This window comes from Dunckerocampus dactyliophorus, chromosome 2 (genome assembly GCF_027744805.1).
Source record: "Dunckerocampus dactyliophorus isolate RoL2022-P2 chromosome 2, RoL_Ddac_1.1, whole genome shotgun sequence".
NCBI lineage: Eukaryota > Metazoa > Chordata > Actinopteri > Syngnathiformes > Syngnathidae > Dunckerocampus > Dunckerocampus dactyliophorus.
In genome coordinates, this window is record NC_072820.1 from 7,227,421 (window position 1) to 7,512,671 (window position 285,251).

The following is a 285,251-nucleotide window of genomic DNA, read 5'->3' on the forward strand; positions in this document are numbered from 1 at the left end:
TTTGTAATTTAATGAGAATAATACTGTATTATTATGAGGAAAAATAACGTAATTTGAACTAATTTTTTTAAAATATTTTGTTTTAAGTCGTAATAAACATAACTACACATAATTTATGGAGAATTAGGTTGCAGAAAAAGTTGCAATGTTATGAGAATAAAGTCAAAATAGTATGAGAAAAAAATGAACAAGAAGAATGTTGAAATAGTTGAAAATTAAATGAAAACAACAGCTGTTATTTTACAAAAAGAAAAATCAAAATATTTCAATGTTATGAAAAGTATGCAATAGAGTGACTGGTGAAAGTTTTAATATACGTACTAAACTGGCGCCCGTGCAACCTTTGTCATACCTGTGCTTGTTTAAGGAGGATCACCACTCATCACTCATGTTCTCTCAATGTGTGACTTCCCGCAGAAGGAACATATTGTTCCTCAAGACTTCAGACAGACTATTATCAGTTCTGGGACGGCATATCTTAAGCGTGAGACATACGGTATATGATCGACTGGCCTTACTGTATGGATGTGATGGCTGTGCCTTGGTTCACGTTTCTTCCACTTGCCTCACGCCTGCCTTCAAAGCGTGAGTGAACGAGTGATACATCTTGTCGGCATGTGACAGACCACACAACTGTAAAGCAGGTGTTTACGACTATCTAGCAATATTTCGGGTTCGGTTGTTGAGCTCAGAAAGCTGGTTGGCAAAAGAATAACAAATTCAGGTTACTTTTGACTTCGGTTTGACGTCATTACACAGCCATTTCCTCCACTTTTGGTTGGCTAAAGAATTGGATTTTGTAGGCATTTGCTCCCACTTTGTGTGCGTTGGAATTCAAAGCACGGTCTGCTATCAACACGCTCTTTGACGAAGAATGTGTCAGCATGTATTTTTGCCTTGTCCTTCCAGTGATTATTGCTTCACTGTCAGGTGTTCTTGTGTTTGATGACTTTAAATAGCCACAAACTCAACTGCACAACACCGACTTGGAAGGTGACAAACACTTACCTGGGGTACATAAACTCTGCTGTGCCCTATAAAATGCGGGATACATGATATCATCAATTTATCATCATTCATAATTGATGCAATTGGTAAAAACATGAGTAAAACAACATTTTATTGCCAGTGGAAAAAAATAATGTGACAAATTTTGTAGAACCGGCGGTGTCCCAAGTGCGGCCCCGGGGGCATTTTTTATTGGCCCGTGGCACATTCTTAAAATATAATTTCACAAGAAAACTAAAAAAAACCCAGCAAAAATGGAAAAATCTGCAATAATTTTACAAGTATAAAGTCAAAATATCAAGACAAAAAAGTTGTAATCTAAACGAAAAACATAATATTCTGACCAAAAATACAAAAATTGTAGAACTGTTTATATCATTTTAGTAGCATAAAGTTGAAATATTAAGGAAAGATGTTATTTAAGTTGTTATATTAAGTTATATTATGAAAACAAACAAAACAACAAATAATGTTGTAACTTTTGGAATATTAGTTTGTGGAAAAAGCCGTGATAACCGTGATAAATGAGGGACTACATCAGGGGTCACCAACGTTTTTTCCTTGTGAGAGCTACTTTTACAAAATGAAAATGGCCAAGAGCTACTCATTTTTGTAACATTTATTTTCAGAGCTTATTTTAAACCCAAACAAAGCGAATATGCTTGTTTTACCAGAACATTAACAAAATGCTGGTGTCCACAACTCACATTTTGTATTTCAGAATGCATTTCTTTCTACTGTTCTTTCATTATTAACTGAAAACCTGAATGAAAAGCAGGCTGGCACCACGTTGGTGGGCTACAGCATACCATACAGCATACCCCAGCGACCCTAATGACGATAAGCGGCATAGAAAATCAATGGATATTATAATGTTACCAGAATAAAGCCAAAATATTATGGGAATAAAGTTATAATTATGAGAAGAAAATGTATAACAAGTTGAAATAGTTTAACGAGAATAAAGTCAAAATATTACAAGAAAAAAGTCACAATTTTAGGAAAAATAATGTCACTTTAGTAGCACAGAGTTGAAATATTAAAAGAAGTCGTACCATTATGAGACAAATAAAACAAAATAAAGTTTGTTAAATTAGTTTGTGTAAAAAGTTGTAATGTTAAGAGACTAAACTTAAAATCTTATGGGAATGAAGGCCTAATTACGAGAAGAAAATGTACAAGGAGAAAGCTGAAATAGTTGGGGGGGGAAATGCAGAAAAAAACAGCTGTAATTTTACAAGAATAAAGACAAAATATCAAGAGGAAAAAGTCATATTATAATGAGAAAAAAAATCAATTTTACGAGAATAAACTCGTAATGTTATATGGAAAAATCATTTTAGTAGCACAGAGTTGAAATATTAAAGAAAAAATGTTATTTTTTAAAGAGGTTATAATATGAGATACAAAAGAAACAAAATAAAATTGGAATTTCTGGGAAATTAGGTTAGGGAAAAAGTTTGAATATTATGGAATAAAGTCATAATACAATGGGAAGAAAATGTATGAAGATTATCTAAGAAGAAAAAAGAAACAACAGCAAAAATGGGGGGAAAAAGAGCAAAGACGGTAGTCCATACAGTACTAATAATAGGCCTTTTCACCAATATCACAAAGCTGAGATGCATTTGTTTTCTTGACATATAGATAATTCCTTAGCATATCTACATGTGTTGGTTTACAATATATCAAAATGGCCCTTGCATCCTTTCATTTTTCACTATGTGGCCCTCGGTGGAAAAGTTTTGGACACCCTTGATGCAGATAAATAATACTGCAGCATGCATGATGCAATCCTTTGTATTGGAAGTCACGTGTTGTTTGTTGTCCTTCAACTGCCTTTTATTGGCCACACGGTCTGTGGTCGTCTGCTCGCCTAGTTTAGTTTCACAGTCAAATCCAAGGCGTTTGTGGAGTTTAAGATATGCTATAGCGACTTTAATAAGTGTTATGATAATCCGGACTTTTGTCTACAACTGTCAGCGGTGGCTCTGCGGGATGTTGTGGGCTCCCAGGGCCGGCAGCTGGCCACCTCTTTTTTAAACTCGTACCCCGAGTGAACAGAATGCCTGCCATACCCGTGTAAGTAACATGAGTTCCCTGTACAGTGTTGTCACGCTTCAAATGAATTGCTCCCAGCAGAATGAATGAATGAATGGCTGGTTGTGGCTGTCACCGGTCTGGCCCTGTTGCTATGTTTGTTTCAGGCACTCCTGCGCCTCCAAGGAGGAATCCAGGACCAGTCATTTCAAACATCTATGCCCCTTGACAAAACAATGCCTTCAAGATTTTACTGCATTGTGCCACAAGGTGTCTCTACAACCCCAGAAACAGGACTAGGATCAGCGAATGGGGGTTTCCTCATTGTGAATTGAAAGGTTGAGGAACATGCCACACATAAATGGCAGCATGAGGTCAGCTGGTCATGTGTTTTGTCGTATCCCTGTGTTGCTCTAGTCTACGTACTTTGCTTTTACTTTTCCAATACCTCCTTATGTCCTAAACATGCATGCAATTTGCAGTCATCTTTTGAAACCCATTATAAACTAATTAATTACCAGTGTTGGGCAAATTACTTTAAAAAAGTAATTAGTTATAGTTATGAGTTACTTTCACCCGAAAAGTAATTGATCTAGTCAGAGAATTGCTTTTCCGTAAATGTAATTAGTTCACAGGTTAGCTTTGTTGTGTGCTGTTGGGAGACGCTTCATGAGATTAAGGCTGAGGGCTGAGCTCGTGACTTGCATGAGTAGGCCACCACAACTCTCGCTGACCAGCTATGTAGCTTTCTGTGTAGTAGCAGTGAACAATGGCGACAGAAGCGACATCCAGGTTGATGACATCCAGTCAAACTTTGGTTTTTGTACGCCCCGGTTTTTGTAGGTTTTGTTGTTTTTGTCTAAAATCTTGCTTTTCGTACAATATTGCGCATTACAAAGTAGTCCTTTTGCCCTGGACTGTATTGTTCAGCGAAACTGAGTGACCAGACGAAGCACCCTACGCGTTGCTGAATCACTATATGTGCATTTTTTATCGAGTGAAATTAACCCACCACAGGGCCAGAGAAAGCTGCACATGCCAGAACTTTGATAAAGAAGGTGCGAAACACTTATTTTCTCTTATTATGTCTACTATATTGGTTAATACAAATGTAAAGGTGACTATAGAAGTGTTATTTCATGTATCGAGGGCTCTAATAATGTTATAAACTGTATTTAGAAGGTCTTAAACGGGTTTTAATGCTATAACTACAAAAGTATTCCATTTATGAAAAAAGAATCCTACTTCGCGTAAATTCACTCATCACAGTTGGGTCTGGAACCAGTTACCCGCAATAAAGGAGGGATTGCTGTATTGACTTTGCATTTGAATTTCTGCATGTGAGACTATGGTTATTCTTAATAAAATGTATATTTTATTCATATTTTTGGGTGTCTGGGACGGATGAATTAGATTTACATTATTTGCTCTGGCAAAAATTGCCTCAGTTTCCTTACGTGTCGGTTTTCGACGGCCATTTCAGTGCATAATAGCACCACATATCACTGTCGGTAACGGTGTTGTAACATTTGAAATAGTAATTAATTAGTTTATCTGTTACTGGAAAACAATTATGACATTACTCCCAACACTGCAGATGACCGTATTCTAAGATGGTCATAAGTATGTGTGCATAATCTAATCAAAATCATTATGGCAATTTATTTGGAAACATACAGTATGTAACAGTGACGTGTGGTCAGCTGAGGCTGATGAAAAATACAGAAACCAATGATAACATATTGGTCCTACTGTATTAGAAATATATTTTTGGATGGTTCCAAACGTTTTGAAACATTTTCTAACGTAAAAATGACTGATTTGCAGATTTCCTGCTCAAATGCAGTGAAGAAACCTAAGGTGAGGCCACCGTGAGCGTGGCTTCTCGTCTTAGTGCGCAGGCCCACCTACCGTCTGAGTGCACACTGAGCGGGCGCACGGCCCCTGCCACTTTCTGTTTGTCAGCATGTCGCCGATAATATAATGTTGCGGAAACATTTATTATACGCCATGACTTTCTACAGCCCGTGTAATGTCTTTAATGCAAATGTGACGTAACAAATGCGATACAGGAGGCACTTGCGGTACCGCTGCATCCTGCAGGGGTCATGCGTGTGTGAGCTGGAAGGTGCTTGTTTGTCACTGACGTCCTTCCAGCGAAACGCCACCTGGGTTTTTTTTTTCTAGCTAAAAAAAAAAATGTATTCCGTATATTTTTATGCTCTTCTGACTGAATAAATAACTTTGACTGCCAAGATGGAGGTTGATATACCCAAACTCACCAGGAGGTGATCAGACTTTTACAACAAAGCATCAGACTTTTTCCAGGAGAAGGAAAGGCTGCATGTACTTCACAAATAAAAGGTAAGACGTTTATAAATAAATAAATGGGTCTAAGAAGTATCTGAAAATCGTTTTAACCAAAGTGAATTATTCTCCTCTTTTTGGTTATTTTCTTAAAACTCCAAAGGAGTCAATGCCTCACCAGCCATAAACCTAACCGCACATCACTGGTATAACATTTCCAAGAGCACGCTGCAAGCGTCAATAAACATGTTTCTTGGTGCTAGTATTTTGGCATTTGGGGCATTTTCCCTCACAGCTACCATCTTGGCTTCAATCATTCCAAATCCCCTCTTTGTATTTATGAAAGTGTGTCCTGTAGCAGCTATACAGGTACAGTCAATATGATTCTGCAAGGAGTGTTACTGTTCATTGCTCTGCTTGCACTGCCTGCTGTGAGCCCCATCCAGCAGATGAGCCAAGAAGACTATTACAAGAAAATCTCCCCAAAGAGATGCACAGCTCCCCGACTGTCTTTTAGCCTGACTAGTTCCCCTTTAATTATACCCTGGCCTGCAAATAAATATAACAGCAAAAAAGACATCCGTCGAACACGAACAAAATAAGCTCAATGAGGGGAAAAAATGAAACGGCAGATAAAACGTTCATTTGTATGTCATGGTTCAACCTAAATATAGCAGCAAAGATTACACGCTACCCTTGAATGCTACATTTGGAGGTGAAATTGGATTAAAGAGGAGAAGAAAGGCAATTCTTCCTCTTTGTTTCTCCAGATCTAAAAATAGTTCTTGCTGAGCAGGCACTAAACCAAGATGCACTTCCTTCTCTTGCTCCATTTTCCTGTCGGTGTATAGTTCACGAGCTCGATGCATCATGGTTGCGCAGAAGATGAGCGACACGTCAAAACGGAGACCAAATCTTCCCTGAACGTAGTGTTATTAATATTTATAAGTAATTGGGTGCACTGTCACCACATTGTTGTTTATCAAGCCCTCGGAGGATTTAATAGGGGAGAATTGGGACCCCTGGTATCCATATTCATCTCTCATTTGATACATTTTCCTCACCTTGACAAACAATCATTTACACCCTCAATTTGTATTCTGTGCATGCTCCCTTGCAACACTGGCAACGACGGCAAATTGTGCAGGGTTTAGGTCAAATATGAATAGCTGCTTCCTAACCAGCTGTCCTACCCTGTTGTTTTCCTTCTTTACAGGCAAAAAAAATGTAATCAAGGCCGAGCTGCTGTTTGTAAGATGCTCGATAAAGCGCACTGCTGCTGCTGTTGCTTGTATCCAAGCAGCACAATGTCAACAGGTTCACCTCATATTTATCAGCGGTGATGCTTTGCTTACATGCCTAGCAACCTCATGTTATTCTCCTACAGATTTGTTCCCCACCCCCACACAGATACAGCTGTACAGTACTCCTGCTAGTCACATTTAGGAATGGAACGAGCGCTCACATATAATTTTAAGGTCATTTGTGTAGATTCTAGAATACTAGAGCAATGCCAGCACAAACCATAACCCATGAAAGCTTCATTTTTTTCCTGCGCATTTACGGTATGTGGACGTAAGAATGGATGAAGATTATTTACAATCACACAGAAGATGTGAGAGAGTTCACAGCATTTGCACATAAAGTGAATCCTAAATCGCGGAAAGCCTGATTCGAAAGGATTTTGCCTCACATTATCGGTGGGAAACACCCTCACACAGTGCAGCGCATGTATTTTCATTCCTCCTGGCTCAATGAGAGGGAAGCAAAGAGGCTCCATATGGGAAACCACCCATACTTGAACTAGAGTAGAGGAAAGCAGCAATAAAACTGGATTGCGGCATTTGGGCATTCTGCATTGAAATCCATCCTTGCCAAAAAAAAAGGTGCCATAAGGAGCATTCGTTTTTTTTTTCCCTTCTATAAATGATTATGCACGGCCATGGCCATATTTATTTCTGTGGATGTGACACTAGATGTGGGTGACTGGGAGTTGCAGATAAAAAAACAGATGAGCACTGCAATAATTGAGTGGGAGGAAGGATCAAACGACTCAGAGGCTGGGACTGCAGTATTCCTGCCTCAGCCAAATCCATCACTTGATAACATGGTGGGGGACTACTGTATCTATCACACAGTGTATACAAACACATGCTAATTGTTTTCCATTTTCACTATATCATTGGACTAGCCTATTGTTAGTATAGGCCAGGGGTGGCCAAAGTGCGGCCTGGGGGCCATTTGTGCCCGGTGGTTCGTTATTCTATTGGCCTACATTGTAGAAATAAAATCAAACCCAAGAAAAAGAAAAAATGATGGGGTTTTTTTTAGCCTTTTGACAGAATACATATATCAGCGTGGCCCCCCACATTCTTTGATTTTTCAGTATGTGGCCCTCAGTGGAAAAAGTATGGACACCCCTTTTTAAAAACAAATAAAATTAATAAAACAAACAAAAGAATACCTTGAAATACATATTGATTATTGATCATTAATTCACACCATATCTACTATGTTGACACTTTTAATATTTCCCTATGAATTATAAGTAAAAAGGTATGGGAAAAGGGTGGGAGATAACATCTGCTTCTTCCTACTCTATTCCGGACATGTTGAATTGTGCAAATGGTGGATTTTCCTCTGTTGTGATGTAACTTGTTAAGCATGAAACAAATAAACCATGCTATACCAAAAGAATAGAGAGTGTGCAGCAACAGATGCATAGCTTATGCAGTGATGTAGGAAAGAAAAGAAGAAGGAAAGGTAGTTCAAAAAATAAAATACTAATAAGCGGGGCGGTGACAGCATATATTTTGTGCAAGGCTCAGGGAAAATGAAGAAATAACACATAAAATAAATACTTGGAGTAAACTATATGAAATAAAATAAATAAAAATAAATGTCAATTAAAATACAGTATTACATAAAATATTAAAAATAATAATTATAAAATCCTGGAGTATTTTTGACAGAAAAGCACAATTAATAAATGGTGAAAAAAGGAAATGTGTTAAAAATAATAAAATACCAAGATCATCGTTTGAGACAATGGATAAATGAACGTGATTATGGATGATGTATTAGTGAAAAATCAGTGTAGAACAGAGATTGCAATGATGATGTAAGCTTGTTGTTGACTTTCCCAGTGTGAATGGCTGAGCAAAGGATAGGGGGTGGGGTGTCATTAATCCTGGCTAGTAGTGACCACACAGGCGAAAATGAGGTGTAGTGGGGGATGGGCGCGGACTCTGTTGTTATGACTGGTACTTGGCTGCGGGACAAACTTCCAGAGGCCTTGCTATTTTTCATTTTCGTCTCATCGGTCGGCTCGGCGGGGATATGTGACTTCGTTTCATCGTGAAGCTGTCAAAAGAAACCGGAGCTCATCCTCAAAGCTGCACGGGGACTTAACGACGTTGGCAAACAACGGGGTGTGCTTTTCGAAAATAGGTTAGTCGTCGATGGAGCGATTTACGCTTTCCGTCTTCTCGTCTCCATTGCCAATATGTACGTGTGTGATTATTAATGCTCGTTTGTGTAGCGGTGTGGAACGCGTATTAAATAAGGTGTAATGTAAATCGACCATGTACGAAAATGAAATGAGCGACGCTGCGAAAATAACAGTAGTTACAGGCAGCTCATTTTTGCCTGTCTGGTCGGCCTACAATGTCGAACGTCTGAAACCGTTGCAGGCTTCTTACCGCCTGGCTTTAGCTTTAATATTTTAACCTAACGATTGATATTATATTAGCCAAAACAATATGTTTTGCAATCGATAACACACATGACATGGTCTGATTTGTACACGAGAACTGTCGAAGATACCGTCTATTTTTGAAAGGTTTACCCCAAGTAGGTACCAGATTATAGCAACACGCTTAGTTTAGCGCGCTAGCGTTAGCAGAGCTAGTTAGCAGCTTTAGCGCTAGGCTAGGTTAGCTTGGAACGATAGCGAGCTGCCTGTGTCACGGTACTTATTCTAATCCCATTGCAAAGAAGCTAATTGTAGCGTATTCGGTGGGAAATGTAAACAATTGTGACGCATCAGTAACACTTCCAATTGTGTCAGAATAAGCTTAGTTGCTAACCGTTGACGACCCCACGCTCGTTTAACCAAAATTGCAACCGCATTGAGCGGCGAATGCCACGGCCACCACAAAAACACCATAACCCGTGTTGTTCGTAAATAAATAACATGCCCCCTTTTTATTTGTATTTAAATTTACGGAGTAGATGGCAAAATAATAATTCATATTGTTTATAACATTAAAATGAGTGAGGTACTGTTCCGTTTTTGTCATGCATCCGCTGTTAGCAAGACTGTATGGATGCAACACTATGGCTGACAAACGGGACACTCTAAATGTTTTGTTTCCTTAGAATACATTATGAACCATTCGTTTGTACAAATCGAGGCAGGCTAAGTGCACCAAACAGCGTGCCGGTCAACACTGTATAATGTGTTCTTCTCATTCACCGCCACTGTACTGTGGGGGGATGGGCGACGTATTTCCGTAAATGGCTAGCACGCCATGCTATCTTGTTAATCTAGCAGCGATAATTAGCATGCTGACATGCTTTGCACGCATGTGACTTGTGCGAAAACTTTTAACACTCAGCGAGGGAGAGTGCCAACGAGCGTATAGGTACAACGTGAGTTTTACTCAAGGAAAGCGGAACAGAAAACAAAATCCCGAGTGACGCAGTTGACTCGTTAAATTGTGAATCTGGGAGTAAAAGGCCAGAATGGTGCATGGCACCGGTTGAGGATATTTCCCCACAGGCCAACAGTTAGCTAATGTAGTTGTTAATGATACCAGCTGTAGGTGTCAAGTCCCGTCTGTTTTTATCTTTTTACAGTCCACATACCACACTGTGTATATCCTAATTGTTGGTTGGTATTATATACTCCCTAATTGACTGTACTTTGTTGACCCATTTTGTTATTGTTTGGTGTTCCGCCTCCCTGTTTACGTCTTCTCGGCCACTCTGACACATCCCTGCTACAGTGTCCATTTGAGGGGAAGTCATTGTCATAGTGCTGTCAGAAGTACTCCGTGTTCTGTTAACACTTGACTGTGCATGCACATTTCTCACTTGAACTAGATTTTAAACATATTAACACGTGCTTTAGATGGCAGCAGGTCATCTGATAGCTGACTAAGTAGCGCACTCCACCATGAAGTGTAATATTTTTCATTAATGTGAATGCTACATCCGTAAGTGTTGACTGACCGCTATTTTCTTTTTGTTTCAGGGGGTTGAGCATTCTTGAGGGCAACAGAGCGATGATGCGCGCCTAAAGATATCTTGATCACATGGGTAAGATCTTTTTACGTTTAATGAGCCCTTATCTGCTGTTTTATCTGCCAGACGAGAGACTTGGATGTGCGTAGTGCAGAGCGTTCGTTTGTATGATTCAACACATACGATCATAGGCCGTACATAACATGAGCGGACGCACCGGCTGGATATTCATTGACATGCAATCTGCCGCCATCGCCATTGTTTCCAGTGGAAACATGACAACAGTTGCATCGAGCGAGGTTGGCTGCAGCTGCCGTGTGTGCACAGTTGTTTGTTGCTGCTACGGGGGTTGATGATGGTTGCAGTTGTGGTCAGATCATAGTAACCACACAAATGGCTGTGACGGAAACAATCAAGTTCATAGTTATATTGGCACCTAAATTCCCACATCTGTTGTTCCTGGATATGTTGGTCTTTTTCAGTCAAGATTTTACCGTTTATAAAATGTTTGCTTTTAACTAGTTTTATCACGGCATTAATGCATCAGCCGTTCATATCAATGATGGATGCAAACAGAAAATGCTTGCTGTTTCCAAGCAACATAATCCAGAATTTTATGTAACTCATTTACTGATCACACAGTAATATGGAGAGAATATACAGTAGGCTCGTTTTGTGATGCGCCCCAGTGCAAAACAATATTTTCTTATTTTACTTGGGTAGATATTGTATCAGACATTGATTCCCTTGCTGCCAATTTGCTTTGATCAACAGCACTTGTGGTGGTGCTAAATCTGGAAGTAATTTGCACTCCTGATTAAAACTGACAGTTTTCTTCAGAGGCTTCATCCTCTGAAGTCAATATCCGAACATGTCATAGATTTTCACTTGTCCTTAACTTGTACTATAAAATTATGCGTACAGATGTGCTGCGGATAGCTAAATATTTTTTCTCTGAAGGGTGAGAATTTTCATTCCCGTTTGCTTCCTGCATACTTATTTGTAAATTCATAGAAGTAGCTGTAGGTCTGATACAGTTTGCTCTCCAGGGTTTCCCCTAGAGTTTTTTTGAAGCTGTGGTGGTGGGCTGCATTGGAGGGCGGACTGCCGCCGCTGTGTCGTGCCGCTGCTGCGTCTTCATGCATGTGTTCATAGCGCGTCCACAGATGACGTTGTTATGTCAGGGTCTACATTCAATGATGGCTAATGTTAGTAGTAGCTCACCTTAGCCGAATAGCTATCATGGGCTAACAACAAACACAGCTAATCAGCGTACGGCTGTTATGTAGGGCGTAGCTTGCGTACTCAGAGCGGGAAGAGGGCTGCTGCAGTACCTGTATGTTTGACACGTGCCCTCTATGCAACTGCTCTCTGTGACATACAGCAGCTTTAAGACTATTTTATTTTTCATGTTCTTCTAGCAAAAGTAATACTGCCTCGCTGCCTTGTTCAGAGTTTACTCGATGGTTGTGTGTAATCTTTATTTGTAGTCATACTTTGACACTTAATGAGTGGCACTGACAAGTTGCTTGCTGAGAGTTGATGATTTTAGTGTAGAAAGATGAGTGGCAGAGATATGAGGCCGGTACTATGAAGCAGGATTTCTCCTTATCCCTTATATGTTTGAGGATTAAGTCGGGATATGCCACACCACGGTGCTGGTTCGCTTCTTTAGCACGTCGCTATAGTAGATAATACGCCGGAAAGGTTTCAGAGATACACGATCAGAGTCGGTAACAGTAGTACTCACTGACCAATATGAGATCACAGCCTGTAAAAGCCCCGCCTATTGAACAGTCAGTTGTCTCTGAAAAATGACATCATCGTTCATCGACAAGCCTGTGGACATCAGCGACGCCGATTTGGCACAGATAGTATTAGTATAGCAAGGATGTGCAGAGATTGGGCAATTTTCTCCATGTTTTCATGAGGAAGCTGGTTTATCTCTGCCAGCTTGTGGGCTTGTATGTTTACAGTGACACACCGTGAAACAATGCGCTTAAACTGCCCATAAAAAGGGCAGAGAATAGTTTGTATGTTCAACTATTTTATTTCACATGTCCGTTATCCACTATCCATTGTCCATTATTCCTGTAAATAAGGTGAAATTAATCTTAGACCCCTTCCATTTATCGCCCCTCATTATTGCGGCCATGTCAGCTCCTTAGCCACAGTGAAATTCTGTGCCTCGTTTCTTCATTTTATTTTTATTTATCTTAGCTACCGTAAATTCCGGTTTATAAGCCCCTACTTTTTTCTTAAACTTTGAACCTTGCGGCTTATTCAGCGGTGCAGTTAAATTCTAATCTCGCGACATCTCCTTTACTTCAGAACTACTTCTAATCATTTAAATATTGCGCCGCTCGCGAGAAACGATGGCTCTTTCTTTGGCAGGAGCGAATCGCGAGCTATCAGTGCACTCACAATGAGCTTATCAACCCATTGGACGTCAGTGGAGGTCAGTGTCTCTAGACCAGTATAACAACGTAACAGTCTGACTCACGGTGTCATCTTTCAAAGAACACTTTACTGACACAGGGTTTCCCCTTCATGTAATTGATCGTGGCGGCCCGCCACTACACAATAAAAGCCACCACACCTTAAATATGAGGGTGTTATTTTTTTTTTACTTGAAAACAAATTTACGTAATATATTGTAAAAAGGGGTGTGTGTGTATATATGTATGTATGTGTGTGTATGTATGTATATATATATAGCTTATTATTTGCGCACATGTTGACCACAATTAGCTTAAACAATTCAAAATATCATAAAAATGTTTCACTGTGCTTTACTTTGATAAGCATGCACTGGAATCGCCTGTCTGTCTTGCTGGCACTTGCGTATGTCTGGCCACATACGCGACGCATCTTGTGTTGACTTTCACTTTGTTTCTTATTATCAGGAGAATTAAATGTGTAGTCAATTGACGACAGCTTGTCACATGCTTAAGCCTATCTATGCCACCGTGTGTGACCGTTAACATTTCAATATCATTTGACTTTCTGGCATTTTTGTTTACATGCCTGGCTGGTGGCATCTAGCTAGCTCGTTTTTTTAGCTACAAGTGGCTATTAGGTTCATGGGGTACATCAATCATCAACAAAGTGTCACTTAACGATCTTGCTCTCTTGTTATCATTGTAATACTTATGGCTTGTCTTCAAAACACTAGTGGGGTGTCGAAGTTGTGCACCCGAAACACGTAATGTGTGCAGCTTTAGACAGCGACGCTATCACAGGGGTTCCCAACAGGTATCCCGTAAGCTAGCAGTAGTTTACCAAAGAATAATTGCTTCGCCTCTTAGTATTTTATAAGTGTTCTATTCAAACATGACTCCTGTATTTAATGACAAAGGACAAAGCACACTGAGTGGAAATGTGCTTTGTAAATAAAGTGCCATTTTTAAATGTTGGCAGTCACAAAAAGCACAGATAGCTCATCTTTACTTTCTTTTAGTGAAAGTACTTTTAATAGTGCTGCAAGTTGGATACACCTGTGTTATCATAACCCTGGACCCTGAATTTATACTGTTCATACAGGACAGATTTCTATAACAAAAATATTGAAATTGTTTTGTTATTTTGGACTGAATTAATTTCCCTTGTATTTGTATTTGTATTCTAAAACAAACACACAAATTTAGGTTTGTGTCAAATAGTACAAAATGTACTTTTGTACAAGTCACATAATACTATTGGACTAAATAGGTCAGGTAACAAAAGGAAGCTCTACATTTTAGACTTTCACTTTAAGGGCTCTCAGCAATTTAGCCATTAAATCAACAGTTTTGCAATGTTCTCGGTTCATGTACTGCTGGTTGTTGAAAAACGTTAAATAAGTTGGTAAGTAAGTAATAAAAAAATTGCTATTTGTCATAAAAATGCAGATGCAATGGCGGCAAGACACGGCGGCGGCAGTCCGCTCTCCCATACAGCCCACCACCACAGCTTACAGAAATTCTAGGGGAAGCCCTGCTAACAGCACAAAATTCATCACACAGCAACTTAATACTTAAAAGGTGTATATTCAAAAAAACATGTCCCAATGGGACTTTCTCTGCTCTCTTCCAGTGAATGCGTTGCTCAGACGCAATGCCTTATGGGAACACTTTATAAAGTTTTTTTCATATAAAACTGGTATTGATGCATGTTTTTATATTTCTGAGGTATTGCGTTTGAGTGTTAGTTGCTGTGTGGTGAGTTTAATGTTGTTTGTAAGATGAAACTGTGAGACACACTGTTATATTCAGTAATTGGCTCCTGCAATTTCCAATGGGTTGACAAGCTTGTCGTGAGTTTTTTTTCATAGCTCATGATTGGCTCTTGTCAAATAAAGAGCTGATCTGTTTTTCCTCTAAATTTAGAGAAAGAGAAGGCTGAGACAAAGGTATTTAAAGTTAATTAATTGTTGTTGTTCAAGCCAGTGAAAACGACCTTAATGTTGACATTATTACGGACAGTAAATTTAAATACAGTATTTAAAAAAAAGTTTCCTGGCACAGCAGTAACACAACACAGCGGCGGCAGTCGGCCTCCCATGCAGACCACCACCACAGCTTCAAAACATCCTTGGGCAAACGCTGAGGTTTTATATGCTTATATTCTTGTTAATAACATAGATTGTTCTTCCTGAGTGAAGTAAGCTTCTTTGCTGCCAGTACATTGTTTGTGATTAGTCATCTGCTGCTAAACCCGCCCAGGATAAGTAAAGGTTTCTTCTTGGTACAGGCTCCTGGTGTTCAGTGCAGTTTATTCTACTTGTTTGGAGAATTTGCAGAAGAGCTCAAAACTCTTAATTGGCTAGCCAGACATATCTCTTCCTCACAATTTTAACTCGTGGGTGAGTAAGAAAAGAATAAAGTGCATCTTTTGTAACCATTTCTTAAACCACATAGACTTCTTTGGCTACATTCACACTGCAGGGTGTGATGCACAATTCAGATTTTTTTGTTTTTAAATCCAATTTTTTAATGTGGTAATTCACGTTACCAAACAAATGTGACGTGTTAATGTGAACGCAAAGCATCTGGAAAGTGACTGGCATGCGCAAAAACACAACATCACTCGCATTTCCATGTGTTTAAGGAAGTAAAGATTGCTGCAGTGTGTGCTAGTGATGTGCGATACCGTTGATTTCATTTCCGATCTGATACCGGGTAAAAATTTAGGCTGGTGTCGGCGAGACCGATGCGACACTGTGCAAATTCACCTAATGTGTCTGGTAAATTAAAAAAGTACTGTACAGTATTTCAAATCATAGCATAAAGAATATAAGACGTCATGGTAATTTTATTGATTTATTTTAAACCCTTAAGTATATTGAGGTAGATGATTTGTGGTAAATTCAAGGATTTTGTGCAGCGGGAGTCAATATTTTCTCAACCAAATGATTCCGTGTAGGAGATTAAGAAGAAGAGGGCAAAAATTTTAGCTATGGCAATTCTAAACAACTTGCTGCCGCGTCTGTTTCAAGGTGTGTGTGTGTGTGTGTGTGTGGGGGGGGGGGGGGGGGGGGGGGGGGGGGGGGGGCAGGAGAGGTGAGACATTGACGAGAACTGCTTCGCTAACACCTTTTTAGAAAAAAAAAATTTCGGATCAGAAGAAAAACTTTTGCCAATATCGGTGAGTATCTTTTTATCCAAGTTTTGCAAAATAAACCAAGCCTTTCGATGACTGCCTACATCCGTGAGTACCTTTTTAAAGTCTCGGTAAGCACGGCATTACACGTCTTCCGATGATGTAAAGGCCAAACATATGTGACCTCACCGTTGATATCGGATTTATGTCCGCATACAAATGAGGCCTGCGTTGCATAAAAAAAAAATCAGAATTGTGCTGTTCACACTGACATGAAAAAATCAGATACATTTCACATATGAGCAAAAAAATCGGAATTGACCTGCAGTGTGATCATAGACTAAATATACAGCTCAGAAACTGTAACAATAAGCATAAATGCGCCTACCAAACCAATAAATGTATTTCCAGTAACCAATTCCACCACTTCCTAAATGTGTGCTCTACTTGATTGAGATGTGGTGACAGTGGAAACCATTCGAGTACAGTGAAGTCATTTTCCTATTCAAGAAACAAGTTCAAGAGGATCTGAGTTGCTTGACATGGTGCATTATCCTGCTGGAAGTAGTGTGAGAAGATGGTATACTGTGGTCACGTAGGTGCAGACATTGTCTGCATTCATGTTTGCTGAAGCGTTAAATGAAGAGCTGAACAATTAGGGCAAATAATTAAATAGCGAGTTTTATTTTTTTCCAAACCGATACAATAACTTTTTATTTTCGTTGATGAAAATTTTGATTTTGTGCACACCTGAAGGTTAGAACAACTCAAACAAAGTTGGATTTGACAAATTGTACGCGTAGATTTGCCCTTACCAAATGTCATGACATAACTACTCTTAACAAAACATGGCTTCAACGGCAGACAAAAGCCGGTATGTTCAACGATGGTAGAGGGCTAGGGCGTCCAGTCGTCTGTCCACATCACAGGTCGCTTTAACCCGAGGTCGTCTTTGGCAAACTGTTTGCACCTTTCAAACGCAGCGGCGATAGGAACAAGCTACGTGACCCAGGCGCCATAGCGATGCTGGCGTTTCAGGTGGCTAATAAAAGTTTGATGTGTTGAATCTCAATGTTTTTTCCCCCCCCCTCATCGTGTAATAATAAGATTCAAGATTCAAGAGTTTTATTGTCATATGCACAGTAAAACAGGTAGTTCTGCTATGCAATGAAATTCTTGTCCTATTCATTCTCCCAAAAGAAAGAAAGAAAGAAAAGCGGAGCATTTGGCGAAATGTCTTCCTAATCACATAATCAATGCCGTGTTTGTTTACAAGTCAGCTCAAGGGAAGTTAGGACGCTGTTTGCAGCACGTCGCAGAAAAGGAACGCTTGATTTGCTCTTTCCTACCCACCTATATAGCTCAGTATCGGTAAGCTCACCTCATCAGCCCGATAATTATCATACCTTTAAGTCATTTAAGTAATCTCAAAAAGGTGCTGTACTGTAACAGACTGGGTTGGGCCGCACAGTGACTAAGTGGTGAGCATGTTGGCCACAGTTTGAATCGCCGTTGGGCATTTCTGTGTGGAGTTTTCATGTTCTCCTCGTGTGTGCGTTAATTTTCTCCGGTACTCCAGCTTCCTCCCACATGTCCAAAAACATGCATGTTAGGTTAATTGGTGACTCTAAATTGTCCATAGGTATGAATGTGAGTGTGAGTGGTTGTTTATTTGTGGCCTGCGATTAACTGGCGACCAGTCCAGGGTGTACCCCGCCTGTTGCCCAGGGTAGGCTGGGCTCCAGCATCCCCCTGGTGAGGATTAAGCAGCATAGAAAATCAATGAATTTGTTGTTAGCAGTTACAGTTAATGGTCAATATTCAGGTTGGTGTTGCGAAGTCACCTTAGGCATGACTGGGTGTGACTGACTTGCGATTGGTGGGAACAAGGAAGTGCGCTGCTGTGTTTTGTGGACATGGACAGGACAGTGAACGCATCTCTTAATCAGTCTGAGTTCTGTGCTGTTTAGGTGAAGGTTTACAGTTTGTCAACAAACCTTCTAAAACAAACATTTCTATTTCTGTCAGGGCACTACAGTATGTGCACACGCTACACTTTTTTCAGCTCTGTTGCGAGCAATCTTTACACTTTTTGCGCAGCTCTGCTATGGCATTCTGAGCACAATATGTCCGGGAGGGCATACTGTACTGTTTGTAACGCATATTTATCGATGCTGTGAACCCAGGCTTGGTCATTTTGATAAAAGGCACCGTATATTAAGTTGGCAATGAAACCCGCGATTGGCCAAGAGAAGCTAATGCTGCAGGATGATCTACTACGCTGCATGTGCATCATCTGAACACACATTTACAACATCTTGTTTTATTAATTGAGATATTATCACAAATGCAATTTATAAGGAAGGAACACAGTCTGACTAGAAAATATGCATCACCTGATTATACAACTACCAGCCTGAATTATTGATACATTACTGGATGGATCTATGCTTTCAGGTTGTTTATTCCAAAATCTCACAATACTATCTAAGCCAATGGCCTCAAAAAGAAGATGGGCCTTTGACAAAATTTCCGTACGTGAGATATCAGATTGCATAAGTCATTAAAGTTTAAGCATGCATGGATTGAGCAGGCGAGACCTTCTCAACGCACACAACACACTTCAGGCCTTCAAAATAAGAGTGCTGTGCATCACACCCGTTTACAAAATAAAAAATAGCTTACACTACTATGAGGAAAATGGAATTCATGGCATTGAATGATCAGCCATTTTCGGCCGCTATGCACTTTTATTTTTGGTAAGAGGCTCAACTCAGGTCTGCAATGTAACCTATTTAAGCGTGTTTTTTAAAATGTAAAACAATTGCTTGCTGTGATATGGGAAGGGGGTAAGATTAAACAGGCTCTGCTTCTTTCTACTCCTTTTCAGGCATGTTCAATTACAGAACTGTAAATATAAGATGTACTCCAGTGTAACCTTGTATGCGTGTTTGAAATAAACTTTAAACTAAACTACAACTGATATAATTTAGTATTTTGGACAGCGATTTTCAAAACCTTTCATTTATGTTTGAGAGAACTACCTCGTATGTAGTTAAAACAACAAGTTTGTATTGTTTCACAGGTATTGTTCACAGTTTTTTAACAAAATAAAATTGGAATTTTAAAGGTGTATGCTGCCAGTTATTTAAAAAAAATTAATAAAAATCGTTAGCAGCCAAAATCGGAATCAGCAGGTCAGACTTTTTGAAGAACATTGTAATTTATCTGAAATTATACATCTGAAATGTATTGTATAATTTAGAATATCTTTGATGTTTATCATTCAGAATGACTTTGCCCAATATCAAAGGTTTGCATTTACAGTATATTGTGTAACTTCCATTTGCTCATGGCTTTTTGTTGTTCTTTAGGCCAGTAGTTGAGACTAAGTCAACAGAGTCTCTGTTGGTTGCAGCCAAGTAGTGCACTCCATTCAGTCGATTATTACAGTAGTCCCTCACAATATCGCAGTTTATTTCTCCCTCGCTATAACATATTGATACATGTGATGTGTAGTATTCTGGTCACTAGGCGGCAGTAATGACACAAACATTGCGACATTATCTTACATTACATTACCTTAACACTGCGTGAAGTCAGCCATGGCATGTCTGACATAATAGTGTGAAAAAGTTCTCCTCCTGTTCCATGTGGAAATGGTAAATTTTTGCTTAAGTTTAGAAGAAATTTGAGGCTAACTGGTTAGCTTGCTGGCTAGCGGGTGTCTCGAGTCCCTGCAGCATAAAAGTTGCACCATGTGTTGTAATCAATGAATAAGGGGAGTGTAAAGGTGACTATAGGCATGTTATTTCATGTCTACAGGGCTATAATCTAAAAACTGTGTTTACATAAACATGCTTTCTATGCTCTAACAACAAAAATAATCCATTAACATTGACTCCTACATCAGGGAAATTCATTTATTGCGGTCGGGTCTGAAACCAATTAACCACTATAAATGAGGGACATCCATATGCCCATCCGTACTCTGAACTCAACAGAAAAGTGCCATTCAATATTTTTTCCACATTAAATGACCTTTCTTATACCACATGCCATGTTTTGAAAGCTTAAGCTTGAATTAATCTTCTTTGTAGTCACTGCATCCTCCACTGTGGGGCGTCTTCATCCTTTTTTTGTTTTTTGTTGGTTAGCATGTTGGCCGCACAGTCAGGAGATTGAGTTCGAATTGCCGTTGGGCATCTCTGTGTGGCGTTTTCATGTTCTCCTCGTGTGTGTGTGGATTTTCTCCAGGTACTCCAGCTTCCTCCCACATGTCCAAAAACATACAGTACTTGTTAGGTCACTTTTATGATGAATTAGACTTTATTAACACAAATTATTTGTACTCTCCTGCTCGTCCTGTTAAAGGTATGTACCCAAGGCGCTAATAACACCGCTACTGCAAGAACTAGCTTTCAACATGCTGACCTCGGCTTTAGACCAATCACACCCTCACCTTGTGTTTTGTGGAGACAACCGACGACGCGCAACGATATCCAATTGAATAATTAACATTACGCCTGCATGATTATTCGATATGTAATCGTAACTGGATTTTTATGTAGATTTTTAAAAAGAAAGAAAATCGTCAAATCGAAGAATTTCCTTGCTCAAAAGGGCAAGAGTCGTGTGTAATTGGTACAGCTTCGTATTTCGGACGAACAGCAAAACACTCCCGCAGTGTCTATTATCAGCACAACAAACTTACACCAACACCTGGAGACGAACCACACGCCAGCGTGAGACCAGTGTGTTGGCTTGTGGGATGCACACGAAAACGAAAGACCGGGGAAACACAACCACCACCCCAAAGCAGGTAACGTTAGCGACTTCATTTTCACGTGGTGTCACATGTGGCACGACAGAGGCCAAGTGGAAAAGACCTCGCATGACGTCACATCCGGTTGTTGTAGTCACCGGCTCAAAGAGGTGACGGGGCAAATAGGCGCATTCGTAACTAGAAGTCATGTAAAATCACATCTAAATGTTCCAACTGTATAAGTGCCCAATTATTCAATAATTATACCACCATAAATATACCACCAAAGTTACAAAGCCTACAGTGTTGCATGAAAACAAACTTGAAAAGTAACATATACAAGGGGATAAAAGTCTGCAGTACATAATAGAACTTGTGACAAGATTGTGTTGTTGCTCGTTGCACCTCAGCCAACCCCACTGTACTGCCACCACATGTTGGCTCAGAGGTGGACAGCGAGGTGTCCCTGGCCCCTCTCCGCCCTGGTTCTTCTGAGCGGACACCATCACCATTGTAGCCCGGCAACTTGGCTATGGAGCTCAGACTTTGCCAAATAGTGCAAAGAAAGGATGAAAGACACATACAAGCATGTATTCATGCAGACTGATTTGGCGTAAGAACTAACCAAGCTAGCCAAAAATGACTACTTAATCCCTGCAACGAGCGCCCCATCACAGAGGCAGCGTAGTGTTGGAGGATATGTTGTGACGTGGCACGGGGCATCCCTCAAGCCACATGTTGTAGACAGGCTTGTGTTCTTTGCGAAAAACTTAATGTTACTTCAGCAAATATAATGCGTGACTCAAACTGACTGCAACAGTGTAACTTACTGAAACAACTTAAGATGACATTACCTCACCCTCTCATTATTGCTGTTTAGTTATGTTAATAACATTTCATTTTCTTTGTACAAGTGTTTTTTCAAGAGACATAGCATGCAAATAACAATTATTAGAGCTTGTGTTTTTGCCTCATGGGTACATTTTTTTTCCCAAGCTTTATTTTACAAAATGTGAAAGTTATGCACTTTATTATTTCATCTTTGTTCAAAATGATAGAAAAAGCTCTTATTTTTAAAGTGAATTTTGGTGAAGTTGTCACTTTATTCCCAAAAATGGGAACTTTGTCTTTGTTTACAAAGAACCTGTTAATTTTCAAATGAAGTTTGCAGTTGAGGTTCTCAATTTTAAGGGATTCATCTTCATGTGGTTAAAGAGACTGTAAAGACTAACTTTACTAATAAACCGTAGGGCAGGGGCATCAAAGTTGTTTTCGCCGTTGGCCACATTGCTGTCATGGTTGCCCTCAGAGGGATGCTTGCAACTATGAAACCATATAAATGTGTAATTACCATGATATTATTACATATTTGATTATTTACTTAATTACATTGAAATCCGAAGTCAAGGTGCTGAGCAGAAATTCATTTTCAATGGGGTTTGGCAACAAAAAATTAGGTAACTTCAACTGCACGCACTTCAAACAAACTTCAGACAGAATAATCACATTTAGAAAGAAAAATAAGTGTCTTTTGGATTTCTTTAAATGTCCATCCTTTCATTTTCTATGCCACTTATCCTCATTAGGGTCACAGGTGTATGCTGGAGCCTATCCCAGCTGACTTTGGGCGAGAGGCGGGGTACACCCTGGGCTGGTCGCCAGGCAATCACAGGGCACATATTAGACAAACAACCATTCACACTCACATTCATACCTATGGACAATTTAGAGCATCCAATTAACCTTGGCATGTGGGAGGAAACCGGAGTACCCGGAGAAAACCCATGCACGCACGGAGAGATGCCCAAGCGGAGATCCGAACCCCTGTTCCCGATCTCCTGTCTGTGTGGCCAACATGCTCGTCAAGTAAAGACATATTTCTGATTTCATGTATGAAGGTGTGTAGCTAAATTAAGATAGCTATGAAATTATGACGCATACTCTGTGTTTCCCACAGACTTGTAATCTATTTGTGGCGGTGGGTTGCCTGGGAGGTTCTAGATGATGTACACCTAATTTGCATAATTGTCTATGACTCATGCGCATGTAATTTTAAAAGGCTAAAAGTTATACATATATTTAAAGACAAGGCTTTGTGTTATTAAGTATCAACATTTCAGCCTTTTCTCATTACATTGTGCCTGTTTTGCTCCACTTTTCAAATTTTTTGGTATTTATTTTATTTCTACACTGTGCCACGGGCCCATAGTAAAACAAACAATTCTGTAAATGGCCCCCGGGCCACACTTTGGACAACCCTGATTGATGTATGTACCATAGCACTATAACGTTGCTTTTCACGAGGTCCGCTCCCACACCATGTACTTACGGTAGCCTTTCGGGACACTTGTATTTGATTACCGAGGAAATGCGTGACACAAGACATACTTCCTGTCTTCACTTTTAATGCTGACAATTTGGAGCGGAGTTACAATCCATACACAGTGCCAAACCCATTTGTGTTGACTCAAATTAATTAGTTGAGGGCCTCCACACATAAATTAATGTATGGGAAACATTGATTGATCTTGACGAGGAAGTAATAAGTGTCTGCTTCAAAAATGAATATCAGGTGGACTTCAACAACATATGATGGCTGTAAAAGCATGAACCTGTCTGATAAGTCGTTTGTGGTGTGTGTGTGTGTGTGTGTGTGTGTGTGTATGACATACTTAGCTTTAAAAGAGTTTGGGGGGGTAAACTAAATGTGACATACACTGTTTTCATTGTACAGCGATGATCCCAGACCCAATCTCCTCTTCATAGAAGAAGTACAAAGGTGGCCACACAAAGGTAGCCTGTGATGCAAGCACAGCACCTTTTTTGAGGGGTAGGAGATCAATATCCAATTACTAAAAACAAGACCGTTACAACCAGCTAGAACTTGGAAAGCTAGGCAAACTGACAGTATGCAGTCAATGTGAATTGTGAATTCCACAGAGATTTAATGTATTTACATATGAGTATTTATGTATGTTGTACATGTATATCAGGTTTTGCATAGTAGGGCTGGGCGATATGACCTCAAATCAATAATATCATGTTAAATTGGGCAGTTTTACCTCGATGACGATAAATGCACAATAAATCCCCGACCACTATATATCTTTGCCATCTGAAAATGATTGCAGGCAATGCAAATGAACTGCTTTTCGTTGATTTATTGACCAACTGGCACACATTACTTTCAATGAAATATAATGCACGTAATGGGACGCACCTATTCCGCCTATAAAGCCTTCTGAAAAAATAACAAAAAGCGCCAACAACGCTCCATTTACATAATGTGCTTTGGGTGGTTATCAACAGCAAACTAATCATGGTTTCCTATACGTCTTTTTATAATGTTATTTTCTTGTTCTTTATTTGTGAATTGTCAATTTTGCATAATAGGCCATGATGTACATGGTTTTTGTTTTTTTTAAGGGCTTTAAGAATCCGTATATTTAAATTCAAGAAATTGTGTTATTAGTTTTTTGTATAATTCGGAGCCGAAATCAAAGTATTTTTAGCGCACGAGTGGGAAAGCAGTATAGTACATCACAGAGAGCAGTCATCTTTCCCGCAGCACTCCAGTATCCAACTGATAACATAGCAAGCTAGCTACGTCAGCTTGTACGACTGAGATGCCAACGCAAGTTGCGGATGTGAACCGAAAAAAGGTTGTAGGAGATTAGTAGATTTATATACAGATGCACCAAAATGTTGTTCTAGTTTGATTCACTTTGTATGGATTATTTCAGGAGCAAAATGCGAATGAAAGGGTTGAAAAATGTGGTCGCACGTGTGCTCACTTTTGTATTTTTCTACTTGCCAGTCTATTTCTAGGTGCATATGCTAGTGAAATGCTGGCACGGTACACCCGCTTCTTCATTTGAACCATCAACCGTTCCCTCATTGTCTGTTTCCCTTCTTGTTCATGCTGGATGGGTGGAGTCACATGACTACACACGCTGTACCTTGTCTTAAAGGGGAATGAACATAGCATACTAGTGCACACGGTCAAAACAGACAAAAAATACTTTCATTTTCTTTTTTATTAAAAGACCCAATTTACCGACATGAGCAAAATCTCGTTGGTTATCGTGGTAAATTTCTATAATGGTAAATTTTCGGTTTATCGCCCAGGCCTAAGGCCTTAATGTGTAGGGGTGTAACGCTGTTACGATACGGCATAATCACGATTTGGTACGAACTTTGGTTTTAAGGTCACGATTTGGTTCATTTTTGTTACAGTAAGTAGGGCCCTATGATTTCTGTGTTAACGGAATCATGAAATTGGCCAATAAAAACGGAACTAAAAGACTACTACTGTTAAACGCGGAAATTAACAATGTGTAATGTGAATGAAATGCTGTCATTGTAGAACAGGAACATCTGTGTGAGCAAGTATTTCCCCGACAGACCGCTCAATTGTGGCGGAATCTCATCACAAACACTAGTTCACCCCCTCCCAAAATAAACATGTCAAAATGGCGACCTGAAACACCGGCAAAAGTTAGCGAAAAAACTTTTAAACCCCTCTCTTATGGAGCGTGAATGGAAGCTAGCTGGGTTAGCTTAGTTTAGTAAAGCATGCTCGTGCGGCTGCGTTTGTGTGACTCAGGCTGTATGAGTGTGTTTACACCGTGTTGGTTTACTGCTTGTTAACGCGATGAGCGTTTTATGATGCCCACTGACGTCGTGCGAATTCTGAGTAAAATAAGTACGAGGGGTACATGTATTCTTGCTCCCAGCTCGTCTTAACCGTCAACAGACATTCTCAACACACACAACACACTTCTGGACTTCACAATAACAGCACTATTTGCCACATACTGTCGAATTGTGTAAAAAAACAAAACAAAAAAAACAAATCTGTTTCTGAAATACTGGGCAAAATTGTCCAATGATGTATTGCATCAATAAATGGAAGGATTTTTGCAATTAATTAACTGACATTCTCTGTACTGTCAGAAGTACCCACTTTGTTAGTAAAATAAGTGTAAAAAGTACACAAAAAAAGTAGAATTTAAAAGGTTTGCAAATTTGGAAAGAAAAAAAATGATTTTGTCGGGCCCTACATTTTAATATTGTGTCCTCATCAAGGCGTTAATAACACAAAGGTTTGTTACAGCACACACATTTTGAAGTTCCTTACCCCTGGTTTACACCCTCTAATACTAGTCCATTCCTCCCAGCTTTCCAGTAGGCTACCATGATGTAACCTAGAATGTTCTGGCCCAAGTCCGGACCCCATGTTTATTTTCACATTTAAACGTTCTACATTTAAGCAATGAGGAGTATGGAGCTCCGAATGTTAAGCACCGAGATCTGTTATTACTGTGCTTCAAAGCCCATCTATTCCAGCCTTGTTTCAAAATGCTTCATGAAGATGACTACTAATTATTTCCGGTTACAGATTAATGAGTGGAAACTGGTTCCCTGCCTCCAGCCAGGAGGCTTTTCCCTCCACCACAAGTGAACAAAAATAAATGTAGTCCTCACATGGAGGCGTGTTTATGTTCTTCTGTTACGTTTTGAAAGTGCAAGGTACTGGGGTCAAGGAGGGTGGTTTTTTTGGTTGTTGTTGTTTTTTTTTTTTTTGGTTGTTTTTTTAAACACCCCCCTAAGTATTTGTTCTGTGTAATGTCATCCTGAGTGTATTTTTACAGTGTGTGGAAAATTTAAAGCAAAAAAAAAAAAAAAAAAAACACCAACTAATACTTTGATTTTCTTTTCCCAGGCTCCTCTAGTGTGCTGACCAAATGGTTTAATGACCGGGACTAAAAATGAGCATAAGCAGTGATGAGGTTAATTTCCTGGTTTACAGATACCTGCAAGAGTCTGGTAGGTCTCCTAAAATATGCTTTAAGTTTAATTTACTAATACAGTCACCCCTTGTTTGTCGCGGTTAATTGGTTCCAAACGCGACCTCGAGAAGTGAATTTCCACAAAGTGGATTCAATATTTTTCTAGTTAGAGCATAGAAAACCTGTTTGACCTATTACCTACCTATTAGGCTACCTTATTACAGCCATGTAAACATAAAATAAAACCCCTGTAGTCACCTTTATACTGGTATTGCCTAATATAGTAGACATTATAAGCAAAAATAAGGCATAATAACTCACCGTTAGCATTCTGAAAGTTCCTTGTTGTATTATCTCAAACGTAATGTGGCACGATGGTGCATGGCATTAAAACAAAAAAAAAAAAACATCCATCCCGACTTTTGCCACTTGATTGACATATTCATGCCAGTCTGACATGCATCTGCCATACATTGTGCTAACTGCTAACTTTGTTTACATCACATTGCAGACCGCATGTGCGCAGGCTATGGCTTCTCTGAAGTGACAAGTGACGGCCCCCAGTTTAAACCTAGCAATACTGCATACCGAGCTAACTGGTTAGCCTCCAATTTATTTATCCTAAATGTAAGAATGGGTTTTGAAACTGGGTGAGGAAGAAGGACAAAATAAGCAGGCAAAACATACCACTTCCACACGCAATAATAGGACGTAGTCACCCATGAAACGGCGGTCATTTATTAATACATTTTTGAAAATCTGTGAGAGTGATAGAGCACCGCAATCTAGCGAGGGACGACTGTACCTTGTCCACCTGAACTTCAAATGTTTTTTTATGCCTTTGGTCCACATGCAAACTGCGAACAGAAAATGGACTTTCTAGAAAATTGCAATCTTGGAAGACTTTATCATGCTCTGGCATGCTCTTCAGTCTGAATGTGCTTATTTTCAAATCCTTGAGTAGGAAAAAACTAAAAGCATGCACATGTGGGCATAGTGTAATTAGAAATGTGGTTATTTTATTCATCATTTTCATCTGAAGAAATATGACATTTTGCTGTTGTGCTTCTTCATTTACAACATTCAACATGTTCACTTTCCAGGCTTCTCACACTCAGCATTCACCTTTGGCATAGAGAGCCACATCAGCCAATCCAACATCAATGGAGCCCTGGTGCCCCCTGCTGCCCTCATCTCCATCATACAGAAGGGCCTGCAGTACGTGGAGGCTGAAGTTAGCATCAACGAAGTCAGTCACCACCTTAAATCAAATCAAATAATAATTTGCTTATTTTTATACTTCTGTTGTTACGCTATAGCAATTATTAGCACATTTCTCTATTTATTTTCCTTTTTGTTTTTAGGATGGAACCTTATTTGATGGCCGTCCCATTGAGTCGCTGTCGCTGATTGATGCAGTGATGCCAGATGTTGTGCAAACCAGGCAGCAGGCCTACAGAGACAAGTTGGCCCAGCAGCAACAGCAGGCGGCAGCAGGCAGTGGCAGTAGCACTGGCCCCCAGGGAGGCACTAAGAACGGGGAAGGTGCAGCCAATGGGGAGGAAAATGGATCCCATGCCTTAGCCAGTAAGCATCTTTACTGTTATAAACAAGCTGTCTTTTGAAGACACAGCAATGTTTGTTTTGTTTTGTTTTGTTTTGTTTGATGAGGTGAAGCTGAATTTACAAGAGATGTATTTTTTAAAATTATCTTTCACGAGGCTATTAATTTATTTGGTGAGTGCAGTTAATTATTTATAAATCATTGTTTTAATCAGACATGTTTATGGTTGCTTTGCTATCTTTAATTGGAATGTTTTTCAACTTTCCACATATTTTAGCATTTATTGGCAGTCTAACGTTAGAATGGATTACAATAAGGTTCATTTTGAACAGACAAAAATGTGCATTTGGTGCATAATTTTGTCATCTGATTCATTAGACTTCTACTACTCATTTTACAACTCTAGAATTGTTTTCTCTTTGTACTGGGGTGTAATGATGCATGTATACTGTATGTGTGCATGGTTTTATGAATGCCTGTGTGGGCCACACTGAAACTGAGGAACTGTTTCTTGCGTCATGCGTTTACTTGATAATTAAATACAAGCGCCTGCGAAAGGTGACGCATTTGCAGCGGCGGTGGAGATACAGGCATGCGTGGCATCTCCACATGCCCAGGGAGTGTGCATTAGCACCACCGTGAGAGGCGAGGTGTGGAAATGTGCAGCCCAGCCTTTGACGAGAATTACCTGCCAACAGTTTGCAAATTTTTTAAAATTCATTTTATTTATGCATTTTTCAAAGGGGACCTATTATACAAATTTTCAGGCGTTTGTAATGAGTTCCGTACTCCTGTAGAGCAGCTACACATGATAACCCGCAAAGAAAGCTTTCTAGATCTTCCAGACTCTGCACCTCTTTCTGCAGTGTTTCCTGCCTCTCGCCCAAACGGTCTGTGTAATTTACCCCACCCCCGGCCCTCATCCAGGTACACCTCCTGCCGAGCCCACTCCACTGTGATTGATCACACTCCCAAGCGCACCCGAGGACTTCCGGACAGCTGCTGAACCCCTTTTGTCCGATTACTTACACAAAACAAACACAGTTAGGACACTTGATAAATTGTTACGTAAAGCTTTCTCTTCTGACTCTTCAACACAACCAAGTAATGTTGAAAAGGTGTCAGACTTCAGCAACAGTTGGGCAGATAGTCCAGCTTTGTATTGGCCCATGTTCACAAAACAGTCCCGTGTGAAGTGCCGGGGACAGATGAGCATGTTATTCTCTTGCTGGCCAGGAATCAGCAACTCCAACCACTTCTGCCAGATGCTTGCCTCTTTAGGCACACCCCAACAAACATTTCCTCGGAGCCACTGATCGACGTGCTAACACCGTTGAACAGAGCAAAGCAGAGCGGGGGTGCCGGGCATGCCCATATAAGGAAGTCTGGGTTGCATTGACGTCAGTGGAACTCTGTGTTTAAAAAAAACCTGTGAAACACAGTGTGCAGAGACATCCAAAGCCGTTTTCAGGGCTCACTTGCAAATGCGCAAACATTGGCCTCGTTTAACAGAAGAATAGAACATTGTAACATTTGTAGGTCAGAAAAGAGGAAAAGTGTAATACGTCCCCTTTAAAATGATTAAACTGTACAAAAGCTGAGCAGTTTTATGTTGTATTTTATGCGCTTTCTGTACCGAAAATGAACTGAACAGAGTATAGCATCCCTTTCTTTTGGTTTGAACTGGATTAAGCCCGCATTTGCTTTCAAAATTAGTGTAGTTTACTTTCAACAAATTGATTCAATATTAGATTTGGAGCTTGTTTTGAAACTAATCCATGGCAGGTTACTTAAAAGTCCTGTTTTATGCGCTGGTGTCCAAGATTGTTAGTATTCAGTTGTGCTGGAAAAAGAAGCAAAAGCTGCATTCATTGCAAAATGGCTTTAAGCAAGACAAGACAATATTTCCTTCAGACAAGACTCTCTAGACCAGGAATGCTGCAAAAATATTTTTAAGAAAAAATATATTGTAGTTTTTAAGAAACAGCCCAGTCAATATGCAAATAAATATCATAATAATTACAAATTACATAAAAAATAATTATATTTATATATTAATTATTTTTGTCAATAAATAAAAACCAAAAATAATGTCTTAAAATACAAATATGTAAAACATAATAGTAATATATGTAGGTGTGTCACAAGATCTCGTGTCACAATCATGCAAGATTAAAATGTGACAAGATTTCTCGATCAGAAAAAAAATTCTCTTGGGCACTAGGCTTGGGGCAATAATAATTGAATTAATGATACAATAAATGATAATGAAGTTGATAATTTTGTCAGCCTCAATATATTGCCATGTACACGAGTGTCTGTTCTCCTCGCCTCGTGTCTCCAAACAGGCCGGAAGAGGGTGCCTGGCGTAAAAACATGAAGTCTGCCCTTAACAGTGCCTGCACTAAATATAAACGTATAATAATGGACAACTGAGATTGATGTGAAAAGTCCCAAAGATTGACTGGTAGATTGTGATCAACGGGGGGTCGACCCTTGCTCTAGAGAGTACAACAGTGTTTTGTTTTTTGTTTTTTTTTAAATAAACTGTTTTAATATCTCTTCCTCTTGTAGATCACCATTCCGAGATGATGGAGGTGGATCGGGATGTAGAAATACCCCAGAGTAAAGCCATGGTCCTCAGAGGTCATGAATCTGAAGTTTTTATCTGTGCCTGGAATCCAGTCAACGACCTGCTGGCATCTGGGTCAGTAACGAACACAGACACAAACACACGCGCACATCCATGTTGCATGCTGTCATATCAATTAGATAAGGCCATGTAGTTTGATTAGTAAAAGAACAGGGGTATGCATCTGTTCTGTATGGAAGGTTTCCTTAAATTACTTCTGCTGTGATCTGGCGACATATAAAACATACCATTGTAATTAACATGGCCTCCTTGGTGGGCTGGTGGTGCATTAGAAGTGGCGCCCTCCTTATATAATGGTAGGGGAAGCACTCCATAGGGTCAGAGTTCAAATACTCTTTTTAAAGACTCATGAACAATTTGTCAACTCATGCTGTACAATGTGTGTGCCGGTGCTTTTTGAATAATTGCGTTTTCATCAAAATATGGCATTCTTCTACAAAGGACATCTTCCATCCATCCAATTGAACTAACCACCATTCACACTCACATTCACACCTATGGGGAACTGACTCCAATTAGCCCAGTTTTGGGGCTGTGGGAGGAAACCAGAGTACTTGGAGTAAACCAGCACAAACAGGGAGATCATGCAAACACCAGAGATTCGAACTCAAATCCTCCTCATTGTGAGGCAAACATGTTAACCACTAGGTCAGCGCGCGTCCAAAGGGCATCTTCTGAATAAAATTTTATAATATAACAATAATATATATTTTTTTCCGCTGATAGGTCTGGAGACTCGACCGCTCGAATCTGGAACCTGAGTGAGAACAGCTCGAGTGGGTCCACGCAGCTGGTTCTGAGGCACTGCATACGGGAAGGTGGCCAGGACGTACCCAGCAACAAAGACGTCACCTCACTAGACTGGAATGTGAGTGTGTGTTAAATGCAACAGTATGATCCTAAGCGTTGGTTTGACTGAACACACATGCCTGTGATGGCTGTTTCTGCCAAACGCATTCCTTCCGTGCAGAGAAATGTCGGTGTAGTCTCTCCCATTTCAACGATGAAAAATATGTTGTCTTTCAGAGTGAGGGCACGCTCCTAGCAACAGGCTCATATGATGGCTTTGCGAGAATATGGACAAAAGACGGTAAACCTCTCAGCTTCAATGTTGTACCTGTATTGAATTTAGCCCTTCATCTTGCCTTGTTTACAGGTAACCTGGCCAGTACTTTGGGTCAGCACAAAGGCCCCATATTTGCACTCAAGTGGAATAAGAAAGGAAATTTCATCCTTAGCGCTGGGGTAGACAAGGTAAGTGTAGAAGGTGTAGGGTTTAACGGCCTTAACGATGCCATCGTGGTGACATGCAAGTGCACGTAGGTGAAGGACAAGCATTTTCTGTTGGCTGTTATCTGTATTTAGTACAGGGTGTTCACATAGTGGCAAGCATTCACATAACAGACTGCTGAGGGTCTGAGTGACCAAAAATCTAATTGACACACATCCTGGTGTGAACCTTAATGAACACTGCCATCTAGTGTTTGTCAGTGTAACGTTTTGTTGACCATTTTGTTTGAATTCACAATTCAGTATTGCAGCCTGATGGTAAAATCATTGCAAGTGTACATTTACTATAATAATAATTCATTATTGTTCTTATTATTTTTGGAAATACTGCTGGGACAGTCTTTGGTGGTCCAGATATTCTTGGTTTTTGCTAGCAGACTCCCAGGAATGACTTGACATTTCCACAGTGTAATTACATTTCTAAATAAAATTATGTACAGTCGTCCCTTGTTTGTAGCGGTTAACTATAATGCGCACTGTTTTATAACGCATCTGTTTTTAAATACACTGATATTAAAAGTATAACAACATATTCATCGTCTTTTAAAATTAACTCGCTTGCACGGAGCCAAGGAACATCATGAATGTTTTCTTTAATCTGGCGCATGTTATAAAGCAGACGCACACCAGTTTACCGCTACACAAAACGAAACACCCGTAAGTCAATAACTTCATGTTCTGTTGTTAAATAAGTTACAAAAACATGAGGTATAAACCAAAAAGCTCAGTTTTACCCATCCACACACAAACAACAAAGAAAATCTCCACTCTGAAGCTCAGTTTTAAGGACAAAAACCTACGTTTGCCAACAACAGGCGCTTTTAAAATATCTGTATTGGTGTGGACATGGCATGACATAAGTCACCAGGTCTGTAAAACCTCAGTAAGAGATTACCAAGTGGTGGGATGGTCAATCCAGCAAAGCTCCAGGTATCTCCTCACTTTTGATATCTTGAATATACCTGAAATATTTACCCAATAAGGCTAAAAACCCATCCTTGCCTTATCCTTTGGGGTAGTTGAATTTAAAGGATTTTAGCATTAGCTTGCAGCGTAACCCGCGTATGGTCCAGCAGTGTTGTTAAAGTGTTTTCCTGAGAGGGAAGCATGGTTAGCATTGACAATACAAATTGTCTCTTTCACGCAGACCACAATTATTTGGGACGCCCACACAGGAGAAGCAAAGCAGCAGTTTCCTTTCCACTCAGGTGAGTGAGTGACAAGAATTTGGGCATCTCATACATCAATCATAACGAGAGTTACCCTTTCCCTGTCATAAACTCATTTTGCACATTTTTCTGTGCCTCCCTACAGCGCCTGCTTTGGACGTAGACTGGCAGAGTAACAACACGTTTGCCTCCTGCAGCACAGACATGTGCATCCATGTCTGCAAACTGGGTCAGGACCGACCTGTCAAGACGTTCCAGGGGCACACGGTAAGTGAAGGCAGTGTTCCCACTGGAGGAAAGGAAAGCACACACACGCGCTACATACATTAGCCTCACACTAATATGAGCAACCTCTGTTTTTGATGTGTATGTTTAGAATGTAACCGTGATAAGCAGCACACAGGCCATTTCCTAGATTACCACCTTTATTGTGTTCGGTACGTTACATTTCACCTCCTATGTTTTGTTTATTTCCCCCTGCTTTAGAATGAGGTCAACGCTATCAAGTGGGACCCCACTGGCAGCTTGCTGGCCTCCTGTTCCGACGACATGACCCTAAAGGTCAGTCCTTTTTGACAAATAAGACATGCAGAGGTGTGTGCTTGGCATTAACCGACTAGTCTTATCATGCGACCCCCTTTGTAGATATGGAGCATGAAACAGGACATGTGCGTCCACGACCTTCAGGCGCACAGTAAAGAAATCTACACCATCAAATGGAGCCCTACGGGACCTGGGACCAACAACCCCAATGCCAACCTCATGCTGGCCAGGTGAGACCTGGACCTGTTTGCGAGCATCACTCACTCAGGGCCTGTTAATACAAGAACACGACCAGATCACGTTTCTATGTCATGTCAATATGGAGCACACAAGTTTTGAAGTGATTTTATTTCCAGCTTCAGTCTTTGCTTTCTTTTTTTCCTCACGTTTGCTGCTTTTTTTTATATTTACATTTCTTCTTATATGTCCTTTGTAAATTTTATTTTTGTAATATTCTGACTTTATTCCTATAATAGTTTGACTTTATTACCATATTATAACTTTTAGGATGCAACTTTTGTCTCTTGATTTTGATTTTGATTCTCATAACATTACAGCAGTTTTCTCCATTTGTGCTGTTTTTGTCAACTTTATTCTTGTAAACTGTCTTGTAATTATGACGTATTACCATAATTAAAAATATATGTTATATTATAAATCGGATGATTTTAAATATTTAACTTTTCCTATAATATTTCAACTTCATGCTATTAAAATGACCATTTTTCATCATAATATTGCATTCTCGTAAGATTACAATTTTCTAGTTGGATTACAACTTTTTATTAATATTTTGACTTTATTTTTGGAAAATTATTGCTGATGTTTCTATTTTATATTTGATTCTTTTAATTGTCTAGTTAGATTGTGCTGCAGACCGCAAATGGCCCCCGATCCGCACTTTGCACACCCCCATTGTAGTTGCTGTATATACATTTAAAACTTTAAATGGGTTTAGTAAGTGTGTGAAGCATATTTCGGGCTTAAACCCGGGTTGTGCATTTAGCTGGTTGGCTTCCATCACTAGTGAACAATGACAATTGAACAGAGAAGGTTGTGGAGTTTAATGTAAATCTAATAATTACAACAGGCTTTTTATTGCAAATGTTAATCCAAAATAATTGGAGGAGAATGTCAAACCAGTAGGACGGTTTGGATGGGGGTGGGTGAGACTGGACTGGTCGCCAGCCAATCACGACGCATACAGTTGTCCCTCGCAATATCGCGGTTCGGTCATTGCTCCTTTGCCATCTGCAGTGTTTCATAATTTTACATTTTAATGATCGCTGTTTCATGCTAGACTATGGTCTATCATTAGTCAAAACTTATTGAAATCAAGTGGTTTGTAGTATTGTGGTTACTAGACGTGAGTACAGCTGCAAAGATGAGACATGATGTAATATTACACTACCTTAACACTGCATAAAGTCAGCCATCTTTGAGGAAAAAGAAAAGTTGTCCCATTCCACAGTGGCAAGTTTGAAAATTTAGTTTTGAATGAAGTTTTGAAGTTTAGAATAAATTATTGGAGGCTAATGACTTAGCTCGCTAGCATGCTGTTTAAAGAGGCGGCCGTCTCGTATGTCCCTGCAGTGATCCCGTAGCCTGCGCAATGTGGTGTAAACAAAGAATAATATGAGCGTACAGGTGATTATGGGGTGTTATTTCATGTCTACACGGCTCTAATAATGTTAAAAATCCTATTTATAAAGTCCTAAACAGGTTCTCTATGGTCTAAGAAAGTATTCCAACATCGAATCCTGCTTAGCGAAAATTCACGTATCGTGGTCTGATCCTTGATGCTGAGAGAAACGAGGGCAGATTGTACTGTACACTTATTGTAATGCCTACTGGTTCATTTAAATGCATCTCCTACTCTCTCCTGTACGTCCCCTTCCTCCCAGTGCGTCATTTGACTCAACAGTGCGTCTGTGGGACGTGGAGCGTGGGGTGTGCATCCACACACTGACCCGCCACCAGGAGCCTGTGTACAGCGTGGCCTTCAGCCCTGATGGCAGACACCTAGCCAGCGGCTCCTTTGACAAGTGTGTCCACATCTGGAACACTCAGGTCTGTGCCGACAACGGCCGCCCACGCTCTCGCTCTCTTGTCTCACATCCACAAGGCAGGCGGCGGTCATGACTAACACGGGTTGTTGTGTGTCGTCAGACTGGTGCTTTAGTCCACAGTTACCGAGGGACAGGAGGGATCTTCGAGGTGTGCTGGAACGCCACCGGGGATAAAGTAGGAGCAAGCGCATCCGACGGATCCGTAAGTAACCCCGCCTAACTTCTGCCACTCACGTCAACACCTCTGCAGAGAATAGTAGGCACACATGTTCACTTAAGCTAATTGTCCACTACACGGTAGCTACTCGCCTCACCACGGTTGAACTCGCTACTGATGTGTATCCATTGCAAAAGCAGGAACTGCAATGCACGGGATGCAATGTGCCGTGCCTGTAACGATTAAAAAAACCAAAGCAATGGTTTCTGAGGCGAATGCCACAGCCGACAGCCCGAATGAACACGGTGAGCGCATGAACACCGACAACCGACAGGGACCGTTTTCTCAACTGGGGGGAAAAAAACTTCAGATGGAGGTGCCTCGGGCAGCAGAGCCTTCGTCCCGACAGTCAGTGCGTACTGAGACGTTTGGTCGACAAATGTAAACAAAACGGTGCAAAATGCTGTGCGCTCACAAACAGTGTGGTTGGCTACATTGCAAAATCACACACACGCAACTTCTGTGTCAAGCTAATGTCTCAAACAGGTACAGCGTACACCGGGGCGGCCATTTCGTCGATGGCGAGCTAGCGGTAGATCGCCAAGGTAGTTTGGGTCGATCGCGTAAACGTCACTTTGTAGTTGTCATGTGACATCAGTCAGCTGACATTAAGCTCCCCTCCTGATTTGCGCTTGCTCCCCCGCAGCGTTTCAAGCTACACACGAAGATGCAACTTTCATCTTTATTATTGTGATTATGGATGAACTAACTCAGCGGTAAGATGTCTATATCTATAACAAAAGTTATCTGTTCACTTGTAGCGGCCAGCTACGTAGAAAACAAAAAAAGTGTATTGTTTACTGGCTTTGCTTGGCATCATGAACTCCACTACAGAAATCAGTGTTTTCTACACGTTTGCTTCTTAAACTATTATTCATGATGAAATAAAAAATGTGCCCATTGGGGAAACCTTTTCAATATGTTGCCTTGACTTCGGCCGCATTGTCTTTTGCATCATCATTTTAAATTCTTGTATATGGCTAATGTTTGATAGCAAATGCTAACTGGATGTAATACATGAACTGTGTGCCCTAATGAACGTTACGTAGCTAATTTGACTGACATATTAGCAGTACTCAGGTTATGTACACAACTATTGAGGAGTTATGTGGAATTATCTTTACTTCCATATTGAAGTGAATTATGATAGCAACTACTTTGATTACCTGTAAACTTTGAAAATGTGAAATACTAATCATGAATATTTACAATAGAATTTCAGAGTTTACTGGTTACATTTTGTATCTTTAATATGTTTTATAGAAAGAAGTAGATCATTTGGACTTGTACTTGCATGCTGAGAGAGTGCGTGCACTCCTGATATGCACGTATAACATACATAAATACCTAGTCATATTTTATTTTAAATAAATATAGTAAATGTATATACTTTCTCTATTTATAGTAGTAGGTAGATCTTTGGGTCATTTTAAAAGTAGCTCGTAGGCTAAAAAAGTGTGAGCACCCCTGATATACACGTACATATACTTGAGTACCATCTAGTGATTCAAATGTGAATTATGACAATTCATGAAAAAATGATCTCAAAAAGTGTTGTCGATTTAAAATCAATTATCAAGGACAGTTTGTAGCACAATTATCGACCAGCACCATTTGTTATCGTGACGTGTCAAAGCAGTACTGCTGGTTGGTTGTTGCATATTCACAAGTATAGCATTAAAATCTTATGATACATAGCTGAAAATAACAACGTAAACACGCGTGATAATGCTAGCTCAACCTCAACTGTAGTCCACTTTGCTGCCACACACCAGGCTTGGTTTGGTTTAAAGTAATAGTTGGGTGCTCAGTACAGGGTTGCTGCTTAGGGCTGAGGCCACGAAGCATTTCGTTTGTGTGTTGGAGCTTTTCTTCCGTCTCTCTCTCTCACACACGCGCACACACACAGCAGCGATCGTTTGAAGAAAGCGTCTCAAAGGTTGGACAAGTTAGCAAACAGACAAATCAGTTACAATTCTAATTTTAAGATAACGGTGAAGCAGCTAAGAAATGTCCCCCCCCACTTCGTGCTTCAAATTTCACAACTAAAATCACAGTTTCTCCAAATTACACAAGTAAATCATTGCTGTTTCTTGGGTGCATACGGCCTATTATTAGTCCAAAAATGTGTACATTTTATTTATTTTTTTTGCCTAATTTAAGCATTTCCCAGCGCAAAAATGGCAAAACTAAAAATACCAATATAAGGCATTTAGAAGACTCATTGAAAGACACTGTGATGATATGTAGTATTCTACACTGGTCACTAGGTGTCAGTAATGTTACTGTAGTGTTTGGTGAGAGACACAATCGCCGGAACAACAGGCTTTTATTGCAGGTTTGAATGATCTCACAGAAGGCACAATAATCCCCAACACGAGCAAATGTTGCGGCTGTAACCCACGGCAACCTAAAACTCAACTCTGAACCCCCGACAGTGATTCTCAAGAGGGTTACATTTACGTGCATAAAACAAAGCGAAATGCATGTAAATGTCAAAAGAAAGGGATAGAAGAACATTTAAGGTTACGTTTACCTTCATTGAAAACGTGACTGTTGCCAAAGACGTAATGTAACAACGAGATCAACCACCACCACCTTTCTGTCTTCCCATTTCTTGTATTTAAGTGTTTCTCACCTTCTTTATCAACTTTCTTTGGCTCCATTTGGGGTTACTGAAGTGAGAAACACTACTGAATTTAAGAAATATACCTCCTGGCAAAACAGGAAGGTGGTGGTTGATCTCACTGCCACATCGTGTCTTTGGGAACAGTCACGTCTTCAACGAAGGTAAAAGTAACCTTAAATGTTCATTGATCATTGATATGCATTTCGAATTGTTTTATGCTTGTAAAACTGTAAAAACGTGTTTTGTGTTGCCATGTTTGGCTTTCTGGGACGCCCTAATGGGATTTACATTATTTCTTATGGAGAAAAATGGATTTGGTTAAAGTCCGTTTTGGTTAGAGTCGGAACAAATTAATGATGCTAACCAAGGTTCTACTGTAATTAAGAAATTGGTGCAATTTCGCTGCTTGTCATTGATGGGTGATGGTGGGTCCTGCAGCCAAACCAGGTGAGAACCACTAGTCTGGACAAGAGCTAGCTAGCTAGCTAGCTACAAGTCTACCATGTTGGCTGGTTTTGTAACGAGACACTACCTGCAACTCTTGTGGCTTGCTCGCTGTAATCTGTCCTCCTCCTCCTCCTCCTCACTCTCCAGGTTTGCGTATTAGACCTGAGGAAATGACACTCGTACGGGGGAGCCATGGACCGACTACGAATGTGTACATAGCCAAAATGACTGACTGTCCCTGCCTGTCCACCACACTGCTGTAGTCCCACCTGACGCCATGGCCTGCCATTACAGCCAAACAGAGCGCTGCCCCGCCCACACCTTCAAACACCCATTCAAGGACCACATTCTTGCCACCTCCGCTCGTTTGGCACATGTGTGAGACTTTCAAGAGAAAAGGGGGCGGGGGGGTCACTTTCTGTTCCAACCAGTCAGACCCGTCACATGCAAAACCAAAACAGCGGAATTCCTCTCGTTTCCTCTTTTTATCCTTTGTACCAGAATTCTAAAGATTTTTGTTCTCTGTTGGTGTGTGCATATTGCATATGTCAGCATTTGGTGTCCTGTGGACATTGTTTTGAAATTGGATTTTACTGTAAGTTTTATATTGTGTGCTGGGGAGAGAATGGAGCAAGAGGATGTTTGTTTTTACAACGTGGCACTCTTCAAAGTTCAAACATGCAGATGTACAGCTGACACGGTACAACGGTTTATCATTTTTCTATTTTTATCCAATAGACTTGTTGCATTTTTTGCCATTGTAAACTAAATATAAACCAATTAATCAAAAGATGAAATGTGTTGCTTGCATCTTTTGCCCTGAAAAAGCATTTTCGGGGGTCTTCACCATCCATCCAGTTTAAAAAAAGACGACAACACACACAAAAAAAAAGGCTGAGAGAGATTCTACAGTATGTGTTGCAGCATCACGTCGGTCTGTGTGTGCGTCATTGTGAAGGACTGTGGCACAACAACGGCTTGCTTTCTGGTGGAGGCGGCTAAACGGGCCCTTTTACCGCTTGCATCCTTTTTTTTGTGGGTGTGTGCGCGCTTTGCTTCCTCAGTTCATGGCTCGCAGCAAAGTAATGCTGAATGATAATCAGACTAAAGCCCTCGAAAGTGTGTCTCGCTCGCCCGCTCGCTTAAGAGACATCACCTTGTGGGGGCGCTTGGTCTTTGAACACACCTGTCCGCTACTTCATATCACATTTTGTCCTGTCTGGGTCACATCTGACTGCACTTCTCTGAACCAGAGTGGGCTTTTTGTATTCCACCTTGGTTTGAGCAGCTGCCAACACACACACACACACACACACACACACACACACACACACACACACACACTCTGCAGACGGGCTATGCTCAAGCCTATGCACGGATAGACGGCGCTTTTCCTTTTCGTTGTTGTTCAATGCAAGTGAATTCAGTACATTTTCGTCTGAAACACGACGGTGTGATGATCTCGTGCGTGACCAGGGGCCGTGACCATGAAGAATGTTTTTTGTTTTGTTTTTTTTGCTTTTTGAAAAATAAAATAAAATAAAAATACCATTAAACAGTCATTGAAAAATTGAACTAGCTGCCCTTCAAAAGGGTTTTCCTTTCCTGCACTTTAGAGTAAAATGGCGAAACAGGGGAGGTGTGTTTACTCGAGTGAGCACATCTGATGTTCATCTGTGGTTCCAGTGAGATTCGAGGGTTTTTCAAATCGCATTTCGTTCGACTCCTGGGAAATGTTGACGCTGACATCTGCATTCCAGGTTCTCACCTCACAGCCATAAACATCAGCTCGATACACAGACGTGGAGGTTTGGGGAGAATGTTACTCGTTTTCAAAGTTTTCTACTATTTTGAAGTTTGCTTTAATGGTGTTGATGTTGACTGAACTGTACTACAAAATACACAATTTCAAATGAGGTCCATGACAGTGGAATGGTATTTTTTAATGTTTGTTTTAGATGAGCTTTATACACTGCATTCAAGTGTTAGCTTTGTCTTTTTTTTTCCTCCCCCTACCTCCCCCTTTTCGTTTGTTTTTTTTTTTCCTTTCCATTCTTTTTTTTTTTTTTGTTCCTACCGAAAATACTAACGTCGATTCTTCTATCTTGGCTATGTTTGAGAGCCCGTGAAGGTTTTGTACTCCTCCACAACTTTTGTAATTCAGATTGATTTGTAGCTACGTACTCAAAATGAACACACCCAAAAAAAAAGACAAAACGATCAAATCTGGATAATTATTGATGTATCACAGAAAATGTAAATACAAGTTTGAAAATCTTTTTTTCTTTTTCTTGTGATGTCTTTGCCCTCACTTGCGTTTTACTCACTCACATGGTTGCAGTCTGACTGTTGGAATATCAGTCAGATCTCAAGGTCTAGAATAAAATCTATTTTGATAATATCACGCTGTGATTGTGTATTTTTTTTTGTTTTGCACAAGCAAATTTACTATTTCATGATAAAGGTCATTTACAATTTGATATAATGAATAATTCAGTAATTTACTATTTAATTAGGAATAAAAACATACCATTTAAGTTTTATGACGTAAATGAAGACATCTTACGTTTTAATAACAGTGAAGTACAGCAGTTACAAAGTTAGCTGCATTCTATGCAATAGCCAGCAGGGGGCGACGTTCATTAGATGAAAAACGCGTTTACAGGCCTTATTTGTAAGATAACATGTCATCCAATTGATATGGTTAACTAAAGTCTGAAATCTAATATAAATACCCTATAAATAAGAAAATAAATAATACTAGTTAAATAACTACACAGTTTGTACCCAGTAACTCTACATAAGCTACATTTACACTCTGCAATAACTGCAAAAGCTATATAAAATACGACTATATGCAAACCTATGTACAAAAGTTATAACTTGTTATTTGTAGTAGTAATAATTGGGCATTGATGTACATTGGAATCCATATTCAATCTTTTCCATTTTAGGAGTTCATAGTAATTAGTACTTTTCCTGTACTTATATTGAAGATAACCTTTTCCCCCATTTGTTTGGCCACAGTGCCCCGAGCATCTGCCTGTATTGCCTAATGGAGATGTGGAACAGTGTTTGCCCCCTTCCTGATTAACCTTTTTGCATGTTTGTCACACTGAAATGTTTCAGATCATCAAACAAATTTAAATATTAGTCAATGACAACACGACTGAGCACAAAATGCAGTTTTTAAATGAAACTTTTTATTATCAAGGGAGGAAAAAGTGCAAACCTACATGGCCCTGTGTGAAAAAGTGGTTGCCCCCTAAAGCTAATAAGTGGTTGGGCCATACTTAGCAGCAACAACTGCAATCAAGCGTTTGTGATAACTTGCAATGAGTTTCTTACAGCGCTGTGGAGGAATTTTGGCCCACTCAACTTTGCAGAATTGTTGTCATTCAGCCACATTGGAGGGTTTTCCAGCAATTCAAGCTTTTTTAAGGTCATGCCACAGCATCTCAATAGTGGGGCACCCACCCCCCCTGTGGGCTTTAGGCCCCACCACAGCACTAAGATGATCTCTGGTACTGCTCTACAGTGGTTGAAGTACTTTGTGGGAATTGGTAACTGTGCCTCAGAGCAAATGGCTATGACTTGTGGGGTTCCGCAGGGGTCAATCCTAGGACTCCTATTGTTCTATCTGTACATGCTTCCTTTAGGCCAACTAATACGCAGCTGCAATGTGTCCTACCACAATTTTGTAGACGACACTCAGGCACTTTAACTAAAATGTTAACAGGTTCTATCCTATTTTGAAAAGCAATGATGGTGCAACATTTCTGCCCGCCTTGCACTTGCTACATCAAGGGTGTTCAAAATGTGGCCCTGGGGGCTATTTTCAGCCCGCAGCAGATTAGATATTACAATTTGCTTTGTTTTTTAACACAAAGCTAAGACGTGGTAGTTTTTGACCAACATTGGATTGTTTCTGGCATCTTTATGGCACAAAATGGATCCAAGTGGCCCCCGCCCGCATCCTTTCATGTTTCTGCATGCGACCCTCGCTGGAGAAAGTTTGATGTTGTCCATTAAGAAGTGAACGGCGGCTCCACCCTGTCTCCTCCTCCTGCTGTCGCGCCCACAGTGACAGACAGACGCAGCAGGGCAGGGTTTCTCTGACAGCTCAGTCCCTCAACGCGCCAGCGAGACAGCAAGGCCCAAAAAAGCAAAGACGAACAAACGTGCAAACTTTGAAAAAGAAGACCGAGTTCGTAGTGGAGGTGAGTCTCCTGTTATCTCTATTTACACAAACTGTGCGAGCGGTGCTGCCCGCATTCCCGGTGCTTGTTTTTAGATGCAGGTAACATTAACCCCCCGCAGTAGGGATGGGTCATTCGCGAACGAGCTGGCTAAAGCCGCACGAGGTCGGTCAAAATGTGTGGTGGCGTATGTGTCGACACTGAGCAGAAAGAGGAACACGGCACGGCTGTGAGTACACGAACAGGAGGGGGCACGATGAGAGGTAATGAGAACGTTGCAACATCGTTTGAGACTACACGCTGGAAAGGTGAGGAACGTGAGCAGCGGGAAACGTTTCTGACGCCAATCTTCACTCGAGACTGGCAAAAAGGGTCACCTGGGTGCTGCTTGTTGACGTGTGGCTTCACTGCTCTTTGTTGTAAATTTGCAAACAATATACCTTTTTGTCCAACTGAGGTGGGCTTTTATGTTGCAATCTGTTCCATGTCCAGCACATAATAGTAATATGTGTGTATTTCAGCTAATGTTACAGTCTTTTTGGGCCAAAACTACGCATTTCCAAGCATAAAAATGGCTAAAATACACACAGTAGATAAGGCATTCAAAAACATTGACGTAGTATTCTACATTGGTCACTAGGTGTCAGTAATGTAACTGTAATGTTTGGTGACACACAAACGTCTCCGCTAGGGAACATATTTAAAGCAACACACACGAGCACGAGTCTTATTTTGGTCTTAAGTGCCTTATTTACTGTTATTATGTCTACTATGTTGGGTAATAGGAGTATAAAGGTGACTATAGGGGTGTTATAAAATGCCTAGAGGGCTCTAATGTTAAAAATCGTATTTAGAAGGTCGCAAAGAGGTTTTCTAAGCTCTAACAATGAAAATATTCCATTTATAAAGAAGGAATCCTACTTTGCGAAAATTCACTTATCATTGTCGGGTCTGGAGCCAATTAAATATCCATGTGGGAGCTGAAAGTTTTTTTTTTTTTTTGGTCTTAAATGCCTTATTTACTGTTATTATGTCTACTATATAGGGTAATAGGAGTATAAAGGTGACTATAGGGGTGTTATATAATGTCTAGAGGGCTCTAATGTTAAAAATCATATTTAGAAGGTCGCAAAGACCTTTTCTATGCTGTAACAATGAACATGTTCCATTTATGAATAAGGAATCCTACTTTGCGAAAATTCACTTATCACCGTCGGGTCTGGAGCCAATTAACCGCGATAAATGAGGGATTACTGTATTTTGAAAAAAATATCCATTTGGGAGCCCAAAGGTTTTTTTTTTAATTTTGGTCTTAAATGCTTTATTTACTGTTATTATGTCTACTATGTTGGGTAAAAGGAGTATAAAGGTGACTATAGGGGTGTTATATAATGTCTAGAGGGCTCTACTGTAATGTTAAAAAATCATATTTAGAAGGTTGCAAAGATCTTTTCTATGCTCTAACAATGAAAATATTCCATTTAAACAGAAGGAATCCCACTTTGGGGAAATTCATTTATCACGGTCAGGTCTGGAACCAATTTCGGACAATATTTCACAGTTGTTTTTTAATTAGCTATAAGATATATCACCAAAAATATTTTTTTTAAATGTAAAATTAGAGCTGCAACAATGAATCGATGATTAATTGATTATCCAATTAATCGGCAACTATTTTGGAATTCTATTCATCCTTCATTCATTCATGTAAATATCCTCTGATTTCAGCCTCTCAGACGTTTCGGATCATCAAACGAATTTAATTGTTAGTCAAAGACAACACAACTGAACACAAAATGAAGTTTTTTAATTAAACCTTTTATTATTAAGGGAGAAAAAAAGTCCAAAATCTACATGTCCCTGTGTGAATAAGTGATTGTCCCGCCTGTTAACTGAGATTAATTGAGATCTGGCCGTCTGGAAAAGGTGATAACGCCATTTCTTTGCTTTGGGACTCCAGCAAACCACAGTGAGAGCCATTATCCACAAATGGCCAAAACATGGAACAGTGGTGAACCTTCCCAGGAGTGGCCGGCCAAACAAAATTATTCCCAAAAGCACAGTGATGACTCATCCAAGAGGTCACGAAAGACCCCACAACAACATCCAAAGAACTGCAGGCCTCACTTGCCTCAGTTAAGGTCAGTGTTCATGACTCCACCATAAGAAAGACACAAAAACGGCCTGCAGGGCAGAGTTTCAAGACCAAAACCACTGCTGAACAAAAAGAACATTAAGGCTCGTTTCAATTTTGCCAGAAAACATGTTGATGATCCCCAAGACATTTGGGAAAATACTCTGATGAGACAAAAGTTGAACTTTTTGGAATGTGTGTGTCCTGTTACATCTAGCGTAAAAGTAACGCCACCATCATGCCAACAGTAAAATATGGTGGTGGTAGTGTGATGGTCTGGGGCTGTTTTGCTGGAAGACTTCCTGATAAATGGAACCATGAATTCTGCTGTCGACCAAAAAATCCTGAAGGAGAATGTCCTGCCATCTGTTTGTGGCCTCAAGCTGAAACCAACTTGGGTTCTGCAGCAGGACAATGATCCAAAACACACCAGCAAGTCCACCTCTGAATGGCTGAAGAAAAACAAAATGAAGATTTTGTAGTGGCCTAGTCACAGTCCTGACCTGAATCCTATTGAGATGCTGTGGCATGACCTTAAAAAGGCTCTTCATGCTGGAAAACCCTCCAATGTGGCTGAATGACAACAATTCTGCAAAGATGAGTGAGCCAAAATTCCTCCCCAGCGCTGTAAGAGACTCGTTGCAACGCTAAGGGTCGCCCAACCAATTATTAGGTTTAGGGGGGCAATCACTTTTTCACACACAGGTTTGGATTTTTTTTCTCCCTTAATACTAAAAAGCTTCATTTAAAAACTGAATTGTGTGTTCAGTTGTGTTGTCATTGACTAATATTTAAATTTGTTTGATGATCTGAAACATTTAAGTGCGACAAACATGCAAACAAAAGAAGAAATCGGGAAGGGGGCAAACACTTTTTCACACCGCTGTACTTCTCCACAAAAACATTCCTTCTCCTCCCGATGACAGCATTCACATTATGTCAATTTCCGTGTTATTCCAGGTTTATAGTAGATTCCATTTTTAATGGCCAATCCCGCGATGCCGTCCGCAAGGGCCTCTACCAAGTACTTTTTTTTTTTTTTTTTTTACATTTTTGGTTCAAACCACAGTATCGAAACACGAGCCTTAGACTTGAACGGTTTTGCTGAGTGCTCCCAATTGAGGTTTCTCCACTTTTAGACGAACGTGTGTCCTCACAGTTGCCTGACTTGGCTAAGCTAACACACACAAAAAACGTTGCAGAGGTTACGCTAGTTTGAAAGGTGATCGGTCCACCGCAAGTATGAGGTAAGACCAGTTGCGTGTTCACAGACAAGTGTCTGAGCACCATGCATCCAGTGATGATGATGAAAAAGCTCTTACGGTGCGGTGGGAGTAACCACTCACCCCCCGACTCCCACTCCTATTCTCATCCTGCATTGTGCAGCCCAGCTATTCCGACGCCGGCCATTGTGCAGCCACGCTTTCCGCGGCTCTCAGCACTTTCACATGATAAACCCACCTTGCATTGTGACATTTGCTGCGTTTGCGTTTGCATTCAGACACCAACCAGGCCTCAACCCCCACCAGCCGCCCTGACCCTGACCACTTCCTGCCACACACTAGATGTACTTGGCCTGTTGCGTGCGAGTGGGTGCCAAAAATGCAGTTTCATATCTCAATCAAAAATATATTTCCTGAATCGGGACCCAAGCAAGGTGCAGCCCTCATAACCTTTAAATCATCAAATTTGGACTTTTAAGGTCAAGATAGATGCTTTATCGATCTCCAAGAGAAATTCATGCAGGCAATCGGGGTGGCTCCTAAAAGAGGGTGGTATAATGGCCAAGCAGTTATTGTGAAATTGTTGTTACTTCCCATTTTTGCCCGCCAAAGAAATGTCAAATAGAAGTTACGCGTGTGTCTGTCACCGCAGTAAATGCTCTTTCATTCCCCAGACGAAGATGAACGACTCTCTGCGAAGTAACTTGGAGGGCGCGCGAGTGATTCTGCTGTGATGGAGCAGATCCTGTGACTCCCATCACCGTCGAGGAAGGAAGACCCGCTCGGCTGCACCGAGGTGCCACAGCAACGCTCCAAACCTTCGCTCTTTCTCCGGCTGCTTCGCAACCCGCCAACAGGTTTCCAGTATGTTTTGGAAATTACGCCGGATATACCGGTGCCAGTGCGTTCGTCTGGTAAGCGCCTGCCTGGTGCTGTCGGTGGTCATGGTTTGCTGGGAGAACAGCGCCGTGAACCACCTTAAGTCCTACTCGTTCCGCTTCCTGGCCGACCGCTTCAGCCACATCAACAAGAGCCTCACCATCACACGTGAGCAGGCCCAGAGCTTCAGCAACTTCCGCAACCTGCTGGACCACCCGGACAAATGCGCCGGTGAGGACGTTCTCCTCCTGGTCTTTGTCAAAACATCTCCTACGAACATTGCCAGGCGTGAGGCCATCAGATCTACGTGGGGCAATGAGACCTACATCCAGCGCGTGCTGGGAGTGAGAGTGAAGGTGGTGTTCGCCTTAGGAGTACCTGCAATGGACACGGACGCTGTTCAAGAGCGGCTCGCCCAAGAGGACCGTCGTCACGCCGATTTGATCCAGCAGGACTTCTTGGACTCCTTCTACAATCTGACCCTGAAGCTGATCATGCAATTCCACTGGATGCACCGCCGCTGCGCTCACGCTCGCTTCCTCATGACCACCGACGACGACGTCTTCATCCACATGCCCAACCTGGTGGAGTACCTGCAGGACATGAGCCGCCAGGGCGTCACCGACTTTTGGGTGGGCCGGGTGTACTGGGGGTCCCCGCCCAACCGCAGTAAGGACAGTAAGTACTATGTTCCTTTTGAGATGTACCAGTGGTGGTCTTACCCTGACTACACAGCCGGGGGGGGCTATGTGGTGTCCAGCGACGTGGCCAGCAAGATCTACCAGGCCACGCTGACACTGAACGCCTCGCTTTACATAGACGACGTGTTCATGGGCATCTGCGCCAAGGCTGTCGGCGTGTCACCACAAGACCACATGTACTTCTCAGGGGAGGGCAAGGCACCCCAGCACATGTGCATCTACAACCGGATGATGACCTCCCACGGCCACGTGGAGGACCTCCACGACCTCTGGAAGGCAGCCACGCACCCTCAGGTGAAAGAGAGGATGTCTGGAATCCTAGGCAGGCTGTACTGCACGGCCATCAAGATCTTTCTGCTTTGTCAGCCCCACCATCTTAACACCTACCCCTGCACGGCCGCGTTTTACTGACTTTACCTCCAACATGACCAAATTCTCGTGCCCGCGTGTTCCTCTTAATGTGACCTCGTCAACACGGGACTGACGTGAGGCTTCTTGTTTTGAAGTCACGACAAAATGCGTGAGAAAATTAGGCAATCGACCCCATTCTTACGTCGTTTGACTTTGTTTGAGGGTTTTAAACTGAAGCTGTAACTCACAAGTACCTGGTTAAATGCCATTCTTGGATGTGGACGCTGGTCAAATCAAATCAAATGATGTTCTGAGGGAACAAAGCAAAGCAGAAGTGACACGCTTTCTCTTCCTCTGACAGAGATTGCCAAGGCCAACGATCTTGATGTGTAAAGTCCGAAATGAACAATGAACAAAACAGCTGTGGGATCAACATTGTTTTTTAAACGATTCAGTTTCCTCCCCGCTTACATCGCGTGTGTTCATTAAACACAATCTCATGTGTGAACGGTGTTGTTCTGCATCACCGCAAGCTTCAGCCACAGTAATAATGTCAAATGCGCAACGGTTTCATTCAAAAGGGCCGTCTCGTACAGGAAGTGTATTTATACTACTGAAAACCTGTACCGCGTTACTGATGCAAGAGTCCATTTCTGCCAATAAAGTCCCCACAGGTTCAGCAATGCTGTGTATTTGCTTGATTCCAGGGTTGTATTTGCTCAATCATTCTTCAATAGCAGCTGAGCAGCAGAGCAAACACCTTGCAAAAAAGAATGTTACACTCTACTGATCAAATACAAACTAAGGAGGAAGGAACAACCTGTGTGTTCCCGACAATACGTCACTGATTCGGATACTGTGTGTGTGTTAGTGATGGGCATACACTCACATGAGCAGAGGCGATTCAGGAGTCTGTTGGGCCTGCTGCTCAAAGTTTGTCAGCTCTGAGGGGCCGCCAAGAGGGCTGGGGGTCCAAGTAGCACCCCTGCACATGACTATTACACTCATAAAGCGTCAATACTAATGAATACATTAAATAAAGAGTATGAGTCACTTGCGCTTCTTTGAGGGTAACTTACCATAGACATTGACAGCTTTACCCGTTGACGCGGCACGTCAGCGTGTCGGCCATATTGAATGTGGCAGCATGGCCTAATGCAATGAACAATATTTTTCAAACTTACACGTGAAAACTATGAGATCTGGTTTGGATTGTAAAACCAAAGCACATGACTAAGGCATCTTCTCCGTTCTCTGTCGCCACATCAAATATGGGGGCGACGTCGCGACGCATGACTTGGCGCTCAAAGCGGCGTTTACCTAATCGTCTATGGAATCACTCTGTTTCTAAAATGATGTTAAAATGGCCAAATGCAATGAAAAACATTTTTCAATCTTTCCTGTGACCGTGAATCCAATGAGGTCTGGTTTGGACTGTAAACCGGTTGGTAAAACTCCACGCAGCACATGAATGAGTCTCCGTTCGCTATTGCTACATGCAATATGGCGGCGACGTCCAAGTACGATTTAGTGTTTAGACAAACTAGTTTTAAACTACTTTTTGTTACTCTTATTCTTACATAAATATTTAAATATAATAAAGAGGACGTCCCTGTCTCGGAGTGGTTGCAATTAAACTATTTAGGTTACACTGCGTAAAAAATAAATGTTTGAAATAGTACACCTCAGCTCCAAAATAGTGAACTTATGAAATTAAATGTCAAAGTAATCAGTAAGTTGTATAATATAAAAAAAAAATCTAACATTTTGAAAGCTGAAGTGCGCATCCATTTCGGCCAAATTGTCCATACACAAAATGTGCCAAGTAAAATACTTTCCTCAAACAGCCACAATCCTACGTAGCGTACGGCTGCCAGGAGGTGGCACCAGTCAAGTTATTTTATTCAGTGGTTCAGGTTTACATATTGGGCAAAGGCTCAAGTTATTCAGGGATTTTCAGGACAAACCCAATAGCTACTAACGTTTGGTGAAATGAAAGCCAACCCAATGTTGAAAGACTGACTAGCGTGCATGGTTGGAAATTACATAGCATCGTAGTACTACTACAAAGTTTAGTATGCGTTGACGTGCATGAAGTTAAAGCAGTAACTTTTACAGCAATTTCTGTTTATTAAGACATTCATACAATTTTGGAGGAGCTCTGAAAAGTAGTACATAGTGGGTTGTAACTGGCAATATACTATAGTACGAGTAAAAAAACCCAAACATCAGCAAACTATGGCCAAACAGTGATAAATTTTGATTGAGCAAGTTGGATAAAAACATAGTACATTTAAATAAAACATTCACAAAAGTTAACAAAAAGCAAATCTATATACACCATGACAAGTGCCTTTACTAAAGCAGACCCACAACACATCGCACATGTTAGCATAACAGAATTTGCTGACTTTATACAGCACTTATACCTTTTAGTCCACAAGTAGGTTACTAAATGGTGGAGAACATCGAATATATGCATTATAATATAACATGGAAAGAAATACCTGAAAAGGACCATGTTTACAGACCCCATGGCTTTGTAGCCCCCAACCAGCCAGCTGTGGAGGTTAGAAGTCTACAACTGTCCAAGAGGGACCGCCACAGAAGTCACCTCGCTTTTAACACATTGCAAAATATTCTCATCCAAGGTTTAGCATCAATTTGTGTTTTTTTTTCCTCCTCTCGAATAATAAGCACAATGCAAGTGTACAGTCGCTATCACTGCGTTTTAAAAGGAAAACAAATCTCAGGGCTCAAATGAGGTCAGCCACATTCATGGGCATCTCCTCCACTGTAGTATTGTAAAACGTCTCAATGTCGCGCAGGATCCTCTTGTCCTCTTCAGTGACAAAGTTAATAGCAACTCCTTTTCTGCCAAAGCGGCCGCCACGGCCGATTCTGGAGAGAGAAAATAGTTGGGTTAGGAGTCACGAGGGCCACTGGATGAGGTCGAACACCATCAGTAGATCAACCAACCTGTGAATGTAGTTCTCACGGTTTGTAGGAAGATCATAGTTTATGACCAGGGACACTTGCTGCACATCGATGCCACGAGCCTAGAAGGATAAAAAAAAAGAAGAAAGTTTTACATTCAAGTCTTAAGATGCTTGATGGTAATGTTGCTCGCATTTAAGAGTAACAGAATCCTACAGGAGGAAACCATTGTGGAGCACGAGCCCTAATCTCCCAAAAGGATAACATTACCAAGTCATTGCAGGACCTGATCAAGATTTGTCAACCTTTGGGCTTTTGACTATTAATACACTGTAGTGCCATGACTGGATACTAACCAGCAGATCAGTAGTGATCAAGACTCTGCTTGAGCCAGACCTAAACTCCCTCATAATGACATCACGCTCCTTCTGGTCCATGTCACCGTGCTGTGGAGGGACAAGGAGTTCACATTCAGTGTGCAGGAAAAAGACTGAGGTACACAGATGCAACGGCAAGCAGACGGCGTGGCGAACCTACCAGAGCAGAGACGGTAAAGTCTCTTGCGTGCATCTTCTCCGTCAGCCAGTCCACTTTTCTCCTGGTGTTGAGAAAGATCACAGCCTGGGTAATGGTCAGAGTCTCGTAAAGGTCACACAGGGTGTCCAGCTTCCACTCCTGAGAAATGAAAAGCAGTATTTTCCCCATCTATAGTCATTATGGTGACACGGCGCAAATTTGGCACCACATGTTCGCCTCTTGCTGATAAACATCACGCACCAGAAGAGGACTGGGCAGGAGGGATCGGTGTTGCCAACTTAGCAACTTTGTCCCCCTATATTTAGCGAGTAATCAGACCCCTCTAGATATAAAAAAAAAAAAAAAAAAAAAAAAAAAAAATACCTTGCGATTAATCTAGTGAAGAGACTTAAGACTTTGCTGTCCTCAATGAGCAGAGTGCTTCTGTGGGCCATTACCCCATCTAGAAGCACTCACAGGCGGCTCAGTCTTGTGACAAAAACAAGGGACAGAAGTTTATTTAATTTTAAACCAGGTGTACTGCAAAGTCTACAAAACCAAAAGGATGGGGCCCACTTTTTTTTTTTTTTTTTTAAACCAACCGTAAGGATATGCAGACTTAAAGAAAAATCTGCATCTCAGCTTGTATTGGAGACTAAGCGTATTAGAAACCCTTTCCTTACAACACACTTCTTTGCAGTGTTTAATTTTACAAATACTTCAACTCCTTTTATATTTTTCCTCATTTCATTCATATTTTGAATTTATCCAAGGGCCATAAATTGCTCCTGGAGCTGCACTTTGTACGCCCCCATTCTAAACATTTGTTTTGCTTTTCACGTTATCAGTCAAGGCCAACTATGCAAACTCCACAATTACTGCATGTGATACATCAATCCTGCCCAACAAGTGACATGGGTCACTTTGAAGAATATTAAAACCTCCTTGAAAAGTCATGTAACGCAGTCTCTTGAGACAAAGGACATTGGACATTAAGAAAGAGGTCCCTCCAATCCTCATTTCAGACACTGTGCCTTTAGTCTCCTTCCCTGGTGTACCCATACTTACTCACCCACATAAGCTAAGCCTGGCAGGCTGTTTGCTTCTGCAGTTTGAGCAGGGTGCTTAGAAGGGAAGGGACGTTTTGCCATAAAAAAAAAAAAATTAAAGATTCTAACAAACCCACCTCCCGCTCCACATTAATGTAGAACTGCTTAATACCCTCGAGGGTAAGCTCTTCCTTCTTCACCAGAATGCGAATGGGGTCTCGCATGAACTTCTTTGTCACCTCCAGCACATCTGTGGGCATGGTGGCCGAGAGCAGAACAACCTGGGGAAATTATTCATGTTAGCACGTACGCATGGGCCGATGTGATGTGATGAGCAAAAATAGCTTCACTGTTGTAATTAGTTCTAAAATGTGTTATTTTGAAATATCTTTATTGAAAAGAAAAAAAAAGTTGAGTCAAAGCAGTTCTATTTAAACCATACAACATGAAAGTGGAACATAAAAAAAGCAATTCTTTCCAAATACAAAGCAGCTCTCAGTGCAGTCTCCCGTGGCTAATCCTGCAACCCAAGTGACAAATTTTTTTTTTTTTTTTTAACTAAAACTTGTAATGTTACGTTATTTCATTGTGGCAGATCGTACTTGTCCACAACCAAGACATTAAGTGGTTGACTCCTGTCTCGTTCTGAATCACATCTCCACATTTGGTGACCTCTACGAACAGTGCGGCTGTATTGGCGCCGCTCAATACCAACACGCCAAAGCCCAGTTCGGACTGCGAGGAATAAAAGCATTTCCACATAGTGGCCGCACTGGACCTCCACTTTCTCTCATATCTTAGAAAATGCATGACGCGCGATTGTATTTGTTTGGGAGCCGTGGCTTTTTCATACCGTGAAACCGGCACATGTCTATTAGCACGGGCCAAAAAAAAAAAAAAAAAAAGAAGTTTGGGACACTTTCCAATAATAAAAAGCTTAAATATTAGTGATAAGTGTAACACTGGGCCTTGAGACAGCGGCCACTGAACATTAAGAAAGAGGTTCGACCGCATCTCATTTCCAGCACAGTGAGCAATCATCTTCTTCCACGTTGATACCCTGCTAGCATTATCGCATAAAACAGAACTCCGGATCATGCGATTATAGCAGGGTTCTTTTAATGTGGAAGGGGAGAAGTAATGCAGGTAGTCAAAATGCAATATTCTTACCTGAATGTTTGTGCTCAGCTTCTGGAAGATCTCATAAATCTGATCTTTGAAACCTCTGCTCAACATCTCATCAGCTTCATCCAGAACAAACATCTTGATCCACTTTGGGGCTGTAGGGAATTATTCATTATGTTGATTTGAATCCCCGCAGCCTTGATTCATGTCATGAGAAAAGGTTGGGCACTCACACAGATGTCGCCTGTTGAGCATGTCGTACACCCGACCAGGTGTGCCCACAACTATGTGCGGCGCTTCCGCTTGAAGCTTCTGTATTTCACTACGAAGATTGGTCCCTCCAATACAGGCATGACAGGTTGCCCCCATATAGTCACCCAGAGCCAGAATGACCTTCTGAATCTAAAGAGTGCAACACAGGAGAGGACAAAAACATAGTGTATCACTGACGAATAAACCAAGTATGTAGATGTCAAACTGCAGAGTGATCAGTGTTAAAGAGCTCTCAACACCAAGAGTCAGTCCCGAAAGATGGTATGCCATCATATCACCCAGTTATTCACAGTAAAAAAAAAAAAAAAAATTCAACGAGTCAATTAAACCAGATCACCTTCTAGACCAATGCAGCCATGGATGGGGACTACACCAATCTTTGGGGGGATAAATTTCACATTTGCAAAAATTTAGGAGGTCTTTTAAAGAACGGTACCTTTGGAATCTGAATAGTGTCCTCAATGTGCTGCTTAGGTCTGAGACACTTGCTGAGGTATTCATGACCTCAGGAACAGCATACCTGCTGAGCCAGCTCTCTGGTGGGAGCCAACACCAGAGCCTGAGTCTCCTTCTGCTTTATGTCCAGCTGCTGCAAGATAGAGATGGCAAATGTGGCCGTCTTGCCAGTGCCTGACTGGGCTTGGGCAATGACATCATAGCCTGAGGGACAACAAAAGGACAACAATCCTTTACAAACACAGGTAGTACACTTTAAATGCAAATACATCAACCGCATATTCAGTGATCAGTGAGAAACAAGTTATCCCCATTAATGAGTAAGTCCCGAAAGATGGTTGAGCATCATTTCACTCAAATATACCAAAGGGTTTATCGTTTCCACTGTACCTTTAATGCAAGGGATTATAGCCCTCTGTTGAATAGCCGACGGCTTCTCAAAACCATATGCATAAATTCCCCTGAGAAGAGTCTCCTTCAGGTTCATATCATCAAAGTTGTCTGTAATTTCATTCCAGTTGCTCTGAAAATACAAAAATGTATGATTTAGCACATGTTGGCTCCTTCCAGTGGTTTTAGTTGTGTAGTGTAAAAGTACCTCAATGACACCATCTGGCTCCATTCCATCTGGCCCCACATGGTCGCTGTTAAGACAGGTTGACATTAACCCCTTTCCCAGAACATTTATCAAGAGCTTTTTTTACCCATGTTTAAGAATTCCATAATCCGTGTTTGCCTTGCACCAAAGTTCAGTATAAGTTTTTGTCTGCAACTACACTCATGAGTGTCATACATCCACTTCTTGTAGCTTCTATGCTTTTGCTCCATTTTTTAATGATCAAAACTCACTAGGCTCACGTACCCTGCTGGACTTGGGCACGATTCCCCCTTCTCCCAAACCCCACACAGTGCGCACAAGTGCTACGGCCCAGTAGTGTGTCCCATCACTTCTGCTTGGCTGCAATATTGCTGACTTTGAACTATTAGGCTATGTACCTGTCACCAATTGCATTTGAAAATGGCCAAATATCTTCCTTCGTACTTGCCAACACATGGAGGATTTTTTTGGTCACTTCATCTGGCAAATACACAAGAAACTGCTTAAACAGGAGAGCGACCGAAAAGGGCAAAATACCAGAGTTTTCTGGGGAAAACGGGAGGATATGAAAACATGACTTGGCCATGGAGCACAAAATTGTGCTGTGCCGTGTCCCGCCTCGCCTATTCCAACCGTGCCAGAGGGGACGTGTATCGTGTTTGAGCACTAACCGAACACGTGAAGTAGGCCCAATACAATTTGCGAAGTGTGAGAATTTTTTGTCCCCAGTTAACTGGTGAAAAGAGACGTTTTCCAAAATCCTAAATAAAGTGAGAAAAGTTCCTGCGTGCAAAAGGGCAAAATGTATGCAGATAAGCGCCAATCTAACAACGTGGTTTACGAATCTTGCTGCAATATGGCGCACTTTCATAGCGTTTCAGTTCAAAGTAAAACCCGTGTCATTTGTGCAGAGCTCGGGTGGCCCGAAAGACATCCGGGATCTCTCGTTGCAAGTCGGGGTGCACGTGTCAAATTCCACAAGCAAGGCTCGGTTCACTACTTTCCCAAAATTGCGCTTATGTAACCACGCAGGTTCCAGGCCTTCCTCTTGCTCCCTCACACACACCCTTTTTCGTGACAAACTAAGCAATGAACGACGCAGACACAGCAGTCCTCGTTAGCAGTATCTCGACATGGTGCCCGGGCTGGCTCACCGACAGCCAATATGTCGGCCCGTGCAGTCAACCAAGAATTCTACTACCGAATTAGGTCGAGATGCTGCTCAACCAGACATCATTTATAATTCAGGCACACATGTTTGACGATTAAGTCATTTATCATTACTAACGGCCGAGCTAGATGAAGCGAAAATTAAGAACACGTCGAGTCAAATTGAACGTGTGACCGTATATGAGCTAACAGTTAGCCACCCCATCACGATAGCAGCCTCCGGGGCCTAAAATGTTGTGTAGTCATTTGACAAATAATACAGTTCATACGGAAATAACAGTCTCAAAATACGCTTTCACCACACGTCGTTAAAAGGCTGTCCCAAGGAGTTTACCTGTTGTAATCAGCAGAATCGTTAGACATGATCTGTATCCAACTTCGGCATGCGACTGGAAAAGATCGTAATGGCGACGTCAAGTGCCTTTATGCGGCGGAACTACTTTCGCCGTTGAACTCTACTCACTTTCGTCGGCACTGTTGCATCTAGCACATGTTTTAACTTTTATATTGCATTATGAAACAATCCACGTCCATTAAGTGCAGTACCATCTCCAGATAACCACGCAACAATAAGAAGAAATCGTCTCTTACTACATTTATCAGCGGAAGGATTTTGCAGTAATAAAATAGCACTCCGGCAACTACAGTGCCCGCGATAGGTCAAAAGTATGCCCCAAGACGTTGCGCAACAAGGTTGGCGAATAGCCAAGGAAGTGGTTGTAGTGAACTTAGTGCGTTGTAGCATGGAAAAAATAAACAGAATAAAGGAAGGAGAAGATTCTGTATTGTATTATTATTTTTATTATTATTCAATATTAAAAAGGAGAAAGTATGTAATTGTCACTTCTAACTTTGTGAATGTAATTTGGCTGCAGTGTGTTTATTTTCCGAGGCAGTTTCTTAGCAGAATCGCACCGTCCAAAACATTAGGTACACCCAAAAGATGTAATGAGCTCCAATGCAAGAGCTGACTATTGGCTCCACTGAACTCTATACGTGGAATGGCCCCGATCGATTGCTGCGCGTTGGACGCCTGACGCCACCGGAAGTATAGAAGTTGCCATGTTGTTTCACGCAAAACAAGAAAGCCTAAGAACTAAGAGCCGATGGGAGATGATACCTCAAGGAGTGTATTGACACACTACATAAACTGTGTCGGCACTGTATTGATACTGTGTTGGTCACCTAATAGTGACCCCTGCAGTAGTTATAAAATCATTACAGGTAAAGAAATTCCTTGTTTGTGTAAATGCTAAACTGGGTTGGTATGTAAAATATAGCAAATTTGAGTTACAATTCAGAGTTACAATCTTTAACTTATGTACACATTTTTGTCAACTGAACTGTTAAATCATATGAAATAAAAGACAAAAAAGTGATTAGTTTATGAATTTTTATTGAGGAACAAAAGTTTTTGGAGTTTTTGGAGGCGATTTCTCCTCTTAGACCACCACATATCAGCTGTTAAAGTAACAGCAACGGCGCTCTGGAGGTCCTTTTTTGTTTTCTCCTCTTCCTCATATCTCTGGCTCACCAAGTCCTGAAAATAACCATACAAATACTGTTACACCAAAAAATATATAGTTATATAGTTAGTACAAAAATATCATAACATTTCTTAAACATACCTTCCTGCTTGGTAGAGCATACGAGGGTATAATAAGCTTCAGGAGCTGCCTGAATCCCTCATTTTCAACAAAGCTGAGTGGCTGACAGTCTTTGATGATCATATTGACCACTGCGTCATCCACTGCTTGCTTGTTAGGAACTGCAAGCCAAAAGGAAATATTTTGTCAAAAGCTTGAAAAACGGACTGCAATTTTTACAAACAATATCAAATAGACATAAGACGACACGGTGATGCGGTGGTTAGCACTGTCGCCTCACAGCAAGAGTGCTGGAGGTTCGAAGCACAATTTTTACAGAGAATTTCAACATACCTGGGGTACTCACACGAGTATCTGCCAATTCTTCATTGCCATGCCGAGCTCTATAATGCCTCAGCATTGATGGAGTGCTCTTATTGATGTAAGATAGCTCCGTGGAGCAGAGCCGACACTTCACCTACAAGAACACAAAAACTTAATTTATCTGAAAACAATTCAAACCTCTTACCAGAACAGAGTAAAAACTAAGGTGGAACATTGCATTCACTTGTTAAAAAAACAGACACCCTATCTCATGATTTCGAGATCAGGATCTCGTGATTACGAGATAAAATGAATAAAGCAACTGTAAGGCTCTTTAACTGACTATTATATGTATCACAGGTCATTACTTGATAAACTGATAAAGTGAGTGCAATGCGCCACGGTAAAAAAATAGTATATCACAGTAAACAATGCTCAAAGGAGAAAAATATTTACCTCGTTTGGCGTCACAAGATCAAAATTATTCCACACTTGGGAAAACTTCTTAGAACGATCCATAATTACGCAAAACTCCATCCAAGAAACCCACGACATGTTGATCCAGTTTGTTTCCTTATAAACACACTTTGGCGCGGCACATTCAAACGATACAGTTCCTGTATCGGTCACGTGATACTTTCTTAAAGCAATACACGCACCCATACGGGCTTTGACTCTTGAGCTCTCGGCACAGTGCTGACGCACCAGTGTCGCTCGTCCAATCACTACGTAAGAGGAGTTGGCGATGCCGTCTTGTGCTGCGATTAATTGCACAAATCGTGATACTCGTGAAAATCGCGAGAAGGGACTTACATTTCACAGGTAGGTAAATGCTTATAAATAATAAAAGTTAAAAAAATAGATACTTTAAATCTGTGAGCATCTTTTTATCTAAGTAGTTGTAAATTACCCCTTATTGTCCTTTAGAATTCCACGCTACAATGCTCAACTTCTAAAGCAATGGGTAGCAAATATGCGGAGAGACAGGTGGAATCCTGCAGCCAGATCGCAACTCTGTTCAAGTCATTTCACCGAGGAGAACTTCGACAGGACCGGCCTGACTGTTAGATTACGCCAAAATGCAGTTCCAACAATATTTTACTTTCCTGATCATCTTCTAAAGGTATGCGTTGCATTTAACTTTGAGACTACGCAGATCCTTATCATAACAAATACCTTGTGAACACTGAAATTGAGTTGTTTTGCATTGTAATTTCACACCATAGAGGTAGGAAAAACCTTAAACTGGAGGGAAATTTTGACATTTGGGTCTAGTAGATTTACTCTGTTTCAATGGAATTGAAGTTGTTAATTCTTGTTAATTTTTATACCGAACCATAATAAATGTATGTCTTGAATGAAGATACATGCATGTGTATGCGTGTGTGCTTTTTTTGGGGGAAGCAAGATGGCCGACAATGCCTTCATGCGGTCAGCCGCGACGCCCATTCCACATAGTTTAGAGTTCAGTGATTGGCTCAGGTAGAGTGGCGGTCTACAGGAGAAATTGTCATCCTATTATTATGAAACTTACCTGAGTTTTGAATCAGAACAGCTGGACTCGCTTGATACTGTTACTTTGCACCGCCTTAAATTCAAAGTGTACTTTAATGTCTTTTTATTAAATGGACTGGATCAAAATGGCACAGCTAGTGCTGAACAATGTGTGTGTTACTCGGGGTGTGGCTTATATCGGGGCAGGAAGAGTGAAGTTAAATCACGTCAAACTTTATTTATGTAGCACATTTTAAAACAACCAGGGTTGACCTAATGGCTGCACAGGCAATGACAAAATTAAATCAAGCAATAAAAGACGACGGGATATAATGCTTGCGACATCTTCAAAAGTTAGTGCCCTCTAGGCAGCCACATAACCGTTGGAAACACTTAAAATTTCAATGAATAAATGTTAAATATTTTTTTAAATAAGTTTACGTTAAAAAAATTCCACAATTTGGGTCACCGCTTGTCATTAAAGGGTGATGATGGGTCTCGCAGCCTAACCAGTTGAAAATAAACCAAACATTTTTATATTCAAAGAAAAAACATCACAGATGTGTTTTATCGGTGACCGGCATGTTATTAGTATGAATGAAGTTGTCCCCCGTATGTTACACTTTTGCTCGTTTTTCCATTTTTGCTGTTTTTTTTTTTTGTATTTCACCATTCTTCTTGTGCAGTTTTTCTCCTAATATTTATATTTATTCATCTTTATGCTCATAATATTTTGTACTTTATTGTAATATTATAACTTTTCCCCAACCTAAATTGTATTCTGTTTTGTTTTGGTGTCATTAAATTATAACTGTAAAAAGTACATTTTTAGTCTTTAATATTTCTTGATGCTACTTTTTCCTCTTAATATTATAACTTTAGCCTGGAAATAGTTTGTATTTATTTTCGTAAAATTACTGCTCTTTTACACATTTTTGCTGTTTTTTTTAAGTTTTCTTGTTCAATTGTACGTTTAGAATGTGCCAAAGGCCAATAAAATCAGCTGCCAGCCGTAAATAGCTCCCGGGCCGCACTTTGGACACCACTGCTGTAGTTCCATTAAATTAATGTTTAGCTAGATTTATAAAGGAAAGTCTTTACTATTTGTTTTATATAGTAAAGAATCCAAACACATGGATAGCAACACCAATTTTGATACTTGATAAAGTGCAATTTAGGTGTACGGTATCAACTCAAGAACTACAATACTTCCTCTACTATTGTTTTCTATCTTTGCACACACAATTGTGCCTTTAACATTAATTTTATTTTCAAGAGTGGTCATTTCTGTTTCTACTCCAGCAATATTCATCATACAAGGAACTGAAGAGATGTGTTTTTGGCAAATAAAGCCATTTTTTTTATTTAAAGTTGAACTTCCCCTGCATCCAATGGTGACTCTAGTGTACAATAGTGTAATAGTTGGAAAATAGCTCCTCTCCCGCTGTAAGGTCTCTGAGTGAAACGAGCACCACGCAGCGAAGAGGTCTCTGTGAGTGTGGGCTGTAGTTGACATTGGGAAGATACTGGCGAAGCTCTATGGGAAAAGTGTCCGGAACATCATACTCCTGGTAATACACATTGGCAGGCCACTCGTTGGAGCAGTTGTTTACATACTGGCCCACTGCAAGTGGGTTCTGTGGATTGACTGTCAGCCAGCTCGTGTCGCTCATCACAAAAGGGCCCATCCGGTCTCTGCCACTGCATGACTTGTACACCATTTTGGAGATACCTTTGTCATTCCCATCAACTAAGACACCATCTAGGCAACGAAATACAAATGGGTTTTTGATGGACTGTAGGAGTATAGGCTCATAAGCTTGGTAGATGGTGCCAGGATACATGGCAACAGTAGCTCCTTTGGGTACCACCCCCCTGGTCACAAACACTCCAGTTCCCGCAAAGGGCAGTGTGCTCGGCTTCCGGTCAATACAGAAACCAAATGACTGGAACATGGCATCGTGCGCACAGGGTTCGTTGTCACTTGTTACCTGTCCGTGAAAATGACCTTTAACAGCCTGCTGATCCACACGACAATGAATCCCATGACTGGAGAGGACTTCGAAGAGCTGCCGTAGGCTCCGCGATACTTCTTCATCTGGGACCAACTTGTCCTCAGAGCGCTCTTTCACTTGTCGAAGGGTTTTCTCATTTTTAGAAATGTTTAGTGCAATCCAAGGCACAAATCGGTGTCGGTAGGATTTCCATTTGACCTGTAACCTCTCCAGTACATTTCTAAACATTCAGAGGGAAGTGCGAACACTCGTACTTGGAGAAATTGATTCTTTCCTGCAATTATTTAGTCACTTCCGACCAACTGTTTCATAATAAAAACACCATTGCACCTTATTATTGGTAACTTGACTTTTTAATGAGAAAAAAATCGGAATGCACATGTACTATGAATAACTAGTTTCTGTAGTAAATAATAAACCTGTATTTGAGGCACTGTTTATGATTTACAAACGTTTCAAACACGTCTATGTGTTTTATTTTGAAAAGCATAGTTGAAACAGGAACCCTTTTGTTGCTGTAACAACTTTACACGCGTTAGCCAGCTTGATGGGAGGAAAAGGAGTCGGGCAAAGACAAACATGGTAAGAAATGTTACTTTCTGTTCAAGTGCGGTGCTGTAAACATAACAAATTATGGCAGTATGACCGGTACCGTCAACAAAGCGCCTTAATTACCTTAAGCTGCCCTGATGAGTCACAAGTAATCGTAGCATGCACGTTAGCATGAGCTAACTAGCGCAAGGTAATGAGGCCAACTCGTCCATTTAGCTAGCAAAGCTGCAAAGGTTTGATGCCAAGCGGTCATCATTATTACACACCCACAGCAATGACAACAGTGCCAACCTGGTAAGGTGTATCCTTCTCAGGCGAATGATCATCTCCGTGTAATCAGTTGGTCACAGCTGTCAACAGTGTTCTGGTGCCTGATTAGTCTTCCTGCTGTAGTGATGTTGATGCTAGCTTACGTTCTATGTTATTAAGTTCTGATAGTGTGCTTTATACTTGTGGCCACTGGGCTTTGTTTTTGGATACAGAGCATCATTAGGTTGGACTGGCACAGCTGTTTCTCATATAGAGTTGTTTTGTCTTTTTGCAGAACAAGCTGAAGTCCTCACAGAAGGATAAAATTCGTAAGTTCATGATTTTCACTCAATCCAACGAGAAGACTGCACTGGCCTGTCTGTCACAACATGACTGGAAGCTAGATGTTGCTACTGACAAGTATTTCCAAAATCCAACTTTAGACAAGAAGAAGCTCGAACATCTATACAGCAGATATAGAGGTATGGAAGGGATACAGTGCCAGGGGTGTCACAAGATCTCACGAGATCAAAACGTGATGCGATTTCCAGTTCAGAAAAAAATGTCTTGTGATAATAATTAATCACCCACAAAAATGAACTGCATCATTTTGCCGTCCTCCATATGCCATGCGCATGGCAATATATTGCCATACAATCTATATAGCGCATGGAAAAAAATAAATATAATGCTATAATATAGAGATATAAACAAAAAAGCAGTGGCAAGGGAACTTGTTGGCTCCAGAGTAAGCATATCAGGTAAGTTTACATTAGTTTACAGACATTTATGTAAGTTTATCTCCTATACTAGTGATATCCGGTATTAGCAAGCGTACTCGATAAACACCGGCTGCTTTTTCTCCTCTGAACTACTTTGATACCCCAAAAGTCAGCCAATCAAAACCGTGGGGGGCTCGTAATTCACTCTGGATGTGAGTGCATCGCTCACTGGTGTCGCTCGCTTGTCGCCTCCCGTTTGCGGGGGTTGTATGCGTTGGCGATGAGTTTCGCCAATGGCGGTCGTTTGTTGTCTCCCATGTGTGGAGCACATTAGCTTCAGCCATACGCCGCTGATTAATAAATGAGCTCAATCATGAGAATACGCTAACTTTGGATCGCTCTGTTGTTTCATAGTCATTCTTATTGGCGACACAGTGCTCCCTAGCTGGGGGTGTGAATCTCTGTCCACCTCACAATTTGAAGCGATTACGAATCAGAGGCCTGCGATGCGATGATAAAATGATTATCGATGCATCTCGATGCATCTTTTTTTGTGATCAATAGTTTGTCAGTTTTTTCATGCATAATTTTTTTCTACATATAATTTCTTTTTGCTCACTGTGTACTACTAAAGCAAAGCATACTTGTAATGATCCACGATTAAAATAAACATGAAACACATTAATTTACTTCCATTAGTTTATTTAGGTTATACATATTTCCCATTGCAGAGAACCAGCAGGAAAAGTAAAGTGCACCAGTATCAGCAAGTATAAAGTTAACAAACTTCAGCATATTTTGAGGAACCAACATTAAAAAAAATATATTCACAAATAAATAATATACTTCTGAATTCAAACTAAAATCCTAATCATAGAATCTCTGACAAAATAATATTTTAGCTGTATCGCAAATTCAAAAACAGCTTTCATACAAAATATAGATTTCTGTACCAGCAGCTCTCATACAAGATTAATGCTTGCAGACGTCAGTCTATTATGAATAACCAAAAAAACTAGGCTGCCCTTATTCATATTTTTTTATTCAGTGTCAGTGAAATAAAGTTGCAATGTGACATTGTATCTGGGTTCCAAAGTGCGCAACAAAGCACAAAAGACCTGCTTCTCAACAATCCAATACAGCCACAAATCCTTCGCAATAAAAGTTGCGATTGACTTCGTGATTTGCTTCGCCTTTTTCCAACTTGGGTGGAAAATTAGTTATCACCTGCTCGATGGTTCTTTGGTTGACAGCAACTTCAGCTGACTGTTTTTCCTCCCGGTTCAGGTGGAAACGTGCTACGTAGTTTCCCATACTGTATTTGTCCAGCTCATTTTTATCTTCAACTACGTGCAAGCCGAAGTGCTTCCAGACGCTCGGTTTAAATCAGCGGGTGCGAGTCAGAGTTTACGCTCAGTCATTCTGGTAGCGTCTTACACTTAGGTGCACCACCAACTGTTCGGGCGGCACTTTCGCGTTTCGTCTTTTTTTCCGTCAGCATTGATTGACATTTATGAATCGCTTAATAATCGTCAATGTCCGCATCGCAATGCATCTAAGAATTGATTATTTCCCCCCCACCCCTATCCCTAGCCTGTGTAAGCTTTGTTCCTTTTGGTCTGGTGATGTTAACACATGAATGTCTGTTTTCTTCCTCCAAACAGGCATGAAGAGAGTTCACTCTGCGCATCCGTTTCAGCACTTACACAAAAATGGTGTGCGTTCACAGGGAGTGTAGTTTTAATACATCACAAAAGAAATGCTGCTTTTTGATAGTTGAAAAATCAGCAATATCAAGAAATGCTGCAAACGTTTTACAGACAGTAGGAATTGCCTGTGAGAAAATACATGTCATCAATGACAATTCCACTACTTGAGACACAATAAAGCAAGAAGATTAAAAAGATTACATATCAAAGGAAATCTTTCCTTCTTGTATATTATCAGTTGCATGGTGGCCAAGTGGTTAGCATGTTGGCCACACAGTCAGGAGATCTGGAAGATCGGGGTTCGACTCTCCGCTTTGGCATCGTTTGTGTGTAGTTTGCGTGTGTGCGTGGGGTTTCTCCGGGTACTCCAGTTTCCTTCCACATTCCAAAAATATGCATGTTTAGTTAACTCTAAATTATGTGAGTGTGAATGGTTGTCTATGGTGACGAGTCTAGGGTGTACCTCTCGCACGAAGTCGGCCGGGATAGGCTCCAGCATACCCTAATAGGATAAGCAGCATGATGGATGGATGGATATACGTTTCTTATAACATTAGTGGTTTATTTGGTCTTAAAAAATGCTGACAATATCCGTTTAGCGTCAGTTTGTGGCACAATAAACATTTCAAAACACATTTGCATTGTTTTGTGACTCAGTTTAATGAAAAAGTTGGTTTGTCCTGTCATACATATTTTTTCATTGTACTTTTCTTAAAATTAATGTTTAAATCTCATCTGGTCTCATTCTCGTGGACCCAGTCTTGTGCTTCGTCACATCTCGTGAGTTGGGTGTCTCTTGACACCCCTACTCAGTACACATTTCTATTCCTTTAATGGTGTAGCAGGCTTGCATAAACAATTGGTATAAAACAGTGTGATAATCTATTACATCATCACCTTCAGATCCCCACGATGACAAGATCGGCATTGATGGGATTCAGCAGTTTTGTGACGACCTTGGTTTGGACCCAGCCAGTATAAGTGTTCTTCTCATAGCCTGGAAGTTCAGGGCTGCAACACAATGCGAGTTCTCTAAACAGGAGTTCATGGACGGCATGGCAGAGCAGGGGTGAGAATGTAACATGGTTTGAATGGTGATATGTTATATGATTGCATGCGTGCGTTACAACGTGTGTGAACCTATTGCAAGTGTGGTGCACGCATGTCAGATGTGGGACATCCCACGCATTGATGTGTTTTTGTGTTTCATCAGATGTGACAGTATAGATAAGCTAAAAGCTCAACTACCCAAGATGGAACAAGAGTTAAAAGACCATGGGAGATTTAAGGACTTCTACCAGTTTACATTTAATTTTGCAAAGAATCCTGGCCAGAAAGGTTTGGGTAAGAAATATGTGTATTAAAAAACCCCAAAGACAAATTGATATAATCCTTTTGTTCATTAAAGATGTTTTCTAAATTTCCTTTTTAGATTTAGAAATGGCTATTGCATATTGGAATTTAGTATTGGCTGGAAGATTCAAGTTCCTCAACCTCTGGAACACGTTTTTAGTTGTAAGTTTACACAAAATGTTCCTTCAGTGTGTTGTTTATGGGGGAAATTAGTAGGAAATTGTAGTTAGGCAGTAGATTACATTGAACCTGCAAGGTTTTTGTTTTTCTTTTCCTCGGTTGGGCAGTATGCATGTGACTGCGCTTAAGTCATCTCTGTAACATGCATGCATGGCAACACAGCACTAAAAATGCCTACTGCATTGAAAACCTACCATCTTTTTCCATAAATTCCGAGGATTAGAGCATCATTTTTTCGCTAACCTCGGCGTGTTACTTATAAAGCGGAACCTCGGTTAGCATGTTTTTCGGTTAACGTCGAAAATTTACGGCAAATTTTTGCCTTGGTCTCATTTTCCAGGTAGCGTACAATAAGGCGCACGTCTTGTTGTGTTATCAATACACTGCGTCTGCCTAACTGTATTTTTGTCACCAAACATCCTTGTTATCAGGTTGCGAATACATGGAAACAGAAGCAGGAAGTCAGCTCCGTCGCCCTTCTGTGTATTCATCAGCGGTTGTTTCTGTAGTTCTTTGCTCACTAACACAGTTACGCCACAAGTCTCAAAAACGGTAGCACAAAACATGTTTTTATAGCTTTACAATTCTAGTTTTACATGCATAAACAATTCTAAATGCATATAAAGGATAAATGAAAGGGAAACGCCTAACAGCGAGATCAACGCAGACTCCACCTTCGTGTTTTGCATTGAGATAGTGTATTTGTTGAATTCAATCATGTTTCTCAATATCAAAATTGCAACTTGCAACTTTCTTTGGCTCCATTTTTGCAGCTGTGATCAACAAGAAAAGCAGAGACTTGAGGTGAGAAGCACTATTGAAGAAATAGCAATCATAGCAAAAAATGAAGGCGGTGTCTGTGTTGATCTTGCTGCCACATCACGTCTTTGTGTCACATCTTCAATGAAGGTAAAAGTAACCTTAAATGTTGTTTTATCCGTTTTATTCATCATTTGTATGTGTTTATATGCATTTCAACTTGTTTTCTGCATGTAAAAATGTAATTGTAAAACTAAAACCATGTGTTTTTGTGTTGACGTTTTTGGCTTTCTGGAACGGATTCATTGGATTTACATTATTTCTTATGAGAAAAACGTATTTGGTTAGAGTCTGACTTTCTGGAACGGATCAACGGCGCTAACCAAGGTCCCACCGTACTGTATATTCCTACTAAATTCTCACCAGCATCCATTATTACAAGTGGCTTGGATTTCACTTTGTGGTTTATATCGCAGGAGCACCACAAAAGGTCAATTCCCAAGGACACATGGAACCTGCTGCTAGACTTCAGCACAATGATCACGGATGACATGTCCAATTATGATGAGGAAGGTTTGTGCTGTGTTACTGTGTTACGAAGGCTAAGTGTACATTTTTCCTGAGGAAGATGATGCGTGCCAACCTCACACCATCTCAGTTGTATGTTTTCCTCTCCATCAGGAGCATGGCCTGTACTCATTGATGACTTTGTGGAGTTTGCACGGCCGCACATTGGGACCAAAAGTACTGCAGTTTAATGAGCACCTCTCAAACAGCCACACAAACAAGACAAAAGAACACATGGACCACACTGAGCTGACAACTATGTTGCCTTTTCAACCCTCAGGACTGAAATATTTTACACAGAAGAGACTTTATATAAACACGTGTGTGTGTGTGTGCGTGCGTGTTTGTGTATGTACAATACATATATAAAAAATGCATATCACTTTGTCGGGTAACTTGTGGTTTGACGCTTTTGACGACAGTATTGGGCTTTTTTGTGGGCGCTGAAGCCAAGCAGAAAAAGGCACAGTGTCGGTTTCTGGATGTGTTGGGCTCTGCTCAAAAAGTCGACACACGCACACACACACATGTAAACATTCTTTAATGATTTTTAATTTGACTTTTGATTGCATCCTGATTTGGTTTTATGAATGATACAGCTCTGTGACTTGTCGGTATCAATATAAACATTGATTGCAGTTTTGTTTCTTTAAACATAAAATAAATGTTTCAATTTGCTACCTTTAAATCTGCCAGCCACGTGTGCTTAAATAGAAGCTGTTTTCAGCACCCTGTGCATGATGAACAAGCTTTAAGGCTTGTATGACTTCGTACGGGAAGGTTAAACGAGGTCAAGAGAGAAGAGACTTGGGAGAGAATATTTAAATGGGAAATGATTTAGAAACCCTCAAAGTATCTATGCCAGATACACCTAATCTAATGAGATCTGGTACAATAGCTGTATAGAAAGTATTTGCATTTGCAACTGAAGTAATGCTGTTTTCCTTGACTTTATTGTATTATTATTGCTAAAATAACTAATTGCATATTTTTCCTGTACGTTATTGTTGGCATATGGTTTTCATTGGTGCAGAGCTATTACTGCATCATACTGAAAGCTGTGTTGAATTTTAGATTAGGGGTTTCCCAAGTGTGGGCTGGGGGTCATTTGTGGCCTGTGGCTGTTTTTTTTTTTTTTTTTTTTTTTTTTAATGACTATTGGCACATTGTAAAAATACAATTAAACAAGAAAACAAAAAAGCAACAGTAAAAATGGAAAAAAAAATCTGTAATTTTACGAGAATAAGTACAAAATATTAGGACAGTAAAGTAATATTAAGAGAAAAAAATAATATAAAGTTGTATTATAGTACGATAAGTCCAAATATTATGAGAATAAAGACATTACAAGAAAAAGAAAGAAAAAAGTTGAAATATATGAAAAAGGAAAAATGAGGAACAACAAAGTATAATGTACGGAGAAGTAAATATTAACCTGAGATGCAGTTTTTTTTCCCCTTTTATACATAAACATATTTGCATATCCACATGGGTTGGTTTAAAAAAAAAAATGTAAAAGCGGCCCCCTCATCCTCTGATTTTTCAGTCCGCAGCCCTTGGTGGAAAAAGTTTGGACACCCCTGATCTGCATGAATAGCAAAGGATTTTTCTAGTTACGACTGAGGTCAAAGCTGGTCCTGTAATGACGCCGCCCCACCCCCCCACCCCCACCCCCCGTGTTTTTACCCTTTGATTTGTAAGGATGCAATTTTACATGCCTAGCAAATTACAAATACAAAAAAACCTGAAATAGAGTATAAATGCCCTGAAAAGAAAAATCCTGTAAATAAATTGTAAATACAGCAATCGAGTTTTACATTTACACTATGCAATAAGTATGTACAAAGATTAGATTTAGATCAATTATATTAACTAAATAATGCTATATAAAATACCTTTATCCAACTATGCAAAACAATACACAAAAAAAACACTTATTTGGTATTATCATTTGTAGTAATATTAACTGGGCATTGCTTTCGAATCAATGTGAACGTTTTCATTTTACGAGTCAACAGTAGTTTTAATATAATTACACTGAAGGTGAATTTTTTTCCCAAATTTAGTGGTGGCCACAGCCTACCTTGCCTAATGGGCCAGCCGACTCTGACTGATGTGTGCGATTATCTTTTCATACTTTCAATGAAAAAACCCTCATCTCAGTCAACGCTGTCAATGTTGTGGAGCCTGTCTGTTGAGTTTTGAGCGACTGTAACATAAAACCTTACCAAAAAAAACATCCAAGTCTTCCGTTCGAGATTGAAAAAAACACACACAAAAAATCTGATGTTATGTGGTTGCCAGGTGACAAAGGATGCACTTCCCTGAAGCAAGGGCTGGCGTGGTCGTCTCGTGTCATAAAGGTCCGCCAAATGTCTAGGCCTGTGGCCTTTCAAATGATGCAGGCCCTCTGACGACATCATCAGAGTGACTGACTGACTAGAAGAACTACTGATGTCATACAAGCGTTTAGGTTTTGGTGTGATCAGTCACTTGAATCCAATAACACTGCGTTTACGTAAGCTGGAAAATGGCGCTTTACGCGGCGAGAATTTTATCCGAGATGGGCTGGGAGAAACATTACGACCTCCCGGTACTCAACGCTGAAAACAAGACTTTGATAAAAGAGGTGAGACTTGATTAGTTGACAGTAACGCTGAGAGGTTACACGTTCATGTAAATGAAAATACCAGCGTTATCTCCGAGGTTCAATTGCAAACATTAGGAAATCGTGCTGGGAGTTCTCTAATGCATTGTTTGTTCTCTGATCTTCCAGATTTGCAAGATAAAGACTGTGATCTCGCAGCTGAAAAACAAATCTGAGAGTAATAAAGAAAGAAAGCAGTTAGGAAACGACTACCTGAAAAATGTTAAAAAGGAGCTGGACATCACAGAGGTAGGTTTGTTTTTCCTGGATAGAAAGTATGTTTCTGTGTCACACAAATGGTTTTACAAAATGTCTTGCCAAGCTGCACAAACATTATTCATTATTATTATTATTCGTCCCTTTGGCACCAATAAGCGATACAGTGATCCCTCGTCCAACGTGGGTCAATGCTTCCAGACCCAACCGTGATATGGAAATTGTTGTGAAGTAGGATTCCTTCTTTATAAATGCAGTATTTTCATAGAGCATAGAAAAGCTTTTTTCGACCTTCTAAATATGGTTTTAGGGATGAGCCGGATACTTGTTTTAGACAAGTGTCCGTTACGGATAATGCATTTTTGCCGAGTATGAGCATGAAACGAGTACAGCTCATCATTATCCATAATCGGAATGAAGGCAAATCCTCATTGGCTAACTACTTATGTATTCACTCTTCACGCTCTTTGATTGGCCAGCAACACACAGCGACCGCCCCTCCCTAGACAGACTCCCTACAGCCCAAGAGAAGAGTACGCGGTGCATTGGACAAGACAGAGCTATAAACGGCTCGTGTTGAGTCGGTCACTGACGATGTTTTTTTTTTTTTTTGGTATGCTTGCTTCTAATTTGGCTGGTCTGAACGTGGTGCTTTTGATAAAACTACTGACAGAATATTTCCCATCACTGAATGTTTGCATGAATCACCAACTTCACACAGCTCATTAATTAAAATATTTAAATAATGAAGTCTTACAGATCACTTACGCACATACAAAGTACACGTATAGCGGCAAAATAAACAATAAATATAGCAGCTTCTGATCAATCCATGTCAATTTCAGATTTTATTAAACCACGCCCACTTCCGATTTATGCCTTGCCCACTCCGAGACGTTCAGAGCCACTGATCTAAAAAAAAGACTGGATCGAGCTTCTATTGTTTTATTTTTGAAGCCAATGGCGGCCATCTTGGTGAGACCACTTTGCTGTGAGACAACAGTATGGCAACGCACTGGTAAAACTTTTCAAAGTAAAAACTTTTCAAAGCAAAGCCGTTCAAGTAGTGGCACATATATCAGGTCAAAAAAAGGTGCCAAGTAAAAGTACTTACGAGTGGAAGGTTCTTGGGAAGTGCTTTTTAAGTTGTGTTTCCTCATCCTCGCTTCCTTCACTGGCACTCCTGATGTTTTTGATGATTTTTCACTAATTCTGCGTTCGTATACCAGCACAATCACAAAGCTGTGGCGCGTAAGGTGGTCTCACCAAGATGGCGGCGATCGAAAAAATCTGGCTTCAAATTTTGGCGCGTGAAAACAATAGGTTGCTCGATCCAGTCTTTTTTTTAGATCAGTGTTCAGAGCTCATCAAGTGAATGGTAAATGGTCTTTCACTTGTCTAGCACGTCAGGATGTGTCAGATGGGCGCCCCCTACAGGCGGGATACTCGCGCCTCCATGCTGCTCAGACGTCATCAACTGTCCGCCATGTAACCAAACTGGGTGTCACTTCACCGCTGTGCCTCAGCCCAAGCGCAGGTTAATTATACGGTTAACAAAAGGAAATTACAACAGTAATTGCTCAAAAATAAAACAAATGTCATTCTTCATATGATATTATATTAATTATATCCCAGACCAAGAGTCGCAAACATGTTATTTCACTACAAATATAATAAATAAGTGGGAATTGTGACTGAGTCCATGAGTTGGTTCAGCCTTGGCTGCTAGTTGAGTGCTAGTGAGATGTTGCAATGCAGTGCCGCTATTTTTTGTCAGGAAAACTGGAAAAGAGAAAGTCAATAGAAGCCTGTTGTTCCGCCAATCAAGTTTGGTGCTTATCCCACCGAACAATTACTGACACCTACAGTAGTGACCAATGTAGAACACGACATTCACTATTTGAATGCGTCTTCTTAATGCCCTGTATTTGTATTTTCAATCATTTACCTGACTTTGTTCTTAAATGCTTAATTTAAGCAAACATAGGTACGTACTAGAGGCGCCGTGGCCTCCAGGGGCCGCCACAAAAATTCACCTTTAATAATGAACTCTTGAAATGCTCAAATGGATTCAAATGTAAAGCAATACCCAATTTATTATTACAAATAATATCTCCATGTGCATATCATTTTTGTATATTGGTATTTTTTCTGTACATAGTTATTTTATTTACTTTTTGTGTATAGTTGGTGTAAATGTAGCTTATATTGATAAACTGTGTGGTTATTTAAGTTGTCTGATGTTGATTGTTGGATGTGTAATTTATTACTATTAATATGTATTTACTTATTTACAGGGTTTTTATTTTGTGCTAAGGGCATTCACATTGTTTTTTTGTATTTATTGTTAAGCATGTAAATTGGGTGACACGTAAAATAATTAGAGATAATTAAGATTAAAAACAATGCCAATGGCTGATTGAGGGGGTGCCAATCTCATTATTATCATACCTGTCAATATCTGCATTCGAAAATAAGGGGAATTTCCTGGAAAATAAGGGAAGTGAAGAAAAGCGGCATAGAAAATGAATGAATCTTTGAATAAGGGAAGAAAAGAAAGGAGAAAAATTGCCGTGGCTGAAGCGTGGATATCGTCACCATTGTCACCTGCAGTACCGTAGAGAATTACAAAAAAAAAAAAAAGTTAAAGTAAAAACAATTTACAGGAAATTTAAACGGGAGGGTGACAGGAATGAAGGGCGAAATATGTGAGTTTCTCGGGAATAATGGAACGGTTGACAGGTATGATTGTCATGTAGCAAACAGCAGCTTCTAATGGGAACGTGTGGTCTGTCCAAGGCTCTGTGCAGGGCTAAAGACAGAGAAGCAGAGTCAGAGACGCACCTCACTGCCATCGCAGAGAGGGAAACAGGTCGTCTGGTGCAGGAAAATGCTAAGATGGAAAGCGATATTCAACATTCTGCCAACAGGAAAGATACCTTAGAGGTGTACAACAACTACGGCTTGTTTACATTCATTTTAACGTCACATTAAAAACATAACCATTAACCCAAGCCTGTATCCTCATTCAGAAAAGCATCCGCCTGGCTAAACAAAAGCTTGAGCAATTTCGGGCCCATATGCACTGGGACCAGCAGGCCTTGAATTCTTTTTTGGAGGAGTCGGCACAAAAAGATGACGACATGATGGCCATCATTAAGTATTCACAGCAAGATGAGTTGAGAATTAAGGTAATAATAAGTCAAGCTTGTATAAAACCTGACAACTTGTCAACAAGGATAACAGACAATGATGCATTTGATAGATTAGTAATACTCTTCTATGTTGACTTGAGTCATTTTGTAAAGAGCTTCTCTATGGTGGTTAAGGCGTAGCAGGGGCGTGATGCCATGAAAAGCAATTATCATGTTCTGATACAACCTGCTAGCGGACAGGTGTTGCCGCATGCTTCTTGTATGAATTCATTCTCTCACCTGAGAGTTTTATGATCTGTCGTCATGCAGACACTCACCATGGCTATTGAGAGGACAACAATAGAGGGCAATAAAAAGCGCAAAGCGCTTGACAAGGAAATGACAGAGACTCTGTCTGCACAGGTAATGCACAAAAACACACACAAGCATCTGTGTGTGTGTGTGTGTGTGTGTGTGTTTATTTTCTTCCTCCCACATCCCAATAACATGCATGTTAGTCTACTCCATAGGTGTGAGTGTGAATGGTTGTTTGTCCTAATGAGAACAAGCAGTATAGAAAATGAAAGAGTGAATGAAAGTAAATTGTGACTTCTTCACACGGGTTTCTTTTATGTTATGGAAAAAAGCAGCACACAAATAGGCAGTCTAAAAGTCTAAAAACATGGTACTATATCACCAATATTTAGTACAATTTATACTTATTTATACTTATTTATACCAAATTTGTTCAAATATTCCTCAAAAGTCAAACAAAATTTCAGATCATCATGTGTCATTTTACACGGGAGGGTATCAATGATGGCAAGGAGGGAAAAACATGATGATAACCATAGAACAGACAATAGAACTGGTTGTGAAATAATGTTTTTTGGCTTAGTAAGATATGTGCGTTACACCTCATTATCTAATATCTAGTTTACTCATTAACGCGGTTAATTGGTTCCAGACCCGAACGCGACAAGTAAATTTCCCCAAGTAAGATTCAATATTAATAAATGGAATATTAGCGTAATTAGAGCATAGAAAACCTGTTTATGACTTTCTAAATACGTTTTTTGGGGGGTTTTTTTACATTTTTTTATACAACTGTTATGCGCAGGCTATGGGATCACGACAGGGACATAAGAGACAGCCGTCGCTCACAGCATATAGCAAGCTACAGAGCTAACTAGTTAGCCTCCAATTTATTTCTTCTAAACCTAAGAAAGTGTTTCAAACGGAGTGGGGAAGAAGGACAAAGTAAGAAGCCAAACACGTACCACTTCCACACGGAGTGGGAGGAGAACCTTTTTTTCCACAATGTCATGTGGGGCATGCCATGGCTGACTCCATGCAGTGTTAAGGTAATGTAATGTCTCATCAATGTAACATTACTGATGTCTAGATGCGAGGACCACCTGTATTTATCTGCAATTACATAAGAATGCACATCAATCCAGGCGTACTCTGTGCGTTTTCCTCTCAGATTGCTTTAGACAAGACAACAGAGAATTTGCAGCAGGCTCACCTGGAGACCGAGCAGATCATCCACCAGTGGGAAAACACCATCCAACAGATGAAGCAAAGAGATGCTGATATACATCAGTGTGCTCTGGTAAGCAAGCATGTGACCATATTACCCAACACAATGTGAACACAACACCTTGTCCCACCATCTTACTAGAAACTGGCCCAGACCAACCAGATCATCAGGGAAAGGAATGATTCCCTAATCGAAATGAAGCACCTACAGGACTCTCAGATCAATGACAACAAGGAAAAAGAGAAAAAGTTAACTGTGACCAATCAACAGGCCGCAAAACTGCGACTGGACTTGAAGGAGCAGGAGAAGAACTACATTGAGATGAAAGATGAGGTCAGAATCTTAACGCACAAGCCACTAAATCTAAATATCAAGATGACTCATGTGGGAAGGTGGGAAAAAGCCCATAGAAAGAAAAGGAAAGTGCAGGAGTTAAAAAAAAAAGAGCCAATACAGCGAGCCAATAGGAAGAAAAACAAAGTGAGTTGGTAAAATTGCAAATGTTCTCTTCTAAAGAATGCTACAATAACAATATAATTGTCATTGTGTACAAGTGTGCGGTAGCCTTCTGATTACCAGCTCAAAGTGTGACGCATGCCACCCCGAGGGGGCGCCAGAGGACTTACGGGAAGGAACAACAGCTTGAGAGAACTTTGATTATCATTTTTATTTTTAAACATGCCCTGTTGGTGTAATGGTACACTCTGCCGCCTTTCACGGAGGCGGTATGAGTTCAATGACTGGCCAGGGCCCCATCAACAGGGTTGCATCAGGAAGGGCAGCTGGCGTCAAAACGAGGCCAAATCGCTCATTGAGTTGCTGTGGCAACCCCTACAGGGAGAAAGCCAAAAAAATGGAAAAAAAAAAACAGTCGTCCCACATCAGTCTTGGCGCTTTTTCTTTCCATTTTTGCTGTTTTTTCCCAAATATTTCAACTTTCTTCTTAAATAATGTAGTAATATTACGACCTTATTCCTATAATATTTTGACTTTATTCCCATAATATGATAGCTTTTTTCACAAAACAAATTTTCCGAAAATTAAAACTTTATTTTGTTTTGTTTCTGATGATGATAAACCTTTATAAAATAAAATTTTTTTCTCAAATATTTCAACTCTATGCTACTATAATTACATTATTTTACCTCATAATATTACGAGTTCATTCTCATTAGAATACAACTTTTTTTCTCCTCTTTATATTTGGAGTTAATTCTCGTAAAATTACACCTGTTTTTTTTTTTTCTTCCAACTTTCACCTTTCTTGTAATTTTTTTTCTTGCAATTATGTCTTTATTCCCAGAATATTTTGACTTTAGTCTCATAAAATTATAATTTTTTCTGCAATCTCATTTTCCAATAATTACAACTTTGTTGTTTTGTTTTTAATAATATTACGACTAAAAAAAAAAGTCTTTCTTTATTATTTTTTTTGCATAATATTACACTGTTACTAAATAAAATTATGACTTTTCTTATTAGATTACAATTTTTTCTATTAATATTTTGGCTTAATTCTTCTAAAATTACTGCAGATTTTTCAATTTTTGCTTTTTTTTTTTTTAATTTAGTCTGCTGCATTCCACCAAAAAACAGCCATGGGCTGCAAATGGCCCCCGGGCTGCACTTCGGTCACCCCTGTCTTAGGTTTGAAAAATAGATGTTTTTTTTCTTTTCTCTTCCCCCTGAAGCCTCTTTACGTTTTGAAAACCAATCTAAAAGTTACCAGGAAGTGCGAGATAAATTCATATCAATATTATAATCTGAAGATATAAATCATTTTCATGTGAGTCTATTTCTGTTTTAAGAGTTGATGATGTGTAAATTAAGACTGTATGTTGTCATCATGTGTCTGCAGTTGAAAAGTTGCAAAGCCTTACTGGATAGAACAACCACCAATGTGCATTCAATGAGGTCCAACATATGCAGGCATCAGGAAGAAATTGAGAACAACAATGTCAAGTCAGTCAAATTTGATAGCATGTTGTATGTAAAACCCATTGCAGGGCTTGAGTGAACAATTAAGTCTGTGTGCATTTCAGACTGACTCAGACCGCGGCCCAAAATGATGCTCTTGAGCAGAAGTTGAGAGCCGTGACACAAAACGCCCTGAGTGAGAAGGAGAGAGCTGCACTGATGGAGAGCTACCTCAAGGAAGAGGAGCAACTCATCAAGGCGAGGAGTTGTGCACTATTTTATTGTTAATGTGGTAGTATTAGTCATGAAAACATGTCTTGGATATAGTACAGTGGTGTGAAAAAGTGTTTGCCCCCTTCCTGATTTCTTTTTTTTTTTTTAATGTTTGCCACACTTAAATGTTTCAGATCATCAAACAAATTTAAATATTAGTCAATGACAACACAACTGAACACAAAATGCAGTTTTTAAATGAGACTTTTTATTATTAAGGGAGAAACAAAATCCACACCTACATGGCCATGTGTGAAAAAGTGATTGGCCCCCGAAACCTAATCACTGGTTGGGCCACCCTTAGCAGCAACAACTGCAATCAAGCGTTTGCGATAACTTGCAATGAGTCCCTTATAGCACTGTGGAGGAATTTTGTCCCACTCATCTTTGCAGAATTGTTGTAATTCAGCGACACTAGAGGTTTTTCGAGCATGAATCGCCTTTTTAAGGTCATGCCACAACATTTCAATAGGATTTAGGTCAGGACTTTGACTAGGCCACTCCAAAGTCTTCATTTTGTTTTTCTTCAGCCATTCAGAGGTGGACTTGCTGGTGTGTTTTGGATCATTGTCCTGCTGTAGAAACCAAGTTGGTTTCGGCTTGAGGTCACCAACAGATGGCTGGACATTCTCCTTCAGGAGTTTTTGGTAGACGGCAGAATTCTAGTTCCATTTATCACAGCGAGTCTTCCAGGTCCTGCAGCAGAAAAACAGCCCCAGACCATCACACTACCACCACCATATGTTACTGTTGGTATGATGTTCTTTTTCTGAAATGCGGCGTTCCCTTCACGCCAGATGTAATGGGACACACACCTTGCAAAAAGTTCAACTTTTGTCTCGTCAGACCACAGAGTATTTTCCCAAAGGTCTTGGCGATCATCAAGATGTTTTCTGGCAAAATTGAGACGAGCCTTCATGTTGTTTTTGTTCAGCAGTGGTTTTCATCTTGGAACTCTGCCATGCAGGTTGTGAAGTGCTTTATGGGTGAGTGAGAGGATTTTGAGTTGTATACGGTAAGGGATAGGGAGCCACTGGAGGTTCTGAAGGACAGGGCTGATGTGGTCATGTGAACGGGGCCGAAAAAAGCATTTTGAGAGGGTAGAGTGGGACTGAGGGTTGATTAATTCAGCGGACATGTGTCATTGGCGTTAACAGTGGAAACCATGGCAATGGATAATCTGTCCAAGGGGGAGGAGGTAGGGGATGAAGAGGAGAGGACCAAGCACTGAACCTTGAGGGACGCCTTGGGAGAGGGGGGCAGTAGAGGAGGTGCAGTTTATTGAAAAAGATGAACTGTTTCCGGTCTGTGAGGTAGGATGTCAGCCAGGTGAGGGCGTCGTCTGTGATGTGGTCACTTTTTCCACACAGGGCCATGCAGGTTTGGATTTTTTTTCTCCCTTAATAATAAAATGTTTAAGTTCAGTTTCATTTCAGTTGTGTTGTCACTGACTAATTACATTTGTTTGATGATCTGAAACATTTAAGTGTGACAAACATGCAAAAAAAGAAGAAATAAGGAAGGGGGCAAACACCTTTTCACACCACTGTGTGTAAAAAAAATCAGTTGTACGCCATATCTCACGTTCAGTTGACTCTTTGCGCACCAGGAGCTGGACTACCAGCTACGTGACCGCAGCAAGGAGATTGTCCGTTGTAAACAGCACGTGGAGGACTGCAAGAAGAAGGAGAAGAATTTCATTGCCCACATATTAAGGAGCAAATCTACAATCAACGCACTGGAGTGCGAGATGAAGAAACAGGAGGAGTACTTGGTCAAACAGATGATGATCATGAATGAAAAGGTAAGTGTAGCGTCAATAAAGACAAACTGCAACTGTCCCCGCACTGCCTTCTCACTTTTTCAACACTTTTCTGCATTAGGACTCCATGTTAATCATTTTAGATAAAAGGCTAGCACGACTGCAAGGCGTTGTCGGTGATTCCGATGAAAAGATAGAGATGGAAATAAAGATCACAGAGCTCAAACAAACCCTCGAGGAGAAGAAGAAGGCGTCCAGCAAGATGATCACCAAAATCAAGGAGTCTGAGGTCAGACAGCGAGCGGTATTACACACCGATCTCCACATCTTACTAGATGTTTTTGGTTTTTGTGACAGGAGGACATTCACTATTTGAGGAAGGAGAGGGAGGATTCGCAAGCTCAGAAGGAAGAGCTGTGCAACAAAGTAACAGAGCTGAAACTGATCAATAGTAATATTGAAAGAGAGCTGAAGAGACTCGGGCTCAAGAAACAGGTACCGCCCTCATGCGATGTCTACTTTTTCATATGCAGGCTGTTTTTTGTGCTTTCTTTTCTAATTATATTTAATTGCTCTGGGTAAAACTGAACATACTTGTATCATGTTGCACTTCTTCATCTTCTTCTTCTTCTAACCAAGACATTAAGGACACTTCTATGCTTCTGACTTAGCAAGGAAGGGGTCCTTTCTTTTCCACAATCCATAGTTTTAGTCCACCAAGTCTGTAGAGGCATGCTTGGAGGAGTTTACTGCCTCCTAGCGTTTGTGGCAGAGAATTGCAAGTCATGTGCTCAGAGCTATAACAGGATCAATAAGGGTTGGCGTAGCGACTACGCGGTTGTACAGGGGTGTCCAAAGTGCAGCCCCCAGCTGGTTTTTATTGGCCTGCGGCACATTCTAAAAATGTCATTTAACCAGAAAACTAAAAAAAACACAACATGACATGGAAAAAAAAAAATGGAAAAATAAGCAGTAATTTAACAAGAATAAAGTCAAAATAGAAGAGACAAAGAGAAAAAGTCGTAATTATGAGTAACAATGTTCCAATACTTTAAGGGAAAATGTTATCTTAGTAGCATAAAGTTGAAATATTAAAGAAAAAGGCAGTTGTTTTTTTAAGTCGGAATATTATAAGAAACAAACAAAACCATGAATAAAGTTGGAATTTTTTTAAATAAGGCTGCGGAAAAAGTTATTATGTTATGAGAATAAATGTCAAAATATTATGGGGAAAAACGTCATAATTCTCAGAAGAAAATTAACTAGGAGAAGGAGAAATAGTTGGGGGGAAAAAAACCCCATCAAAAATGGAAAAAAAACAGCTGTAATTTTACAAGAATAAAGTCAAAATATAAGAGAAAACAGTCGCAATTTCACGAGATTAAAATCATAATATGAGGAAAAATAATGTCATTTTAGTACTATAAAGTTTAAATATGAAAAGAGGAATATGAGAAACAAAACAACAAATAGAGTTGTAATTTTTGGAAAGTTAGGTCGCGGAAAAAGATATTGTTAGGAGAATAAAGTCAAAATATTCTGGCAATTGACTCATATTTATGAGGAAAAAATTAAGAACAAAGTGGGAATAGTTGTAAAATTAAAAAAACAACAGCAGAAATGGAAAAACGGTAATTTTACCAGAATGAAGTCAAAAGATATGAGAAAAAAAGGTGTATTCTAGTGAGAAAAGTCACAATTTTACGGGAATAAACTCATAATATTATGAGGGAAAATATTCTCATTTTAGTAGTATGACGTTGAAATGTGAAAGAAAAAAGTTTTTAAACGTCATAATATTTTGAGAAACAAACAAAGCAACGAATAAAGTTGTCATTTTCAGAAAGTTACGTTGCGGAAAGTTATTGTTACGAGAATAAAGTCAAAATATTCTGGGAATAAGGTCATAGTTATGAGAAGAAAATGAAGAAGAAGAAAGTTGAAATAGTTGGGAAAAAGCAACCTACGGCAGAAATTAAAATGCAATTTTAGGAGAACCAATCAAAATACAAGAGAAAAAAAGCTGTATTCTCGGAAAAAAGCCACAATTTTATGAGAATAAACTCAAAATATTATTCATTTTCGTAGCAAAGGCAAATATTAAACAATGTTTGTTTTTTTTTAAAGTGGTAATATGAGAAATGAACAAAACAAAATAAAGTTGTAATTTTTGGAACAAGTTCTATAAAATTCTAGGAATAAAGTCCAATTACGCACCATCTGCATCTCTGACAAGGTCCATGCACTGTCGCCTCTCGTCAGGAGCACATTGTGGAGCAAAACATCTCCAAGCTAGAGGTGAAGCGCAAAAGGGATCTTCTGTTCAACAAAGCCAACAACGTGGTTTCTTTGGAGAAAAGACAACTGAATGTGAAGAAAGCCATCCATGAGAGGCAAGAGGAGATCAGAGTCTACATACAAATGCTCAACCAGCAGCTGAGGACCACTGAGCAGGAGAGACAGAGAATAAGGTACAAAAAAAAGACATAGAAAATGAAAATAATGGCCTAAAATATCCCAAAAATGTTGGGGGAACGACTGTATTACCGTATTTTTACAGCTCAGTGACAGCATTTGTGAGCGTTGGCGTGCAATTTCTAGTTGAGTTATTATCTTCCTTAGCATGGAACTGAATGCAAAATTGTCCAAGATGGAGGCCACGAAGAAACATTATGAGGTTGTGACTTTTTCAATGGCAACATTCGACGAAGATGACGAGGATGCGGTGAAGTCTCAAGCTCACTACATCGCCAAGGTAACAATAAACACTGAATTTTTTTTTTTTTTTGCACACACTTTTTCAGCATGCAAGTTACATGTCGACATGATCTCTTACTGTAAAATATATCACATATACTGTATATTAACTCTAACCGGTAAACTATGAAACTGCTATACAGTGTTCCCTCGTTTATCGCGGGGGATAGGTTCCCAAAATTGCCCGCAATAATTGAAATCTGTGAAGTAGCCAACTTTTTTTTTAATTTTTATTGTTTTTTACAATGATTATATGTTTTAAGGCTGTAAAACCCCTCACCATACACTTTATACACTTTTCTCAGACAGGCAATAACATTTTCTCACATTTCTCTCTTGTTTAAACACTCTCAAAAAAGTTCAAACATTCGTTTTAAATTTTAATAATCAACCTTAATGATCAACACAGGAAATTAGTAAGCCACTCAAGCATACTTCACTCCTGTGACCGTGCCTTTTTGTCCTGGCGCCGTTCCGCTGGTTAAAACATATTGCTGCAGACCAACCGAAGATTAATTTACAAGCTATCAAGCAAGCTAGCGATGACACAGCAGACATGGCAGAACGGCACGGAGGAGATCGATTGACAATGGTCTACAGCCAATCGGGACGCAGAAAACTGTGGACGGTACAGACAGACGAGAGAGGGAAGCGGTAGACACTCAACTTCCAATGCAGTTCTTCTTAAAGGCCAGGCTTTAAAAAAGAAGCACAAAAAAATCTGCGAAACAGCAAATACATGAAAGGTGAACCGCAATAGAGCAAGGGGACACCACTAGAGATTAAAACGTGACGAGATTTCTTGTTTGGAGAAAAACTGTATTGTGAGAACAGAGCAGCCAAAAGCCAATCAGGCTGTGAACTACGGCATGGCTACTATGAATGATAATACAGTAATATGGAAGTGGCAGTGTGAGAGGCATTTTTGGAAGCGCACATTAAGTGCTTTAGGCACAAATGGCAGTCCAACCTACCTTGGTGTTCACAGCATCAGCGAGTGAGTTAAACAGCTGCTTGCTACTTGTTCATGTCCAAGCAGAAGCTGTAGTAATTCTACATTTGATCAAATTTACTTAAAGATTTGCCAGATCAACCCACATAGATGTTTGGACATGTCTGCACCCTTAATCACTGAGCAGTTCTATTAACGCTCATTGCATGTGGCGAAACGCCAGCTTTCAAGCACCAGCTCCGTTTCACAACACCCCTCATACATAAATGAAAGCCGTGTTGACAATTTAGCAACATGGCCGATATACAGTATTTAGGATTAGGGTTAAATACATTTTTTTTTTTTAACATGACTTTTTTAGCATGATTAGAGCTCTCTAGACATGAAATAACACCCCTATAATCAGCTTTACACTGGTATTACCCAATATAGGAGACATAATAAGAGAAAATAATACATATAAGACATAATATACAGTAGCTTACACGTGCTAGTATTGGGAGAGTCACATTATCACAGAGTACTTCCTGTGTACCTCCTGTGTAACATTACTGCCACCTAGTAATCAGTGTAAAATACTACATATTACAACACACACACATGCCTAGCCTACAGTTGATGCACTTACTACACGCTTATATAGGGATAACACAAAAACACACACAGTTCTTACACACAACCGCTAACGTGTGAAAATACTGCAACTTGTTCTTGTTCTGTCTTCTTTTTATGCTTGAAACTGCTTAATGTAGGCCAAAAATGCATATTTTTTGACTAATAATAGGCCGAAGTCAACCACAAAACAGTGATGATTTTTTAAAAATGTTCATATATTTTGAAAAACCGTGAGAGTGAAGCTGTGACATGGTGAGGGACGGTTAAAAAAAAAAGCAGCCCAGCTATATTTAGATCATTTTTGGTATGTGAGTTAGTTATATGTTGTGTTTACCACCTGCTACAGTACCCTGTTTTTCCACCAGGCTGCGCTAGAAAAAGCAGAACTCAAGCAGCAGGGAGAGTGTCTAACCGCCAAAATTCGCAAGGCCGAGAAGGAAAATAAAGCCCTGGAGAACACAACCATGCTGTTCAACATCAGCAATTCTGGATTTCATATGTCAGTCATGAAAGCAAAAGAAGCCAGTACGTGAACAGAAATGGACAATTCACAGTAGTGTTTTTGTCTACTCCATTCATGAAAAAATGAACCGTGAAGCAAGTTTAAAATGTAAACAAACAATAGATTTGCATTTCTGTGTCAGCCCCAGATTATCAGGAGAAGTTCCAGCTTGAAGAGCAGCTCCAGGTGGTCGAGGAGACGCTAAAGTCCAAAAGACAACAAGTTGAAATGCTTCATGAGGACCTACAGGTTCATCGCACATACTAATAAGCCTCTTCTCAGGAGAATTTAGTAGGATTTTGAACTTCTACTTGGTATAACCCGACATAGTTTCATTGTTTCTGGTTTACATAAACAAAGAAACAAAAAAAAAAAGAAATTATAATCATATTGGCATTGGGGTTTAGTGCCTTGCTCAAGGACCTTTCAGTAGTGGAAACATCAAAAACCGGTCCGAGCCTCCATCGTCCTAAACCAGTCCATGTTTTTGAGAACATTTGCTGCATTTGAACGTGCAACTTTTTTGCACAATCTCCTACTACTTTCCCATGTCCAATTCAGCTTCTTCATTCTTTTTATTTACTGTACCTGTCTGTGAACCCCTGTCTCAGGTAATGAAACATGCCTTGAAGAAGCAACTTCAAGCTAAGCAGAAGTTGCAGCAGGAAGTGAGGGAAATCATCGACTTCAATGGTTCCATCGGTGACATGCTCATTGCCGCCACCAAGTTCAAACCTGACCTCAAATCCATGCTGGAGCAACACTTTCAGCAGGTTTTAAAGACATTTGCGACAATAGGGATTATTGTCAGCGATAGAGGGGTTTCTTTATGTTCTAAATGTTTATCCGTGTGTTTCTTTCAGGCTGGTCTGCTTTTTCCATCTTCTGCCATCAGCATCCATCGAAAGTCGAACTTGGTCAGCAGCGCTGCCTCTCTCAGGTCAGTCAGGTAAAAAAAAACTTCAAACCTTTGTTTATACTCAGCGAAGGCATTTGTAAAAGTCACTGAGAATTTCATTGGTCTATTTGAGTTCCTATGTTTGCCCACATATGTTGGTTACAGTCAATTGTACAGCGGTGCCTTGGTTAGCGTCATTAATTCGTTCCAGAAGGTCTGACTCAAACCAAAACGGACTCTAACCAAGGCAAGTTTTCCCATAGAAAATAATGTAAATCCAATTAACTGTTTCAGACACCCCGAAATTTTAACACAACACACATTATCTAGACAATAATTATAGTTTTACATGCAGAAAAAGATCCAAAAATGATTACAAATGATAAATGAATGGAGAGCTGAACATTTAACATCACTTTTACCCAGTTTTGCAAAGAGGGAGGGGAAGGAGAGGACATTATGCTTGGAGAGCAATCCCTTTTTTTTTTTTTAACTGTTACTGCACTCATGCGGCACAAAAAATATATGCAGAGGTCTGTTAATGAGTTAACATGCCCCCCAAAAATGGCACAAAGATGACACTTGCAAATTTCCCATGTCTAACAACGCCTGTTCTTTTATATTTTTTAAATTTCGAACCAGCGTGTGCTTGCCTTGAGTTCATCAACAGACTCACTCGTTGCAGGCGTTTTCTTTGTTAGAGCCTCGCCTCTGAAACAGTGCCCCCTGTTAGCTCCCGCTAGCCACCAGCAAGAACTTCGATGGTTTGTGGTCTGTTTAGTTAAGACCTTTACTCTTTTCACAACATTGGCTCACTTGATTAGGTTGTTATTCTTCAGGATCTTACTTGGGGTGCTCATGAGGGCCTCCAGTAGCATCGACTTCTCTTTTGAATTCAATAGTGGTTGGTCTTCACCGTCTTTGGAATGTTGCTGTCACTCATAGCGGCTTATTTAGAGTTTGTCGCATTCAGTGAAAAAACGCATGGACGGGAGTCATCAACGCTGAGAGTCCAGTTTGGCCACTTGATTCCCGATGCCTTACATGTATGTGCCTTACAGGCTGCCGTACCAGAGTGTGAACTAAGTATCATGAGATGTCGTCTTTGGTGCGTGATCCAAGATGGCCGCGTAAACGAACCAAGCCCAAATACTACAGTTTGTTAGAAGCACCATATTGCACGCCAACCAGGCAGGCGAACGCAAACCAAGGCAAAAGTTTAGCATAAATTTTGGATGTTAACTGAAAAACGCGCAAACTGGGGCAGACGTGAACTGAGGTGGGACTTTTATTTCATTTCTGCATGTCATGTATAAAACATGTGAACGTATTCTTCCCTTTACTGCAGGTGTCCTACATTGTCAACCAGCACCCACAGGCCTTCTGAGCAGGAGGCCCCAGTGAATACTGTGATTGTGGGCCTGGATCTAGCCTAACTCTTTCTGACCCTATCGTGACCTCCTGATGCTCGGGATCTTGACCAGTTACACATGGTTCATAATGAACACAATAGCATCTCAGCAAGTTTGTGTCGGGAGTCTCCAAAGACGATTCGATGGTGTTATACCAGCTATTTTGCACACACACACACACACAGTTTCTAGATATGTCACCATTTTAATCTCTGTCTGAGGAGCGATTAGCTGTTCAAATGAAACGGTCTGGTGACTAACATCCTAACAACCGAAAAAGGGAAGTTTACACCAGTGGCGATTGCTCTAAGGCTGCAAGGGAAGCACTTCCTTCTCATTCATTCCCGCAGCGCCACGGCACTTTTACACAGTCGGACGCTGAGCGTCTACTGACTTCGATGGAGAAGCGTGGAGTGGGTTGTCCACTGCGCAAAACCGGACGGACATTGGCTAAAAGCTGGGCTTTGTCCCGCCCACTGGGCGCTCAGCGTCTCTGGGGGATCTATGGGACAGTGGGCTGGCCCGGACGCTCGGCTTCTGCATAACGATTGGATGATGTGTCTGAGGCGGAATCCCTTTTTGATTGACGGTGAAATGAGCGAATCGGCGATCTTGAAGTATAAACCCACGCAGGGGCATTTTTACCACATTTTTCAGACTTTGTCTTTGTTAAAAATGACTCGCGTTGTTTGGCGACTCTCTTCTGTCACTCTGCAATTCTCTTCCCAACAAGCAGCGGCAGCTGCGGAGCTTCTCCCCCCGTCACGATCACTCAAACTCACAGTAGCCTCGCGCAGCGGCTCTAGCTGCTAGCAAGCTGCACATGGCAGATACTAGAATTTTCATATAAACAAACACATTTATGATGTAGGCTGGAAAAAAATGAGCTTCCCCTCCTTGAATGACCAGCAGCCGCCACTGGTGTACACTCATTGTGCCACCTCTCCGACTGAAGTCATAAAAAGAAAGAAAGCATAAGGTTTAGCGATTGGACTTTGCTAAACCTTTGTTGGCCGCTAATCGCTCTCTCCAGTGCTGGCATTGCAATTGTTTGTATCTACTCCTGTTTGAATTAAATTGTAAACTGTCCTTGAGACTCCTAGACTCATTTTACAGTTGTTACAATCAAAGAAACTGAGAGGACTTTGGCCCAGTAAAAGAGCCGGTCCCAGCAGAACACTGACTGGGGCAAAACTAAAATTAAGCTGTATAGTCAAGTATGCCTGAATGTAAGCCCACTTGAAAAAAATATTTTTTTGCATAATATTTGTTGTACTTCTATATTCATAGATAATATGAAAAAGTAATATACAGGATTATAGTTTTCTGTGCAGATTCTGACTCCACTGTAAAATATTGGACAAAAATGACATCTTACATCCATGGCTCGCAAGCATTTTTCATCGCCATGTAAATTAAATGGGCTAATCCTGCATTCTAGGTCGTCCTTGATCTCCCATTTCCTAAAAATGGAATTTTGTGGTTGTCAATAGATGAATAATGAAGAACGCATTATTTCTTTCCTAAAAATAGATCTTCATATTAGATCCTAAGCTCCGTGCTGGTTCCTTTTTTATTTTTTTATTTTTCAAACTGAAACTGAAACGCATTGCAGAAACATTTTCTTATATGCCCATACCCGTCAACCCTCCCGTTTTTTGCCCTTCGTTCCTGCTGCCCTTCCGTTTACCAGAAATTTCCTTTATCTTAACTTTCACGAGGTAGGGAATTCCCCTTATTCTCCAAACAGTTATCCTTATTTTGAAGTGCAGATGTCGACAGGTACGCATATGCCCATTGTGTTTGTGCTCTCTTGCCTGAGTGAACCTCGAGCTTCACTGCATGCTGCCTCCCCCTGGTGACAATGTTTGAACAGGCCTGAGTGGTTGCCAAGAGCGACCCACAACAAACACCAGTCCTCCCAGCTCAGTGTAAGAACACTGGTAGAACTAAAACACGTCTTATTACTGACAGTTTCTGGATAATGTTGAGTGTTGCCGTTCTACCAGAGATGGAGTGGGAGGAGCGCTATGCTATTCCTGGGCCGAATGCTGAAAACAAGGCCCTAATAGAAGAGGTGAGTGGAGTTTATTATGTCACGACACCGACGATATATTTTCAGTATACATACGGTACATACACGACATTTACCGCGATTGACTGGACACCAGTCCAGGGCGTACCCCGCTTCTTGACCCAACTCAGCTGGGATAGGCTCCAACATACCCCTGCGACCCTAATTGTACACATTATGAACATAACAATCCGTAAAATTATGTATTATTCCACTATATACTGCATTACACAGTTCATTTAATGTCTTGTCAAATATAGCAGTTACATGCATTTCCATGGGTATTATAACTAAACTTAACCCTTTTAGCGGTCAAAAAAAGTGTAGTCCACAGCTATTTTTTTTTATTGGCCGGCAGCATAATTAGATAATACTTAAAAGTTGGAATGCTGACTGTTAGACGATATTCCACTAATACTTAAACTTGGCTGTGCCAACACAAAGCTCAGATGTGGGCTGTTTTTTCTTTAAATGTATTTGACTTCTTTTTCATATTTTGACCGACATGAGATTGCGTTTAGCTTGTTTAATAAACAATCCAGGGATGTCCAAACGTTTTCCCCAGAGGGCCGCATACTGAAAAATCTAAAGATGCAGGAGCCACTTTTACATTTTTTTTAACCAACCCGCGTTGATATGCAAAGACGTTTTTTTTATATTTAAGAAAAAATCAGCCTGCATCTCAGCTTTGTGTTGTCGGTGGCAAAGTATATTATTATTACATTTTTTAACTTACATTCCACTTTTTCCTGCGATTAGCTGGCGACCAGTCCAGGGTGTACCCCGCCTCTTGCCCAAAGTCGGCTGGGGTAACCTCCTGCATACCCCCGCAATCCTAATGAGGATTAAGCAGCATAGAAAATGAATGAATTTTTTTTTTACTTTTATAAATATTTCAACTTTTTCTTCATAAATTTTTTCTTGTAATATTATGACTTTATTCTCATAGTATTTTGACTTCACTATCATAACATTGTAACTTTTTTCCAACCTAAGTTTCCAGGAATTGCAAAGTTATTCTATGTTTTGTTTGTTTGTGTTTGTGTTTTCCTTTTAATATTTCAGCTTTATGCTATTTTTTTGTCTTAATATTATGACTTTATTATCTTAATATTTTATTTACATTTGCTGGTCTTTTTTTTCTCAATTTTTTCAACATGATACGAATAAATAAGCCATTTAAGACGTAAATAAGACGTGTGTTTGTGTGTGTTGCTAGAAATGTGTCCCCTACGAGAGCTGAGTGGACAGGAAATTTTTTAATTTAATTGTATTTTTTAGAAAAAAAACAGCGGCGGGCTGCAAAAAGCCCTCGTGCCGCACTTTAGACATCCCTGATCTACAGTAATCTTTTGTTTATTGCAGTTCCGGGCTCCACCATGATAAGTGAATTTTTGCAAAGTAGGATTCCTTGTTTATAAATGGCATTTTTTCATTGTTAGGGCACAGAAAACCTGTTTATGATCTACTAAATACTGTTTTTAACATTATTAGCGCCCCCTAGACATGAAATAACACCCATATAGTCACCTTACATTCATATCACCCGATATAGTAGATATAATTAGGGAAAATAATCCATTTAAGACATGGAAAAAGACACACGCTCGTGTGCGTTGCAATAAATGTATTCCGGACATGTGGACAGGAAGCGGTGTCGCGGGTTAAGTTTTAGCTGGATTAGAGCCACCACAGTAGCCCGTGTTGTGATTATTATGATTATGATGATTATTATGTTATCAGTATTATTGTGCCCGTTGTGAGATCATTTAAACCTGTTGTTCCAAAGAGCAAGTCTAGCGCTTGTCTCACCGAACAAGTACTGACACCTAGTGACCAATGTAGAATACTACATTTACAATACACAATTTTAATGAGGCTTCTTAATTCCTTGTATTTGTATTTTACTTCATTTAACCATTTTGAAGCTTGACAATGCTTAATTTAGGCCGAAAATACGCGCCGTTTGTTTTAATATGCTTAACTGTGACTAATAATAGGCCGTCTTCAACCACGAAACGGCATTATTTATTATTTAATGTTTTGTTACGCAAAATTCAATGGGGCGAGGGATGACTTTAGTGGTTCACTCGGATGAATGGGATAGGTTTGCCACGTTTAATGACTGTGCATGTGAGCGTGAATGGTTGTGTATATATTATAATATAATACTATAATTGAAATATAATCTCTTGGAGATCAATAAAGTATATCTCATTTGCACTGTGACTGACTGCTGACCAGTCCAGGGTGTACGCCGCCTCTCACCCAAAATCAGCCGGGGTAGGCTCCAGCTCACCCTTGACGCTAAACCGGCTCGGCAGTATGTAAAACTCTTGGACCCTTACAGCACTTTGCACACGTCGAGATGGCACAGAGTGCAAACAAGCTGCGCATCTTCCATGTAATGTAATCTGATTGCATTTTCATCGACAGATTTGCAGGAAAAAGAAGGAGCTCTTGCGACTGAGAAGCAAACGAGAGAATCACAAAGATCAGCAAAAACTGGCAACAGAATTCCTGCACAATGTTAAAAAGGAGATGGAAAACACTGCGGTATTTTCTCCTACATATAATGAGCTTTTATTTATGCGCTATGGGTTGCATGGTGACTTTTTGCTGTGTGTTGTGCAAAGGCTCTGTGCAGGGCCAAAGACAAAGAAGCAGAGTCAGAGACGCACCTCACCGCCATCGCAGAGAGGGAAACAGGTCGCCTGGCGCAGGACAATGCGAAGATGGAAAACGAGCTTCGATCTTTGGCTGAGAGGAAAAACATGCTTGAGGTCTTTAACCTTTTTAGATTGAAATATCAAACTAAAAAGTACCATAATGCGGCCTTTTACCCCTTGCCCACATCTTTAGAACAACATCTTCAAGGTTAAGCAAAAGCTGGAACAGTTTCGGACCCAAATGCACTGGGACCAGCAGGCCATGGATTCTTTTTTGGAGGAGTCGGCAAAAAAAGATGAAGACGTGATGGCCATCATTAAGTATTCACAACAAGACGAGCAGAGAATCAAGGTACTAATGAGAAAATGGGTCTATACATTTGGGCAGCAGAGGACAAAAAAGAAAAAAAACACTCACCCGTCAGAGCCAAGGGGGCTAGTAACAATTTATCTTTATTTCTGTGGGCCAAAGACAATGATTTCAGTTTTGTCTGAGTTTAACTGGAGAAAGTTGTTTTGCATCCACACACTGATCTGTTTGATGCAGTAAAGTGAATCAGCGGGACCATGTGCACCGGCCGTCAGTGACACGTAGATATGAGTGTCATCTGCATAGTTACGGTAGGACACATTGCAGCTGCGTATTAGCTGGCCTAAAGGAAGCATGTACATTTTGAACAGCAGGGGTCGCAGGATTGACCCCTGGGGAACACCACAGGTCATAGCCATTTGGTCTGAGACACAGTTACCAATACGTTTTTTTTTTTACATTATTAGAGCCCTCTGGACATGAAATAACACCCCTATAGTCACCTTTACACTTGTAATACCCAATATAGTAGACATGATACGAATAAATAAGCCATTTAAGACGTAAATAAGACGTGTGTTTGTGTGTGTTGCTATAAATGTGTCCCCTATGGGAGCTGAGTGGACAGGAAAGGAGTTGAGCTTTAGTTTGGCATTGGTTACGACCACAACAGTAGCTTTATTAGGGATTTTTCATTAGTGACTTTATTAGGGATTCTTATTAGGGATTATTGTGCCTGTTGTGAGATAATTCAAACCTGCAATAGATGCCTGTTGTTCTGGGCGTCAAGTCTGGTGTGTGTGTGTGTGTATCACCGAACATGACAGTAACATTACTGACACCTGGTGACCAGTTTAGAATACTGCATATCATTCACAGCATCTTTGAATGTGTTTTCTGAATGTCTTACGTTTGTAGTTTAGTTCATTTTGCTGTTTTTATGCTTGAAAAATGTTGAATTTTGGCAAAAAAATATATAACAAAAATAGATTTTTGACTTATAATAGGCCATATTCAACCACAAAACAGCATGATTCTTTAAGTAATATATTTTGGAAAAAATGTGATAGAGTGCCGCAAAGGGGCGAGGGAGGACTGTACTCTAAAATTTGTATGATCTGTCATCACACAGTCACTCACTTTGGCCATCGAGAGGACAACAACGGAGGCCAATAAAATGCGCAAAGCACTCGACATGGAAATGACAGAGAATTTATCTGCACAGGTAACGGACAACGGCACAGCACATATTGACACGCGTTTATCGCTATAGTGCAATGTGGGGCATAGACAAAAAATGGGCAAGAAAATATAATTACCAGGTGTATTTTGGGTGTTTTCCTCTCTCAGATTGCCTTAGAGAAGGCGGCGGAGAATTTGCAGCAGGCTCACCTGGAAACCGAGCAGATCATCCACCAGTGGGAAAACACCATCCAACAGATGAAGCAAAGAGATGCTGACATACAACAATATGCTCTGGTAAGCAAGCGACACAATATGAACACAACACCTGCATAGCACACCTTGTCCCTCCATCTTTCTAGAAACTGTCCCAGACCAACCAGATCATCAGGGGAAGGAATGACTCCTTAACAGAAATGAAGCACCTGCATGACTCTCAGATGAGCGACAACAAGGAGAAAGAGAAGAAGCTGACCGCGACCAGTCGACAGGCTGCAAAACTGCAGCAGGACTTGAAGGAGCAGGAGAAGACCTGCATCGTGATGCAGGATGAGGTCAGCAAAGTCACATCGGAGTCACCAAAGACCATTCAGCTTCATTGTCGTGTTGCGTCTGCAGCTACAAAGTTGCAAAACCTCCCTGGATAGAACGTCGTCCACGGTGGAGTCGATGAAGTCCAACATCTGCAGGCTGAAGGAGGAAATCCGGGAAAACAACGCCAAGTTAGTCACGCTGTAGAGCATGCGATAGCTCTAAATGAAATACAGTGGGGGGGTCATTCAGCAAACAAGTTGTTTTTCATGTCTGAGTGTAGACTGCAGCAGAGCGGGGCCCAGAATGTCGCACTTGAGGAGAAGCTGAAAGCGGCGACGCAGAATGCCTTGAGCGAGAAGGAGCGGGCTGCACTGATGGAGAATTTCCTCAAGGACGAGGAACAGACCATCAAGGTGCGGAGTCATTCACTTTTGAAGCTTTGGATACCAGTGATGGTCGTTCTCTTTGACGTGAATGAGTCTGGGTTTTTCCTGTTACATTGTTTGGATGAAATGTGTGCTGCCGTATGAAGGGCCACCCTCCCTGGACGCAGAGCACACGCTGCGCGTAGGGTCCCATTTTGTGTGAGGGGCCGCATTCTCCGCAAATGTGCAAAGAATGCGCATTGCTGCTGTGAGGCATTGAGCATGAACACATTTGACACAACAAATTCAAACAGCCTTGCTTCGAAAATAAGGCAAGAAATTCCACAAAGTAACCCTGACAAAGCACACCTGTGAAGTGAAAACCAACCCGAGTTACTTCACACTTTTTTGTTAAGTACATAATTCATAATTTTGAGGACTTACAATGGAAATAGTCATGAATAGTCACAAAGAAAATACAGTCAAACCTGTCTTAGCGGCCACCTGCCTATAACGGCCACCTGCCTACAGCGGCCACTGGAAAATCCCCCGCAGAAAATTTGCGTGTTGTAGACCCTGTGTATAGCAGTCACCTGTCTAATGTGGCCAGCGGCCACCCATTTTGTATCCCTTGGTCAATATCTGACTGCATATAGCGGCCAAAATACCGACTCAAGCAGAAGCTTCATGCACGAAAAAGTTTTGTTTTTTAAGCAATGAAGCCGTCGTGTGTAGACTTTAATTACTGAGTCCTAGCTCAGTCACAATCATTCACAAGATCCACACCAACTGTCAGTTGTTCCACATAAAAAAAAGCTGTCTTCTTACCTTGCAATGCCGCCCTGAAAAGATTCAATGACGGCCAAAACGGTAATCTTTCCACTTTGCAATGCCGCCGTGAATAGATTCTAAAATGGCCAAAACACCTGAATAAAACATCTAAAATTTAACTTAATTGCCAACTAATTAGAGATTAGAAGCCCATTTAATAAGAAAGGAGCGAATTGTATTGTTAGTTTACTACGATCTTTGCACCTCCTCCTCACTCTGTTGTTCACGTACACAGCCATTCATGACTGCTTCACGTGTATCCTGTTAGATCCCATTCCTCAGGCTCGTTCACTAAAATTTTAATTTCTTGCTTTTAAAATCGTGTTTAAAAAAAAATCAAAGATGGAAATTAATTTTTAAAAATATTTCTCTGCTACTTTGATTTTTATAATTTTATTACCTTCTTTGATTTAATTAAAAAATATATTTTTAAACACAAAATTTTAAATTTTTGTGAACATGTTAATATGTGCGCACACAAATTCAAAATGGCCACCAACCTGTCTATAGTGGCCACCTGTCTATAGTGGCACTTTTGCCATTTCCCTTTAGTGGCCGCTATAGACAGGTTTGACTGTACATTGAATGCGAAGGTGTGCCCAAACCTTTGGCCTGTACTGTAGCTTTAATGCAGGTGTTGCCATGACTGCGGCGCAAATCCAACTAATTTCATGCTTTAACATTGCTCTGTTTTTGGCACCAGGAGCTGGATGTCCAGCTACGTGACCGCAGGGAGGAGCTCTTTCGTTGTAAACAGCTTGTTGACACCCTCAAGAAAAAGGAGAAGGATTCTACGGCCCAAGAATTAAGGAACAAAGCAACCATCACCAATCTGGAACGTGAGATCAGGAAACAGGAGGAGAATTTGATAAGACAGCAGATGATCATGAATGAGAAGGTACGCTGGCCGAAATAAGAGCTAGTGTCAAACGAAAACACTTGGCTGCTTTGTCACCCATGCCTTCCATTCGCTTTCCTGCATTACAGGACGTCCAGATCATCTTTTTGGATAAAAAGCTCGCACGACTGCAAGGTGTTGATGACTCGGATGAAAAAGAGATGTTAGAAATGAAGATCAGCGAGATGACCAAAGCCCTCGATGAGACTAAGACGACGTCCGACAAAATTCTAAATGGAATCAAAGAGGCGGAAGTCAGTCTATGGCAGGGGTGTCCAAACCTCTTCCAGCGAGGGCCACATAGTGAAAAATGAAAGGGTGCAAGGGCCACTCTGATATTATGTCAACCAACACATGTAGATATGTATATAATAATAATAATAATAATAATAATAATAATAATGATAATATTATTACTCCTGTTTTTTGTTTTTAAATTTTCTAATTATATATATTTTAACTTTCTTAAATAATCCTTGTATATTTTCTTTTTGTAATATTATGGCTTTATTGTCATATTATTTTGACTTTATTCCCATCATATTATAACTTCTACAACCCTAACCTAATTTTACCCCAAAAAAAAACAAAATTACAACTGTTTTTGTTTACAATTTTAAGGAAAATAACACATTGTTTTAAACATTTCAACTCAATGCTACTGAATAGACATTTTTCCTCATAATATTTATAGAATAAAAATAAAGTAAATAAAGTTTATTCTTGTAAAATCGCGACTTTTTTTCTCATTACAATACGACTTTTTCCTCTTAAGAGTTTGACTTTATTCTCTTGAAATTACAGCTGTTTTTTTTCCCCATAGTTGCTGTTGTTGGGTTTTTTTTTATGTTCCAACTATTGCAACTTTCTTCTTGTGATTTTTGTTTTGTAATTATGACTTTATTCATATAATATTTGGACTTTATTGTCATAACATTTTAGGTTTTTCCACAACCTAATTTCCCCAAAAATTACAACTTTGTTTGTTGTTTTGTTTGTTTGTCATAATATTACAATTATAGAAAAATAATTATTAAAAAAAAGAAGTTTAATATTTCAGCTTCATGATGTGATATTTTTCCTCATAATACTACCACATTATTCTCTTAAATTAGTTCAAAACTAGTTTATTATTATTAGTTATTAGTTTTTAACTATTTCTGTTAGATTATAAGTTTTTTCTCCCAATATTTTGACTTAATTCTTGTAAAATTACTGCATATTTTTCCACTTACGCTGTTGTCTTGTCAAATTATATTTTTAGAATTAGAAAAAACAGCTATGGGCCACAAATGGCCCCCGGGCCGAACTTTGGACACCCCCATGGTCTATGTGCAGCAATATTCACAAACCAAAGTACGGTATTTCCATCTAATGAGATCACTTTTTTTTTCTCTGAAAGGGTGACATTCGCTATTTGAGGAAAGAGAATGACAAGTCCGCAGCCGAGAAGGAAGATCTGCACTACCAAGTAGAAGATACGAGGCTGGTCAATAACAACGCTGAAAAGGAGCTAAAAAAGCTCAGCCTCAAGAAGCAGGTACTGCGCTAGGGCACATATCTTTGTTGTAGTTTGCTCACTACGTGCATCCCTGTGCTGTGTCGCCTCTGATCAGGAGCTTATTGTGGAGCAAAACGTCCTCAAGCTTGAGGTGAAGCGAAAGAGGGATCTTCTGTTCAGCAAAGCCAACAGCACGGTGTCTTTGGAGAAAAGGCAACTGAACATGAAGAAGGCCATCCAGGAGAGGCAGGAGGAGATCAGCGTCTACAGACAAATGCTCAGCCATCAGCTGAGGACCACTGAGCAAGAGCGACAGAAAATATGGTAACACCCGCACTGTGGTAGCTCCTCGTGGCTATTTTCAACCAAACGGTTCATTTAAAAGTCAGTCCTTCTCAGCGCTGAACTGAATGGAAAACTGTCCAAGATTGAGGCCATGAAGAAACATTTCGAGGTTGTGACCTTTTCAATGGCAGCACCCGGGGAGGATGAAGAGGACGCGGTGAAATCGCAAGCTCACTACATCGCCAAGGTAGGAGGACCAATCAGAAGTAGTCAAACATTATGTGCACTGATGGCTTTTTTTCTACAGAGTCCCAGAGGGGACATGGAGAAAAAAAAATATGATGGGTAAAAAAAAAAGAACAAACTTTTGCGTTCCCTCGCAAAACAGTTTTGCATTATCTCGCAAAAGGGGGCTGTGGTAAAGCTGGAAACATATTCACATATTCAAACTTCAAACAGACAAACAGCTACAACCCAGTTTTTATCAAAACGAGCCGTCTTCTGTGCAGTCTGACTTATATTGATCTTATATTGAAGCCGGCAGCGAGACCGGAGCGCAGGGACCGTCTACAAATGTCTTCTTCTTCTTGTGTATTATGGTGGTTGGCATCAATGTTGCCAACTCCTCAGTAAGACATGCATCTATTGGCTGTCCTGGAAGACGATACATGGCGTTACTGGCTACAAATATATTGACGAAGCAACAAGTTTGTCAAAATGGACTTTTGCATTATCTCGCAAAACAGTTTCGCGTCATCTCGCAAAAGTTTTGCGAGGGAACGCAAAAGTTCGTTCTTTTTTTTTTTTTTTTTTTTTTTAACCCATCATATTTTCTTTTCCCGTATTTTTCCACTACAGGCTGGACTAGAAAGAGCAGAGCTCATGCAGCAGGGAGAACGTCTCACTGCCAAAATCCGCAAGGCCGAGGAGGAAAATAAAGCCCTGGAGAACACAACCATGTTGTTCAACATCAGCAACACTGGATTCCTCACGTCAATCAACACAGCAAAAGAATCCGGTATGTGTGCATTCTTTATCGGTGACGGAGTGAATGGTTTGCAGTGTTTCCCACAGGGCTGCAATGTATCTGTGGTGTTGGTTGGGGGTGACATCATCATCAAATTTGCCGAACTGGCACATAATTTACGCAAAACTCAAAATTGTTTGTGTGTGGACGGGTAAAGGCTTCACTGGACAGTGGGTTGACAGCCCGAGGCTTTTAGCCTACTGGCTAGTGCTGCTCGATCAGTGGGGATGTGTGGAGGTAGGCTAGAGGGCTGGTCATGTGTGCATGAGGTGTGTTAAGAAGCAGAGTTACAATGCCATCTTCTGTATGGGGTTGTTTTTGAGTCACATCTAAAAAAAATAAAATAAAAATCTGTGGTGGTCCAAATGTAATTGTGGCGGGCCACTACAAGTAAATGAATGTAAGCGACTACTTGTGCTTATTTTGACATCAGGTCCAGAATACCAGGAAAAAATCAAGATGGGAGAGCAGCTGCGTGTGGCTGAAGACACACTCAAGTACAAGAGAAGACAAATCAAAGAGCTTCAGCAAGAACAACAGGTTAGAACAATTCATGACAGAGCTTCCACTGCCGGTAATCCTCAATCATTTACACAGCGCCGTGTTGTGTTATGCATGTTAGGAAACGCGACTCGTGCGTGCTAGGTGCGCTTCATGTAAGGCCGTCGCACGTTTAGCTCACGTGTGTGGGTATTGTGCGAGGCTCATGCAGCCCACTCACTTGGATTGCAAGATGAACATACTGGCTTCCTACGGCGCCTACGGCTATCGCGACCGGGGAAACCAGAGTGTACAGCGGGAAGAGCCGCCCGCCGTGGCCGGGTAAGGTGCATTAATGTCGGGATACGCTATGTGAGCAGCCGGCGTTCGTCCACGGAGGTCGGGAGAACCAGAGTGTACAGCCGGAGGAGTCGCCCACCCGGCAATGTACACAATGTACTTTTAAACTTTTAAACTCCTCCTCTGCCTCGCCCTTGCGACCTGGCTGCGTGCGAGGTTTTCCTGCGTGCACGCAGAAAATAATTTGCATCCCAATTTTCTTCCTACGGGCTTTGCGTGCTGTCTGCTGGTTTGAAAATCTGTGTGGGCCACGTGCGTGTCTCTTTCGATTTTCTGCATTTTTGCATGTAGCCAGCACATAGGCGCGTACGTCATGATGGAAGGCCCGCTTAAACGGCGCAAATCTGTTGAACTCTAGTCCTGTAGGTGTAGGTGGTACATATAATGTCATATACTTAACAACTTTAGGGAGCGCCTTGGAACATTTTCATATTGCTGCAGTTAGTTTGGAAGATCCAGTCGGGTTTTGTGACACTGCAAATTTATTTTAGCATCAGTGTTGCCGATACCAATAATGAAACTGGTACTTTTGACTTAAAATTGTTCAAGATCATTGAATGATTTTGTGATTTTGCCTTCAATTTGTTGATTATGACTATAATCAAAATGAAACAAATAAAGATTTTTTTAGAAAATTGACAAACTTATTTGAGGACAATTTCATTTGATATACAGTCATCCCTCGTTTATGTGGTTAATTGGTTCCAGACCCGACCGTGATAAGTGAATTTCTGTGAAGTAGGATTTCTTATTTATAAATGGAATATTTTTGCAGTCAGGGCATAAGAAGCCTGTTTACGGCCTTCTAAATACGTGTTTTAACATCATTAAAGCCCTCTAGACATGAAATAAAACCCCTATAGTCACCTTTACACTCGTATTACCCAACATAGTAGACATAATGATAGAAGACAAGACATAATATACACTAACACATGTTAACATTGGGAGAATTCCTTGTTGTTTCGTTTTTTTTACTTCTGGTTTCGTCCTTCCTGTGGTGGCTATTGTCTCATAAATGTACCATGATGTAACATTACTGACACCTAGTGACACGTGTAGAATACTGCATATTACAAAGTGTCTTGCAGTGTGTTTTCTGAAGGCCCTATTTTTGTATTTTAGTTTATTTAGCCATTTTTATGCTCGAAAATGATTATTTTAGGCCAAAAATACGTCAAATTTTTGGTAGATTTTGGTAGGGACCAGGCTATGTCCAGGCTTTCAGCTTAAAACCAGCTGTGAAAGTGCCACTGTTTCACTCTTTAACTAATTCCGAAATGGCGTCACCATTTATTGAGAACCTACAAGGTTCCCTAGGGGACATGGAGAAAAAAAAAATGGAAAAAAAGCATTCCCTGATGATATTATCCATCTATAAGCGAGATAGATTTCCAGACGAGGGAATACTCTAGATATACTCACACGCACCAGGAATAAAATGCAATATGAAATAACACTAGCAGACCCAAACACCGCAGTCCTTGTGAGTACTCACACAACACTGCCATCTAGTGGTCACAACAAGAAGCCACACTGCAAAGATTTCAGTAAATACGTCTTTGCTCCAATGTCTTTATATTTTAAATGGATATTTATTAAAATGTCAAAGTTGCGCAATGTTGATAAATGAAAAGACTAGTAGGGTATAGTTAGTATAATAAATCAGTGTTAATACTCATTACATGCTCAGCATCATTCTGTCAGCGGTCCTTCCTCGCTCCATTGGCGCCGACAGTGTTGCTTTTAGCAGTCATAATCTTCTGGAAACTCCTCGTAACACTTCATAATTATTACATATTCATTTTTTGTAAAATACGCTGGGTGGTATCGCTTCACTTTTCAGCGGAAGTAGAATAATATGACGTCAAAGGCCCCCTTTCGTGTGAACACACACTTAGCACAAAGCCGAAAACCGGACTCGACAGAGTAAGTTGATAACCGCCGTCGCGGGACCAATGACGTCTGATTGCGGATGTTAGGTTTTGGGTTTGTTGACCCTTTTTCGCCGTATGCCCCCTTTGTCTCACGCTTCATGACACACTCTTTGTAGTCGACTCTGTGTTTGCGCTTGAGATGGCAGAACAAATTTGTCATGTTCCCACGTCTTGCCGTCACCGTTGCTTTGCAAACTTTGCATATTATGGTCTCTTGCTCCACATCTGCTCTTTCGAAACAAACCACTTCCATATTACAGAAGTACCTCCCTGTTTAGAAACAATATCTTCGTCTACAGTCTTCTCCGCTCATTTTCTCTCTTTTGCCACCGCTGTACCATGTTGTGGTACACATGAGACGCCAGTGCGTCGTCAATAGAGTGTGCCGCGGTGCGTAGTCGCAGGAAAAACACGTCATCAGCTCTGCTTTTTTCCTTTTAAAATGATCATTTCTACCGGTATAAATCATTTTCTTATCGCTGGAAGAATTTATACCGGGATACCGTCATACAAAAATGATAGCCCAACCCTAATTTTAAAACTAATAATAGGCCGTAGAGTAGAGTGATAGAGTGAAGCCGTGAAAGGGACGACTGTAAATACAATATGAGACAAGGTAACAGTATCAGCAAAATAATACAATTATGCCCTTTTATTACATGCAATTGTTTGAGCAAAATCAAATGCAAAACAAGTAAACAAAAGCAAAAACTACGGCTGTCTTTCATTCAAATTCTCTGGCTTTTAGCCCCCAAAGCCCTGCTGTGTCCAAGAACTTATTTCATAACATTATATATGAGCAACACAACCAAAACACACAGATATTTGTGAAAATAAAAATAGAAGAGAGTTGAAAAACATCAATCTCCTCATGCTCGTATCTGTACGATATTGACACAACTCATATGATCAATATTTATGTCGACCCGCCCACCCCGACCATGTAGTTATTGTTGTTTCTTTTCACTGTAGTGCGTGAGTCATTCACGCTCTCTTCTGTTAATCTCTGAATCATCCTCGGAACTTGACCTGTGTGCTTTCCACCTGTGCGCTCCCTTTGTTCAGGAGATGAACAATGCCTTGGAGAGTCTGCTCCAGGCCAAACGAGTTGAGAGCGACAACATCGAGCACACAAAGTCTCTCATCAGCAAACTGAACAGGGAGGTTGCTTCACAGCAGGCCAAAATTCAGAGGGCGGCCAAACAGGTTTGATGTCGTTGCCTTTGGCGTTTGTCCTCATACATTTCTCTGATTGTGCATCATGTAAACATTTGAGGAGCTCTCGTTGACATTTTCATTTGCTTCTGCTTGCCAGTGCTTTAAACTGACCCAACAGGTCCGCTCCTCCAGAAACACCAAGGCAGAGACCTTTGAGGAGAAGGACATCAGGCTGAGACAGTTAAAGGACTTTAACAAGAGTATCAACAAGATGCTCCATGACGCCACCAAGGACAAACCTGACCTCAGATCAGTACTGGAGAAGTATTTTCTGCAGGTAAAGAGCCATTCAGTCACACTCATTCAATGGCGCTATTAAAATTCTTACATTTAATGTTGAATTTTCTCTCTTTCTTAGAGCAGTCTGTCTTTTCCATCTCCCCCCGCCACTCCCGGCAGCCACCGAAGCTCCAAAACAAACACAGCTCGCAGCTCAGCCTCTCCCAGGTCTGACGTAGCACATTTCGGTTCGAGATTCAACTCCTTAAGCCAGGGGTGTCCAAACCTTTTCCTGCAAGGGCCACATAGTGAAAAATGAAAGGATGCAACTTTGCCACTTTGATTGTTGTAAAGCAACACATGTCGATATGGGAAGAAGAAAAACTGCATCTTAGCTTTGTAATATAGGTGCAAAAGCCTATCATTAGTAGGAACTTCGGTCTTTTTGCTCTTTTTTTCCCCCCATTTTTCCTCGGGTTTTTTCCAAATAGTTCAACTTTCTTCTTAAATAATCTTCGTTAATGTTCTTCTCGTTATTTTGACTTTATTCCCACGATATTATGACTTTAATCCCATCTTTATTCCCATGTTATAACTTTTTCCCCAACCTAATTTTCCTAAAATTACAGCTTTATTTTGTTTTGTTTGTTTCTCATCATAATACGACAAAAAAAACAACATATTTAAAATTATTTCATTGTTTGACACTATGCTGTATTATTTTTTCTCACAATATCACTATCGATATCATATTATTCTTGTAAAATTGTGACTTCTTGTTAGATTACTTTTTTCTCTGAATATTTTGACCTTATTTTTGAAAATTACAGCTGTTTTTTTTCCCTTCATTTCTGCTGCTGTTGTTGTTTTTTTAATTTTCCGATTCGTTCAACTTTCTTGTAAATTTTTTTTCTCGACCTTATTCCCATAATATTTTGACTTTATTGTCATAACATCGTAACTTTTTCCACAAGCAAATTTTCCAAAAATTGCGACTTCGTTTTCATAATATTACGACTTTAAAAAACAACTTTAATATTTCAAATTTATGCTACTAAAATGACGTTATTTTTCCTCATAATGTTGTTTTCCTCAGAATATTATTCTCTTAAAATTTGTGGTTAAATTGCAACATTTTTCTCTTAATATTTTGACTTTATTCCCATATTATAACTTTCCCCCAATCTTTAAAAAAATGACACCTTTATTTTGTTTTGTTTGTTTCTCATAATGTTATGACTTAAAAAAAACATATTTAAAATTTGTACATATTTCGACTCTGTGCTACTAAAAGGAAATTATTTTTCCTGATAATGTTACAACATTATTCTCAGAATTATTGTGACTTTTTTGTGTCATTAGAATATTTTTTTCTTTTTCACTTTATTTAAAAAAATGACAGCTTTTTTTCATTTCTGCTGGTGTTTTTTTTTTATTTTCCAACTATATCAGCTTCTTCTTGTAATTATGACTTTATTCCCATAATATTTTGACTTTATTCTTGTCACATTGTAACTTTTTGCCCAATGTAACTTTCCAAAAATTACAACTTTATTTTGTTTTTTTAGTTTCTCATAATTGTATGACTTAAAAAAACAACATATTTTAAATTCTTAAATATTTGACTCTATGCTACAAAAATGAAATTATTTTTCCTCATAATATTACACCATTATTGTCATAAAATTGTGACTTTTTTCTCATTATAATAAAACTTTTCTCTTAGTAGTTTCACTTTATTCTCAAAAATTACAGCTCTTTGTTTTTTCATTTCTGCTGTTGTTTTTTTTAAATGTTCCAACAATTGCAACTCTTTTGTAAATGTTCTTCTTGTAATTATGACTTTATTCCCATAATATTTTGACTTTATTCTCGTCACATTGCAACCTTTTCCCCAATGTAACTTTCCAAAAATTACAACTTTATTTTTCTTTGTTAGTTTCTCGTAATATTATGACTTAGAAAAAACAACATTTTTTCATCTTTTTACTCTATGCTATGAAAAAAGAAATTATGTTTACTCATATTACAACATTATTGTCATAAAATTTTTACATTTTCCTCGTTATAACACTTTTTTCTCTTGATAGTTTCACTTCATTTTCAAAAATGATTATTAAATTATTATTATTTTGACTTTATTCTCGTCACATTGTAACTTTTTCTGCAAATGAATTTCCCAAAAATTACAACTTTGTTTGTTTTTCATAATACTACGACTTAATATTTCAACTTTATCGGCTACTACTAATGATGTTATTTTCGCAAAATTTCTCATTAGATTGCAACTTTTTTGGCTTTATATTTTGACTTTATTCTTGTAAAATTCCTGGAGTTTTTTTCGTTTTTGCTTTTTTTTTTTTTTTAAGGTTTTCTTGTTAAATTATATTTTTAGAATGTGCTGTGGGCCAAGAAAAAAACAGCCGCAGGCGGCAAATTGCCCCTGGGCCGCACTTTGGACACCTGCTTTAAACCGATAAGACACGTCAGTAGGCACATGTCTCATGATCCATTGTTGCCTTTACAAATATAACTTACAAAAGAACACCATCAGATAAGTAGGCATTCAACAATACATTCGTATTTGCAGGTGAATAAGGTGATACAGTGCAGTTCAACCTCTCTGTATTCAAAACCGCAACAACGCTACCTGTACCTGATGCTTGCGTGCTTAAAGTGCTATTCTCTAACATTGTGTTGCAGATCTCTCGCATCCTCAGCCAGCAGCCACAGAACTTCTACACCTCAATCCACTCGACTGAAGACTGTGGACCTGGGGCTGGATCTGACCCTTCCCCCCTCTCCTCTTTCAGCCAGCAGCAGACGCTCCAGCTCTGCCAGCAGCACCTTAAAGAGTCCATAATGTGCTGTGATGCTGTATACTGGAATAACTGCCAAGGGGCTTACTGTATGAAATATTCTCATTTATGCATGTCATGTTATTCTCAGAGCATTGAATCGATGGCAACTGGACTGTTCCGGTTGCCTTAGAAGACGGTACACCTCTCATCCGAGCATGACTCTCTAGCCATGAGCATGAACTGATGAAGCCAGTGTGTAAGTGGGACTTCAGGACAAATGTGTTTATAGTAATGGTTTGTCAATGAAAAAAATGGTCCTTAACATCTCAGTAAATAGTGCAAAATGAATCAAAATGAGAAAATTTCGGCATCCAGAGGTGGCATCTGTGATGGCGCACAGTTTGGTGTTGATCCCGCGCAAAACCAACTCATATGGACGCACAAGCCGCTCCTTTTTATTATTTTTCATAGTTTTCATAGTGAAATAACTAGGGCTGTCAAAAGTAGCATTTATTTAATTAATTACGGTAACATTTTTAGCCTTATTAATGCATGTGCACCATGTTATGCCACGCCTCTGTTATGACGGCAGACAGAGGCACAAGAGCGTCCCCACACAGAATCTGACGCGCTTTTCTAACTTTATACTGACCTGAACACATCTAGAGCAGTGCAATTCCAACACCATGTATGTATCGCCAACTCACAAACAGGTCCTCATCGTCAGGAGACCACCGGCAGGTGCATTCAGGGGCACTCCGAACATCACAATAACACCTTCATTATGTGTGTATGTGTGGTCTAAACCAGTGTTTCCCAAACTTTTCAGACGTTTGACCCCCTGCCATGTACCCCCTACTCCTGTACACTTAAAAAATATCAACCTTTTTATCATAAATAACTTGAAATATTGAACATCAATGATTAATTAATTTTATAGTAATTCCTTGTCCTGATCCGTATGGGAAACGCGATCTACATCCAGTCGGCCTATTTTTCAGCTCTCACCTGTTAGGCAAGCCGAGTTGTACTGCGCATGTGTGATCTTCGTCATCTGTCGATCTATTTTACGCCAGTGACAGATTGTAAAAGTCAGGCAACACAGTTTCTACTACGCATGTGCAATATACGTCACCCCTCCTCGCCATCCCAAAAAAACGTTATCAAGATTGGAGAAATGACAACATCATCAACCTTTTCACCACTGAAATGTGGGATAGATGGCCTTTTTTTTGCGACATAACTTTTACGCCAGATGTAATGGGACACACACCTTCCAAAAAGTTCAACTTTTGTCTCGTCAGACCACAGAGGATTTTCCCAAAGGTCTCGGGGATCATCAATTTGTTTTCTGGGTAAATTGAGACAAGCCTTAATGTTCTTTTTGTTCAGCAGTGGTTTTCGTCTTGGAACTCTGCCATGCAGGCCGTTTTTTGCGCAGTGTCTTTCTTAAGGTGGAGTCACGAACACTGACCTTAACTGAGGCAAGTGAGGCCTGCAGTTCTTTGGATGTAGTTGTGGGGTCTTTTGTGACCTCTTGGATGAGTTGTCGCTGCGCTCTTGGGGTCATTTTGGTTGTCCCACCACTCCTGGGAAAGTTAACCACTGTTACGTGTCTTCGCCATTTGTGGATAATGGCTCTCACTGTGGTTTGCTGGAGTCCCAAAGCCTTAGAAATGGGAGGGGGGCAATCACCTTTTCACACAGGTTTGGAATTTTTTTTTTCTCCCTTAATAATAAAAAATTTCATTTAAAAACTGCATTTTGTGTTCAGTTGTGTTGTTATTGACTAATATTTAAATTTGTTTGATGATCTAAAACATTTAAGTGTGACAAACATGCAAAAAAATAAGAAATCAGGAAGGGGGCAAACACTTTTTCACACGACAGTACATTGCTTGGGAACGTGATATGGGCTCAGGACTATGCACAGGCTTCAGTCAACACAATACACACCTTATGAGTGGGTGAGGTTTCACTTCCTGGTACGGAGCACAAATCACCAGAAAGCTGCGTGAGAGCAGAAGGAACACTTTCCCCCACGACGGTTTTTACACTTTTTGTGCAACATGCTGCTGATGATCCTGCTGGCTGTGGCTTTGACCTCATGTGCGGCGCAGACGGGTGAGTAAAGCGCGAGGATTCCTGAAAATGACCCCCAATGTTTGTACACGGAGAGCAAATCCCGGCCTTTGCTGCTCCACCCGTTGACATCCATTTGAAAGATATGCTGGTTTTGAAATTACGTTACGAAATTCTGGCATCCAGCGTAGATTTTATCTGATGTACTGTGATTTAACATCCTTTCACTTCCCTCATACTGTATGTCAGGCACTGTGACACCACCTCCAAACTCCGCAGGGGACAGTGAGTGTGTTTTCTATTTACAACTTCCCTGTGATGAAGTCTGAAGTAAAACTAGGATGTTTGTTTTGTGTTGGCCCACAGCCTTGGCCATGATTGAGACCAGAGTGGAGTCCTACCATGCATTAAACGACACAGACGTGGGTTCAATTTTAGACAAGGTAACTTCAAACCTCCACCGTACCGAACTTCACACTGAACAAAATGAGTAATAATAATAATAATAATGTTTATTATTCCTGCGTTTCAGCTGTCCGAACTCATCCATGAGAGCGGCTGGAATGTGACGTTCACTCTAACGGCCAAGAAGATCACCAGGGTTTAAGAGTTGTTCGTATAGTATGTTATGAAATATACGGTAAGGGTCTCGGTTCATGTTTGTTATATAACGACGGAATAATAATGGCGTGCATCATTTCTACAGACAATTGTTCCTCTTTTACATTGCACTGATTGTGATGATTTTTGAATTCAGTCTAAATAGACACTATTGTTGAAACTTTGCATTCAATCACACACACAATAAAAGACTGTATGTATACATTTCATTTGAGGCTGTCATTGTTATTGGTGCGCAGTACATGAGAGTGCTAACAACATTCATTCTCATTTTACGAGCCGTACTGTGGATTGCGGTGCCAGTAATCTTAACTGTCTCATGAGTCGCAGAATGGGGTTTGGCGTCAGTTCCTGTTCTGTGCTCTATTTCGTATTTGCTTGTGTGTTATGCTTTGACTTGACTCGTGTCGCTGGAAGATGCCGCATGTCGGCAGGTAGCATTTAGGCAGGTTCTTACAAGTATAAACCCTTGGCAAGCTACACTGTTAGGTGTGTGATATTTCCTGCTGTTGACCACATGTACTCACCTGTTTCATTTACCTTTCACGATGCCCTTTTTACAGCGTCACTTTTTGTTACCATTTCACCTTCACATCCATTCTTCTAGGTACCTGCACCTGCCTGCCCTTGATTGAAGACTTCCTCTGCATTTCGGGCAGTCTAAACCGGGGGTTCTCAAATGATCCCAACCCATATTTTCCAATGGTCTTTAAGTCGCAATCCATTTTTACTTAAGTCATTTTCAATTTTTTTTTATGCAATGCTGCATCTGTCCACCAGAGGAAGTCCAGAGGGAAGCTGACATCATTGCAGCTCCCCGGCAGGAATAACTAATGAAATCCTTTGCTGGGATTCAATGCATTATGGGAAAAAGTTTAAATTAGGGCTGTCAAAAACAATGCGTTCATGGCGGTAACCGATTGATTTAATTAGAACTTCATTCAGACCTGAACACATCAACAGCAGTACAATTCCAACACCGTGTATCTCCAATTCACACACGTCTCTAGTCCGTTCATCCTGGGAACACTTCCCCACTGTCATTACAAGAACGCTAGATGCATTCAGGGACACTCCGAACATAAAAAAAAAACGGCTTTACAATGAGTGTGTGTGTGTAAATAAACAGCACAATAAAGAAAAACATCCATCTTCTATGCCACTTATCCTCACAAGGGTCGCGGGTATGCTGGAGCCTATCCCAGCGGACTTTGGGCGAGAGGCGGGGTACACCCTGGACTGGGCACAAATAGACAAACAACCATTCACTCTCACATTTAGACAATTTAGACTCACCTAACCTAACATTCCAAGTGTTTTTGGAATGTGAGAAAACCCACCCAGCTCAGCGGAGATTCGAACCCCGACTGTCTCGATCTCCTGACTGTGTGGCCAGCACGCTAACCACTAGGCCAGCGTGCGTGCCCTGAAGAAAAACACGAAGTGGATATTCTTACCCCTCACTTCGTAACTCTTAATGAGAATATACAATTCGCTACATTTAAGTATGCTGGAAAATACACTGAAAACAAGTACATTTACCTAAAATGACGCAATGTCTTTGAATGCAACTCCTCATTGCTCATAAGAGCATGGTTTAAAGTGTGATTCAGTGTGGTATCTTTTATCTTGAGTGACATGTTCAGTTCATTTGAAGCTGTTAATACATACAAATACATATAATCCTGTGCTGTCATCTACAGTATCTTCCTGTTTAATGCAGTAGAATGGGCATATTTCAGACGTAGTTGCTGAGGGTGATTAATCATGATTAATTAATTAAAGAACTGTGATTGATGTGATAGTTTTTTTTAGCATTTGACAACCCTAGTTAAAATTGTTGTTTTTTTATTATTTTAAACTCGTATTGGTGCTTGTATTGTATATTTCACGTGTGCCTTTTGAGTGTCAATATATATGAACAAATCTGTTTTTCTCTCTAAATTTAGTGGGTGCGGCTTAAACTTACGGAATTTACAATGTTACGCCGATCAAACTACGTTACTGCCGTACTGACACCTTGCCACGCCACACTGGCTAGCTACTAGGCGGCTAGCTACTATCTGGCTAGCGACTAGCTTCACCACACACTCGCCGGCAGCGCGTCACAACGTCTCAAGCCACTACCGAAGGGTAAAGCTACGTACATATTGGAGCTACCGCTACTGCTGTTTTTATTTGTTATTTTACAAAAGTTCATGCTAGGTGTAGGCCTTCGCTTCTATGTTGCTATGTGAAATCAATGCACCCAGGAAGGAAGTTCCGGTAATGCTTAAAAGGACCAAAATACGGCAAGTATTACATGAATGTGACTGTTACTACATGGTTACAGCATGTATATGAAACCATAAAACCTTGTTTGTATCTGTTTTTATATCTTTACAACACACTGAAAAGAAAAAGACATCTCATGTAAGTCTCATATAAAGGTTGTGGATGATGGACAAAAAAAGTGCAATTTTCCTTCAAGGCCCTTTTGCTTTGATTCACCATGTAAGCTCGGCCATAATGCATTAGTTTCCAGTGAGTTACATGTGTGAGAAAAGCGGCGGTGTGACAAATACTGTTTGAGCAGGTTTGAATGACTTTTTCTGTGTGAGCCGTAGGAGCTGGTACAACATGATGCCTTTAATGCACATTCCTTACGCTTTCAGGAAACATGTTAATGAGCAATTATAAACTTGAAATTCATCATTTGATAATAAACCTCTAGGAAGTAGAAGTGTAAGTCTTGGTTTGAGGAATCTGACGCCACAATTTTGATTTCAGAGGTGGGGGGGAAGGTCGGAAACCGATACACGCACACACACACACACACACACAAATGTTATTGTAAACGATGTAAATGAAAGCTCTGACATTAAAACAGGTCTAACTGACGTGACCCAGGCAGAACAAACACCCGACATGATAACAAGTTACCGTGGCAGATGAACTTTGGCCGACTAACAAAACACCGTTTTTCAGGCGTTCTTGGACTGACAGCGGGGATGACCAATCACACGTTGGCAAGATACAACAGAGCCAATTGATGAGCTTGTTGCCGGTCTGAGGGGAAACAGCTTCATCAGGCGTTTTCCGTTTGGCCCTAGTGCTTGACATGTCTCCTTTTAATATAGCGTAAATGTTTTTGGAAACTAAAAATGACAGGGGACCAAAACTACCATTTGAAAAAGTGCAGAGGATATGTCCCCCTGTCCCTCCCCCCAAATTATGCATCACATGACAGACTTACAGTATACAATAATCCCTCGCAGTTAATTGGTTAGACCCGACTGTGATAAGTGAATTTCTGCGAACTAGGACTATTTATTTATAAATGGAATAACCGGTTTCCGACCTTCTAAATACAGGTTTTACTATTATTAGAGCCCTCTAGACATCAAATAACACCCCTATAGTCACCTTTACACTCGTATTTCCCACTACAGTCGACATAATAAGAGTAAACAAGCCATTTTAAGACATACAGTAAATAAGACTCATGCTTGTGTGTTGCTGTACATGCGTTCCATCGGGAAGCTGATTGGCAGACGGACAGGAAGTGGGCTCAGAGTTGAGGTTTAGTTTGGTGTGGGTTTACGGCTGCAACCGTAGTCTGTGTTTTTATTATGGATTATTGTGCCTGTCGTGAGGTAATTCAAACCTGCAAAAAAAGCCTGTTGTTCCGTGATCAGTGTAGAATACTACATACAGGATCATCACTGACACTTACGTTTGTATTTTACTTCATTTAGCCATTTTCATGCTTGAAAATGCTTGCTTTTGGCACCAAATGTTTGTCAAAGTTACTTAAATATGCAGTGAAGTGTGCCCATGAGGAAAACGCAATGGTCACCACATCAAAAACAGAACAAATATTCTTACAGACTCAAATGTTTGTTTCGTGTGACAATCTGAAGTTCTTTCCCATGTCAGAGCCTGTGTTAATCCATTCGTGATGGCTCTCTATTCCAGTGTTCCACTTGGACCCAGAGCAGCCCTTTTAAGCCTTCCGATCAGTTCGATCGGACAGACGGATCCCACACAGCGGAGCTCACAGCACACTCTGGCCTCCGACGTCGACCTGTTTCCACCATGGACCTGAAATTCTTGTTCACAGCTTCATTTGTTATTTTTGGAGCAGCGCTCAGCATCTCGTTGGCAGACAACACATCGCAGTGCAAAATCAAGTGGTAATGTGGATTTTTGTTTGTATTTCTCATGTATTTTATATTTTATAGGCATAGGTTTGATAAATTCCATCATTACATACATTATGAATGCCCACAAAAAAATAATTTTATTTTCCCTTCATCACTGCATTGCGTCATACAAAACCATGTGTTTCTAATATTTTGGTTACCTTATTTTGCCATGAGGTGAAAACATGATGCAGAGCACTGCGTAGTACAATTGGTGAACACATATTGGTGAATTCATACAGTCAAAACTGAGCATTATTATCTCTTTAAAGGCATAATTCCAACTCTTGCATTGGATCATATTTGATGTAAAGTTGTACATTCTGTGTATGTTGAGCAAATAGTTAAATTAGGGCTGTCAAAAATAGCCCGTTAACGGCGTAACTAATATATTTAATTAATTACGTTCAATTTTTTTTTTCGAAATTAGCGCATACACATCATGGCGAGCCACGGCTCTCAGTTATGACGACAGGCGGCGGCGCAGTGTAGCTCCCCACAGAGTCACACAGTGTCTGACGCTCTTTATAACTTTATTCTGACCTGAACACATCAACAGCTGTGCAATTTCAAACCCATTTTTGTTTCTCCAACTCCAAACAAAGACGTCTCGAGTCCATTCGTCCTTTCAACGACGCTTCTTCATTGTCACTAGACAGACAGCGAGATGCATTCATGGACACTCCGGACAAAACCCCATAACTTCTGTATTATGCGTGTATGGATAGTCTAATGCAGAGAACAACAATAAGTCGATATTCTTATCACTCACTTAGTAATTCGTAAGGAGGAAGTACAATTTTCTGCATTTCAGTATGCTCTGAAATTCATTCAAAACGTCAATGGAACTTACAAGACGTGGCGTCTTTGAACGCAACTCCTCATTGCTCATAATATCTGTAACAGTTAAAGTCCGATTCAAATGTAAATAGATTTTGATTTAAATTTTAAGTTAATTTGCCAGTGTAAATCCAAACAAGTGTAATCACACCTTGTCATTTACCTTTCTTTCAATAAAATACAATAAAAATGGGCATATTTCAGACATGGTTTAATTTATTTTGAACATGCATACGAGTAACATTGGAATACATCACATAGTACAATTCACAGTTCTACATGTCCAAAAGGAGTAAGAAGAAGCAAAGCTTATTTTAATCCTATCTGCCATCCGTTTCACATCAGTTGCAATGCATTTGTTCACTTCCTGAATTCCGAGTGTACTCTTTGCTAGTTTAAAATACATGGGGAAATAAGGTAATATGATAAGGTAATATAAGGTAACAGTGTGACATGGTGATTAATCATGATTAATTCATTTGAAAAACGGGACTATTCTGATTAAAAACTGTAATAATTTGACAGCCCTAAATTAAATATTTATGCGCGATCACACACTGTCCGAGTTCAAAATTCCATTCGATTTTTGAAGGATGCAACAGTGTTTCCATTCCATTCCATTAGTTTCAGTTTTTAAATTGTGTTTGAGCTTTAATGACATTCACCACAGTCCACTTTGGTGTTGTATCCTTGCAGATATGGTCGTCATGCACCGCTCTGTCATGCATTCAACAGCTTTCATGTGCTGGTGCATGAGAGGGTGACTCATGAGCCAGTCAAATGCGCTGTATGTATGTAGGTATGATGCAGGTGCTTTCATAGAAATGTTTTTTTTTTTCTGACTACATTGTGAAGCTAATATTACAATGAAAATAGCACTGCACTGAAACTCTGCTTTGCAGGTTGTTTGGCATCCCGTGTGACAACATCTACGGAAAGCTGGTGAACCAGATCAAGGCCTGGCAGATTGGACAACGCTGCCTGAACGCAGGAGAGACGTGCTCATACGAAGTCAGACTATCTTTTTTTTTAATTGACGCTGACACTTGCACAGTCAAATTAGCTTTCTCGAGCAGTGAGAAATTGCAAGCGTATTGTATCCAATTGGACATCCTCCAGTTGTTTTTAACACATATTATGCACATGCACCATATAAGTAAGTAAGTGGCAGTGGTGTTAAATTGCACTCCATTGGACTGACAGCAGTTTCTAATATTTTGGTCACCGTATTTGCGTGAGAGGCACCTTGTCTTTTTAAAGGCGGAATTTTCACGACAGCTCTGTGAAGGTGTAGCTAATGTTTTAGCTTCTGCAGATGGTAAAAAAGAAACTGAACATTTTTCACCACACAGTGTTTTCTTTTTTTCCTTCTCAGTTCTGATTTTCCCAATTTTTGGCTGCATTGCGCTCGGCGCAACCCAACTATGGAGATACCATAATCTTTGCCTGGCATGATCATAGACTGTTACCTCTGTATGAGCATGGTGCATTACGTCTAACAGACTGAATCTAAAACTTGTTGCAGCTGGTGTCAACTTCTCCCTACCTGATAAAAGCCACGCACACGTCTCCGAAAACGAAGAACGTCAACGACCTTCAGTTTCTTCTGGAGCAGTCAACTGTTTGCAGAGTGACTGTATGTTATTTTTGAAAGCCTTTTTGTTGTCATGTGAACATAAAAAAAAAAATCAAATACAGTAATCCCTCGTTTATTGCGGTTAATTGGTTCCAGAGCCAACTGAAAGCCTTTTTGTTGTCATGTGAACATAAAAAAAAATCAAATACAGTAATCCTTCGTTTATTGCGGTTAATTGGTTCCAGAGCCAACCGCGATAAGTGAATTTCCACAAAATAGGATTTGTGCTTCATAAATGGAATAATTTTGTCGTTATTGTTTATGACTTTCTAAATATGTTGTTTAACATTATTAGGGCTCTCTAGACATGAAATAGCACCCCTATAGTCACCTTTACACTCATATTACCCAATATACCGTAAATTCCGGTGTATAAGTCACACCCACTACATTTAGAAAAAAACACATTTGGACATGTATAAGCCGCACTGGTGTATAAGCCGCACGTGTCATAAAATGGCATACTGTTGTGTGCACGAGTCTGTGAGGACCAGGCAGCTCTTTATTTAACAGGAGCCAATCATGAGCTATGAAAACACTCACGACAAGCTTGTCAACACTTTAGAAAATGGAAAAAAAACACCTCTTTTAAAGTTTTCCCATACTTCATTATGTCTGAGCAATGCATTCATTGGAGGACAAGCAGCGTAGCATCTCGCCCAGAGCCCAGTGGGAGGCTGACTTCATTGCAGCACTCCAATGAATGCGTTTCTTAGCCACAATGCATTATGGGAAAACTTTAAAAGAGTTGTTTTTTTCCCCAGCCGCATTGGTACTTGTTTGTATATTTCTCAGTTCTACCTTTAGAGTGTTAAGTTGCTGTGTGGTGAGTTTAGTGTTATTTCAGACGGTTATATTGTTATACTGTTATATAAACTGACCCACAATTTTGGTTGGTGACAAGCGTGTTGTGAGTGCACCGATAGCTTGTGATTGGCTCCTACCAAAGGAATAGCTACTGTTTCCTCACTGACTTGCAATTGGTAGTAGTTCTGAAGTAAAGGAGATGTCACGAGATTAGAATTTAGCCATACTGTAATTAGCCGCACCGCTATGTTAGCAGTCGCGGCTTATACAATGGAATTTACACTAGCAATATATGAGTATATAAGCCATTTAAGACATAAATAAGACTCGTGCTCATGTGTGTTTCATTCAATGTCTTCCAGGCGTGTGGACAGGAAGTGACGTTGGGGATTCAGTGTTGAGTTTTAGCTGGACTGTGGCCACAACAGTAGTCCATGTTATTATTATGATGATGATGATGATTATTATTGTTATTATTATGCCTGTTGTGAGATAATTATAAAATAATAAAAGCCTGTTGTCGGCGATCAAGTCAGGTGAGTGTTACTAGTGACACCTAGTGGCCTTTGTCGACTACAGTTCATTAACGTCCTGTATTACCTTAAACTGTATTTGTATTTGAGTTCATTTAGAACATTTTCATGCATGAAAATGCTTAATTTAGGCCAAGAATACGTAACATTTGCTTAACTATGCATTTTTTGGACTAACAATAGGCTGTAGTCCACCACAAAACAGCAATCATTTATCCATTAATTATTTTTTTAAAACTCAGGATAGAGTGAGGGAGCGATGTTTGAACCATGATGGAGCGAGGGACGCCTGTAATATGCCTATCCTCAAAGTGTTATTTTATTTGCCGAACGGAAGAACGGGCCTCATTCACCAGCATTTCCTTTAAACAAATCTGGTTTTGTGCTGTTCCATGAGCATGTTTGTCATTAACAGCAAAGCTACCCATAACTAAGCTAACCATAGCTAATTGATGAACATTTTGGATCATGAGGCATTCCTCTGTTTTTTTTCCCATGGATCTTTCTATGGTCTCTATTAGTTCTGTGCATAGTTGCATGGATATGCACGGCAACATCAGCAATGCACAAGAAAGCATAGAAACACATTGTCATACTGCTACTAAATGCTTTATTCCTATGAAACCTAATGAAAAGTTAATGGGTCATTTGCAGGGCAATGCAACGTCTGGGCCCTCTAAAGATCCAGCAGATACCAACACCAACTTCTGCAGCCTCCAAAACCTGATGGACGGTCAGTAAATACTTTATGTTCTACAGCAGTGATCCCCAACCCCCGGGCCGCGGCCCGGTACCGGGCCGTGGGTCATTTGGTACCGGGCCGCACAGAAAGAAAAAAATAATATCCATAATGTTTTATTTTGAAAAGTAGCCGGATTCTCTCTGTTACATCCGTCTCACTTGACGCATGTCCATTGTGCGTGTGCTAACTTTCTCTCTCCACACAGATAGACTACTACTGTATTTTTAGCATTTTTCTTTCACCTCATATTTGGTCTCAAATGCTGATACTATGTGGGAATGCATAAAGGTAAGTTTTGATGACTTATTGAGTGCTAATGTGCACATTTGTCTCAAGTTAATTCATGCTAGCGCACTGCCTTTTACCACACACGTCAAACAGCCATGTAATCATCTCTCTGGAAAAACTCCAGAGATAAGATCAATTAGATCGCTATAATGTACGATGTAAAATGTACTATAATGTACAGGCCTAAAGCACTTAATGTGCACTTCCAATCATGGCTCTCATACTGCCGCTTCCATATTACTGTATTATCATTCATAGTAGCCATGCCATAGTTCACAGTCTGAGTGGCTTCTGGCTGCTCTGTTCTCACGATACAGCTTTTCTCCAAACGAGAAATCTCGTCACGTTTTAATCTCAACACCCCTCATTAGGACATATTAGGATATGTTTTTTGTTTTACTTTGATGTAGGTTGCAAACTAGATGGTGAACTTGATCCCCGCAATTGCAGGGAGTATGTGAATGGCAAAAAACGCAAGTAACTGATACGCCCATACCCCCGATCTTCCTGCGTGCCTGACGTTGACGTTCTCCTCCAATTTCCCGTCAACGTTTGCAAAAAAAAGTGACTGTTGTCATTATTAGATTACATTCTGCTCCAGAACCTTCCCCCTTCTCTCTTCAGTTGCCATTGTCCTTTTGCCACACAATCCAGGTTTAAGCCCTAAATATCTCTGACACACTTATTAAACGCATTTAAAGTAAAAAATATATAAGTACTCACCACTAATGAATGATAATGTAAGAGAAGATGGAATCTGAGTCACGGTGTAGTCTTTAGCCAGGTCGTCAGGCTAGAGCAATAGGTTAGCAGGCTAGAGAAGAAGCTTCTCAAGCCATGCCTACGTAATCCACACTACCTGCCTGTTGTAGTCCCAGTAACAACTTCCATTCATCCATTTTCTATGCCGCTTCTCCTCATTGAGGTCGCGGGTGTATGCTGGAGCCTATCCCAGCTGACTTCGGGTGACAGGCGGGGTACACCCTGGACTGGTCGCCAGCCAATGGCAGGGCACATATAGACAAACAACCATTCACGCTCACATTCATACCTATGGACAATTTAGAGTCGCCAATTAACCTAACGCATGTGTTTGGAATGTGGGAGGAAACCGGAGTACCCGGAGAAAACCCACACACGCACGGCGAGAACATGCAAACTCCACACAGAAATGCCCAAAGGAGATTCTTCCCAATCTCCGGACTGTGACTGTGTGGCCAACATGCTAACCACTCGACCACCGTGCGCCCCCCAGTAACAACTTATGATCATATGTTACCTTGTGTATATTGAGTTTTGAGGCTGGATTGACTGTCAAAGTTAGTGCTAACGTAGACAAACAAACTTACGTCTCACAGCACACAACTATGGTGCCTTCAAGGACCGTCAAGCAAAGTGCAAAATCTCAACACTTGACGAAAAAGCATTATCAGTGAAGCATAAAGTCATAAACATGTAAAAAGAATTGGCTTTTCTAACAGTGGTACTCTATGCAAAAAAGAAAAAAATAACAAAAATAATTTTTGACCATTTTTGACCTTCCTTTCAGGAAGCAACCTGATTGAAGCGGAGGGATACAAACGCTTCACCAACAAATGGATCTGTGCTGGCTTTGAGGATGCCAACTGCACCTTGTCATAAACACGATATCCTTGCATAAAAACGGGAGGAGCTCTGAAAACATAACTTTTACTTGCGGTGTATGTAAGATGACAAAGTTCATGTTGTATTGTTGTACTTGTATTACAACGCAATCAGTGTGATGATTAAAGGAACAGTGCGGATTGCCATCAGTAGTGCAGTGCATCAACGATGACTTTCCCTTCACTTCATTCCGTGAGCCGAGTTCTGGGCGGTTTTTGGTGTGAAGTAGTTCTGGCTACTTGGTGGGGTCACTTAACTAAAGCGTTTTGCTTCTCTAAACAATATGCGTCATAATTCCTTCGTCACACACGTCATCAGTCTCTCTCTGTCTTTCTGCTTGCTCTCCGTGCCCTCCTCTTCATCTGGCCGTAGTCCCAGCCTTTCGAAACCTGTTGAAGATGGTGTTTTTCTTCTGCTCCATGCTGTGAGGACCCACCGACAGACTTGTGAAAAAGTTGCACAGTTCCTTCTCGCTTTAACTCGAAGGCGGCATCATATGCATTTCCTTGTGTGTTTTCGAAGTTCAAAGTTTTAAAGAAAATTTGGAGAAAAAAGTAGCGGCTTGTGCACCGGAAATTACAGTATTCATTTAAAACAAATTATAATATAATTACTGAAATGACGCTTTTAAGAAGACAATGGAATGACCGTAACATGCAATGGATGTTCTTAAAGGTCCCCTACTATATATAGTATAGTAAGTATACTGATGTTCATGAATATGCATTGTCCCTAATAAATAAATACATAATAAAATGGGGTAGCAGAGGTATTTCATCAGTGCTGATCACCCCATCCTCAGCCAAGCGGTTCCTCCTGGAACATGGTCTGTTATGAGTCTCCTTGATGCTTTCAGACGAGGTCAGGTACAGCACTTACCTCGACCTCACTGCTCAAGTGCGCTCTCAGGACAAGGGCCAGCAACCCCTGTGCCGACAATCAACTTGCTAGAAAACCTAAACTCAGGAGAACGGTACGTGTGACTGGATGGCTCATTGTGTTCTAGGTTAATCACTAAGCTTACTAGAGCACTTGTGATTTATGAGCTGGCTGGACTCGATCCTTCAACTGCCGGAGAACAGCACAGTAAGACCTGGTTCTGGTAGGGCGTAGTTCTCCACATGGGTTTCCAGCTATGCGTACTACCGTATTTCTGAGCAGCAGCCTAATTTGGACTCTCATAAGCAGGGACACCTGAATTAGCTATTGTTTGCTTTTGCACGATATACTGTATATATATATATATGAAAAAAAAGGTAATTGTGTTTGCGTAGTAGGGGACCTTTGGTTAACCCATTGACTGCCAGCCATGTTCAGAGCGGAGAGCTCCATGCTGAGTTTTGGGGCATTTTTGCTGAACTTTCAAGACCCACATTGAGTTTTACGACTACATAAAGATTGAAACTATCTAAAGAAACCTTAGACTCTCTTCCTTCATCAGAAAAAAAAGTTTGTTTGTAGCCTTTCTGGGTCTTTAGATATCGGCGGTAGAACATAGGGTAGTTTCAGCAAAAACACCTGATTTGGACCAAAAAACAGAGAAAGCGAGCTTTTTCTGCAGAGAAGCAAATTCAGGCAGAGTGACGGTGGGGTCTGCTGGATGTGGGGTTGAATCCCTGCTGCTGACCGATCCAGACGGCAGCCGCTCGTCAGAAGAATCAGGGTCGGGTTCTGAGTCACCCGACTCTGAACTTCTTCCGGTGTCAGGCTCCGGTGTTGCTCCGCCACACGGCTCAGCAACGCTAACCACTAGCTTGTTGCTTCGGATGCCATTGTCAACTTCATTTGTGTCTACGTCACCTACATCAACCATGTCACCTCCATCTTTCGCGATCGCGTCACTACTAAAGGCAGATCCGCCGCCAGACAAGCTCTGTGACAGTGTTAGCTGCCTGTATTTTTTGCACGTGTTTCGCCATTTTCCTCTCTCAACCCACAACCCGTCTTCTTCATAGACAATCTGTTGCTGCCAGGTGGAGGAAAAGAGAACTGTTGCCCCCTACTGGGACAGAAATACATTGCCTACAAGTCAGAAATTCACACACAAGATGAATAAGACTGTAGCTCCCGTGAAAAAACGCAAAAGACGTCAATAGACTGACTGTCATGTTGCCAAATGTACTATATGTTGGTTTACAATAAAACACATCCAAAGTACGGCCTGGGGGCCATTTCTGGCCGTGGCTGTTTTTTTATTGGCCCACAGTACATTCCAAAAATATAATTTAACAAGAAAACTAAAAAAAGAAAAAAAATTTAATAAAAACAGCAAAAATTGAGAATAAAGTTAAAATATGAAAAGAAAAAGCGGTAATTTTACAAGAATAACGTAATATGAGGAAAAATAACTTTTTGTAACATAAAAGTAAAATATTAAATAAGAAAAACATTATTTTTTTTTAAGTAGTAATATGCGAAACTATTGGAAAATTATTTGAAAATTATGTTGGGGGGGTAAAGTTAAAATATTATGGGAATAAAGTTAAAATATGAAGAGAAAAAAATTGGAATCTAACGAGAAAAAGAAGAAGAATGACCTACTACTATGAGGAAAAATAACTTCATTTTAGTAGCATAGTGGTGAAATATTAAAGAAAGAAGAAATTATATTTTTAAAAGTCATAATGTGAGAAACAAAGTTGTCATTTTTTGGAAAATTAGGTTGAGAAAAAGTTATAATTTTACAAGAATAAAGTCTCAATATTATGGGAATAAAGTCATAATTACAAGAAGAAAGGGAAAAAAAACAGCAGAAATGTACTAAAACAGCTGCAATTTTATGAGAATTAAGTCAAAATATGAAGAGAAAAAAGTTGTATTCTAACAAAAAATCATTCTTGTAATATTATGACGATAAGTAATGTAATTTTAGCAGCAAAGAGTTGAAATCGTAAAGAGAAAATATATTTTTAAATTTTTTTTGTAATATTATGAGGAACAAGCAAAATAAAGTTGTGATTTTTAAGAAAATGAGGTCGGGGCAACAAGTTATAATATGATGGAAATAAAGTCAAAATACTACATTTTACAAGAAGAAAATTCACGAAGAATATCAAAGAAGAAAGTTGAAATATTTGGAAAATTAAAATAAAAAAACAACAAAAATGGGAAAATATGAGCAAAGGCCGAAGTTCATACGAATAAACGCTTTTTCACATTTATTACAAAGCATTTGCATTTTTTTTCTTTCATATCTAAGTTGGTTTCCAGTGTTGGTTTCCAAAAAATCAAAGTGGCCCTTGCATCCTTTCGTTTTCGCAATGTGGCCCTCACTGGAAAAAGTTTGGACACCCCTGGGCTGGAGGAAGAAATGCTCTGATGCTCGGAATTCCAAGCGATATGAAGTCTATTGCATAAACTCAGATAAGGGTGATGTTATCATGCAGAGAACAGCTCTCTTTGTGCGTGCGTCTCTTAACATGCATGCATTCAAGATAAGATGAAGATAAGTAAGATAAATCATCGCATTGTCACACTGTCACAAGAATATAAAAACGTGCCAGAAAGGAGGTGACTTAAAGTGCTGAGTGAGGGATTACATTGAGGTGCGTATATGACATCATGTCTGAGGGCCGTTTATAAATAGCAAGGATCTCGGTAGTTTTATCACCCGAGGAGCTTAGCTTTCAACTTAGAAGGCGCAAAAGGAGGTCAGGCATGACTTATGAACTCGTGGAAATACGGTGGTGTGAAAAAGTGTTTGCCCCCCTCCTGATTTCTTTTTTTGTTTGTCACACGTGAATGTTTCAGATCATCAAACAAATTTAAATATTAGTCAGTGACAACACAACTGAACACAAAATGCATGTTTTTAAATGACACTTTTCATTATTAAGGGGGAAAAAAATCCAACCCTACATGTCCCTGTGTGGAAAAGTGATTGCCCCCTAAACCTAATAAGTGGTTGGGCCACCCTTAGCAGCAACAACTGCAATCAAACGTTTGTGATAACTTGCAATGAGTCTCTTACAGCGCTGGGGAGGAATTTTGGCCCACTCATATTTGCAGAATTGTTGTAATTCAGCCACATTGGAGGGTTTTCCAGCATGAAGCGCCTTTTTAAGGTCATGCCACAGCATCTCAATAGGATTCAGGTCAGGACTTTGACTAGGTCACGCCAAAGTCTTCATTTTGTTTTTCTTCAGCCATTCAGAGGTGGACTTGCTGGTGTGTTTTGGATCATTGTCCTGCTGCAGAACCCAAGTTGGTTTCAGCTTGAGGTCACCAACAGATGGCCGGACATTCTCCTTCAGGATATTTTGGTAGACAGCAAGTCTTCAAGGTCCTGAAGCAGCAAAACAGCCCCAGACCATCACACTACCACCACCACATTTTACTGTTGGTATGATGTTCTTTTCTGAACTGCGGCGTTACTTTTACGCCAGACGTAATGTGACACAGACCTTCCAAAAAGTTCAACTTTTGTAGTATTTTCTCAAAGCAATCACTTTTTCACACAGGGTCATGTAGGTCTGCATTTTTTTCTCCCTTAAAAATAAACAGTTTCATTTAAAAACTGCATTCAGTGTTCAGTTGTGTTGTCATTGACTAATATTTAAATTTGTTTAAAGATCTGAAACATTTAAGTGTGACAAACATGCAAAAAACTAAATCGGGAAGGGTGGGAAACACTTTTCCACACCACTGTATGCGGGGAGACGTTATAATCAGTCGTTTTAATGCAATAGAATACACTCTCAGAAGCCTCATTTCAATTGGATGTTTTAATTACAGTGCAAAAACGCATCATTATACAAACACTCAAAAAAACGATGCTTTGTTTGTATTGGCATAAAAAAACCCATCGTCCCTTCATTTGAATTTTTAGCAAGCCAAGTTCCCTATCTACAATGATGTCGTGTTGAAATCCTCATGGAAGATACTCAGCGATCTCTATTGAGAATGATATTGCTTTTGAACTCAAGAGTCACAAGTGTCTGCTCTTTCGCTCACCAGTTATTTGACACCGCAGGTCTTTTTTTAAACTTGACCTGGCACCAGTCATGCTCGAGGACACGTGCAAGGGCGTCATTTTTCCAGACAGAACGTCACGCAGCGCGTGGACGGGCCGGGGGGAGGCCTTCGGTTTATAAAGGGGACAACTCCTTGAGGCCTCACTGTTTTTTACCACCTGCTTGTGTTCCGTTGTTGGTGGTCAGGCAGCAGTAGAGCAGCTTTTGGGTTGTTCTGGTAGTAAACACTGTAAAAGAACAAGAGAGGATGTGTGCTAACATTGATTTGATTTGCACAAAATGTATCAAAGTGGTCCTCACTGGAAAAGGTTTGGACACCCCTGACCTAAGCCGTCAAACCTGTGCACTCACATCTGCAAGTATTTGTACATCCTAACTTGGTGAAGCAATTTCAGGAGAAATTACACGTGAACGCCGAACTGAAACGTGGAAATATCCTTGAAATCGACTGAGGATCGAACCAGCAGGAGTGAATGCTTCTCAGCATAACAGTTTCAAAATGTGGGAATGCTAATTAAGAGTAACTTACTGTTTAGCAGGCGTAAGAATTTGGGCCTCTTATCCTCGGGCAGGTGGATGGCCACATAGTAAACAGGCACCCCTGAGAGCGAGATGCCAATGCCTATGAGAGAGTTGATGGTGTCTCCATATAGCGGGACAATGACTAAGAACAAACTGCACAGGCAGTAGACGAAGGGGAAGAACAAGGTCAGCTGTGGAAAGAAGAATACAAACATTATAGGACTTCCTTTAAAAGATGTGGAGCTTGTCTGCATTTTCCGTGTCTCTTAATTTAATTTTATTTTTTTTACATTTATTTGTATTTTTTAATGTACATTTTAATTGTTAGGGAATATTTTTGTATTATTATTTTTTTGCTTTTATTTATTTCATTTTTAAAAATGGATTTTATAGTTTTTATTTATTTTGATTTTGAAATGTTTTCATTGAACTGTAATTGTACATCCCCAGCAACCAGGAAATGTTTTATATTGTATAATAATTTTACCATCTGTGGAAAATGTCATTTTTTGTATCTTTAATTTTTATTTATTTATTTATTTATTATTATTTTTTATGTATTTATTCATTATTTTTTATTTGTATTTATTATTATATATTATTCAATAATAATATATAATATTATATATTATAATACAATTTTTATTTTATTTGTATCAATATTTTTTGTTGTTTTTATTTGATTCATTTTTTAAAATATAATTTATTTAGTTTAATTTTTTTATTGTACTTTTCCCCTCCTTATGTAAGAAAATTACTGTACGGAAAAAAAATGACATTTTCTCCAGTTTTGGAAATGAATTAGACTTCATGAAATGACTGTAATATGCGATAATAATATTTCTGACAAACAATTGCAAAAATGTGGGGGGAAAAAACAAGAAAATAATAATTTCGCCATCTTTAGAAAATGTAATTTTCTGTATATTTATAACATTTATTTTTAATATACATTTTTATTGTAAGCGGTTATTTTTGTATCATTATTTTTTATTGTTTTTGTTTGTGTATATTTTTTATTATTTAAAAACATGTATGTTATTATATTATTATTTTATTAATAATTATTTTATTATTTATTATGTTTTATTATTCTTTGATTTGTATTACTGTCAGATGTTGTTCTTTCATGACCACATATAAAACAAATAACAATTTGTTTGGACATACGGTTTGTTTGTTAGTGTGCAGGTTACTTCCTGCTTCCTTTTTCCTGTTTTACTGCGTCAAAATGATTGCAGTGATGCAGAAACAATGAAATCAAACTCTTGGTACTCCTGCATATTCTCAAGTAGCCGTAATGTAACTTTCTGGCCACATCGCGCAGACATCATCATGCAAGAGTACTTGTTTTGTGTGTGAACTCAAACACAACACCTTGACAGGTCTGGGCCTGTTTGGCTGGGTGAAGCGTAGGTAGATGAGGCCGGCCACAGAGAGGCCCACATAGAGCCAGTAGCTGAAGCTGAAGTAGTTGATGAGCTGGAACACATCCTCCACACATAGAAAGATGAGGCCCATTAAACCCTGAAAAGGTGCAACCAAAATAGTTCTTTAAATGTCGGACGTTCCATTCAAAGCGATATGTTGCGATTGTTCTCACGTTGAAAAGCAGTGCAGGGATGGGCGTGCACCGCTCCAGGTGGATCAGACTGAGGCTGTCGGGGAGGTGACCCTCTCGAGCACCCACGAAGAACAACCTGCACCGAAAAGACATTCTAAAAGGATGCTTCCTCGCTTCCTTTTTAGCGACCCGTGTGTCTGATAATCACCTCGAAGCAGCGATAATGGAAGCATTGAGTCCTCCATAGCAAGACATGGCCACCGACACAGGGATGATCCATTTGAATGGCCCCAGAACCGCATCCCCAAAAGTCTGTAGAATCACACCTTGCACACTATATTCAAACCATCCCAATTCACTGACATCACATTTGATCTCAGCGGGGGGGGGGACATGTTGACTCAAAGTATTCCAAACGCAGCAAGACTATATTTAGCAGCAGGGTGACTGTTGATGCCTCACCACAGCGACAGCATCACTGGCCAGCAGAGAAGGCATGTCGAGGACCACGTAGTAGGCCACGTTGGTCAGCAGGTAGATGATGGTCACAATGGGCATGGAGATGGCGATGGCAAGTGGGAGATTCCTGCAGGAACACGCGAAATGAGTAAAGAACTCAGAGAAAAATAATCTTTCCAATGTTTGAGTGTTCATCATGAATGAAACTCATTTGTGTGACAAAACCCGACACCAGCGATCTACCGATGACAACAGGCACTCTCGTGCCTTTGATATGAGAGCTACAATGACAAAGGACGACGCAGACCTCCGCCAAGGCCATCCTGACTTGGATCAGGTTCACACAATATGCAGGGAGAAAATAAGGAAAATGTTGTGCATATCTAAAAAAAAAACCCAAAAATCATGAATCCTGGTCGCGAGCATATTATCCAAATGAAAATGTGATGGCTTTTCATTGGCCTATTCTCCATCCAGTGATGAGAGAGTCAGACCGCCTCCGACAATGTACCATTGTGTTAACATGGAAAAATGTGGAATGAAATAAAATTACATAAAAAGAAAGAAAATAAAATAACAAGAAATACAATAAAAAAAAAACCCAAATAAAATAATATAAAAATAAAATTCAATTAAATCAAATAAAAAAAAAATTACTGTAATTTCTGGTGTATAAACTCCTACTTTTTTCTTAAACTTTGAACCCAGCTTCGGTGAAGCTAATTTATGGCTAAATTCTAATCTCGTGATATCTCCTTTACGTCAGGACTACTACTAATTGTTGAAAGACTGCGCTGCTTGCGAGTCAGTGAGGAAACGGTAGCGCTTTCTTTGGCAGGAGCCAATCACGAGCTATCAGTGCACTCACACCGAGCTTTTCAACCCACTGGAAATCGCAGGAGGTCATGATATATACAGTAACATTTTCCCACCCACTTAACTGTCCTGTATATAAAACAATGTGTCATATTTTGAATCATATGGTGCGTTCAGAGCATACTATTAAGAAACTGAGGAAGAAACTTTATAACTGCATGTATAAAAATGAATCGTGAATTTAAATTGATCAAAATTGCAAGGTCGCACGTTAGGTATTTCGCCGAGTATAGGAAGCTGACAACTACCCGTGTACAAGTTCAAAAAGACATCGGGTGGGCATTAGATGTTGGTAATTTATTGTTGAGTAGCGCCCCACGACCCACCCAGAAACTCACGTATGGGTCCCAACCCACTAGTCGAGGTTTAAAGGTATAAATCATATTATCCACATTACTTCTCTGGATTCTGAATCTCCTCTGTGACAAAGTTGAGCGTGTCCCAGCCAGAGTAGGAGAACAGCGCTGAGTAGAGGGCCAAAGCTATGGCTCCGGGATCCGTAGAAGAACCTTCAAATGGACTCTCAAAGCTCTTTGTCTCTCCTGTAGACACAGGAAAGTCGAGGTACCGGTACGTGATAGAAACTATATCGTTTCTGAATGAGTTTTTTTTGTTTGAGTGCAACTTACCGCTTGATAATTTCAGAATTCCTACCATTACGATGAGGAGGAGGGCCGAGAGCTTAGCGTATGTGAAGATGTCCTGGATCAGAGTCCCCCACTTCACGTAGGCGCAGTTGATGTAGATGAGCATGCCTAGAGGAGCCACAGTACAAGGACGAAGCAGCGAGACATCAAGTAAAGCCATGAGTTTACGACTCGCAGCACCGTACACAATATATTGACTGTGGCTCCATCACATTACAGCCAAAGCCGAATGTTAAGGTAGGATTCTAAACTGAAGTTGAAGTCGTTTTCAGGTATTAATCCTGGCAATCCACCTCAGAGGTGTCCCAACTTTTTCCAGCGAGGGCCACAGAGTGACAAACGAGAGGATGTAAGGGCCACTTTTATATTTTGAAAATATTTGAAGAAAAAAGTGCATCTCAGCTATGAGATATCGGTGAAAAAGTCTATTATTAGTATCGATTTCGGTTTGCTCCTTTTTCCTTCCCATTTTTTCTGGGGTTTTTTAATTTATTTTTTTACAATTTTCTAAACATTTCAACTTTCTTCTTAAGTAATCTTCATACATTTTCTTCTCATAATATTATCACTTTATTCCCATAATATTCTAGCATTTCCCCAAGCCAATTTTGTTTGTTTCTCGTAATTTTACGAAAAATTCATTTTTTTGTCATTAGAAAACTTTTACAACTTTTTTCTCGTAATATTTTGACTTCATTCTCGTAAAATTACAGCTGTTTTTTTTTTTTTCCATTTCGTCTGATTTCCAACTATTTCAACTTTCGTCTTGTAAATTTTCTTCTTGTAATTACGACTTCATTCTCATAACATTAGCGCTTTTTCCGCAACCTAATTTTCCAAATATTACGACTCAATTCATTGTTTTGTTTGTTTCTCATATACAAAAAATAATTCTTTACTATTTCAACTTTACAGTGTGCTACTAAAATGACGTCATAATATTACATTATCCATCCATCCATCTTCGGGTATGCTGGAGCCTATCCCAGCGGACTTCGGGCAACACCCTGGACTGGTCGCCAGCCAATCGCAGGGCACATATAGACAAACAACCAATCACACTCACATTCATACCTATGGACAATTTAGAGTCGCCAATTAACCTAACATGCATGTTTTTGGAATGAGGGAGGAAACCGGAGTACCCGGAGAAAACCCACGCACGCATGGGGAGAACATGCAAACGGAAATGCCCAACGGAAATTCAAACCTAGATCTTCCCGATCTCCTGACTGTGCGGCCAACATGCTAACCACTAGACCACCGTAATATTACATTACTATTACATATCACATTATTCTCAATAACGTCTTCTCATTGGATTGCAACTTTCTTCTCTTACTACTTTGACTTAATTCCTGTGAAATTATTGCAGATTTTTCCTTGTTGCAGAAGTTTCCTTGTTAAATTATATTTTTATAATGTGCCGCGGGCCCATTAAAAAACAGCCGCGGGCAGCAAATGGCCCTCGGGCCACACTTTGGACACCCCTGATCCAACTGAATTGTGAGTTTCTGACATCTTGCTGCACTTGTTTAGCTTTATAAGGTAAACATCCTCCCAATGAGCTGAAGAGTGTATATACTGTACACAAAAAGAACAGTATAGGAGTGACATAATGTGTTTTTGACTCCAGTAAAAGGTCCGTAGATGGCAGCATGATGGTGCATGTGGCCTTCATTATGTGTTAATCATGCAAACACACGGTGATGACACGAGCAGTATTCTATTTTGAGTGTTCTTACAAAGGCAGGCTGCAGCTATGAGGCGCACGGCGTTGTGTGGGGGGTCGCAGGTGGGATAGTAAGCCTCCACCAGGTAGTTGGCGAATGTCAGGGAAATGACAGCCTGGCTGGCCGGCTCGATCAGCAGGATGGACGTCCACAGGCGGATGAAGGCCAGAAAGCCGCCAAACGACTCCAAGATGTAAGCGTAACTGGCTCCGGACTTGGTGATGGTGGTGCCGAGCTCTGCGTAGCACAAGGCCCCAAACACGGAGAAGATGCCTCCGAAGGCCCAGATGAGCAAGGAGAGTCCATAAGAGGCGCTGTGCATGAGGACACCCTTTGGAGAGACGAAGATCCCAGAGCCGATCATGTTGCCCACGATGAGACAGATGCCGTTGATGAGGGAGATTTCTCTCTTCATCTGTACTTTGTCATCTTTGGGGGCCTTTAAGTCCTCTTCGGATGGAACGCAGCCTCTCGGGCATATCGTCTGGGACATGGCCTCCATCTTCTCTCTTAGATCCTCCATTTGTGTGTGGCTGTTGCCGAGGAAGCAGAGCAAACAGATGAGGTGGTGTCATGTCATGTCTGATTAGAAACAGCTCTCTGCAGCCACCATGATAAACATGCTATTAAATTAGGACCAGAGTGACTGCAGCTGTACCTAATGAAGTGGCCAGTGAGTACGACTCCATGTCCGTGTACAAGTCATGCAATAAAAAGGGCCTGCATGATATCAGATTCCCGCATGGGATCAACAACAGGCATGTTTGTCTCCGTGGTCCACTCAGCCCCATTGAATGTTTAGCGTTCCAGATGCTTTGCTTCAAAAAGACAACAGAAGTGACTTTACCTTATATTTCAGATGAATTGCTGTGTGTGTCCCTCAGGAAACTAGTCTCTGTCACGGGCCACTCGCGCTCCAAGGGGGTGAGACAGTGAGCTCACATGTGGGCGGCACGCACCAAAACGGCCGGTGTTGCAATCCCTGCGGTTTCGCTCGACTACATCGAGTGTTTTTCCCAGCACCGTGCAAAACCACATTCTCTTGAACCCCCTCTGTGCTATTTTCAGCCACAGGCAGGCCGTGTCGCCGCCCCAAGAAGAGAGAGGGGGCTGCTTCTGGGTCAAAACACAGCAGAGTCAACAGGCGTGAACACATCAAGAGCATAGGAGGATGTCGACTGCAATTAAAGAACACGTACTTGTGGGAAATTGGCTATTTATAGTCTTCTCGTGGCGATTGGCTCCTTAAACATGCACCTAAATATAGCAGCGAGGTTAGTGACAACAAGGATGGAGATAGTCAGAAGTAGAAAGTATTTAATAACGGATAAAATAGCTGAAATCAAATCCTATTCAATTCCGGTGCAGCCGAACATGAAGGAGGCACGTCACAGTTTGCTATCTAAACATCGGCAACAGGTCTCGATGTACAAAAGCCAAAACTGGCACTATCGGTAGAAAATGTCACAACATCTATCAAAAATGCACACCTTCTTTCAAACTGTCCCATACAGGAAGTCAAGAAGTTGAGGCACGGTTCAAATCGAGGAGGCGGGCAACACAAACACAGAGACAATGCAAGTAGCGGAAAAAACAACAGGGATTACTGTCATGTGTTCTTTGCACGCAAAAACACTGCATGAGACTGACGATCTTTGACCGTGTCATCGGTGAGGTTCTTGCCCTCGATAAGGTGACACAACCCCTGAAAAATTGGTACGTTTCACGCGTTTGCCGCTTACAGAAGGCTAAAAACAACCAAGTATGTAAATCCACTTGTTTTGACTCCGTGATTGAGAAAAACAAGTAGTACTGCTTTGACCTAAGAGCATTTGATGCCACAGCTACAACACTACTGAGGAAGTGAAGACAACGATAGGGAAGAGAGCGAGGTCGCCGAGTACACACGCTGATGAAGCACTTATGGTTGATAAAAAGGTTTTGTATGAATTCAATTTGGAGTTTGTTGTCGCATGTGACAGCGCTACTAGAGAACAGGGTTGCAACTAACACTTATTTTCTCAGTCTAGTAATCCTGTTGTTTTGATTCATCAAGGAATTGGTTAGGCCAGGGGTGTCCCAAAGTGCGGCCCGGGACCTTTCGCGACCTTTTCACTCTAAAAATATAATTTACAGGGGTGTCACAAGATTAAATAGTGGCAAGATTTCTCGTTCAGAACAAAACTGTCGCTGGGTTGATAATAAATGGATGAATCACACAATAAATGAAAATGACATTGATCATTTTGCCGGCCTCAATATATCGCCATGTGCATGCACGTCTGTTTTTCTTGTTTCTCGCCTCCAAACAGACAGGACGAGGGTTCACACTGTGCATTGGTTTCAGCACCTTGGTGTGTTTCTTCCTTACAACAACGGCATACACTCTCTTTGTCTTGGCAGGAGGAGGCGAGGACTGCTAGCATACACACAGAGTGCAGAAGAGCGTAACGTAGTAGAAATTCAATTTGTACATTCCGGCATATTGTTATTTGAAAAAGTTATTTTTTCAGCGCAACTTTCTTGTAATGTAACGTTTAAATCTCGTCTCGTTCTCGTACACCCAATCTCGCGTCCCGTCTCGTGACACCCCTAATAATTTAACATCGAATGGAAAAATCAGCAGTCTTCTTACAAGAATAAAGTCAAAATATTAAGAGCATAAAAGTTGTAATCTAATGAGAAAAAGGTGCCATTTTAAGAGATTAAGGTTGTAATATATAACACCATTTTAGTAGCGTAAAGTTGATGTTTGTTTGTTTTTTTGTCATAATATTATGAGAAACGAAACACAATAAAGTTGCAATTTTTGGAAAATTAGGTTGCAGAAAAAAATTATAATATTATGAGAATAATGTTAAAATATACAAATAAATTATGAGAAGAAAATTTACGAAAAGAAAATTGAAATAGTTGGGAAAAAAAAAACACCAGCAGAAATGGGAAACAAACAGCTGTAATTTTACGAGAATAGAGTCCAAAAATGGAGAGAAAAAAGTCATATTGTGATGTCGCAATTTAAAAAAAAAGTCGCAATTTTACGAGAATAAACTTGTAATATTATGAGGAAAAAAATAACATAATTTTAGTAGCATATAGTTAAAATATAAAATATATACATATGTTATTTTTTAAAAGCCAAACAAAACAAACAAAATAAAGTGGGGAAAAATAGATTAATATGGGAATAATGTCAAAATATTACGAGGAAAACATGTGCGAAGATTATTTGAAAAGAAAGTTGAAATGTTTGGAAAACAAAGCAAAGGCCGACATTTTTACTAATAGTCCACTTTTTCCATCTACATCACAAAGCTGAGATGCAGTTCTTAATTTCTTTGCATTTCGACATGTGTTGCTTTACAAAAGATCAACGTGGCCCTTGCATCCTTTCATTTTTCGCTATGTGGCCCTCGGTGGAAAAAGTCTGGACACCCCTGCCCTACACGGACCAAATCAATATGAACCAAACACAAACAGTGAGCGGTTTGGTCCGCAACATATCAGCAAAAAACGGGGCCAACATGTCCATCACTGATGCCCAAAGTCAAAGCTGATGTGTGTGAATATCTTGTTTTGCCTTTTTAAATTCAGTAATCCAATGGTTATTGGATAATCGATTAATCATTGATTAATTGGTGCAGCTCTACTAGAGACTATTATCTCCTCACTAGACGGGGATACAAACGTGAAATGTTTGAAGAGCAGGAAGAGAATGTGTTCAACAGTGTGGCCCACATAAGAATACTGTAAGATGACCCTAGTCTGCCAAGCCTGACTCTTAAGTTGTGCGTTTCCTCATTTATTACGCGTGTGCTTCAGCAATAAGACACTGTTACTGTGCCACGTACAAACCATTAACATAATAAATAATGACTGTGATATCGTTGGAGTGATTGAAGGAAAGTGAAATTGGATCATTTCTATTTTTGTCTGTGTTTCCAGGACCTTAAAGGTGCTTGAATAACATAATAGTAATTATGATGATGATGAGAACATATGCATTCTACACACACAAATATACCAAAAAAGGTAAAACTATACTGCAGCCACTTTGAATAAAGAGACTATAAATAAATCACTTAATGCAACATAGAACCTTTTAAAAAATAAACTCACAAAATCAGTCAAAGTTCTTTAGATAGTACAAAAGCCAAAGGCTGGCTTGCTTGAGCAGCTGGCCCTCTGGCATAAACACTGACGAGAAAGTACAATCTCTCTAAAAAAAAAAAAAAAAAAAAAAATCGAGCAAAGGGAGAGCATATTTGGCACAGTCTATGATCTGGAATGCTGCCATTGCGGGGCCGCTGCTGCTACATGTTCCTGGGGATGTTGTAGGACATGGTGAGTGGTGGCGCGCTGGGTACCGTTACTGCGGCGGTCGAGCTGATTTCGTTGGGGTACGGCTGCAGGCCCATCTGCTTGTTGTGGTGCAGCTTGTGGACGACAACGCGGCAGAAGTCGTCGTCGTGCCGGTGACAGTTGTCCAGGAGCTGGCGGACCTTTGCGGCACGGGTGGGCTGGTTGACCACCAGTTCGTAATCCTCGCGCATCAGCATGGAGCGCGCAAGCAGGGCGTCCAAGCTCTGATTGAGGCAGGCTTCCGTCATCTGTGCGACGATCTCTTCGCGCCGTGTTGAGATCCACTGACCGATGGTGCCCTGTGAGGGTGACGAGCAGCGCAATGGAGGAGAATTATCTGCAAGGAAGGAGAGAGGAATGATAAGGTTGATTGGAAAATGTCGAAAACACAATTGAACATTTGACGGCAGTAAAATCTGATGCACCTTGTTGATGATTCTTTGCACAATTTGCACTGAGTGTGAGGGCTTGCAGCTGCGTCTCACCGTCTGATATGGGCAGGTCAGGTTTGAAAGATTTGTTCAAATAACTAATGGGCCTGGCGCTCTGGAAGCCGTTTAGATTGTTGACAACACAGGGGTCCTTCAGAGACTCGGGGGGCTCCAGTGTGTGGAAAATGACAGATGGCAGGGGACCCTCTGCAGTTGGACAAATAGATGAATTAAATGTGCAAAAGCCGAATAAAAAGAACAGCTAGATAACTGAGTATAGTGTATTACCTTTGGAAGGTTCCGTGTTGTTGCTGGTGAGGGTGCCTGGCAGCGATACGTCCGTTTCCTGGGAGGAACAAGAGCCTGAGCCTGAGGTGGAGCTCTCCTGCGATACAACAGTGATGGTTGAGTTTACATTTATAGGCGCATTCAGTGAAACCTCGGTTATCGTCATTTCGTCACGCGGACGCTGTTTCACTCTAGTCCAGGGGTGTCCAAAATGCGTACCGGGGGCCATTTGCAGCCCACGGCTGTTTCATTGTAGGCCCGTCGCACATTCTAAAAATGATTTGACAAGAAAAACAAAAAACAGCAACAGCAAACATGATAACATCAGCAGTAATTTTTTTTTTTTAGAAAGTCAAAACATTAAGTGAAAAAAGTTGTAATCTAGCAAGAAAAAGTCACAATTTTAAGAGAATAACATCGTAATATCACGATATATATATATTTATATATATATATATACATATATATATATACAGTCATGGAAAAAATGATTAGACCACCCTTGTTTCTTCAGTTTCTTGTTCATTTTAATGCCTGATACAACTAAAGGTACCTTTGTTTGGACAAATATAACAATGACAACAAAAATAGTTCATAAGACTTCACTTTGGCAGTACAATGCTCTAGCTATTCATGTGATTTTGGTTATTATCAAGAAAACCATAGAAGTTGCTAGACATCAGCTCTTAAATTAAACTCTTATGAGCTACATTTGTTATCATCATCATATTAGTCCAAACAAATGTACCCTTGGTTGTACCAAGCATGAAAATGGATCAATAAACTCAAGAAACAAGGGTGGTCTAATCATTTTTTTCCATGACTGTAAGTATTATGTCATTTTAGTAGTATAAAGTTGAAATATTTAAGAAATTAGTAGCAGTTATTTTTTTTGTTATTTTTTTTAAGTCTTAATATGAGAAACAAACAAAACAACGAATGAAGGTTGAGTAAAAAGTTACAGAATAAAGTCAAAATGTTGTGGGAATAAAGTCATCATTATGAGAAGAAAGTTGAAATAGTTGGAAAATTAAAAAAAAAACTGGTAAAATGGAAAAAACGGCTGTAATTTTACAAGAATAAAGTCAAAATATTAAGAGAAAAAAGTTGTATTCTCCATCCATCCATCCATTTTCTATACCGCTTCTCCTCATTAGGGTCGCGGGGGCATGCTGGAGCCTATCCCAGCTGACTTCGGGCGACAGGCTGGGTACACCCTGGACTGGTCGCCAGCCAATGGCAGGGCACATATCGACAAACAACCATTCACACTCACATTCATACCTATGGACAATTTAGAGTCTCCAATTAACCTAACATGCATGTTTTTGGAATGTGGGAGGAAACTGGAGTACCCGGAGAAAACCCACGCACGGGGAGAACATGCAAACTTTCGAACCCAGGTCTTCCCGATCTCCAGACTGTTACTGTGTTGGCCAACATGCTAACCACTAGTCCACCGTGCGGAAGTTGTATTCTAACATGGAAAAAAGTCGCAATTTTACGAGAATATACTCGTAATCTTATGAGAAAAAGGATGTCATTTTATTAGCATAGAGTTGAAAAGTTCAAGAGAAAATACAAAATACAAAAATATTAAAAAGTCGTAATATGATGAGAAACAAACAAAACAATAAACTTTTTTTATTTTATGTAACATTACGTTGGGGGAAACGTTCAATATTATGAGAATAAAGTCAAAATATTATAGTCAAACTATTATAGGAATAAAGACATTGCATCAAAAAGAAAATTTACAAAGATTATTTAAGAAGAAAGTAGAAATATTTGAAAAAAAAACAGCAAAAATGGGAAAAAAAGAGCAAAGTTTGTATGAATAATACGCTTTCATGTTCACTTATCACAAAACTGAAATGCATTTTTTTTTCTTTTTTTCTTTCTTTTTCTTCTTTCTTCAATTTTAATGCTTTTTTTTTTTTAAGCGTATAAACGCTGTTACAAGCCGAGCCTGGCCCTTTAATAAGAATTGCATTGTGGGAAACTGAGTGTTGTAGTTAAGTGCTTTATCACAGGTGGCGTCTCTCTCTCTTCTCTTTCTCTCTTGTCTGCACCGCTCATTGTCTTCTGCATTCTGATTGGCTGTAGGCCACTGTCAATCAATCTTCTTCTTGCCGCCCTGCCGTGTCTCCTGTTTGTGTTATGCTAGCAAGCAACTCGCAGTCTTTGTATGTTTGCAAGTTTCTCCCCGACAAAACCCACAATGTCGCCGAAATGTTTAGCACCCAAAAGGCAGAGGAAGCCGGCCGTCGCACATAAAGTTGCTGGAGGAAGGTGGAAGTTACGCGGCTGTGTGGCGCCTTTACGGAATAGATGAATCTTCAGTTCGAGGCGGAGGACGAGGAAAACAGGACCATAGCAGCAACGTGTTGTATAATTTTTTTCCATGACTGTATATAATAATTGTAAAAAAAATAAGTTGGCTACTTCGCGAATTTCACTTATTGTGGGCTATTTTGGGAACCTATCCCCCGGGATAAACGAGGGAACACTGTACTTGTAGAACTGATAGAACTTATCATCATGTGTTGCTTTACAAAAATATCAAAGTGGCCCTTGTATCCTTTCATCTTTCAGTATGTGGCCCTCGGAGGAAAAAGTTTGGACACCCCTGCTCTAGTCTGTTACAAACTTACCTTTAAAGAACGGACGGTCAGAGCTGTATAATATATATGTATGCTCACTTTAGCTTTATTGTAAACTTCAGCAGCAGTCATCATTACTTACATTGGCCCAGCTCACTAGCTATCTGTTCACTATGCGTCACCCTGAAACCGTTCCCCCTGCGTTAACTATAGGAACCTTGACAATACAATCCTTTTGTAGCAGACGCCACCCTCGTTACTCAAGAAAAAAAAAGCACAGACTATCCGAAAGCCTATTTGTTTAACACTGAGAAATACGCAATGCGTTTGAACGCCTCGTCGGCACGGGGCGCACCGTGCTTGAAAGGTGAGAGAAAGGAGACAGACATGGCGTTTGTTGTTTTGTGTGCATTGTGTACAAGTACACTACACTACACGCACACACATATTTGTCGCCATCATTTTTGTGAAAAGTTAAATCCTACCACTGTATAGTGAAAAGACTGCTTGTATTTTCTAGTTACTGTACGCAGGAGTAGCCACACTGACCGGCCATGGGCGGGCCATGTCCTTAAGCCTTGTCAAAGTTCCGTCCTCGGATGTCTTTTCGCTCACTGGCTGTGCTGAGCAACAGCTGGATCTCTGAGCCAGCTGTGGATGAAACGGAGGAGGAGAATACGTCACAACAAGCAGACATTTACAATGTCCATCCATCCATCCATCCATTTTCTATACCGCTTCTCCTCTTTAGGGTCGCGGGGGCATGCTGGAGCCTATCCCAGCTGACTTTGGGCGACAGGCGGGGTACACCCTGGACTGGTCGCCAGCCAATGGCAGGGCACATACAGACAAACAACCATTCACACTCACATTCATACCTATGGACAATTTAGAGTCTCCAATTAACCTAACATGCATGTTTTTGGAATGTGGGAGGAAACCGCAGTACCCGGAGAAAACCCACACACGCACGGGGAGAACATGCAAACTCCACACAGAAATGCCCAAGGGAGAATCGAACCCAGGTCTTCCCGATCTCCAGACTGTTACTCATTTCCAATGTGTTTAATAAGTATGTTATCAAATGATCATTCTTAAGACAAGACATGTAAAATGCCCAAGACCTCAAAGCTACATCAGTACAAATTCATGTGTGTATTTATTTGCAATGCATTGAAGGAAATATGGCTTCCTCCTCCCGAATCGAAACGTGCTCATTTACACACACATACTGTACTGTACATGTGTATGCTAAAAGAGGAAGGACATGTTCAGGGGAAATTATGGAGTAATGACCTGTCATCCAATTTCACTCCCAGATGACAAATAGATCAGATTTCCTGTGTGTCACCCTTGGGGGACTTTCTGAATAATTAACACACCACTGAGACTCGGTGGGAATAAGTCATCAGATGGCAATTATCTGGCAAGGTCAATAAATACACTACAATGACAGTTTCAGTTCCCCCAAAAAGTTACAATGTTTTTGGTTGTTTAATCAACATTTGATATATATATTAAAAAAAACAGCCCTGGACTGACCTTTGACCGTTTGATCTCCAGCACTGCCTCCAGAAAGTCAATTTCGTTGAACTTCCTCACCATAGGCTCCAGCTCCATCAGACACTCTGAAATAGCAGGATGTTCCTGTCATTATTGCGCATCAAGCCAGACATTGTGCTCTTATTTAAGGGCCTCATTGTACAGTTTTAATACTTTACATCAGGGGTGCCCAAACTTTTTCAACCAAGGGCCGCATACTGAAAAAGAAAAGAATGTGGGGGCCACTTTGATATCTGACATATTGTAAATATAGTGTCGACATTAAAATTTTCATTGGAATAACTTTTGCTCCGTTTTGATGCAGTTATTTCTGTGTGAACCTTTGACCTCTCATTGTTTCTTTCATCTAGCTAGATGTGTTCACGTCAGCCTGTCCGCTCTATCTCACAGCTGGCTTCCTTTGGATAGCGGGAGTGTCGACTCCTTTTTTTCCTTGCACTTCTGGACAGATGGCGTTTTTGGACAGACTGCAAGCATATTATTAATATGAGCTTTTTCTCCTTACATTATACTTTTTTTGCTCATTTTTACATTTGATTTTATTTCATTTTTTTTTTTTTTTTACAAATATTTCAACTGTATTCTTTGGAATCTTTTTTCTCGTCATGACTTTATCCTAAAATATTTTGACGTTATTCTCGTAATATTAGAGTATAACATTTTTCCCAACCTAATTGCACATTTATTCTTATATTATGAATTTTGAAAAATGCCCCTTTTTCCTTTAACATTTCAACTTTATGCTCTAAAAAAATGTTTCCTTTATAATCTTATGACTTCATACTTAAAATAAATGTTTTTCTTGTAAGCTTGTCACTGCTATTACTTATTATTAGAACTTTATTCTCCTCATATTTTGACGCTATTCTGTAAAATTACTGATCTTTTTCTTCCGTTTTTGCTTAGTATTTTTTGTTTTCCTGTTCAGTGTATTTGTAGAATATGTCGAGGGCCATTAAAAAAGCGTCTGTGTGCTGCACTTTGGATAAAAAGTATGGTGTTTTAGTAAAGTCAGACGACTAAAGACTAAGAACGCAAGACGGAGGGGCCTTCGACAAAAAAATAATCAATTAATCAGTTTATCTGTAATTGAGGACAATTATTTAAACAGGACAATTCCAAGGTCCCTTGACTGCCAGGGGGCCCCCCAAAAAAGGTAATTATTAAAAAAAATAAAAGGGAGGGGTGCTTTGGGGGGGCCCAGAATTCCTGACTGCACCCCTGCTATTGGCGATATGATCTCCAAAAAGGAACCATAAAATCACATTAATCCAGACAAAAACATATTTTGCTTACTTTTCCAAAAGAACACTCGTTTCACCCGTGAAAACTTACCGTAAAGCACCGTGTATAAACCGCACTTTTTTTCCACTGGTAAGAAGCAAAAAATCGGGGTGCGGTTTATACACGATGACAGGTCTGTGACCAGACGCAGAAATTGACGAGAAGCCCATTTTAGAATAGCCGTCTGTGAGTTAGACAGTTGCTTTGTCTTTACCGCCCTCTGCTGTACAGTGGCTGAAAATGCTTGTGTATGCAACTAACTTATCTGACGGCTGTCTGTGTTTTCACACAGTAAAACAATCTCTATATACACTGAAGCTAACCTAAGCTTCCATTAAAACATTGACCGACTCAGACGACGAGCTACGTGCAGTATTCAAAGATTCATCTGATGAGGAAGACTTCTTTGGCTTCTAGAGAAAAAGAGAAGCAGTGAAAGATAAGATATCAAAACATCTCTGAAAATTGCTAATTTCTTTATTTTGATTTTTATTATTATTATTATTATTATTATTATTATTATTATTAATCTGTGCTGAGACATAATATTATTATTATTATTATTATTATTATATTAAAGATCTGGATGCCGAAGTTCAGATTTCTCCTTTATTCTTCTTTTTGAAATTGCTTAGTACCTTTACGCATGTTGATTTGAGATGAAAGAGTTGGCAAGCATCTATGAACTAACATTTTTTTTCCCCTGCCATGAGCCTGAAAATGGGGGCGCGGTTAATACACGGGTGCGGTTTATACACGGTGCTTTACGGTACACAGGATGAGACGCCTTCTTTAAGGAGACTTTCGCCTTCTTTAAGGTGGGCAGTCTTCTAGCGCTGACAAAGCTGCTCATTTAGTCCTATTAATTCAATTATTTTTCAGTAATTTGCTAATTGCTATAGTTATTTGCTTAGCACTCTGTCTATCACGCACATACGGGCGAGTGTTGTCCACCGTTTTGGCTGTGTTAGCTGCCGTTGGACTGATGCTGCACCATGAGCTTCCAAAAACCACAATATTGCGTCAAGTGTTCGTTCTTCAAATGCTGTATTAAATTAAAGCTTGTCACTCTCACAAATGGCAGGTAAGTTCAACAACAGACATGTTTGTTTTGGCTTTGGCATGCCTGGGCAGTGTGAAGGAAAGTGGGCCGGGGACGCTTCTCCGAGACGTGAGCACAAGACACACTGCACTGCACACAGGGATCGCGCTATCGGCTGCAGCAGTGCTTGTCAGAGGTGATCGGCGCTGAAAGTAATTTATCGGCATATGCCAATCAGGTGCTTTTCCAAGGAAATCGTCCAATATTGATCGGTGGCCGATCGATCGGAGCATCCCTACAAAGTAGTCAATCTTCAGCGAGGGTCAAATGCAGTTTGAGAATTACCCAATATCAAGAGGGGTTATAGATGTGTTTTGTGCGTGTGTGCATACGCTTACTAAGGAAGGAGGGTCGTTCATCAGGGTTGGTGGTCCAGCCGCAGGTCATTAAGCAAACAAGGGTATCTCTGCTGGGGATTTGATCGGACAGACTAGCCGGGCTTGTGTCAGGACGCATCCCACGAAGCACATTGAACATGATCTTCATGGGGTTGGTCACTTCTGACACACACACAGACAAACGTAAATCAGACAAAATTCACACACAACAAATGATCTATATCAGAGCATGACTCAGGGCAGTGGAAGTTACCTTCATATGGAATTTGTCTGGAAAGCACCTCCCACATAATGATGGCATAACTACAGTATAGAAGAAAGAGGGAAACAGTCAGACAACTGAATTAATCTACTGTAACATCCACATTTTCTAAAGAAGTTCCCTTTCTAAGAGCGATGTACAGTAAGCACTTTTACTTTATTTATCATCAATGTGTGGATCATGTATACAAAACCGGTCTAACATGTATTTAAAGATCCTAAAACAGTTTAAATGAGACTGCGTGAATGAGAAATAACACCAATGTTATACACAAACTGGCAGCTAATTATATTTCCCCAAAGATGTGCTCGTGTATTTGTTATTTTTGCATTTTCTACCATTCCTTATTACGGAGTTTGGCATCTCACCTATACATATCATGCTTCACATCAGCCCGGTGGCTTTTGGACGGCTCATACTCCTCAGGGGGCATGTAGATCACTGTGCCGCCAATTTCCGAGGGTTTAGACCCGGACCCTTTACTGACAGACAGCTGGCGCCACTTTGAAAGACCAAAATCGGCAATCTAGGCAGAAGATCAGAAATAGGGTTAAATGGTGATCTGCCATTCATTTTAAAATATGGAAAATCTAAACTAGAAACTAAAATTCATACAATTCCCTTGTTGGTAAATGCTTCTGCGAAGCCAAATGTCAATTAAAGACAGCAGCCCCCACCCCTGAACTATAAACTGTATATTGCATAAAATGGTATTTTATATTAAATGTCGTGTATAAACGTAAGTTTTTATTTTGCAGTCACTAATTAAGCTATTGAAGTAATACCAGTATTCATGTTTTTAACATTTGCAAGGTAAACATGCGGTAACATGCATGACTTTCCCCTGTTACAGTATCAACTACACTGACTCTCCACTCACCTTAACATGAAATTCACTGTCCAAAAGAATATTTTGTGTCTTCAGGTCATGGTGTAAAAGGGGCGGGTTCATGTTGTGAAGGAAGTTGACTCCCAAAGCAATCTCATACAGGATCCTCAGCCTCAAAGGCCAGGCGAGCACAGGGTACAGTTCCTTCTGCAGGCACATGTGACACATTCATTACAGCATGGGTTTAATCAGGTGAGTCAGTGATTTCGTTTAAGCGCAAGGATGCTATTAACACCCTTGTCTTATATCTATATTTGTCCACTTTTCCTGGTTTGGCTTAAAGTTTCACTAGAAAGTTATAATAAATACCCCATTGTTCCACTTTTGCTTCCATGACGAATTTCTGCATTGTGTCGTGTGGGGCATTTAAGGACAACAGAGCGAGGGAGAGAGAAAAAAAAGTTCCCTCACATCAAAATCAAAATGAAACTGTGCAACCTTTAGTTGTTATCTTACAGTGACATCATTGACTGAAACTATGTATGTGGTCAACAGAAGTGACACATCGTCAAGTGATCAGGTGACTTTTTTTTTTTTTGTAATTCAAGAAACAGTACAATATTTCCAGCAAACTCTTCTATTTGACGTCAAATATGGCAGTTGATTTCGCAATATCCACGTTAAAAGAGCATAACGTTGAAATATATAAATATTGTGAAATGAATACCTCTCCTGAAAGGAACAAAGTGGAATAATACATTTGAAAGCATGACAGATTTTGTCACAGTGATGTAGGGCGGCAACTAACAATTATTTTCTTAGTCGACGAATCTGAAGCTTGTTGTTTTGATTCATCGAGTAATCGATTAGGCCCTCGACGGACCAAATCAATATGAACTAAAACCAAAGTTATGGTTTGGTCCACAACATACCAGAAAAAAGGCAAAAATGTCAATCTCTGTTCTCCAAAGTCAAAGTTGATGTGTGTGAATATCTTGTTTTGCCGAAAACACAAGGATAATAGGTCTGCATTCATGGATGATGAAAGAAATTCAAAAACCTTCACATTTGAGAGACTCAAATCTAACAATCATTTCTAAAGCTTTGGGACTCCAGCAAACCACAGTGAGAGCCAGTATCCACAAATGACAAAAAAAAATGGAACTGTGGTGAACCTTCCCAGGACTGGCCGGCCAACCAAAATTACCCCAATAGAGAGCAACAACAGCTCATCCAAGAGGTCACAAAAGACCCCACACAAGATCGAAAGAACTGCAGGCCTCACTTGCCTCAGTTAAGGTCAGTGTTCATGACTCCACCATAAGAAAGACACTGGGCGAAAACGGCCTGCATGGCAGAGTTCCAAGACGAAACCCACTGCTGAACAAAAAGAACTTTAAGGCTCATCTCAATTCTGCCAGAAAACATCTCAATGATCCCCAAGACCTTTGGGAAAATACTCTGTGGTCTGACGAGCCAAAAGTTGAACTTTTGGGGGGGGGGTGTCCCATTACATCTGGCGTAAAAATAATGCCGCATTTCAGAAAAGGAACATCATACCAACAGTAAAATATGGAGACTCATTGCAAGTTATCGCAAACACTTGATTGCAGTTGTTGCTGCTAAGGGTGGCCCAACCAGTTATTAGGTTTGGTGGCAATCACTTTTTCACACAGGGACATGTAGGTTTGGATTTTTTTTCTCCCTTAATAATAAAAAGTTTCATTTAAAAACTGCATTTTGTGTTCAGTTGTGTTGTCATTGACTAATATTTAAATTTGTTTGACGATCTCAAACATTTAAGTGTGACAAACATGCCAAAAAATAAGAAATGAGGAAGGGGAGAAACACTTTTTCACACCGATCGATCGATCGATTCCTTGTTACAGCTCTACAGTGCTGACATGTTGCTGATGATGAAAAATGGCTACCTCGTGCAGCAGTTGGTCCAGTGACCCGTTGCTCATGAACTCTGTCACGATACAAAAGAACTCTGGCTCGTTGCAGATGCCAAAGATCTGGATGATGTAGTTGAACCGGGCTTTGTGGAGGACCTCTGCCTCCTTCAGTAGACACTTCCTCTCTCTGAAACATAGCCACAATAGATCAGTTATCGTATAAACAGTTGTTAGGTAAGGGGTGCCGGCTTGTACACATCAGTAAAAGGACATTGCTAGTAGTGGTTGACTGTGGGGCTTCAGACCACACTAAATGACAGTGTGAATGTGAGTGTAAATGGTTGCCTGTCTCTATATGTGCCTTGTGATTGACTGCCATTTGGCTCAAGTCAGCTGGGACAGGCTCCAGCTCTCCTAAGCAGCATCAGTGATGGAAAATGGAAGGGTGGATGCAAATACTGTTATAAGACTGTGATTATATAATTACATTATCCCTGCCAAACATGAATATGTTATTATAATACAAGTTTGGGTAATATTACACCCAATTATAATTTACTAATGGCTAAAAACAGTACGTCCTTGTACCCCTAATCCATTAAATCGCAATGTTTTAAACTTACCGTATTAGAAGACTAGGGCAACTGTTAAGTAATCAAACCTACGGCCATGCAACATCATGATTTGGTGCAAAAATATATGATCATGTTGTACCTTTCACCAAAAGGGGAGTCCAACTTCAGACACTTGATGGCCACGGTGGTCCTCCAGTCGGAGTGTTGAGCTTTGAAAACGGTCCCGAATCCCCCTCTACTCAGATAGTACAAGTCAGTCAGCTTCTGGTAAGGTATCACCGACAAGGTGCTCGTCAGACAGCCAACGTTCACGCAGCCTGTAGCCGCTTGTGGCTCCATTGCCGTCCGTCTGACTTTTGTCCAATGACTTCTGTTCTGTTCTGCTTGACTCGATACTAAAAAAGCAGAAGTGTCCTTTTCAAACAACAGGAGGAGGAGCAGCAGCGGCAGCCAGTTTCACACGCATGGCATCATGTCGCTCAGTGCTAGCAAGCCAAGCTAACGAATAGAGGGGAGAGGGCAGTCGGGAACAAGCAATAGTTACCGCTGGAACAGAGCACACCGAACGGTCAGAGTGTCATTCTTTGTCTGTTTTTGTCATGATAAATGCGTCGCTTGGTCGCCGCTATCAACTCGGCAATTTAGGCCGAGATGACAGCAGGGATGCCGAACACTGCTGACAGATAAGGGAGGCGGGTTTGTTATTGGTCGTGACGTCACACTTCCGGGTTGGGTGAAGTTGCCTTCACTGTCATCGGATTACAGATAACTGACCTGTATTTTTGCTATGTGAGTAATTTTAATGTGTATCTGTCATTAAGGACCATGAAAGAAAAGCTTAAAAATGTTTCATTTTCCCAGCATTTTTTTGCTGCGACTATTATGACTATTTTTCTTCCACGTGTAATTAATAAACGGCTTGTGAAAGCTGTAATTTCCCAACCGTGGGGATTTCCGTTAAGACCACATTGTGTTGATGTCACTTGTATAAAAGTGAAAATAAAAATAGAAACGTTGCGGTTGACGCAGCACCTCCATATGGACCATGTGTTTTCTGGAAATTCCAATACATTTTTTTTCATTTATTTTAAAATTGGTTAAAATGCTTTAATTTGATAAACAACACGTTTATGAACAAATGGAATGCAAAAGATAAGAGCAGAAAATGTGTCATGCATTTTTGATGACATAATAATCTTAAATTTGTTATTCATTCTAAGAGGAATGGACAGGAGACACCCCCTGCGAAGTACAGAGTGTTCACAAATCATTTACCACTTTACTGCTGCTTACATATAGTATGTTCCCCACAACCCGCCTTGTGTTTTCTTGGTGAGCCAAGTAGGAATCGCTTGCGTGATCAGCTCTCTGGGTTTGTGAACTCCCACTACGACTCCCACAGATGACCGTCAGCGTTGATTCAGGTCGGAGTTTTTTCTCCGTACATTTTGACATCTCATCTGCCAAGTGTGAGCACTCATCTCTTCAGAGGGTTCCCTGGGTTAGAGGAGATGGGCCCTGGGGTGATCCAATGCGCGATGACTCCAAGAGTCGAGGAGATGTAAGGGGTGGTTCATTGCCACCGCTGGAGGGTGAAGGGATCCTTGGAGATCGGTGGGCAGAGAGACCCTTCACGCTGATACTGCAGGGCCATGAGACCCTGGAAGAGAGGGCAAAGTTCACGGTATGATGCAAAAGAGAAGAACATTTAATATGCATCCTTAGTTGACTAAACATTAGTCTGATAGTGCGAACAATGACACATAGTCTTGAAATGCTTACATAACTTGCACTCAAAATTGCATACAGTATAACAATTTAGTGCGCCCTTTGTGCCTTAGATTTACAAGATTCTGGTCAATGGAAGTCAAGGGAACAGCTGGATGATCTTTCGAAGATACACAGACTTCTGCAGGCTCCAAAACAAGGTGATGATCTATATCACGCACTGTAACAACAAAAAAATTTTAACTGAATAATAAGAAGGAAGTTTGGCAAGGGTAAAGGACAATATAGCACTCCCTTTCTTCTCTGATCCCTTTCAATGAATACTTTGTTGCAGCTTAAGGATTTGTTTCCTAGCATTCACTTAGTTCTGCCTCCAAAGCGATGGTTCAAAGACAACTACGATGAGGAGTTTCTGGCAGAGAGGCAAACTGCTCTGCAAAAGTTTCTGCACAACCTGACGAAACACAAAGACATGATCAGCAGGTATTGCGTGGCGAAAGAAAAGGCTCGTACTGATCCGTTGTATGACCTGAATGGTTCCCTTTTGTGTTCCCAGTGACGCTGTTAGGCAGTTTCTGTGCATGAGCGACCCACCAGGCCCATTTGACAGTGTGGAAGAAAGCAGGGTCCGTTTTATTTGTATAATCTTTTTGGAAACACACACGAAAGTCGTTTTTATCGTGAGCCACATTGTGATTATAATTTCTGGTTGTAACTGTGAAATCATATAATTGTATCTCATTCTATTAGTAAATGTTTATTAGCATTTCTTCCCTCATTTTTATATTTTAAGCCAAGGAAAATAGCTGCATGCAGACATCAAAATAAGGAGCTACTGTCCGAAAAGGGGTGTAGTGATTTAAAATGTATGGAATAACAGGTCACATCAAGTATTGAGTTATAAACTGCAGTTGCATGCAAACCAAATTGTCCGTGGAAATGGAAGGAACAAATACATTTAAAGAAAATAAAGATGAAGAAGTAACTGAGTCTTACTGACGTGCAATAGTTCTAGATTTTCATAAAAGGATATGGTGGGCCGGATCTAGCCCCCACACCCTGAGTTTGACACCTGTGCATTAAACTCAGTTTTGTACAGTTGAGATTTTTTTTTAACTTGAGAGGCCTTGAACACATAGTGCAGTAATTTTTTATTCTAATTATTTTTATAATGTACAATTTTATTTTATAATTAATTACTTATAACTCCTAATTACCTTTTATGATTATAATACTTGTAATTAATAGCAAGTATACTTTTATTAAAGTGATTGTACTGTATGTTTAGGCTTTCTGTGAGACGCTGGAGGAGACCAACCACCGTCTACAAAGGGAACTCATGGAAAAACAAAGAGATGTTGACAATTTGACGCAGCTCCTGAATGAAAGGGAGAACTACATCAATCGTCTGATGAGCAAAGTCAGATGTGTTTCACTTCTGGCAAAAGCTTTATAAACAAAAGCAGTGTAAGCTATTTTTTGTGACGCCCTTATTTTGGTACCCCCACAGGAGGTGCTATTATTTTGAAGGCCAGAGGTGTTGTTGTGTGTGTGTTGAGGTCACTTGATAGAAGTCCGCCGAGAGACGAGCGGGCTAACAATAAACGTGACTTCTGCAGCTCCGGCTCCTGTGCTTTTGTCCACTCTGCACTTTAGCAGCTAAGCTAATCGCCAGGTAGCAGGGTGGCTAACTGTAGTTAGCTGTCTGAATTTCCCGCTTTACCGTCACAGGAACAGCTGGGCTTCCGCACTGGGTAAATCCCACCGCTGCCACCAATGTAACCGAGCAGGTGAAGAGTTCCACTAATATTGTGGGAGTGCAGAGTGGACAAAAGCACAGGAGCCGGAGCTGCACGACGTACGTTAACCGTTAGTCCCCTGGTCTCTCAGCTGATTTCTATCAATTGACTTGAACATACACAACACTTCTGGCCTTCAAAATAGTAGCTCCTCCTGTGGGGGTACCAAAATAATATAACAGCTTACAGCAGTTAGAGGCATTGCTGTTATTTGTCATAAATGTCCTTCATCCAGTCACTTATTGTGTTAAAAAAAAAACTATGGCCCCATAACTCAATATTTCCACCAGTATTGTTGGTCTTTTGCCTTTTTCACACATGGAAATGATCTGCTCACCTTCACTTGCTACTAATGTCCTCTAAAGGGCGCCACACTTCACGACAGCGATCATACTTGATCTTAGTCCAGCACGTTGCCCGAGTCAATAAATAATAATTATTAACGGAATTACTCCTTCATACATGTAAGTAGTTACCAAGGAAAGCATTTTTTTTTCTTTTTTGAAAAACCTTAAAATATCTGTCGTGTGACGTTGACAGAATACCATAACAGTGCATGGAAAAGACCTGCTTGTCTGTTGTGATGAGTTCCGATGTCCGCGAATGCACCAATGAGGGACACTCGTGATAGGAAACGCGATGCTTTTTACTGACTCGAGTTCTTATGAGTCACTCACTGAAGTGAATCATACAAACCACGTTTGTAGGTTTTTGTTGAGGCAGTTCTTTCCGCGTTTCCCATTTTCGTGAGCATGTTTGAGTTCCAACCATATTTTTAATTTGGTTTTAGTAAGAATTGTTGTGGTGACTGCAAGCTTCACTCGACGAAAGAGAATGGTTCGACAGACATCTTTCACTGCGTTTTTTTTTGGTTGTTTCTTTAATTTTTTTCCCCACTTTTTCCAAAATTTCTGAACAAACAGTTTCGCTTGATGTCTCGCTACAACTACGCTGGCTTGACCCGGGACGACTGCAGCCGAATGTGACATCACATGCAACCCAGCAATTATTACACGTCACGTCTTGTGAAGCTTGTTAAGTTATGGTCAGTAAAACTGTCTAGACAAATGTTTTGACGAGCAGCTAGAGGGGACAACTACAGTACATGCGTTGTTTTGACAGAGAAGCCGCTGCAAGTTCGTCAACATCTGTGTTTTAGTAGTTTGCTGCCTCACTTTTTGTTGAACAGATTAGAGGGATAATTCATACAATGGCCCTTTTCTTACGGTTCCTTTTACTTCATTAAAGATGAGCAAAACAAACCTGGCACGCCTGTCAGGATTGTGTGCTGCGGTACTGCCTTCTACTGCTTCTCTGTTGCAGCACACTCCTGAGCACCCTGATTGCTGATCATCTTCACCTGTGCCTGATTAGTCGTTCTATTTAAGCTGTGTGCTTAGTCATATCCAGTGCCAGATTGTCCCTTTGCTACACCCTGTTCAGCTCCTTCCAGCTTGTTCTTGTGCATTGTGTTTTGGCTTTCTGACCCTCGCTCGGCTCACCTGTAAGTACCTACCTGCCTGCTTGACGTCTTCAGCAGTAGCTGTATTTTTTGGTACTTCTGCTAGTTTTTTGTTAGCAGCTCTTTTCGTTACTTGTCTGTATTTTTCCCTGCTCAGCTCACCTTGCAAGCAGTGTTTTTTGTTACCATTTCCCGCGACTAGGTCCGGATGTATTTTTGTTGTACTTTGTTTCTTGTGTTGTTTTTGATACCCTTTTGTTATCCATTTTTGTATTAAAGACTTTTTCTGTTTCACTTATTCGACTCTGCATTTTGGATTCCTGTCTCACGGCCTTGGCCGTTCATAACAGAACAATCTGGCCAAACATGGAATCCGCAGAGTTCGCACATATAAAGGCCGCACTATCCCAACAAGGTGCGCTCGTCGGCAGCCATGAGCAATCCCTCCGGGGAGTTATGGAGTCCCTGGCCGCCCTCGCCACTAGCATTAGCGCTATTGAGCAGCATCTGGGACTTGGCGCTCACCCAGGACAGTCGGAGGGTGCAGCTCCCTCATCAGAGGTTGTTAGAATTGCACCTGCAGCCAGCAGCAGTAATAGTCGCGAGCCTAGCCTCCCACCCCCCCCACGCTTTTCGGGGGAATCTATGGATTGCAGACAATTTTTACACCAGTGTACCCTGATTTTTGACCAACAACCCAGCACTTACTATTCCGACCAGGCCAAAATAGCGTTTATAATGAGCCTACTTACTGATAAAGCAGCAGCGTGGGCTATAGCGGTGAGCAAAGCTAAGCCGGAGTTGCGCACCTCCTATCCTGTTTTTTTTGGAGGAGCTACGGCAGGTCTTCGATCACCCTATCCGTAGTAGGGAGGCCGGTAACCAATTGTTGGACCTACGACAGGGCAAACGCTCGGTAGCGGCTTTTTCTGTGGACTTTAGAGTGCTGGCGGCAGAAAGCCGATATGACGAGGAGGCGCTCCGCGGAATTTTTCGCAAGGCTCTTGACGAGCGGATTAAGGATGAACTGGCGGTGAGGGAGTTCACTACCACGCTCAACGAGCTTATCGACCTAGCCATACGGCTGGATAATCGCCTCCGGGAACGTGATCGTGAACGGAGTGAGGGACTACCTGCAGGATCAGCCAAGAACCACCGTCAGGATATTCGGCTGATACCACTAACACCTGGAACCGGCGGAATAGAGGGAGTCCCATCTACGGCGGCCACCGAGGATTTTGCGGAGCCGATGCAACTCGGGGGAAGACGCCTGTCTGCTGCGGAGAGGTCGCGCAGGCTACGACTCCGCCTTTGCCTGTACTGCGGCGAGCCCAACCACACCATCAGCAGATGTCCAGCGCGTCCGACACGCCGCTCCGGACTCCCTCCTGACGTCATTAAGGAGACGGGCGCAGGATCGACCTCCGTATCCAAGTCAAGGGAGAGTCAGACTGCTCAGGGCCATTGTGAGTATGCTGAGATGCCTCCGGCGTCGGCTCCAATTCCAGCAGTCTTTAAGAGACTACAGGTGACGGGACTCATTACGGGGGGGGGCGTCAATGTTCAGGTTTCTGCATTAGTTGATTCTGGGGCGGATGATTGCTTCATTGACTCTAATTTTGTTAAGAAACATGGCATTCAGGAGGTTGAGTTGAGGAACCATAAGGAGGTCCACTCACTGGATGGACGTCCCTTGGCGGTAGTCACTCATAGAACCGTTCCGTTATCCCTTCAATTGTCCGGTAACCACCATGAGTCCATTAGTTTTTTTTTTATCGCCCCGTCTCAATCCGCACCCGTAGTTCTGGGTCTTACTTGGCTGCAGATTCATAACCCGACGGTGGATTGGACGAGGGGACAGATAATTAATTGGGGTAGCCACTGTTTTGCTAATTGCTTACGTTCCGCGGTACCCACAGTTTCTGGTAAGCCTAGCAGCCCTGAGAATATTGACGTTACCGGTGTTCCCGACATCTATCATGATCTCCGCATGGTTTTTAGCAAGGATAGAGCTCAGAGTTTACCCCCCCATCGTCCTTATGACTGCGCTATCGAACTCCTCCCGGGAGCACCGTTACCCAATGCTAGACTTTATAGCATCTCTGGACCTGAGCAACTTGCTCTCAAGGAATATATTGCGTCCTCTCTGGCTGCCGGACTTATTCGCCCCTCGTCCTCTCCACTGGGGGCCGGTTTTTTCTTCGTCGAAAAGAAAGATAAGTCGCTGCGGCCTTGTATTGATTTTCGCGGCCTTAATGACATTACCGTTAAGAACCGTTACCCGCTTCCTCTCATGGACTCCGCCTTTTCGTCCCTTCATTCGGCCAAGATTTTTTCCAAACTCGACCTTAGGAATGCTTACCACTTGGTTCGTATTAGAGAGGGGGACGAGTGGAAGACGGCCTTTAATACACCGCTCGGTCACTTCGAGTATCTCGTTATGCCCTTCGGCCTCACCAATGCACCCGCTGTATTCCAGAGTTTAACAAATGATATTCTTAGGGATATGATTAACCACTGCTGCTTTGTTTATCTAGATGACATCCTGATTTTTTCTAATTCCCTTCAGGAGCATGTCCAGCACGTACGCCGCATCCTTCAGCGGTTGTTGGAGAATCGCCTTTTTGTCAAAGCGGAGAAGTGCGAGTTTCATACTACATCTGTGTCCTTTTTAGGGTTTATAGTGGAGAAGGACAAGTTAAGAGCCGATCCCGCCAAGATCCAGGCGGTGGTCGATTGGCCTTCTCCCAAATCAAGGAAGCACTTGCAGAGGTTCTTGGGGTTCGCGAACTTCTACCGGAAGTTCATTCGTAATTTCAGCATAAAGGCAGAACCTCTGACAAGGCTTACATCAGTAAAAGTTCCCTTTGTTTGGTCTCCCGAAGCTGAGGAAGCGTTTACCAAGCTTAAAGCACTGTTTACGTCTGCCCCTGTCCTTACTCACCCTGATCCTGCCTTGCAGTTTATCGTTGAGGTTGATGCCTCGGATACGGGAGTAGGGGCGGTCCTATCCCAGCGCTCACCAGTCGACCAGAAGTTGCACCCGTGTGCCTTTTTCTCACGTCGCCTCACCTCGGCAGAGAGAAATTATGATGTGGGTAATCGGGAACTGCTGGCCATTGTGCTTGCGCTGCGGGAGTGGAGACATTGGCTGGAGGGTGCAGCCCAGCCGTTGGTAGTTATTACGGACCACAAGAACTTGGCATATATACGCTCAGCGCACAGACTCAACTCTCGCCAAGCCAGATGGTCACTGTTCTTAACAAGGTTTAATTTCTCTATCACTTACAGACCTGGATCACGGAATATTAAGCCTGATGCATTATCAAGGATCTTTTCCCCGGTGGAGTCGGACTCACCACCGGAGACCATCGTACCTGTCGCCCGGATACTCGGCGCTCTCCAGTGGGAGGTGGAGAGGAGGGTCTCTGAGGCGGTGGAGGAGACGGAACTACCAGAGGGGTGCCCCGAGGGGAAATTGTTTGTTCCTGAACGACTCAGATCCGAGGTGCTGCTGTGGGGTCACTCGTCGAAGATTGCCTGCCACCCGGGGATTCGACGAACCCTATTCCTGGTCTCCCAAAGGTTCTGGTGGCCTACCATGACAGCCGACGTTAAGAAGTTTGTCGCCGCCTGCTCCGTCTGCGCCAGAGGTAAAGCTTCCCATCGCCCTCCTGCCGGTTTGCTTCAGCCGTTACCTGTCCCTGGTCGGCCATGGTCCCACATCGCAATGGACTTCATTACTGGATTACCCTCGTCATATGGCCGGACCGTCATACTCAATATCGTAGACAGGTTTTCTAAGATGGCGCATTTTGTGTCGCTCCCCAAGTTGCCCACGGCCCTGGAAACAGCTAAACTGTTGGTGAGGCACGTTTTCCGCCTACACGGGATACCTACAGACATTGTTTCGGACAGAGGGCCTCAATTTGCGTCAAGAGTTTGGCGGGCATTTAATAAGGCATTGGGGGCGACCGTTAGTCTCTCTTCTGGATACCACCCACAGTCCAACGGCCAGACGGAGCGGGCCAATCAGGACTTGGAAGCAGCACTTAGGTGCGTTTGTCATCGACACCCCTCCTCCTGGTCAACCCACCTCCCTTGGATCGAGTATGCCCACAACTCGTTACCCTGCTCGGCGACAGGTATGTCACCCTTCAAGACTGTGTTTGGTTACCAGCCCCCGCTTTTTCCCTCCCAGGAAGCAGAAATTACCGTCCCGGCAGTTCACGTACACCTTCGACGCGCCCGACGCATTTGGCGAGAGACCTGGGCTGCATTAACACGAACAGCAGAACACAACCGTCGGATTGCTGACAGGCACCGGGTCCCCGCGCCTGATTACCAGCCTGGGATGGAGGTATGGCTGTCCTCTAAAGACCTCCCGCTTGCAGGGACCTCTCGGAAGCTGGCTCCAAGGTTCGTGGGACCTTACAAGATCAAAGCTATAGTCAACAAGTCAGCTGTCAAGCTGGAGCTCCCACCGGCTCTTAAAGTCCACCCAGTCTTCCACGTCTCCTGCATCAAGCCTGTCGCTACCAGTCCACTGTGCCCTTCGGTCGAGGCTCCACCTCCGCCCCGCATCATCGACGGCCAGCCCGCGTACACGGTGAGAGCCCTATTAGATTCGAGAAGAAGGGGGAGGGGGGTGCAGTATTTGGTCGACTGGGAGGGATATGGACCAGAAGAGCGCTCCTGGGTCGCCTGCTCCCGTATCCTGGATCCCTCCCTCATTTCCGACTTCCACTCCGCTCACCCCAATAAACCAGGTATGCCGCCAGGGGGCGTCTTATAAAAGGGGGGGATACTGTCAGGATTGTGTGCTGCGGTACTGCCTTCTACTGCTTCTCTGTTGCAGCACACTCCTGAGCACCCTGATTGCTGATCATCTTCACCTGTGCCTGATTAGTCGTTCTATTTAAGCTGTGTGCTTAGTCATATCCAGTGCCAGATTGTCCCTTTGCTACACCCTGTTCAGCTCCTTCCAGCTTGTTCTTGTGCATTGTGTTTTGGCTTTCTGACCCTCGCTCGGCTCACCTGTAAGTACCTACCTGCCTGCTTGACGTCTTCAGCAGTAGCTGTATTTTTTGGTACTTCTGCTAGTTTTTTGTTAGCAGCTCTTTTCGTTACTTGTCTGTATTTTTCCCTGCTCAGCTCACCTTGCAAGCAGTGTTTTTTGTTACCATTTCCCGCGACTAGGTCCGGATGTATTTTTGTTGTACTTTGTTTCTTGTGTTGTTTTTGATACCCTTTTGTTATCCATTTTTGTATTAAAGACTTTTTCTGTTTCACTTATTCGACTCTGCATTTTGGATTCCTGTCTCACGGCCTTGGCCGTTCATAACAACGCCATCATTATGCAATGGAAAAATGATGTTATGGTGTAACCCTGGGTGGCCAAACTTTGGAGGGCCACATATTGAAAATCAACCAACATGTGTAGTTATGCTAAGGAGTTATGTATATTTCAAGAAAAAAATGCATCTCGGCTTTGTCATAAAGGTGAAAAAGCGTATTTGTATGAACTTTTTTTCTTCCCATTTTTACTGTTTTTTTACATTTTTATTTTCCAAATATTTCCACTTTCTTCTTAAACAATCTTTGTAAATTGTTTTCTCGTAATACTATGGCTTTATTCACATAGTATTATCACTTTTCCCCAACCTAATTTTAAAAAAATTACAACGTTATTTAGTTTTGGTTGTTTCTTACAATATCATGACTTTAAAAAAAATAACATATCTTCTTTCATAGTTCAGCTCTATGCTAAAATTACATTATTTTTCCTCATAATATTAAATAATAAGTTTTATTTCCTGTTAGAGTATGACTTTATTTCTCTTATTATTCTGACTTAATTCTTGTTAAATTACAGTTGTTTTTTCCATTTCTGTTGTTGTTGGGGTTTTTTTTCAAATTTTCCAACTTTTTCAACTTTCTTCCTAAATTTTAGTCCTGTACTGTCGTTCCTCGCTACATCACGGTTCGATTATCGCTCCCTCGCTCTACTGAGGTTTTTCAATAATTAATTCATTAATTATTCCTGTTTAGCGGTTGGCCATGGCGTATTATTAGTCAAAAATATTGAAAGGTATATGTCGTATTCTGGCCACTAGGCGTCAGTAATGATGTTCCATTAGTGAGTAACATTAGATTACCGTCACATTAGATGGAATCGGCCATGGCATGTCCAACTGAAAAGAAATTCTCCTCCCATTCCATGTGGAAGTGGTACGTTTTTGGCTTCTTTATCCTTCTTCCCTATTCCGTTTTAAACCTGTTCTTAAGTTTAGAATATAGAAAATAAATTGGAGGCTAACTACTTAGCTCACGAGTTTGCTAGGTTAAAGCCATGGCTGTCTCGTGTCCCTGCAGTGATCCTGTAGCCTGCACATTACAGTTGAGCAATGTGGCGTAAACAAAAAATAATAGGAGTGTAAACGTGACTATAAGGGTGTTAGTTCATGTCTACAGGGCTCGAATAATGGTAAAGATTGCATTTTGAAAGTCTTTAACAGGTTTTCTTTGCTCTTTAATAAAAAATCTGCTGATTTTTAACATTGTGCTTTTGCATCATTCTGTACAGTACGGGTCCCCAAACACGGGCCGGGGCCCAGTACCGGTCCGTGGGCGGGGCCGAACTGGGAGGGGAAACCTTTCGGGCACAATGATAAAAAAAAATACACACACACACACACACACAAAAATAAATACTTTTGTAAATAACTAAATACAATTTTAAGTAAATGCATATCAATTTTGGAAATACAGTATGGCCCATTATTTTATTCAAAAAATAATATAGTTTGAAGTTTTTGTATGTTTATATGGTTTGTTGCGAGTGTCCCACTTTGTTTGACAGTCCTTGAACGCACCATTGTACGTGCGCTAGCCTTCTCCCACTGCACAGTTTGTCAACTATGTCAACTTTTTATCAGGTTTTTTTCACTTCCTATTTGCTCCCAAATGCTGATACTCTGTGGGAATGCCTAAAGGTAAAGTTTGATGACGTTATTGAGTGCTAATGTGTATATCTGGTGTGTACACAGCTTCAAGTGAATTCATGCTAGCACACTGCCTGTTACCACACACGTCAAGCAGCGGCGCTATAATCTTCTCTCTGGAAAACAAACTCTAAGCTTATAGTGGTGGATGGTGGGTCTGTATTCACTTTGTGCTTTTAATTTGATGTTGTTCCTGTCTTAGTTTTACACAATACATGGACGAGAATGAGATAAATTACATCGCCATACGACCCCCACCACCACCCCCGGAGATTTGTGGGAACACGAGCCGGGCCGTGGGTCCAAAACGTTTCCTGCTAGCCTACTGATTGTTGAATGAGAAGATTGATTCATTTGACTTAGGAAAACTTTGTGCTTTTGTTTCTGTTTTATCAGCACTGAATCCAAAGTCATCTACACTCTGATCAAGAGTTTTGTAAGAGCCGAATGACCTGCACTTGACACCCTAGGGATTCATTTGTGGTCATCAAAAATCTAACCTGAAAGTTAAGTGAAATTATCTTTCAAATAAATGTCAATGTGCATGTTAATATCTGTGCAAAAGGCGTATATAAATGCATTTCCAAGCTGCGCTGTTTCCCTTCACTATTTAAACAGTGCAAAAGCTCATAAAGAACACTACGGGATACTGGAAAATCAAAGATGCTATGTCAGAGGGGGTGGGTATACTGGATTGATTGTTCAGACTTCAAACATGGAAATAATTTTCATATGTAATTTAGCTGGAGTTTAAATGGAAACGGTCGCTAGATTGCACTGGAAACCAAATCAGATGCATATGTACCATTTGACTGCAACGATTCAAAGATGCTTTGCTGCTTTATTAAAAGACATCATGCGGAGATGCACATAAGTGATCTAATGAACGTAAAACAGCTCAAACATAAGTTGTTGTGGGTATTCTGCGAAGCGATTTTAGTGGGTTAGCAAGCTGTGTTTGAGTGGAAAGCCCGACTTACGTGTTCAGCAAAAGTAGCTCTATCAACATGGTAACTAAAGTTAGGCCAGGTCCAGGCTTTCAGCTTAAAACAGGCTATGAAAGTGCCACTGTTTAACTAATTCAGAGATGGCATCACCATTTATTGACAACCTACGAGGTTCCCGAGAGGATGAAATGTACATTTTTTTTGTTTTTTTTTAATTGTACATCTAAATGCCATCAAGTGCTCAACAGATTTACTCTGCCAGGGAGAAGTGTGATATACAATTCCCCTGTTATACAGAATTTATTTGACTTTGATGCTTGTTATTAAGCAAACTTGGAGCGACCGGGCCGGAGCAGGAGGGGACAGAGAAGAAGAGAAAAGATAAAGGATGAAATATTAATAACATGAATTAATTAATGACGTAAATGTCACAGGAGTCCTTGCGTGAGTACTCAGCCCGTTAGTTTTCTTATATTGCAATATTTGCTGGAGGAATAAACACTCAGAGGCACCAATCAACTGCGTTAAAAAACATGTTTTATTATAAAAAGGGAAAAAAAATAAAACACGTCTCACCCAAAACACTGCCATCTGGTGGTCACAGCGAGATACAGCAGATTAAAATATTTAATGAATTTACAGTATGTCATCAAAAACGAAAGTTGTTGCTCCAGTGTATTTATTTTTTAATTGGATAAGTGTTAATGTGTCACGGCGCAATCTTTTGGGAACTCCTCATAACGCTCCCTAATAATTCCATACTCCTTTTTTGTAAAATACGCTGGGTGGTATCTCTTCACTTTTCAGGGGAAGTAGAATAATATGACGTCAAACGTCCCCTTTCATGTGAACTCATTTAGCACAAAGCCGAAAACCGGACTTGACAGGGTAAGTTGATAACCAGTTAAGGCGGTATACGGCGAAAGTGACTGAACAAACCAAGGCTTTGTGCTCAAGATGCGACTCGACAAAACCAAAAATCCGCAACCAGACTTAACTGGTCCCGCGTGACGGTGGTTATCAACTGACATTCATACTTTTTCCTAGCCACAGTGCTACGCTTTAAAGGGTGAACCAAATTAAATTTTTGGGGATCATAATAGATGAACAAATAAGCTGGGAATCTCACATTAAAAATATACCACATAAGGTGGCGAGAGATACTTCAATATTGAATAAAGCAAAGTTTGTCCTTGACCAAAAATCACTCCATACTCTACTGCTCTCTGGTGTTTTCATATCTAACTTATTGTGTGAAGATTTGGGCGTAATAACTACAAACGCAATCTTCACTCACTAAATGTACTGCCAAAAAGATCAGTTAGGATAAATCCTTTAATTCTAGAGTCACAAATATTAAAATTTGCCGATCATTTTCAAACAGCTAAAATGAAGCACAAAGCAAACAATAACCTGCTACCCAAAAACGTTCATAAAATACTTTTCTACAAGAGAGGAGAGATAAGATCTCAGGGGAAAAACTAAACTTAAGACACTTATACGTGAGAAGAACGCTAAAAACCCACAGCATTTCAGTATGTGGAATTAAATGAAGGAACGACTTGAGTAAAGAAGTCAAACAAAGCACCAAGATGAGCGATTTCAAGAAACAGTACAAGCAACTGATGTTTGCAAAATACAAGAAAGAAAAGTCTTGACCTTATGTTATGTTTAATTGTATTTATTAGTATTTTTTTTATTATTATGTACGATTATTATTTATTATGATTGTGGAAAAACCTTGACAATTATATTACCATATTGTTACATTACCTTATCACTTTGCTATGTATTAAAAAGATCACATATGAAATACAGGAAGTGAAAAAAAACGGGTGGGGGGTAGGATTAAATAAGATTTGCTTCTTCCTACTCCTTTTGGACATGTGGAACTGTGTATTGAATTATGTGACGTATTCCATTGTAGCTTGTATGCACGTTCAAATCAAATGAAACCATTACCATTACCAGATGTTGGACTTTGATTGTGTGTCTCTGAGACCTGAATAAAGACTTTATTTTCAGCTGCACACACCACCGCCTCGCATCTTGGGTTCCTATCGGCACCAAGCGTGACATAAGTGGCCAATTAGCATTTTTTAAACCAGTTTGCACACCGGCCCGAAACATAAGATGATGTTCGCTGAAAACTCAATATAAGTCATGCAGAAAATTGTTAATACACCCCTCATTTATCGCGGTTAATTGGTTCCAGACCCGACAGTGATAAGTGAACTTCCACAAAGTAGGCTTCAATTAAATATATGGATCATTTTTGTAGTTAGAGCATAGAAAACCTGTTTATGACTTTCTAAATACAATCTTTACCACTATTAGATCTTTGTAGACGTGAAATAACGCCCCTGCAGTCACCTCTACACTCCTATTAATGTTTTACATTATGTTGCTCACCTGTAATGCGCAGGCTACCGGATCACTGCAGAGGATCACTGCAGAGCCATGGTCAAGTCTTTAACTATTATCAAGCTAGCGAGCTAACGAGCCTCCAATTTATTCACTGTATTCTAAACCTAAATGGTTTGAACAGAGTGGGGAAGAAGGACAAACAAGCTTACCACTTCCACACAGAATGGGAGGAGAACTTCTTTTCACTCTATCATGTCGGACATGCCATGGCTGATTTCGGGCAGTGTGTCTGTAATCTAATGTCATGTGTAACGGGTTCACTTCACCAAAACACTTAAAGCATTATTGTTAGATTTTGTATGTTTAAATATGTTTATGTACTAGTTTTGTGTGGTGCGAGTGTTGCGTCAGCGTGTGCTGGAACGTGGTGACGTAGTTACATCGCGGTGGGCGCACGCGCGCGCTCGAGGTAAGATGTGAAATGTGCTCTTTCCGCGAAAGTTGCGTGAAATGTGTTTGTAGAGTTGTTGTGCCGTGTCGTCGCAGACTGTGATGTGTTGTATATTGCTTTGCGGATGTCCGGTGAGAGTTTTCGCTGACGTGTTTATTGTATTGTGCACTTTAAAACTATGGTCTGCTCACGAAGCGGAAGCTAGCTTCGCTAGCACGGGTCGGCTAGCGGCCGTCTCTTCATGTCTGGACATGTGCGATGTCCTTAGGATCTCTTTTTGATTTCCAGGAGAACCAGGAAATACGTGGAGGAGCACACAGCTCATGTATTGTATGTTTCACACAGCAGGTATGATGTCATTGTTGCACCAGCTGTACATTTTGTTTATTTTACAAAGTTGAAGTATTCTAGTGTGTTCCATGTGTTGTATTCCGCTGAATAGTCCACACGTGTTTCTAATGTGGACGAGGAAAACCAGGAAATGCATGGTGAACACACAGCTCATGTATTGTATGTTTTACGCAGAAATGAAAGACATCAAAGACCATCAAGTCCTCCTTCTTCATAACCCACCAGAACACAACACAGAGGAAAGTAAGGTGGGTTACACGTGTCTCAATAATGGAACATTACTGACACCTAGTGGCCAGAGTAGTACATATACCTTTGTTTTTCAATATTTTTTTGCTACAATAATAATACGCCATAGACAACTACAAAAGAGCGATCATTGATTAATTAATACATTTTTGAAAACCCACGGTAGAGCGAGGGAGTGATAATCGAACCGCCATATTGCGAGGTACACTGACTGTACACGATAATCATTGCTATTCAATGACACTGTCGTATGTTCTTACCTTCGCCCCCACTTCACCCTTCGCTTTAACATTTTCGTAGCGTAATAACATCTACCGTGTTGAGGATGTGCAGTCAGGGGAGCCCTAACCTGTCATGATGAAAAATTAAAAAAATGAAAAATAAAAACTAATAACATAAAATAATATCATTGGTCCATTAAGCCGTATAATACATGTGTTTTCTGTGTGATCCCAATCGTTTTAAACATTTTTTAAGGTAAACATTGCTGAATTTGCACATTTCCTGACCGAATACAGGGCAGAAACCTAAGACGAGACCGCCGCAAGCATCTCTTCTCTCCGGCCTACCATCTGAGTGCACTCACTGAGTTGGATCATGTGAGTTTGTTTGTCAGCATGATGACAATATAATGTTGCAGAAACATCTATTATACGCCACGACTTTCTACAGCCTGTTTTTTAATCTATAATGTAAGTGTGACATCATTATTCTTGCTCATCGGACAAAATGAGGTGCTGCGGTACTCGCCTCATCCTGAAGGGATGGGGCCATGCTTGAGCTGGAAGGTGCTTGTCACTGCCATCTTTCCACAGAGAGGAAAAGCTAGCTTTTTGTTTTTATTTTTATTTTTATTTTTTATACGGCAATATTTTTATGCTCTGCCGAGTGGATGATTGAATTTGAGGATTGTATATCCAAGCTCAACAAAAGGTGATCAGACTTTTACAACAAAGTAAAAGAAGGATAGGCTGCATGTACTTCACATACAAATAACAGTTACTACCACAAATTATGTATTTATAAACAATTTGACAACATTTTTCACCAAATGATTCTCTTCTGTTTCTTGTTATCCTTTTAATGAACAACCTGTGGTAACGTTTAAAAAAAAAACTCCAAAGGAGTCTGAGCCTCACCAGCCATGAACCTCACCGCACATCGCTGGTTTGCGTGTGAGCTTCCCAGCATGCCTTGTTTTTGTGTTGACCGCACCTTGAGTGAGGTAGCGGTTCGACTTGATAACCCTCTGTTCTTTCATGCGGTGTGCTGTGAGTGCTTGCTAAGCTGCTCGTATCAATGAATAGAGCACTTCCTGAAAGTTAGCCTCTGACTATTTCCTGCATGACACAAGTTCACAACAATATGCTCAGGCTCGAGGTTTATCCACTTCATGTGAGCAGCGCCCACGCCATCCTTGCTTTGCTCCCTCAAGAATGCTGCCCTGAGCAATTGCCCATGTGGCCCACTGCCTACTGACATGAATATAAAACAGTATTTGTCTGGAAAATATGGGTCATCATCACACAACAAAAACAAAAACAAAAGCGAGTCAAAGCTTTTCTTCCTGTCACGAACAAATACCAACGACCTGCAGGGATGCACACAGACACAGAGACCCACTTAAAGTGGTTTAAATGTTGGGCAATGTATCAAACAACAGTGGAGGAATCATGAAAGCAATAATAATAATAACAATGGTGATTAAAGAAGATACAGTACATGGTATCCTTTTTCTCTCTCACTCAGGCGGAGCGGTGTGATTTTCTTCCTGGTCGTGGAATTGTGGACCAAGTGCGTGGGAGTTTGCTCAACCAGTCCACATGTGTTTTACGGACTTGGAGAAGGCATTGGACTGTGTTTCTCGAGGAATCCTGTGGGGAGAACTCGGGGAGAATGGGGTACCGGACCGCCTAATTCAGGCGGGTTGCTCCCTGTGTGACCGATGTCGGAGCTTGAAAACCTGATTTTTTTGTATATTTATATATATATTTTGACGGTACTTTTCATCCTTCCCGTTTTTCTCCGAGAAACTCTCATATCTCGCCCTTCTAAATAGTTTCCCATGTTCCAACTTGTATCCAAATCAAACACTCTTCGGTACTGCAGGTGACGATGGTGAGGGTATCCACACTTGAGCCACAGCAGCCTGCAAGGGCAATTGTGCAGCGCATTGGCAGCGGGCTGTCTGTTTTTTTCTGAGGAATTTAATAACAACTAGAGAAGCACTTGGAGAGCGCAGACCTCCATAGTTCCGCCCCCATATTGTTATTCACATCAAAATAATAATCCTACATTTTTTGGATCAGTCTTTGTTTTTTTATAGAACCTATTGGAAACTGTTGGAAAGTGCTCTGATCATTTTTTGTGGAGTTATATGCACAAAAGCCAAAAATGGTCCCATCTCGCAATGTTTAAGAATCCTTTCAAAAAATTCCAGATTCCAGATCATTCCCCAAAATGTAATCAGTTCTTCCACATCACATTTCCAACAACTCCTCAGTAACACACTGGTGGTGGCAAACTACATCTGTAGGCACAGCTGCAGCTGGGTAGTCTTGACAGAAACGTGGCTGCCAATTCGCGCGTGCGGCCTCTCCGACCACCACCGAACATTCATTCACATTCATACACCAGTGTGGGCAGCACTGGAGGTAAGGTGGGTGACGTGTCTTGCCCAGGGACACAACAACAGTGACTGGGTGGAGGGAGCCAGGATCAAACCGGCAACCTTCCGATTTCTGGATGGCCTGAGACACTGCCGTCCCCTAATTTCCCTTATTTTCCGGAAATGTCCTGTCAGGCTCTGAGGAGCGGTGTAATTGGGTCCCAGGATGCAGACACAGGAACGAATCCAACAGTTCAAGATTATTTAACGAAAAACATAGATGAGGCAAAAAACAGGAACTCAGGACGACGGTGCAAAACGAAGAAGGGCACCGTGGTTGCAAAACCAAGGACTGCACTCAGCAACAAAGGATAACTGGATCTACCACGTGAGCTGGACGGATGACTGGACTGCAGGACGGCCGAGATGGTTGGAGTGGCGAGGCGAGCTGCATCAGAAGGACAAAGGTGAGTGGTAGCAGGAGAGGTACACATGGTCTGGAAGTGCAACCATGGAGAATAATCCAGCGCTGGATGGCTGCAGGTGAGGAGGCTAAAAAGGGTACTGATTGGAAACAGCTGCAGGGATCCAGTAGCCCAGCTCTGGAGGTGTCAGAATCTGAACAAGCCAACAGAGGAGAAGTGAGCAACAACATAAAATATAAATGGATAAAGCACACACTACAACAGGCGACTGAGAAGAGCGTGACATGTCCCTTATTTTCAAACGCCAATGATGACAGGTATGATTTACACTTTGATTTTGTTTGAAAAATAATTTTCCAAAGAGGGGTCGTCTTAGATCCAGGGTTAAACGAATACCTCTGTGACAGTGTCAGTCCAAATGGATATGATCTATGATACCGCTCTTGTATTGGAGAACAGTGTTCCCTCGTTTATAGTGGGGGATAGGTTCCCAAAATAGACTGCAATAAGTGATGTTGCTAACTTCATTTTTTACAATGATTATATATGCATTAAGGCTGTAAAACCCCTCAACATACACTTTATACACTTTTTCAGACAGCCAATAACATTTTCTCACATTTCTCTCTTGTTTAAACACTCTCAAACCTTCATTTGAATTTTAATGATCAACCTACGAGGTTGGACACAATCAATTATTAAGTAACTCTCCCGTATTTCACTCATCTGACCGTGCCCATTTGTCCTGGCGCCGTTCTGCTATAGCGTTTTTGTATCCTTGTAAAACATATTGCTCCAGTCTTGGTATTTTACTCCTCCTCGAACCGAAGATTCATTTATTCCGTACTGGCGCCCTACATCCTCTACTTTTACCTTCCTTCAGCATCTCCAGAAGTCCAACTTTGTGTGCCATGGTTGCCTTCCTCTGCCTTTTGGGTGCAGAACGTTTCATTGTGGGTTTTGTCGGGGGTTAAACCTGCAAACAGACAGCGTTTAGAGTCACATGGCTAGCTTCTTCTTCTTCTTCTATTGTTTATTATCATTATTGGCAAGCAGCTCACATGGTTAGCTAGTTTGCTAGCGTTGACCACAACAGGAGATTGATTGACAATGGTCTACAGCCAATCAGGACGCAGAATGGGCGGTGCAGACAGGAGAGAGAGACACAGCCACCTAGGGCTAAAGCACAGAAGTACAACACTCGACTTCCCACAATGCAGTCCTTCTTAAAGGGCCAGGCTCGGCCTGTAACAGCGCTCATAAACTGTGAAAAAAAAATGCACAAAAAAAAATTTGCAAAACATCGAGGCCACAAAAGGTGAGGAGCACTGTACCTAATGTTGTATGAAGTCATGACCGTGTCAGTAGACCTGTTTCTCATTTCACATGTACCTATCTAGTGCATGTTACCAGGGCAACCAAGTGTCCTTCACTACATCATCCCCTGCAGTGTTTCAAGCAGGTGGGCGGAGCCTACCGAGTACACTTAAGTCACAGCAGAGTGGAATCTTCTCAGAGTAACAGGACTCTTGATCAAGCGAGCGGCAACAAGAACAGAACGTGAGTCTTGGCTTCTTGCGTCCTTCACAGTTTTGCAGTCTGTTGTAGCGATGAACGACTGTTTTCATCCACAGATCTCTCCATCATGAGGAAGATGAAACACTTTTGCCTGTTGCTGCTCATCATCCCTCTTTGCTACATTGTGGACACCAAGAATGTGGGGCAGGCTTACAACGACACAGGTGAGAAGTTCATATTTGACATTTTGTGCCTGCAGGGATTGGAGCTGCGGCCCAAAGTACTTGGAATGACTCTAATTTGGTGTTTCAATATTTCAGCTGCCTCAGTGTCTTTTAAGAAAACATTTTACATGCCTGTTACATTTTTTTATGGGGATCAAAAAAATGAAAAATGAAGCATAAAGTTTAAGTCACTGCTAAAACTTTTGGCCGTGATTGCATGTGTGCTGCAGAGAGGGGAATGATTCAGTAGACATACAGTAATTCTGCTAATGTAAGTAAAGCAAATACATACAGTATGTGTTACACATGGACTCTCTTACTTTGTATATGCGTTATGGCAGTGGTGTCCAAAGTGCGGCCCGGGGGCCATTTGCGGCCCGCGGCTGTGATTTTATCGGCCTGCAGCACAGTCTAAAAATGTCATTTAACAAGGAAACTTTAAAAAAAAAAAAACAACAGCAGCAGAAATGGGAAAAAAATCAAAAGTCAAAATATTAAGAAAAGAGTTGTAATCTAGCAAGGAAAAAGCCATAATCTCGCAAGAATAAAGTAATAGCATGAGGAAAAATGTCATTTTAGTAGCATGAAGTTTAAATATTAAAGAAAAATGTTGTTTTTTTTTTGTAAAGTCAAAAACAATAAAGTTGTCCATTTTGGAAACTAAGTTTGGGGGAAATTTTATAACATGGGAATAAAGTCAAAATATTAGAAGAAGAAAATAATCAAGAAGAAAGTTGAAATATTTGAAAAATTAAAGTCAAAGAGTAAAGTCAAAATATTAAGATAAAAAAATTGTTTTCTAATGAGAAAAAAGTTGCAATTTTATTAGAATAAACTTGTAAAATGAAGAAAAATATCACTTTAGGAACAATGTTGAAATAAAGAAAAAATACACAATTGTTTTAAAAGATATAAAGTTATAATTATGAGGAGAAAATGTACAAAAGGAAAGTTGAAATGAAATAGTTGGAAAATAAAAAAATCAAAAACAGCAGAAATGGGAAAAAAAAGTCATAATCGAATGAAGAACAAAAGTCACAATTTTACAAGAATAAACTCATATTATTATGGAAAAAAGTCATTTTTAGTAGCATTTCACCTGCTGTATATTACAAAGCTGAAATGCAGTTTTTTCTTGAGCCATATATAACGTCTTAGCATATATCTATGTGTTGCTTTCCAAAATCTCCAAGTGGCCCTTGCATCCTTTTATTTTGCAGTACGTTGCCCTTGCTGGAAAAAGTTTGGACACCCCTGCCTTATGGTATAGCCCATCATCATTTCATTCGCCTTTAATAGGGCACTCACTGAAATACTAAAATACTTATCATTTTAATGCTGAACAATGACAATGCAAGAACCTTCTTAGAGATTTGAATCAACTTTATTGTAAATGTGTCAGATACAGGTAGACACCCAATGAAATACCTTTCGGACACAGGTGTTCAAACATTTTGTACACTAAAGACGTTAAAAGCAAATCTAATGTAGGTCGAGATATGCTAAGCTATCTGAACAAAACATCTTAGCTTTGTGTTACACGTGACAAAGCAAATTACTGTAATATTTAATACAGGGGTGTCCAAAGTGCGGCCCCCGGCACGTTCTAAAAATACAACTTAACAAGACAACTAAAAAAACAACGGTAAAAATGGAAAAATCAGCAGTAATATGACAAGAATACAGTCAAAATATTAAGGGAGAAAAGTTGTAATCTCACGAGAAAAAGTCATGATTTTACAAGAATAATAAATAGGAAAATTATGTCATTTTAGTAGCAAAAATATTTCAATATTAAAGATTTACATAAATATTAAAGAAAAACAATGTTATTTTATAAGTCGTAATACCAGAAAAAAACAAAACAACAAATAAAGTTGTCATTTTTGGAAAATTACATTGTGGAAAAGGTTACGTTATGACAATAAATTCAAAATATGATGGGAATAAAGTTAGAATTACGAGAAGAACATTTACAAGAATGTTTTAATAGTAAATAGCAGAAATGGAAAAAACAGCGGTAATTTTACAAGAATGAAGTCAAAATATTGGGAAAAATGTGAAAAAGTTGCCATTTTATGAGAATTCATTTGTAATATGGTGAGGAAAAATAATCATTTTAGTGTCAGTTGAAAAAAATACTTTCAAAAAAGCCGTTACATGAAAAACAAACAAGACAAAATAAAGTTGTGATTTGTGGAAAATTAGGTTGGGGAAGAAGTTATAATATTATGGGAAATAAAAAAAAAAACACCAAGCAAAATTGGGAAAAAAAGGAGCAAAAGAGCAAAGTTCATGCTAATAATACGCATTTTCACTTACATCACAAAGTTGAGATGCATTTTTTTTCTTGAAATATGTATAATTCTGAACATACAGTATCTACACACGTTGCTTCACAAAATATCAAAGTGGTTCTTGCATCCTTTCATTTTTCAGTATGCGCTCCTCTGTGGAAAAAGTTTGCACGCCCCTGCTCTCATATGATACAGTGTTCCCTCGCTACATCGCGCTTCACGTTTTCACAGACTCGCTTTTTGGCGGAATTGTGTTTGTGCTTTGTGTTTGCATTGTGTTCTGCATCCTGGTTGGTTAAGGGACTGTACACCATTGTCAGTCAGTCTCCTCCGTGCCTTCCCGTGCAGTACAGAATGCGTTCGACTTGCCAAATTTACATAAATGTTCGATCGCTATTAGTGTGACTCTGAAGCGCTGTATGTTTGCACGTTTTACCCCCGACAACATCCACAATCCTACGGTCGCACCCAAATGGTAGAGGAGGAAGCCAGCCATCACACAAAAAGTTGGACTTCTGGACATGCTGAAGGAAGGCAGAAATTTACGGAAGACTGTAAATGACTCTTGAGTTCACGGAGGACGACGACAGTAAAAAAGTCAAATACGACGACAGGAGCGATATGTTTTAACGAGGATACAAAAAAACGCTACAGCTGAACGGTGCCAGGATGCATCGGCAAATACGGTAAATCATCGGTAAATACGCGTGAGCCACTTAATAATTTCTTGTGTCCAAGCTTGCCGTTTGAACTTTGAGAGTGTTTAAACAAGAGACAAATGTGATGAAATGTTAACGTCTATCTGAGGAAAGTGTATAAAGTGTATGGTGAGGCGTTCCATAGCCTTAAAACACAGTTATTTTTACATTTTTGGTGGTGTACAAAAGTCCTATGCTAAGTGCGAGCTGTGTGAGAGGGAGGCGTGATGTTATGTGTGTGTGTGTGTGTGTGTGTGTGTGTTGTTAAGTTGATTCTTGTCTCTTGCATGACATTTTTTTTTTTTCCCCTCGACTGGGAAGGACGTGTATGGCAGGAACTCTGTTGAAGATACTGGAAATTTTAACCATTTTGGTGCTTTCCTGACTACACGTCATGAACACAAGATCAGCACTGCTTGCTGAATCCCCCGACTTTACCTTGGATATGCAAGATGTACACATTCCTTGAGATAAACTAGTTACAAGTGTCGATACCTGAGCTAACTGGCTAATTGCTGAAGTTCAAAACGGTTGCCTAGCAACAATGCCAAACACAAAGCAAATTGTTACTGGCTCTAGATCTCAAAATCAGATCCAAAAAACAACTCCAGGATTCGAACATTGTCTCAAGAAGAAGAAGAAGACACAAGAGAACGCAGACTCAGATAAAAAAACCAACTCCAGGATTCAAAGATTTTCTCAAGAAGAAGACACCAGAGATGACTCTGTTACAAATAATGCAAGAAATTGAGAATCTGCAATCAAAATCAGTGGAAAATTTTGCAAATATAAGGATGGATATATATCTTCTGAAAGCAGAAATGAACCTTAATCCTGATAACCGCCACGAAACGATCATAGATGTCCTTTTCGGTGTCACAAACATTACGGAAGAAAACAGAGCACTGAGCAGGGCTATGAAACTAAGAGCAGAGGTCAAGGAGTTGCAGGATGAAAATGCGGACTTGAGCGCTTCTCTTAAGGAGGTTAAAAACCCTGTAGAAGAGATCAAGGCTCTGCAGGACGATATTAAGGTATTATTGAATGACAATGCTGCCTTGCGCGCTGCTCTTAAGGAAGCTAAAAACCCTAAAGAAAATAAAGTATTATGCACGGATGGGGCCACACGGTGGTCTGGTGGTTAGCATGTTGGCCACACAGTCTGGAGATCCCACATTCCAAAAAGGTTAATTGCAGAAAGTAAATTGTCTCCAATGAATGTGTATGAATGTGAGTGTGAATGGTTGTTTGTCTATATGTGCCCTGCGATTGGCTGGCGACCAGTCCAGGGTGTACCCCGCCTGTCGCCCGAAGTCAGCTGGAATAGGCTCCAACATACCCCCGCGACCCTAATGAGGAGAAGCGGTATAGAAAATGGATGGATGGATGGCAAGGATCTGACAAAACGCATGCCGACGTCGCCAAGAAACCACGAGACTTGAGGAAGCAGGGAAAGATACAAAGCACTTGGAGCACCAACGGTAAAAACTGCATCAAACTAAATGGAAGTCCAGGAGAAGCAAGCGTGCTTCCATGAAGCTAGAAGTACCAGATTCAATAACAATGACTTCGATATAATTGTTGCAAGGGCCAAAGACAGAGGATGTGGATATCAACAGGGGAGAAAGGAAAGGATAAAAAGAAAGAAAAGGAAGGAGGAAAAAGGAAAAAAAAAACTAAATTAAAAAAATATATATATTTTTTAAAATATATGTGTACCTGTATATGTAGAGGGGGTAGGATTAAATAAGCTCTGCTTTTTCCTACTCCTTTTCGGACATGTGGAGCTGTGACTTGTAACATGACGCATTCAATGTACACTGCATGCATGTTCGAAATCAATTAAACCATAACCGTAAAACGTATATAATAATTGTACAAAAATACTGTTGGCTACTTCGTGGAGTTCACTTATCGCGGGATATTTTGGGAACCTGTCCCCCGCGATAAACGAGGGAACACTGTATCTCAATATACCATGGGGTCAATAAAAAATGAGCTGAGGGCAGCACTTTGGACGCCCCTGCTTTAGGATTTATTTAACCAGAAGTACTAATGTATAATTAGTAGTATTTAATATGAGGTGCAAATGGGAATGTATAAAGTATAATAACTTATATTATTAGATATACTACAGATATAAGCAGTGTGAAGAGATAAAAGTGAATAACAATGTGCAAAAAATACTCATTTAGACAATGTAAATATAACAGGCTGTCTGCAGGGTTTTAAAAAGTCGAAAATCCAATTAATTTAAGGCCTTTCTCTGAAAATCTCATAAAATCCAAAACAAATTTGAGAAGTCTGAAAATGTTTTAATGTTACTTGTACTTAAAACAATGCGTGAATATAAATCTCGCATTTAAATTCCGCAATTTTAGAGGAGGCTGTAACATAGCTACAACGTGCATCAAGCATAACTGACGTAACAAACATAACGTACTTGCAAGTTAGACCATTTGTGGCTCCGGAGCCAACATTAATGCGTGGTTGAAGCCGGTTAATGGAAACTTATATGAAGCGGCCTGCACCTTCTGCAAAAAAAGCTTTTAAACTTGGAACACTGGGCATCGAGGCACTGGGATCCCATGGCATATCAGAAAAACAAAGTCAAAAAGGGTCTCGAAAAAGTCTTTCAAAGTCTTAAAATTGAGTATTGGAAGCACTGTCCATTCCAGGTCTTTCCATTGGAATGTCATACTCTTCGACTTCTCAATCATAGCACCAAGACAGCAGAGCCGAGAATAAACACGGCCGACAGAAATACATCTGTTCTCTCAAGCAGTAAAAGTAACTTATTGCTTGTTGAAAGATTTTGCTGACAGGTTTATCAGGACGTATTATCTGGCTCACTGTTTTGCTTCCCTGTGTTCTCTGAACTTTTTATGGGGGGGCTCAAGGCACCCTAAAATAGACTGAGTGACATCCATGGAATGAGCAGGAATTGAGCCTTTGCCCAGCATATCATTTCTGCGCCACTGCATTTTCAGCATTGATTTTCCAGTCCTTACTGTTCTAATGATAACAATGCCTTCACAGAATTGTTTCTTTTTGGGAGGGGGGCAAATATTTGTTGGTATTCAATAGTCATGACTGCACATGCTACCGTTTTTGGAAGGATAGCATCACAAAAGGCCAAAGACAATTGTTTGTCTGGCCATCGGTTTCAATAATAAGAACTTTGATGTGACTGATAATGTGTCTTAACCCAGGCTTGCCTGTACTACGAAGGTGGTTCTCTTTCACAGTAATCCCTCGTTTATCGCCGTTAAGTTCCAGAACTGACCGCGATAAGTGAATTTCCACGAAGTAGGAGTCAATATTAATAAACGGAATATTTTCGTAGTTAGAGCATAGAAAACTTACGACTTTCTAAACACAATTATTACCATTATTAGAGCCCTCTAGACACAGAAATAACACCCCTATATCACCTTTACACTCATATTGCACAATACAGTCCTCCCTCACTACATTGTGGTTTGAACATCGCTTGCTTGCTCGATCACGGTTATTAGTATAAAAATATGCATATTTAAACAAACTGTAATAATTCTTGGCCCAAATGAAGCGTTTTCAAGCATAAAAACGGCTAAATGAACTAAGTAAATGAATTAAAATGCAAATACAAGACAGAGGAAGCATTCAAATTGTGACTATAGTACTGTAGCTACTTTGGCCACTAGGTGGCGGTGTTCGGCGAGACACGGGCCAGACATGATGCTAGGGAACACATTTACTGTGACACACACAAACAGGCGTTTTATTTACATCTTAAATGGCTCGTTTAGTCTTATATGTGTACTGTATTGGGTAAAGCCATTTAAATCCGCCATTACAATACATTGCTGGGATGATAGCCGCCGTGGGAAGGAAGGAACTGCGAATGTGTGAGTCTATGTTGTCTTATTTATGTCTAATATGTCTCATTTTCTCTGATTATATCTACTATATTGTGTAACATAAATGTAAAGAGTATGTATAAGGGTGTTAGTTCTTGCCTTGAGGGACCTAATAATGTTAAAAACCGTATTTAGAAAATCGTAAACAGGATTTTTTATGCCATAACTGCAAAAATATTGTGCTGTCACTTCCCGAAATGGGATGAACAGGTTATCTTGAGTACTACGTTCTGCGTGACTAACACCACTCCCTGGCCACAATGAGAAATTTAGTGTTTTTTGTTTTGCAGGATGACGGGAATGTTCCACATGGGTGTAAGTCAGCATGTGATGAGTGAAGACCTTGTTATATTAAGACATTCCCACTAGGCAGACAGAGAGGTGTTGACATCATATTCCAGACATGGTGGGGTTTTTTTACCCTGGAGCTAATAAAGGGTCGGTCTGCGCTAATTAACATCCACATTTCTTCAATACCCCTCCACAGGCTGACAAATGGGCGAGGTTTAATCCATTTCTAGGAGTAGTAGAGGAAGTTTGGTAGTCGTAAGCCTCTGTGATCTCTTGGTGTTGTAAATTTAAAGTCTTTAAAGGGATAGTTCAGCAGTGTAGTGCATCAACAGTGACTTAACCCCCGATTGGTCCCGTGAGTCTGGTTCTGGTCGGAGATCCGTGACGAGGAACGTAGTTCCGCTGAGTTGCTCAGGCTATTTAAGTAAGGAGTTTGGCTTCTCAAAACAACATGCGTTCAAAAGAGTCATAGATTTGCATCACAAAAATGCCTCCTCAAAAAAGTCAGACCTCACAAATCGCTCTGCGCCGTATTTGTCTCCCGCCGTATCCCTGCTCACTGTCGCCTGTGCATTCTTGTGTATGTGATGAAGACGCTCGCATCTTCTTCCGCTAAACAAGATGGCCGCGGCGCTACGTCGCGGAGGAATATGCCAGCATCTTCGTCACACTGCTGATGGGGATGTCACGAAACTTCATACGAACAATCCCTTTAAGCTTATACGTGGAAATGTATTTCTTCATAAGATAGTACAGATGGTTGAGTTTTATGTCGTGAACCTGATACGATACATCGAGAAAAGGTCATCGATCTTAGCCAAAATCAACATTTTTACATCATCTTCTATTGTTTTGAGTCATGGAGTGTAATTCAAACTGGCCAGGTCTGACAGGCTGGAGGAAATATTAACACCTTGATATTTGATCGATATTTGATATTTGAATCGCACGGTCGATGGCCAGCACTGTGGATCTATTCCAGTTGATGGAGTGATCTGATATAGACGAGAACTTATCTATTAGTGCAACTGTTGAGGAGGGAGAATACTGTGAATTTTGGAGAAAAAGCAATCCACCATCTGTGTAAAGACTTGTTGTTGTTAGTGTTGTTAGAGTGTTTGGTTTGGGTGTATCATAGACGGGAGGATGTGATCCAGCCTCCGAGCTAATGGTTTGCAGATGATTTTAAGATCACCATTGATGAGTGATATCGGCCGCTAGCTGGACCCAGCAGTGGCCACAACTATTTATAAAATTTTCCTGGAAAACCATCTGGTCATGGTACTTTATAATTGAGCATGGATTGAAGGGCTTAATGAAATGTATCTATTTTGATTGTCCGGAGCAGAGGGGTCAAACTCAATTGCACAAGGGGCCAAAACTCAAAGCCTACTTCGGGTGGTTGGCCAAACAGGATCTACCACACATTCTAGAGTTTGTTGGGGCCCGAGGCAAAAATTCACAGGGGACCCCTTTGCATAGCGCTACTGCTGTGGAAGTTTGTCAGCCCTCATGGGGCCCCTGCTGGGCTTAGACCCGCAGCACACTCATATGCGTCATTATTGCACCCACATGGATGGTTGTTTGAAGTTGCCAATGACATGCCCCAAGAATGAAATGAGTACATGGGTACTAATAAATAGTACACCTGAGTTACACCTGAGTGAGAACAACATCCCTGTTCGTGTCCACTCGTTCCTGCTTGAAATTCTACATTCCAACCGTCTGTGAGACCGTAAATGAAAAGGGAGGAGGAGCTGATGCCTGTGCTGTGGATGTTGTTTTGCCGTGGTTGTTTCTTTCAGTAAAGTGATGGTTGATCCACCACCTCCTCGTCCACGTCTGGCCAAAAGATACAGTATTTCATATCCACACAAAAACATCACAATCCGAGAGATTCAATTAGATAAATTAGATCGCTATAATGTACGAAACACCCCCCCGGTCCGCGGTTTTTGATTTGCGGGAACACAAGCCGGTCCGTGGGTCAAAAAAGGTCGGGGTCCACTGTTGTAAGGAGTGCACACAGACATGTAAATCCAGCCCTCGCTGTGTTTTCATTGATTGTTCTCATGCTATTTTCAACTGGAATATTTCATTCCAAGATCTAAGGTTTATTTAAGAGCAGCGTAGTCCCTGGACTGTTTTGTGTGTGTTTCCCTTCGACACAGGGTACATGTAAAATGAATAATTAATTAATCAATGAATTAGCAAGCTGCAGTCAAGTTCATTTTGCAGTACTTGCATTTCCACGGTTATATTTTTCCTCTCCAGTCATGGCTGGTGATCCGAGGGTGTGAAATGTTCCTTCTGTCTTTGCTTTTCTTGCTTAGAAGAGGCCTAACTAAGGACAAACCTGTTATGACAGTAACGACTGGGTGATCAGGTTTCGTTGTTGCTTTGGAGGAAACTATTTGTACAATCTCTTGTATCCCTCGGTCATCACAAAGCCTGTCACGCCTTTGTGGGCTGATCCAGGGTCAAGCCCTTTATCAGGAGGAGGTGGTGCCTCCCAATGTTGGAGAAGTCCAAGAAAAATTCTTCAGTTGGAACAGACAACATCCAAGGAGACTGCTGTCTTAGGGGTCAGAGGGAACAACAAGTGAGGGAGATGACAGATTGTTCTCATGTCGGATCGTCATAAACATGCTCCAGGGACATACAGTGGAACCTTGGCGTCAGGAACTGGTTCCAGAAGGTCCGACGTAAGGAATAATGCAAATCCAATCAGTCCGTTCCAAAAAGCCTCAAATGTGAACACAAAACACATTTTTACAGTTTTACAGTTCTAGTTTCAAATACAGAAAACAATTCCAAATGCATAAAGTCGTCCCTCGCTACATCGCGGTTCGAACATCCAGCCCAGTTTATAAATGTAAAAACGAGCGACTTTACATGCAAATCATGCCAACGAAGAATTCTGATAGTGTTTATGACAACAGGTTTTGCCTCACACGTGTTGAAAAATAACCGACATAACTAACAATGCCGACAATGCTGAGTGGTTAGTATAGTAGCCCCACAAGCAGGTAACCTGGGTTCAAATCCCTGGTGGAACGCGAATACCTTGTGTACTGGCTTCCTTCCATATATTTGAGACTCTATAAAATGGCTATGTGTAAATATTTTACTTAAATCTTGCCTCATAAAAGCACATTTTATCTCAATTTAGGAATCTTAGAAGAGCATTTGCCTTACTTCTTACGAACTTGCTTATTTTAGGACCCATATTCTTAAAAGTCACAAAAACAATATTCTAGTTATGAGAATTCTAGCCAAGCTAATTTTTCTTAGCCCCAATGGCAGAATTTTTTTTTGCTTGAAATAAGAAAAGTTGTCTCATTTTAAGATAATTTGGGTTTCTTTCAAGTATGGCTGTTTTTGCAGTGTCGGTTCTATGTTGGGGCGTCCGGAGGTAGAGCAGGCTGTCCAGAAACCGGAAGGTTGCTGGTTCGGTCCTCGCTCACTTCGCCCAGTCGCCATGTGTGTCTCTCAAGACAAACTTTAGGAACATTTCACTTTTTATCGGTTGTAATAAGGTAAAAAAAATATATATTTCCAGCTTAAAGGTACTGCTTATTTTTAAGATATAAAAATCTTAAACCTAGACTTTTGGTCTTGCTTATTTCTAGATATAGAAATCTTAATTTAGGATTTCTTACCAAATTAAATTTATTTACTGCACGGACAGATAATTTCACTAATTTTAAGTACTTTTTTCCAAAAATCTAGTCTTTTTGTATCTTATATTTGGTCAACCCTTTTTTGCAGGGTACAGTAATACTGTACACTGGTCACTAGGTGTCAGTATCGTTACAATGATGAGACAGGAAGTACGCTGTGTGTACTAATGTGTGAGTCCATGTTATGTCTTATTTATGTCGCAGATGTCTTAGTTTCTATTATGATGTTTGCTATATGATTGTTTGTCTATATGTGCCCTGCGATTGGGTGGCGACCAGTCCAGGGTGTAGCCCGCCTCTCGTCCGAAGTCAGCCGGGATAGGCTCCAGCATACCACCACGACCCTAGTGAGGATAAGCGGCATAGAAAATGGATGGATGTTTGCTATATTGGGTAAAAAGAGTGTAAAATTGACTGAAAAGGTTTTATTTCATGTCTAGAGCGCTCTAACGATGCTAAAACACGTATTTATAAGGTCATAAACAGGTTTTCTATGCTCTAATTATGAAAGTATTCCATTTATGAAAAAGGAATACTACTTCACAGGTCTGGAACCAATTAATCACTGACATGATTTATCAACTTTGCTAAAATATGTTATATATTGTTCATAATTGTACAGTGTTCGATGCTAAATAAGCAAAAATTCCATTTATAGTTCATGGCGGCGGCCATGACGAACTCGTTGTTGCAGGAAAGCATCATTTGCGGAAGTGACATCAGCGGAGTAGCACCTCTCAGCTACACAAACACAGCGGCGTGCGATACAGAGGATGTTTACAGTGATTGTAGCGAAGAATTGAGCAATGCGTCATTAGTTTTCGAGGAGAAAAGAAGGGCGAAACATTTGGAGATGAAATAGAGAACTCGCAGAACGTGGGCTCAAGCCTTAAGACACGGCGATGAAGAGTGGTCGCCTCAAAAACACAGAATGTTAATTGTAAATTACTCTGGTGTTGCTTAATAAGTTTAAAGGGGTCTTTTTAGCATTTTTTATGGTGTACTTCGGCAACGGCCGCCCCCACCCCTCACCATCACAAAGGCACAATGTGGCAGACACCACCTTCATGTTTTGCCATGAGTCATTTGTCGAATTCAATCGTGTTTCTCACCTCAGGTGTCTGCTTTTCTTTTGAGCATGGCAGCAAAATGACCCACAGTGGAGCCAAAGAAAGTTGCAAGCGCCAGCATTTTGCTAAAGAACGTGAGAATTGTTTTCCCAATGTAAAACTATAATTGTAAAACGATAACACCATGCTTGGTGTTAACATTTTTTCGGCTTGTGGCTAACTAGTTAGCAAAGAATAACAGAGTGAACCGCTGATAACATCACAGACGAGCGACAGAGCGCACTGACTGTATGGCTGCAGTTTCCATGTATTAGCAAGCTGCTTACAAGGACGGTTTGTGATGAAAACACATTAAAAACACAGTTAGACACAGCGCCATACTGGACGCAAACCGAGGGAACATTTTTCACCTCGACCGAAAAACTTGCTAGCCAAGGTTCCACTGCATGTCGCTGTTATAAAATCTGTTTCGTAGAAGAGGTGACGGTTGAAACGAAAATGATCCAAACTGTTGTGCACTGGGGCTACCGCTGCCCGCAGAGAAACAGACTATTCCGTCCGTCCATCCGTTTTCTACACCGCCGGTCCTCATTAGGGTAACGCAGGCTGAAGCCTATCCCAGCTGACGTGGAGGCTGGGTACACCCTGAACTGCTTATGGACTATTAACACTGTTTCTTTGTGTTAAAGTGTAAAAAAAAAAAGTGAAATATGGACAATAAACACTGCCTCTTTTCAATTGAATCTTAGCTGGGAGCCAAGTGAAGACCAGGCGGCTATTTGCAAGACAAAAGATCTTAAGGCCAGCGGAGGATCCCAGTCCTGTAGGTTTTTGTTCCTTTGTTCCATTGAAATTGTAATTTTCCATTGTCATTCTAATTTTCCAATCAGTTTTCAGATGCCCCCTTTGAGAGGAAATCGGTGGTTCATGTGGATTTACGTAAACGTTCTTAGAGCTGCATATCATTCAAACTAAAACACACGCAAATGTGTCGACTTGTACGCACGCAGCACATCAGCAGCCGTTTATTAGATGGAACACAAACCGCGTCGCTGTCACGTGACGCGCAACACAACGGCGCACACATCAACCTGTTGTCGTGCCGCGATTCTGCAATTTGCCAGCAGCCGTCATCTGTTAACGCTCAGCTTGTGTGATTCCAGAAACGCACGTCAGAGGCCGCCACCCCTGTGCGTCGCTGCAGCCTCCTGCGGGAGAGCTGCTCCTCCCATGTGCCGTGCTGCGACCCCTGCGCCTCCTGCCGCTGTCGGTTCTTCAACATCGTCTGCCACTGCTGGAGGGTGAATCGCTCCTGCTTGACCAGGAGGAAAACCCCGCGGATGCGAATCGGCATCGGCACCATGGAGTCATACGGCGTATAGCGAGAGGAACGTACTGTACAGTACACATACTGTACACACCTTTGTACAGTACACATACTGTACACACCTTTGTACAGTACACATACTGTACACACACCTTTGGATTTACCTCTTTTGTCCACACAGAATACTACCCACGTTAATGTGTACCTCTTTTAAAAAAATGTTTACCATTTAACAGACAAATTCACGTACAATTGTCCTTTGTTTATCGCGGTTAATCGGCTCCATACCCTACAGTGATAAGTGAATTTCTGTGAAGTAGGATTCCTTATTTCTAAATGGAATACTTTCATGGTTAGTTCATGGTAAACCTATATTTCTTTCACATCATGAGAGCCCTCTAGACATGAAATGACACCCCTGTAGTGACCTTTACACTCATATTACCCAATATAGTACGCGTAATAACAGAAAATAAGACATAATATAGAATCACACACACCAGCGTCGCCAATTCCCAAGTTCCCTGTTGTTTTCAGAAAGCCAGTTGCTTGTTTCTCTCGCAAGACCTGGCAACACGGAGGCGCATACCCCAGCCCGCGCTTACGACACGCTCATATAGTAATACAGTACCTCGCATAACGTAAACCTCCTTTTACGTAAATTCCACTGAACGTAAGGAATTTATGTAAAGTTTTTGCATCGTATTACGTAAGGAATTCCATATATATTTGTTTTTCAGTTTTATTCATTTACAGTAATCTTATTTATTACCTTATTTTATATTGGAATGTTACTCTACTATGTTTATGCTAACTTTTTCTTATATTTTCCCACCATATTTGGTGGACTTTGAATATTTTGAAGGGCCAAAGGGGTGAGTTTGGGAAGATCTTGGAACAGATTAGGCTATTTACACGTATTTTACGCTTCGTATAACGTAAAAACCCTATAACGTAAACGTTCTCGGAACGGATTATTTACGTTGAAGGGGCGTCTACTGTAATACTTACAGTACGTACTTGCACATTATTGTTCCACACGCAGCCCTTACACTCAACACACTACCCTGTGAAAATACTGCCACTTGTTCGATGATGATGACAATGCTACATTAGATACGCATACCTTTGTGTTTGAACGCTTAATTCAGGCCGAAAACACTTCAAATATGCATATTTTTGAGTAATGGTCGGCTGCAGTCAACCGCGAACCAGCGAGGAACTGTGATATGATTTTTTTGAACGCAGCGAAAGTCGAAGCGTGAAGTGGCGAGGGACGGCTGTATGCAATATGCGTGAAGAATTTGTGACACGATAAATCCTACATAAGTATATGCCTCAGCAATATGCCCGAATGTCGATGTTTCTACAGCATATGCTGCGCATGTGTTGTATATTTTATTTTAAGATGTGTTTGTGTTTGTCCATTTGTTGAATGACGTGAGTTTACTGTTCCGTGGTAAATACACAATGCAAATATTGTAAGCTTATAGCACCTGTTTGTTTGACTTTCCTTCATGGGTATCTCTCTAATTATGTCTCATGACGCTTTAAAATTCTTTATTCGCTGTCATCTCCCTTAGAAATTCTCAACTGTTGGGTCGAGCCCTAAAAGTGGGTCGCAGAGCCATCCATCTTTGTTTTTTTAGTAAGCTATCTTCCTCATTGGTATGTTCACATTGCATAATTACAAGTGAAATATCTACTTTTGAGGTCTTTTTTACTGCTATTTTGATATTTAATGTATTTTAAGTAAGGTAATGTAACGATGTTTAACGTTTTAACGTATGCATTATTTGTATGCATGCAGTCATCATGTTCATCGTTTCCTTAATAGAATGCCTGAATAAATTCCTCATAAATGCACTATGGACATGTAGTTATGTGTGTTAATTAGGGACACAATATAGGAAATTCATGGTTTGATGTAAAAAAAATATTCAGGCCTTTTTGGAAACTTGTATTTTATTGAAATGATTATTTTTTGTATTAAAGGAAATGAATCTGGTGCCACTACTGTATACCTGCCTCGTTTTCTGCTGTGCACACTTAGTATCAAACTAAAACAGAAAAAATAAAAATAATAAAGAAGGTTAGCATGTTGGCCACACAGTCAGGAGATCGGGAAGATATGGGTTCGAATCTCCGCTTGGGCATCTCTGTGCGGAGTTTGCATGTTCTCCTGGCGCGTGTGTGGGTTTTCTCTGGGTACTCCCGCATTCCAAAAACATGCATGTTAGGTTAATTAGAGACTCTAAATTGTCCATAGATATGAATGTGAGTGTGATTGGTTGTTATTCTATATATATGTGCTCTGTGATTGGCTGGCGACCAGTACAGGGTGTACACCGCCTCTCGCCCAATGTCAGCTGGGATAGACTCCAGCATACTCCAGCAACCCTACTGTGCCACTATGAGCGGCATAGAAAATAGATGGATATTTCCTGTATGTAAAGTAGGGCTGTCAAATGATTACAATTTTTAATCAGATTAATAACAGTTTTCAAATGAATTAATCGTGATTAATCACCATGTTACCTTATATTAGATTATCATATGACCATTTTTTTCCTATGTATTTTAAACTAGCAAGAGTACATTCGAAATTCAGGAAGTGAACAAATACATTGAAATTGCAATTGCAATTGTGAAATGGATGGGGGATAGGATTAAAATAAGATTTGCTTCTTCCTGCTCCTTTTGGACATGTACAACTGTGAATTGTACTATGTGATGTATTCCAATGTAACTTGTATGCATGTTCAAAAATGAAATATGCCCATTTTTACTCTATTTTATTGAAAGAAAGGTAAAGGACAGGGCGGGATTATAAAAATGTGCATGTATTAACAGCGGCAAATGAAGTTTCAATCAAGTTAAGAGATGGCACACATGTCTGAACATTTATTTACATTTGAATCAGACTTCAACTGTTATTATGTACAATGAGAAGTTGCGTTCAAAGACACACGCGTCGTTTAAGTAGAATTCATGTTTGAATTAACTTTCTGGGATTTCCGAGCATACTTAAATGCAGCAAATTGTACTTCCTCATTAAGAGTTACACAGTGAGTGATAAGAATGTCCACTTATCGGTTTTCTCTGCATTTCTGTTTATTTAGACCACCCTTACACGCACAATACAGACAGTATTGTGATGTTCGGGGTATCCCTGAATGCATCTCACCGTCTGTCTAGTGACAATAAGGAAGTGTCGTTGCAACGATGAATGGACTCGAGACGTGCTTGTTTGGAGTTAGAGACACAAAAATGACGTTGGCTGTTGATGTGTTCATGTCAGAATAAAGTTATAAAGAGCGTCAGACACTGTGTGACTCTGTGGGGAGCTAAAATGGAACGTAATTAATGAAATATATTAGTTACTGCCGTTAACGCGCTGTTTTTGACAGCCCGAACATAAATACATAATAAAATACATTTAAAATGATTCACAATTCAAAATGGCAATAACGGCAATTACACATAGTCAATAGTTTTGTTCATATATTCAATATTTCAATCAAACTATGCAGTGTTCTTTATTTCCACACTAGACATTACAATTATAAAATAATCACAAACAATGATCAAAATGCCGAAGTAATGGCAACACGAAAAAAAAATAGTAAGCAATGAGAAGACTTTTCAACTCACTCAAATGATAGCAAGAATAATAAGCAAGCGTTGAAAACCAGGAGTTCGGGAGGCGCAGGGAGCGCTTTTGCATGGAACTATAGCCACTACAAATGCAATGAGGACTTTTATTGTATGTTTATGACGTATTTCATCTGTAATTTGGATAACGAGATGAAATATGTCGTTTTGCACGCCTCTGGAGATGCTGCTTCTGCCTGCACGGCGTCAATTGACTGATGTCATGTGACGTCTGGATTAAAGTATGATTTGAGCCAAGACCACTGTATCCAGCGGTTCAATCCAGATACTGTACATGTATTGTTGCACCCCTAGTATTAATGTTTAAAAAGATGGCATCGTCGATTTAAATTAAAAAAACAACATTTGCTTCATTTGAGTGTGTCACGATTTAATGACCATGGAAAAACATGCGGTCCAGGTCGAGACCTGATCTACATGAAGGATTAGCAGATGCTGAAAGGAATTTGAGTTCATTCCAAGATAAAGATCAGGAAAACAGAAGTAGTTGTTAATGCTCTTAATGAATACAAAACACTGTTTGTTTTATATCACAGTTAAGTCATTTCCAGGGGTTAAAATGAGGTGATGCATGCAAGGCCTGCTAAGAATGGACGTATATTTATGTATACACAGTGTAAATAGCATTCCTCCTCGAGTTTGACAAAAAAGGAACAATTTCAGGGCAACTTAAAAAAAATCTTTATGTCAGGCGAGACTGAATCAGAAAGAAGTTTGTGTAAGAATGGAAGCACTTACACAGGAACATCACTTCAGAGTGTTAAAGACCGTAATTTCCGGTTTATAAGCTGCTAGTTTTTGCTCAAACTTTGAGCCCGGCAGCTTATACAGCGGTGCGGCTAACACGTGGTCGTGGTCTAATCTCGTGACAGCTCGTATACTTCACAGCTACTACTAAATCCTTTAAATATGTATTTCGGAAAACGCAATTACTAAGATGTTGGATTTGGATTATTCAATAAACACCATAAATATACCGCCAAGGTTGCAAAGCCTGTTGTGTTGAACGAAAACACAAAAAAAGAGGGACGTATTGGATACATACCTGCATCCGCTGGGGGCTCCACACACTGTGACGACTCAAAGGCGGACCATGGTATCCCTGGTCCCATTGTACCGTGGTTCCTATGAAGTCCAGAGCGATAACTCCAGCAGAAATAGTGTGTGGTATCCAGCACTTCCCCAAGTGACCCTACGTAAAACTCACGCAATGTACGTAGCGCCAGAGGCGTGCACATCATGTCCGCTCACGTATACTATACTGTACGTCAATAAATAGAAATACGGATACAATAAACCACATAAAACAAAACAGAAAATTCCGTGTTGTTCTCTTGGAGATGAATAAAGTTGCTATCTATCCATCTAACACTGACTGCGGACAAATAGGCACCCAGATGTAGACGTGGTCTTCTTCCTCTCTTTGTTTATGGCGAGTCGCAACCAACATTTAGGTGCATACCGCCACCGGAAAGTAGACATGTTGTGCACATAGGCAGTGACAACCCGGCAGTCACAATCTTCCAAAATAGAAAACGCACGAAGAAATGGATGATGCCACTTTTTGTCTTTTGCACAAGTCTTGCACAGATCCTGACAGTGTGGAGCAGAAAAAACACCATCTTCAACGGGTTTCGAAAGGCTGGGACTACTGGAGGACGCGGTGAGCACAATGAAAGGGAGAGAGCGTGATAGACGACGTGTGTTATGAAAGAATCATGACGCTGTTCAATTCTGACAAGGAAGAGTGGCAGACTTTTGTGGTTTTAGTTCCCAAGAGGGCGGCGATGAATTACTTTTCTGGGAGGCTACTGTTATCTACGTTACATGCACTGTTCGGCACTGTTTAACTGGTCGTGTACTGTTCTACACCGTTTAAATAGACGTGTTGCACCACTGTTGTTAAAAAAAACATTTATGTTATTAAAATCTTTCTGTGTAACATATTTATCTGCACTAAATATCCCATTTTATGACACGGACACCCGTGGCTTATAGTCTGGTGCGGCCTGTATATACGTATGGTACAAATCTGTTTTTTCCTCTAAATTCAGTGGGTGCAGCTTATACACCGGTGTGGCTTATACACCGGAATTTAGCGCAAAAGTTTGGACACACACATACAACACAAGTATTAATAAGGCAAGAAATTGCACTAAGTAGCCCTGACAAGGCACACCTGTGAAGTGAAAACCATTTCAGGTGACAACCTCATGAAGCTCATTGAGAGAACATCGAGGGTTTGCAGCGCTGTGAAAAAGCAAAGGTTGGCTACTTTGAGGAATCTAAAATATAAGACATATTTATAGTTATTTCACACTTTTTTGGTAAGTACATAATTCCACACGTGTTCATTCATAGTTTTGACAATCTACAATGTAAATAGTCATGAAAATAAAGAAAACACTTTCAGTGAGAAGGTGTGTCCAATCTTTTGGCCTGTACTGTATGCTGTATCAATAAGGAAGTAAGTAAAATGCACTTATACAGCACCTTTCACAGACAGGGAATGTCACAAAGTGCTTCACAATCATATTCAAAACCAGAGTATTCACACCGTTAAGAGAGCCCAAATAAAACAACACAGTCACATCAGGCCAATCAAAAAGCTTTAAGAAATAAAAACAATTTAAGTTGGGTTTTAAAAGCATCAACAGAATCTATTGAACGCAAAAAGGTGAGCTTTGAGTTTACTTTTAAATAGAGGGAGGTTGTCTGCCCCCCGGATTGAGTCAGGGAGAAGGTTCCATAACAGAGGAGCCTGATAACTAACTATCTGCAATTCTACTTCTAAAAATTCCCAAGTAAGTGTAAATTCTGGGAACGCATTGTTCTTCTGGGTTGATAGGTCACGAGAGGCTCTCTAAGATATACAGGTGCCTGACCGTGTAGTGCTTTACATGTAAGAAGGATTTTGAACACAAGTCTAAATTTTACAGGTAACCAGTGCAGTGAATCTACTATCGGTGAAACATGATCTCTTCTTCTGGTTCTGGTTCTGACTCATGCGGCGGTGTTTTGGACCAACTGAAGGGTCTTTGAAGATTTATTAGGGCAACCTATTAATAGGGAGTTACAAAAGTAGTACAGATATCGAGAACCAATGTTGGAATACCAGTACGGAAACAAACTGCTGAGCCAGCATTAATAGTGCTGATGAGTTCATTCTAAACAACAGTATGGCAAGTGCAACACGCATGAGTTTCAGCTGAGTAGCGCAACCAACATTTTAAAGCGCATGCAGTGGTAAATGAAGCTGCTGGATGCTGACGCCTCATGATACTTCCAATGCACATACTGCCATCCTGTGGAGTTTCTACCACTAATCAGAAGTACGACGGAGTGTTGGGGCCGCATTGAAAAAAGAAATCTGAGATTTTGAGAGTAAAGTCATGGATTTATGAGAATTAAGAAAAAAGTCGTAATATTACCTTTGCCCAAGGACATAAGTCCTGAGTCCATTGCCTCAGGTAATGTCTCTTATGACGGAGTATTAAAAATAATCTACGATTTTGAGAATAAAGTCGTACATTTAGGAGAAAAAACGTTACGTTACAGGCATTGCCTGAGCCAGCTATGAAAAGGGGGGACTTATGTGACCTTTGGTCTTCGGCTTGTAGAGGAGGCGGTGTAAGGAAGGCGGAAGTGAGAAGGGCTGGACATGCTAATGTAAATGCTAAATGCCCAACTGCTCTGTTTTGCTGCGTTATAAATAAAAGCTTGCCTGAAGCAAGAGGAAAGTATCCTTCCTTCCTGAAGAGCTATGCTCTGTTTTCCCCTGACACGTATGACAGGTAATATTACCACTTTATTCTCGTAAATTTACGACTTCATTGTCGTACTATTATGTTTTTTTTTCTCCTAAGTTTACGACTTTATTCTCAAAATCTCCGTTGTCTTTTTTTCCCCCCATGTGGCCCTAATACCCCGTCGTACAAAAGCCCCGACGGTTAGTTGCTTTTAGAGACCACACACTTGGCAACATTAGGAATTGTAGTGGTTAACTGAATAGAAGTTAGCAGGTTAGTAGGGTGCTGGAGTTGCAGAATGGTAGGGTGGTATGGTTACCGGGTGGCAGGGGTTTTGAGTGACAGAGTCGCAGAGTGCTAAGGTGTTACAGCGAAAGGGTGATAGTGTGGTGGAGTCGCAGGGTGGTAGATGTGTTTGTGGTGGCAAGATGGTACACTGGTAGAAGACGGGTGCTAAGATAGGAAGATTGGGCGGTAGGATGATAAGATGGCCGGGGCGCGAGGGTGGTAGGGGAGAATAGTAGTCAGTAGGTAGGGTGGCAGGACAGGAGGGTAAAAAGTTGGGATGGTGAGTGAGTAGCCCCGGGGACTAGCAGAAAAGTAGTAACAATGGAAGGGTAGAAGGGTGGCACAGCATGAGTGTGGGAGGATGTCAGGGTAACAAAGATGCCACGACTGATGCAGTAGACATGTGGGAAATTCCTCAACAGAGAGATAATAATTTGTGACAGAAAAAAATCGGGCGACTACATGACTGAGGAACAATTTCTCTTTTGTAAGCAGGGATCAATTCCACGCTGGTCAGATCTGTTCAGAGAATGACAAACTGGGGCAGTTACACAAACTATGAGATGAACAGAAACAGAATTCAAATGTCAATGTATGGCCAAGAGGAAAACGTTTAGATCCACGCTGCCAGGAACATTACAGTCTGGGGAGGCAAGACACTAAGAGAGGGGAAAACCCCACATAAGGGGACAAAATACAGATGTATGTAAGGACAAGCAGCTGCATTTATGAGACGTTAGAGAGAAACAATGACCTGAGTACAGATTATTTAGCTCTCCACAGCCACGAAGCTGCACCTGCATGGAAGAGGGCCAGGCCGTGTCTGTGAGAGACAACTGCTTCCGTGCGAACAGCCTGCCGCCACTCACCACCTTCCTTGACTACATCATGTACGATATGGCGTGTTAATCTCTGATGAAGGCAAGGGAAATGGATGCGAAAGTTGTTATAGTTCTATACTCACATTTACAACGATGCTGGGTGCTCGGCAGATCCGGCTATAGTGAAACACTAAGCCATTCTCATAGCATTAGCATGTAGCACTAGCGCTAAAAGTTTAATTGACAAAATGAGACCATAATAAAACAGTCACCTACTGTATCTGTATCTTTCAGCACAAGTTAGCTTGGGTTACCCCTCGGTAGTAGTGATGTGCGGATACTGAAATATAAATACCTCTGATACCAGCTCTTTCGGCTCTAAAATCGATTCTCAAATCAAAATATCGATACTCTGATATGTCTGTCATTTGAGGTAATCATTAATCGAATCGGAATATAAATCAGTAATATCGCGCATCACTACTCGGGAGTGGCGTGAAGTGTTTTGCGTCCATTTTTTTGGTAGGCGCTGAGAATTTAGTCTCGGATGGAACAGCACCATCTTCCGCTGTGGAAAGTTGTGGATATGCCTGTGAATATTGTCATTCATCCAGGCCGTTGTATTCTCAGGGCATTCAATCGATGGCAACTGGAGTCTTCAGGTTGTCTTAGAAGACGTTTCGCCTCTCATCCGAACAGGCTTTATCAGTTCATGCTCAAAGACTAGGTGGGACACACACTAGTCAGACTAGATAGGACAGCTCTGGTCGACTATAGCTGTACTATCTAGGTCTTGATGAACTGATGAAGCCTGCTTGGATGAGAGGCGTCTCTTAAGACAACCTGGACAGTCCAGTTTCGATCGATTGAATGCCCTGAGAAAGTTCTGGATAGTTCCTTTCAACTTTAATCCAAAATGACAAAACAACGAGCACATGTTGAGTTTGGTGATGGTGTTTTGGCGTGGTTCCACCGACAGTAGCTGCGCGTGAGCCACACATATTCTTCCGATGTAAGTAGCTCTCGAGCAAGGCACGTGTTTACCAGCCAAAAATACGTTTTTAATTAATTTATGGGAGCACATCCGAAATTTGGAACGCCATACATCGTAACTGTACTGGGTTACAAACTGTAGTCTAAATGCATGATGCACTAATGAAGCATATACTACAAATACACCCCCTGGACACTTCAGAGGTAATCTACTGAGGTCCAACATATTTGTTTCTCATACTCTGGCCTTGGATGTAGCTCATCCAAAATATTAGAATCGCATCTCAGTCCGATGCAGTAATAAATATTGTGAAAGGAATACAATATTAATTTGAGCTTTTCCTCCCGTGTGACCACCATCATTTCATTTTTCAGGTGAAGCTGAACACACTTGCAGTCCTTCAGCATTTCCACTTTGGGGTGTTTTATTCATACATCAAACTGAAGGAGCTGGAGAGTTGCAACACTGTCTGGATCGCAGAGTGTGTCACAGAAGTCCAAAATACACAATCACATTCCCAACTTTTCAGGGAGCAAATTAAGCAGGAAAAAAAAAAAAAAAAGGTCAAATTTACAGAATTTAATCAATTTGCACACGAGTCAGTCACAGATCATCTTGATTGTGCAATAGAAGAAAAAAAATAGATCTTGTCATTAACAATAAACAGATTATTCACATTACGGCTCGGCATCTGTCTGTATACAGGAAAAACATGTCCATGTATACGCATTTGCATAGTTAACGTGAGTTTGTAAGTACGTACTGCAGCAAACCGCCGGTTCTAGGAAGAGTCTGCGAGAGCGAATCAGTCATGTCATCTCTCCTTGCCACTCCTCATAAATTCAGCCATCTTCACCCTTTTACTAACACAAAAACAAGACGACAAGAAGAACTATGAAACATCTGCTTCACATTGATGACTGAAAGTTAATCAAGGCTTGGGCTAAGTAGGAATCTCATCAAACACATGCCTAACTTACAGCACTGGACAGGGACTTCCAATGGTATGTAGTTTCGTTGGCACAGATGAACAAAAGCAGATGCTAATCGGCAAGGCGCTGCGGAGGAGCTTGACTTGCATAAAAAGGAGAACTGACCGGGATCCACCTGATGGCACGGACAAACAAATCTCAGTCACAAAGAGCTATATTTTCATAAATAGATGCCAAAGTGCAAGAGAAGATACATGGAGAGTACAACCACTTGGGCACTGAAAGAAAAATAAAACAGTATATGCAGGGTTTGGTAGGCTGACAACCAGGATAAATGCTAGACCGTGACTCCGATTCCATCTGTTCTATCCATCATCTTACATTATCATTCATTGGTAGTGAGTACCTTTTCATTTTACACTTATACTGGACTGTGCATTTAGCATTTAGCTTGCATTTATCTGAATCTAATAATTGTAACAGTGCTGTACATTTTACTCGTATTATATTGTATTTATAAATTATTAGTGGTGAATGAGATGTGTTATCTGCAGAAATAACAGCCTTTTTTGAATCACGAATGTGTGGGTATTCACTACACAAAGTCAGTCCCTCGTTTATCGTGGTTAATTGGCTCCAGAGCCGACGGATTCAATATTAATAAACTGAATATTTTGGTAGTTAGAGCATACAGAACCTGTTTCTGATTTTCTAAATATGTTTTTTTTACTAGGGATGTCCGATAATATCGGTGAACCCAATATTGGCATAAAGATGTAATATCAGTCAATATCGATGTCAAGTTTTTTCCCTATAATGAAAGCCGATAATAAACATAATGCTGTATATAGGCCTATGGGCTTCCGTATTTTCCGGTGCGCAAATGATGACCTCATCAAACCGCCTCTCAAGCTCGCTCCTTCTATTCTATCCATCCATTTCCCTGCTGCTTATCCTCACTAGCAGGAATGTTCGAATTCCTGGAAGTAAGCGACGGTAAAATCTGACACTGTGTGTGCACGCTGGATTAGGAGAGTCCGTGGAGACGTCCGTGAAAATGCTGCTTTCTCATATGATATCAGGTGTATTTTCATTTGTATACATGTTGTCGAGATTACTTCTTCCTCTTCAATTTCGTATACCAAGTGTTGGACCACCTCGACCACCACCTCGACCACCTAAGTCCAACTTCAAGCCTTTCAAACTCATGGCTCGGAGCTTCAAGACAAGGTAAAAGGTATGTAGGATATAAATACTAATATCTATCTGCAGATGAAATTTCATTCAAATCTGATGGTGTGAAATATGTTAATTTTGGCCCGGAATTACTATGTACATGCTGCTTGTAGTGTGCGTGGAAATACAGCGAGCTGCTGCACTAAGAGTGCTAGGCCTACATATCAGTATCGGAAATTGAGGGTTGGACAATATCGGCATTTCAGATATTGGCAAAAAAGCCAATGTCGTTGTTTTTACCATTATTAGAGACATGTAGAGCAAGCCTGTGCAAAATTCAGAATTCAATTCAATTCAATTCAATGGACGAATTTGAATTGACTTTAGCCCACAGGATGTTGAAGTGAATTTGAATTACAGGAAGTGTATACTCCACTTCCTGTAATTCAAATTCAATATTGAATTCAATGCAATTCAGATAAATTCATTCTCATCACATACCTGTGAGAATGAGATACTTTTAACATACGTTTTTCTTCCAAATGACACAAACAGACGCTAACATTAAGCATCCTCCATAATGTTGGAAAGTTTAGCAATTTATGAGAAGTCAAAAGTATAAACCTGCTTTGACCTTCCATTATTTGTTATTATCATCAATTTATTTCACTAGTGTTCTCCAAATGTTTGGAGAGCCATTTTATAGACTTGGATAAAGCAATTATTGTCCCAGGCCGAGTGCCCACGAGACAATTTTCTTTCTGAATAAGAAATCCTGTCAAGTTTTAATCTCGCGGCATCTTGTGACACCCCTACTTAATTGGGTAAAAAGTGTAAAAAATAAATGAAATCGGGGTGTCCAAAATTTTTTCCACCAAGGGCCGCATACTGAAAAATCAGGCTGTGCGGTCCACTTTGTTATTTTTATATATATATATGTTTACATTTTGTAAAAATGCAAAAAAAAATGCAAATTGACAACATATTGTGTTGTTATTAGCTATTAGCGTCAGCATTTCACATTCATCTATTTACATTGTGCGTTGTTGTTCTATTTTCAACATTATTTTAGTATTATTATTATTTTTAGAGTGCCGCGGGCCAATAAAAATGGCCTGCATATGGCCCCCGGGCCACACTTTGGACCGCCCATGACAAAAGATTCCTGTCATTTTTTAATCATACCTAATTTTCATACCAGTGTAAAAATAAGTTAACCACTGTTAATATTAAAACGTAAAAACAATACAATAGCCAAATTTAATTTTTAAGCCATTTTTAAAACAACAGACAAAGGCACTAGGTCACTTTCTGACGTTAATTGCCATGCATGTGTAAAAATCAGTTAAATACCTTTCATTTGAAAACCTAAAAACAATATAACAACCTTTAAGACAATTGACAAATGCTTATTGTCATTATTTTAACATAGTTAATTGTCATATAGGCGTAATCAAATACAATTTTAAGAACTGAATTTAAATTAAAAGTAAACTTAAATGTTAATTTATCCCTTTCAGTCATCATTTATATGCATGTAGAATTGTTTTCTGCATGTAAAACTATAATTGTAAAACTGTAAAAATGTGTTTTGTGTTGACATTTGTGGCTTTCTGGAATGGATTCATTGAATTTACATTGCTTATTGTAGGACAGCTTGATTCGGTTACAGTCTGACCTTCTGGAATGAGGCTAACCAAGGTTCCACTGTATGCATATGCAGTACCATGTTGAAAAACACTACACAACTGGTGGTTGCGGTGGCACAAATGAATTGGAAGAGCAAATATCAGTGCTGCCTTCACAATGGTAAGGTTTGATTGTGCCCCTCTCGTGTAAGTAAATAAGGCAACCACTGTATTTGAACCACTCCTAAGTCTGATGCAACCACAAATAATAAGCTTGTTTTCAAACAAATACATCTGAAAATATAAATTATCTCTGCATGTAAACAAATTTCTTCTCCATTTTCAAGTCTTTCCACTGATTATTTCAATGATTATTTGATGGATGTCCTGTCTTTTCACCATATCCACGTCAAATCGATTAGAGGGCACTGAGCCCTGCACTTCCTCGGGGGGTCAACACCACCAGACATTCCCCTTTTTGCTCATCACCATGTTAGCTCTGATTTCATACTCACCACCCTGAAACAGGAACTCAGAGGCGAATCAAGAGAGGAGAAGAGAAAGTCACATGTCACAGCCCTTGTGGCTGCGTTGGAAACATGTTCCTCTTTGGGTGTCGAGGCTGCACACTCTGAGCTCATCTATCAAAGGTGCAACAGCGTTTGAGAAATTCCGTACCAACAAAGCTCTTGTCATGCATAGTTATGTAACAGAGAAGTCATTCAGACTTACCTGCCAGCTGGAGAAAAACTCCTTCATGTTTCCAGCTTGGGAACCATCAGGCACAGGCGAGTCATTTCCTGCTTCATTGTCATTGGTCCCCAGCAAACCAGTTGACATGCCTGTGCACATGAACACACTGTTGTATTTGAAAATTCACTTTTATAGTATTGCATAATACAGGTAGTTCGACTGGCTCGAGAACTAGTTAACAGGGATGACTGGCATGTGGCGGCCAAGCGTTCATAGCAACGTCGGTGTCGGCTCTTCGTATCATTGTGAAGCAGAATGCAACAAGCGTCGGATTGTTCGCCCACTAATAGGGAATGTGAGTTGGGATTAGACCGTCGTGAGACAGGTTGGTTTTAACATATTGATGATGTCATGTTGCAACAGTAATCCTTGCGCAGCGGATGAACACACGCTGCAAGGATGAACACAGCGGATGAACACAGTGTGTACCTACACGGAGCGGGTATAAATCCCGTGAATATTCTCAGTCATCCAGGTAATTGCATTCTCAGGTCATTTAATCCAGTGCAGTGGTCCCCAACCCCCGGGTCATGTAGAATACATATCATTCACAGCGTCTTTGAATGCGTCTTCTGAATGCCTTTTATTTGTTTTTTAGTTCATTCAGAGATTGTTATGCTTGAAAATACTTAATTTAGGAAAAAAATGTGTAAAATTTGCTTCAATATGCGTTTTTTGACTAACAATAGGCCATACTCAACCACAAAAGAGCATGATTCATTAATTAAGATATTGACAAAAAGCCGCAAGGTGGCGAGGGACGGCTGTATTTCGTTGTCCTACCATGAAACCATCCATCGAGGGTCAAGCTGCACACTTCGAGTCTCAGGTCACATGAAACCGACACACCATTGTGACTGGACACCTGCACAATGCGTGATCCCCTTCGAACAGTTACACCACCAACACCGTGCCATGTGTGCGTCACTGTGTTGTTGCATTCAACTTTCACCTGTAACACAAACACCAGTTTTATTCGCTCTGTTCTACATGTGTAGACGGCTGGTTATTCATGCATCTACCTGTCCATTGCGCTGAATGGTGACAGTGCTGTTATTCATCCTGATCAAGAGGAGCGTGTGTGGGTGTGTATTGAGCAGAAGTGTAAATGTGGGGTCAGCACTGATGTCTTGGGCCAGTAGAAGCGGGCAGGAGCTTGGTAGTTCATAAAGATGACCATCAAACGTCACTACAAACTGATCCGCCACCAGCAGAGCTTGGTCTTTTGGAGACGAAAGAATACGTATTATAAAATCATTCTGATCGAGTGGTTCGTTAGCTGCTTTCAAAAGAATGACACGTTTTTCTTACGGAGGAAGGGACTATCCATGATCTTCCTCTTGAGCCGATAAAGTTCAGCCGTGGGTCTAACGGAGGCGAGGCTTTGCAGGGGCCTTAGAAGCCACTCCTCTAAAAGGATCCCCACCACACCAACTTCAGTCAAACGTGTCCAGCGGAGGGCAGGCAGCGGCACAGATACATCCACCGAACACTTGCTGTTTACAAAAAATGACTTCAAACATGTTACACCTTCTTTTTCGCAAAAAGCGGATAAGCTTTTGATAAGAATCCTAAATATGCCCTGCAACAGGCTAAAATGTAGGACGTGGATAGCTAAGTAGTCCATTTGATCTTTATTAAAAGGTACCTTTGTGCTCTTCTGAGTACACTTCTTGACCACCTTCAAGTTCATGCAAAATCCATAAAATGAATAAAACATAGCAAATCAATAAGCCCTCCACCCTTTATACAAGCCTGGGAATGTCTTTACTGTATCTAATAATAAACACACGGCATTCAATCCATTGCAACTGGACTGTTCAGGTTGTCTTAGAAGAAGTTTCGCCTCTCATATAAAAACTAGGTGAGACATACACCAGTCAGACTAGATAGGACAGCTCTAGTCTGACAGCTTGGTGCAAGATCCAATCTACTTATCCTCTTTTCAGGGGGGTCCATGACCATCATTACATCTGAACGGAATGCTAACAAAGGTGATACCACAGAGGCAGAGGCCCCACTCCATTGTATCCTAACGATGGTCATTTCACACCACTAAAGAGCCAAACATTCCTGCCTGGACCTGCCTCCTCTATTATAGGAGAAATAAATTGGATCTTGCACCGAGCTCTCAGGCAAGAGCTCTCCTATCTCGTGTTATTGGTGTGTGTCCCAGCTAGTCTTTGAGTGTGGACTGATGAAGCCCGCTCGGATGAGATGTCTTCTAAGAGAACCTGAACAGTCCAGTTGCGATCAATTGAATGCCCTGAGAATACAATGACCTGGATGAATGAGAATATTCACAGGCCAAAAATAAACACAGTTCCGTATCTCGCTTCATTGACTTCTTTTTTCAATTCCATTTAAAAAAGTCATGTCCCCAGGGGGGCATTTAAATTGAAATTAAATTAACTTGCAGTCTTAAAGAAGTATCTAATAAATCTATTCCCACATATGTATCTCATGTGCAGTACCTGGGGGATAATTTGTAGACTGAGGCCAGTTGCTTCCTGACTCCAGACAGAGCCCCCGCCAACTTGCTTTCCACCCAGTGGTACGTGTATTGGCCAACCTAATTTATGCACAAAACTATACACTCAGTGTATGAAATCAGTCACTATACAAAACATGAAATCATATAATGAGCTGCGCATGCCAATGAATAATAATGGGGTGGCTTACTAAATCCATGGCATGGTTGAGTGAAGAGATGCTGGCTTGAGCTACAGGCCTCAGCTGAGGACTCCCTAGCAGAGCAGGGCAGACCCGCAGAAGCCTGTCAGTCCACAAAACAACAGCGTCCCTCCACAGAGCCTCCACCGTCTGGCCTTTCACATCCTGGTATACACCTGCAAGAGTGGCCAGGGGCCCTGCGGGTGGAGCGCATACATCTTCAGTGAGTGATCTTGGATGGAAATGATAGTTTGAAAAATGAGGTGAGACAGAAAAGATTCCGTTCATTTTACCACTGTGAAGGCATGTGGAGGGGATTAGTCCTATAGAATGACAATTTACGTCTGTAAAAAAGGAAGGAACCTGCCTGAAGTATGAGCATAAGTCAATTTAGCAATTTGACATAAAATTAATCTCTATTTTCAGATCCCTTTCAAATGTATTTCATTTTGATGGTACTATTATTGGTGTTAAAACATTTGGGCCAAGTAAATATACAGGGAGTCCCATAAAAATAAAAAAATAAAAATAATTTAAGGACATTTTTTGCAATATGTATAAACAATAACTATGTTTAATACTTTACTTTTTTGTCAGGGTGAAGAATGACATTCACTAGCCAGGCAAAGGCATTTGTGTTAGGTCCGGGACGATGGTTTCTTATTTGTTGCCATCTTTTCTTGGCCTTAGGGCGTTATACCTACAGTATTTACCTACGCCCTGTTTTTATTTCTTACAGACTTGCTTGAGGTTGGTGACAAGAAGGCGGAGCCAGGAGACGCACCTGTTGCTAATTAATGTTAAGCCTGCCTTTTGTTTCCTTCGTTGTGAGTTCGTTTTCGTTACAGGCCACACGCCTCGTAGCTGTTACCCACAGACCTGGTGTCCAGTTTAAACATCGCTTTTGCTGTTATTGCCTATTCTCCTTGGACTATTTCGTTTAGTCTCCCGGCGTCTTTTCCTCAGCCACCTTTGCTGAGTGCTCGGTAGACTTTTGTTGCACCTTTTTTGAGGGCCCTGCGCCTCGCTTTTATTCGCTATCTGCCTTTTGCCTCCTGTTTTCTCATGCCATGGGCTTCACTATTCCTTCACCTCCTTTTTTGCCCTGCATTTGGAGAAATAAGACAACTTTCCTCCATCGGGCCTCACCTTTTTGGGTTCCTACACTCTGACATGACAGTTTGGAGAGTTACAATATGCTCATTTGTGAAAAATCTCTATCCGTTTGAATATGTTGTTGCACTTTTGATTACTAAATCTTTTATATTTCAACATGAAGCCTGTTTAATTTTGTTTGTCTAGATAATTCTCAACTGCTGGGTTGGGGGATCCAGTCTCATGTGTGTGGGCATCGTGCGTGTTGCAGAGAAGATGGGCTGCGGCCTTTGATGTTTCGAAGGACCTGTATAACTCCAGGATTCGGAGGCATGCAGGTCGGAAGTCAGATTGAGCAATATTTTACTCATCTTTCTCCTCCGTATATCCATGAGCTGGTTGTTTTTGCACTTACTCTTCAGCTCGAGCTGTCCCAACATCGAGGCCTCTTGCAGCAGGTTGAGAAAGCGAGGCAAGCTGGTGGTTACAACGTATCGGAAAGAGCTGCTGTGCCACAGAGCCAACAAACTCCCATCTCTGTGCCCCAACAGAAACTCCGCTTGCTGGGTGATATGCAGAGGCATCACACTTAGATCCTGCAGAAGCTCACTGCCTCTGGACTGACAGGATCGCAAGGAACATGCTTAAAAATCAGCTCTTTCAAATACGTCTGTTGAATCGTGACATCACACCAGTAACAACTGTGGAGTTACCTGTTGTCTGAATTCGGTAAGAAGATAGTTTATGGTCTTGATTCTCTCCAACAGCTTGCTTCTGATCTGAGAGCTCAAAGCATGAACCCGTGCCTTCAAAAATAATTCAATGTATCAAATCATATGGCGGTTATACGTACTGTGTGCAGTAAACGTGTAATATGTCTGTAGCATTGACACCTCCACAGCAGTAAGAGTCTGCAGACAGCCACTTGCTTTCAGTGTCAGCCTGTGATTGGCTGCTCCTGCAGACACACTTGCCAAAGCTTCAGGGTGGCCGTTGCCTTCTCTTTTTTGCACATCCACCGTCAAACTGTGATGTGTCGCCAGACATGCCACCAGAGAGACGTCTTCGCTCAGGCCAGAACCTGCTCATAATATGAAAAATACTCGCCAGACACTTCATAATGCAACTGATATTTTTGTAAATGTTGATATATATTCACCGTTTTTATAACCTGCTGTAGTCTGGAGACATCTTCCCTCGATTGTGTTATTTAGCCACATCTCCTCTCTGTGGTCCAGTCTAGCTTGCACAAGAAGACCAGACCCCCGAGGCCATGATAAAGCACTGCCTCCCGCCTCCACAGTCCAGTTCCCCATCCTAGACTGATATAGTATACAACATGTTTATGCTTATGATACCCTCACAGTCTGCCCCGGAGCATTTGGTTTTGTCATGGAAAGTACCCACACAGACTTGGCTTCTCATGTGACACATTGCAAAAACATACATTTGCACAGTTACAGTCTTTAGAAGAGTATTGGCTTTCTTATGTTCTATATGGAAAACAGAAAGGGCAATACAATAGCATCCTGAAAGGAAAACTGGACTGTTTTTTGGGAATTTGGGCCATCATCCACAATCCTTATGTGAGACATGAACACACACGTCTTTCTCTTTTGTGTGCCTTCTAAACATACAAAAACAGCTCAAAAGACACATCTGAGAATGCATGGGAAACACTTATTCTGCCTATAAGTACTTCTGAAAGCTCCAACAACGCTCACATGTTTAGGTGTAGGCGTTTGCTTCTATGTTGCTATGTGAAATCAATGCGCCCAGGAAAGAAATTCCGGTAATGCTTAAAATGACCAAAATACGACAAAATACTGTAAGTATTACATGTTACCATGAATGTACCTGTTACGACATGGTTACAGCATGTATATAAAACCATAAAACCTTGGAGGTTTTTGGAGGTGTTTTAATAGGTGTGTCCCATTATGTGCAGTAACGTGCTGTCTCTTTTTATCTGTTTTATATCTTTAGAACGCACAGAAAAGAGAAAGACATACGTGATCATGTCTCACATAAGGATTGTGGATGATGGGCAAAATTTTTTTTTTAAAAGTGCAGTTTTCCTTTAAAAAGCCCAGTCCTGTCTGTACCTCAGTAAAGAGAGTCACGTTGGAGGTCTGAGCAGTTGATGAGTTGGTCAGGGCGAGCGTGAGACTGCAAAGGTTCCCCCGCCCTGACACCGACAGACGAGACTGTGCGTAAAACAGCTCCTCTCCTGAGTTCAGTCTGTTGCATCCCGACCACGACAGAGTCTGACGGATGAAAAGAGTTGCATGACGGCATCACATATTAACATATTCACTGGCCACAACATCAGGTAAACTAGACCGCATCAACAACAATGCAGTATAATACAGTGCATAAAAAAAGACAATGACAGCATTGTAGGCTGAAGAGTATGGAATATTTTAGACCAGAAATCTACTAGTTTCAGACCTGACCAGAGCATGTATTAGAGGTTGGAAGAGGACTGCTTGCATATATACACTACAGGCGTCAGCCACATTGGGATACATTTTGGACAGTCTACAAGTATGATTAGTGTAGTAAATCATGTTTAAGCACTTGCACTGAGTCAGGCCATGTCATGGACAGAATTGTGGATCCATTTCAAAATACTGTCCCAATGGTCATCTTTGATATGCCCCAAATCCTCTTTCCAATGATTGCCTTGTCTTCTGAGGGAAGACTGAGATAATAGATTTCATAGCATTGCAGATGAGAGAGATATTCACGCTCTGGTTTGGGTTAACGAGAACAAGTGTGTCCGCTGTCCAGTATTGTCTGCGGGGGAAGATTTGAGAACGAAAGTTGTAAAGATCCTTTATAGATATTATGCCTCTATCATACGAAAGTTGAAAGGCACAGTCCATAACAGACGGTTTGAATTTGAGGTCTTAGGACACTGGAAGGTAGATGGAGGAGCCTTGCAGATTAAAATGTTTGATCATTTGCAACCAAATCTTAAACGACGGAGTGACTAATGGGCTAGCGCTAACATCACAGTCTGATGAAAAAAGCTGGCAACACAGCCATGACCACAATGTGACTCAGACTTTTTAGTTGTTAGTGAATTCGTCATTCCAGTTTAAAAGCTTATGAATGTTGGCTGCCCAGTAATATGGTAGAACATTTGTTTGTTGGTTTAGGAAGCTGCAACATCTTTTTCATGTGCACTGGTTTTTTTTGGGGCCCAGAGAAAAGTTGATATAGATTTGTCTAGTTTGGTAAAAAAAAAACAACCCTTGGGAGTAAGCACAGTAATCTCTTGTTTATCACGGTGAATTGGTTCCAGACCTGACTGAGTTAATTTCAGTAAAGTAGGATTCATAGATAGAGCATAGAAAACCTGTTTCGGTCTTCTAAATATGGGTTTTAATATTATTTTAGACCTCTAGACATGAACTAAGACCCTTATAGTCAACTTTACACTCATATTACCCAATATAGTAGACATAAAAAGAGTAAACAAGCCATTAAAGACATACTGTAAATTATGGCGGACAGGAAATGATGTCCGGGTGTTGAGTTTCAGCTTGCCGTGCTTCACAGCCGCAACAGGAGCCCGTGTTTTTATGATGGATTTTTATCAAGGATCATTGTGCCTGTTGTGAGATCATTCAAATCTGCCATAAAAGTCTCTTGTTCAGGTGATCAAGTCTGGTGGTGGTGGCCTCACTGAACATTACAGTAACATTAGTGACACCTAGTGACCAGTGTAAAATACTACAGATCATTCACCTAATCTATGAATGTGTTTTCCGAATGCCTTATATATGTATTTTAGTTAATTTAGCCATTTTTACACTTGAAAATGCTTAATAAGGCAAAAATACATCAAATTTGCTTCAATATGCATATTTTCGACTAATAATAAGTTGTATTCAACCACAAAGCAGCAGGATTTTTCTAAATACCATGGTAGACTGAAGCCGCGGCTGTACAAAGATATGTTGAAAGAAGTAAAGGAATTTGGTAAAGTGCAGCGAGCATGTGTACCGGTAGGCCTACTCTGAAATCATATAAACACTTTTTCAGCGGTTCCTGTATTGGTTTATATTGAAAATAAAATGTAGCCAACTTTAACATAAAAAAACTCATCAGAGTTCACATTTTTGCATGAGTGTTGTTTGCTCCATAGCGTTTATGCCTGTGCTGAATTGTCAGCGATAACCATTCTATTGGTCCTGTCCTTGACTGTCTTTGCAGAGAGGAATTCTTTCATTTTCTCAATCATAGCTTGTTCATTTTTTAATTCAGAGAATAGATGCTCCGATATTTTTATGAATTCTTGGTCATTTTCTCGCTAAATCTGGCAACTTTCCATCCCCTCTTGGTGACTTATTTTCCCAAAAGCGACGAGCAACAAATGTAGGGACTGGGACTAGGGACTAGGGATTTGGAGACTCAGCTTCAGAACGCAGTCGAGATGCATTCACGGACTTGGTGGTGAGTCGGATATTTCCCCTACTTCGGAGCCGCGAGTTGCCGACTCCTGTCTTAAAGCCTTCATCAACTTCTTTAAGTAAAACTGCTGTGAATACGTAAATATTTGAAACCTTTATCCAAGCAGTTTAATCACAGGAAGAAGACTCACAGGTTGTGGGGGGCAGAGGCCCAGCAATACTGTGTACTCAAAGCGATCTCCGAGGTTGGTTTGGATTTTAGTTAAGAGTGAATGTGAGGGACAGGGTGCAGGGGACACTTGGTCAAGGTCGATATTCAGATGGAGGCTGTGCATTCCTCGTGCACCTCTCTGAAGAAACAAACACACACACACGATCATTTGACGTGCAATAATTACATGTTTTCTTCATTCAGCCAAGCCTTTATTGTGTGTACCTGATATTTCATGCCCTGCTTGACACTCCTGTTGTCCCATCTTAGCTCAGCATTTTGGGAGTATAGGTTTCCGTTCTGGCTGACAGACACACAACCTTTGACAAGGGACACCGCCGTCTACTCACACACAAGTACAACAAATATTGGGCTCTCATTAACGGTGGATGCTGTTGACTTTGTCATCATTTGTTGCTTCCCTGCCTTTTGGGTTGACAACAGAGCGCAAGCTTGCCCCCTGCTGGAGTTGGGCTGCCATTGTTTGTTCAGGCTGAAGGAGATGTTGACGGGCATTCCACTGACCCAAGACAGGTGGGCCTGAGTTAAGACAAAATAAAGATACAGTAAATTGTGTGCAAACCACTCCTGTTTTACCTGTTGAAATGCCTTTCTTTCACTGCAATAGCATTACAAGCATAGCTTCTGGTGTTTTGAATATCAAAATGAGAGTTGGTCAAGATGCAGATATAAATCAACATTATAAAGTAAACGTCGCCATGATTCTTGAATGATTGAGTGTTTCATTTTACACAATCAGCATGACGGTTGAATCTGGGTTAGTGGATGAATGCTTTATGACGATAAAATGTGTGAACCACCTGTTGGATGCTGCGCTGCTCTCTCTCTGAGTTGTGTGAGCGCGTGTGAAGGCACATTTGGCTAAGTGACGATGAGAAGGGCTGACTCAGCTCCAACTTGGTCTCATTCATCTCCTTGGATTGACTCCATATGCTCACAGCTTTGACCTTGAAATTGACAAAGAAGAGAAACATGAATATAAATCCAAAAATGGACAACAATAAAAAGATAATAAAAAACAGATTTTCACTCTGTGTGGCGTCTAACCTGCTCCGGTTGGCCGTGCCTCATCCAGCCCAGGGAAACACTGTCCGCCCGACCCAGTAAGGACCGCTCCAGTGTCACTTCCAAACTGGTCAAACGAGGACGGCACTTGATTTGAACTAAGGTGAAGCACAAGACTGTATCATCAAAAACCGTAAGTGGTTTACGACACACAACTTAAGGTATACCTGTACAATCTAATGAACAATAGAGCGCTGTTTTATTGTGGCTATGTTTATAGTTACACAATAAAAGCTGAGTTGTAGAAACACATGTATCATTTTGAAGAGTGTACTATTTTGTACTATCATGTGGCAATATCAATAAGAAGTGCGTGTTGTTGTGTTCTTAAGGCTGAATTTTTGATACAGCTCAAGAATTGTATCTCACTGGATTGTGTAAGTGCATTGTATTTTGCTAACGTATTGGTGTAATCTGTATTCAATAGCTGCCATTTAAAACATTTGGGGAGACTCATCCTTGGCTTATTTAGTGTACTTAGGTGTTGCTTGTGTGCTATTAAGGTGCCCTGGTGATGCTGTAATCTTTATGTGTAGTTCAGCTGAGAAACAGTTTGAATATTTCTAAAGATGTTCGATAATATCGGTCATATCAGTCTCGTTTTTTCTGCCGATAATGACATCTGCGCATGAGAATGGGGTGTCAAAAGTAAAAATTAAATCAATTCAAAATTAAATTTTTTTGTTGCTATACAATATATGTTGAATATTTAGCTCCGTTTTGTTACATTTAGCTTGCTTTTCTCACATTCACATCATTTGCTTTACATTTGAGACAGAAATTAAATGGTGGATCTTAATGGTAAATCTAAATCTAAATGCTAAATTAAATGTTTAATTGAAATGTAAAGGCTATATCCAAATGTAAATGTTAATATAAATATAAATTAAAAATTAAATGTTAAATCGAAATTGAAATATTACATTCAAATATGTCTTATAAATAAATGCTAAATCTAAAAGTAAATGTTAAAAATAAATCTGAAATATAAATATAAACGTTATATATAAATACTAAATATAAATGTTAAATCTAAATATAAATGTTAAATTAAATATTTTAATCTAGAGTTTCATAATTTGCACTTTACTTTGTTCTTTTCCAGATGTTTGTGCCACACAGACATATGCAGCTTTCCAAATTGCATTATTACCAGCATTATTTAATGGGATTCTTATTTGTGAAGTTATTACGGCTATGCTGTCTGACTCGTTGATAATAGGAGCACATGTTATTTTAGTTGACTATTGGTCAGGATTTTATAAATGACTGGCACTTTTTCTATAACTTGGATTGCACATTGCAGTGTTTGTGTTATTTTGCACAAAGTGTTTATTTGTGAAATGCATCGAGTGGCATCACGAGATGTGACTGCTGCCTGAATCGGTATCGGTTGATACAGATATTGGTATTGAAACGCTCAAAAATATCAGTATATCCGTTATCGGTAACAAAGCCAATATGGCGCATCTCGATTAGTTGTATCTAAAATATGCTTGTGTGTGATTGTTATGTGGTGTTTACCCTTTAAAGTGTGATTCCCTCTTTCCAGTACTGGAGGTGCCGAGTACAGACCCGATACACTGAACTCCTGGTTTCCCCACACGGCTGCATGTTGCACTTGATAACTCCAGCTCCTGGCTTCATACACAGTTTTCACTGCAACAGTCCTCGGCAGCAGTTTCAACTGCAGTGCACAGACAGTTTTACATGTGCACGATGATTCATTTCAATGGCACCGTACTTCAAAAGGAGCTCACACACATTTTTAATAAACATTTTGGCTGATCATGGTGAAGCTGCACTCTGGTTGAGCTGGTTAAATGTATGTGTGATATTTCAGCCACACCTGCGGGTATGAGTGTTTGACCTCCAGAGATTGCCTGTAACCACTGTCGATCACTGCCAACTCCCCAAGGGTCCAGAGCCGCCTCTTGCCTGACAACACCTCCACTAAACCGCCCACGCTGGACCGGGATTGGTTAAGCTGTACAAGAGGATGAGACAGCATCATTATTATAGTTGCTGACTTTTATCGAAAGAGCAACCAAGTCATCACTCTAACTTTCCCAGCCTACCTGTGAGCGGAAATTGAGTTGTGAGGGCAAGTAGATCAGCATCTTGGGAAAACTCTGGACGACCTTCACCGTCAGGTCCTTGCTGGACAAAACAACATGTCATCTATTGAATGTGGGAGCATTGTGTTGTATGACATCCCCATCAGCAGTGTAGTGCATCAACAATGACTTACCCCCCACTTTGTCCCATGAGACAAATTCTGGTCGGATTTCAGTGAGGAGGAACGTCGTTCCAGTTAGTTGCTCAAGTAAAGACTTTGGCTTCTCAAAACAATATGCGTTCAATACATTTGCATCACAAAACCGTTGCTAATTAACCGGAATTACGTTCCTCCTCACCGAAATCCAACCAGAACTCCGCTCACGGGACAAAGTCGGGGGTATGTCACTGTTGATGCACTACACAGCTGATGGGGATGTCATGCAACTTCACGTTCAAAATTCCAAACTATGCCTTTAAGGTAGATGCAAATTTTCAGATGTGTATTATTTTCATGTGTACCTGCTGGGTAGATGCTGCCCTTGGACGATGAGAGCAAGTGAGGACGTGAGTTCAGGGTTTACTGCCATGGACAACTTCAACTGGGAGCCAGAGTGTCTTCCCCAGGCTTCAACCTATATGACCAAAGACAGAGAAGCTTGGCAATGAGACTACCTACTGCCCCTATTTGAAACAATGCATGTTTACCTGTAACCCAGGGATTGAGTCTCCCTCTGTAGTGTGCTTGAGAGTAACTCTGGCCTCCTTGGACCCTCCCTGTGTGCCCCAGCCCCCAACGTCCGCAACCAATTGAGTCCTCCAATCTTGATTGTGAACATGTACTGAGATGCTCCTCAGAGGACCTGCAAAAACAATAAAATCCAAATCCAAAAACCAATATAAATGAAGTCTTCAAGATTAAACACTCTTAATGCACAAAATAATCAGCAAACTTACTTACACACAAAACAATAAACAACTTCATGCTCAGTCTCCTTTCTGCTCCGTTCTCTTTGTGCCGTGAGGTGTTCAGGCGCGCTCTATCAATCTGTCTATCTATCTGTCTATCTACCAAGTGTACTTCCGTTTCCGGGTCATGAGGTTGTTGTAGCCACTTAGCTATTGCTAAAGAGGTGTTGCTTGCTGTGTGGAGATTAAAGTAAGTGGAGAGTAAACTGATTGGTGCCACCTACCTCGAGTTCTGTCTCGTTGTGAATCGCATGTCCACATTTGGTGACCCTCGTCGTGGATCAAAATGTCGACTGACAACGGAGACAACGAGACCGCGTGCCGGCACCGTTACAAGCTAACGAGTTAGCGAACGTCGATGCTATCTGCGGCACACGCACGCCCATGGTTTCAACATATCAAGCCCGGTTCCATAAAACAGGACGTGATGAAGTATTTCCACGTACTGGCGCCGCTGGATGCCTCAATGACGGCAAGTAGGGGAGCCCATAGGCCTTTATGCAGCAGTTTTTTATCAACGGTTTTCATTATAGAGAAAAACCCGATACCGATTACATTTTTTTGCCAATATCGGGCCCATAATATCAGGGGACCGATATTATCGGACATCCCTACATATAATTATTTTTCCTTGACGGGGTTAGCACATAATTAAAAGCCGTTCCAATAATCTGACCTTTAAACTGTGCCACCCCAGCGGTGTTGAGACTGAAATGTTTCCGTGTTTGGTTTGAAAGTGGTGGTAAGTAGGAGAGAAGCACAGCCAGGCGTCCATCAGCCGTGCTCACATTCATGCCAGAGTCCAGCAGCTTGTGCCCATCTACAGTGAGCTGAGCCCTGGACTGAAGCTGGGACAGAAATCCTTGAGTGGAACATAAGCCCTTTAAGAAAAATGAATGAAAATAGCTTGGATTTACAGTGCAATAAAGAATATGTACACTCATTAAACACAAATGTTAATTTCAAGAGCTGTGTCAGTACTTTTACAGTACCTTTACAAATATAAAGATGGTAAAAATACCTAGTTTATTTGTGTCTACTTCAAACATTGCGTGCATGTGTCCCAGGTGTTGATCTACTGTATATTGAATACCTCTATGTTGCGTGGCACTCCTCTTTGCTGTAGCCATAAGACACTGTGCCACATGCTTCCCATTATCTCTTTGGTCATGGGAAAACATTTCATCTTTAGTCTCAGTCCCACTTTCTGGTGTCCAAATTGGAATTTTAAAGTCAGCGTCTTTCCTTCGGAAGAACCAAGCTCCACCTGGATACACAGACAACACACGACAATTCATCTATAGGTATCGGCAGACCCTTACTGATAATAGAGTGTGTGTATCTACCTGGGTACTGCTGTTTCCAGGGACTCCCATTGTATTCAGGTAGTTCAGTGTATGTCTGAAATAACTTTTCACGGTAACTGCCCGACTCGTTCTCTCGACAGTCACCTCTTGACTTAACTGTAATGTAAACACGATTCTATCACTTTACATTTGAAGGGTTCTAGATTTTGCAGACCCGTGAGGGTTTAAACGAGTATGACAAACAGCCAAATACAAAATCTCATAACTTTCTTACCTTTTGGTTTTGGGCACTGCTATGTATTCTGTAATAATATGACTGGTTGCCATGGTGCCCAGAACTCAATGCAATTTGAGCATCTGCAGTGAGACCTAACGTCTTTAACAGCGGCACAGTGTGGTTAAAATGTAGTAATATTTGATGCTGTTCCTAAAACAGAATGGAGGACTGTGATACATGGAGGATGGCAACAACACATTTACTCATTTAGTAAGTTATAAGACAGGGGTGTCCAAAGCGCGGCCCGTGGCTGTTTTGTTATTGGCCCGCGGCACCTTCTAAAAATATAATTTAACAAGAAAACTAAAAAAAAACAACAGCAAAAATGAAAAAAATCAGCAGCAATTTTTCAGGAGAAAAGTCAAAATATTAAGAGAAAAAAGCTGTAATCTAAAAAGGAAAAGTTGTAATTTTACGAGAATAAAATGTACTTTTAGCATTATTACTAGCATATTAGTAGCATAAGGAAAAAATATTAAAGAAAGATGTAATAAACAAAGTAACAAACAAAGTTGTAATTTTGGCAAATTAGGTTGCAGAAAAACGCATAATGTTATGAGAATAAAGTCAAAATATTATGGGAATAAAGTCATAATTACGAGAAGAAAATTTACAAGAAAGCTGAAATAGGTGGAAAATTCAGTGAAAAAAACAGCAGTAATTTTACAAGAATAAAGTCTAAATATTAACAGAAAAAAATTGCTTATGAGGATAAATGAGAGAATAAACTTGTAATTTTATGAGAATAATTTCATTTTAGCCGCATAGAGTAGAAATCTTAAAGGACATTTTGTATTTTTTAAAAGTCGTAATATTAAGAAAAGTTATAATATTATAGGAATTAAGTGAAATTATTAAGGGAATAAAGTCATGATATTACGAGAAGAAAATTAACAAAGACTATTTACGATCAAAGTTAAAATATTTGGAAAATGTAAAAAAAAAAAAAACAGCAAAAATGGGGAAATTAGAGCAAAGTTCATATCAATAATATGCTTTTTTCACCGATATGGAAAAGCTGTGGTGCAGTTTTTTTTCATGAAATATAAATCAATTCCGTGCATTTAAACATGTGTTGTTTACAACATCAAAGTGGCCTTTGCATTCTTTCATTTTTCATATGTGGGCCTCGCTGGAAAAAGTTTGGACACCCCTAGTATAAGGCAACAGTTTTTGATTTTCAAACCTTAGTTTTCTTAAGCGCAACCACTGAATGCAGCTCTGCATTGTCAATCGCCATGGAGACTTGAGATTCAGCAAGAGTTGAGGAGACAAATAAGGACCCAGAGGCCTGCATCCTGTCTGGGCTACCCCACTCCTAGAACACACAATGTAAAATGAACATACTGATATATTCAATTAAACAGGGAGCAGTGGTGTCAAAATAACATGTAATGAACGTGTTGGAAATGTACCTGTACTGTGCTACAGTTGTTGTTGTACTCAAGCGCCCCCTGCAGGCCAGAATGTGACATCGCCGTTGCTCTGGCTTTCAAAGCACATCCCGTCAATAAGACCATGGCCTCAGTGTCATATTGTTGTTTCCCAAATTTGCTTCTTACAATCACTCTGCTGTGTTCAGGGAAATGTCTCAGAGCAGCAAGGTTGTGCCTGAGCTCACCTTCCGCACTTAACTCCGGCCAGCCTTGTGCATCCAGCCGCATGAAAATCCTTTTATCCCTCAAATTTGCATCCAACATGGCAGCCCACTTAGCCTGACTCTCCTGCCACACTGATCCATTTAACTTGGCCTGGGAAGGCACAACAAAGGCTACTAAAATATATTACAAACTGAAGTATCATCATCTTAAAGTCATTCCAAAAAGTCATACCTGCAATGTTGGGCAATTCGACTGCAGAGCCCAGAACCGCCATGCCCTGCCTTTGTCTTCAACTAATCTAAAACGACACGCCCCAGCTTTTACGAACAGAACTCCATTCTGTTCAGGGCCTCCTGGAGCAGTGGCCTCTACAATGATCGTCTGAGGAACACCTTGGCTCCTCAGCCCAGAGAAAGTGTGTGTAAGGGTCCCAGAGAGATGTGGAGAGGTGCAGGACTGTCCGAGCTCCAATGTGAGGTACTGGTTGTCTGCCCTTAGGGAAGAGCTGATCATACACCCACAGGGGGCTCTAGAAAAGGACCCATTTACAACCAGGATCACTGGAAGGACTGTTTCCTGTGGGAGAGAATAGATACATATTACGAGCATGCGCCCTGTTGTTTGTTGTACCTGTATACACTCAATGGCTACAACATTAGGTTGTGATTGAAATATTGAATGATGCCAATACAAAAAGACCATTTATTGCATCTCACTGCATTTTGCACTGGGAGAACATGCAAACTCCACACAGCGATTCAAACAAAGATTTCAAGTCTCCTGGCTGTGACATTCTGACATTCTAACCACTCGGCCACCGTCCGGCTGTGCGTTTTCTCCAGGTACTCCTGTTTCCTCCCACATTCCAAAAACATGCACGTTAGGTTAATTGGCAACTCTAAATTGTCCATAGGTATGAATGCGAGTCTGGATGGTTGTCTATTTGTGCCCTGCGATTGGCTGGCGATCAGTCCAGGGTGTACCCCGCCATACACCTACAACTCCAGTGAGGATAAGCAGGATAGAAGATGGATGGATGGATGGATGGATACATTTTGCAGCTGTCAGAAGAGTGTGACTGAGTGAACATGTAATATAGCACAGTACCTAGTTTCTAAGATACCATACATTGTTATCCTTCATTTATCGCGGTTAATTGGTTCCAGACACGTCCGCGGTATGTGAATTTCCACAAAATAGGATTCTATATTGATAGATGGAATATTTTCATAGAATATAGAAAACATGTTTCCAAAATGCATTTTTTGAACCATTATTTGAGCCATGTAGACATGAAATAACACCCCTACAGTCACCTTTACACTCCTATTATTTTCTGTTTACACAACATTGCTCATGTGCAGGCTATGGGATCACAGCAGGGACACAAGAGACGTCCACGGCTGCATAGCATGCTAGCATGCTAACCAGTTAGCCTCCGATGTATTTATTCTATACTTTTCAATCGGAATGGGGAAGAAGGCAAAAATGGACCACTTCCACACGGAATCGGAGGATAACTTCTTGTCTCTTTATCATGTTGGACATGTCAAGGCTGGCTACATGCAGTGTGATGGTAATGTGATGAAATGTCATGTCTCGATGTTTTGTGTCAGAAATGATGTCTAGTGCAAAACTACTACAGTACATTTAACTTGAATTTCAGCATTTTTTGACTAATAATGGGCCATAGTCAACGACAAAAAGTGATAATTTATTCATTTACAATTAAAAAAAAAACGCAATATAGCGAAGGAGCAATAATCTCCTCTCTGATAATCAGCCTACAGGAAAGAGGTGGCTCAGCTAGTGTCCTGGCGCCATGAAAATAATCTCCCTTTAAATGATTATTGACCCGGAGGCGGAGGACAGAGCAGCTCACGCCACTTGTCATCTGCGGGACTCGGGTAGAGAGACTGAATACCTTCAAGCTCCTTGGTATTCACACCAGTGATGACCTCACATGGACCCAAAAAACGCAGAAAATCACCAGCAAGACTCAGCAGAGACTGTCCTTCCTAAGAAAGCGGAGAACATTCGGAATACCCCCCAGGCTTCTGTGCAACTTCTACAGATGCACAGTGAGAGCATCCTGACCGATTCCATCACAGTATGATAGACCATACAGAACAGGAAGGCTCTCCAGCGTGCCATAAAAATGGCACCGCACATCTGTGGAGTTGCCTTCCCACCACCACAGCACATGTGTGACAGCGGTGTCACAAAGAGGGCATGGAACATCAAAGGAGAAAGCACCCGCCCACAACATAAACTTTCAATTCTCAAATCATTTCTGTAACTTCTTGGATCTTCCTTGTGATTTTCTGTTAATAAGTGATCATAATGCCCAAAGTGATGTCTTCTAGTCAGCAATTCCCTCTCCCACACTGTCAGCTGCCTCTTTTTTCTAGTTTGTCGCCTACTTCCTGCTCGGTGCACATTCCTTATCTGCAACTGCGAGAAAATATAGACTTGCCTTTCTTTTGGTCATGAGAGTTCAATATCTTGTAGGCCTCTTGCGAATAGCGGAATTAATGAAGCAAGGGGTGACGCCCGCTGTTTTAAATGTTTTCTTCATGTAAAGCTATAATTGTAAAACTAGAAAAAGGTGTTTTGTGTTAATATTGTTGGATGTCCGGATGAGATTAATTTTGGTTCCATGTTTCGATTTGAGTCGGACCTTTTTGAATGAATTAATGATCCTAACCAAAGTTCCACAGTATTCATACATACCACATAGGCTGTCCTAAATATGTGTTTCCTGTTCATGTTCCTTGCTCATTTTTTGTTAAGATGCATTAAGTTAAGTATTTAATTTTACAACTTGTCAGCGCAATTCAACTTTTACATTAAGTTCTGCCTTGTTAGCCTTCTAAAATGATTTTTTTCCCCACTAAAATAACATTGTGACAACCAACCCCATAGTGTGTGACAACCATCCCTGTGATGGGGTTGGTTGCCACAATGTGTCAGAGTGTCTCTGACAGTTAATGACCTCTGTTACAGTGAGTTGGAACATGAGCGGGATACACACGTCAAGCCAGCCAGCACCTTAAGCTTTTCATGATGAGCAATTCACACTAGAGTACAACGTGTGACAAGTAATCCCTTTTTACCCCTATATTTTCATGAGCTAAATGAATATCTTCAACATGGAAGTTTCCTTACCTGTAAGACAGGACAGTAGTTGGTCAGGTTTACATTGTAAGAAAATTGATTCCCTTCTGCATCTGAAAATTGCGTCTTGCCCAGATGACCACTGAAGTGACAGTTCCCAAGGTCAAGGCCAACCGTTACAACAGGCGAGTGTTCTGCTGAGACACTGAGAACCAGTGCGCCATGAGAAGGAAACCCCAGCGCTTGTATTGCCTCGATACAGTGCCAGACCGATGCGTTCAAACTAAGGCGTGGTTGAAGGGTAATAGTCAATGCAGTGCTGACTTTGTGTTTATCTTCGGCCAGGAGATCAATGCTGAGATTTGTACAGCAACCAGAATGGTTGATGGAGATGTTCACTGATGTTTGTGAAGGTAGGAGACTCTAAAAAAACAAAAATAACAGAAAGTTAGAAACAGGACACTTCTATACTATTTGCTTTGTAAAATGCCAACTCGTGAATATTTCAGTTAAACCAAGGTAAAATTAAATTGCCTGGAAAACATGACCGTTCATTAAAGGACAAAACTAAACAAAACCAGAGACAAAGAAAGAGAAATTTTGACAGTTGGCCTGAGTCATTCGCACACGCAAATGGAAAGCAATGAGTCATCTCCATTATGAAGATGTCCCTGCAGCTTCCCTCAAGTTGGGAAACAAGATGAGACATGTATCTTGTTTCCTGTCTGACCTTCAGATAGACACATCGCTGATGAACAAAAACATCCCAGTTGCTCTTCCTCTCCTCTCCTCTGCTGTGTTGATTCATCAGAAGAAGTGCGGAACACTCGTCGCTTTCCAACTCAAATTGGGCTTGACCATCTGTGGACAGTGTGCTCACAGTAAGTACCGTTGGTACACCAGAAGCCACATTCTGGTCAAGTGTAATCCTGAAGGAGGGGGAGGACCCAAAGGCCACGGTGATGTCTAATTCAGCAGAGCGGGTGTTGACAGAGAGCAGAGCACTACCAGAGAGGAAGGCGTCATGAAGTTGACCAGAACCTTGAATGTCCAGTTTGTTTGGGAGGATGGAAAGGAGAGAGACCCACTGGTGCTGGAGGGTCCAGCCCACTTCAGCTTTCCTGTCCTTTCGTAGAATATAGAAGACGGAGTGTAGGGAGTCTTGTTGGTTTTCAAACCCAAGAGCAGCTTTCAGCCCATCTTTTCCAGCTTGTCCATGTACAGTTAGAGATGTCTTCTGCTCTACGCCCTCCTTGAATCTCCTGATGTGCTCCCACACTAACCTTCCCTTCCCTTTGCACCGCACAGACACGAGCAGACTGGACTTGACAGAGTCCCACGATGTAGTGACATCTGCCCAGATGTGACACCAGCTTTCCAACCTAACACGACCAGTCATCTCACTCTGATATGTAGCGTTTTGACCTCCATGCTTAAAGTGGGCATGCCAGCCATACAGTCCAACTTTCTCCACTCTCAGTCCCAAATTCAAGGCCATAATCCACGGGCCAACCACCAACATGATGCCCAGGGCCCTCCTTTGAGGCCCAGGCCGGAGGACCAGCCTGAGGTCAGAAGTGGTGGGCACCCCAAAGTAATTCCACAGCAGCACAGAAGAATGTGTGAGGTTAGCTCTGAGCTCCTTCTGACCATTAGGGCTCAAACAGCCTTTAGCATCAACACTCACGTTCAAGTGTGCAAGTGACAGACCATAGCAGAGCCTGTTATGGTGTTTATGAGAGCGAAATGCTCGTACCTCCACAGGGTGGCCTGCCACATCTCCATAGCACTGTGCAGAGAAACGCTCTGCAGCGGTGCTCCCTGTGCAGTTCATCTGTGAAAACACACCCCCTGCTGTCAGACTTTGTTTTTGCAGGGACAACAGAGTGAAAAGCAAATTATATTTTAAGACATGAAGCCATGAAAGAAATTCTATGTGCTTTTTAAAAATATTGCTCAACAGGGCACAAAGCGAGACAGAAAAGAGAAGAGGCGTGCAAAACATACCTGTAGTGTGGAAGGTAAGATCCCCTGCAGCAGCTTTATCTGTTGCCATAGAGAAGCTATAAATACAGTTGTGCTGTTGTTTGCTCCAACAGCTAAAAGTGTGTCAATCATTTTCTTGTCTTCCATGTGGAAGACCAGGCCTGTGTTCAACCTGGTGGTATTTGTCTAACAGGAGGAAAAACAGACAAGCACATCATATGAGATAATGAAATTCCTCCAAAAAAAACCAACAAAAAAACAAAAACAGCTTCTGCTACCTCGTAATGTGCTTTGGCTTGCATAGAGCTTGATATGCCTCTTTTCTGCAGCGCTTTCATTTCGTGTTGCAGTGCTGATATGATTTCCCAGCGTGGGGCAAGCGGGTTTGTCTTGAAGCTATTAAACTCAGCTTTTAAATGTTCAAGTCCAGCTTGTATTTCTGCAAGAGCTGACAGTTGATTTTCACCCTGGTCCCACTTCACTCGACCACTACAACTTGTAGACAGACCTGATACAACACAACAAGAACGAGTGTAATGTTTAATTTCAACCTGGGAGTGTTTTAATAATAATTGTATTCTTGCCTTTTATGTTGCTATCACTTTCAAATAAATTTGGCATACTGGCTTGTTCGTTTTGATGGGCTCACCTTGCTCATTATTGCTTATTATTCTCACACGGCGGATTTGGCATTTGGCCTTGCAAGCATCTTTTTCCCTCCTAACTTATACTACGTAACCTTGCATTGCTCCTCATAAAGCTCAACTCTTTTCAAGTGTGTGCATGCTGGTCGCCCCGCCTCCCCCCACAGAGACAAAGTGACTTCTATGAAACATCTAGGTGCTGAACCAATAAACAGAGTAAATCCTCTTCTTGACAGTTTGGAGGCGAGAAACAAGGAAAACAGACGCGCATGCACAATGTATGGAGCCCAGAAAAAATATCCAGTTCGTTTTCTGTTATTATGTGATTAATTGATGTATTTATTATCACAAGACTGTCTTTTTCTGAACGAGAAATCTTGTCATGTTTTAATCTCGTGAGATCTCGTAACACGCGATCTTATGACACCCCTACTAGATACTATAATCGTGTACCATATCGGTTTTTGTGCAGTATTGCACGTGACAACTGTATCGTTCCACAAAATCAACAGCCTATTTGTTGCTGACTCACTGTCTGTGCATTTTTTATTGCGTGCAACTGCTAAATAACCTGCCACGGGGCCAAAGAAAGTTGGTGTGTCAGCACTTTGATAAAGAAAGTGAGAAACAGTAACTGAATTCAATCTCGCCGAGATGTTCGGAAAGTCCACATTAACAATAAGTTCCATCCATTTGTCATGTATAATTATTTCACATTGTTTTCTACATGTAAAAGTACAATTATTCTCAATAAAATGTATGATTTGCTAATATTTTGGGTGTCTGAAACAGATTAATTGGATTTACATAATTTCCTATGGGAAAAATTGTCTCGGTTTTCATACGTTTTGATTTTCATTGACCTTTTGGAATGAATTAATAATGAAACCCGAAGTACGACTGTAATTGGTTGTCTATTGGTGCCCTGCGATTGGCTGGTGACCAGTCCAGGGTGTACCCCGACCTCTTGCCCGAGTCAGCTGGGATAGGCTCCAGTTCACCTGTGACCCTAACGAGGACAAGCGGTATAGAAAATGGATGGATGGATGGACATTATATTGATGGGTGATTACCTGTGGCATTGAGTAGTTGGGAGGAATGAGATAGCTGGATGTAGACCTCTCCCATCCCTTCCGTTTCCAACTGGCGACTGACATTCACACAAAAATTCTCCACCCCTGACAGAACACACATCCAGCTATGGGTGACGTACAAGTTTTTTCCTAATATGCCAAGACGTTCCTCCGTGTCTTCTTGATGCCTCAGATCCATGCTATAAAAAACATCCTTGACTTTCACTCTGAGTTGTCCTGCAATAACAAAAACCCTGTTTTAGACACAATTTCTAGGCCTTGAAGTATGCATTTTACAATATTTTTACCTTCAGTAAGGGTGTCAGACACTCCCAGTACGGCATCTAATCCCAGGATGGAGGGCAGAATAGTGAGGTTGGTGATTGAATGCGTCAGGTCTCCTGACAGAGCAAGCTGAAGTCCACTGCTGCTTTTAACAGACCCCTTCAGTTGGACCAAAAGAGCTTTGAGTCCCTGTGTGTAGGAACCATGCAGCGACACACTAGAAGGGCAGAAGTGAAGCAGGAAACAGAAATGTCCACGTATTCTCATAAAAACTGTTCCTGACACATTTCAAATTGAAAAACTTAACAAATACAATAGTAATACATCCGATGGTTGCACAGACCTGTGTGGGGACATGTTTGCAGCCATTCTTACATGCAAATCAGTGAGCCCATGCAGCAAACACTGAGATAAGTTCAGCCTCAGTGCCATGGCTCGGTCTCCCCGCAGGAAAGAGTGGGACATCTTGGCATCCAGCATCAGCCTGTCTTTTCCATCAGCCTTCAACTGAACGGAGCTACTCCCTCTACCAGCCAGAGTAGACATGTCAGTAGCTGCTTTTGCCTTCGCATGAAAACAGAAACAAAATAAGTCAATCGTACATTCACTGGTAGAAATATTAGCTACACTTGCACGTTCTAATGAGATTATAATAAGATCTGTAATAAAAATCTGCTTTTAATTTTCAGCTTGGCTTGACACGATTATCATTGCAAAAGCATCATTTTTAATGCAGCTTTTCGTATTTCATTAGCTCAATCAGTCGTATTGAATGTAATGTTACTATCATTTTTTTTAAATATTTTTTTGCTCAGTGAATAAAATTGTAAAAAATCGTGTCACTCAATCAGCCCACCTCAAGAGTTTTGGGAATCTTTGATTTGAAAGGATGCTTGAGAGATGAATGGAGAAAAAATCGGTCTGAGGTTCTGTTGAACTGCACTGAAATCTGAAAGGAAAATCACCTTGCATCAGAAACAGTCAGAATCAAGATTGAGAACTCAAATATTGACTCACTTGACACTCCTGTCGTTCAATTTTCAGTCTCCCTCGGGCTAGATAATCAAAGTCAATGTTGTTTTGGGGGCTCCAACATATATCTCCCTCCACTAAAGCAAAGGAGGGGATTGGCAGCTGTAAATGATAGACAGTGGTCACACAGTGCATCATGTTCCCTACTGACTGCAAAGACCGCATCATCATCTGACAACACATTTGTATAACTTTAGCATGTAAGCACGTTGGCCACACAGACAGAAGATGGGGAAGACCTGGGTTGTGAGAAGTTTGCATGTTCTCCTCGTGCGTGGGTTTTAGGTTAATTGGCCCCTCTAAATTGTCCATAGGTATGAATGTGAGCGTGAATGACTGTTTGTCTGTATGTGCCCTGCGATTGGCTGGCCACCAGTCCAGGGTGTACCCCGCCTCTCGCCCAAAGTCAGCTGGGATAGGCAGCATATCCCGCGACCCTAGTGAGGACAATAAGCGCCATAGAAAATGGATGGATGGATGTTAGAGCGGTGTGTCCACAGTGTGTCGGTCGATTTTTTTTACTGGCTTGTGGCACATACAAAAAATAAATTTAACAAGAAAACAAAGAAAAAACAAATTCAGCAGCAAAAATGGAAAATCACCAGTAATTGTAGAATGAGAAAAATAATAAAATCAAAATTTTAAGAGAAAAAAGTTGGAATCAAACAAAAAATGTCATAATTTGACATCACAATATTATGAGGACAAACAACGTAATTTTTGTAGCATAGTAAAAAAAAAAAAAAAAAGTCGGAATGTTATGACAAACTAAATAAAGTAGGAATTTTTGGAAAATTAGGTCACAGAAAGTTATGATGTTATGAGAATAATGTCAAAATATTATGGGAATAAAGTCATAATATTACAAAAAGAACAAAGTTGAAATTGTTGGGAAAAACACCCAGCAGAAATGGAAAGAACAGTAATCTTATGAGAATAAAGTCCAATGACAAGTCTAATCAGAAAAAAAGTTGCAATTTTACAAGAATAAACTCATAATATTATGAGGAAAAATAATGTACTTGTGGTAGCATATTGTTGAAATATTAAAGAAAAAATGTTATTTTATATAAAAGTTAAGACGACTTGATGAGAAAAAGTCGTAATTTTACAAGAATAACTTTGTTAAACAAATAAAACAACAAATAAAGTAGGAACATTTTGGACACACCTGTGTTAGAGGCCAGTTTACCTGGAGCTGATGGGTGACATTGGCTCTGACTTTTATCACTTGCTGACTTGCATGCAAAGTGTTTAATACAATTTGTACAAAGAAACTGAGCTTCTCTTTGCTGCCCACTCTTAACCTTCCGCGAATGTCTTTCAGGGTCTAGAAGAAAACAGCATGACAACACTATGACAATGACAGTGTACATATACTGTACATATATAGGCTCTTAATTATCTTACTTGATTGCTGGAAGTGGTGACACAGATCTCAGAGTCTGATGGGAAAGTTTCTGTGTTGAAAGGATGAATCAACGCAGAGCAAACCTAAATGTTGCAATACACAATACACTCACTGAATACAGTAATTAACAACTCACATTGTCCTTTATTACATGAATGATTTAAATCCACTTACAAAAGGCCTTGGTGGTCTGTAGCCAATAGTGAGAGTGTGAATGAGCTCTTTATTGCTATGAAAACCAGCTCTTGACTCCAGGATGTAAAGGCCTTTCAGGAGGTCAACAGTGAAAGTCTCCCTCAGGAGAAGACTCTGAGGAAAGGTCTGGAAGGGCTGTCTGTGCAAGATTGCAATGCTATCCCAATCAATTGCATTATATGTATTTTCTTTACATTAAATCATCATAGTAAAACAACAGGTTACAAAATAACACTGGGGCACACACCTAAGATGGAGCAGTGCTGTCCTTTGGTACATCTGCTTGTCCTTCTTCAGTTCCTCCAAGGTTCCTTCAAACTCAAACACAGTGGGGCGACTTTTTGGCTCCAACAAGCTCACCTTCATAATCACTTGCTTCTTGTTCAAAATCTTAAAGAGGAAAGTTGACAATTCATGTTTGTTAATAAGATAAGCGGTGTGAAAAAGTGTTTGACCTCCTTCCCGATTTCTCATTTTTTGCTTGCACTTAAAAGTTTCAGATCATCAAACAAATATAAATATTAGTCAATGACAACACAACTGAAGACAAAATGCAGTTTTTTAAATGACACTTTTAACGATTAAGGGAAAAAAAAATGCAAACCTACATGGCCCTGTGTGAAAAAGTGATTGCCCCCCTGTTAAAACATAACGTAACTGTGGTTTATCACACCTCAGTTCAAGTGAAAAAGGTTATAGAGCCATTTGTAAAGCTTTGGGACTCCAGTGAACCACAGTGAGAGCCATTTTCCACAACTGGCAAAAATATGGAACAGTAGTGAACCTTCCCAGGAGTGGCCGGTCAACTATAATTACCCCAATTACTCCAGCGACGACTCATCCAAAGAACTGCAGGCCTCACTTGCCTCAGTTAAGGTCAGTGTTCAGGACTCCACTGTAAGAAAGACACTGGGCAAAAACGGCCTGCATGGCAGAGTTCCAAGACCAAACCCACTGCTGAACAAAAAGAACTTTAAGGCTCGTCTCAATTTTGCCAGAAAACCTCTTGATGATCCCCAAGACCTTTGGGAAAATACTCTGTGGTCCGACGAGACAAAAGTTGAACTTTTTGGAAGCAGTTCCCCCATTACATCTGGCGTACAAGTAATATCTCATTTCAGAAAAAGAACATCATCTAACAGTAAAGTATGGTGGTGGTAGTGTGATGGTCTGGGCATGTTTTGCTGCTTCAGGACCTGGAACATTTACTGTGATAAATGGAACGATGAATTCTGCTGTCTACCAAAACATCCTGAAGGAGAATGTTCGGCCATCTGTTTGTGACCTCAAATGGAAACAAACTTGGGTTCTGCAGCAGGACAATGATCCAAAACACACCAGCAAGTCCACCCATAAATGGCCAACCAGTTATTAGGTTTAGGGGGCAATCACTTTTTCACACAGGGCCATGTAGGTTTGGATTTTTTTTCTCCCATAATAATAAAATGTTTAATCTAAAAACTGCATTTTGTGTTCAGGTGTGTTGTCATTGACTAATTTTTATATTTGTTTGATGATCTGAAACATTTAAGTGCAACAAATAAGAGATCAGGAACACGTTTTCACACCACTGTATTTCCACAGAGGTTGTTTGTTTTGCCGAGCACCTTGTCAACCGTGTTCAGGGCAGCAGAGAGGCTGACATTGTGTTTGCCATAGCTGGTGGACATCTGCAGGGTAAGGCTGGGTCTGAAGATCTCCAGAAAAATGTCACCACTCAAGGGAGAAGTCCACAGTGAGCTGAGAGAACAGGAAGCTTTCATATTTCGCTTTCCCATGATTCCTAGTCCTCCTGCCTGTTGAATGGTGGAGAATGGTAAGAATGCATGTAATGAGAAACACTTATTCCGCCTATGAAGCCTTCTGAAAAAAACTCCAAAAAGCGCCAACAACGCTCCATTTACATATAATGTGACGTGCATATTAACCAAAGTACAGCGACATTGTTATTATTATTATTAACATTGTTACGCTGAATAACTACTTTCCTGGCGTAGTGACACCCTGACACCCTGCTACACCGCTACAACCAGAAAACCTTGTTGGAGGTTTTTGGAAGTGTTTAATAGCGGCCTTTGTAGGCGGAATAGGTCTGTCCAATTACATGCATTAATTAGCTGCCTCTTTTTAGCTGTTTTTATATCTTTAGAACACAAAAAAAGAAAGACATGTGGGTTCATGTCTCTCATAAGGATTGTGGATGATGGACAACATTTTTTTTAAAGTTCTGTTTTCCTTTAAACATGGATTGTGCTTTAAGAATTTATTTTGTTAGCTTCTGTCGCTAGTGAACAATGGCAATTGAAGACAGCTCTGGAGGTGAATCGAATCTAATAATTCCAACAGTCACTTTTATTAAAAATGTTGATCCGAAATTGGAAGAGAATGAAGGGGTTTCGAGGGGGAGGAGCGAGCCGCGTGTTAAAAATAGACATTTTTATGGGCGTATCAATTTTTTTTCACCATTCGCTGGTAGACATGGAATGTAACTCCCACGAAAAGTGGGGATCTACTGTATTCTGTGAGCCTATCCCATCTCATTTAGAATGACAGGCAACCACTCATAATTGTCATTCACACACCTAATAGCAATTTAGAATAATCAATTAGCCCAACATAGATGTTCTTGGAAACTAACTCCACTTTACTTGGAATAACGTGACAGCTGGAGTGTGGAGCTTGAGACGAGCCTCCTTTTCATGTCCCCTATCCCTGTAGGAAGCCTCCAGGATGAGGTTGCGGACGGTCACCCATTTGCTGGCTGTCAGTTCAGAAACGAGCTGTAGGGTGTGGCGCTGGTGCTGACTCAGCTTGTGGTAAGTGTAGATGTACAACCATGGAGTGTCCATGGTAAACGTGCCTGAGGGAGTCAAACGTTGGTACGTATTTATCACTTGAGCGCTTGAGATGATAAATAAAATCTCAGTGAAGTTCACCTTCCCATTTCTTCTGTGGGGTCTCAATCGGAGGGCTTTTCCAGTGTAAACCGGCCACCAGCGGCATTAAGTTGTTGTAATTGATTTTGATGTGAGTGCTGCTCTCAGACCCACGCTGTCTTAGGTAAGAATGCAACAGCTGGGTGCGGTAGTTTAAATCTTTCTCTGGAACCTGGAGATTGAACTGGAATCATACAAAGCACAGTCAGGCTGTGCTTGTGGAGTTAAATATTTCAGTATGAAATTAGCGATCTACATTACCTCCAGTGTGTAACTGGTGTGATTTTGTGTCGACTGGTTTTTGAAGGACTGGCTCAGAAGGAGAGTGCATTTGTTGTTTATCTCGTCCCAGTGTTTGCCATAGCTCATGTCCACAGATGATTTAACGTGGCTGGGGCTTTCCTCATGTCTGAGGTGGACCTGACAAGAACACAAATGTGGCAGATGATGGGCACCCCAAATGGAAAAAAACGTAAAAAATCTGGAAATAAAAAGCAAAATAACACAATAAACCAAATCTCAATACAGTATGCAGTCTGCCGTTACTTTGTGGTTGATAGGAGGCGTGTTGGAACAGTAGAACTCGTGATCAGCTCTCATTGTGTAGGTGAGGTTTGTGTGCCTTTCTCTCCTCACGCTTTGGGATGTGTGGCACTCTTGGCGCAGATGCCGGGCATCACCTGCATAGTCAAGGGTCAAAGACATCTCATGTTGGTGATAAGCACTGCTAAGCTAACTACTGGAAAGACAGTGGTGAACCATCATCTTCCATTTCATTTGGAACAAGCACTGACCTCCCAGACCATATTTGAGGCGAAGCGCGGAACTCCACAGTGCTCCTTTTTGCTCCACTAGACCTAGCATCCTGCTGCCGACCACACCGGGAAATAGAACTTCCGCCTCCAAAGAGTACTGCCTGCTTTGGATGTCCCTCCTGTGCTCCAACACCACTGCAGACACACATCTATTATCTGTCTTTGGCCATAAGACTGCTGTATCAACGTGTTTTATGTACCTGACAGTGATGCAGGTTCTCTAAAAACATTCTTCAGTGTGCCAGAAAAACTCATCTTCCTGCCCAGTCCACGGGTAATATTGGCAGAGAGGGTCATGGGATTTCCATTGGCCGCCATTTTGGCTTCAACATGGTAGTGTGTCCTCAGTTCTGACATGACAGTCTGCTTGTCCACCAAACCCTCCCGTGAAGAAAATATATTTGATTACACTCACTGAACATGATATTATACTACTTCTATTATGAGTTGCACCAAGCTAGTCACCAATATATTGACGTCCAAACCAAGAAGAAACAATATGTTTACATAGTGGTGCGATGTCAGGCATTATCAGAAGCACTGGCATACATTTTTAACTTAAATTCCAGTATTTGTTCCATTAAATTGTATTAACTTATTCCAATTATCTTCATTTTGTAGCGTGTCTCTTGGCTGCACTGCTTCCAGTACGTGCATGTGTATATTCGATTTTTTTTTTTTGTCCAATCAGATTTCAGCTTCTGTGTGTTGACAAGTCAATGTATTCTGCACAGGGCTTTCAGAATCAGGAGTGCTGGCATGGGTCACTTAAAGTATATAGCAATGGGGCTGTACCTGATATTGCGCCTCAGAGTGTATGTCACTTTCGAAACAAATGAAATCCTACACACAGCATGTTAGAAAACTTACCATCATATAATAATGAACACCATCAATTATGAGCTCGAGTTTTGCAGTCTTTAAACTCATCTCTTGTTCAAATTGCCCTGAGAAAGCAAAACGTCACCATTATCAAATCGGCAGCCAACCAAATCTTGTCAAAAAAGCAAGTTCCGCTAACCTTGCATGAGGATGCTTTTCAGTGGATGAGATACCCTGAGCAGAAATCTGCGAGGATTGAAGGCAAGGTCAAGCGACATGTCCCTGGGCATGGATGACTTTGGAGTAGCCAGGAGAAGGTGGATGGATGCGTCTCTGGGAAGCCAGGTGTCTCCCTGAAGCCAAAGAGATAGGGAGATTTGACCACTATAGACTTTTATAGCCCTTAAAAACTAGAATTATGGTATGGTCTTGGAGATCTCATACAGGTGCCTCTAAGCAGAGAAAGAATATCAATTCAGGATTTCCAGTACCAGTGGAAACATTGAGTAGGCAGCCTCAAGCAAGTAGTAATGGAGACCTCTGTCCAGCTTCAGCAGCCTGAGGGAGAGGTGGATGGGACCACCAGGGGGGAGCGAGATGCCCCCGGTAGTTAAGGGGTAGGAGATATTGGAGCATAGTTGCCAGCCAACCATCTTTGACCCTGTGAAGAGAGATAAATATGGCAACTCTTGCATTGGGGGCAAGGAGGCAGTGAGGTAGTGCTCATTTTCTAGACTTCTTTCAGGGTCACAGGGATTACTAAAGATGTCACCAGTTAGTCACAGGATGAAAATCGACTGTGCGCCAAAGAAAAGGAAAGAGATCACCACCAAAGTCAAAATGAACATCCTAAAAAGCTCAGAGTGAGGAGACACGCCCACCAATATTGGCCACTCTTTTGGTCCCACTCGACTGTTGCGACAATCATTAAGGATAAAGATTATTGAATGCTAGAGGGGTCATGGATTCTGTGCACTGCTACAAGGAGAACTGGGAGAAGAAGAGGTTATCCTTCCAGACTAGCCTGGAACAAGACAACCAAAGGGATACAAGTAAAAAGTTGCTCTCTTTTTATTACTGTTTCATTTAATTATTGTATTTTATCTTTTTATGACTGTATTTTGTATGTGGTCTGTGTACAGAGTGAGTAGCTTAGGAGTAAATTTAAGTGTAAATTCTGACTTATATTAAAGCTCCACTTACATTACAGTCTAGGAACAGAAGTCGTAACCTGAGTTCCACCTCTATTAGTGATTTAGTAACAAAAAATACTAGTTAAACATCCACGTTTCATACTTGTTCAAGGAATATTACAGGTTAATATTAATGACCAATAGGGCAAGTTTGAGATTATAGGAGGTAAATGTTTGTTCGTTTTTTTACAGCTCAGTCATTTCTAAAGAACACATGTAAATGGCAGGACGAGCGGCATAGAAAATGGATGGATGGATGTAAATGGCTTACAGGTCTTGGGAGTGCAAGAGGTCTGCTGGATGCGACTCTTTGGTCCTTTTATCTCTTCTCTGTGGTCGCCACTGAGTTGAAATACTTGAGAGCTGATTAAAAAATGCAATTGCAATGAACATTTTTGCTTACAGGGGATTCCAAATTGTTTACTCTTCATTAATGTGATGTACACTCACCTAAGAGAAATTATATCCATGGCGTCCTCTGGAGTGTTAAGCGTGACCCTGAGATCTTGCCCCTCCTGCAGCTGGACACTCCCATCCAGGCTAGTGGAGCTCTGTAGCTCAGACATCCAGTCCACTGCAGCGTGACCCAGAGCGCCATCAACCCCCATCCTCGCTGACAGGCCTACATGGGCACTAGGAGCACAGACGCAGTTGAACATCAAAGTAGTAGGTACTGGTAAGTTGGATGGTGTAGATTTACTTGGGTTTAATGTAGCCAGCGAGGGAGAAGTGAGAGGTATCCCTGTAGTTAACATTTCCCTTCAGCCGCAGTGAAAGAAGGGAGGTCATGTTGATGCCTATTTTAAGGGGTAAACCAGACAAAGATGGCAGCACCAGCTCCTCTGTCAGGAGTACAGCCCTGTAGTTCAACTGAACCTCATGACCCTGGAACACAAGGAAAGAGTAAGCGAAGCTTTGACTAAAACCAAAGATGCTGCTAATCAAGAGATAGTAGGGAGACAGAACACCACCAAGACACCTTGAGCAGTTTGACAGCCAGTCCCGCTGCGCTCAGCGACATCTGGTTGATTTGAGTGTAGAGATCGTCACATGTAAACACACCAAGCTCATTGCCAAACACTTTCACAGCAACCCCACACTTGAGGCCTTCCTCTGCCATATTTTTCCTTGCAAATAACTAGGAGACATAAAACAAACACAATATAAATCTCTATTTTTGTACGACCAAAACACTCAGTACTACATGCCGGCAGTGACTCCTCTGGAGTTTTTTAGGTCAATGTAGGTTGCTCAATAAAAGGACAACAAGAAAAAGAAGACAATAATTCACTTTGGTTAAAAAATGTTTTCAAATACTTTTTAGGCCCATTTATGTTGTTTTTTTAATACACTGAAAAACATTTGTGGTCTTACATTTTAATTGTGCAGGAAGTACATGTGGCCTATTTTTCTCCAGGAAAGGCTCTGACACTTGGTTGTATGTCTGATCACCTCCTGGTATATACAGTAATCTTGGCAGTAAAATTACTTCATTCATTCATTCAGCAGAGCATAAAATATATTTAGTGTATTTGGCTCTCCAGCTGCTGCTGCTGTTGTAAAAAAAAAAAAAAAAAAACGCTGGCTTTTCCTCTCTATGGAAGGACACCAGTGACAAGCACCTTCCAGCTCACACACGGCCCCACCCCTTCAAGATGAGGCTAATACTGCTGCGCCTCCTGTATGACATTTATTTGTTTTATTTCCTGAATAGCAACAATAATGATGGCACAGTTATAGACATTACACAGACTGTAGAAAGTCATGGTCATTAAAGTCATTATATTATTGGCGACATGCTGACAAACAGAAAATGGCAGGCGCTGTGATCCAACTCAGTGCACTCATTCATTAGTCCACTCGCACTAAGCCACGAAGAGACGCTCAAGGAGGCCTCATCTTAGGTTTCTGCCGTGTATTTGATCGGGAAATGTGCAAATTCAGCGACTTTTTTTTACTCAAGAAAAGGTTAAAAACAATTGGAATCATACAAAAAATAAATGTATAATATTGCTCTGCAACATCTCCACATGGCTAACTTTTTTGGAGGTGCACGTCTATGGAGTAATATTTGTGCCCTAACTTTGAGGTAGCAAAGGCAGACTTTGAGCCCGATTAACGTGCAATAATTACTGTGTGTGCGCAAGCACATCGCTGCAGCGCACTGTCACTCCCTCCCTCTCTTGATCGACCTTTTTGCTAGCGCGGGGGGGCAAGTTGGTGTATGAGGTGTGCTGGGTTTTAGGGACTGGGCTCCTTGCGGGGTCGCGGTTTTCTGCGAGGCGTACGGGCGTGTTCAGTGGACAAAATGCGTGCCTGTTGGACGCTCTCCGGGAGGTGAGGGCACTGATATGATAATTCATTTTTTTCAAAATATCCTCGCAATCGACCATTAAAGTCCCAAAGATCGACTAGTAGCTCACGATCGAGGGGTTGGCGACCCCTGTTGTAGACTGTATATCGCATATTCTTTGGATTTTTGCATGCTCTTGTATTAGATTATTCCAATTAAATGTGTACAGGTGACGGTACAGTCAATGGTTTCTAGTTCATTGCAAAACTAAACAATAAAACCCTTTCTTGTTAGTCTTTTCAAACTAACAAGTGGAATCCAGCGGCCAGAGACTGCTCATTTCAGAGCACACACTCTTATGATAAGACAACGGCATTGTCAATGTCTCCCACCCTTTGCTGTGACTTCACCAACGCCCTGGCCTGGTTCAGATAACTGCTGGAGCTGGATAAACACAACTCTTTCATTCCTCTGTTGCCTTCATTTCTTTTCCTTCTGGTCCTCCTCGCCTCTTTGGACACCACATGTTTTTGATGGGGAGCAGCGGGGTCTCCATTGTAGTTGGGACTCAGCTGACTGAAAATGCTCTTCAGAAGTGGTTCGGCATTCTCAATTCGAAAGTCCACCTACGTAGAATCCAAATTGAGCTATATGTATTCTAAACAAATGTACACCTTCACTGAGAGAGACAAGGTAGAAATGACACTCACCTCTAGGAGGTTGCTGGCTCGGCCATGAAAATAGACCGTCAGGTTGGTGGTGACAGATCTCGGAAGGAAGGATTTTGGAGAAAAAATGACAGTTGTTTCCACATTTGTGATTCCCATGCCTGAAACATCCAAAACCCAGAAGAATGATGGTAGAGGCTTACTTAAGATCCAACAGTGCAAAATGTAAATTCTGAGAATTTTTTCAACTTGTCTTAAAATTGTGATCAGGAGTGTATGCTCACCTGTATTACATGAAATAATGGAGCAAAGCCAATTTGCAAAATGACAGTGTATTTTTTATTTATTCTTTACCTTTTTTTGCATGTGTACAGAAGTGAAATATCCCAAGTGATTATGGTGATACACATGGTTTTAACTTCAATATTGATTACATAAGTATAATTTGGGATAAAATATTGAACAAGCAGGCTATTGATACCTATACAGTGACTGAGGTGTTGGTCCATTATGATTGATCAAAATTTGAAAAATTTAATTAAGTATGATGATAGCACTTTGATATGGAGAAGTTCTCACACAAAAAAAAAAAAGTGAAAGTGATCCTTGGATAACTCAAAATGTCCCAAAGTGGATTTAGCGCCTTTGGTAAATGAGTTGTACGCTGTATATAATAAGATCATTTGATCACTCTTACCACTTGTAGAAGTGTAGTCTGAATAAGAAGAGTATTTCAAAAACTCTGCTTCAAAGTCTCTGCTGATTATGTCGTCAGGCAGTGAATCGATTAGGGTCTGCTTCATGGGGTCTTCGCTCCTTAGGATATTAGTCAAATGACTCCAAACAAATGAGCCCACTAGACAAAAAAACAAAATGAATACAAAAGATCTAAAAGAGAAACCAGCTGCCAATGTTTAATTTCAAATAGAAGTTGATTCTAAATACTTTTAGACACTATTAAACAAATCCAAAAGGCATTTTGTTATTAACTTTAAAAAAAATTATTATACTATTTAGAAATAATCTACCTTGGCTAGAGGTTTCGTTTCTCAGAGTCACCTTCACCCCCTCCAACACGTTGGGGTCCGGGCAGCGCATGAGTTGCTGGTATGCAGCGATTCTGACCTCTGGATCCTCCAGGGAGGAGCGGTACAGCTGCAAAAGCACAGACTTCTGAAAGAAGGAAACTGCTGTCAGTCACTAATGTCAGACCCCTGCTAACCACCTCACCTCTTCACCCCAACTTGTCATGAAGTAGGGATTTAGATACTTGCTTTTAATGCACTTTTAATTCTGGTATTGTTCCTGAATGTTCTCATTTTCACTCACATTAGCTGAGCAGCCAAAACGTCTGAAGGCTTTGATGGCGGCCAGTCTCAGCTCCAATGGCGCTGAGTGGCTGAGTACACAACGATTTAACAAAGGGATGAAGCTTGGAGCGGCCAGACCCATGTTCCCCACAGATTTTATTGCATAAACAAGCTGTTCGATGAAACAAAAGATTATTTAGAATTTCTGGTCATACCATTTAATTTGACTTTTATATTTAATAGATCAGTAAATATTATCCTCAGCATTTACTGTACCTGTTCCACTTGGGTGGCACCTTGAGCTGCACAACCTTCCTTCAAGGCCACTTCTAGTGTGTGTATGAAGGTCCGTATCTCAGAAAGGTCACTGCAGGGTGTCGTGGACTGCTGGCATAGTTGATAGACAAGAGAGGATCCAGCCAGCAGAGCCTTGGACCGCACCTCTTGGATGTCCACTAAAGTCTTTCACAGATACCAAACATCAGAGTTTACATGTTTTCATTTTTTAAACAGTATTATTTTCCCTGGATAGGAACTATACAAAGTTGAGACATGCCTCCCAGTAATTTCATTAAATTAAATTTAAATTTAATTTAATTACTGTAAATTCCTGTGTACAAGCTGCACCCACTAAATTTAGAGGAAAAAACACCCGAGACCCTTTAATTCTCCAGAAATAATATTTTGGATAATTGTGTTTGTTATTTTAACCCTTTTTGTTCCAACATGAGTGTGTACCAGTGCACAAATCTTAATCTACAGTAAATACTGTGGGCACGGTTGGATGAGTTTGGAGAGGGCCCTGATCTCAACCCCATCAAGAACATTTGGGATGAACTTGAACAGATTGGCGTCCAACCTCCATGACTTCTGACCTCAGAAATATTCTTCAGGATGAATGATTAAAGGTCCCACTCCAACAAAAGCTTAATCGCCAAGTGTTTCATCTCAACAGTGCAAACTGGAAGACTTAATTTGTGGTTCAAGTCATGCAGAAGTTCCTACATTGATGGAGTGTATAATCTGTGGCGATGGATTAGCGATGAGGGCGATGGTGGTAAGGAAAGACTGAGCCTGCTCTTCCTCCAGTTCTTTCTCCTTCATCAGGTCAGTCAGTAGTATGATGCAGTTTTCGGATCCACAAGCAGGTAATGCGTCCAACAAGGGCTGCCTATCCCAACAGTGAACCAACATCAGCATGAGCATTTGCAGTATGCAGAATGGCAGTATGTGGCAGTATATCATCAAACAGTAAAGAATTGGTATTTGACATTTGATATAATTGGATGAATAGTGGAAAATCCAGTTTCAAATTGTGAGGAGTAGTAGTCAGTAGAGGAGTAGTGACCGTGAGGTTGGTCTTTTCGCTCCCTAGAAAACAATATACCTTTTCAGTGCTGCCTTACTTGGTTTCCTTGGGAATTCTTACATTAAAAAAATACTTTCTGGCTGCCATTTTCAAGAAGAAGCAACAAACGGTACTGAGCAACACTTATTGCTGGGCATGAGCTTTCTAAAGTTCTAAAAATCTCACAGGAACCTTGTGAACTTACCCTACCCTATACCGTCCACGATATTTAAGAGTGGCATAGAAATTAAACCAGAGATAACTTAAAAACATACCAACCTCATGATATGGAGCTTCCACATCATTTTAGAAAAAGAGTTCATTTCCAACATATACAGTGGTGTGAAAAAGTGTTTCTTTTTTTTTGTATGTTTGTCACATTTAAAAGATCATCAAACAAATTTAAATATTAGTCATTGACAACACAACTGAACACAAAATGCAATTTTTAAATGAAACTTTTTATTATTAAGGGAGAAAAAAAACACAAACCTTCATGGCCCTGTGTGGAAAAGTGATTGCCCCCTAAACCTAATAACTGGTTGGGCCACCCTTAGCAGCAACAACTGCAATCAAACGTTTGTGATAACTTGCAATGAGTCTCTTACAGCGCTGTGGAGGAATTTTGGCCCACTCATCTTTGCAGAATTGTTGTAATTCAGCCACATTGGAGGGTTTTGAGCATGAACCACCTTTATAAGGTCATGCCACAGCATCTCAATAGGCTTTGGATCAGGACTTTGACTAGGCCACTCCAAAGTCTTCCTTTTGTTTTTGTACGGCCATTCAGTGGTGGACTTGCTGGTATGCTTTGGATCATTGTTCTGCTGCAGAACCCAAGTTGGTTTCAACTGGAGGTCACAAACAGATGGCCGCACATTCTCTTTCAGGATATTTTGGTAGACATCAGAATTCATGGTTCCATTTATCACAGCAAGTCTTCCAGGTCCTGAAGCAGCAAAACAGGCCAAGACCATCACACTACCACCACCATATTTTACTGTTGGTATGATGTTCTTTTTCTGAAATGCGGCGTTACTTTTACACCAGATGTAATGGGACACACACCTTCCAAACAGTTAATCTTTTGTCTCGTCAGACCACAGAGTATTTTCCCAAAGGTCATGGGGATCATCGAGATGTTTTCTGGTAAACTTTCAGCTGAGCCTTAATATTCTTTTTGTTCAGCAGTGGTTTTCGTCTTGGAACTCTGCTATGCAGGCCCAGTGTCTTTCTTATGGTGGAGTCATGAACACCGACCTTAACTGAGGCGAGTGAGGTCTGCAGTTCTTTGGATGTTGTTGTGGGGTCTTTTGTGATCTCTTGATGAGTCGTCCCTGCGCTCTTGGGGTCAATTTGTTTGGCCAGCCACTCCTGGGAAGGTTCACCACTGTTCCGTGTTTTCGCCATTTGTGGATAATGGCTCTCACTGTGGTCCGCTGGAGTCCCAAAGCTTTAGAAATGGCTTTATAACCTTTTCCAGACTGATAGATCTCGATTAATCTCAGTTAAGTTATGTTTTAACATGGGGGGGCAATCACTTTTTCACACAGGGCCATGTAGGGTTCCATTTTTTTTCTCATTTCATAAAAAAACTGTGTTTTGTGTTCAGTTGTGTTGTCACTGACTAATATTTGAATTTGTTTCATGATCTAAAACTTTTAAGTGTGTCAAACATGCAAAAAAGTAAGACATCAGGAAGGCAGCAAACACTTTTTCACACCACTGTACATAAGCCTGAAAATTTGGAAATGTAGGATAGGGTCCCTTTAAGCATTCATGTGAACAATGGTCACTAAGAACAAGATATATTAAGATATAATGAAGGTACTGCCGACACAAAGCTAACCGCACTGACCAGTCATTGCGGCACTTGAAGGACGCCTCCAACCAAAGTTTCTTGAGCTGCGAGAAAGACAGCTCTCTAAGCTGGAACGCCAAGTGAAGGAACTGCTGTGACACCTAAGAGCATAAAAAAATACATACCACTGATAAATCCCTGTAGAGTTGTCAATATAAATGACTTATTTTACATTTAAATATCATGTTCTGCTTAAAGGAAAACTGCACTATTTTTTTATTTTGCTCATCATCCACAATCCTTATGTGAAACATTACCACACGTCTTTTCCTTTTCTGTGTTTTAAAGAGAAAAAAACAGTTAGCATGAGGGAGTAAAAATGCACGTAATGGGACATACCTATTTGGACTATAAAGCACTCTAAAAAAACTCCAACAATGTTTTATAGAGATGCTGTGACCATGCACTAACAGGTACATTCATGATATTATGCAATACTCACAGTATTTTGTCATATTTTGATCATTTTCAACATTATCGGAACTTCTTTCGTGGGCGCATCGATTCCACATCTAGTGCTACTTCCGTCAACAACAGCAGCGTTGGCAAGCGTGTGTCTGTTTGTTACTACTAATCATGGCACACTTGATGAGAGGCGCCACCGCCAACTACTTTTGGACAAATGAGGATCCAGAACCTTATCTTTTTGAGCCTGAATATACGGAGGATGAGCTACAGGTTTTAGAAGCTGAGCCCGCAAGAAGAGAACGTGAAACTTCAAAGGTAGCAGATGGGGGGCAAATCATTACACCGGCATGACTTGGTGGTGTAAATGTGGAGCTTGTCAAGCCATGCCGACCGAAATGGAGTGTGGCATACAGTGTTACCATGGAAAGGCGTCGTGTGTATGGCGAGGAGGACGTTGCTCCAAGAGATTGGTGTCCTATCGCATTGTTTTGAACAGCGCATGGTCGTGGCGTGAGGCGCTGCACAACTATGCCAGAAAAATAGTTCTTTGTGTTAGCTGCTACAATAACAATGTCGCTGTAGCTTGGTTTATATACAGGTCAGTTATGTAAATAGAACGTCGTGGCCGTTTTCTGAAGGTTTTTTTTAGGGCTTTATAGTCAAAATAGGTTACATGCATTGTTAGCTCCCATATGCTAGCTGTTTCTTAGCTGTTTTTCTCTCTTTAGACTGTGCAGAAAACAGAAAGATATGTGTGGTCGTGCTTCACATAAGGAATGTGGAATGGAATGGGCAAAATAAAAAAAAAAATGCAGTTTTCCTTTAAACCTGTTGCATTTTCAAGCCTACCTCTTTAGGATGTGATGTGAGGCTACACAGCATCCTGATAGTTTGACTAGCATGGTCAGGTGTAGTGAACACTTTTCCAGGTCTTGCAGCTCCTTCGTCCTCAAACTCCAGGCCACTTTGTGTTCCAATACCTAAAAGATCTACAAGGGTAATATAGTCCATCACTCTGTCATCAAGTCACCAGAAGCAAGAAGTTAACAGCTCCTATTATAACCCCCTGACCTGCTCCTGAAACTGTGCCTGGCTGGGCTCTGAGCAGCAGCAGAGCTGATTCAGTTTGCGTCTTCACTTGGCCTGCGGTCTTAGACCATGTTGCTACGGATACGGTTTCGGTACAGTTCACCTCTTCCATGACTGCAGAACCATAGGCCTGAACACAGCGTAGCTCTGATTGCACCGACTGATAACAAAACAAACACGAGAGAGACTTATTATCATGACTGAAACATTTGACGTTGATAATGATGGAATATGAGCAGGTCATGTCATTTGGTGATTAGATGGACTTTGTTGGACTAACATACCACCAAAAAATAGGCGATATCTCACCGTGTCTCCAGTTAAAGCTACAGAATGGGTCCAGAAATGCGCCAGCCTAGATTTCTGACACTCTTTCAGATCCCTAGTTTTCAGCAGTAGTCGTCCTCGCCTCTCATACGTGCTGGTGCATGTCCCATGCACATCAGTCTGAGGAAGGAACAATTAACCAAATTTTGACACTCCTTTACGTACACCTGCACCTCCACATAACAAGGTCCAATACTAGAGATGCATCCAAAATGCTGCCTTTACTTGTGTTTATATTTTGGTTACCATATTTTGTTACATGACCGGGCAACTGCAAATAAAGGGACTTGTAATTGGCGTTGTCAGCTAATAATATCGATTTGGCCAAGTTTAGCTACTAACCTTAACTATTATTGAATGTATAGCCTATTGCAGGGGTGTCCAAACTTTTTCCAGGGAGGGCCACATACTGAAAAATGAAAGGATACGAGGGCGACTTTGATATTTTGTAAACCAACACATTGAGACATGCTAAGAAGCTACAGTATATGTACCTCAAGAAAAAACTGCATTTCACTTTTGTGATATATCTGTAATATAGGTGAAATGCTCCTAAAAATGACTTTTTTCTATAATAATACGAGTTTATTCTTGCAAAATTGGCACTTCTGTTCTTCATTCGAATATGACTAATATTTTTACTTTATTCCCGTAAAATTGCAGCTGTTTTTTCCATTTCTGCTGATTTTTTAAATTTTCCAACTATTTTATTTCAGCTTTCCTCTTGTAAATTTTCTTCTCACAATTATAACTTTATATCTTTTGAAAAAAAATATGTATTTTTTCTTTATTTCAACATTGTTACTAAAATAAGATTTTTTCTCATTTTACAAGTTTATTGTCATAAAATTACAACTCGTTTAAAATTAGAAATCTATTTTTTCCTCTTAATATTTTGACTTCACTCTGGTAAAATTTCTGCTGTTGATTTTTTTGTATAATTTTCCAAATATTTCAAATTCTTTTCTCCTGATATTTTGACTTTATTCCCATGTTATACATTTTCCCCCAACCTAAGTTTCCAAAAATTGCAACTTTATTTATTTCTTTTGACTTAAAAAATAAAAGTCTTTAATATTTCAACGTCATGCTACTAAAATGACATTTTTCCTCAAACTATTACTTTCTTCTTGAGAAATGATGATGTTTTTTCCTTGCTAGATTACAACTCTTCTCTTAATATTTTGACTTTTAATTCATTTTTCCATTTTTGCTGCTGTTTTTTTTTTAAGCTTCCCTGTTAAATTACTTTTTTAGACTGTACGGCGGGCCTATAAAATCACAGCCGCGGCCCGCAAAGGGCCCCCGGGACGTATTTTGGACACCCCTGACCTATTGTAACATGAGAATGACTGCAAATTGTTGGTCGTTTCTCTGAGACTGCTTTTGTGTGTGTGAACGCACGATGGACATGCACGTGTATACGAGACTGCCAGGAGTGACAGCCATGTACGCCGGACAACTTATTCGGCCCAAACTGAAGTGTTTGACAATTTTTATGCAGTTTAATTTGTAATTGTGAAAAATATAGACATTTTTTGCTCAGTCTGTTCTTTTAAACCATTGTTGGTTACATATGCCAGCCGACGGTGGTGTTCTCATACTTTTTGGTTTCAAAAACTGTAATCCAATCCCTTTAATGAAACACAAATTTTCATCCTTTAAAGGCTGTTGTGGCTCATGAGTGTATGATGTGTAAATATTTGTGACAACACGTAATCTGGAGTGAAAACACATTTTGTTATCGTTCCTCACCTCCATTTCTGACTGCTTGGAGGTGGTGCGGGAGGTCTGGAGCATGCTCAGAAATGCTCTTTTAATGTTGAGCGTCCACACCTGCTCCCCGTCCTGGATGCACAGGGCAACGACCTTTCCCCCGCGGAGGGAAAACTTGAGGCGAGTTCTCTCCAACGACTCCCTGGGAAACAAAAACACCAGATGAGCTCCTCAAGACCCAAAACACAGACAAGCAAGGCAAGTATCATTTTCATTGCAAAAAACACCCCGCCTGTCGCCCAAAGTCAGCTGGGATAGGCTCCAGCATGACCCCGCGACCCTCAAGAGGAGAAGCGGTATAGAAAATGGATGGATGGAAAACACATCTAACATTCCAAATTGGTCTAGCACAAAAAAAAAGGACAGGGCCGCATTTTAAAAGTAATCTTATATTGTTACCTCAAACTTTTTATGCGAGACACAGAGTGTTCCTTCTGGGGGGAAAGGCGCTTTATCTGTGGATTCCTTATCTGTTGAACAAAATCACATGTCCACATTATAATTGACATCAATCCCTGTGCTCTCTTTTAAATCTTACAACAACAGATGCACGCTGACCTGCATTGTTAGATGACACTTGGACACTACATCGACATCAACCACACAGTCCAATGCCAGTCCATTTCTGCCAGCATTAGATCCATGCAGGGATGTGGTGATTGCTGTTCTATACCTGTAAGTATACCTCACTCCTACCTGATAGGACACGTCAGAGGTAGGAAATGCTAAGGACAAGCAGAAATAACAACACTATTGATTAGGTTCAAACTAAAATGTTTAATTTGGGAAAATCATGTATAGAAAAAAGACAAACATGCATGTATTACAGCATTATCAGTGGAAATTCCTTAAATCTGATATGCACAAACCACAATAAAAAGTCCTTACCCGCACAGCTTGAATCACAGAAATCAGACTTTGACTGAAAGCAATCAGCTACTGCAAAGAAAGGCAAGACACATGTCTGGCACATGATAAACTTTAGTGCAACTTTACTCACAGAAAGACTGCCTTGCTTCCACACTCACATCCATATACATGCCTACTAGATTCTTATTTCATGACGTTAAAAAAAAACTAACACAAAGCATATAAGGGAATAAACTCACCACATAAGAGATAAATAAGTGTAATATGTAAACTATAAAGCCAGGACATAGCCATCGCAGACCCAAGTCACTGCAGATCCGTCCACCTCTGAGCCTCCACATGAAAGTGAGATGAAAACGAAAGCACTGTTCCCAACCTCTGAATGACCACACTGTATGGGGGCTTCCACAGTGACCCACACTGCTCACACAGCAACCAATCAGGAAATACTTTCCAAGCTGGCGCTACAAACATCCTCTGCACCAATCGCCTTGCTCAACACAACACTAGCAGTTAAAAATAGCTTCATTTAGGCAATTTAATATAATTTTATATATATATTTATATATATATCCATCCATCCATCCATTTTCTATGCCGCTATGGAACTTCCCTCCTGCAATCAAAAAAGCGTTCAATCTATTAGACGTTGCATAATATGGACTATTACTTACTTCTCTATTATAGAGCCATCTAGTGTATCTGTTTATGATTTAGAGATGCAAATAGTGTAGAATTACACACACTTGGAACATTTATATTTTTAATAATAATATTAGCGTATAACCAATAACTTTGAAAAGCCTCAGTTATCCTTCCCTGCTCTCCTTTCCCCCATCCTTACCCAAGCTGCTTGCTACCCTTCCACGATGCACCCGCCACGGCCCACGCCCGAGCTGCAACGTCAGTCAGTTTGTCGTTAGAGATGCATTCACGCTTTGAAAAACATCGTAATTAAGAGCTTCATTTGAAAAGAACACTACAACGATTTTGAGTGTCACCCCCGGGTACAACTAATAGTCTGCGTTAAATGATCAAAGTGTGTTTTTATGTGCTTGAGTGTGAAATCAACTCCATTCGGAATCTTTTTTGACCAGGCGAGATAGGGATTTCGAATTATCCCAGCTTGTTTGTAATAATGAGTGATTATATAAAAGAATTTGATGAACACATTATATATGCATATTTGTCGAATTAACTATACAGACAAAATAGACGTGAACGTGTTTTGTCCAAATTTTAACAAATATTGTGCCCTGGTAGCTTTTGAAACCGATGGACCTTGAACGCATCCGCGATCAGGCTCAGGGGGCGTAGGTTTGACCGGCTTGTGTGGAGGCTCAGACACAATGAACTGTCGGTGGGTTAGGTACACGCATGTTGGGTCAGCGGCATTGGCACAATTTTAGCACATTTTAGTCCCTTTGTGACTTTCTTTGTAAAAAATCGGTGACCGTGGGACTCCTGAAGCACTGTATGGCGGTTACAATGCTCACTTGGGAAGTGCTGCTTCGTCGAGTTTGATGAAAACGAGGTCGGGACCAGACTACAGTTAGCCTCTCCTGTTTTATTTATTTTTTGCTAGCTCAGGCCGACTTCAACGAGGAAACAACAATGTCGGTCACCGCGTCCTCTGATTATTTCGCCGCCGAGTGTTTGGTTTCAATATCGAGTGGCCCAGTTTTGCACAGACCCACCCCAGTGGCTCTCGCCAGCCAGCCGGCCACAGCGGGCCTGCACCCTGGGGAGCACGACGGGTCCAGTGAGGACCGAGAAGTGCGGGAGACCCTGAGGCTGGAAGGGGCCAACATGATGACGGTGGCCGGTATTCTTACCGATCTACACGGCAAGTTCCGGCCCATGTCGGCCTACTCTGAGAGCAGCAACTCGTCGTGTGGTGGGGAAAGCGGTTACACCACGTTGTCCGACCCCACCACCCCTACAATGACCCCCTCCGCTACCCCGGTGCCCGGGCAGCAGCCGCCGAGGGGGGGCGCAGCAGCAGGAGGCGGCGTGGGGGGCCCTCGATCCCCTGTTAAGAGACACCAGTGCACTTTTGACGGATGCGACAGAGTTTACGGGAAATCATCCCACTTGAAGGCACACATCCGAACCCACACAGGTACGTGGACAACAACAGTCAAGTCACATGCTGCGTGCGGTTGACGCCTTTAGCTCAATGTTTTATTCTTAAAGCCCGTAAAGGCAACATTATCACACCTCACTATTAGCAATGTGCTTTGTGTGGACTTAGCATGAGTTAGCAGCGTGGTGGTAGTTTTTTCTTAAAGTACCCCTCAACCTGTTGTCGAACAAAAAGCCGAAGTATCCCCCCCTTAGACACGCCGACAAAGAAGTAATCTAACAAAAGAACTGGGTTGGACGTTAAAACCGGTGACGAACGTCTTCCTCTCGGCTCGATTTGCATATGAAATGAACGTAAGACGAAACCTCGGCAAGAGAGTTCATTGTCAGACCCAGTCTCTCCTGTTGATGGCAGCATACAGCACTCAAGTGTTTTGTCATGTTTAGATTTCACCCACAGCGTGGTCGACTCGTGAAAATCTTAACATCGCTGGACGTTCATGCGACGTTTAAAGGCGGTCGGAAAATATAGTCTCTTGCATGTGGCATTTTGGCTTGTGGTGGAGTCATTCAACAGTAATATGAACCCTCAGCGTTGGGCAAAATGAGCATGCATTTTTTGGGGGTAAAACGAGGGGGAAATGGTGCTTTAAGGGTCGTTGAGCAGGCGCAAAGGGATTATGGACAGGAAGCGGCTCAAAGAAACTGCGGTGGGAACGCCCACAAAGTGTTCTGCAACAACAACGTGGCCTGGCTTTGTGATCTTGAAAATGGCTGCGAGCATCCTACTTTGCTATCCTACGTGTAGCCCGCCGGGGATTAAGACTGTCCGTAGTTTAGCAAAACTAATCTGGTGGATCAGAATCCTTCCTATGTTTGTCATATTTGAAACCACTTATATAGAGCTATTATAACCACACTGAATAGCATCGCTAAACTCATAAGATTATGAATGGGAATGATTTGTTCTTTTTGTTGTTGTTGTTATACCTAGTTGTAGCTTGCTAACTCATTATACTTTGATATTTTGCTGTCATGTGCTGTCAACCATGTCACCTTCAACATTTCATAGGCCAGAGTGTTAATTTCATGATAAATAAAATAAATTACATACATTCCACACCTACCAGTGAATGGCAAGAATTGGAGAATTACTAATATGCCCATGAAAATATATATTTTTAGCAAGCAGCCCACTGACCTTGATGGTCTCTGATTTCGGATCAACATTTGCAATAAGTGTGACTGTTTGTATTATCAGAATATGTTCAGCTCCAGAAACCCCTCCCTCCAATTGCCATTGATCACTAGTGACGGAAGCTAACAAGCTAAATGGACAAACCAATCACACACTAATGAAATGCATTCAAAGTATAAAATGCATAGGTCCTCGCCACTAATGAATGATGATGGCGTTGGATGGAACAGATGAATCGGAGTCCAACCACGTATGTTGTGGGGCCGCCTCCACCTCACGGAACTGGCGCCAAACTAAGTGTGAAATCTCAACGCTTGACGGAAAAAACATTGCCAGCGAAGCATAAAGACATTTAAAAAAGTGGGCTTTTCAACAGTGGTACATAAATGCTGTACAGTTTATTTAGCAGTATTATCACATATTTTTGAAATATTACTGACAACATACAAAAAAAATTTGGACCAAAATCTGTGAATTTATGGGGCCGCAATTGTGTGGGGACCCACTGAAAATGTGCCTCTGTGATCATTCTACATTTCCGAACCAAAAACAACAACAACAACATACAATCGCTAAAAAATCCCCTCTTTTCCTATGCTGCAGGTGAGCGGCCCTTCCCGTGCACCTGGCCCGACTGCGAGAAGAAGTTCGCCCGCTCCGACGAGCTGGCCCGCCACACCCGCACACACACAGGAGAGAAGCGCTTCCTGTGCCCGTTGTGCGATAAGCGCTTTATGCGCAGCGACCACCTGATCAAGCATGCCCGACGTCACCCTGATTTCCACCCCTCCATGTTGGGGCGCAACAAGGGCATGTGCCCTTCCAACCCGGCTGTCCAACATTAGATGGTCCAGGTTACTGGTTACCGGGGTCGGCGGGAGCATAGGTGGTCACAGGGGGTTAACCAGCTACTATATGACCCATTGTTAAAAGTTATGCATTGCTATGTAGTACTTAAAAGGTACCCCCACACACAAATCGACAGCGCAGCATGGGAGGGGCAAGTAGCATTAGATCTCCATCCACGGAGGAGTCATGTGACCGCTTTCCACCTGTAACATGAAAGGGTTGGGTATCATTGGCTGGTACTGAATTGGGATCAGACCCAAATTTCTAACCAAATTTCTAATATTCGATGTGCTTTTCGATTCCACTTAATCGATTCCTGAAATAAGTTGGGTCTATTGCACTTTCTTTTCCAAAATGACATTTCCAAATGATTCAAAAAAATAAGTGCAGTGTTAAATTACAGCACAGCATAACGAATTTTCTAAGGATGCTGGAATGTTTAACGAGACAACACCATTGGTTTGTTGCATGTTGCATCATATATGATTTTCTATGTCCAGTTTGGGACATAATTGGTCTGCTGGAAAGATCATTTACGGAAATCACCAGCAAATAATGTGTTACCCTATCGAGTGTATACTCACCTTCATCTTTTAGTCCAAATAAACCACACCGCTCATCATTTGTGTTACGATTTACTGATAATAAATGATTTTTGTTTTTTCAAACTATATTTTTGGTTTCATTCCTCACCCGGGAGCCGATGAGAATTGGAATCGAAAAAGCAGATATGAATTGGCCAAATAAACCCAACCCTAAAGTGATAAGAACCACCCTTTCTCAGTCTTTCACAAACTGCAGGGAATTTTTGTTTCTCCCAACAGCCCAATCTCCTCTGTTTTATTGTGGTTCATTTGTAAATTGTTGCCGTGCTGTTCAGTAGCATTTTCTATGACTAGCACAATATTGTGATGTTAGCTAGCACGGCAGCCCCTAGCATCTTCATTCTACTTTTTAGCTTTGCCGATTCCATGTTTTTTGCAAATTTTAGTAGTGTTACATTCCTCTTTTTTTGTTGTTGTTTTACTTTCCATTTATCGCATCACCTTAGAGGTTATTACCCTTTATATCAAATTTAACCTTAGAACAAAACTTATTTTGGCCATAAAGTGGCTCAAGCTTCACTGTAGAAGAGCTGTTTGCACGCCATCCCTAAGCCTACATCATTTATCAGCCAGGAAACGCTGACACATAATACAGTGGTATTATGTCTAATAACGATGCAAATGTATATAAGCTTTAAGCTTTTAATGTAGAAGTATAATGCAACTAGCAGCAGAAGTAATACATGTGACGTAGTCCTTATATTAGGGGCGGGGGGGGAACAGTATAGGCTTGATAGGAAGGCTTTGCCTGCGTGTGTTGGTGTGTGCGTGGTTTTGTTTACTATTTCTTTTTCATCTTCTTTTTTGGTAGGGAAACGTTTCTGGAGTGGAGCTTAATTTGCGATCTGCTCCCTTCAAAGTAAAAGCTTCAAGTCCATACGTGTTGTGGAGCACATTTCAGGTTAATTCTCCTTACACGGCATCGGACGAACCAGACTCTTGACATGTGGCGTTTATGTGATACTGCTGAGCTAAGAATAATTACGAAGACAAGAACACGCCACCTATCTGTTGCTTTCCTAACATTGCGGGTACCCTCTGGAACAAATCTGAACAAGGTAGCACTTGACATTTTACTCCAGACCAATAGGGGGCAGCAATGTCATTTTAATTTGTTTGCTAAAATTTACATGCAGTCATTCCCCGCCACTTTGCGGTGCAAACATCGCTCCCTCACTCGATCACGATTTTTGAAAAATCAATGAATGATCCTTCTGTTAGTCCCAAAAATATTGAAAGACTAGTCGCATGTAGTACTCTACACTGGACACTATGTGTCAGTAATGTTACATTACCTTAACTTGCGCTGCATGGATGCCTAGTGGGGAAAAAAGTTCTCCCATTCCAAAGTTTTTTTGCTTCATACTTTGTCCTTCTCCACTCATTTTCAAACACTTTTAGGTTAGAGGAAATAAATTAGAGGCTAACTAGTTAGCTGGGTAGCTTGCTGCGTCTCTTGTATCCCTGCAGAGATCCTTTTGCCTGCAGGTGAGAGTTACGCAATGTGGTGTAAACAAAGATAGCAGCACTATCCATTATTTTACAGATGTACGTGTACGTATGCCAGATGCATGTCAGACTGGCCGCCCTGTAGACGGATGATAGACTGACATCAACCTTTTTTGCCATGCGACGACCCGCATTTTGTTCAAGACACTATCCCAATGCTAATGTGTGAGTTATTACGTCTTATTGCTTATTATGTCTACTATATTAGGTAATACAAGTGTAAACTGTGACTATAGGGGTTTTATTTCATGTGTACGGGGCTCTAATGATGGTAAAAATCGTATTTAGAAAGTCATAAACCGGTTTTCTATGCTCTAACTGACAATATTCCATTTATTAATATTGAATCCTACTTGACGGAAATTCACTTAAGGTCAGGCCTGAAACCAGTTAGCCGCGATAAACGAGGGACGACTGTATGAGGATTTAGGTTGTGGTTGAGATACAGTCCTTAATTTTACTTAAAAACAGTTGCAGTACTCTCAGCTATAATATGCTCAAATGTTATCAGTAAAAAGAAACAGTCCCTGGTAGACCACAGTGGCTCACCGTTGCCTCTAGAGCTCAAAGTGCATGACAACTTGCACAGTGCAGGCTGATACGAAGTACCTTTCCACATGTTTCCATCCTTTATTGGTGTGTCACTGAATCTGCATGCGCACTACTATACATTTAAATCCAAATGTTCACTTTTGTCGGGAGCAAAGACGAGCAGATTTGTTTCGATTTATTTTAAACCGATTTTACCGGACTTGAGTGATCCGGTACCAAAATGTTGCGTGTCACAGTGGTGTTTTTCAAGGACTAATTGCTCACATGCATGTTGAAATGAAGCAAACCTCAGTTTCCACACTGTTTGTCCAGCATGGACCTATTCCTACACATCTTCAGGAGACTCTGAAAGCCTTAAACTATGTTCAAACTACTTTGCACCGTGTTTACAGTTGGATCATTGTATAGGTATATATGTCCTCTCTCGGGGCTCTTTACACACACACATTATGCAATATGGCACTTTTGTCGTAGAGGTGTATTTGGCTAAATAGCATCAGGGCTTGCACTGTTGCTATATGCGTCTTCAAGTGAGCACTGTGGAACTTTGCAAAAATGTTATTGGTTTGTCAAACTGCCTTTTGTCCAAGTGCTTTAGCAGGGGTGATGACAGGACTGCATAGCTGTCAGGTGTATTTGTTTGTCGTCATCTCTTGTTGTGGAACTTTTTTTTTTTTTTTTCCTCAGACCGACCCTGTTTTTTTCTGTTTCTACACAGCAGTCTTCCTTGTTGTTGTTTTTTTTGTCAATCAACCGCGAGTGCATCTTCATCTACCTTCTCCTCACTGGCAACTCCTCTCATTGGAGTGAATTTGTACAGCTTTTTCTCCTGATCTGTTGATGGTTTTTGGTTGCTGCTGGCAGTAACTTGGAACACATGGACACATGTTTTTACACAAACTACCTTGTTTTCCTTGCCGGTGGATGTATTTGTGACCATTTCCTCTCACAAACACAAGTGTCCTCTCACACAAACTCCAGGTTTTAAAGCTATGATATTGCAATAACAACATACCTCACTTTTTTTTCCCTGTCTCTCCGCAAAATCCATCCAACGTGTTTCTGTCATTGACATCACAAAACTCTGCTTGCTGTGCTGGTGATGGTTTGTGGTACTCTTATTAACTCTTAGTTCTCTCTCACACTTTTGCTCTGTCAAAGACCAGCAAAGCCTCCAAAAGATTTAAGGAAATGTAAAGCATTAACGTTTGTAGGTTGTCACTTCACTGCAGATCCTCATTGAAAGAGCTCAGTCCAAATCTATTTGTTCATATCACTGAATGTGCTTTGTTGGCCGCATTATATCCACTTTGGATTTCCTCTGTATTGTGCCGCCTCACTGAGGATCAAAAACATCACAAATTAAATTTTTGTCACCACACTAATTCAGATATGCACATTGTACAGATAAGGGTGTTTTTTAAATTGATGCCTAATTTGTACGTTCATGTAATTGTTGAAAAAAAACTCCTATAAAAGCTTTAGTTTTAGGGAAAATAGGAGGAACTGTGGATTGAAATAATTGCTGCAACAAGCTGTTTTGATATTTATATTCTCAGGTTTGTTCAATTTTGAGCATTGGGCTTTCAATATTTCCTGTGCAACACAAGCATGTTTTAATTTCTTTTATGCTGATTAATTTATTACAAACGTATCATTTGTGTGCTTTCATTATTCCTTTCATAACTCTGTTTGTGATATGGAACAATGCTAATATTTAAAAAAAAAAAAGGTTCCATTCTTAGATTGACATTAAAATGTTTTTTTTTTTTTCAAATAAAAATCCCCGACTGTATTGGTGTGTGACTCATGATTGTAATCCCTCATTTATCACGGTTAATTGGTTCTAGACCCAACCGTAATAAGTGAATTTTCATGAAGTAGTTTTCCTTATTTATAAATAGAATATTTTCATTGTCAGAGTAGAGAAAACCTGTTTACAACCTTCTAAATGCTGTTTTTAACATTATTAGAGCCCTCTAGATGTGAACTAACACCCCTATAGCCCTACACCCCTTTACACTGATAGTAACCAATACAGTAGACATGAGAGAAAATAAGACATAATATAGTCTTACATGTTAGCATTGGGAACGTTGCTTCTTGTTCTTTTTTTACTTCCTGCTCTTTACAGTACTTCCTGCGGTTGTTATTGTCTCAGCATTGTAACATTACTGACACCCACAGACGTAGTTTGTGGTGGGTATAGGGAGGACGTCCCCTGCATTTGTGCAAAAGACAGTTTTTTTTGTCCTCTTTAGTTTTTACTGTCCAAAAACAATGTTACGCTATATTAAAAGAAGACAGGTCAAGCACTAGTGGTACTGTTATATTAGGAATAGCTGTGTAAAAACACAACATTAAAAAGCATTTCATATGTTATTCTATAACAGGGGTGTCCACATTTTTTCCACCGAGGGCCACTTACCGAAAAATGAAAGGATGCAAAGGCAATGGACTTTGACATTTTGTAAACCAACACATGTAAATATGAAGATATAGAAGTTATATCTATTTAAAGAAAAACCTGCATCTCAGCTTTGTGATACAGGTGAAAAAATGTTTTATTAATACAGTATGAACTTTTGTCTTTTCTCTTTTTTTCCCATTTTTGCTGCTGCGTTGTTTGTCTTTTTTTAATTTTCCAACTATTTCAACTTTCTTCTTGTAAATTTTCTTCTCGTAATATAAGATTTTTTTTTCACAATCAGATTTTCCACAAATTAAAACTTTATTTGGTTTTGTTTCTTTCTAATATTACACCTTTTAAAAAACATCACGTTTTCTCTTCATATTTCAACTCTATGCTACTAAAATGACATTATTTCATTATTAGTTTATTCTCATAAAATTGCAACTTTTTTTCTCTCTAGATTATGAAGTTTTTTCTCTTAATATTATGACTTTATTCCCGTAATATTTTGGCTTTATTTACACAATATTATAACTTTTTCAACCTAATTTTCCAAAATGTACAATTTTTTTTTGTTTGTTTCTCATAATATTACGACTTAAAAAAAATAATGTATTCTTTTTCCTCTCAACTTTATGTTACTAATATGTGTCATTATATTACAACGCTATTCTCTTTAGATTACATTTTCTTCTCTTAACATTTTGACTTTATTCTTGTAAAATTACTGCTGATTTTTCCTGGGGTATTTTTTTGGTTAAATTATATTTTTAGATTGTGCCGCGGGCCAATAAAAAAAGCAGCCGCGACATCCACACTTACTGATGTCAACTATAACACATGATATGAGACACCCAACTCTGCTCTAAAGTAATATTAAAATATACTAGAATGGGTTTAGAATGTGCACCCGCTGGCCACAGCAGGTGCACAATCTAATAGAAAGGCATTATTTTTAAAAATTGCCTTCACTGAAATAACAATGCATCTAATTGAGATTTTTTTTTAACAAAACATTGTAGTTGAATTGATTAACCTAAATCGTAGACACAGTATGTTGCGAAATTACTACCTACAACATAATACAATCTGGCAGCAGTTGTATTTTTCACCCGAGAATCGAGATGCAGAGAGAAGAGGAGGAGCGGCATATCAGCATTTGTCCTTAACGTTCATCTTCACTCTCCTCCACATCCATTCGCCTGTGTTTGGCACCTCCTCTGTCCCAGTCTGTCTCCACCATCTCATCGTCCCAGATAGTGGAGGTCTCTGTGTCGCTGATGTAGCCGGGCTCTCCCGTGTAATGTGTGGGGAAAAGCAACAGGGGCTGCACTGAGAAGGCCCTCAGGTCCCTGGGCTCAAAATACTGCATGTACTCCTCTCTGCAAGGAATTTAAGGGTATTACAGACTGAAAAGGACCATAATATTAAGAGTAATGTTTTTGGGGGGGACTCACTTTGGGTGCTGGTTGAACATGATGGGTAAGAACTCATCAACTGGCAGCATTTTGCCCAGAGGTTGAGCCTGCAGGAGCTTCTTGGCCCCCTGAAGGGACAGCATGTAACCCAAAGTCCAGTAGGAGTAACCTGGGTGCACTAGGTTACTGACTCCCTTCACCCATCGCTCTGGCTCCTTCGCCTGCAGTCGCTTACGGCCAACATAACTTAATGCACACAAAGGGAGCAATAAGCAGACCTTCACCGGTGCTAATATGTGAGTGAAAAATAGAATTATACACGCTCTTGTTCAGGGTACAACTTAACAGTCAGTAGGTGGAGGTCCTAATAAAATACTTACATAAGGTCCCAGTCAAGTCCTTCTTCCTGCACATTGTCCGTGATGGCTTCTAGCCTACTGCAAAATCTGGGCTCAAATCTGATATCATCCTCCAGCACGAGCGCTTGCTGTAGTTTGTGTTGCGCCACCTACAATACGATGGATGAAATTTATATGCTCCAACACCCTTGCTTTTGTTTCACAGACGAAGGTCGTACCTTTTTCCAGATGTTGTAGTGGCTAAGGAAGCAGCCAATCTCCCCTCTTGTTAACACGCGGTCTGAATACGGGTCTTTGTAGCCAGGCAACATGTCAATAGCCATGGCCTGCAGCTGGGACGAGTTCAAGGCTCTGCAAGCAAATATATTCCCGCATAATCACAGTCAGCTGCCAGATATTTGAACTTACTGCAAGTATTTTTTGACAGGGAGGGCTTTGTTCATCATTGCCTCTGCCACTTCCTGCAGCGCTAATGCTGTGATGTTTTATCACATTGAATTGGGTTTTTTCATGTCCCAATAAAAAAATGAAGCGCGGGCCGTACTTTGGACACCCCGATGTATGCACGGTATAGCTTCAATTGTATGTCATACGTGCCGTCCACCGCCTCCACCAGTGTTCCCTGAATCCCAAGGACAGCCAAGGTATTCAACATCCTCTCCCGTCGGTCTGGTCGACGTTTTAGATTGATTACAAATATCTGCAGGTGGAGAAATGACAGCAGAGCGTGACTACCAAGATACGTGTCCGCAGATCACATGTACCGCATGTTGCAGTGTGTTTGTACCTCATCGAATCCCATTTTTCCTTGTTGTTTAGGCGTAACCTGTACATACCGTGAAGGCTCCAACGCATAAGAAACTGGAAGGTAAGGTCACAATACACTGAAATACTTTTAACGCAGTCTTTTCACGCGCGACATGAAAGGTGAAATAAGAGGTGGTGGGTTTAGCACATGAGTGAGACATCTATCAGCAGTGCAAGCGCAAGAAAGATCAAATGTGATTGGATCCCAAGGGGAAGTAAGAACCCTGGAACACCTGAAATGATCCATCTGTACACCAACGTCAGTGAAAAGAATGTGTCAGTGCTTACTCAGTGCCTCTGTTAGTGTGTGGGTAAAGCTCTCCTCTTCCTCCTTCAAGGTCTGATGTTGTTGGAGGGGCTCTGGTAAATACCCGTAATGCTCCTTGTTGCACACATACATCTGAATTCCTGAAATTGGATTTAACAGAATGTTAAATCAATTATGATGTACATAAATAATAGAAAGGGCTCCGTAAAGACCTTCTGGATGCTTCCTCTCTATCAAATTACCAGATTATCTGATTTTTCGCCTCATTATTTTTTCTCCAGCCTAAATAGCAGGAATATATATATATCATTAAATAAAGCAATATTTGAAAATAATAATCTCTCAGACATGACTTACCCATTTATGCTGTTTGACTCGAATGTGGATTTAGTTAGCTGCCTGTTTTGGAGTAATACAAGTACATCGGAAATTGCTCAACAAATGATTTTTAGGTCAAAATTAACAGAATAAAAAGAAAAAAATCGAACCTACACCCGCTGCCTTACAGCAGCTGTACCATTCCACCCCTGATTTTATGATAACACTGTACACTCTTATATTTGTCTATGTTATCCTTATTTTTACACTTCAGTGTACAGCTTCCTAAAGGAGCACACTGTCATTGTGCTCTTACCTGCTTTTTTTGCAGCAAAAGCAAAGGACATGATGTCATCCAGAATGTACGGGTACTGGGAGTGGGGAGGGTGCACAGTCAAGTCGCGGCTGGCTGTGCGCCTCAGGTCCAGCAGGTAGGTGGAGTGCACCATGGGGACCGCAAAGCAGCCGTGACGCTTCCATTTGCGAATGGGAACATAGTCCGAAGTTCTTCTGTAGAAACCCTTTACGAGTGAGGAAGGACATGCAGAACCATCAGTACCTGACGACATGTACACAATAATCACCTCACATGGAGACACTTAGAAGAGAAGATACCTGAGGAGTCATTCCACACCAGAAGTTGGAATAGAGACTCTTTGACTCTAACATGGGTGCCACGAGTGTTAGATTTTCTGTCATCATGTCAGTAAGCACACGGTTGTTTGTCAGCAAGTTGTCACTGTCCACAAACTAAAAACAAAGATCAAATGTGTTGAATGTAGATCAAATAACTTGACAAACCTAATATAGGTACATCCATATACGGTGTTCCCTCGTTTATCGCGGGGGATAGGGTCCCTAAATAGCCCGCAATAAGTGAAATCCACAAAGTATCCAACTTTATTTTTCTCAGACAGGCATTAGAATTTTTTCACATTTCTTTTATGTTTAAACACTCTCAAAGTTCAAATTTCGTTGAATTTTTAATCCTTCTTGTCCTACTCCTTGAACTGAAGATTAATTTAGCCGGTTAGCTTCTTCTTCTATTGTTTATATGAGGTTAGCAACCAGCTCACACAGTTAGCTAGTTTGCTAGCGACCATTGACCACAAGAGGAAACGGCACGAAGGGGATTGATTGACAATGGTCTTCAGCCAATCAGGACGCAGAACACAATGGGAGGGTTGTCCCTTAGCCAATAAAGACTGTTGTGGCTCTATATGAAGCCGGCTATTGTCTACTGCGGGTTCCTAATATGCTCCTACAGGCACATAAACACATACTGAGACGAGGTGGAGCTGCACACGTCCTCCACTCTCACATAAGTATACAACACCCTCTACTGGTAGCAGTAGTAAATACAGTAACAGACACATACAAGAGAGCACCAATAGATCGCTCTAATACACCACAGAGACGCAGAACACAATGCGTGTTCATACGCTGTTAGAAAAAAACATGCAAAATTGCACTTGAAAAAATCCGCAAAACAGGTGAACCGCGATGCAGCGAGGGAACACTGTATACTAGGCGGTGCAACGGTACAGGTCTCCCACAGACAGTAGTAGTCCATATACCATACCGGTATGCCATCGTACCGGTATGTGGGCTATGATTTGGGTCCGGTTTCAGCAAATTCAGTACATTTTTTGTGCATAAAAAACCTTTTTCTCCCAAAATTCTTTCTTTATTATTATTGTTATTATTATTGTTATTAATACATTATTTTTTAAATGAAGAATGAAATTGTAGTTGCAAACTACTGGCAGGTAATTTTCCAATAAATAAAATTCTCAAATTAGAAACATTGAAAACACAGATGAGCAGGGTTGCGAGGCTGTTGTCGCCTGTACTCTCCAATACTCTGCTCTGTACTCAGATTGTCCCTCACTTGAAATATGTACATGTGTGGGAAATGGGACATTAAGTCACAGGGAGGGTTTTTCGCCAGCCTGGGCAGGCACATGTGCACACATACTGTACACACAGTGTAAAATGTATTGCAAACCTGTGGTCCAGAAAGGCGGATTGTCCCATGCAGACCGGACCAATTTTACCGTGTACCGTTGCATTGCTAATGTATACATAACCTAATCTTCTGCCCACACAGGCTTTACAGTGGATATACAGTGGAACATAAGCACACCCCTGGGAAAATTTCAAAGCTTTCTTCAAAAAATACTCAAAAATATGTACAATAAATCTGTTAAATACTGTAAGTGTGTACACGGTAAAGCAAATACTTTGCTGAAGTGACTTTGAGTCGTTTTGCTGTCAAACTACCTTTTGGTATTGTAGCCAAAAACCCACTGAGAAACTTGACGAGAGACCTTGCCTTGAGTTAAAAAAAAAACAAAGCAAAAATAACACTATACATCACCAAATGAACACGGTACCTACTGCAATGGGTGTATGTTCCCTTTCTACTGTATATCCACATTAGGTTCACGTTGAGTACCAGTATATAGTCAGCCCAAAGCCGCCTTGCAGCTCCAAGTGCTTCCTGCTTCAACTTCATGACATGTGTGTATCTGGAATCTGACCAGTGCTTGGGACCCTCCTCATCTTCATAGGAGCTGAAAAAGAAGAACTCTTTGGTGTCAGAGGCAAGGAAAGAAACTGCGAACAGAAACGAGGCACCCTTTGACTTTGTAGATTCAGACAAAAGAGAGCATATCTTCATTTATGTGAATATTGAAGTTCACCTTGGTTGCTCCATGGGCCTCCACTCCACCGAATGGTATTGGTGCTGCACTCCAGTGAGCCACTCCTGAAGCATGGCTGTGCTGTTGTCTGTAGTGTGGTCCGAGGCTGCCCTGAGGTCACACAGAGGACATTTCTCACTTGTCTGACAAAGTTTGTTCATAGTAAAATAGAATGGCTTTTTAAGCAGATCTGTTTTTACCCAGTTAAACTACACATTTATCTGTGTTCATTTCATTTTGCTGGGACTTATCGCGGGACTTCACTCTGTAGCATTTACTGCCAGTCCGACTCATATACAGGATCAGTGATATGGCTAACCCAGCAGCAGCACTACCACTTACAAGTCAGTTGTCTATATAAGGATGATGTTTTACCAGATGGATATTCTGTCCTTTGGATAGTCCAGGCTGTCAATGCATCCCAAAAAGTAAGGGAGGCTGTGCTGGACGTTGCGTGCAAGGATGGTGATCAGCACTGTGGGCTTGAGCAGAGAGGACTCCTGCCTGGCTGGCGGCTGCACATGATCCTCCAGCAACTCCTCTGTGCCGGCGTGCAGTAAGAACCTTCCTGCTAAAATCACGACAGCAAATCTGAATGCCGCAAATCCAGGAGACATACTGTATGTCCAACCAGGCACCTCGGAGTGTCTGTAGCCTCACTGAGAGGCAGAAAGTCAGAGTCGGAGGGAGATTCACACCAACATACCAATGCACACACAGACATTGAATGACAACACTGACGGACTCAGTACAGCGCCTATTGAATATTTTTCACATTATTTAAATTCTTTACACACCGATGAAAGTGGGATGATTGCGACTCATCCTGGTCATTTTAAGTCTTTAACTATATTTATGATAGTCTCAAGTCACAGCATTAGGTACACCTGCACAATCTAACAAATACTGTATCTCATTATTCTGACTATGTATGGATACTGTGGTCGGTGATATAGTATGTATGTTAGTGATTATCAAACTGGGTTCTGTGCACCATAGGCTGGGGGTCGGTGAAGGCCAATCAATATGTGTCACGTGTCTTCAGGTGCTTTCAAATGAATCCATGAAGCCACTGTTTAATTTTTCAGTCTTACAATGTTTACTTTTCTGTCAGTGCTTTTATTACGCTTTAAGTATTAATAATATTGTTACCATTATGTTGAAATCAAACCAATTTAGTACGTTTTAAACAGGTTTTAAAACAAAATGGGCTCATTTGGGCTGTTCCAGCCTTATTACTGTTCATTTTCTGTCCAATTTTAGATTTGTTACTTGAGAATTGGAATTTGAGTTAATTTCTCTGAAGCAGGTCAGAAGTATTTATGTTGAACCGTTTGAAACATTCAAAAAATGCAAGGGAATCTAGTACAATTTTTATTAGATTTTTTAAAAATTGGCATGAGGATAATAAGGGGGTCCTTGGAAAATCTTCTCTCTTTTAAGGAGTTCGTGGTCGTCCCAAAATGTTTGAGAACGCCTGATGTATATATGTTTTAATACCCAATGGTGTGTTTAGAACGAAAAGGATACTGACCAGTAGTCAGACTATTAATCACATAGTTTGTAAAATTAGTTTCTTTTACCAGACGACTGACTAGCATTTTGCCTTCTAGTCAAGCAAAGTTGACGAAATACCAACGGCAGGTATGTAAAGCATGAATTATATGCTGAGCATTAATAGCTGTACACTCGGGTGGGTGGATTGATTAAAATGCTTATTTTCACATATACGTGCCTTTTTGGTGTGTTGTTCATTGTTACATTTTTGCTATTACCTATTTATTGTTTAAAAAGAACAACTCAAAGGTCCTTGTAGGGATTGGTCAAACAATTACAGTAAAATAAAAGGGAATAAGGGAGTCATTGTATTATGTTGATATGTTATGTCTTATGTTGTGGCATTTTTATATTGGTAAATAGTTCACAAATAAGTTTGTTGATATTTTTTGTTCGCCTAAAATCTTTGTTGTATCTATTATAATCGTGATAAACAAATCGAAGGCAAAATGACAAAATCATTCAAGCGTCTTGAAAATGTTCAAGTAAAAAGTATCGGTATCGGAAAGACCGACCCTGTATTTACTTGGTGTATATACAACATTTGCAGTATCGCCCATTCCTACTCTCATCATGGAATCCGTCGGAACACAAGTTGTGTGCAGAACGTGTTCCATGACGAGCACATTCCAGTGTTACACATAGTCTGTTACTGAGCGGGTGCGTTCGAAATAGTAATAATTGTAATACACTTGGCGGTAACATACAACCACTTATCTACTCGAATTAATGTGTAATAAAATATGGCGAACCCACGACAATAACACGAACAAGGCGCGGGAGTGGGTAAAATCCACATCAGCGTCTCACGCTGTGCAGCGTGTTCATACTGGATCGGAACGCTCGACAGTAATGGACTTGCCAAAAGAGTCTCCAAACTGGATTCTGCAACATCCGGTGGTAAGTGTGTGTTTGAAAACACCGCCGAACCAATGTAAACGTTGCTACTGGAACATATATTACGCATTTTGCCTTCATATTCAGTATCACTTGATGAAGAACCTCGATGTGGAAGACAGTGCACAAGTGCATGCTGCTTTTCTTGTTTACATGGATCTCACTGAGGGTGAGTTTGACAGCAATGTGTATGTATTTAAAAAAAACATTGGAGATGAACTTGAGGTCCAAGAAAGTACAGTTAATAGCATGTATCATTTAGTATCCAAAATTTGGTTTATCAATTTAGTTTTTGTGTAGCTGTCAAATGACTGGTACACACCAGTCATTTGTTTCTTATTCTGAAAGAAATACCACCATTGACCACACTTACTACTGTTTATTGCAGTGCGTAACTGGAAGGAGGTGTCCTGTGCTAAAAGTGACGAACTTCAGCTTGTTTTGTTAGAGGGAAAAGAGAAGGAAGGATCGCCCATGCAGACAGTTCTTCCACTGCCCGTGCATCAGTCTGTAAGCCACAGAAGGTGAGAAAGAAAAGCTCCTTGCCTTATTTTCAATTTCATAAATTAGTGGTTAGCATGTCAGCCTCACAGTCTGGAGATCTGGGTTTGAACCTAAGGATCACAAGCTCTATAGAAATGGCTGTACTGATCAATCAATGAAGACGTTATACACTTCTGTGCAGTATACGACATGTGCTGGACAGAGGCTTTCCCATGCTTCTGTGTGCTGTAGCCTCAGACTCCACGCTGGTCTACCAGAGGTTAACGGATGGCTTGGTGACCCCCGACCCACCCGTAGGTCCCTTCCAGGACGTTGGACGTCGGCAGCACAGGAAGAGACGGCAGCAGCACTGAGCATTTGGTGGGAAACAAGTGATCATACAACTGTTTCCAGTGTACTGCTCGGGTGCAAGCAGCCATGATGCCGGTTCCATTTGAACAAGTGTTCACTCCTGTTGGTGAGATTTAGTTTACTAAAACGCAAGAAATCTTCATCTAGTGCTGCACCTTACAATTACTTTCATAAGCATACTGTTTTCATTACTTGAGTAATTGGTTAGGCCAGGGGTGGGAAAACTTCTTTACTCACACATAGAGTTAACAAAATTGGCCAGGGGGGCCAGACTATATATTTGATACATGCACACTATTTTACACTTAGAATTCTAACAGTCCATCTGGAATTATTTGTTGTATTTTATCTGTAAAAGTGTCATACAATCTGCTATATGTGCTTGTGGCCCTTTTTTCAGGAGCACTTTAAATATCAGACCACTTCAAATAACAAAGTTTTTTTTGTTTTTTACTGAATAAGACGCCCGGCATGCACATGAATAAAGGACGTGTAATATACAATATGAACTATGAACGATAAAACATTGACTATTAAAGAGTATGTGAAAGTCCCTCCTTTTTTTTACTTTCCAGACAGTGCCGTGGGTAGGTTAAGTTGTGCGTCACATATTTGTTAACTTGTGTTTGGCACCATGGGTGAGGTAGTTGTCTGGATGGCTGCATGTGAAAAGCTACTTAAACCATCAAAAGGTTGTCTCAGATTGACTCCGGCTACTAATATACCAAATTGAGTTTTTGATTCATTTATGGGAGCGCATTCGCAACCACAAAACGTAACGTCTTAAACAGAGGACCACCTGTATGCAGTATATTATATGGTTTGCCGAAAGACAACCCGGGCTCGATTCACACATTTGAGTTGCCAGCAGTTGAGATAAGTTTCCAAAAACACTTTTATTTTTCTAGAAAAACAAAAGATCAACATAAAAATAACACAGAAACACTGGTGAGTGACATACAGATGAATATGTGACTTCACCCAAACGGGGTTCATCTGGACACAATATTGAAGCTGGCGAGCGTCAGTAGCAAGCCGAACGTGTGAGTGTGTGTGAGTGTTTTTATTGTGTTATGAGAGAAAGGATGTTTGAGTATATGACGGCAACACTTCAACCCTGAGCCTTGTTTAACAACAATACTGTATATTATAAAGGAATGTGGACAGACAGACAAGACGTTCACGTTGTTTTGGCCCAGAAATTGTAGAAACAAGATTCCATACTGTTTCCTGGAATGCAGATCGACACAGTGGGCCTCATGCATGAAACATTTGGAAGCAGTTTTGCTCCTGAATTGTACGCACAACTAATTCAATTGTTCATTTTTCTTACCAATATATTCAGAAGTCTCTGTAAGATGCATTGAAATGTTATTCGTCTTTATGAAAAACCAATTAATTAAAGATGACTCCAGGCAAAGTAGTAGAATTAGCCGAGTTTCTTTCTGCTCTTTTTCCTTAGCGGTCACTCTCTAAATACTGAAATTTAAAAATAAGCAAACATCCATGCATGAAGCCCATTTTTCTTACTGACAAATGATTCTTCTTGCTTCTTTGATTTGGATGTAAACAGCAATGTACTGCAACACTGTCTTTCAGGAGTTGTCCAAGCAGGGGAAAGGTTCCTCTTCATCCCCAAAATCCCTGACATCCTATAATGGCTTTTCAAGAAAGTAATCTGAACTCAAGTTTTCTCATCAACTCATGAACCATCTTTTGAATTTGGTCATTGGATTAGACAAGAAGGAGCTTCGTCTTGAGCAGGAGGGCAAGAAGGTTGCTCGATAAAGTTGTGTCCTTCTGCCCTTTAGGCAGATTGTAACGTCCCATTGCAACATCGGCATCCTCTCAAGGGGAAGGCTGACGGATGCTTGACCATGGCGCTATGTCATGTCTTCCTCCTCTGAGCAGTAGTCCCTGCCCTGCAAGAGGTACAAAATAACAGTCATAAAATCACATTAAGGGGTAGAACACGTCTGAAAACTTTCCATGGCGAGTTAAGCTTGGACATTATGCTTTAATGATGATGAATAATTGGCCGCACGGTAGCCTAGTGGTTAGCATGTTGGCCACGCAGTCAGGAGATCGGGAAGATCTGGGTTCATCTCTGTGGGGGAGTTTTCCATTCCAAAAACATGCATGTTAGGTTAAATGGCGACTCTAAATTATGAATGTGAGCGTGAATCATTGTTTATCTATATGTGACCTGCGATTGGCTGACGGCTGGTGTAGCCCGAAGTCGGCTGGGATAGGCTCCAGCATTAGTGAGGATAAGCGGCATAGAAGATGGATGATGAATAATTGTATACTGTACATGTTCTGCTTTGGTTCACATGTGGATAGTCATTTGAGCTTGATTAGATGTAGTCTGTGGGTTCGCATGCAGCAGCATGGCCAACTTTAAAAATGATGTGATGTGCTGTGCAAAGGCCTACTGTATGCAGGGGGCGTGGCCTCCATAGACCCGTGGCACTGTAAGGGCTATTGCTTACTCTTCCCTGGTTCTTGGGACTGCATTGCTATCGGAGAAGTAGTCAATGATCACACAATTTAAAAAGGTTTTCAGGTTGTAGCGCTGGACTCAACGATCAACAATGAGGAAGATCGAGGAAAGAGCCCAGAATTCTTGTTAACGCTGATAATTTCCAATTTGAAGGTTACAACTTTGAAAAATCCTGGTATTTCACAACCCTAATTACAATATTGTAGCACTATAACTAGTTGGACTGCAACCAGTTAGTTGTTTTCAGTATTGGACAAATGGAATAACAGCAAAATTACATTTATTCAAATTTGGTTAGCATTTCTCGCTCTGGGTACTCCATTTTACAGTCCAAAAACATGCATGTTACATTAATTGGAGACTGTAAATTGTCCATATCCTAAAGTCAGCTGGGATAGGCTCCAGCTTACCTGTGACCTCAAAGAGGGTGGAGTACGAAATGAATGAACACGTATTAAAAGGTCACTCAACTAAATCATTGTGTGTGTGTGCGCTTAGCATGAGCCATTTATATGACTTAATTGTTATACTGCCTCTACTAAAAGTGGCCAAGAATGGACAATTGCAATTAAAAAAAAAAAAAAATTAAAATCGCTGAACAGAAATGCCATTTACACTACAGTATATCTTTGCCGCATAGTACATTGAGAACCAGACCACAAACATGTAAAAATGCATGCAAGGAGAGACATCTGAGTGATACGGCACATACCGTAAACACTACGGCACCCTTGAGCTTCATTTTGGGCAATTATATTTTGTATCTACAGCAGGACTCTGTTCCAAAGCCTGAGTCTGTACTGACTTAAAGTTACAGCACGGGTGGCCATACTTTTTCCAGTGAGGGCCGCATAGTGAAAAATGAAAGGATGCAAGGGCCACTTCATATTTGTAAATCCACACATGTGGATATGCTAAGAAGTTATATATATTTATATTTCAAGAAAAAACTGCATCTCAGCTTTATGATATAGGCGAAAAAGCATAGTACAGTGTTAGTATGAACTTTGGTCTTTGCTCTTCCCTGCTCAAGGGTGCCGTAGTGTTTACGGTATGTGCCGTATCACTCAGATGTCTCTCCTTGCATGCATTTTTACATGTTTGTGGTCTGGTTCTCAATGTACTATGCTGTTTTGTTTTTTTTTTGTTTTTTTTTTTACATTTTCCAAATATTTAAACTTTCTTTTTAAATCTTTGTACATTCTCCCCCCTCGTAATATTATGACTTTATTCCCATAACTTCCCTCCAAACTAATCTCCCCCCAAAATTGCAATTTTATTGTTTTCTCATGTTATGACTTTAAAACATTCTTTAATATTTCAACACATTACTTATCACATTACTTATCACATTATTTATCGTCGTAATATTCTAAGTTTATCCTCATAAAATTGCAACTTTTTCTCGTAATATTTTGACTTTATTCTCAAAAAATTACAGTTGGTTTTCAATTTCTGATGTTTTTTTTAAATTTTCCAACAATTTCACTTTTGTCCTTGTAATTTTTTTATTATGACTTTATTCCCATAATATTTTAACGTTATTCTCTTAACTTTTTCCACAACTTAATTTTCCTAAAATTACAACTTTATTTTGTTTTATTTCTCATAATATTGTGACTATAATGAAATAATGCATTTTTTCTTTCATATTTCAACTTTATGCTACTAAAATGATGTTATTTTTCCTCATATTACGATGTTATTCTTGTAAAATTACAACTTTTTCTTCATTAGATTACGGCTTTTTTTCTCTTAATATTGTGACTTTATCCTTTTAAAATTACCGCTTAGTTTTCCATTTTTAAGTTTTCTTGTCAAGTCATTTGGGGCTGTCTGATTAATCATGATTAATCACCATTAGCAACTATGTCTGAAATATGCCCATTTTTACTGTATTTAATGAGGAGAAAGATCAATGACAGGACAAGATTATATATATATATATTTGTATTTATTAACAGCTCCAAATGAACTGAATATGTCAATCAAGCTAAAAGATGCCACACAAGTCTAAAATCTATTTGTCACTAGCCTCTTTAACAGTAGCAGAAGATTTGAATCACACTTTAAACTGAGTTATTATGCGCAGTGTGGGGTTGTGTTCAACGACATCACATCCTTTAAGGTAAATTTACTTTTTTTTCCCATTGTATTTTCCAGAATACGTAAATGTAGCAAAAAGATGTACGATATGAGCGATGAGAATATCCACTTCATGTTTTTCTTTATCTCCCTGTTTATTCACACACACACGAACGCACGCATTATAAAGCCGTTTTTGTGATGTTCGGAGTGTCCCTGAATGCATCTCGCTTTTTTTTTTAACGAGAACGAGGAAGTGTCGTTCCCAGGACTGACTATAGAGACGTGTGTGAGTTCATACAGTTTATGGTGTTGGAACTGTACAGCTGTTGATGTGTTCAAGTCAGAATGAAGTTATAAAAGAGCGTCAGACTCCGTGTGACTGTGTGGGGACGCTCCACTGTGATTCAGTCTCTTAACAGAGGCATGCTTGCTCTGGTGCGCATGCCTTAATTGCGACGTAATTAATGAAATAAATTAGTTACCGCCTTTAAAGCGATATTTCTGACAGCCCTACAAATCATATTTTAAGAATGGCCACAAAAATGTAAGTGTGTAGAACAGTTTGACAAGTCAAGTGAAGTTTTATTTAGGGAACTTATGGCTCCGGAGCCAGATGTGGCTCTTTTGATGGCTGCATCTGGCACTCAAACATTTCTTAACAGGGTAAAATGTATTTGTTTAATTTTTTTCCCCCTGACATTTTAAAGTAAAACATTACAGAAATCACAGTGTTAAAAGTAACATTCAAAATATAAAACTTTCTTATGCATTTTAATCCATCCATCCATTTTGTACCGCAATGCGGGTGGCCGAAGCCAATGCCAGCTGTCCTTACAATATTTTCCAGGGGCAGACACCAAAACTCGATATTTACTGGATAATGCAGTAGTCTACCTGGGTCATTGAGATGTCAAGAAGTAAACTTCCCTCCTTTTAATCAGATTGTCAGCTGGCTAATTCTGCAGAGCGAACCCTTTTGACGAAGAAGATGGCGACAGGAAGGAACGATACGGAGTACGGTACAAAACCATGCAGCACCAGAAGTTGCATTAATGGTAAGAAGTATTTTATTTATTATTGCATAGCTTCAGTATAACAATGTTATTAAAAAGAATACATTCAGAGACTTATTATACGGTGTTCTAAAAATGTTGGTTTTGCATAAAAATGTACACAATTGGTTGTATTCAGTGTTAAAAAAAATATATATCGCGCTCATGGAAATACAGGACATTTTAAATGTGTGGCTTTCATTTCTCTGTTAGCCAAAAAGGTTCCCGACCCCTGATTTAGAGTGATGAGGAAGGGAGTTGACGACAACCTGCAAATCCACTACTAGTTGGCCCTGATTCCTTCATGTACTGTATATACAGTAGATCCCTGCCTTTTCGTATCTATTACATTATTCAGAGATTTATTTTCCCTGCTTTGAATTCTAAATAATTAGTTAAAAAAGTGGTTTGATGGTGCTATCTGCAGGGGGGCAAAAAAAAAAAAAAAAGTCCTGCAGCTACGAATCCAGCAGAAGGCGCTGTCTCACAAGTCAGTTCACTCAACATTTTCCAGTAGGAAAATGCTTTCACAAGACACGGTTGTGTAACTGAATATTTTGCAACTACAATATTGTATACTGTATGCCTGTGATTGTTTCTCAATGTGTAAAACTGACTTTAAAAAGGTAGTTTGTTGCGCCCTTCCTGATGAATTTTTTTGCATGTTTATATGATTCAGGTCATCAAACAAATGTAAATATTAGTCAATGACAACATAACTGAAGACAAAATGCAGTTTTTAAATTAAACTTTTATTATTAAGGCAAATAAGTGTTTTTTTTTTTGTTGCCCCCCCCCCTGCTGATAAGACCATCAAACAACTTTTTCACACCAATGTAAGATATTTGAGAAGTTTGAGTTGAAAAATTTCCACAATTTGGGTCGCCACTTGTCATTGAGGGGTGGGTCTGGCAGCCAAAGCAGTTGAGAGCCACTCCAGTCCATTATTTGTGGTTTTTCGTGACTGATGTACTACATTACATGTCCACACACGTTAAAATAAAGATTATTTCTGTCAAGTCAGTGTTTTTCCACAAAAGTAAAGCTATTTAATTACAAAATCAGGAAATCCAAGAGCATGTTTTTTAGTGTAATAAGCACCGAGCAGCCCAAAAGAGACGCTTAATTGTAGCCCTAAAAGACAACAATTTTCTTTTTCCCCCCCAAACCACACAGTCACACTGCAGTACTCTCATGAGAACACGTTTCCCGTAATGCCACGATAATAAACCAAGCTGGTAGAGATGCACTGACAGATTGAGATGGCTTTATGGTGGTTGTTGTCATCTGTTGTGTCCTCACTTGCTGCAGATTTGCAGCAATCAGAGGATTAACCCCAGTGATGTCATTCAGTAATTACACAAAGACATAAACCCAAAATGTGATGTGTGCCTTTTATAATAATACCTTTTCAATTTTCTCATCCAGCATCCTGAAGAATTCTTGCTGGCTCTCTGAGGAATGGATACTCCTGTGAAGAAAGAACATGTTAAGAGGTATGCTGGAAATATGACTGGTGATAGCAAAGTACAAGCGCAGAAAGCAGTACGAGACATTGACTCTTACAGCATCTTTCCATTTCCATTCGATCCCGTTTCATCCATGTGTTGACTTTTTCCAAGTAAAGCACTTGTCTCCTGCAGGACACACACGAACAGACATAAAAGCAGGATTGGATTGTTTACAAAATGCTCTCTTCTCATTCTCCAATTTGACCATCAAAATAGTTAAGTGATTCTGTATACTAATGGCGCATTACAGTCCTGATGAAGGGAAGATTTATTATGGCACTATTGTACACATCAGGCAACATTTGTATTTAAAAATACGGGAAATAACCTAGTAAATAATGGAAACTCCCCAGTCGGGTCTTTCCACGACCACCAACGCAAGAAAAATTCTATTGCTGGGGCGGCGGCGTCATGTGTGTGGAAAGACCTGACTGCCCACCGCCAGTGTGCTTCACCATTGTCGCTTGCAGTACCGGAGAGGATTTAAAAAAAATTTTAGGATTAAAGTTAAAATACGGGAAGTTTACCGGAAACTATTTAAATGGGAGAGCGACGGCAAAAGAAGGGCAAAATACGGGAGCTTCCTGGGGAATCGGGAGGTTTGACAGACATGCCGTTGTATTAAACTGCATTAGAGGGCAACTGTGTTGCAAACAGTGTTGGCCAAGTTACTTCCAAAAATGTACCATATTGAACCCGAATATCCCGGGAATAAAGTATCAAAAAGACGGGACTTTCTATATTGGGTGGTGCCTATTTTTAATACCCTTAATACCCTAGTTACACAATAGGTGGAATGAGCCAGAATGCCATTGGAATGAAAACGTGTGGTTTATTCCTGGATATTCAAAGTGCATTCTAAAAATTCTGTATTCTGTGTGCATTCCAAATGTTAGGGCCAATTCTTGAGGCCGGCCCGAATGTTTTGAGCATGCAAAAAAACCCCAAAAACCTTCTTCCACCTTTCAACGTCCCATGTTTGGTGCTTTCATGAAAATTCCAAACAGACAATTTTGTGGCATTGACGGAAACGAGGCCTTTGAAGATTTTGTTGTTATGACTAGGGATGTCCCAATCCGATCTTCAGGATCGGGACAAATCTGTTGCCGTATCACGTTCGTAACTCTGAGCCACACTCCAACACACCACCATGTAGACGTGTACCGTGGTGAAGTTAGTTTCACGTTGGATGTTGGATATTCGGCTGTGTAGCTACAGCGGTAGTTCCCTGTCACTGTGCCGGATTGCTGCGTCATGGTGAAGGCAGCTCGCACAGGAAGTGCCGCTGGTTGATAACAGGGACGGCACAAACACTACTAAACATGTCGAAACGGTGGCGAAAAACCTTGTAAACTCCTGTTAAGGAGCGTGAATGGCGGGGTTCGCATAGTTTAGCTAGCGCAGCTGTTTGTGTGCGCGACTCAGGCTGGATGAGTATATTTCCACAGTGTTGTGTTTTACTGCTTTAATGTAAGGAGCATTTTACATTTCCCACTGACGACGAGTGAAAAAAGACGAGAGGGACATTTATTCTTGCACCCGCCGTATCAACCGTCAATTGCCATTCTCAACACACACAACACATTTCCGCTTTCAAAATAAGAACGCTCTTTTCACATTTGTCATTGTTGAAATTAGAAAGAAGAAGAAAATAAGGGTGTCGTGAAAATATCTTACATCAATACTGTGATTGGAATGACATCTGTGACTACATGTTCCTTAATCACAAGCACGGACATGACAGTTTGTTGAATATTTTGTAGCAATATGTGCTGAGGCTGACATCCCATTAGAAAAGTTATCTAAGCTACATCCATTTCTCAATTACTGGACAAAATGGGCCAATGACGTATTGCATCAATAAATGTAAGGATTTTTGCATTTTAGTCACTAACCCAAATAGCGCACACACACTATGCTGGTAAAATAAGTGGAAAAGGTAAAAAACTGAATTCTAAAAAATTAAAACAGAGAAAACGGAATTTGGGGAAAAAATAAAACAGATTTCTCTTAGGACCCTATGTCCTAAGAGAGTTAGTTAAAACTCATTCTAAAAAAAAATAATCACACCACAAATTGGTCTATGATCATGTCAAATGATTAGTCCTACCATAAAAGTATTTTGCACACCCATTTTTTCCAATTTGAGCTTTTATTGGATCTTTTATTGGATTAGGGACCTGACTCACTGAGCTTTGTACAAAAGCCAAACAATATTGTTGGTCATGTTGTGTAATAAAAGATTAAATTCAGCAATACTTTCTTTGCATTATTTGTAATGCTTTGAAGAGCTATTTTCATGACCATATTCAATTCCACTAATTCATTTTTGTAACAAAAGCTTATTATTATTATTATTAAAACAAACAAACAAAAAAACGATTGGTAGTGGATCGGCAAGACTATAAAAAAAAAAAAAAATTGGATCGGAAGCCAAAAAATGTGGCTCGGGACATCCCTACTTAAAACCCTTCTCTTGCACATGATGTCTGACGGTTATTGGAATGCATTCTGCACCAGTAGCAACCTTCATTTGAGCCAAGGATCGTCCCGTGTCTTGACGAACAGCCAATCGGATCCTCCGGCTCAGGGCCTGTGAATTTTTTTTTGGTGTACCACTTGACTTTTTTGTTCCATAACCCTCAGGATATTTGAAGAAGTTTGAAATGACTGTCTTACTGCGTCCAACCTCAGCAGCAATGGTGCGCTACAATCCGACCGCGTTCAAAGAGAAAAAGCTTTCTTGCCTTTGCCGTCAAGAGATCATGACTGTGTGAATGACAAATGACATTGAATACACATTTTTGCCCAGATTTTGGCTTTGTGGTGTAAAACCTTTGATCAGCCTATTTAAAATTTAATGCTTGTTTGAAAAAAAAAATTGCTTACTAAAAATGTTTTTTGTGTCACTCCCATTTCTTCTTTTGGCATATTGAAGCTCTGCCTAAAACCTCCTTGCAATATTTATTGTATAATTATATTCTAATACATTTATTATATTATATATAAGATTAAATATAATGAAATATAATATATATATATTAATAATAAATAAATATTGTATATAAAATATATTTTATAATATTGACAAACAACAGTGCAAAATGTCAATTATTGCAATTTTTCAACTGGTGTTAATATTTTGATCAGGCGTGTATTACCAAAAGTGTTGAGGGAATTACTTATATGCTTATATTTTGCATATAAGCAATTTGACACATTTGAGATGAAAATAATAAAAAGAGTCACACACCGTGCTTTCCTGGCCCTCTACTCCTCCCTCTTCTCCACTCATGTACTTGACTTTCTCCACTCCTTTCATCTTGTACTCATCTATGACAGAGTGGGAGACAAAAGAGGCAGAGAGGAGCACACATCTCCTTTTTTAAAATCCACAACAGCATCACCCGGCAGCCCACTCGCCGCTCACTGTGAGCAATTCTTCCTCCCGGTTAACATGTAGTTCTCACAGTTCAGCACTTGGCGAAGTAATTATGTGCTTGATTTCTCACGCTGCGGCCTAAATCCTCTCCTCACAATGGTTGGCCAGAAGCAAACACACGAGGTGTCAGCCTGATTCTCCTCTCGCCATGTTTTCTCTCGCACATGCACAGCACCCCCCCTCCTCCGCTGGCTGGCTCCCACGCTTTCCGAAAGCGAGGAACTAAAATACAGATAGAATGCAAAGCACCAAACTATTGTAGCAAATAAAAATCCACCCTCGTCGGGGGAAGCTTGCATGTCGTCATTAGAAGATATGCTTTTATTAGTCCCACAAGGGGAAATTCCATAAGGTGACCTGCTGCAACATTCTAATGAGATCCAATACAAGTTCTGTATCAAAATTCAACCATTACTAAGATAGCAAGGCTGAGTTTTGACTGACATGTGCGATGGTAGTTGCTTGCAATGGTGTAGATCACAGGTGTCAAACTCAAGGCCCGAGGGCCGGATTTGGCCCGCCATATCATTTTATGTGGCCCGCGAAAGCCTTGAAATAATGCATGTCAAAAGGACACTTATTTTAATATTATTTTTAAAAAAAATTGTATAGATATTGTAATTTTGTTATTAATATTAATTTTGTCTTTACTTTTTTAAGCTGTATTTTTCATGATTTTACTTTTATACTATTGTAAAATTATATTTATTATTATATTTTATGTATGCTGTAATTTTATATTTTTAACTTAATATAAATATTTTAATTTGTAAAAATTTTAATATATAAAAAATATTTTTACAATATTTAAAAAAATTAGTATTTAAAAACATTTTTACAATAATTTAAACATTTACTGTTACATTTACAATACATTTTAAAATATATTAAAGTAAAAACAAAATTAATATTACTAACAAAAACAACTTTAAAAAATACTTTTTTTTTTTAAATCAAAAAGAAAATCTTTCGTGCTAAATGTATTTGTCGTCAATATTGACAGAGAACCTTCCAAATCCAATTTAAAATGACTATTTTTTTATTAGTCATTAATGAAAAATTAATGTAGTAATTAACAAAATTCTAAAATAGAATTATAAAAAGTGGCCCTCTGAGGATAACCATAACTGCGATGTGGCCCACGGTGAAAATGAGTTTGACGACCTTGGTGTAGATCATACTGAGATGTGTATTAACTTACATGCAGTCCTACACCACAGTAAACCACCACAATAATAAACGCATCAGTCAAAACGGAGCATTATTATCTTTTGGATGGCGATCACATGCAGGTGGCTGGTTGGTATGGTTTATGTATTAACTTCTATTAGGAGTAAATCCTTGAAAAGGTCTTCATAAAATTTTTAACGAGGGGCAATTCTTTTGATTAAAAATGGAGAAAATAAAATTAAAAGATCCATTCAATGTTCTATTTTACAAATTATTTTTATCAATTTGACAAGGCCCCCCCCCCCCCCCCCCCCCCCAAAAAAAAGTGACTGCGTGGCTGTAGCTCAACTTTGCTTAGGTAACGTCATGTTCTTACCCAACCACTGTGCTGCAAAAAAAAAAAAAAACATTTAACAACATTTAAAAACAACATTTAAAAATCAGTTTCAGTAATCTCTCGTTTATTGTAGTTAATTGGTTCCAGACCCAACCGTGATAAGGGAATTTCCGCAAAGTAGGATTCCTTCTTTATAAATCAAATATTTTCATAGTTAAAGCATAGAAAACCTGTTTACGGCCTTGAAAGTGCGTTTTTTAACTTTATTAGAGCCCTCTAGACATGTATTACCCAATATATTAGACATAATAAGAGCAAATAAGCCATTTAAGACGTAAATAAAACTTGTGCTTGTGTGCATTGCAATAAATGTGTTCCGGACGTGTGGAAGACAGGAAGTGATGCCGGGGGTTCAGAGGTTTGTGGATTATGGCCACAACAGTAGCCATGTTATGATTATGATTATCATGATATTATTATTGTGCCTGTTGTGAGGTCATTCAAACTTGCAGTCAAAGCCTGCTGTTTATATGTTATACAGTATATTGTTTGAAATTATGTTCTACATTGTTCGTTTTTTTAAAGTGAACAGTAAATTCTCAAAAATGACATTTACAGTTCATGGCGGCAGCCATGACGAACTCGTTGTCGCAGCAAAGTGTCATTTCCGGAAGTGATGTCATCGGGGTGACACCTGTCCACCACAAACATAACAGTGTACGGGACAGAGGATGTTTACAGTGATTATAGCGAAGATTTGAGCAATATGTCAATCGTTTGAGGAGAAAAGAAGGGAGAAACATTTGGAGATGAAATAGACAACATGGACTTAAGCCCTAAGACGTGGAGATGAAGATTGGTCGCCTTCAAAACACGAAATGGCTGGTGTAAATTGCCCTGGAGTTGCTTATCCTTCAATTATTGTTTGAAATTGGCTTATTAATGAGTGTAGAGGGGTCGTTATTGCCTGATTTATTTCATATTTTGTCGCAGTCACGGCAGCCGCTGCTGCCGCTGCTGCCCCCACCCCTCAACGTCAACATATCGCTGTGAAAAGATGTTTATATAACATGTATAACGCTTTATCGCTCTGGTAAAATGCTGTTTAGAATACAATATGTAAACAGGACATGACTTACTCTGTTCTGTGGCAACTTTGAAGTAGTGGTCGTTCTAGTCTTTTTTTTTTTTTCCTCCTGTCTTTTTTTTTTTTCCTCCTGTGTAGCAGCTGGTACTATTCCACTGGTGGAATATCATTCTTTTTGGAAATGTGTTCATACCGTAGCCAAGCCAAATGCTTCTTGCAATGCTTCTTGTTCGTTCAAAGCAGTCATCTGTGAAATGAAAACTGCAACAACAAAACAAAAAACTCGGTGGGCTTCCATTGGTCTGTCATTTCTCCGCACTTGCTTCGTCCATTTTTGTCTTAAACCTTCCTCTTTTGGAAAAGAAAAACTTACAGTATCACTAAGATACTGTAGACATCCAGTAGCAACACAACATTTTGGCATGACTACTATTTTGATGAAAAATATACCAAACGAAGTCGACAAGTTACCTCGAGAAGTGTTTACTCGGTTTTCACTGAAAACGTGTCACCCCAATGACATCACTTACGGAAATGACACTTTGCTGCGACAACGAGTCAGTGATGGCTGCCTCCACGAAGTATAAATGTAATTTTTGAGAATATATCGTTCGCTTTCAAAAAATGAACAATGTAGAACATAATTACAAACAATATATAACATAGCAAAGCTGATAAATCATGTCAGTGATCCTTTAATGACTTAGTATATTTGTATTTTAGTTAATTTAGCCATTCTTATGCTTGAAAATGCTTAATTTAGGCAAAAAATAGTTTGCTTAAATATGCATACTTTGTTTGACTAATAGGCCATATTCAACCACAAAGCAGCTTGATTGAATAACAGCTTGATTGAATAACCATGACAAGCGTGAAGCTGCGCAATTCGAACAGTGATGTGGTGAGGGACAACAGTATATTTAAAGCTTTGTGTTATTTCTTTTTGTTCTATATTTCCCTTAGACTTAACATTAGTTGAGACAGCGTCCCTGCCAGTTGCAGCCAAGTAGTGCACTCCATCTTATTGCAATTGTCTGAAGACACAAATCAACAATTGAAAAAAAAAACAACAATAATCAATCAATTCCACATAACTGGCAGGATTGTTAATCAGTTATTCATCATCCCATCCCTAAACCTCAGTATCTGAAGGTACACGGGTAAAAGACTAACTACCCACAATATTAGTTACACTTGCAAAAACAAATATTTGTCAAAGTAGTATCTTTTTATATACAAACCACATCATTGCAGGCTACAACCACAATAATAAGCGTTATTGTTCATTAGAACCAGCAATCATTTTTCTATGGTTGTCCTGTGTGTATAGTCAACTGACCAGAGAAGAGGTCTCCATTGCTGTGGGCTTTGCTCTGGTCCTCCTCACTGTTGGGTACTGCAGACACCTGCTTGGCGGAGGCGCAGCCCATCTCCTCCTCCTCAGCCTCTCTCCTCCTCACCCCCGAGCATCACAGTCACGTCTGGAGGGAAGAGCACACAGGCCAAGGGAGACCATTTGAACCCAACCGCAGACAAGAAGCACTCTTAAAGATCCTCATTTAGAAATGGAACCTTTCTGGCACAATCCCCCAGAAACCACTCATTTCTCATCATCAATTAGTCATGAAGCAGCCCCGCCCTCATCTCTGTGTGAGAATGACGTGACCGGGTCGGTTCACGCACACGCCGATCTTGCCAAAGAGTGTTCACGGTGGTGCCAGCTGCACCGCAACAATGGACCTTTTTTGCAGGCCTTTCAGCGTGTGGGGATGCGCGGAGCCAAGCTGCCTGTCAATGATTACTAAATGGAGGGCTTCTGTTGCACTCTCAAGGATTACGCTGGCAGTGCAGACATGAGCTATAAAAGTGAGCTGCATCAAGTTGTGCAGAATGATCGATCCCCCTTGATGAGGTTGATCCTAATGCAGCTGGGAGTCCAGCTGCAGTCATTTTGATCATCACACACACCATCGCGTTCATTTCAGCCTTGCCTCCATAATCGTTCTCGTTTCCAGCGAGGAATTCGATTCATTTTTAAAACTATCGTCAGAGTGAGGGAAATCTGACACATTTAAAAGTAATGATAAAAGATGTGGAAAAATGTGCAAAAGACAGACGCGAAAATCACACATCGCACATCAAGTAAAGAAGCGCTCGTGCGATTGGGGCAAAATTACCTGTCATGTTTATCCATGTTTGAGGTATCAGTCCTCCAGTATCAGCTCAGATAGGGTTTTTATACCGGCTTTGGACCCACACAGACCGCATCAGCTGCTTCTCTTGATTGGAGGAAGCATCAGAAGTCGAGATGCAGTCAGTCCGTCTGCCAGCTGTCTGGTCGGACGGCTGTATGCCTGATAATCCCCCCGACCTCGCAATAAAAACAAATCAAGCCCAAATGCAAAATTAATAAAACAATTCCAGCTGTTCACTCCGTATTATGAAACAAACCATCCGCTCGATTTTTCCATGCGACAGCCTACATTTACAGGACGGGAAAATTCCCCACCGATTTGCCCTTAGCTTCAGTTGCAACACGGAACAATTTCACCAGCGCGCAGCTCACTTCCGTCCACCTCATTCCTTCCGAATGAGCAAACTTGACAGGGGAAAAAACCCAAGTCTGTGAAGTTGTACTTCTCCGACTTAAAGTTGAATTTTTACGCTCCAGCAAGATGATTTTACTGACAATGATCGCTCGTGTGGGGGACGGACTGCCGCTCGCCGCCTCTATGCAAGAGAATGACCAGGTATGAATGGAAAAACTAGCTAGCTTTGTCAAACTCTTAAGTTAATTAAATACTTGACAGATGCTAGCCTATTCGCTGTAAGCCTACTACGATGAGATGCTACTTGTACTCCGTGTGCTGTATTACATGATTCGGCATATTAATCCCGGAGAGACGAAGTGTGTTATTTAAATAAAAATTGTTCTCTTTTGACTTTGAAATAATGTGTGGGTTACAAATTATGAAATGCACGACACATGACTTTAAACAGTTTGCATTATTTATTCAGTGGGCGTCACCTAAACGTGCCTGGCTTGGTAATAGGATGTTACACCCCATGATCAACAGCTGAAAAATATTGTTGACAGTCTGGAAGAGACCTCCAGCAGTACCAGAGTCAAGCCAAGCAGCTGTGCCGTAAACTGAATGCTCAGAGTCCAGACCGCTGCACCGTGGAAGCAAAGGACATGAGTTTTCAGTAAGTCAACACAGGAAGCAAGTCAAATAAGTCCAGTATTGTTTTGTTTGTACGATGTCAATAATACTTCTTATTCTTAGTTACTTAATAGCAGAAGGTGTTTGTTACCTGTCCCTCTGTGAGCCCACTTTTCCCAAGAAAATTGTGTTTGCATACCTTGAGGACCTCCACAGCGAGTTCTCTGACCAGTATGGACGGAAAGTTCCAACGGTGACAAGGCCGTACTCCTTCATCGAGTTTGGTAAGACTTATTTTCACTTTCACCCAGAAAGAACGTGTTTTCTTTCATGTGTGTGTGCAATAGGGCTACACAAAAATAAATTACACTCTATATTCACACTAACATGCCATATAATTTCTACAGAGCGGTCATTTTTTATCAATTGTGCTTAACGAGCTGCATCACAAACAAACTATGCCATTTTACACAAGGACTCACGCTGCACTGTCATTCGCATGATGCCAGGGCAGCAGAGTCAACTCACCTTGGCCGGCAAGGCATGTAATCACTTTTATGTGTTGTGCAGTGAGTGAGCGTGCCTTTTTTTTTTTTTTTTTAACTTGATCATTTTGTCTTACTATTAATTTTTTTTTTTTTTTTAAGTCCCCCAGGCACTGCCCTTTTAGGACCTCCCATGAACAATGGCAGAAAGATCATTGGAAGTTTCTCTAAAGCAGAACAAGACAATGAAAAGTCTAATAACAACAATAATTAAAAAACATTTATTTTCACCAAAAGCACATGAACATGTTTGTGAACGTGTGGGGGAAAAAAATCATCCCAGAGAATTGCAATCTCAGTTCTAAGCAAGAAAATTGTGATTCACATTTTTGCAGAATCATGCAACCCTAATGTTTATTTTTATTATTTTTCGTTCTTTTTAATTCCAGACACATATATCCAGAAAACAAAAAAGTCATACATTGACAGCAGGGCCAGGAGGAACTTGGGCAGTATCAACACAGAGCTACAGGATGTGCAAAAAATTATGGTGGCCAATATTGAGGAAGTTCTGCAACGAGGAGAAGCACTTTCTGGTAAATATGGTAATTTTTTAATACCGGTATGTAATGTGATGTCCTGGCTAACACCAAACCCATGTAATATAGTATTATATAATCTTGTTGAATCTAATATGGCTGCAAGAACTACTACCTTACAGGAAAACTACACTTCTTATTTTATTCACAATCCGTATGTGAGACGAGAACACAAATCTGTCCCTTTTCTGTGGATTCTAGCTAGCTGCCTCATGCTGGCAGTCTTTCACCAACAGTGGACGGAATTTGGATTCACCTATTCCGCCTATAAAGTCTTCTAGAAAACTCTTAGAACTGTCAACAACGCTCCATTTAATGTCGTGACCTGCATATAAACCAAGCTATAGTGACATTGTTATTGTAGAGCTAACACAGAAGAACTAATTTGTTGGCATAGTGAATTTAGACATTACAGCAATTGACCAACAAATTCGAATACAGAGAGTAGAGCATGCCCTTGGCAGCAAAGGAACAGCATTAAAAGGGTTTCAGTCCTATTTGTCAGATCGCCTGCAGTTTGTATCCATTAGTAATAAAGAATACAGACACATGAAGGTCGGTCATGGCATACCACAGGGTTCTGTGCTCGGACCTGTATTGTTCAGCCCTATTAGGCAATATCATTAGAAAACACTCCATTAACATCCACTGCTATGCACAACTTTTTTTTTTTTACTATTAAACTCGCATAAGACTGAAATAGTCCTTGGTTCCGAGCACCTCAGAGACAAGATTGCTAAATGATATTACTGCCCTAGATGGTCTTGCACTCATTCCCCCACAGTGCAGTCAGAAACCTTGATGTCATCTTTGATCAAGACCTTTCCATTAGTTCCCAAAATACGACAACAAATACAAATGAAACGTCAAGAATAGCATTTTACATTTATGAAACATCAAAAAAAGGAATCTGTAGACCCTACAGCTGGTCCAAAAATACTGCCGCATGAGATCATATTTCATCCGTATTAGCCTCACTGCACTGGTTACCTGTAACATTTAGAATTGAGTTTAAAATTGTCCGTCTTAAATATAAAGCACTACATGGTCACTACTGTATATCTTAAAAGAGCTACTAGTACCCTATCAACCCAGTAGAATACTGCGTTCCCAGAATTTACACTTACTTGCCACTTTTAGAATTTTTAGAAGTAGAATGGCAGGTGGAGCATTTAGTTATCAGGCTCCTCTGTTATAGAACGATATCCATGACTCAATCCAGGGGGCAGACGCTCTTTCTCTATTTAAAAGTAAACTCAAAACCCACCTTTTGCTAAAGCATAAAGTCCGAACTGACCCCTGATAAGCTGGTATGTACAGTATCAGAGACGCCCCTCTATGTTCCTTGGACAATGATCAAGACTCTCCAGTTTTCTGGCTTGATCTACCATCTATCCCTCTACTCTTATTTTTCTATCTGAACCCAATCGGTCGAGACAGATTGTATTGTATTGTATTGTATTGTATGTATTGTATGTACTTTATTTATCCCACAGCGGGGAAATTTACTTGTTACAGCAGCAAGCAAGCAACACAGGTAAAGAGAACAGTAAAGTAAAGTAAGGTAAAGCATTGTGACTACAACATGGTTCAGGTGGTGCAGGTGTTGTAGAGCCTGACAGCGGTCGGTATGAAGGACCTGCGGAACCTCTCCTTCTTACACCGTGGGTGTAGCAGTCTGCTGCTGAAGGAGCTGCTAAGGGAACCCACAGTGTCATGTAGCGGGTGAGAGGTGTTGTCCATGATGGATGTCAGCTTAGTCAACATCCTTCTCTCCCCCACTTCCTCCACGGAGTCCAGAGGACCGTCCAGGACAGAGCTCGCTCTCCTGATCAGCCTATTGATCCTGCTCCTGTCCCTGTCCGTGCTGCCCCCTCTCCAGCAGCCCACAGCATAGAAGATGGCTGAGGCCACCACAGAGTCATAAAAGGTCCGTAAAAGAGTCCTGCACACACCAAAGGACCTCAGTCTCCTCAGCAGGTGGAGGCGACTCTGGCCCTTCTTGTAGAGGGCGTGGGTGTTGACGGACCAGTCCAGCTTGTTGTTAAGGTGAACACCCAGGAATTTGTAGCTGTCTACCAACTCTATGTCCGCTCCCTGGATGTTCACAGGTGTGAAGTGAGGTGTTTTCCTCTGGAAGTTAATGATCATCTCTTTTGTCTTGCTGGTGTTGAGTTGCAGCTGGTTAAGCTCACTCCAGCTGACAAAGTCCCTGATGACCGTCCTGTATTCCAGATCATTCCCCTCTGAAACACAACCAACAATGGCTGTGTCATCGGAGAACTTCTGGATGTGACACTGTGTGGAGTTGTGTGTGAAGTCCGAGGTGTAGAGGGCCGCCTCAAAGAGTTCTGGTCAAGGTGTCTTTCCCAGAGGGAGTTTTTCCCTCTGAGAAACACTCGATTTCTGTCGGCATGGCTTGGCAAGCTCCACATTTACACCAAATGATGCCGGTCCTGACTCTACCGGCCCCTGTTTGCTCCCACGTTTCACCCTTTCAGCTTCTAAAACCAATAGCTCATCAACCGTATATCCATAAAGATAAGGTTCTGGATCCTCAGTAGTCGGCGGTGGCGGCTCTCACAAAGTCTGCCATAGCAAACACAGAACCACACTCTATGGTGGTGGTGTTGGAAGTAGTGTTAGTTGCTATGTGCTCTGTGAAATCAACGTGCTGAGGATAGACTACTTATTGCCACAACCTTCTACAATACACATGCGAGGCATGATTTACAACCTAGCGTTAACTTTTCAAAACTCAAACAACACAGCCAGTTGCAGTAGTCGCTCGGCTGTGGCTTGAGGCCTTGTGATGGTGAGACTAGCGAGGCGTTGTGTTACGCCGTCTGGAAATATAGTCGTTCGAGCTAGCTACTACAATAACAACATCACAGTAGCTTGGTTAATACACAGGTCAGTTATGTAAATGCAACATCGTAGGTCCCATGACGTCTGTTGTTAGCTCCCTCATGCTACCTTGTTTTCTCTCTTTAAAACTCACTGAAAAGGGAAAGAAATGTGTTCATGTTTCACAAAAGGATTGTGGATGAAAGGCAAAATTCCCCCAAAAATTATTGCCATTTTTCAACTGGTCTTAAAATGTTGATCCCGATTGTATTTTAGACATTTATGTGCATCTGATAACTCTTTCTTGCAGCCTTGGACACAAAAGCCAGCAACCTGTCCACCCTGTCAAAGAAGTACCGCAGTGACGCAAAATATCTCAACACCCGCTCCACCTATGCCAAAGTAGCTGCAGTGGCGGTCTTCTTTGTCACACTCGTCATCTACGTGCGCTTCTGGTGGCTCTGACGGGATGCATCATAGAAGCATTTCTCATGGAAAGTGGATCATACAAACTGAGTACCACTGTGCCTTAACAGGTGATATGTGTGAAGGTAAATGATCCTACAAAGTGATCATGCTATGGGCACTTGAGTACAGACTGAGCTGCAGGTTGATGGGATGAAGTGTTGCTCTGGAAGCAGACACTACTGTGTGGTGCGTTCAAGAAGTTAACTTGGTGTTGGCTTATGCTTACATGTTTTAGGGAGATCAGTTTCACCACCTAAATGAAAACATCCAAGTTTAAGGTCTTACTGTGATTTCAGAAGGTTTATTGTTCAAGGGTAACATAATTGTGTTATGGTAGGATTAAATAATTATCAAAATGTCAGTGTTTCATTATAAACTATACAAAACACTTGGCACATTTGATACTGTATATCCGCATCCATTAGTCATCAATAGTCATCAAGTGTTCGTTCATGTCTAGAGGGCTCTAATGTTAAAACCCATTTTTAGAAGGTCGTAAAAAGTGACATATTCGATTTATAAATAAGGAATCCTGCTTCACTTACAGTATCATGGTTGAGTCTGGACAAAGGTGTAGCCTCAACTCACAATTTTGATAACTTTGGACTCGACAATATCATCAGAGACTTGCAACTCGACTTGGACTTTGACATCAATGACTCTGACTTAAGTCTGATGACTTAAAAATACTTTTTTTCAGCGTGCGCTGTAGGGCTGAGCGATTTTATCGATCCTACAATATATATGTCTAGTAGTTAAAAAAAATATATACATATATATATAGGTAAGTATCGATCTTACCGCAGCTGCCGTCGTCATTGCTAGCAATAGCAAGTCACCGAGACGTCGATGTCTTCCGGTTCACACGGTCATGCAAGAGAGACTATAGAGGTGCTGCTCAATAAATTACAATATCACCAAAACGTTTATTTCAGTAATTTTGGTCAAAAAACAAAAGTTATATACATTCATTACATATAGATTGATATATTTCAAATGTTTTTTTTTTTATTTTCCTGATTGGAACTGAAAACTAATGAAAATCACAAATTCAGTATCTCAGAAAATTTGAATATTATGACCAATAATAAAAAAAAGATTTTAGAAATGTTGACCAACTGAAAAGTATGAACATGTACAGTACTTTGTCGGGGTTCCTTTTGCCTGAATTACTGCAGCAATACAGTGTGGCATGGAGTCGGTCAGTCCGTGGAAGTGTTATGAGAGCCCAGGTTGCTCTGATGGTGGCCTTCAGCTCTTCTCGATTGTTGGGTCTGGCGTATCGCATTTTAAGGTCAGGTGAGTTTGCTAGCCAATTAAGGACAGAGATGCCATGGTGCTTAAACCAGGTACTGGTAGTGTTTGCACTGTGTGCAGGTGCGAAGTCCTGTTAAATCTGCATCTCCGTGAAGTGCTCTAAAACGTCCTGGTAGATGGCTGCAGAGACTTGCTGGATCAACACCGTCAGGTTACATGGTACCCCAAACCATCATTGACTGTGGAAACTTTACACTGGACTTAAAGCAACGTGGATTCTGTGCCTCACCTCTCTTCCTCCAGACTTGGGGACCTTGATTTCCAAAGTGATGTGATTGTTTGGGGTGCCATGTCACCTGCTGGTGTTGGTCCACTGTGTTTTCTGAAGTCCAAACTAGGACGTTTTAGAGCACTTCATGCTTCCTGCTGCTGACCAAGTTTTATGGAGATGCAGATTTAATTTTCCAACAAGACTTGGCTCCTGCACACAGTGCCAAAATTATCAGTACCATGGCATCCCTGTCCTTAATTGGCCAGCAAACTTGCCGGATCTAAGCCCTATAGAAAATCTTTGGGGTATTGTTAAGAGAAAAATGCGATGCACCAGATTCAACAATGCAAAAGAGCTAAAGGCCACTATCAGAGCAACCTGGGCTCTCATAACACCTGAGGAGTTCCACAGACTGATTGACTCCCTGCCATGCCGTACTGCTGCAGTAAATCAGGCAAAAGGAGCCCCTGTCAAGTATTGAGTGCTGTACATCAGACTTTTCAGTTGGCCAACATTTCTAAAATGACTTTTTTGTCATAAGTAATATTCAAATTTTCAGAGATACAGAATTTGGGATTTTCATTAGTTTTCAGTTATGATCATCAAAATTAAAAGAAATAAATATTTTAAATATATTAGTCTGTATAATATAAAAGTTACACTTTTTGAATTAAATTACTGAAATAAATCACCTTTTGGTTATCTTCAAATTTACTGAGCTGCACCTGTATATTGGCAGGAAACATTAGTTCAGCACCTCAGTGCTTAAAACCAGATGTGTGCGACCACTTCCGCTTTGAAAAGAAGGGCAACACTACTCAGGAAATGCCAGCCCACCTCCAACATCACCACCTGGACAAGCTAATGCTAGCTGTAATGCTAGGAGGCAATGAAGAAGCTGAAAGGTGAGGCAAAATAGAGCATACTTGTCACTTGAATTATTAGCTATTTTGGAGAAGCCATGCCACTATGTTTATGGAATCGAAGGTTAGAGGACGCCCGCTGATGTGGAACTTCAGTGTAAAGTAACAGTCAAGTGATCTGCTCAACACACACTTCCGGTCTTAAAAATAAAATCGCTGTGTTCCACATCCTGCTTACTGATAATGAAATAAGGGTGTCTCATGTTAAGGTAAAAAAAAAAAAAGCTGTCAGCCTGTTAAGAACAGGCCACTTGATACACTTTTCAAAGGATTTTAAGGCACAGTTTGCACTGTTTCAATGAACGTAACTAATCTCATCACATCTTTGATTCATTTTTTCCGACATTAAGTTGTTGACTGACAGTCATATATTGTGCAACTGATACTTTCACTTTTCAATTCATTTCATTCAATCCAAGTCAATGGAACACTCACAAGATGCCACCAGTCACACTTTCCCTTTAGAATTTTTCAGAAAATGTCAGTATATAGAATAGCATTGTCAGAATATTGCGATGGATATCGTGTCATGAGGTTGGTGTATCGCTACAGCCCGAGTGTGTTGAGTAAAGCGTGTCCCCATTTAAATTTTTCAACTAATGTTATCGTTATGTAATTTCCAGCAAAAAAACATTTGCCCATCTGTCAACATCTAATCAGGTTTACGAACAAACAACGGGAGTGTAGATTACATTTCGGTGCACTTACTAAATCCAGAAAGTTGTGCCAGCACTTTTTTTTTCTGCAACGAAGTCTGCACTGGTCTTACTTTATTTAAAAAAAAAATAAAACCCATTCAAAGTGCAATAATTGTATTGGTCAAATGGAATGGTGTTACATTGTTAATACGGACACAAACACTTCAAGCTTATGACTTTAGACTTAATCCGTTTTGTCCAGACTTGACTTGGACTTGCACACCTTTGCTTGAGACTTACAAAACACTAACTTTCACCCACCTCTGGTTCTGGAATCAATTAACCATGATAAACGAGAGATTACTTATTGTTGTGTTGAACTAACTGCATCACACAAAAAACGAATAGCTCTTACACTGTCAACCAAAACCAAGCATTTATAGCTTTATCTCTGTACCATTTACAGTATATTGGCCGGTGGGTTGCTCAGGTTCAAGAAAACATCAGCATCTCAGGAACTCTTGTGTTGTTGAACAGCTTGATACACTTATCACCAGAATATATTTTAATACATCAAAAATAAGTAGATGCACATTTTTTGACTATATCAAAAGGGACCCATAGGGCAATTTTGAAATGATTAAAAGGAAACAGTAGAGTCCTTGCTCAAGTTGTTGAGTGTGGTAGGAAGACTTTGCTTCCCTCCATAATTTCTGAGTCTGTGGGTAACATATTTCAACTGTAGCCGCCCCCCTTTGTAGAACATGGCAAAAGATTTACGCCAACATGTCAAAGTCGTCTCTCTGCAAAGAGAAGCGATGGTCATTTACATTACGTGAAACTTGCATCATCTTCCCATAAACAGGAATTGACCGTTTTCAATAAAAAGTACAGCAACAACTTACCTGATCATTATAATTCATGACATGCTGTTTGATTTTGGATGAATCCACCCAGGTAACAAAATCTTCCATATTTCTAGAAATATACGGGGCAATTTCATAGATTATAAAGTGGACACTAGCGTGTTAGGTATTCATGATGGTCAACTTGCAAACACAAACCTTGTGACAAGAAACGCCGGGTCTGTGACAATCTCAGTGCCCACACGTACATCTGAAAGCAAGTCAAGGCCCATACAAACATGTTTTAGTCTCTAACGCAACAGCACTGAATGAATACGCAGGCATGACGACAACAGCAGCAGTAAAGGATACGCCCTTGCTCGATAAAGGTGATGGCTGTTTTCAGGTTCTGAGCCATACGAAGCCTCACCACGACGCAAGGCAGCCTCCTCCTGTGGGAGTGATGACAGTCATTGGACAAACAGGTATGTTCACGATGTGTCTTCACAGGTGAAATGTTGTACCTGCAGAACGAGGATGCTGTGACCTTCTCTGTAAGGGACAGATTCTGTTTGGTGGGGATCAGTCCAATGCCGTAACTTGTATGGAGACACAATAACTGATTTATAAACTGACCACATCCGTGGGGAAATAACGTTGCACAGTCGCACTCACAGTTTTTCCAGTAGCTGGTGTGTGCTCTGAGCTCTAAAGCCATCTTTCTCGTCCAGGTCTCGAATTTTCTGGGCCAGGTCTCTGATGTTCCGACTCAATTTGTTGTACCTTTGACATTAAGACGTTAGCAGCATATTCCACCCCCATGAGCAGTGTGATTTCATACATGAAGCATGGCAATCTCTTAGCTACGCGAATGCTCACTTAGTGTAGTCCTCCCTCTTCTCGATGTGGTATTTCCGCAACACTTTCACCTCGTGGATGTTGTTATCCACCTCCCAGTTAATAAAGTCCACCTTCTTCAGCAACTTCTGTTCGTGGTATTTCAATTTACGGACCATTTTGAAAAAAAATTAGCACAACGCACTCTATAGGAGCAAACCGTATTTCGGGATAATTCACACGCTGGCCACAGTTTGGCTGGAAACCGGAAACACGTGATCTACTGAGTAGGTGACTGCCGACACACGGATTTTAAACAGCGCCATCTGTCGACACGGCGCTTTAAAACAATGCTATTGCGGACCGATTTGCGCTACTCCTTTAGTGTTGATTTTTCTTAAAGGCAAACTCACACACGATCTGATTTGAAGTATGAACAAGAAAGGCCTTAGATCACCAAGCAATTTGGCATTGCATTTTTAGAGTGTAATATTAATTTGTCCAGTAGAGGGCATCTATCCTCAGTGTCTTAATAGACAGCAGTGAAAAAGAGCTCCCCTTTTGGGGCGGAGGGAGTCCAAAAGGAGAGCTGTGTACACATGTTAAGTTCCGTATTTCACGTTTGCCATCCACGCATAGGATGGAAGTCACACTAACATCATAAGTGTATTTTGCTGAACGCAGGAAAAAGAAAAAAACACGATCCCGCGAATGAGCGTCCCCAGGGAGTCGCCCACCTCATCCTTCAGGTAAAGTACACTATTTGATGGATAGTTGATCTGAAAACGTGCATGAAAGGATTACTATTTATTTAAAGGATTACATTATTTATAATGTATATCAATCGAATATGCCTCTAAACGGCTTTCCTCATGTCAAGTAGTCAACTGTGTGACAGCAAGTGAAAGAACTTGAAACTGACCACTCACTGCTGACTGTATGTTGTTTGCACCCACCGGTTTGCCTTCTAAATGGTTTGCATCCGGGTGAAATGGCACGGTTCAATATTTGTTTTAGTCAACTCCCTTTAGAGCAAATAATAACCTGGCAATTAAATCTCCATCAGTGTACACAAAGTAGAAATACGTTTTTTTTTTTATTCTTAGTTACTTCTTAACAAGCGTCCATGTTTATACCAATACAGCCACTATTCCACAGGTCTGGTTCAGCTGATCAAAAGTTTAAGACCATAGCTAAAAATAAATCCCAAACCCCCAAAATAGAAATTTTCAAAAGAGGGACTCGGTAATGAGTAGCTGCACCATCTTCTCAAAAATTGGTTTGGGCATGCTTGATGCCGTTGTTTCCAGAGGCTAGTGGGGCTGTTGCTCCAGGTGGTGAAGATGGCGGGCATCCACTGTCTGGAACTGTTTTTTGTAAACTTCCCTTGCCACCCATCTCCAAATATTCTCAATTGGATTTAGATCTGGGGAGCACACAGGTTGGTCCAAAAGAGTGACGTTATTCCTCTGGAAGAAGTCCTTTGTCCGGTGGGAATTGTGAACTGCAGCGTTGTCCTGTTGAAAAAGCCAGTCATTACCACACAGACGAGGGCCTTCAGTCATGAGGGATGCCCCTTGCAACATATTTAACATAGCCAGCTGCCGTTTGACGCCCCTGCGCAACCTAAAGCTCCATTGTTGCATTGAAGGAAAAAGCAGCCCAGATCATGATGGACCCCACTCCACTGAAACGTTGGAAGCCATCAGGACCGTCAAGGTTCCATTTTTTTCTCATCAGGGAATCCAACTTTCTTCCACCTTTCAATGTCCCATGTTCGGCGCTCTCGTGCAAATTCCAAACGGGCAATTTTGCGGCGCTGAAGGAAACGAGGCTTTTGAAGACGTTTTTTTTTTCTTAAAACCCGTCTCTCTCAGATGCCATCTGATGGCTATTGGACTGCGCTCGGCAACAGTAGCAACCTTCATTTGGGGCCGAGGATGACAGCTACTCGGATCTTCGGGCCGCGTCATTTTTTTGGGGTCCACCGCTTGACTTTTTTGTTCCATAACCCGCAGGATCTTTGAAAAAGTTTCCAATGACTGACTTACTGAGTCCAACCTCATTAAGATCCAGCAATGCAAAATGGAAACTCTTGCAATTTTTCAACTGGTCTTAAAATTTTTTATCAGGAATGTACAAAGGTAACCACAAAGGTATGTAAAACCGCGAAATCCTACCCTGGACTCCGAAGGGGTAATCTTTCCCAACCGAATTGTGTAATGGAATACACGTACAAATAAACTATACAAACGACATCAGTGACTGGTTGGAAGTGGTGGAAGTGCCCATAGTCCAAATGTGCATCATGAAAGACATTGACGTAACAATTTCAACAAAATCTATGCTTTATATATTTTTTCAGTCAGTGTTTGTGGTCCTTCATAGTTACAGTGCAAGATAGCACTCTATGTCTAAAGTGGCAAGGCAGTTCTATAGTGTCCCTACATCATGCCATGTCTGTATTTGCATCTAGAAATGAGTAAATTAGTCAAAATGCTAACATGCAAACAGTGAGCATGCTAGCACCCAGCGAGATAGCGCTAAATACGAAAGAGCCAAGGCTGTCCTATGTTTCTACATCATGCCATGTCTGTATTAGCCTTTAGACATGAGGGAATTAGCTAAAATGCTAACATGTCAACAGTTAGCATGCTAGCGTCAAAAGTGCCAGGGCTGTCCTATGGTGTTCCTGTATCATGCCATATTTATATTTGCCTGTCGACATGAGGAAATGAGTTAAAATGCTAACATTTAGCATGCTAGCACCAAGCAAGATAGCAGATAGATAGTGCTCACGATCGCAGATTTGTGAACAATATTTGCGAGAAACGGTGATATTGTGTATGCGGAAAAAGAAGAAAGATGAATAGATGACACTCCTATGCATCCACCGCCATCTTCCATCACCTGCTTTCTTCAGTAGATGTTTGAAGCTTTTCCCTTCACCCTTCCCCCTTACCTGAAACCACATTCCAGTGCTAATCTGGCAGGTAATGGTTGCATTTACAAAACAAAGGTGGGTAACTGTAAGCCATTGACTTGTTCATTTTAAACCACACAGCCTTTTGGCTGTCCTGTGGCCACTGTGGTAAGCTTAAGGAAACCCTTAGACTTCTGTTAATATTACCTTTTTTTTTCTTTTTCTTTTTTTTTTTTAAACGTGTGCAGAGCTGGTAGTTCACTTTGAAAGCCAACAGTGTTTTCAATGCATGGAAAGAGTGGAGGAGTGCGGGGAGAGTTCGTTGGATGTGTACACTGAGAGTGATTGTGCACTGTTAAACTGTGTCGCGGAAGGAGGTCAGCGTGTTTACACGCCACACCTCTTATTTTCGCTACACGCTTCTTAAAGGGCTTTTACAGCCTCTTTTTTTCCACTTCAGCAGGATACTCACCTCCGTAGTAAGCATGACGCAATTCCAACAGTGGACTTTGTCTCCCAACAGACCAATCGCGCTCACCTCTATTATCCTCATTGACCTGCTTGCTTGAAATTTATACGAAGAGGAAGTTAAAAACCGACCGTGTTTGGGCAGAGATCCGGGTCAACATTCACGTCGGGGCAGGTGCCGGTGAAGTTGCAGGGCTCAGTTCACGGGCGAGCAAAGCAAACAATCCGGCTGAGCCGCTCCGGACATTTAGTACACTAAAGGAACAGGAAAATATGCAGGTTCCTCCGACCAAACCTGTCTGAGTCGTTACTGCGAGTCGGCGGTGAATCTTTCTTTTACCACCGCCTAGCATGGCAATGCGTTAACGAAGAAAAGAGCAAGTGAAGGCAGCGTGTGTCAGGACAGAAGATGCGTCAGTCAGAAAATGTAAGTCTCTGGTAATGTGGATGAAAGCATTAACAGGACACTTTCTTATTGTCCTAGCAAACAATGCAAGTTGTAACGTCATGAGGTACACTTGCACACATCACTATGCATACTGTATACACTATACTATATTATAGTATAATACTGTAGTTACAGTAACTCTGGTTACTGTACATTGCGCAAGTGTAGTTAATGTTGTGGCTGGGGTGTGAATGTATGAGTTCCAGGCTTGTCACATTGGGACAAGTTTTTGCGTGATTTGGAGTGGCAAAGGTTCACGGCTAGTGAGGCAGAGGTTTTTTTTTAATGTTAATACGGGTTGCTCACTAAGAGGATAATGATAGAATAATTCACTTGTTTAAAATGTGTTTTAAGATACTTCTTAGTCCCTTTTTTTTTTCCTGGCCGCTGGATTACATCATTGGCTAATTTGCATAATGTAGCAGGTGGTGTAGGACAGGGGTGTCCAAAGTTCGGCCCGTTTGAGGGCCGCG

The 285,251-nt window shown here is 40.7% G+C and overlaps 19 protein-coding genes, 1 long non-coding RNA gene and 4 other non-coding genes across 47 annotated transcripts in view; 12 read left to right on the forward strand and 12 right to left on the reverse strand.

Annotated features, from left to right (window-relative positions):
• Positions 1–8,578: 8,578 nt before the first annotated feature.
• Positions 8,579–41,862, forward strand: LOC129176534 (F-box-like/WD repeat-containing protein TBL1XR1). 3 transcript variants are annotated; one of them, XM_054766654.1, is made up of 16 exons: positions 8,579–8,805; positions 10,613–10,677; positions 26,673–26,776; positions 27,843–27,988; positions 28,104–28,326; positions 30,878–31,010; positions 31,683–31,824; positions 31,983–32,046; positions 32,113–32,210; positions 33,394–33,454; positions 33,561–33,682; positions 33,902–33,976; positions 34,061–34,188; positions 35,863–36,028; positions 36,128–36,229; positions 39,468–41,862. In XM_054766654.1, exons 3-16 carry the CDS (start codon positions 26,719–26,721, stop codon positions 39,492–39,494), a joined length of 1,545 nt encoding a protein of 514 aa, XP_054622629.1. In that variant the 5' UTR covers positions 8,579–8,805; positions 10,613–10,677; positions 26,673–26,718; the 3' UTR covers positions 39,495–41,862. The 3 variants fall into 3 exon arrangements, with proteins under 3 accessions (XP_054622629.1, XP_054622631.1, XP_054622630.1); XM_054766656.1 differs by lacking the exon at positions 8,579–8,805 and adding an exon at positions 8,844–8,862; XM_054766655.1 differs by lacking the exon at positions 8,579–8,805 and adding an exon at positions 9,009–9,207.
• Positions 41,863–43,395: 1,533 nt separating this feature from the next.
• On the forward strand, positions 43,396–49,482 carry LOC129176544 (lactosylceramide 1,3-N-acetyl-beta-D-glucosaminyltransferase A-like). Of its 2 annotated transcripts, none has more exons than XM_054766657.1 (2): positions 43,396–43,540; positions 47,551–49,482. In XM_054766657.1, exon 2 carries the CDS (start codon positions 47,743–47,745, stop codon positions 48,865–48,867), a length of 1,125 nt encoding a protein of 374 aa, XP_054622632.1. In that variant the 5' UTR covers positions 43,396–43,540; positions 47,551–47,742; the 3' UTR covers positions 48,868–49,482. The 2 variants fall into 2 exon arrangements, with proteins under 2 accessions (XP_054622632.1, XP_054622633.1); XM_054766658.1 differs by lacking the exon at positions 43,396–43,540 and adding an exon at positions 43,618–43,827.
• A 1,435-nt stretch (positions 49,483–50,917) lies between these two features.
• Positions 50,918–57,381, reverse strand: eif4a2 (eukaryotic translation initiation factor 4A, isoform 2). The gene is made up of 11 exons (XM_054766632.1): positions 57,266–57,381; positions 55,762–55,807; positions 55,554–55,686; positions 55,228–55,367; positions 54,668–54,836; positions 54,480–54,589; positions 53,447–53,590; positions 52,282–52,419; positions 52,101–52,190; positions 51,787–51,866; positions 50,918–51,708 (listed from the first exon to the last, which is right to left on the reverse strand). The coding sequence occupies exons 1-11, from the start codon at positions 57,292–57,294 to the stop codon at positions 51,564–51,566; spliced, it is 1,224 nt and encodes a 407-aa protein (XP_054622607.1). The 5' UTR covers positions 57,295–57,381; the 3' UTR covers positions 50,918–51,563.
• LOC129177943 (small nucleolar RNA SNORA81) lies at positions 53,214–53,399 on the reverse strand. The gene has a single exon (XR_008569713.1). It is a non-coding gene; the product is annotated as a small nucleolar RNA SNORA81 (small nucleolar RNA).
• Positions 54,262–54,441, reverse strand: LOC129177944 (small nucleolar RNA SNORA81). Its single transcript, XR_008569714.1, has one exon. It is a non-coding gene; the product is annotated as a small nucleolar RNA SNORA81 (small nucleolar RNA).
• On the reverse strand, positions 54,917–54,987 carry LOC129177945 (small nucleolar RNA SNORD2). The gene has a single exon (XR_008569715.1). It is a non-coding gene; the product is annotated as a small nucleolar RNA SNORD2 (small nucleolar RNA).
• On the reverse strand, positions 55,447–55,519 carry LOC129177947 (small nucleolar RNA SNORD2). Its single transcript, XR_008569717.1, has one exon. It is a non-coding gene; the product is annotated as a small nucleolar RNA SNORD2 (small nucleolar RNA).
• Positions 57,382–58,315: 934 nt separating the features above from the next.
• On the reverse strand, positions 58,316–59,417 carry LOC129177267 (zinc finger BED domain-containing protein 4-like). Its single transcript, XM_054768190.1, has 4 exons — positions 59,298–59,417; positions 58,872–58,995; positions 58,560–58,699; positions 58,316–58,471 (listed from the first exon to the last, which is right to left on the reverse strand). The coding sequence occupies exons 1-4, from the start codon at positions 59,394–59,396 to the stop codon at positions 58,316–58,318; spliced, it is 519 nt and encodes a 172-aa protein (XP_054624165.1). The 5' UTR covers positions 59,397–59,417.
• Positions 59,418–61,692: 2,275 nt separating this feature from the next.
• Positions 61,693–62,651, reverse strand: setd9 (SET domain containing 9). The gene has a single exon (XM_054766633.1). It carries the CDS (start codon positions 62,576–62,578, stop codon positions 61,736–61,738), a length of 843 nt encoding a protein of 280 aa, XP_054622608.1. The 5' UTR covers positions 62,579–62,651; the 3' UTR covers positions 61,693–61,735.
• Positions 62,652–62,836: 185 nt separating this feature from the next.
• Positions 62,837–69,129, forward strand: dcun1d1 (DCN1, defective in cullin neddylation 1, domain containing 1 (S. cerevisiae)). 13 transcript variants are annotated; one of them, XR_008569254.1, is made up of 9 exons: positions 62,837–62,932; positions 63,447–63,633; positions 66,486–66,651; positions 66,796–66,926; positions 67,015–67,097; positions 67,889–68,024; positions 68,205–68,269; positions 68,351–68,447; positions 68,556–68,593. XR_008569254.1 is itself a non-coding variant. In XM_054766635.1 (8 exons), the coding sequence occupies exons 1-8, from the start codon at positions 62,930–62,932 to the stop codon at positions 68,630–68,632; spliced, it is 630 nt and encodes a 209-aa protein (XP_054622610.1). In that variant the 5' UTR covers positions 62,856–62,929; the 3' UTR covers positions 68,633–69,129. The 13 variants fall into 13 exon arrangements, 2 of the variants coding, with proteins under 2 accessions (XP_054622609.1, XP_054622610.1); XR_008569248.1 differs by having other exon boundaries at positions 68,223–68,269; positions 68,556–68,592; XR_008569260.1 differs by having other exon boundaries at positions 68,205–68,261; positions 68,556–68,587.
• A 140-nt stretch (positions 69,130–69,269) lies between these two features.
• Positions 69,270–107,459, forward strand: ccdc39 (coiled-coil domain containing 39). Its single transcript, XM_054768199.1, has 38 exons — positions 69,270–74,250; positions 74,337–74,495; positions 74,769–74,861; positions 75,925–76,053; positions 76,123–76,314; positions 77,840–77,943; positions 78,024–78,156; positions 79,781–79,975; positions 80,055–80,222; positions 80,291–80,428; positions 82,196–82,404; positions 82,556–82,688; positions 84,623–84,782; positions 84,902–85,008; positions 85,371–85,532; positions 85,623–85,699; positions 87,006–87,072; positions 87,420–87,581; positions 88,964–89,146; positions 91,580–91,699; positions 91,780–91,926; positions 92,006–92,164; positions 93,255–93,347; positions 93,473–93,601; positions 93,667–93,858; positions 93,923–94,026; positions 94,119–94,251; positions 95,738–95,932; positions 96,022–96,186; positions 97,335–97,472; positions 97,549–97,757; positions 97,833–97,965; positions 98,577–98,736; positions 99,179–99,285; positions 102,588–102,728; positions 102,838–103,017; positions 103,099–103,187; positions 105,663–107,459. The coding sequence occupies exons 1-38, from the start codon at positions 74,080–74,082 to the stop codon at positions 105,820–105,822; spliced, it is 5,496 nt and encodes a 1,831-aa protein (XP_054624174.1). The 5' UTR covers positions 69,270–74,079; the 3' UTR covers positions 105,823–107,459.
• A 4,974-nt stretch (positions 107,460–112,433) lies between these two features.
• On the forward strand, positions 112,434–121,600 carry wu:fc46h12 (uncharacterized protein LOC568958 homolog). The gene is made up of 5 exons (XM_054769565.1): positions 112,434–112,638; positions 114,390–114,498; positions 115,013–115,123; positions 117,118–117,196; positions 119,043–121,600. The coding sequence occupies exons 1-5, from the start codon at positions 112,541–112,543 to the stop codon at positions 119,132–119,134; spliced, it is 489 nt and encodes a 162-aa protein (XP_054625540.1). The 5' UTR covers positions 112,434–112,540; the 3' UTR covers positions 119,135–121,600.
• An 882-nt stretch (positions 121,601–122,482) lies between these two features.
• Positions 122,483–130,906, reverse strand: LOC129177130 (Y+L amino acid transporter 2). Of its 2 annotated transcripts, XM_054767921.1 has the most exons (10): positions 130,759–130,906; positions 129,924–130,444; positions 128,161–128,286; positions 127,929–128,073; positions 126,659–126,782; positions 126,405–126,508; positions 126,236–126,332; positions 126,010–126,159; positions 124,640–124,823; positions 122,485–124,337 (listed from the first exon to the last, which is right to left on the reverse strand). In XM_054767921.1, exons 2-10 carry the CDS (start codon positions 130,432–130,434, stop codon positions 124,252–124,254), a joined length of 1,527 nt encoding a protein of 508 aa, XP_054623896.1. In that variant the 5' UTR covers positions 130,435–130,444; positions 130,759–130,906; the 3' UTR covers positions 122,485–124,251. The 2 variants fall into 2 exon arrangements, with proteins under 2 accessions (XP_054623895.1, XP_054623896.1); XM_054767920.1 differs by having other exon boundaries at positions 122,483–124,337; positions 127,929–128,286.
• Positions 130,907–131,214: 308 nt separating this feature from the next.
• LOC129177129 (receptor-interacting serine/threonine-protein kinase 2-like) lies at positions 131,215–146,155 on the reverse strand. 2 transcript variants are annotated; one of them, XM_054767919.1, is made up of 11 exons: positions 145,586–146,155; positions 144,905–145,058; positions 143,025–143,180; positions 142,513–142,670; positions 142,136–142,185; positions 141,883–142,044; positions 139,138–139,223; positions 138,145–138,246; positions 134,993–135,089; positions 134,759–134,911; positions 131,215–134,610 (listed from the first exon to the last, which is right to left on the reverse strand). In XM_054767919.1, exons 1-11 carry the CDS (start codon positions 145,783–145,785, stop codon positions 134,225–134,227), a joined length of 1,704 nt encoding a protein of 567 aa, XP_054623894.1. In that variant the 5' UTR covers positions 145,786–146,155; the 3' UTR covers positions 131,215–134,224. The 2 variants fall into 2 exon arrangements, with proteins under 2 accessions (XP_054623894.1, XP_054623893.1); XM_054767918.1 differs by having other exon boundaries at positions 134,699–134,911.
• Positions 146,156–146,506: 351 nt separating this feature from the next.
• On the forward strand, positions 146,507–148,715 carry LOC129177188 (sorting nexin-16-like). The gene is made up of 5 exons (XM_054768029.1): positions 146,507–147,130; positions 147,288–147,374; positions 147,509–147,657; positions 147,731–147,800; positions 148,463–148,715. The coding sequence occupies exons 1-5, from the start codon at positions 146,849–146,851 to the stop codon at positions 148,628–148,630; spliced, it is 756 nt and encodes a 251-aa protein (XP_054624004.1). The 5' UTR covers positions 146,507–146,848; the 3' UTR covers positions 148,631–148,715.
• Positions 148,716–157,299: 8,584 nt separating this feature from the next.
• LOC129177681 (uncharacterized) lies at positions 157,300–166,391 on the forward strand. Of its 5 annotated transcripts, none has more exons than XR_008569646.1 (6): positions 157,300–157,430; positions 157,836–161,552; positions 161,730–161,803; positions 162,323–162,403; positions 163,554–166,155; positions 166,238–166,391. It is a non-coding gene; the product is annotated as an uncharacterized LOC129177681 (long non-coding RNA). The 5 variants fall into 5 exon arrangements; XR_008569644.1 differs by having other exon boundaries at positions 163,554–164,879; positions 164,956–166,391; XR_008569647.1 differs by having other exon boundaries at positions 157,836–161,335; positions 161,493–161,552; positions 163,554–166,391.
• Positions 166,392–166,482: 91 nt separating this feature from the next.
• On the forward strand, positions 166,483–179,902 carry asip2b (agouti signaling protein, nonagouti homolog (mouse) 2b). The gene is made up of 3 exons (XM_054768220.1): positions 166,483–166,579; positions 170,469–170,608; positions 179,684–179,902. The coding sequence occupies exons 1-3, from the start codon at positions 166,483–166,485 to the stop codon at positions 179,900–179,902; spliced, it is 456 nt and encodes a 151-aa protein (XP_054624195.1).
• A 9,887-nt stretch (positions 179,903–189,789) lies between these two features.
• LOC129177877 (uncharacterized) lies at positions 189,790–237,911 on the reverse strand. Its single transcript, XM_054769453.1, has 75 exons — positions 237,865–237,911; positions 237,039–237,089; positions 236,709–236,875; positions 236,550–236,620; positions 236,130–236,292; positions 234,357–234,494; positions 234,030–234,207; positions 233,808–233,947; positions 232,548–232,651; positions 230,347–230,512; positions 229,618–229,803; positions 229,361–229,513; positions 229,060–229,204; positions 228,729–228,887; positions 228,074–228,192; positions 227,756–227,989; positions 226,050–226,208; positions 225,771–225,955; positions 225,521–225,703; positions 225,342–225,433; positions 224,369–224,538; positions 224,077–224,230; positions 223,926–224,002; positions 223,256–223,436; positions 223,035–223,190; positions 222,787–222,920; positions 222,502–222,660; positions 222,241–222,424; positions 221,953–222,164; positions 220,912–221,100; positions 219,552–219,694; positions 219,284–219,443; positions 219,109–219,192; positions 218,870–219,028; positions 217,684–217,800; positions 217,523–217,615; positions 217,010–217,230; positions 216,690–216,883; positions 216,382–216,618; positions 216,273–216,317; positions 214,943–215,172; positions 214,686–214,850; positions 214,435–214,512; positions 212,730–213,101; positions 209,793–210,137; positions 209,376–209,711; positions 209,147–209,278; positions 207,958–208,110; positions 207,723–207,839; positions 207,470–207,643; positions 207,053–207,257; positions 206,116–206,270; positions 205,930–206,042; positions 205,428–205,509; positions 205,199–205,336; positions 204,874–205,036; positions 203,332–203,447; positions 203,085–203,231; positions 202,690–202,803; positions 202,489–202,605; positions 202,244–202,402; positions 199,737–199,898; positions 198,791–198,953; positions 198,525–198,712; positions 198,345–198,437; positions 198,047–198,251; positions 196,546–196,733; positions 196,338–196,435; positions 195,175–195,359; positions 194,886–195,085; positions 194,647–194,815; positions 193,843–193,952; positions 193,626–193,751; positions 190,355–190,481; positions 189,790–190,237 (listed from the first exon to the last, which is right to left on the reverse strand). The coding sequence occupies exons 3-75, from the start codon at positions 236,712–236,714 to the stop codon at positions 190,227–190,229; spliced, it is 11,286 nt and encodes a 3,761-aa protein (XP_054625428.1). The 5' UTR covers positions 236,715–236,875; positions 237,039–237,089; positions 237,865–237,911; the 3' UTR covers positions 189,790–190,226.
• A 422-nt stretch (positions 237,912–238,333) lies between these two features.
• On the forward strand, positions 238,334–245,601 carry zgc:153115 (uncharacterized protein LOC768186 homolog). The gene is made up of 2 exons (XM_054769235.1): positions 238,334–239,142; positions 240,907–245,601. The coding sequence occupies exons 1-2, from the start codon at positions 238,635–238,637 to the stop codon at positions 241,146–241,148; spliced, it is 750 nt and encodes a 249-aa protein (XP_054625210.1). The 5' UTR covers positions 238,334–238,634; the 3' UTR covers positions 241,149–245,601.
• A 1,749-nt stretch (positions 245,602–247,350) lies between these two features.
• colgalt2a (collagen beta(1-O)galactosyltransferase 2a) lies at positions 247,351–252,195 on the reverse strand. Its single transcript, XM_054767779.1, has 11 exons — positions 252,107–252,195; positions 251,860–251,977; positions 250,017–250,151; positions 249,718–249,922; positions 249,104–249,223; positions 248,796–248,869; positions 248,602–248,708; positions 248,227–248,359; positions 248,030–248,157; positions 247,689–247,895; positions 247,351–247,613 (listed from the first exon to the last, which is right to left on the reverse strand). Exons 1-11 carry the CDS (start codon positions 252,178–252,180, stop codon positions 247,397–247,399), a joined length of 1,518 nt encoding a protein of 505 aa, XP_054623754.1. The 5' UTR covers positions 252,181–252,195; the 3' UTR covers positions 247,351–247,396.
• A 2,095-nt stretch (positions 252,196–254,290) lies between these two features.
• On the forward strand, positions 254,291–258,446 carry tsen15 (TSEN15 tRNA splicing endonuclease subunit). The gene is made up of 4 exons (XM_054767752.1): positions 254,291–254,563; positions 254,648–254,729; positions 254,949–255,084; positions 255,296–258,446. The coding sequence occupies exons 1-4, from the start codon at positions 254,393–254,395 to the stop codon at positions 255,483–255,485; spliced, it is 579 nt and encodes a 192-aa protein (XP_054623727.1). The 5' UTR covers positions 254,291–254,392; the 3' UTR covers positions 255,486–258,446.
• Positions 256,197–271,306, reverse strand: zgc:55943 (uncharacterized protein LOC406337 homolog). Its single transcript, XM_054767753.1, has 6 exons — positions 270,783–271,306; positions 269,945–270,086; positions 265,823–265,902; positions 262,625–262,695; positions 262,466–262,529; positions 256,197–257,337 (listed from the first exon to the last, which is right to left on the reverse strand). The coding sequence occupies exons 2-6, from the start codon at positions 270,033–270,035 to the stop codon at positions 257,299–257,301; spliced, it is 345 nt and encodes a 114-aa protein (XP_054623728.1). The 5' UTR covers positions 270,036–270,086; positions 270,783–271,306; the 3' UTR covers positions 256,197–257,298.
• On the forward strand, positions 271,137–277,214 carry sec22ba (SEC22 homolog B, vesicle trafficking protein a). The gene is made up of 5 exons (XM_054767751.1): positions 271,137–271,355; positions 271,703–271,812; positions 271,893–272,053; positions 272,704–272,850; positions 276,011–277,214. Exons 1-5 carry the CDS (start codon positions 271,281–271,283, stop codon positions 276,163–276,165), a joined length of 648 nt encoding a protein of 215 aa, XP_054623726.1. The 5' UTR covers positions 271,137–271,280; the 3' UTR covers positions 276,166–277,214.
• An 887-nt stretch (positions 277,215–278,101) lies between these two features.
• The window catches only part of slc35a3b (solute carrier family 35 member A3b), a 25,327-nt gene continuing 18,177 nt past the window's right edge, over positions 278,102–285,251 (forward strand). Inside the window, exons 1-2 of one of the 3 annotated variants that reach the window (XM_054762906.1) lie at positions 278,102–280,587; positions 281,624–281,688. In XM_054762906.1, the coding sequence (XP_054618881.1) occupies positions 280,446–280,587; positions 281,624–281,688 (207 nt within the window). In that variant the 5' untranslated portion in view covers positions 278,102–280,445. Of the gene's footprint in view, positions 280,588–281,485; positions 281,541–281,623; positions 281,689–284,124; positions 284,758–285,251 lie in introns of those variants that run through there. The other 2 variants (XM_054762926.1, XM_054762916.1) reach the window with 2 other exon arrangements.

Excerpts from the sequence above, each read along its gene's own strand:
- asip2b (XM_054768220.1), top strand. The coding sequence starts at position 166,483 with ATGAGGAAGATGAAACACTTTTGCCTGTTGCTGCTCATCATCCCTCTT. Across the intron at positions 166,580-170,468 it reads GCAGGCTTACAACGACACAG|AAAACAGAGCACTGAGCAGG; the intron begins GTGAGAAGTTCA and ends ACATTACGGAAG. Across the intron at positions 170,609-179,683 it reads CTCTGCAGGACGATATTAAG|AAACGCACGTCAGAGGCCGC; the intron begins GTATTATTGAAT and ends GTGTGATTCCAG.
- dcun1d1 (XM_054766634.1), top strand. Across the intron at positions 66,927-67,014 it reads TCCTGGCCAGAAAGGTTTGG|ATTTAGAAATGGCTATTGCA; the intron begins GTAAGAAATATG and ends TTTCCTTTTTAG. Across the intron at positions 68,448-68,555 it reads GTCCAATTATGATGAGGAAG|GAGCATGGCCTGTACTCATT; the intron begins GTTTGTGCTGTG and ends CCTCTCCATCAG.
- sec22ba (XM_054767751.1), top strand. The coding sequence starts at position 271,281 with ATGATTTTACTGACAATGATCGCTCGTGTGGGGGACGGACTGCCGCTC. Across the intron at positions 271,356-271,702 it reads CTATGCAAGAGAATGACCAG|TCTGGAAGAGACCTCCAGCA; the intron begins GTATGAATGGAA and ends TATTGTTGACAG. Across the intron at positions 272,054-272,703 it reads GTACTCCTTCATCGAGTTTG|ACACATATATCCAGAAAACA; the intron begins GTAAGACTTATT and ends TTTTAATTCCAG.
- LOC129177188 (XM_054768029.1), top strand. The coding sequence starts at position 146,849 with ATGACCGTCAGCGTTGATTCAGGTCGGAGTTTTTTCTCCGTACATTTT. Across the intron at positions 147,658-147,730 it reads CACAAAGACATGATCAGCAG|TGACGCTGTTAGGCAGTTTC; the intron begins GTATTGCGTGGC and ends TTGTGTTCCCAG. Across the intron at positions 147,801-148,462 it reads ACAGTGTGGAAGAAAGCAGG|GCTTTCTGTGAGACGCTGGA; the intron begins GTCCGTTTTATT and ends CTGTATGTTTAG.
- LOC129177877 (XM_054769453.1), bottom strand. Across the intron at positions 233,948-234,029 it reads AGGCACAGTTTCAGGAGCAG|ATCTTTTAGGTATTGGAACA; the intron begins GTCAGGGGGTTA and ends TTACCCTTGTAG. Across the intron at positions 198,954-199,736 it reads ACGTGACTCTCTTTACTGAG|TCTAGGATGGGGAACTGGAC; the intron begins GTACAGACAGGA and ends ATACTATATCAG.
- wu:fc46h12 (XM_054769565.1), top strand. The coding sequence starts at position 112,541 with ATGGACCTGAAATTCTTGTTCACAGCTTCATTTGTTATTTTTGGAGCA. Across the intron at positions 112,639-114,389 it reads TCGCAGTGCAAAATCAAGTG|GTTGTTTGGCATCCCGTGTG; the intron begins GTAATGTGGATT and ends TCTGCTTTGCAG. Across the intron at positions 114,499-115,012 it reads GAGAGACGTGCTCATACGAA|CTGGTGTCAACTTCTCCCTA; the intron begins GTCAGACTATCT and ends AACTTGTTGCAG.
- zgc:55943 (XM_054767753.1), bottom strand. The coding sequence starts at position 270,035 with ATGGGCTGCGCCTCCGCCAAGCAGGTGTCTGCAGTACCCAACAGTGAG. Across the intron at positions 265,903-269,944 it reads CAATGGAGACCTCTTCTCTG|ATGAGTACAAGATGAAAGGA; the intron begins GTCAGTTGACTA and ends ACTCTGTCATAG. Across the intron at positions 257,338-262,465 it reads TGGATGAGAAAATTGAAAAG|GGCAGGGACTACTGCTCAGA; the intron begins GTATTATTATAA and ends TACCTCTTGCAG.
- setd9 (XM_054766633.1), bottom strand. The coding sequence starts at position 62,578 with ATGTTTAGAAATGTACTGGAGAGGTTACAGGTCAAATGGAAATCCTAC.
- ccdc39 (XM_054768199.1), top strand. The coding sequence starts at position 74,080 with ATGGGAACGTGTGGTCTGTCCAAGGCTCTGTGCAGGGCTAAAGACAGA. Across the intron at positions 98,737-99,178 it reads CAACACAGCAAAAGAATCCG|GTCCAGAATACCAGGAAAAA; the intron begins GTATGTGTGCAT and ends TTTTGACATCAG. Across the intron at positions 103,018-103,098 it reads TGGAGAAGTATTTTCTGCAG|AGCAGTCTGTCTTTTCCATC; the intron begins GTAAAGAGCCAT and ends TCTCTTTCTTAG.
- LOC129176544 (XM_054766657.1), top strand. The coding sequence starts at position 47,743 with ATGTTTTGGAAATTACGCCGGATATACCGGTGCCAGTGCGTTCGTCTG.
- eif4a2 (XM_054766632.1), bottom strand. The coding sequence starts at position 57,294 with ATGTCTAACGATTCTGCTGATTACAACAG. Across the intron at positions 55,808-57,265 it reads GATTCTGCTGATTACAACAG|CGACCATGTGGGGCCAGATG; the intron begins GTAAACTCCTTG and ends CTGTCTTAACAG. Across the intron at positions 55,368-55,553 it reads TATAATCCCTTGCATTAAAG|GCTATGATGTCATTGCCCAA; the intron begins GTACAGTGGAAA and ends GTTGTCCCTCAG.
- LOC129177129 (XM_054767918.1), bottom strand. The coding sequence starts at position 145,785 with ATGGAGCCACAAGCGGCTACAGGCTGCGTGAACGTTGGCTGTCTGACG. Across the intron at positions 142,045-142,135 it reads CAGACAAATTCCATATGAAG|AAGTGACCAACCCCATGAAG; the intron begins GTAACTTCCACT and ends TGTGTGTGTCAG. Across the intron at positions 139,224-141,882 it reads TGAACGACCCTCCTTCCTTA|AGTGTCTGATGGAGCTGGAG; the intron begins GTAAGCGTATGC and ends CTGCTATTTCAG.
- colgalt2a (XM_054767779.1), bottom strand. The coding sequence starts at position 252,180 with ATGCTTCAGGAGTGGCTCACTGGAGTGCAGCACCAATACCATTCGGTG. Across the intron at positions 248,870-249,103 it reads CACACTAACAGAGGCACTGA|TTTCTTATGCGTTGGAGCCT; the intron begins GTAAGCACTGAC and ends CTTACCTTCCAG. Across the intron at positions 248,360-248,601 it reads GTGGAGGCGGTGGACGGCAC|AGCCTTGAACTCGTCCCAGC; the intron begins GTATGACATACA and ends ATTTGCTTGCAG.
- LOC129176534 (XM_054766654.1), top strand. The coding sequence starts at position 26,719 with ATGAGCATAAGCAGTGATGAGGTTAATTTCCTGGTTTACAGATACCTG. Across the intron at positions 26,777-27,842 it reads CAGATACCTGCAAGAGTCTG|GCTTCTCACACTCAGCATTC; the intron begins GTAGGTCTCCTA and ends TTCACTTTCCAG. Across the intron at positions 36,029-36,127 it reads TCCACATCTGGAACACTCAG|ACTGGTGCTTTAGTCCACAG; the intron begins GTCTGTGCCGAC and ends GTGTGTCGTCAG.
- zgc:153115 (XM_054769235.1), top strand. The coding sequence starts at position 238,635 with ATGTCGGTCACCGCGTCCTCTGATTATTTCGCCGCCGAGTGTTTGGTT. Across the intron at positions 239,143-240,906 it reads ACACATCCGAACCCACACAG|GTGAGCGGCCCTTCCCGTGC; the intron begins GTACGTGGACAA and ends CCTATGCTGCAG.
- LOC129177130 (XM_054767920.1), bottom strand. The coding sequence starts at position 130,434 with ATGGAGGATCTAAGAGAGAAGATGGAGGCCATGTCCCAGACGATATGC. Across the intron at positions 128,287-129,923 it reads CATAGCTGCAGCCTGCCTTT|GCATGCTCATCTACATCAAC; the intron begins GTAAGAACACTC and ends TGGCTCCTCTAG. Across the intron at positions 126,783-127,928 it reads GAGATTCAGAATCCAGAGAA|GAATCTCCCACTTGCCATCG; the intron begins GTAATGTGGATA and ends GTGTTCCTGCAG.
- LOC129177267 (XM_054768190.1), bottom strand. The coding sequence starts at position 59,396 with ATGTCGTGGGTTTCTTGGATGGAGTTTTGCGTAATTATGGATCGTTCT. Across the intron at positions 58,996-59,297 it reads ATCTTGTGACGCCAAACGAG|GTGAAGTGTCGGCTCTGCTC; the intron begins GTAAATATTTTT and ends GTGTTCTTGTAG. Across the intron at positions 58,472-58,559 it reads ATGCTCTACCAAGCAGGAAG|GACTTGGTGAGCCAGAGATA; the intron begins GTATGTTTAAGA and ends GGTTATTTTCAG.
- tsen15 (XM_054767752.1), top strand. The coding sequence starts at position 254,393 with ATGTGTAATAAAATATGGCGAACCCACGACAATAACACGAACAAGGCG. Across the intron at positions 254,730-254,948 it reads TTACATGGATCTCACTGAGG|TGCGTAACTGGAAGGAGGTG; the intron begins GTGAGTTTGACA and ends TGTTTATTGCAG. Across the intron at positions 255,085-255,295 it reads CAGTCTGTAAGCCACAGAAG|CCTCAGACTCCACGCTGGTC; the intron begins GTGAGAAAGAAA and ends TGTGTGCTGTAG.